Here is a 226,404-nt window from a genome sequence, read left to right as displayed (position 1 = left end):
TTATGTCTTGTACGGCTCCTCATATATTAATGTTGCTGTTGCACTTTTTCTCTGCATATTGAGGCATTAAGACCCTGCAGCTGCAGGAACCATTCAGGCCTAAACCGATGTAGCTAGTGTCTGTTGATCTTAACTTAAAGAGGACCTATTATGCTTCTGTGTTTTTTCCCTTTCATTTAGTGTTATATTGGTATTTTTTTGTGATGTAGAAGGTCTGCAGAGTTACAAAGCCCAAAGTCCATGTCGAAGGGAGTTCCTCTCCCCCCACAGACACACTGCTCCTGAACTGCCTGAAACGCCTTGTTTGAAGTCCCGCCTTTTCTTCTGTAACATAGTGATGTCACCAAGTAAGACATTTGCATAATACCTGCCTTGCAGCTAGTTTGGCACGCCCTCAAACAAGGCTAGTCCGAGATTTATTTCTATCTTTTCGAGACTTGAACAAAGATTAAGACAAAGTCCATAATTCGCACCAAATAATTTATTAATCCATTATTTTGATACAGGGCAGAGGTGAATATTGATGTACTGTAGTTTATTACATTATTAGTACCACTTAGGATTTACATAAAAATGTCTATTGACAACTGTCTGTTCAACAATCAACTGGTCAATCAGAAGACGTGTAAGAAGTCGTGTAATGCAGTTTGTGAAATGTACAAAAATAATTCAAAAACCTCAGTCTAGTTTTCAGCAGCAACTCTGAGCTCTCCACGGATCCTTCCATTTTTACTTCTCTCCATAGAGGAATGTTCAGCTCTCCTGTCACTCATTCAAATCAGACGTGGTGCAAGAGAAACCATGTGGTTGTAGTTAAGAGATTTTAATTGTGTGTTTAGTGTGTTGGTGCTGCAGCAGATGAAGCTGCGGAGGGTAGTGGCTAGAAGGGAACCAGCAAACTGGGGAAACTCTCGCGAGATTGTTAAGGTTAAGCATTGATCTCGAATAGTTAAGGTTGGGCATTGATCTCAAATAGTTAAGGTAAGGCATTGACCTTGAATAGTTAAGGTTAGACGTTGATCTTGAATAGTTAAGGTTAGGCATTGAACTCAAATAGTTAAGGTAAGGCATTGACCTTGAATAGTTAAGGTAAGGCATTGACCTTGAATAGTTAAGGTTAGACATTGACCTTAAATAGTTAAGGTAATGATAAGACATCGGGCAGCGAGTCTCGCTATAGTTTTTGCAAGTTTTTGCAGATCTCAGATCAGATTTAGCAATTTGTGGGCTCCCTTCTAGACACGTCGGCTGCAGAGCAGCTGCAGACACAACAATAAACTACACTCCCATCATACATAAGGGTCCCTCAGTCACCAGAGCGCCCTTAAACAAATTAAAAATGTAAACTCTTTGTTTTGGGTCTATTTTGTTATTTTTTGATTTGGCACATTTTGTGTTGTATTTGTACTTTCCATAACATTAACACTGTACATACCACATGTTGTTGAGGTTTAACCTTCCCGTGTTGAATCTGACAAGTAGCTGCCTGAGAATTACAGAATCTAACATCAGGACTGCAGCTGACTGGAGGAGAAACTTCTGACTTATCATTAGACATTATTCTGTCTTCCACTGTTTCACAAGTAGAGACTAAGAGTTCCCATATTTCTGACTGAGACTTCTCCGAACACAAAAAAACACATCTGTCTCTTCACGCTTTGCGTTTGTTGAGGAATATAAACATACAAATAATTCATCTTGTTCTCCTGCGTTCACTCTGAGTGAGCGGTATCTATATGTGTTGGCGCGCTTCACACGTGTTTAACTCCACTCTTTAGATCACAAGCATTAGATCCCCCTTAGACACGTCTCTCACACACATTCTGCTTCAACAGCCGTCTAGTGTTTCCTCTCTAGCTGTTCAGCGGAGGAGTAACCAAACAGGAACCAAAGTGAAACCAAAGTTAACCACAAGTGAAGCAGTCATGGAGGAAACACTGGAGGTCACAGATCACTGAACACACACAAAAGCCAACAGTCCTTTTCATTTAGTCAGCGCTCCGAACCTGCATATAAAAAATATCCAAACCCAGCCTTCACAGAAGGTAAGACATTCAGATCCTTTATCTCGTCACTGGAAATGTAAAACATCTCTGAAGGCATGTCAAATGTTTAAAGAGGTCATGTGTAATATTTCTCCCTCCACTATCTGTCCTGTGCTGTAGCTACGCCGGCACACTGAAGTACGATTAGTTTAAAGACAAAAGAGTGAACCAATATCACAGCTTCATAAACACATCGTTATCACATTGCTGCAGGTTTACATCATATCAGAATCTATAAATTACAGTCCCCGCTGTGGCCACGCCTTTCTGAAAGGGAATATTATTTTATCACAAATAATAACAATCTTTTCTCTCATATAAAACAGCACGTCGCACAGTAGTTTGTGACAGTCACGAAATTGAATGTATTGATTCGTGTACATAGACACAAATTTAAAAAAAAATTTTGTGATGGTCAGCACGAAATCAATTCGTATGTAATCCACGTAATTCTGACCCCGGAAGTATAAAGAGGAAGGAGGTCGGGGTGGACGGGTGGGTCAAAGAAACTCTGGACTTTCGCCCAGGAGACCGGCGTTCACGTCCCGTGCGAAACCACAAAGTCAAAGATGATTTATTTGTCACATAACCTCCGTACTTAAGTTACAGCACTTCTGGAGTCATTTTAACCCTAACCGCAATCTTTTCCTAAACCTAACTAAGTAGTTTTGTCACCTAAACCTAACCAAGGCGATCTTTTCCTAAGCCTAACTAAGTCGTTTTGCTGCCTAACTAAGTCAATTCCTAAACCTAACTTGGTAGTTTTATTTTGAAAAGACTTTTGATGACGTGTCAGGTGTTGCTGGACATTCGTAGGAAAACGCACAAAAAAAAAATAGGTTGTTGAAAGTCGTGCTGAGCATTACAAAAAAAAAAAAGAATCCTGTCTATGAACATGAATCAAATAGATTCAATTCCGTGACTACTTCATGAACTTCCGTGAGACTGTGTTTGATAAAACCATGCTCTTCCATACAGTTTGTTATCTTTACATTAACGTTACATCTGAATGAGACACACAGCACATTGTTAAAACCATTGATATCATCAACAGTATTGAAGAAAGCAATGTTGCAGGATCTGGTGTCCTGATGGAAAAAAATAATAAAAAACTTATAATTAAAACAAAAACTTCTACTATTAATTTCCTGGTCTGCAGCTTGCTAAATGTGAATTTACAAAGTTTGTGAAATTCTGGAGATACAAACATCTCCATGAGGTGATTAGACAATTTCCAACAATAAACGAGGTGTTTCTTACCAGTCTGTAACTTTCTATATAAGGACACATAGGAATGTATTATGTATTGTGGTCACAAACAAAGAAGACAAGTTGGGCTATATTTAAATTGTCTTCTGTATTTTTTTGTTTCACCAGTGGTGATGTATCGTAAAGCATAAGCACTGTTGCTATGGTTACCTCCAGTTTTTATGTGGACTAATGTCCCAATACAAGGTACTGATGGTATAAATATACTTTACAACATAATGTGTTTTTTAATTTACATTATTACAAACAGAAATAATTAGTAAATCAACGTGCTGGGAAGGCCCCTGAACCTATTTGGTAAAAATGTTGGCATGGTGACAAACACAACCTCCTCCACAAACATAACCCACTCAGTGTTGTCGTGGAGATAACAAAGTGTGTATTGTCAGTTTGTCTTATCATCAGTAGTTGTACCAAACAGTACATGTTGAGTATAGATACAGCACAGAACTAGTGGTGTATTTTAAAGAAGACAACGTGGTGCTTGTGCACGGTGGAGAACCGGGAAAGACGAACTACGAGGTTCAAAGTAAACAAATCAACTTGCGTTTCGATTATCTACAGAGCGAGTTCATTTTTCATTTATTGTGAGTGAACGATGATGAACTTCAAGTCCTGAGATCCCACAAGTTACTCTTACTATCTGCAATCCAGATAAAGTTTTCTTCCGGTAGTTCAAAACAGTGAAATAAAACATTTTGTTGACCTGAAACCTTCATCTATGGAACTGGACTTCTCAGTAAAACTTTGCTTTATTTGAACCAAACTAATCTTTATCTCATGTTTCAATCCAAAGTCCTTAAAGGACGGTTCACATTCACATCCAGGACCAAAACAGGAACAGGTGTGAGACCAAAACCACTGCTGATGAACAGGAACAGAGAAGGAGACACTGTTTACCTCTAATGTCAATAAAGAGACAACAGTTCTCTCGACATTAAGGGTCTTTTGGGAGGTCAGGACCTTTGTGACTCTACCATGCTTTTAAAATGAAAATATTGCAACCCAAACAAGACAAACGATTCCACACAAAGCGGAAAATGAAACGTGTTGGCTCTCTTCATAACAAAATGTTGTAATAAAAACAAAATATTTGACTTCTTTGTGTGCATAACAGCTACTGAAAAAAGAGACTCTTTTCATTTGGGTCCATAACTTCTATTGAGTCGAGCGTTCAGAGGAGGTTCACTTGTAAACACACTATACACTGTATAGCTTCGATAAGACCACCAGCTACCGTTGCTAGCTTTTAATGCTCTTCATTGAACTACCGAAGAGATGCACTGAAGGTTAAGATGAGTTTCAAACACTCTCCCTACTACTGATTAACTCCTTCCAAAGCAGACCAGACGGCAGCGAAAACGCATCAGGATCACAAGTTAGTGTTTGTTTCAGGTCTGATGAGTAGAAACGACATATACTTCTATATATTTACAGTAATAATATACTTCTCAAAGCACGAGAACTCTGAACAACAAGAACGTGAAAGCAGCTTCTGCTGATCGCCTCCTGCCGGAGGGGAAGTGTTGAGCTTATCGGTTACAGGTAGTGTCTGTGTTTGTGTGGACCCTATTGAGAAAAAAAATAAAAAAAGACTTCTTCTTTTGCTACTTCGACAACGAAATATGACGTTTTGAAAAAAGTAATCTGAACGAGGCTGGAGCTCAGCGGCTGTACAGGTTGGTAAATAGATCTCCCCGTACACGTCTGGGATCTCGCAGGCTTCCCTTGTGATGACGATAAATGATTGTGCCTTTTACTGTGATCCAGTTGGAGCTCATCTAAAACAACATGGCAGTACCGACAGTTAGTCCGTCACACGGGACGCTGACGGAAAGATGGAGAAAAAAAAAACACTAATCTGCAACTTCAGCTTCTTCTTTTCTCAGCGGGATGAACTGTGAGTTATGTACGTTTTTCTCTTGCAGATGTGTTGTTGTTTTTTAAATCACATGACGGTGATACGTTACAATACAATACTGCAGAAAATCACAGCAATTTAGAACAGCCATTTGTTTGTTTTTTTAAGTCTACTGATACTATAATGTTGCCACAGACAGAAACAGTTATGTCTCTTCATTTTTGGTTTCCTCTCAAAGCATTCTTCTGCAAAAAAAACAAAAAAATAAACGTTATATTTAAAACAATAGCTTACTCACTGAGACTAAGAGGTCCGTTTCTTTTAATGAGGCCACTTTTTGGAGGCAAGTTTCCAAAAGAATTGCGGTTGATTTGAGATGCAGCACGACCGCAAACTTCACGGCACAGCAGTCGACTGGAATCACAAAGTCCCATTTCTCTATAAACACTTGCAGGTCCAACGGGAGCTTCGCCTCCACTCATGACAAAGTACGCACTTCCTGTTTGAAATGTTGAGTTTTGGCAGTTGAGAGAGTTTCTTCCAAGTTGACTTTATTGTAAAAACAGCAGCAGGAAGGAGAAGCGTGGAGAAAGAGGCGCCCGTTGGACATAACACACACTTAAGTCACGCTACTATCGTTGGCACCGACTTCACACACGTCTTCATCACACACACCTCGACCCAACCCCAGACCGGCAAACATCCCCGACCCCTGACCGGGACCCTGGGAGACGACCCCTAGAAGCGCCCCCGCGGCGGCCATGTTGTGGCCCAGAGCAGCACTGCTGCTGTTACTGTTGTTACTGCTGCTACTTCCTGTTGCCGAGACGCCGGCGTGATGCGGCGACAGAACACCGCCGGAAAGATGTGGAGAAGAAACAGCCACTCCTCCTCTCCCTCCTCCTCCTCCTCCTCCCAGAATACCGCCATGTCCTCCCTCCCCCGCAGACAGAAGGAGGTGAGGGGAGGAAATCAAATCCGACCCGTCCTCGCCTCCACCTCCTCCTCTTCTCCCTCCCTCGCCGCCGCTCCCGCCTTCGCCGCCCTCTCCCATCCCGCTGCGCCTCTCGCAGTGCGAGCGGTGCCTCATGAAGCTGTCGCGCCACATGAACTTCTTGCCGCAGCCGAGGCAGTCGTACGGCTTGAGGCCCGTGTGCGTCTTCATGTGCTCCGTGAGGTGATGCTTCATCTTGAACTTCTTGGCGCAGACGGGGCAGTGGAAGGGCCTCAGGTCCAGGTGCATGTTGATGTGACGGTCCCTCATGCTCTTGTGGGTGAAGGTCTTACCGCAGTGGCACATAAACACTTTCCCAGAACCCCCGGCGCCGTTGCTGCCACCACTCCCGCTTCCACCTCCGATCCCCCCGCCGTCCATGCCGTCGACTCCCAGACCGCCCTGCACCGACAGGTGGACCGCACCGTGCTCCAGACCGGGGCCTTTGAAAGAGGCTCCGCCGATCATACCGCCCGGCATCCCCAGGGGAGGGGGGGCAGCGTCCAGAGAGAGTCCGGAGGCCTGGCTGTAGAGGAGGATCTGGTTCCCCTGCATGTCCAGTGGGAAGAGCTGAGCCCGGGCCGAGGCCGCCGACTGGACCTGGCCCAGCAGGGCGGACACGGCGCGGTTAGTGCTCTGGTTCTGACCTGCTGCGCTGTCATGAAGGTGCTGAGCTAAAGTCTGGTCCATTAAACTGCCTTCAAACTTGAGGTAGTCTTCTGAAGAGTGGCAGTAGTCCACCTGGAGACAGACAGACAGAGGAGGGGGGTTAGATCCGTGATGAATGTTCATGTAGAATGCTGCATCAGGACAAACTGAGAAATACTTTTCAGTGATTTAACACAGACTTCTCAGAGTCCTCAGCTCCTGCATGTTGGACAGACACGCGTGATGCTGCATGAATCTAGAAAGGTTTCTATGTTAAACTAAAATTACCGTCTCGTGGTTGTACGCCTCCGCCAACAAGTCAAGTTGCAGTTTACATCCACGTCTGGGCACTACAATCGGTATTTGAAAAGGTACACAACACCAAGGGATTTTAAGGATGACAAAGAAAGAAAACGATAATAATGTGTTTACGCAAATTCATTTTAACGCCACTAATTTCTTTAATGCATTAACGCAACTTGGGCTCAGTTTTAAAGCTAGAGTGAAGATACTGGCATCATAATAAACTAGAAAACCTAAAGAATCCATCGGTACCAACCATGTCATACTAGCTGGTCATGAAGGAGGTTAAATAACGCTCCAAACTTACGCTAAATTTTGGCGAGGAAAAACTGTCATGTCCATTTTCAAAGGGGTCCCTTGACCTCTGACCTCCAGATATGTGAATGTAAATGGGTTCTATGGGTACCCACGAGTCTCCCCTTTACAGACATGCCCACTTTATGATAATCACATGCAGTTTGAGGCAAGTCATAGTCAAGTCAGCACTCTGACACACTGACAGCTGTTGTTGCCTGTTGGGCTGCAGTTTGCCATGTTCTGATTGGAGCATATTGTTTTATGCTAAATGCAGTACCTGTGAGGGTTTCTGGATCAATATCTGTCATTGTTTTGTGTTGTTAATTGATTTACAATAATAAATATATACATACATTTACATAAAGCAGCATATTTGTCCACTCCCATGTTGATAAGAGGATTAAATACTTGACACATCTCCCTTTGAGGTACATTTTAAACGATGTGCGATTAATTTGCGATGTTGATTAAATATTTGAATCGATTAAAAGTCCTAATAAAAATATATACATTACAGTATATTTCTTCAACCTTGGTGGTGGTATAAAAACACACTCAACACCAGTTTGCTGTCTCATCTTTCCAAGAACAAAAACAGAATCAGAATATTTTGAAAGATGTTATAATCACGTGAAAAGTCTTCAGCTCACCTGTGAGTCCATGTCGCTCTCCGCTCTGCCTCCCAGATCAGCTTGAAGGCTCCTGACGTTGGAGATGTTGAAGTCACTTCTCTCCCTCTCTCTGGCCAGCTCCATCTCCCTCTCGTCCTCGTCCTCCTCGTCTTCTCCTTCGTCCTCCCCGGACACCACGATGAGGTCGTCGTCCTCCATGCGTTCGGTTTTCACCACCACCCACTGTTTACGAGGCATGATGCTGGGCTGGCTGTAGGCAGGACGCTTCTGCAGCGGCAACGCAGAGTGCTCCCCATCCTTTCAGTTGAGATGTTGCATGTTATAATACACTTACTGAGTGATATCTAGTCTTTGTTGTCATGGAAAAATTATGTTTTCAGAATATCAATATCAAAAGTGTTTCATAAACCCTACAGTGACCTGAGAAGGACCAAGGCCGAGTTTAAACCACATTAAATGACGAGGAAATAAATATAAATAGTAATACTACATTTTGGATACAGAATCTTCCTCATGCTAGAACAGAGCTCCTGATCACTTCAAATGAATATGGCAACGTGAGTACAATTGCAATGTTGATTTTGCAATTCCATCCATGCTTTGTAATATTTTTTAAATATTGTAATAAAATTAATTTCATTAGGGCTGTCAAAGAAAACGCGATAATTAACGCAAATTTGTTTTAACGCCACTAAGTTCTTTAAAGCATTCACGCAACATGGGATTTTTAGGTTGTTACTGGTATCATAGTAAACTATAGAACCTGATGAATCCATCGGTACCAACCATGTCAGACTAGCTTGTCATGAAGGAGGTTAAATAACGCTCCAAACCTACGCTAAATTTTTGTGAGGAAAAACTGTCATGTCCATTTTCAAAGGGGTCCCTTGACCTCTGACCTCCAGATCAGTGAATGTAAATGGGTTCTATGGGTACCCACGAGTCTCCCCTTTACAGACATGCCCACTTTATGATCATCACATGCAGTTTGGGGCAAGTCATAGTCAAGTCAGCACACTGACACACTGACAGCTGTTGTTACCTGTTGGGCTGCAGTTTGACATGTTATGATTGGAGAATATTGTTTTATGCTAAATGCAGTACCTGTGAAGGTTTCTGGACAATATCTGTCATTGTTTTGTGTTGTTAATTGATTTACAATAATAAATATATACATACATTTTGCATAAAGCAGCATATTTGTCCACTCCCATGTTGATAAGAGGATTAAATACTTGACAAATCTCCTGATTAATCACAATTACATTTTTTAATCAACTGACAGCCCTATCTATTATATAACATCTCCGGGGGTTTTCATATTGCCAACGAGAAAACCAAACATGAAGAATAAAATAGGAGCCGGCGTTTCCTCTTTAGAAGTTGCTTCATGACTGCGGGAATGAAAATAAAACGAATTCAGGTTTTGAGATTAGTTTAAAGGTGCGTTAGAGTCACCTCACCTGATAAGAAGAAACGCCAAAGCTGTCGCTGACCCCAACTTCCTGCTCTGACACTGAGCTCATTTTCTTCCTCCTCCCGCTGCCTCCTCCTCTTCCTCTCTTCCTTTGGTGGTACAACACCTCCTCCTCTTCCTCCTCGACTTCCTCCTCCTCTTCCTCGATAAGGAAGGCTTCCTCTCCTCCCGATGGCGTGCAGTAGCTGGGTGTGTTGCTCGCCCCGCCTCCGTCCGCTGAGGCCCCCGCTGCGGCGGCACCGCTCCCTCCGAAGCTGCTCCCGTCCCTGGGGCTGAAGTAGTTGGTGCTGCTGGGAGACTGGCTCTCGCTCACCGACGGCCGGCTGGGAGCTTGGGAGGCACGCTGGGGCTCGTTGGACCCTACCACCTGGGCTTGACCGCCGCCAGCACCGCCGTCGCTACCGACTCCATCACCCCCGCCTGCGACGCCGTCACCATTGCTGCTGCTGCATCCGAGGTTGGCTGACCCTCCGTCTCCTCCGACGACGCCGTCCTGCACGCCACCGCCTCCTCCGCTGCTCCCTCCTCCCGCTGCAGCCCGGCCCTCCTTCAGCAGCTCCGTGCATTTGTCCACGATGTGCCACATCTGCAGGACGCTGCCCACCGTGAGGTAGTTGACGATGTCCTCGCGCAGCATCCGGAGCTGACCGGTGTAGGCGCAGCTCAGCACGCTCTCAAACGCCAGCGGGTCCATTGCTGCCGGTATGGAGACTGTAGACATGTTCTTCAGTAGTACCTGAGGATGGATGGAGATATATCACAATAATACAGTTATTCATTTATGAATGATGATGAGCATATTGTTCTCTATCTGTGAGGGTTTCTGGACAATATCCGTCATTGTTTTGTGTTATTAATTGATTTCCAATAATAAATATATACCCGACCGCTCTCTCTCATCCCCGGCTCTCTGAAGCTCTGTACCCCGCTGTAGCCTGGCACGGCAGTAACCTTTTATTTTGATGTTAATAAACTCCATAGTCACATGCATTATTGTGTCTCAGTATCTTCTATGCAGAGTCTGGCTAAACCAAACTGTCAAAGGTCCTAAACTTGAGACAGCTCCTACAAAACTCAAAACAAAAGCTCAAATATAAGCAACACGTACGGGAGGTTTCATGCCTCTGAACCTGACTCTGAGGCATATTTTCGGCATGCTCCAGATCAGAGATGGATGAATATGACTCTGGACTTTAGACTCCATGAAGCTTTTATGTGATCATACTGATTAGAAAGCGTCAGCAGCACAACACTCCCACCTGGTCATGGAAGTAGGGCGAGGAGGCGGCCAGGACGCAGCGGTGGGCTTTGAACACTTGTCCCTGGACGTGGATGGAGAGGTCGCAGAGCCTGCCCTCTTCTCTCTGCCGGTTCAGGCTGTCCAGCACCGAGGCCTGAGCGCTGGGGAAGCACACCTGCACCACCGGGCCAGATGTGTCGCTGGGAGCTGAGCTGCTGCTGCTGCTTCCCACTTCCATGGGCAGAGACTGCATCTAGGTGGTAGAAAAACTTTCATGACTGGCAATAAAATAACAATTTTAGATTAAGTTTGACTGCTGCTTCCTGGTTTGTTACGGCTGAATCTGTCCAGGCCACTGTCGCTGGGATGTGACATAAAAGAAAATCATAAGGGCCGTGTTGCGATCTCTAAATATAGTGCACCACCACACACTAAATGTCACATGACTGCCATTCTCAACTATTTATTTTTTTACTTATTAAATGCTTTGTAGTGGTAATATATGCAATATTATGAATTTAAGGTATTTTAAAATTTTTTAAAAAGAGGCTTTTTGTCTTAGAGAATGACTCAAAACAAATAATTAATCAATCATCAGAATAGCTGCTGTACGTAAACGTAAACATTCTATGTTAATGACATCAGCTGACACGAAGTAAACATAGACTCAAACTGTTGCCTAGCAACGCAATTCCGTTGAAATGCACTAAAACGGAGCGTTTCAGACAGAGGGTAAATACAGGCATATTCAGGCAGACAGTATGAGGAAAATAAAGTTTTTTTTTAACATTACAGCATGTAAACATGTTCTAGTAGAAACACAAAATACAAATATGAACATGAAAATGAGCACAATATAGGACCTTTAAAGTACAGAAGCTGCCCCCTTTTTGAGCAAACATAAAGAACTCATATAATAACTGTAATTCAAGGTTAATGACTAATTCTCAAACAGTAAAACAGATGAATATTGTGATTAAGTGAGTAATCACATCTGTATTCTGTATTTAGGGTGCAGTGGCCAATCAAGGAAGCGGTTGACTTGATTGGCCGTGTTGTGCACATGCTGCTACATTAGAAAAGGCTCTTGATTGATTTACCCAGAATACACTGCAGATTGGTCCCACTACTACAGTCTAGAAGTGCAACTGAAAACCTCAAGTGTCTATTTTGAAGTGTCTTTGTTAGATCTCAGCCACAGTGTGTCTTCGTGCAGCCAGCCCTCCCTATATATACTGCTACTGCATCATGTCAGCCACAAGCTGGAACATGTCCTGCTGCACTGTGTGGGGATTATATGAGTCTGTCCCTGCACACACTTTGACAACATAATGATAGTTATGAAAAGCTCAGAGTATTTATGTACTTTTACTGAGGACAAAAAAAATGAATTAAAGGGACTGTTTGTAACGTTTTACACGTATAAATCTACCGGTCGGTTTCCCATGCGCACTCGCATATGCGCGCTCGTGTGTGGCTACGCTGTTCAGACTCCCTGTGGACACGTACCATCAGACTCCAACACAAACTACACGGAGGAAACAAAACCGCAAAGTTGTATCTAGTGAAGCCCAGTTGCAAAACAGTGTTGGCCGCGGTCGGAGGACGCGGGGGAGACCGCAGCTTTGGTCTCCAGGACCGGAGTCTCTGCTGTACTCTGCTCCTCTGCCTGCCTTCACTCACACACCGCACTCGTTCTCTCTCTGTCGCTCCACCTCTCACGTGCATGCTGCTCACTCCTCACTGCAGAAGAATTAGTTTAGCTCTGAGAATATCTAGTGAATGTTCAGTGGACGTTTGTACAGAAATAACTGCTGCAGCTCCTCCAGACCAACAGAGGTTTCCCGTGTCTTGTGAAGTGACGAAGCTCCGCAGAGAGAAACGTTATCGTCTCCGACCAAAACTCCGGCGTCTCCCCCGTTCCCTCCGGCCGCGGTCGGGAGGCTGAGGCAGGAAAAGCCAACACTAGGATCAGCATTGATTCAAGGAGAGACCTTCGTCTGGTCAGCTAACATTACTGCCAAGCAGCTGAAATATAGAGTGATATTGTGCTTTTAGCTGACGTGTGTCTCCTCACTGTGTTGAGCGATGCTCCTCCATGTCTATGTAGAGCGAGCACAAGCGCCAGCAACAGGACGCTGTCTGTCGTTGACTTAACGGCCACAGGTGTCGCTGTTAACAAGACATTTCTGATTCTTACATAGAGTCCCTTTAATGGACATAAAATAGCCCACATGACATACATGACCACACCACTTTACAGCTGTTATTAGAGCAACAGCTGGAGGACAAACACACTTTTAGTTGACAAAGCTACAATGTGCTGAACATTGGAGCTGGTGTTGTGAACAGCTGCTGCAGCTGGTTGTCTTCTTCTGCTTTCACACAGCAGACAGAGAAAACAGTGACAGAGCCTGCTAGCCTGCTAGATAGCTTAGCTGAGCTCAGACGGCTGCAGAGCTGCAGAAAAACAACATGAGCCTCTGCAGACATTCACACTGACCGTGTTTAGTGGAGCCTGCAGCCCTCACAGCTACAGTCTGAGTCCTGCAGGTTTATCCAGGCCCTGGAGTTTGGGGAGCATTTCTAGAGGATCTTCTTCCCATCTGATGTGATCTGATCTGATGTGATCTGATGTGATGTGTTCCTGCAGACAGAGACGCGTCCCCTTTAAGAGGATTCCAGACAGACGAGCCAGACTTCAGCCGACACAAATTACATCAAATAAACAATGGAACAGTCACATTTAAATACAGCCTTAATATTGGTAATAACAGTCACTGTAGACAACTGAAGATTGATTTAAAATATTAAGAAATTAATTTGCATTTTTTTTTTTTTATCTTTATTCCAAATAATCTCTCAAAATTATTGACACATGCACTATATGTATATGTTGGATAAAATGCATTTGAACATTTAAACCTGCAGTAGGCAGAATATTTTTTGCATCATTGGGCAAAAACTTCTCTGTTTTGTGATGTTTTATTGTATAAACGATTAATAGATGTCAACTTAAAGTGACAGGATATTTTTGGCATCATTGGGCAAACATACCATAATAACCTTTCAGCATATTGTAATTCAAGTGTTCTGAGAGAAAACTAGACTTCTGCACCCCCTCATGGCTCTGTTTTCAGGCTTTAAAGGTCCCATATCGTGCTCATTTTCAGGTTCATACTTGTATTTTGTGTTTCTACTAGAACATGTTTACATGCTGTAATGTTAAAAAAATATATATATATTTTCCTCATACTGTCTGCCTGAATATACCTGTATTCACCCTCTGTCTGAAACGCTCCGTTTTAGCTAATTTCAATGGAATTGCGTTGCCAGGCAACAGTTTGGGTCCATGTTTACTTCCTGTCAGCTGATGTCATTAACATTCACTGGAACAGGAAATAAACTGGGACATATTTAGAATGTTTACGTTTAAAACCGTGTAATGGTCTATATTACATATATATTGTATATTTGTGACATCACAAATGGACAGAAATCCTGACGGCTTGTTTCAAACGCAGTGTCTGAATACGGGCTGTGTGTATTTCTCTGTGGAGTGAGGGTTTTGATAGTTTAACAGTATTTATATAGAACTTAAACCTGCTTTATAATAAAAAATAAAAAAATCTCACTTTTTACAAAATGGGACCTTTAAGTGGTAGAATGTTATTGGCATCATTGGGCAAACATACCATAATAAGATTTAGGCATATTGTAATTCAAGTGTTCTGAGAGAAAACTAGACTTCTGCTCCTCCTCATGGCTGTTTTCAGGTTTTGGAAAATCTAGCCCGTGACGGGAGACTTTGACCAATCACAGGTCATTTCAGAGAGAGAGAGCGTTCCTATTGGCTGTTCTTTCAACGGAGGCAGCTGTCAATCACTCATGAACCCCAATCAAACTGTCAAACTAGGCAGCACTGATCAAATATGAATCAATATTCTGGTACTGTAATGTCTATTTCTCTCCTCAAATGTTTTCATAAACGTCTTGTAGTGCACGGTTTAGCTGTAGAATGAGAAAGTTTATTTGATCAACGTTGCCTAGTTGAGGCAAGGCTCCAGCTCGGCTCTGATTGGTTGTTTTCCTCCAGTCTGTGAAATCATGCAGATGCCGTTAGGAGCACCGGAGGACACCGAGGCACACAATTTTCTTTTCAGATTACCTGTTTCATGTACTACTGTCAGGATATAGTGATGTTTTTTATAAAAATATGTTTTTAATCATATTTCATATCCATTTCTAACCACTGCTGTTTTAATATCCATCAATCTTCTTTAATGCCATACTGTATTTAAATACAACAAATGGATGAAATACTGTATATAAAAAGGATGATTATATGATGCTGACAAGCAAAGTGCATCATCATCATCACGTCCAATGTATACACGCCTGAGACTGAAGTAAACATTGACTGATGGGACATTATGGAAATCCATCCTTTGCCACTTTCATATATAAAGTCTAAGGAATGTACTGTATATAACCAACCATAAGTTCATCTTGTTTATTATTTTGTCCTCAGGGGTTGATGTATAAACATAAATCATAACTACCATACTGTAATCGAATGACACTGAAGTCATTTGCCTGGAAAGTAGAACAAAGGAATTCAAAAGGTAAAACCCTGTAGTTTGGTTTGGAAAAAGGTTTCAGTAATGTAAACAAGATTTGCCATAACATGCTTTATGTTTATGAAAGAATTAACAACACTTGTATGGAATAAACATAAAGCAACACAAGAAATACAAGTTGCCCATCTACTGTCTTTATTATTACATCATGTTGGGCCAGCAGGATCGAAAACTAACAATGAACGTTTATCACCAAGAGTCAAGAAAAACTGAGAAAATATAACAGTATCAGTTTAACCAAACTACATTTATTTGAAATTATTGTGCAAGTTATACAAAACACACTATATGTAAATTGAAAATAATTAAAATATATAAATCGGAATAATATGGGTCATTTCATTAAAGGAGCAGTGTGTAGGATTTGACGGCATCTAGCGGTTGAGGTTGCAGATTGCAACCGAATGAAGCTTCTCCCGTGTGCCGAGCGTGTCGGAGACCTACGATGGCTGCCGGCTCCATGGAGAGGATCCGCTCCCTATATACATAAAAACGGCTCATTCTAAGGTAACGAAAACACAACTTAGTTTCAGGTGATTATACACTAAAAGAAAACATACTTATTAATATTATATTCCAATTCTGCCAATAGATGCCACTAAATGCTACACACTGACATGTCCAATGGAGATTAAATGTCTCAACTAGAGAATTTCCTCATCAGTCAAGGACCCTTAAAGAGTATATATATAAAAAACTAACTAGAAACATGCATATGTACACATCCACTTGATTTACATAAAAGCATAGAAATGTTTAAAAGGCTGTGTTAGTGATCACTAATCAAAGCCCTGAGCATATACAAAAAGGATTTCAGTTCTTGGTTCTTACTGATTGGCACCATAATGTGCCCAAACAGCACAAAGTGTAAGTCAAAAGGCATGGGAAACAATTATACTGAACATTTCATAGATAACATAGATAACGTTAAAAGTGGTAAGAACCGAGTTTTTTTGAAGCACTTCGCTCTATTTCTTGTTGGCGCTTGCGGTACCAATGACACAGTCGTTCACCTGTAAAGAGAGCAAAGAGAAAACATTGCATGTCAGAAATCACTAAGTCGCAATCATGAGAAAGTTATAAACAATTACACTGTAACAGTGTTACAAGCAAAATAAAGCTGTGGGCCAAGGAAACAGGTAACCTGCTGATGCAGACTTTAATCTACAGTTTCACATCATGCGATTAATGTACTCATGTCATGATTAACCACAACCATAGATGCACTGACCTTGCTGGCAAACCTCAAGGAGTTTAGGGTTTCCCCAAAGCTGTCTGGCTCTGGGGCGATGTTCACAAACATCAGCCTGGGATGAGAAAAAACACAAATAAACTCATTAGAATAACTCAGAATGATCTCCTCTCCTAAATACGTTTACCTGGGTGAGAATTTAAAACCAGCAAACCAATACCAAAGATCAGTAAAGTCATAATTAGTCTGCCCTGCTTTGGGAGGCAACAGCTCTTGTATGGAGGCGGAGCTTACATGCAGTCAAATCAGCTTCTCAATTTTGGATAAAACCTCTTACTGTGGACAAATGATTGAAAAGAGTGGTTTGCTGCCTTGAACTCAAGTGACGCAACATAAAAGAGCATCTGTTGGAGCCGACCACTGATGTCTTGAAACTACAGTATGTTGTTCAAGAACTCACGTTTTGCTATTTCCTCCCAAGCATCCCTGAAGCAGGTAGGTCAGCTTAGAGTTTCTGTAGGGAACATAGCTCTCCTGGAACACAAACAAAATCAGTTTATGTCACAAACTAAATGAACACTGAAAGGCAAGCTGTAAATAAAAGCATTCATCTTAAAGGCCCAGACACACCAAGCCGATATCAAAGAACTATCAGCGACCAAGGCCACCGGTTGAATCTCCACACGTCGCCTTTATCTTCGCCAAAAAGTTGCACTCAAACACACCGCAAAGACTACAGCTGACTGCCAACTACCACGTACGTTCTCCGCACCTGCGTGAGAGGAAATAACTCTCCACACCAGCAGGCGGCGGTAGTCTGTATTCGTCATTCAAAAAGGGAAACCGGAAGACCGAAAAATGAGAAGACGCACGGAAAAAACTAGGCCGGCAGACGCTCACCGACGGCCCCAAACTGTCCTACGGCTTATTGTCGGCTTGGTGTGTCAGGACCTTTAGACTTCACATCCTCTTTCAGCCAGAAAGGGCTCCTGCTTACAGACCTTGTTGGCCAGTGCGGAGATGACTATGCCCAGGTTGGAGAGGGAGCCGTTGATGGCAGTCATCTCTTTAAAGCGGTCACCCTGAGACTGACTCTTCAGCATGCGCTCACTGCCGGCCAAGTCCACCAGGCACAGAGTGGCTATACACACAAAAAACACAAAATACATATGTAGGTTTAACAAAAAGAAACTTATAAATCAGATTATAAAAAGAGCACATAGATCACGTACGCAGAAACTGCAGCGATTTTAGACAACCGAACAAGAAACCTACCTTAAACAAAGAGTTTTGATATTCTAAATACACAAGTGAAACCACGTTTCTGACACGGGCATAATCAGCGGGATTATACTCACACTTGCATTTGACATCCCTGCCAACATTCACTCCCTCGATGTCCAGCTGGAACACTGAATGGGAGCGAGAGGAGCGGTCATTCTGGGCCGTCTGGGCTGTGGAGCGATTCTGATTCGCCAACATGATCAGGCCGAGAACCTGGCAGGGGGAGGGGATCATAGAGATTATCTACTGTAAAGTAACAAAGGTAGAAATATCATGGTATGCTCATAGTTAACTGCTAATATGTCGATCATGCTTATCGTACATGTTTACTGATTTAATCTTTAATGATAAGTATTTTTTTTTGCATGCAAAATGAATGACTGAACAGTCAAGTAACTTGAGTGACTGATATATGAGCCTAGCGTACCTGATCCTCGTTGCAGACCTTCTCGTATGTGAGGTTGGTGATCGTCACCTCGTTATTGGTGGCCTTGCGGATCTCATGCTCGGGCCTCTTGCTGGCCTTGCCAGTGTACAGGAGGTCTCGCAGGGTCTCATTGTAAATTTCGACAAAGCTCGCTGTGAAGGAGAACTGAGAAAAAAACAGAAATGGTTCCAACATTTAATGAAAATGTTCCCTTTCACTTTGTTTTGTTGGCTGGTGTCAACGGTGGCACACAGAGCATGAATCTACACCGATGTGAGAGTCTGGGTGCCAAAAGCTCCAGTAGAAATCACACTAGTGTGAAAATGAATCCCAATGCGGCAGCCTGGACTGCTCTCTATGAACTTGTCTTTGTGCATCTGTCTTGCACTATATTGTGACATTGTGTTGTCAGAAATTTACAAGAAAAAAAAACTTTTTTGGGTCAAGGAACCACATCCGTTCACTTTGCAAGGTTGGATCAACCGCATCACAACAGATGGTAAACAGGGAATGCCACACCGACATGTTAGTGAGGAGGTGCAACAGTATGGAACATGGTGATATCCCTGCATCTGTCCATTGCGTTGTAGTTCCTGATGCACAAAAGCTATCACCTCATCCAAATCAATATTTTGTTTTCTTCTGAATTGGACCAATTCACGGCGATGTCTCTTCAAAGTCCAGACGCTTATGATAATGTGGTGATTCTGGGCTAAAATCACAAGTATCTACTTATTGATAAGTCTGATTGCAAAGTATAATTTGAACAGGTTTCCCTGCAGGTATAATACAAGGCAAGCGGTGGAGTGGAGTTCCTTGACAAAAAAAAAACCCCACTCTTTTTCCACGTTTTTTTTCTCTCGCAAATTTATGACGTTATAAACTCAGAAAATATTCTAGTTTACTCTTGAAATTTATGACTTTAATCTTAGAGAATATTAAAAAACGTTCACGTAAATTTATTACTTTAATCTCAGACAATTTCTGAACTTTTTCCTCGCAAATTTATGACTTTATAATCACAGAGAATATTTACTTTTTTTTCGTGAATTTATTACTTTAATCTCAGAGAATATTCTAGTTTTTCTCTTTACGCCTTTAAACTCGGAAATTCAGAGTTTTTCTCGTAATATTATCCCCCTCTACCGGCTCCGTAATTTTGTTGCTCTGTAACTGCTGTATGCGTAAATCAGCAACTGAACGGTTTCCACACATCAACTTAAAAGGTGATGATATGTCAATGTTGTGTTCACAACTCGTTTCTGCTGTCCCAAAGTGGCCAGAAAAAAATCAGTAATTGCAGGTTTAAAATGCTTTAACTGATGTAGACAGAGTTCATTTTGAATAGAAAGACCTGCTTCCCTGTTTGTATTCACATCCATGACATTACACACTAACCTCCCAGCCTTGTGCTCCCAGTTTCTCTGCTGCTCTGAAGATTTGCTTCACGGCTCTGGGAATTACACCTCTGCACTCATCATACTCGTCTCCCTCCATGGTGTACGTCTTTCCGCTTCCTGTCTGGCCATAAGCAAAGCAGCAGACGTTGTAGCCGTCCAATGCCGACTGCACCAGCAGCGAGATCTCTTCGAAGACCTGACAACAAATTGACAAAATCACCATGAATTTCCTGCCCTGGTGGGAAACAGCCACAAAACATGCATGTGTTTTGTTTATCTTAAAATCATAACTTGAAGACTCTTTTATATATTGTAAAAATGTATATGCACATGTTGTTTACCTCTTGTTGTAAAGCCTGGGGGCCAAACACCCGGTCAAAACTGAAGTTGTAATTCTTCTGAGTCTCAGCAGTTTTGCCTGTGTGAGACTAAAAAGCAGAAAAGGGCAGAATTAAGTTTTAGTAGTTTAAGATATGCTTATGCAACTCAAATCAGTATGCGGCATCTTCTTTAAGGTGAGTTTGATGTGGTACTGTTGAGAGACATGTTTGTTATGGTAACTGTGACATCCATCCATGAAGATATTGACATTTTTTCTTTTCTACAATGTAAAAAAATGTCTGATTAGACAGTAAATACATCAGTACTTGCTACTGTGGCCTGCTGAAAAAAAAAACTGTGTCCTTAACTACAAACATGCCTTTATTTATTTATTTATAGATGTGGTATACCTCTTCTGTTTTGGCCAGTGTGATCGCCTTGTTGTCGCTGGTCAGGAGCTGAATGTGCTTGCTGAGGCCTCCCTCCACCAGGGGGCGCACTCTGCAAAAGACCCTGATATTGCCCTGCATGAAAAGGGTGGTGGACAAAGTAGTCTCATTAGTCAGAGAGAATAGTAACATTTGTTTGGCTTTGGTGTTTACAACACTACAAAAATAATTGCAAAGAAATTCAAAAAGGAAAAAAAAGAAATGTTTTCCTCAGTAGAGTTAGAATAGAACTACGTAGCCCAGCCCATGGATTAGCTACTGAAAGGACTTTGATGGTGCCGTCCACCGGGCTGTGTTGATCTGTTCCACCACATTGTAACTTGCCTTGAGCTCCTGGATGGAATTGTGGAGCTGTCTGCGCTCCATCTCCCCGGCATGCAGCTCATCCTTCTGCTGGACCACAGTGTCCCTGAGAGAGCGGACCTCTTCCTCGGTGTCTCTGAGGGTCACCTGCAGGCGGGACAGAGTTGACTCCTGTACGGCAAGCTTCATCTGCAGAGGAAAGACGGACAGACGAAAAGCATACTGTTAATTCTCATCTTAAATCTGAGCAACATATCTGTTTTTAAAATAATCTTCAAACTTCTATGCACCGATCCGATACCATAATTTATGAACTCAGAAAAAAAATCAACTTGTTTAACTGGAAATCAATTCTTCGCTGCTATAAAATAGTAGCCTTCACTGTGCTGTCGCCGTGGATAACTACTGTTTTAGAGCAGCGAAGAAGAAAACTGATTTTTGAAAAAATTTGAAGACGCATCAAACGAAACGCATGGTCAGTAGTAAACAGCTGTTTAATAATAATAATAATAATAATGCTGATTTTTTAAAAATCGCGCTGGTATCGGATCGGTATCGGCCAATAACGCAAGTTCAGGTATCACAATCGGTAGTGAGAAAGAAAAAAATGTTATTGGGACATCTCTAGTATTAGCTGCTATCCAGCAGCAGACTTTATACCTTGAGAGTTTGCAGCTCCGTCTCTTGGCTGTCCCGGAGAGTCTCCACGACCTTGTATTTGCCCTCTAAGTTGGAGAGCTCCTTTTCAAGAGTGCTCTTCTCACTAGACACTTTCTCCAACTCATTCCGGACTCCTGACAATGCCTGCAGCTCCTCCTCGTACTCACTAAAAATCACAGAACAGAAAGGTAATTTAATGGTGTCCAAACATTAGTAACACTACAATGTGATGACAGTGAAATCGATTCATTTTATTTTTACAAATGAAATGGTCCTTGTGCTGTACCTGATCTGGCGCCTCTGCCTCTCAAGATTTGTCTCCATTTCAACCACTCTTGTTTTGCTCTGGACCATCGTGTCTCTCAGAACCTCGTTCTCCTGGTTGACAGATTTGACCTTGGTCTGGTAGTTACGGATCTTACCCTCCATGTCGTTGACCTTGCCCTTCAGGTCCCATGCGCACCGCTTGGTGGCCCCGCCCACACCTGTACACAACAGCATCAGCAAAAGGTGTGACGGTTCCATTCAGACATCAGAGTGTTCTCAAGAAAAAGAAAACAATCTGTGTCTGTGTCAGGACTGGAATAAGCCTGTCCAGTCATTTCATTCAGACCTGTCTGCGTGCACTCTCACGTTCATTATGATCATTTTTTGGGGGGAGGGGGGGGGCTCTGGAGGGAGGCTTGAAGCAATGGGCTGTCAGTGTTGCCAACTTGGCGACTTTCTTGTTAGATTTAGGGACTTTTGGAGCTAGTGCTGCTAGCTACTTGGTCGGGGGGGTTTTGTTTTTAAATCTCGCCTATTCTTGCTGGTTTCTCCAATGGTGCAGACCCTAGCTTTAATCTCTGAAACCATGGTTTGTCATTTGTCAGAAAAGCTCGTAGCTCTAGTTCTCCTCTTCTGTAAATACAGCCGTTAAGCACCAAACATGAATTCACTTGATTTGACATAATTTACTAAGGAACAAGGAACCAAGTGGAGTGAATTCCTCACCTGCTTTTGTGCCAGTGGGTGCAACAGTTTGTTTCATGTTGCCTGCCTTTGGTGCAGTTGAAGCTATAGATTGTTTCAGGACACCTGATGGAACAAACAAAAGCATTGACGAACAATGTAGAAGAAATCATGTCAAAATCATTCATCTGTTACCTTGATGATAATAATAATACTAATAATACTAATAATACTAATAATAATAATACCTTGTGTTTATGATGGATCCAAAGCACTTCTGTATTTTCTTGCTACCGGTTGGTGAACTATACAACTTATGAAATATTGTCTCTATATTAATATATTATACCCATAATAAAATAAAACTGTAATGCTCAATTCCTGCTCCAGTACGGTTTTGTGAACACAAGGCCTGACACAAAAGAACAAATCACTGCTTATGCACTTTCCTCCATCCCCGAGCAGACGGCTCATCTTACCTCTGGAAGGACCGACAGCCACAGTGGCAGCTCCCACACCTCTGACTGGTCTAGCTGTGTGGGGGACAAAGTGAGACAGAGAGGTATATATTTTGTTTAAATAAAAACAAGATAATAGGTCACAAGAAATAAAAAAAATACACAAGCTTGAAAAATATTTGTTTGGTTACACTTAGTAAGAAAAAACTATAATAAAGTATGGGGTTATAGCTGCTGATAGGGGTAAAGAATAATAAATATGCTGTGTATATATGTATAAATATACAACACTTTACAATCAAATGAACATGTCTACTGCTTTCTAGACTAGACCAGGGTATATTTGATCTTAAATACAATCGATTTACTTTAAGTTGATAACGTCTGTATGACAATAAAGTAGAATAAATTAAATGTCTATCTTAGTTTGAGCAGTTTACAGTAAATGTTTGGACCGGTAGTCGCACAGAACTGACATTGGAGCGTGTTCCATGTGAAACACAAAACGGCGTTGCACGTCGTCAGTGAGGCCGGCTGGTTAATAAGTCTGAACCGATGTAGGCTCGCTGTTGGAGGGTTTCATAACCCACTTCCACTCCCCACTAATTGGTTTGGGATGACACTTAATATGGCGGACCCTCCACGCTTACGCGCAAACGGAGTGGAAGTGGGTAGGGAGAGGGTGTAGGGGTGGTTTGGAATTGGACCTAAAAGTCAGGTTTGAGCTAGTAACTTACAAACAGGTGCCCTGGTTGCTGCAACAGCAGGCCGCCTGCCACCAATGATTGTAGCTGCTGCCTGTGGTTTGACGGGATCTGGGTCCCTGCGAATCTTCTTCTGCAAACACAAAAAACAACACCGGCATTAAAACAAGAGCAATGATTCAATATTTTGGGGTATAACAATAATCTACTTTTTCTTGTACACCTACAAACAGAAATGTTTACCAGGTCTATCATATGGGCTAAATGGATGACTCCCATTATAGATGCAACAACATTAATGCTTGACAACTGAATCCAATACAGCACCACCAGAAATTATAATCGTCAACATAATTGTGATCAACACCTCGTTGACACCGCCACGACAAGAACATAACCTTTGACATTACATTGTACATGTACGTGTAATTGTGTAACAGCCCTTAAGAGTTTACGACATTACAATCAGCTTCATGGCCAAGAGAAGAACTTAATTTTTCTGTTCAGATCTCATGTGGAAAAGTGATAGGCCAACATCTGGGTGCTGAAATGTATGAGCTGGATAACAGATTATTTTACAGTGCTACACACAGAGCAGCTTGAGGTGCAGCAGAATAAATCTGACAGACAGAGAATAACTGGTGAAGCCAATGAAATTAAAAGATGTGGATGATTTTAGTACAAACCTGAACAGGTGCATAGTCTTGGCCATTCTCTGAGCTGCTGCTGCTGGTTGTAAGGACCCTCTTGCTTGCACTAACTGGCAAGCGGGACATGTTCTGTTGAGGGTTAAGAGGTAAATTATGATCAAAACAGAACAACACAGAAACAAACATCAAGCATGAACACATCTCTGTCACACTAATCTCATTTAGGAGCATATTATAGTATATTATGGCAACCGGCTATACTTTGGCTCACTACTTTTAGCAGGTTAACCACATCCACCTCAAATTTGGTGAGTGAAATCTTAAATCTTATCTTCATGATGCCAAACTGCAGAGTTTTTTTTTTTTTCTCCTGTAAATCAGATGGTCTTCAGAAATCTTCATAAAAACATCTGCACGTTCAACCAGCTGGCTGGATCAAGAATTTTGGCCAATTTCAAATGCCAACAGCAGTACACCATAGGATACAGACAAAACACATGAAAGATCAAGCATTGGAGAATAATTTCGTGTATATTTTTTTGGCTGGTCACGCCTGTTTCAAATGTCATTTATAGGTCATAGGAAAGGAGTGGAGAAAATTGAAGGAGCTTTAGCTATTGAGAACTAAGAGATGAATACAACAGGTTTGTATTGTATATATATATATATATGTATTTTTTTGACAAATTAAACAAAAACATGAATATATACATGTTTGGTATAAACAAATTATTGACACTTCAAATGAGAGATAAGTCTTTCATTTGAACTCAAATATTCTCACTCAAATGGTGGCAGTATGTGGGCTTCATTAGGGATGTTTAGTTACCCCTTAAACCAAAATATGTAACGTTACATCTTTATTGTCAGTTTGCATTGAAATTAATTTTGCATCCATAGGCAGCTCAGTTTGAGAAAAAGTACAATAGACATCCTGTTAACATAGACCCGGGGTCAGAAACCTTTACTATCAAAAGAGCCATTTCAGGCAAGAAAAAAATGTAATCTGTCTGGAGCCTCAAAACATGTGATCATTGTGATGAAGGTAACACAGTTTATAGTCTATAAGTCTAATGCAGTGAGGGCCAAAGAGACAATGTACTACGGAGTATTAAGGCCACATTGAGGGAAAACACATCTGAGATTTACACAATAAAGTCAGAATATTATGAGGAAAAGTGGTCGTAATATTATGAGAATAAAATCGTAACTTTACGAGAAAAAACGCTGTAATATGATAATAAAGTCATAAGTTAATGTGAAAAAAGTCGTAATATTATGAGAATAAAATCGTAACTTTACGAGAAAAAAAGAAAATAACACGTAAAATTAGTACTATATAATATTACGACTTTTTTCTCTAAACAAAAACAAAACACATCACAATTATTTATACATAACCCATTACAAAATGACCATCTGTCCTCTGGTGTAACGTTAACTGGACTGCAGCATGTATGTTGTAACGTTAACTGGACTGCAACATGTATGTTGTAACGTTAACTGGACTGCAACATGTATGTTGTAACGTTAACTGGACTGCAGCATGTATGTTGTAACGTTAACTGGACTGCAACATGTATGTTGTAACGTTAACCGGACTGCAACATGTATGTTGTAACGTTAACCGGACTGCAGCATGTATGTTGTAACGTTAACTGGACTGCAACATGTATGTTGTAACGTTAACTAGACTGCAACATGTATGTTGTAACGTTAACTAGACTGCAACATGTATGGTGTAACGTTAACTAGACTGCAACATGTATGTTGTAACGTTAACTGGACTGCAACATGTATGTTGTAACGTTAACTAGACTGCAACATGTATGTTGTAACGTTAACTGGACTGCAACATGTATGGTGTAACGTTAACTAGACTGCAACATGTATGTTGTAACGTTAACTGGACTGCAACATGTATGTTGTAACGTTAACTGGACTGCAACATGTATGTTGTAACGTTAACTGGACTGCAACATGTATGGTGTAACGTTAACTAGACTGCAACATGTATGTTGTAACGTTAACTGGACTGCAACATGTATGTTGTAACGTTAACTAGACTGCAACATGTATGTTGTAACGTTAACTGGACTGCAACATGTATGTTGTAACGTTAACTGGACTGCAACATGTATGTTGTAACGTTAACTGGACTGCAACATGTATGTTGTAACGTTAACTGGACTGCAGCATGTATGTTGTAACGTTAACTGGACTGCAACATGTATGTTGTAACGTTAACTAGACTGCAACATGTATGTTGTAACGTTAACTAGACTGCAACATGTATGTTGTAACGTTAACCGGACTGCAGCATGTATGTTGTAACGTTAACTGGACTGCAACATGTATGTTGTAACGTTAACCGGACTGCAGCATGTATGTTGTAACGTTAACTGGACTGCAACATGTATGTTGTAACGTTAACTAGACTGCAACATGTATGTTGTAACGTTAACTAGACTGCAACATGTATGTTGTAACGTTAACTGGACTGCAACATGTATGTTGTAACGTTAACTGGACTGCAACATGTATGTTGTAACGTTAACTGGACTGCAACATGTATGTTGTAACGTTAACTGGACTGCAGCATGTATGTTGTAACGTTAACTGGACTGCAACATGTATGTTGTAACGTTAACTAGACTGCAACATGTATGTTGTAACGTTAACTGGACTGCAACATGTATGTTGTAACGTTAACCGGACTGCAACATGTATGTTGTAACGTTAACTGGACTGCAGCATGTATGTTGTAACGTTAACTGGACTGCAACATGTATGTTGTAACGTTAACTGGACTGCAGCATGTATGTTGTAACGTTAACTGGACTGCAACATGTATGTTGTAACGTTAACTGGACTGCAACATGTATGTTGTAACGTTAACTAGACTGCAACATGTATGTTGTAACGTTAACCGGACTGCAACATGTATGTTGTAACGTTAACTAGACTGCAACATGTATGTTGTAACGTTAACTGGACTGCAGCATGTATGTTGTAACGTTAACTGGACTGCAACATGTATGTTGTAACGTTAACCGGACTGCAGCATGTATGTTGTAACGTTAACTGGACTGCAACATGTATGTTGTAACGTTAACTGGACTGCAGCATGTATGTTGTAACGTTAACTGGACTGCAGCGTTACATGGTCCACTCTGTCTGTCCTGAGGACTAATACTAGCTAACGTTAGCTGTTAATGCTAAATACTAAATCAGCTTCGACTGGATTACCCGTTAGACCTGTAACTAACAGTTAACATCGACTAACACTTAGATAGTTAGATAACTTAGCTGTTTGAACGTTAGCTAATCTTAAAACGATATGAACGAATAAATAAATAAGTATAAGGTGAAGTTATTAGACCATTTACCTGAGCTGTAGAGGAGTAACTCAGAGTGATGTGTCTGCTTCAGCGCCTCCTGGCCGTTTGAATTTGAATCGAGCTGTTTTGGTTGGTGCTGCTTCGTGATTGGTTGAGCCAGCGTAAGCCCCGCCCCCTTCTCTTTATGTGTGCTTGTTACGTCGTACGGAGTGTCCCGGTTGGGCGGGATATACGTGATACATTAATGTATCACATGTTATGCTACATTGTAGCTACGTCACTAATGACATTTGATTCACTAGTTATTCATTTTTAATGTCTAATATTTAATCATTTTATTTATTGTCCTGGCTTTTATTTTTTTCAACTTTTCATGTTATGATGTGCTTATATTTTTTATTTTATTTTGTTTTACATAACAAATGTGACACATTTTGGCTTAGAATGCCCTGAAATGACACAAACTGTCATCAATGCATCTTTTGCACATTCTAACCTCTGGAGACTTTTTGGATGGTTAATGATGTCCAGCTGTTTGAGTGTAATGTCACAGCAGATGATCTACAATACTGTGTTGATTATTGTGATCAAATGTATCACATTTTATGCTACACTGTAGCTACGTCACAAATGAAATTTGATAGACTGACTAATCGTCATTTTTAATTTCTAATATTTAATCATTTTATTAATTGTCCTGGCTTTTTATTTTTTCAACTTTTGATGTAATAATGTTATATATTTATTTTATTTTATTTTGTTTTACATAGCCTGCATGTTGTAGTTCATTTTCTTTACATCAACCACATAACAAATGTGACACATTTTGGCTTAGAATGCCCTGAAATGACACAAACTGTCATCACTGCATCTTTTGCACATTCTAACCTCTGTCTGGAGGCGTTGTGTTTTAGTTGCTTGGATGGTTGATGATGTCCAGCTGTTTGAGTGTAATGTCACAGCAGATTATCTACAATACTGTGTTGATAATAAGCAATTCCACAAACCTGTTCAATGTTTTTCACCACAAAGTTTCTGCTAAACTGAGACACATGTACCGCATCACTTCTTCCCTGACAAACCTGGCGGTGCACCATGTTTGGTAGGCTATTAATTAGCACAATTACCAAACACTAATTGTAATTGTGGCAGCTATTATCTTGGACACTCTTCTCTTGTCAGCGCGTGGATCCCTTGCTTTCCAACATACTCCACTGACCCACTGGCTGTTGCAATTAACCAAATCACAAGGCTGTAACCTGTGCAGAAAAATCTGTACACCTGTCTCACCTTGTGTGTCAGTTCTAATGGGGATTTTACAATTATAACTCAACAACAACCAGACCCGACTTGGGCCTCAGGTTTGATCAAATCAGTCAGATGTAATCATACATTCTTATCAGTTCGACACAGTCTGGATTTTAATACAATAAATCAGACAATTACGTTGTTTTTTTCCATCATAAACGGTTTTCGAACTTTATTCTCCTTAAGGGAAGAAACAGTCTGTTCAGATGAGCAAGAGGTGTAACTGTGCATACAGTATGCAAGAGTGTAGCATAAAGAGGGCAGTTAATAACTGTACTATTATCAGGAGCATCAGTAATAACGTTAACAGGAATATTGAGAATCTGTTATTTTTCATAAAAAGACAATGAAATACAAGGAGGAGTATACATGAGGACAAGCAGCCACTTACAGGCTGCTCGAACATTTTGATTGGGTAGAGATAGCTTGTGCACAAAAACATGGCAGCAGTGTCCCAGGTCAACAAGCCTTGTTTTATATTATTTAATAGTTAAGATCATCTCAGATCATTTGTTAAAGTGTTAATGAAGGACTTTTCATGGGTGATCAATGTTAAAAATTGGTTTTCCGGTTGCAGTGCCACAACCAACTCGTCTAATAAGCCTAATAACAGTCACTGTTAATGATTCCTGCTAATTTAACGTACAGTTAACTAGGTGAAATCATTTCAGGTTACATCATAATTAGAATGAATATCAACATGTGCAATGGGCGAGCGTGGTTCAAACTGCAGGGAAATGTTGTGTAGTCATACATTACAGAAAGAGAACAAATATTTCCGCATAGTTTAACCAACTTTTTGGGCAATCCCCAAACTTCTCAGATCATTCTTTTGCAGACTTTTGCTGAGCATCAGCACTTAAGGTGACCTGGGACACAGCCAATGATTTGGTACTTGTTAATCTGAGTTCCTTTAGTTTCCATATATGCTTTACACAGGACATACTTCCCTTTTACAAATGAAAAAAGTATTTTCTATCTATTTTATGTACAGCATACTGCAATACAATAATGCCTCAGATTGATAATTATGTGGATAACATTTGCAATAGTTATAATGAAAGTAGTAATAATATGTATGAAAAGTTCTTTAAAAAAAGATTGATAACAGTACCTGTCAGCCATTTTCATCAAACAATCATTATTACCCCAACAACTGAGTATGATGAGTCGGGTTGTCTTTACTACTATTGGAGAAGAGTAAACTGTCTTTCTTGGAATATGAAAACAAACAAAAAAATGGGACAAAAACGCTTTGTTAGGACTTTTCTCTCTGTTCCCTTCACATTCATGCATCACTTTGCTTTCTCTCCGAGTTTGTTCACACGTTCTTCTGTTGGTAGAAAAATACATACATATGATATATATAAAACAAAAGTACAATAATGACGAACATAGACATGAAGTACAAGCTTCATCAAGTGCTTTCGTTATGACCCCTCCCACCCCACCAAACCCCCTTTTCTCTCTCTCATGTTTCCATCTCCCTCTGCTGCAGATTGCTCACTATAAGTGCATTCTTGAACCGCTCCGTCTCTTTTGTTCAATACTTTGGGCTCCGACAAATAAAATGGCTCCTCAACTCCTCGCTGTCTGAGGAACCGTGAGCGTAAATAAGGACATCATGGTTTGTGAACATTTTTGAGATTCAGCCGCAGGTTTTTTAACCTAATCCAATAATACAGCTCATTCATTCTTCTTTTGTGGTCTTTTCTCAGGCTCCAGTTCAGCCTTTCTGATCCCAACCTGTCGTCAGAGGTGTCACTCAGAAGCCATCCAGGCTTGTTTACTTAGTCTTTCCCTTCGGTCTTTCATCGCTGGTTCTTCGTCTTGTTTCTCTCCCTTGTTTTGGCTTGAACTAAATGATGGAGAATGTTCAGATTAATGTGATCTGAATGTGTTAAAAAATTACACCATTCTCTGGACCATAAATGGAAGTGCAGAGAGTGGTGTATTTTCTATTTTACAGATATTTTACATCTTCATCCTCCAATGGTGCCTATTGCAAACAATGCAATAAAAAAGAGAAGGGGGCACCAGTGAGCCTCTTTTATCAAGATTCTCAGATGTGGACTGCTGGTTTTGGATCAGTGTATTAAGTGTGTTTTACAAAGCAGGTAAATTGATAACTGGTCCTTTGACTCAGTTGAAAAAAAAGGTGAAATTAGACTAAACATGCTTTTAAGAAATCCAGATCTGGAAATAATCACCAACTCATTCATAATGATATAAAAGCCAAAAGAGATCTCAGATTAGGTTTTGGTTAAACTGGAGGATTGTGGCTCCAGACTGAAGAATAATCTATTTATATCAATGTCCAAGACCAGAATTTCTACTGAGAGATACTTGACACAAGTGGGCTCAGGAATCGAGAAGCACTTTGTAAAATATCTGTGTTCTAACAAGTAATTTAACGCTGTAGTCGGCATTATAGCTTCTTAAAATGAAGGAAAAAAACTGGCATCTGGTGAAATAAATTTGACTTGTACCTTCGTCCACTACCTTACGAATGGTTAAAATGTTCCACCCTATGAGCCATTTGTTCTTGCTTAAGAAGACTGTAATACTGACTACAGTTAAATGACTTGTTTATATGGACCTTTTTACACTGCAGAAACAAAGAGTTAAGTCCTCGAACAGAGTGGGAAGACGCAGCCTATGAGTTCATGTGCTCCACCTGTATGGCCGAGGTGGAGACGGTGAGGCAGAGGTCTTTGTGGACCACTGGCAGGTCCGCCACAGTGACTGGTTTGTACTGGATCTCGCTGGCTGACACTGTCTTGTACTGGTGCAGGTCAAACGGACACTGAACCACAGCTTCATTGGGCTGCTGGTTTGGCTGGTAGACGCCTGGTGGTCCGGGGTTAGGGTTCTGGGTGTTGTTGTTAGGGTTGTTCTGGTTTTGGAGCTGGCCCGCTCTGTTCGCGCCTCCTCCACCAGCGCCTCTCCCTCGCCCGCGGCCTCGGCCCCTGCCTCCGCCTGGCATGAGGCCCTGGGCCTGCTGAGCAGCTACTGTTGCTGCCACTGTCAGCGGGTCGGGGTTGTGCTTCCTCATGTGTTTCATTAGATATGTCTCCTAGAGTTGGGGAGAGAGACAAGAAGATATGATGGCAGAACTACTATAAACAGAACTACATACTGGCTGTATATCCAAAACCGCATACTGTACTAGTAGTGCGTACTGATTTAGCCAAAATGTAGTATGTAGTATGCAAACAAAAGCTAAATCTACATTATGCCAGGAAAACCCGCATGTCGTACTGATAAAGAAAAACTCTCCAGTATGCATCGGACCAGTCTACCTCGCCTACTGTATCCCACAATGCAAAGCGTTGGACTGCTACAGGCTAAGGTTACAACAACAGCAGCTTGGTTTTTACATTTCTCGTAGCTATTTCATCACTAAATTCACTTCTGAAAAGTTCTGAGCCGAAAAATCAACTGTGTAGATTTGGATTATTGACAGTTTTACGATATTAGATGGCAAATCGAACATTTGCTCAAACGTTTTCGGAGTTTAGAAGCTCCACAAACTGCTGTGACAGCTAGCTAGCGCCTGCCGGGGTCTCTACCTCGCCAGCTGAGCGGTTACTCTCTCAGACTGCTGTGAGCTGGCTGGAGCTCTCTAGAGACCGGTCTGTAGACGAGGGGCTTTTATGTCCTTGTTGAAGGATAGTTTGTTTAAATATCAAAACGCAAATGTCCATTATGAAAATTAACGTGAATCTGTGAAAATCTGCTTTTGTGGAGTTGAAAAGCTCCGCAGAGTATCAGAGTGGCGAGGGAAGTGGCGAGGGAAGTGGCTGCCTCTGACGGGGCAGAGAGATACCTGCTGAGACAACATGACCCTTATTAATATTACTCTAATATCTGGAGGGAGATCAGTCCACTGTTTTGTTGCTGTAACTGAAAAAGCAAGTTAGTAAATGTTATTTTATATTTCCCGTCTCCCCTGATTGATGATCCTGTTGGTCTTACTTCACCATTATAAATATTTTAAGGGGTGGTGGAGCTAAACCAGTCAGTATCTTATAAAGTAAAAAAAACATTAGTCATAAACAAAAAACGTCCTTTTTTTCAATAATATTACAATAGTGCTACAAGTTTGTTTTTTTGTTTTTGCTTTAAGAGCTGGTTTAAAGGCTGAAGTCTGGCCTAGCACACTGCAAAATAAATCGCTTTAACTGTCTCATACTGCATTCTACTGAGGAACGCAGTCTGTACTGTATACTGCGTTCGTCAGTAGTATGTAGTAGGCGGTTTGGAATACAGCCACTGTCTCCTTCTTCTTCTTTGTCATAGTCAGACCAGAGTCTGTGCATTGTGTGAAACTACGTCTGATGTGGGATTGACGTGTGTGAGAGCGTACCGAGGTATAGGATCGGTTACAGAGGCCACAGGAGAACAGCTTGGCATGTTTGACGGTGTGTGTGGACAGGTGCACCTCCAGGCTGGCAGCATCCGTGTAACCACGGTTACAGTTGTGGCACTTGTACGGCTTGTCTTTGTTGTGCTGCCGACGGTGAGACTGTGGGGAGAGGAATGAACAGACATTAGCACAATCAATAAGTCACGTTCTCCAAATACACAGTGCTTCAAAATCTGATGTCCAGAGCACCTCAAACGTGTCTTAAAGAGCCATTTGATTTTATATTCTTTCAGACTTTTATTCTTCAGTCGATGGGCCAAAAAGAACATTTAAACTACTTTAAGACTGATTTCTTTCCTTAGCTTTCATCGGACCTAAATATAAAGTTCATGTAAGTTCAGTACATTCATGTTTTTGCCAATAAAGAGAAAGATCATGTCGGCAAATCAAAGTCTTACTATGGAGAATGTCATCAGGTCAGTAGCAAAGATTAAACCTGTGAATTCATTTACCTGTAGGTTGGACAACTGAGTGAAAGCTTTTTCACAGCCAGGATGGTTACACTTGTACGGTCGGTCGCCGGTGTGAATCCTGAAAAGGCACACCATGAGTTCATTACAATATTAATTATACTTTATTGCTGCACTTGAAAATGAAAATGAAAATGAGAGTGATGAGCAATATTGCGAGTATTTAGTATGTTTTCTCTTATCCTAAGCAACATATTGAACATACAGCGGTGTTATGCCAATTCAGATGCAGTCTGCTCATTCCTCCTTAGACGTCTATCACTTACCATCATTCACAAATGAAAGTTAACAGAGTATTTTAATATTAACGCGTTAACACAAATTCCTTTTAACGGCACTTCTTTAGCACAACTTGCATTTTTTTGGGTTGTACTGGCATTATATGAAACTAAAGCAGCATATTTGTCCACTCTCATGTTGAAAAGAGTATTAAATACTTGACAAATCTCCCTTTAAGGTACATTTTGAACTAATAAAAATGTGCGATTAATCACAATTAATTATGGACAATCAGGCGATTAATCTCGATTCAACATTTGAATGGATTGACAGCCCTAATGATTAGGCAAGAAGCTGTAAAACATGGCTTTAGACTGGCAAAGGTGGCATCAATAAGCACTGTACAGTATTAAGCCAACCAAGGCAGGAGATTACCATTAGCCAGGGCTTGGCCGCGGCTGATGGGTGACCTGTTTTCGATCAATTCTAAGGCCACTCTTAATGTCTTCATTTGGCAACTCTGATTTGATTTATTAAAAAAAAAACATATTGTGACAAACCTCCCTGACCACACAGCATGTTACAAACACAAAAACTAAAGTTGCAAACAACCACGATGCCACAACTCTCTGCACACCTGCTCCCATTCATGCACACATAAAAACACAACCGGCCATCCAACCCCACCCAGCCCGGCCCGGACCAGTACCGTGTGTGCTGCTGTAGGTGACTGAGCTGCCTGAATGTTTTCTGGCAGTAGGAGCAGGCGTAGGGCTTGGCCCCGGTGTGGATGCGGATGTGCTGGGACAGGTAGCTGGAGTTGGCAAACGACTTGGAGCAGTGGGGACACTTGTGGGGCTTGGATTCCGTGTGGTTTCTAACACGGGAAACCGGGATTGGAGGGGTGAGGAGGTGGAGAGAGAGAAACAGAGAGAGAATCAGCGAGAGGTTTGTAAGCTACAGCATGACCAAACTTCACGATGAACTGAAGACCAAATCATGCGTTAAAGTTAACAGGATCTGCGATCAATTGCGTCGATCATTAAGTTTCAAAGTGTGCTCTTTGTGCTGCGTCTGAGTTGTGAAAACACAGAACAAAAACATACAGCAAGCACAGTCACGCTTTTCTCTTTCTCTCTCTCTTTCTCTCCCTCTCCCTCTCCCTCTCTCCACTGGTGTGCCCTGCATTGAGTGGAGTGTGTCTGTGAATGTCTGGCTCTGCTGCAGCCAAATGAAATGTAAATTCAAGACGAGTGGCAGGCCAGTGGAGCGCATCTCCCTGCTTAAAATGAGTGGCCTGAAAGCCACAAAGAAACCCCCGTGCATGGCAATGAGGGAAATGATAACATGAAGTAGGTGAATGACAAAGGTCGAATGTGAAATCAAAACATTTATCATGACGGCATGAACGGGAGATAGAAGAACTGCTTTTTTTAATGGGGATGTTTTAACATTGCAACTGGCTCCAATGACTGTGAAAGGTCTCCAGAAGGTGCCTCAAACAAAAGAGGGGGATGTTTGAAGGAGTTGTGTGAAAGCAGAGGTGGATCTAGGGAAAAATAACTAAGATAAGGCAACATGCATGCATGCAGTACCAAGCCAGACTTGGGATAGCATCACCAGCACCAACCACCTGCTAAATGAAGGTATTAGGGCCGTCAAAGTTAACGCGTCAGTAACGCAAATTTGTTGTAACGCCACTAATTTCTTTAACGCAACTTGAAATTTTTCAGTTTTAAAGCTAGAGTGAAGACACTGGCATCATATGAAACTAGAAAAACCTAATGAATCCATCGGTACCAACCATGTCGCTTGTCGCAAAGGACACTTGCGCTAAATTGCGCAAGACATGCCCACTTTATGATAATCACATGCAGTTTGGGGCAAGTCATAGTCAAGTCAGCACACTGACACACTGACAGCTGTTGTTGCCTGTTGGGCTGCAGTTTGCCATGTTATGATTGGAGCATATTGTTTTATGGTAAATGCAGTACCTGTGAGGGTTTCTGGACAATATCTGTCATTGTTCTGTGTTGTTAATTGATTTACAATAATAAATATATACATACATTTGCATAAAGCAGCATATTTGTCCACTCCCATGTTGATAAGAGTATTAAATACTTAACAAATCTCTCTTTAAGGTACATTTTGAATAGATAAAAAATGTGTGATAAATTTGCGATTAATTTGCATTAACTATGGAAAATCATGCGATTAATTGCGATTAAATATTTGTATCAATTGACAGCCCTAGAAGGTATATTTTGGTGGTAACTGGAACTGTGAGTTGACCTCCCCTACCAGGCTCTTGTGTATTCTGTGACGATTTTAGCTTGTAAGTGATCAGAGCAACTGTTAAATTGGCTTGCTGTCCTGAATCAGTTAACAGAAAGGAACCAATCATTATTGATAAATACATTAATGTAACAAGCTTAGAACCATAATTTAATTTAAGTTTGATGTACAAGTGTTGCACTTTCAGATGATGTTTAGATGTTTAGCAAAAAGAGCTTTATGAACTGTCAACTCTCCCAAAAGACCCTGACACATCCCCCACCTCACCACCCCGTCCTCCCCTCATCAGTCTTCACACGCAGACCCACACACACACGCTTTAACAACAGAAAGCACATGCACAAGCAGGCAAACACACACACACACACACACACACAAACCACTCAGTCCAGTACCGTGTGTGCTGCTGTAGGTGACTGAGCTGCCTGAATGTTTTCTGGCAGTAGGTGCAGGTGTAGGGCTTGGCCCCGCTGTGGATGCGGATGTGCTGGGACAGGTAGCTGGAGTTGGCAAACGACTTGGAGCAGTGGGGACACTTGTGGGGCTTGGCCTCCGTGTGGGACTTGGCGTGGATCTGCATGTCTGACTTGCTGAAGAATGTCACTGCACACATCCGACACCTTTGCAAGAGAGGAGTAAGAGAGAGAGAGAAGACAACCTTTATGGGGATTTAATGTAGGCTTACGAGTAGAGTCTGTAGTGTCTGTTTCAACAGATGACCTGCTCTAAATGTTCAATACAAATCTGTGATGCCACGATCAAAATCTCTGATCTAAATGTGTTTCCACTACCTGTAGGATTTGGGGCCATCTTTGTTGGTGTGATCATCCTCATCATTTGACAGGTCATATGGGTCAGCACTGTGGTGCTAAAACAATAACAACACATTAGTTATGATGAATGACAAAAACACTGACAATCCATGCTGTGTAGAAACCAGTAACAACTAAAGACTATAAGCAAAGAATACAAGAGACCCTCACCTGTCCACCCGCGGCGAGGTGTGCCAGTATTAATGCATCACTTCCTGGAGGGAGGACTCCACCCACTCCAGCCACTCTGCCCATCATCTGTTTGCTTTTCCTGCCTCGCTTTGATGGCATCGGCATGACAACTGCAGGAGGGCCAGAAATGTCCTCCTTCTTGTCTGGAAACAAGAGAAAAGTAAAGAGAAAGGAAGGGAAAGGAGGCGGAAGGAAGGGAGAGTTGGTAAGTGTTGTGTGAGGACAGCATCTATTAAATGGTCAAATCTGACGCAGTCGGTGCCACACATCACATACATGAGTTGTTATGTAGGGATTAGGTAGGGGGGTGCTTCTTTGGTCAGCAGCAACACCTAATCTTACAAAAGAGAATGGACATACACAAGTGTGTGCATGTGTATGGATGTCACAACACAAAAAAAGGCAGGAATAACTAAATGGTGGGTCAAAAACAGGAATTTCTTCTGTTCAAATGAGACGAGATTTGTGTGTCTGGCCTTAAAGCTACAGTTGGTAGCTTCAATAAAAATAACTTTTTGTCATATTTGCTCAAACTATCACTATATCCTCCGGAAAGCAGTGCATGAGACGGATAATCTGTGAAAAAAAAATGTGATTCCTTTGCCTCCTCCTAGTGCTCCTAATGGCATTTGCAAGATTCTAACGCGCCCGAAGGAAAACAACCATCAAAGCCGAGGAGTCCTTCGTTAGAGACTCAAACTGTCAAATATGAATCAAGATTCTGTCAGTGTAATGCCTATTTCTGGCCTCAAATGTTGTCAGAAACATCTTGTAGTGTACTGTTTAGCTGTAAAATGAGAAAGTTTGTGACCAAGTTGAAAACGAAGCACAGCCCACCGACAGGAGCAAACTTTCTAATTTTACGGCTAAACAGTACACTACAAGATGTTTCTAAAAACATTTGAGGAGAGAAATAGACATTACAGCAACAGAATCTTGATTCATATTTGATCAGCACTGCGTAGTTGAACAATTTGATCGGCGTTTGCGAGCAGTGGTTGACAGCTGCGTTGGAGATTCCTCGGCTCTGATTGGTTGTTTTTTTTGGGGGGGCACGGCGGAATATTGTAAATGCTTTTCACAGATTATCTGTTTTATGTTCTACTGTCAGGATGTAGTGACAGTTTTAGCAAACATGACAAAAAGTTATATGTCTTTATCAAAGTGACCAACTGTAGCTTTAATTCACTTTGATTTCATCTCAGGAGATGAAATGTTTGAAAAACTCAAAATACTGAGAAAAAAAGGTTCTTATTACATCAAACTAATATCAAATTCTCTTCTATCAGTTTGTGTCATAGTGCCCTTGAATGCAAGACATTGCGGAAAAAGCTAATATGTTCCTCAAATAAATACGTTGTTAAAAATGATTCGGCAGGCAGCAAAGTAAAAAAAGCAATCACTAGAAAGAGGCTGAATCCAGAACCACCTACTGTACGCTGGAGATTGGTATGGAATCATTTTGGAAAATATTTAAAAAGTGGAAAAGTTGACGTATTCTTTGAGGCAAAATTCTATCAACTTTGGAATAAATGGATCAAATATATAACCCCAATGTGAGCAGACTTTTTATGACTCCACTAATGTGTCATGCTCCTTTCCTCTTCGTGAGAGCTCCTCTGGCTCTAATGTATACAGCTGTGTTTTGATGGAGTGTGGGATGAGCATATGAAAGAAAGTTAAACACGAAAATCTCTGACAGATTGAAGTTGAAGTAAATATAGGTATGAAGGCTGTATGCATGATGGTATGCGGGTGAATATAGATATGTATGTGTGTAGATGTGTTGAATGATGTGTAGATATATAATCCTGTAAGTGAAGATGGAGGATAGAAAGTTTTTTGAGCTCTAAGTTACAGCCAACAAGTACTGCAGCTTTTAAAAGCTTCTTTCTGTGCATATGAATATAGACATGTATTTAAAAAAAAATGGGAAAAGCTTTTATACAATCTGAGATATTGCCTTTTCCAAATTAAAAATGATCAGCATAAACTTTGACGATACTTTTAGCTTTTTTTCAACAAACTGCAGTTTGATTTAACACGTGTCAACGACTGAAGTGGCGTTGAACTGCGGCCATGTTGTACCTGTAAGTGAGGGGTGCACTGCGGATACTATCATGGTGGTGGCAGTGGGGTGTCCAGCTACAAATGACTGCGTGGAGGCCGTGGGGACCAGTGTGCCTTGAGGGGTGGTGATCACTAACCCCGCTAAGAGGAAAAGAGAAACTGTGATCTGGCTGTTGGTCAAAACAAACATTTTACATTAGGCTACCATTCCTGACTGACAATAGGTGCACTGTCCAAATCACATCCATTAGAGATACTGCCAATACTGGAAAACACTCAAATACTTTATATAAGGGTCAAAGCCTCACCCGCAGTCATGATACCTGTAGAGGGAACAGGCACGACGGTGATGTTCTGGGTGGTGTGCGACTGGTGCAGGTGTCCCCCGAGCACACTCATGCCGCCGCCGCCACCTCCTCCTGCTGTACCCCCACCTCCTTCCTGTTTGGGGACCAACCGAACCCCGGGCCCTCCGTCCACTGAGCCGGGGATGGCGAGCACGGCCGTGTGGTAGTGGGGGGAGGAGGTGGAAGACGCAGAGGCGTGAGAGAAGGAGGGAGCATTGGCCTTCTCTGGACCCAGCTGCTCCTTTGCCTTGTTCAGGAACATGGCGTTCTCGATCTAGATGGGGATGAGTAGAGGGGCGGGTTGGGGGTAAGAGGAAGGAAATGGGGAAGGGTGAAGTAATAAAGAGGAAAGGAGTGCGAGATGGGTGAGGGTAAAACATCGGGAGATGTAGGACCAGAGGAAGGGAGAACAGGGGAGGAAGATGAAGGATGAAATGCATGAGGACGGAGGCCATGAGAGATGAGGGAGGAAGGCAGGTGAGGTGCGAAGAGAGGTGAGCCATGTGTGTGATGAAGAAGGAAGTCCGGGCAGATTGGAAGAAGATGAAAAGGACATGGGAAAAGACAGAGGAGGAGGAAAGGACAGGACAGGATGGAAAGGAAGACACAAGGGTGGAGGTGGAGAAGAGGAGTCAAGGATGGGTTAAGTTTACATGGAGAAAAAACAGATGGAGACGGAGGTGAGGAGGATGGGTGAGGCAATAAAGGTAACGTGGAAAACGAGTGTGATGAAGGGACAAAGAACGTGAGAAGAGAAAGGGGGATGAGGGAAGACGTTGGTAGTGAAAGAGGTTGAAGTTAGACAGCAGGATGGGGAGAGTGAAGGGTGGAGGTTGATAATGATCCATGTAGGGAGAAGACAGCGGAGGAGAAGAAAGCAACAGGGGAGGAGAGAGAACGAAGGCAATGTGAGATGAGAAGAGTAAACGAAAAAAGGAATAAAGAGGTGTTGAAGAGATGAGAGAGGAGAGGGACAGGAGTGATCAAGTGAACCCTCCACATGTCAAGAACTCATATTCAAATAACTTTCATGTGAGGTGAAGCCCACTTCACCGACTTAGCGAGCAGCGTTTAAATCATCGTCTGGTGTTATGTTAGAGTATTTCCATAAACAGTCAATGTGATAATCTCTTCCGGGTATCTTTTGACAGCATGTGTATTTCAAGACAATTCCAACAATGAGGTTGTCTCTACCTGTCCTTGTACAGTGGGGACGGGAGACCAAAAGTATGATGAGTTGAAATGGGAATCGTCCATTATTTCTGTAATTAAAAAGCAACACACTTAGAAATACACCTGTCCTCCTCCTCTTCCTCCTTCTTATTATGCTTCTTTTTACTTTCATGTGAAACGACACCATGCGTGGCCGCGTTTCAATCATCTTAGTTTGGTTCCTTTCCACGTATCCTCTCCTCCATCGCAGGACGCACTGAACAAGTTTCAGGATCAGTGAGTTGCTGCATTTCAGTCGCAGCTGGTTAACGTGACTTCTAAATGAGCCACTTTGCAAGGCATTGCAACCATTGTTTGTTAGTGGATCCCAGTTCAGAAGTGTAAGATAGCTGTTACACAACTGACTGGTTGAAGGGAAAATGCTTTTGGGTTTGTATTTATCAGTATTTGATCAGATTTACAGAGAAGAGGATGTGAAAGGGATCAGGCAAAGATGTTCAATCCCGGGGGGGATGGACATAAAAAATAAAAACAAATCTACAGGAGGACAGAAGAGGCAAGAGTTGAGAAAACACTAATGATAATCAGTCTTTGAGGCTTTTGATAATGTAACACAGCCCATGCACTTCCTCACTAGTCTCTTACACAGTTTGCATTGCTATTAACAAATTACACAATCTTAGAGTGGTTGCTTTATCAGTGTGAATGAGTTTTGCAGTGCAACCCAATGCTGTGTCAAAATATTCTATTTATTCCCTGGAAGAGTAACGCAGAGGCGTGATCTTCCCAACCAGGATGCTAGTAGAGTATGTGTTGAAAAAGAACATCCTTTCTAAGAGTGCACATGGTTTGTTGAAGACAACACTGACTGTTTAAAAGACTACTGTATATCTTTTCATTATCAAACCTCTGATCTTCTGTTTCCCGATCATCTCCCACTGACACATAGGCAACATGTTTTCTGTAGCACAAAGAAGGAAGTTTCATAGTTTCATTGTTCTATTTTTGGCATGCATTTGCACTTTATTTCCACATACTTTGCCACTGTTACAGACCAATAGTAAAAGAAGTTTTTGGAGGGTTTTTCTGTATGCATGTGAAGATTGTGAACGCCATGCATAGCCATATACCAAGAAAAGCAAGCACGTAATTACATGTTAGTAGAGCTGAACTTACATTTAATATAACTAGTAACATTTTGATGGAGGCCCATGAAATATTAACTTCAACATAACATCATACACTAATAAAATAAACTCTGAGGTGACGATATATTGCATGCAAAACATTCGCAATGCATAACTCCAGGCATGTTTTAGGTCATGAGCCTCCTCTCTCTCTTCTGCAGCTGCACAGCCTATAAATAAAGAAATGATGGGGGAAACTCTCTAAAGCATTCTGCACAAGCTGCAGCTATCCTTAACATGTAAGGGGAGTTATTAGTGTAATGCAAAGTCCATGTTTCAGTGCTGTGAGAGCCATGTTGGACGGGGGGCACTAGCTGTGGCTCCTGCTCTGCTAGCTGACGGATTGGTGAAATCGTGCAAATGTATCTTTTTGCGAAGCACGCAGCACAGATTTGTTACATTGTAGCAAAACCAGCTGTTTAATGACACATCTGGGTTGTAAACAAACACGACTAGAGTCAGCTGGTAACAAGAGAAGACCAGAGCAGGCTAGAGGGAGCTAGCTGGCTAACGTGCCTCCATTAATTGTCTCCCTTTTGTTCGCTGGCTCTTTTTGCTCCAGCTACAAGGAGGCCTGCAGATATATATAAATATATATACATATATATCCATCTGCTTAACTAGCTCTGCAGAACACAGACAGCCTCTCTCTCTAACGCCTCCATTCCTCCTCTCTGCTCAGCTCATCTCAGAGAGCTGAGAGAAAAGAAAAAAAGAGAAAAAAAAAAAAGTGTGGAATAAAAAAAAGAAAAAAACGTGTGAGCAGCAGCAGAGCAGCAGCAGCAGCAGCAGAGCAGCGTGGCCGCCGTCCGTCCGTCCGCCGCCTTCTGCAGGAGACGCAGCTGCTTCATGCAGACTTCCGGCGGTCTGGACGACGGTGCTCTCAGACACTCTGCAAAGAACAGTTGATTAACAGCCGACTAATGAGTCCTGCGTTAATTACCGGTGAGATGGAGTCCCGTCAACCCCCCCGGAGCCTCCTCAGGTCGGGACAGTTGGGAAACTTTGTCCAAAATCCCCTGAAACCCCCTCAAACCCTCACATAGGCCTTTATTTTCTCTTCGCTTTTTTTTTTCCTTTTTTTTTTTTTCTTCCCTCCAACAGCGTCAAGTCACTCAGAGGCAGGCATTCGCGTTTCCGGTTCTTTATCTTTCAAGAATAAAAGCCTTTTTTTGATTTAAATAGTGCAGGAAAAGCAAACTTTACGATCAAAAGAGACATTTTAGGCAAAAAAAAAAAAAAAATCTGTCTGGAGCCGCAAAAAAAATTTCTTTACGAGAAAAAAAGTTGTAATATTACAAGAATTAAGTCATAACTTAACGAAAAAAAAAAGTCGTAATATTACGAGAATAAAGTCATAACTTTACGAGAAAATAAGTCGTAATATTACAAGAACAAAAACAACACATTTTATATTTTTGTGTATGAAGACTGCCATTTATGGTTACTGTCTACATTTTTCAGGGTGTAGAGAAAATCATGAAATATTTAAAAAATATTTTATATCAATATTAAAAATGATGCACAAAGCCTGATGAAAATTAATTAAATGTCTTGAAAATATAGAAGTTAAAAAAGTAAAATGAAGGTTATTGTAATGTTGCTCAGAACAAGTGATGAAAACCATAAAAAATAAACATGTTACAGATTAAAATATGAACCACTATATGTAATGTTGTGTACCTGTTTATATTTAAGACTCAACAGACTGAAAACACAAACGCTAATCGATAGAGTCGATGGACTGAGAGAAGATGATCGTCGGGTTTAGCTGAGCCTGCTATCTTCTAATATTAGCTCTGATTATTTTCTTTATGTAATATCAGTAATATTTAAATGTAAAGTAGTCGGTAAACTAGCTACAGCCTCAGGTAAATCTAAATAATATCATTTAGAAAATGTATATTAACGCCCTCTAGTGGTCGGTAATTACAACGACATTAATATCAAGTTAGAGGAATTACATATAGGCTATTACTTCCGGTTACATCCTACAAAATAAAGGAGAAAGAGATGTAGTTACGCACTTTGTCCACAGGAGGGCAGTGTGGTTATGATTTTAATTATATCTTTTATAAGTTTTATTTTGAATGATGATCAGAAGTCTTGTAGTTTACCTATACAATGATCTAAAGTCATATTTTGTACTTATAAAATTATCCAAAGTCATATTTTTACTTATAAAATTATATAGTCATATTTTTTACTTAAAGAATTATCCAAAGTCATATTCTTTACTTATAAAATTATCTTAAGTCACATTTTCTACCTATAAAATTATGTAAAGTCATATTTCTTTACTTATAAAGTGAAATGAAGTCATATTTTCTACTTATAAAATTATCTACTCATTTTTTCTTACCTATAAAATGATCTAAAGTCATATTTTTTACATATAAAAATTTTATAAAGTCATATTTATTACTTAAAAAATGATTTAAAGTAATATTTTTTCTTATAAAGTGATATAAAGTCATATTTTTTACTTGTAAAATTATAAAAAGTCATATTCTTCACTTATAAAATTATCTTGAGTCACCCAAAGGAAATGTAAAATAGATCAAGAATAGAAGAAGATATGACAATATGTTTTGAATATGTCTAAAAATGGCTAAATAAAAGTTTGAAAAATGTTGGAAAAAAAGTATGAAAAAATGGCCGTAAAAAAAAAAGTCTGTAAAAGGTCTGAAAAAAAAGTTCGAAAAATGTTGGAAAACAATTTCTAAAAAAAAAAAAAAAAAAAAAAAAGTCTGGAAAAAATGTCTGAAAAAAAAGTTTGAAAAATGTTGGAAAACAAAAGTCTAAACAATGTCTGAAAAAGGTAAACAAAAAAAAAAGTCTGGAATAAATGTCTGAAAAAAAAAGTTTGAAAAGTGTTGGAAAACAAAAGACTGAAAATTGTCCGTAAAAAAAATGTCTGAAAAAAAAAGTTTGAAAAATGTTGGAAAACAAAAGTCTGATAAATTGTCTATAAAACAAAAGTCTAAACAATTTCTAAAAAAAAAAATTAAAAAAGGCTGGAAAAAATGTCTGAAAAAAAAGTTTGAAAAATATTGGAAAACAAAAGTTGGAAAAAAGTTTGAAAACAAAAGTCTAAACAATGTCTGAAAAAGGTAAAAAAAAAAAAAAAGTCTGGAAAAAAGGTCTGAAAAAAAAGTTTGAAAAATGTCTGAAAAAAAAAAGAAAGTTCGAAAAATGTAGAAAAACAAAAATCTAAACAATGTCTGAAAAAAGTAAAAAAAAAAAAAAGTCTGAAAAATGTTGGAAAACAAAAGTCTAAACAATGTCTGAAAAAGGTAAAAAAAAAGTCTGGAAAAAATGTCTGAAAAAAAAGTTCGAAAAATGTTGGAAAACAAAAGTCTAAACAATGTCTGAAAAAGGTAAAAAATAAAAAAAGTCTGAAAAATGTCTGAAAATTTTTTTTTTTTTTAAAAATGTTGGAAAAAAGGTCTGAAAAAAAAAGTTTGAAAAATATTGGAAAACAAAAGTCTGATAAATTGTCCATAAAACAAAAGTCTAAACAATTTCTAAAAAAAAAAAAAAAAAAGTCTGGAAAAAATGTCTGGAAAACAAAAGTCTAAACAATGTCTGAAAAAGGTAAAAAATAAAAAAAGTCTGAAAAATATCTGAAAAAAAAAAAAAAAAATTGAAAAATGTTGGAAAAAAGTTTTGAAAAATGTTGGAAAACAAAAGTCTAAACAATGTCTGAAAAAGGTAAAAAAAAAAAAAAAAGTCTGGAAAAAAGGTCTGAAAAAAAAGTTTGAAAAATGTCTGAAAAAAAAAAAAAAATTTAAAAATGTTGGAAAAAAGTTTTGAAAAATGTTGGAATACAAAAGTCTAAACAATGTCTGAAAAAGGTAAAAAAAAAAAAAAGTCTGAAAATGTTGGAAAACAAAAGTCTAAACAATTTCTAAAAAAAAAAAAAAAAAAGTCTGGAAAAAATGTCTGAAAAAAAAGTTTGAAAACAAAAGTCAATGTCTGAAAAAGGTAAAAAAGGTAAAAAAAAAAAAAAAAAGGTAAAAAAGGTAAAAAAAAAAAAAAAAGTCTGAAAAATGTCTGAAAAAAAAAAGTCTGAAAAATGTTGGAAAACAAAAGTCTAAACAATGTCTGAAAAAGGTAAAAAAAAAAAAAAGTCTGGAAAAAAGGTCTGAAAAAAAAGTTTGAAAAATGTCTGAAAAAAAAGAAAGTTCGAAAAATGTAGAAAAACAAGTCTAAACAATGTCTGAAAAAAGTAAATAAAAAAAAAAGTTTGAAAAATATTGGAAAACAAAAGTCTAAACGATGTCTGAAAAAGGTAAAAAAAAAAAAAAAAGTCTGGAAAAAATGTCTGAAAAAAAAAGTTTGAAAAGTGTTGGAAAACAAAAGTCTGAAAAATTTCTAAAAAAAATAATTAAAAAAGGCTGGAAAAAATGTCTGAAAAAAAAAGTTTGAAAAATATTGGAAAACAAAAGTCTGATAAATTGTCCATAAAACAAAAGTCTAAACAATTTCTAAAAAAAAAAAAAAAAAGTCTGGAAAAAATATCTGAAAAAAAAAGAAAGTTCGAAAAATGTAGAAAAACAAAAGTCTAAACAATGTCTGAAAAAAGTAAAAAAAAAAAAAAGTCTGAAAAATGTCTGAAAAAAAAAAGTTTGAAAAATATTGGAAAACAAAAGTCTAAACGATGTCTGAAAAAGGTAAAAAAAAAAAAAAAAAAGTCTGGAAAAAATGTCTGAAAAAAAAAGTTTGAAAAGTGTTGGAAAACAAAAGTCTAAACAATGTCTGAAAAAGAAAAGAAAAAAGAAAAAGAAAAGTCTGAAATATGTCTAAAAAAAGTCTGAAAAATGTTGGAAAACAAATTTCTAAACAATGTCTGAAAAAGGTAGAAAAAAAAGTCTGAAAAATGTCTGAAAAAAAAGTTTGAAAAAAGAAGTTTGAAAATGTTGTAAAACAAAAGTTATAACATTATTTACAATGATGCACAAAGCTTGATGAAAATTAATTTAAATGTCTTGAAAATATAAAAAAAAAAAAGTATAAAATGAAGGTTATTGTAATGTTGCTCAGAACAAGTGATGAAAACCATAAAAAAATAAACATGTTACAGATTAAAATATGAACCACTATATTTAATGTTGTGTACCTGTTTATATTTATGACATACGCTGATGGTTGACATTAAAATGCATAGAGGGTGATTATTATTATTATTATTCTTTAATGTGGGACAGTGAAAAGTGAGCTTGCTGCAGAAACAGCCTCATCCATTTGTGCACATTTCATTCCATGAAGCTCCAAAAGGCGATAGAAGAGCTGAGCAGCAGAAGGTCAAATCCTCCTTTCATATGAGAACACAGGTGAGCGCGCAGAATAAAGCCCCGCGTGTCTCCCCATCCTCCTCCACAGGCTGAAAGAACATCATTCTACTTTCACTTTGAACAACCTCAGTGGGTCACTTTTACCCGGTTCTAAGTGACGTTGATGCTCAGCTTAAATCCCCATTGGCTCAGATGGAGGTTGATGTCAGCGCCCCTTCTCGTCTCCTCATTTCAGCCCTGCTGCTCGAGCTGGAAGGACGGTATCAGAGGTATCAGAGTGTCTCCAGAATCAGAAAAAGTCGTCCTCCTATCAAAGCTTCAAGATGCGACAGGTCCCAATGGAGCCGTTGATTGTGACTCTCCTGACAATAAGCCTACATGGCGCGGCAGCAGGTCAGTTCAGACTGCTTATTGAAGTTGGTTGATTGTAAAAGAGGCAAAGCTTCATGTCTTTAGAAAGGCTTACTGTATATAGGAGTTTAAGGTGCTTCTCATAGTCTTTCATGTTTAGTTCCAGGACTTCCTAGCACATGACACAAATGTTCTTTAAAGGAACAAGTTGTCTTAAAGTGGACGTTAGTAAATCCTGTGTGCAGCTCATTGATTGATCCGTAGCCTCCATGTTTCACTGCTGGATTGGGTCTAGAAGGACAGCCTATAGTGGGTTTCTGAAAAGGACACAGGTGTGTTTTTTCTCTCACTTTCCTGTGTTTTATTTGGGCCATTATTTGATCATATCAGGAGCATTAAGACCAGTACGGTGTGATCGGTCTGAATGGTCAAATGGCAGCAGTCCAGCACACACTCACATTAATAAAGACAATATAACAACATCAAGTTAACACAAAGAAAGTACATTTAGTGCACTTTACTATCTCAATATTCAACTTGTTCATGTTTGATATAGAAATAGTGTGTCATGACTGTTTATTTTAGAGATGATGTCAATAATATTTGTGATGAGTTCTTGTCATAATGAGCATATTGTCACAGTGTGGAAACACGTCACTATATTTCATCTCAGCACCTCTACAGGCTGCTGTGGAGGTTTGGGACTGATTCAGAACCAACGAGTCAGTTGATGGTGGTTTTCCAGCTTCACTAATGTGTGTGAACTAAACACTTCATACATTATTATTATACACTCCCAACACCAAATAGAAACTGTCATCTGGAACCAAATAATACAGATTTCATGATTGAAAAGGAGCAAGAATGAAATAATATTATATATTACCCTCTCTTAGTAAATAAATGATATTTAGAGAATAATTAGACAACACAGAAAAACACACATAATCAATAACAACCTACTGAACATTCATATCATCATCTATTTATTTTCTTCAGTGATATAATATTTCATATAGTATATTATTCTATCTAATAATGCTTTAACGTAGTACCTCCATACTGAGTTGTGTTGGTTGGGTCAGATTACATCACACTGATAGTTCCATTGACTGTACTATATCATGCTGTTTAGTAGAGCTACACTGATAAATCACACCTCCATATTATTTGCTGATATCAGCTTATTGCAGATATATGGTATCGGTGTATATATCGGCTGATAAGTAACAAGAAACTGAAGTGCAGAAATGCCAAACTGAGTTTGAGCTCATTCATAAACAGTGTCTCCATCACATAGTTTGTCCTCCATAGAGCACCAGTTCATTTTGAAACTGTGAAATGTCCCACTGAGTTCTACTGGTCACAAAACAACAACAACTAAGGAATCTGTATCTGTTTGTCTGTTTATGTTCTGTGTCTCTATTCAAAATACTGTCGGCCCATATGTTGAATATTGATATCAGTCTGGAACAAAATATATTTATATATGTATTGACTACACAGAGATTATTAGGATGTCTTGTAGTTCTTTTTGATTCTGTGTTCAGAGAAATAACGTTGTTCAGTGATTTATAAAAGTATGATATAAAAACTGAAATCATGACGTTAACTTTCTCTTCCAGTGACTCACTCTATGAAGTATTTCTACACTGCGTCTACTGGAGTCCCAAACTTCCCAGAGTTTGTGGGTGTTGGGTTTGTTGATGAAGTTCAGATAGATCACTATGACAGTAACACCAGGAGAGTAGAACCTAAACAGGACTGGATGACCATGGTCACAAAAGATGATCCTCAGTACTGGGAGAGGGAGACTGGCCATCGTCGGGCGTCCCAGCAGTGGTTCAAAGCCAACATTGAAGATGCAAAGCAGCGCTTCAACCAAACTGGAGGTTTGTTCATGTTTCACTTTCTACTGATAAAATGTTGTTTATATTTTCATCCTGTATTTTAGTGAACAGATGTTACCACACACACAGACCATTATTGCATTATGCTGCTTTACTCCACTGATACAGTCTTTCTGTTACGTTTGTCTTTGTTTTATATCATTTGATATTAAATACTGCTCAGTGTTGTTCGGACTCTCAGAAGTTGACGGGCATCTTTCTCTATTTGATGACATTTTGCAGTGTAAACAATTTAGTGATTCATTCATAGTCATGATATAATCAGTAATAACCAGAATAATTAGTTTTAAATATCTGAGTCATATACAGTGGATAACTGGGCTGTGATCTCACTCTGGTTTAATGCCGTCTCTCTCTCTCTCTCTCAGGTGTCCATATTTTCCAGAGGATGTACGGCTGTGAATGGAACGATGAGACTGACGAGGTTAAAGGTTATGATCAGTTTGGTTATGATGGAGAAGACTTCATATCATTTGACCTGAAGACGGAGAAATACATCGCTTCAAAACAACAGGCTGTCATCACCAAACACAAGTGGGATAATGACACAACTAAGATAGCACAGACTAAATACTACCTCACCCAGCGTTGTCCTGAGTATCTGAAGAAGTATGTGAACTATGGGAGGAGCTCTGTGCAGAGAACAGGTACAATCACATGACCTGATGTAGTTTAATGGACATAATGTTCATATACCTCCTCTGTTTCTTATGAGCCAACACACAGAGTCCACTGTGCCTCACACTTTTCTTTCTTTCATTTTCTCTCACCTCTGTGAGAGATAGTGTATGTGTTACGAAGGCATTTAAAAACACATCAAACAGGAATGCTAATATCAATATGCAGTAAATAATAATACTGTTGTCTTTACTCTCCAGAGCTTCCCTCAGTGTCTCTCCTCCAGAAGACTCCCTCCTCTCCAGTCAGCTGCCACGCTACAGGTTTCTACCCTGACAGAGCCACACTGTTCTGGAGGAAAGATGGAGAGGACCTTCATGAGGACGTGGACCTCGGAGAGATCCTCCCCAACCACGATGGAACCTTCCAGATGAGTGCTGACCTGGAACTTTCATCAGCTGAAGACTGGAGGAGGTACGACTGTGTGTTTCAGCTCTCTGGTGTGAAGGACGACCTCGTCACCAGACTGGCCAAAGCAGTGATCAGGACCAACAGAGGTGAGACTGAGATCAGGAGTGATGGAGATGGAAAACACACATTTAGTTCACTGTCACTGTCCTGCAGTTCATGTAGTTTTATGTGGATGGGAAGTTGTGTTGTTGTCACTTTCTATCATCTAGTTTTTATATATAATTTGAAGGTTTAGATCAGTATTAAACCAATGCACATGCTCCTCTGGACCCGGAGTTATTACCACCATTTCTGTTGTGCTGCCTGTCCTCTGTTTACTCAGCTTTGATTAATATAGAAACATATCAATAATCAAACAGACAAAACACAATTTCATTGTCTTATGGATGTTCTTCTCTTCTAACCTGCTTCATGTGTTCAGAGGTCTGTACTACGAAGCAGGATTTGCGGTTATCGAGGTAACTTCAGGGTTAACTGGGTTTTCGGTACTACGAAGCTGGTTCACTTCTTACCGAGGTAGATCTCCATGGTAACTTATGCTGAACGGCTAACCTGCTCCGCAGCAGGTTATGTTCCAGATAAGAGATCAACTTGTATAAAAACACCTCCTACTGACCAATCAGAGCTCGGTGCGGTGATTGTATGATAATATTACACACATACGAAGAAATTTAAGTCATAATCCAGACTAAAAACAACACAGTTTAAACTGACAGATACAGGAAGGACAGCTGACTTTATGTTGGGGGTGTTTACCTCTTTGAATTATATTTTTATATTTATTTTTTTTACTTGCTATTGAGTCCGTTTCACACCGTCAGAGAGGGACGCAGGTGAAAGGATGTTTAAATTGTCATAGGCGCCATTTGAAACTCGTAGGGTAAAAATAAGTGTTTTCCATTCATCTATTATTCTCTTAAACGCTATTTAAATTTAGACAAGTAATTTACTTTCCTCTCCGGGAACCATCACCTTAACGTGGTGGAGAGGTTTGTGTGTCCCTATTACCCTGAGGGCTGTGTTGTCTGGAGCCTCGTGCTCCTGGTAGGGTCTCCCATGGCAAATTGGTCTCAGGTGAGGGGCCGGACTAAGAATGGTTCACAAAACCCCAATGACGAAACGAGGCAGAGGAGGAGTTACCCGGCCCGGAGGAAGCCCGGGGCCCTCGTCTGGAGCCAGGCCCAGACGGAGGGCCCGTCAGCGAGCACCTGGTGGCCGGTCTTGCCATGGAGCCCGGCCGGGGATACCCCGAAGAAGCAACGTGGCACCCCCCTCCTCTCCATCCTGTGGGCTCACCAGGGAAGAACCGCTGGGGTCGGGTGCGCTGTCACACGGGTGCTCTCGATCTACCGGTCAATCTTCGTTCCTACTCTCACTTATGGTCATGAGGGTTGGGTCATGACTGAAAGAACGAGATCGCGGGTACAAGCGGCCGAAATGGGTTTCCTCAGGAGGGTGGCTGGCGTCTCCCTTAGAGATAGGGTGAGAAGCTCAGTCATCCGTGAGGGACTCGGAGTAGAGTCGCTGCTCCTTTGCGTCGAAAGGAGCCAGTTGAGGTGGTTCGGGCATCTAGCACGGATGCCCCCTGGGCGCCTCCCTAGGGAGGTGTTCCAGGCACGACCCAGGACTAGGTGGAGGGATTATATCTCTACTCTGGCCTGGGAACGCCTCGGGATCCCCCAGTCAGAGCTGGTTAATGTGGCCCGGGAAAGGGAAGTTTGGAGTCCCCTGCTGGAGCTGTTGCCCCCGCGACCCGATCCCGGATAAGCGGTTGAAGATGGATGGATGGATGGATGGACAATTTACTTTTGAGTTTCCGTTAAATTAATAAATCTGTTAATTTACGCGTTCACATATCCAGAGTTTTTTCTTTTTCCAGCTGTTCTTCCTGCATTTGGCAGCTTCAACTGTGTTACGTTTAGTCTGGATTAAGTGTTTAATTTCTTCGTATTTGTCTAATATAGTTTGCTCTTCCTTTGTTAAATGTGTCTCTCTGCCTGTCCGGCAGTAGTCTTGTTCATGTCTGTGATTGGTCATAAACTGCAGACACCTCCTTGTTCATGTGAACGCGCTCATAACCAGACTGAGAACCCTGGGTTGACTTACCGAGTTGATAACCAGCTTCGTAGTACAGTTTAGCGAGATCTCGTTTGTTAGGATAAGTGAAGCCAGATAACGAGAACATACCCTGGGTGTGTTGAACTTGCTTTGTAGTACAGGCCTCAGTTTGTGACTATTTGTTGTTGTTTTGTGCTCAACAGAGAAAGAGAAGCCCACTGACATGACCGTCCCCATCATCGCTGCAGTGGTTGTTCTTGCTCTCGTCCTCATCGCTGTGATTGGAGTCGTCATTTATAAAAAGAAGAACGGTGAGAAACCCAAACAGAAACATCGTCTCATGTCTTTTCCTCTCTGTTTTGATTTTAGACTTTTAAGTTGATGCTTTTATCCAAACTAATTTCACTTCCCAGCACATCTAAATGTGTTTGAACCAGCAGTCAGTGCTGTAAGGCTCAGAGCCACAGTTTGATGATAATATGACTATAGCATGATGATGGAAGGGAGAGGTGATGGAAGATAAATGATGTCAAACAAAAGGTAGAAGGGATTTATTGATGAGTTTGAGTGAGTAGAAGAGCGGGTCATCACTGGAAACATTAAAGGAGACAAAGTCTGACATCTTCAACTGTGACAACATCAATAATTAGTCTTGTCTTTTTATTTCAGCCAAACGCCCTCCATCTCGTAAGTACAACTTGTTTTTATTCTATTTCCTCTGAGCTGAATCTCTGTAGATTAAAAAGAGTTAGTGTATTTTGTGCTGAAGGACTTCTTCCTGCAGTGTTTGCTGAGGGCTAACAATGTGTTTCTGACCTTACAGCTGTAAACAACGCTGAGGTCTTGGAGGAACTGAATCCAGGATCCTAAATGATGAACACACCAGCCTGCACACAGTGAGTTGCTTCATATGGGACATGAAGCATTCACACCTGTTGTTAAACAAAGCTGCCTTAAACTATGTGCAGAAGGAGCTTCTGTGATTGTTTCTTTATCCGCTGTAAAACTTCTGTGACACGTTGTAGCTGGAAAGAACATCTTTGAGTTTTTCCACAACGAAGGTGAAACTGTTTAATATGACGTGATGACGTGATGCTTTCAGAAAGCTTCACATCAGCAGCTCAGATAAACTGTCTGTAGATTAAAAACTCAAATATTAACCTTTAGAAAAACAGAGACACCAATTTATTAAAATGGTGTCGAACCAAATTAAAATAAACGATTTATACTAACAACATGTTAACACTTCAATGACTGAATCATGGATATCTGAGGTCTACATGAGGCTGTAGATATGTGCTTTTGTTGAACTGAACTCTCCAAACATTTATGGTAAATTGCTTTGTTTTCTATTTTATATATTTATATTTTCTTTTTGCCTCTTTAGGTTTATGGATACATTCTGCACTGGATCAAGGAGCGGTGCCACATTCTCCTCCGTCAACTGGGAATTCATTGGTTATTCTTCATTCATATCATAAACTGGTGGAATCAGGGTTAGGAATTTATTTGTAGATGCTCATTGGTTGGAATACAAAGAAAACTAATTCGAAAAAAAATTACAAATATTATCAAACATAAATGGAGACATTAAATTATTTGGATTATTTAGTTTCAATTTTAAAAAAAAGTGTAATTTCCTCTGATAAAATATTAGTTTAAATGTTGGTAAATCAAATGAGGATGATTATTTTTGGAGAGAAGTAAAACAATGAAAGCATCACAGAACTCCATCCATCCATCCATCTGCAACCGCTTATCCCGTTAGGGGTCGCGGGGGGGCTGGAGCCGATCCCAGCCGACATTGGGCGAAGGCAGGGTACACCCTGGACAGGTCGCCAGTCCATCGCAGGGCTGACACATAGAGACAGACAACCATTCACGCTCACACTCACACCTACGGGCAATTTAGAGTCCACAATTAACCTAACCTGCATGTCTTTGGACTGGGGGAGGAAACCGGAGTACCCGGAGAAAACCCACGCTAACACGGGGAGAACATGCAAACTCCACACAGAAGGGTCCCAAGCCGGATTTGAACCTGCAACCCTCTAGCTGTGAGGCGCCAGTGCTAACCACTGCACCACCGTGCAGCATCACAGAACTCTTCATACATAATAAAGACTAAACAATAAATCCACCATAGTTACAGTTTGATGCTTCTGCTGTTGGGGTTTTCTGCTTAGTGGTAACACAAACGTTAATTTACAGATATAGACACCATAGAAATATTTCTATGATAGACACACACACACACATCCACGTACACTCAGGTCTGTCAATATGATGATATATACCTTGAGATAACAGATATTTGTCAACCAGTAGAGTTTCCTTTACTGTTTATTCTCAGGAAGTCATTCTTTGGTTCTGTGGTTGATCACTGGAGCAACTATCTATCTATCTATCTATCTATCTATCTATCTATCTATCTATCTATTATATATATCACAACATAAAGTAGGAAAGGAGGGTTCGGCTGATAGTCGAACCTCAGATCGAAGAGGAACAATGCGGATTCCGTCCTGGCCGTGGAACAACGGACCAGCTTTTCACTCTCGCAAGGATCCTGGAGGGGGCCTGGGAGTATGCCCATCCAGTCTACATGTGTTTTGTGGACTTGGAGAAGGCATATGACCGGGTCCCCCGGGAGATACTGTGGGGGGTGCTGCGGGAGTATGGGGTGAGGGGGGCACTTCTCAGGGCCATCCAATCCCTGTACGCCCAAAGCGAGAGCTGTGTTCGGATCCTCGGCAGTAAGTCGGACTCGTTTCCGGTGGGGGTTGGCCTCCGCCAGGGCTGCGCTCTGTCACCAATCCTGTTCGTGATATTCATGGACAGGATATCGAGGCGTAGTCGGGTGGAGGAGGGTTTGCAGATCGGTGTGCTGAGGATCTCATCGCTGCTTTTTGCAGATGATGTGGTCCTGTTGGCATCATCGGTCTGCGACCTCCAGCACTCACTGGATCGGTTCGCAGCCGAGTGTGACGCAGTCGGGATGAGAATCAGCACCTCTAAATCTGAGGCCATGGTTCTCAGCAGGAAACCGATGGATTGCCTACTCCGGGTAGGGAATGAGTCCTTACCCCAAGTGAAGGAGTTTAAGTATCTCGGGGTCTTGTTCGCGAGTGAGGGGGCGATGGAACGTGAGATTGGTCGGAGAATCGGAGCAGCAGGGGCGGTATTGCATTCGCTTTACCGCACCGTTGTGACGAAAAGAGAGCTGAGCCGGAAGGCAAAGCTCTCGATCTACCGGTCAATCTTCGTTCCTACTCTCACCTATGGTCATGAGGGCTGGGTCATGACCCAAAGAACGAGGTCGCGGGTGCAAGCGGCCGAAATGGGTTTCCTCAGGAGGGTGGCTGGCGTCTCCCTTAGAGATAGGGTAGGAAGCTCAGTCATCCGTGAGGGACTCGGAGTAGAGTCCTTGCTCCTTTGCGTCGAAAGGAGCCAGTTGAGGTGGTTCGGGCATCTAGCACGGATGCCTCCTGGTCGCCTCCCTTGGGAGGTGTTCCAGGCACGACCAGCTGGGAGGAGACCACGGGGAAGACCCAGGACTAGGTGGAGAGATTATATCTCTACTCTGGCCTGGGAACGCCTCGGGATCCCCCAGTCAGAGCTGGTTAATGTGGCCCGGGAAAGGGAAGTTTGGGGTCCCCTGCTGGAGCTGTTGCCCCCGCGACCCGATCCCGGATAAGAGGTTGAAGATGGATGGATGGACAACATAAAGTTAAATAAATAGTTTGTTTGATTATTTTTTTTAAAACTTGTTTTTCCAAAGCAAATAATAATTGATATATATTTTCATTAATCAGGAGTATGTTGTTGTTTCATAATAGCTTTTGATCTGTTTTGATAAAAAGATAATATATATTATTATATAATAATAATAATATATATATTATATATTCCTGGGATTTCTCCCCTTTGTGTCAAGTGCAAAAAAGAGGTTGGATCTTACATACATTGCATTTGGGATTGCCATCTGATATCTAATTTCTGGGGAAAAGTCTCACAGGAACTTAACTCTATTTTTTAATAAGGAAATACAAATGCATTCTGGTCTGTTTTTGCTGAATCTTTCAGGGGAAGGGCTCTCTTTGACAAGTATCCAACAAAAACTTCTGAACAAGCTTCTCCTATTAGCCAAAAGATGCATTCTAGTCCAATGGATTAAGACCAGACCTCCTACTGTTAACCAGTAGTATGGTGAAATCTTTATAGTTTTGCCAATGGAGCGCTTGAGCTAGATCTTGAAGGGGAATGAGAGGGTTTTCGATGAGTTGTGGGCACCTTTTCTAAACCAACTCCCAAACTGTACAGCAGATTTAATACTTAGGGGGCATTGCACTGTGGACTGGCGTCCTTCCAGTGCCCCCAGGAATGTTTAACGTTCTTATCTGGGCATTTTATTGCCTTGCCTTAGCTGTGTATTCCCTGATCTGTATAATATATCCAAGCCCTGAGACTTCTGCATAATCAATCAATCAATCAATCAAAATGTATTTGTATAGCCCTTTACAGTAACCAAAAGGCACCCAAAGTGCTTTACATTAACATCAAGAAATAACAGGAATAAAACCATAACATATCATAAAATCATAAAAAGCACAGGAAAAATGTCACCGGGCTACGAGGTATTAAAAGCCAATCGAAATAAAAAAGTCTTGAGTTTAGATTTAAAAAGTACTAGATCAGTGACAGTGCGTATATCAGAGGGTAACTTGTTCCATAATTTAGGAGCAGCAACAGCAAAAGCACGATCACCCCACAGCTTATACCTCGACCTTGGGACTTCTAAAAAAAGTTGACTAGATGACCGCAAAGCCCCGTTATGCTCGCGGAGAGTTAAAAACTCGGACAAATAAGGTGGGGTGAGGCCGTTAATGGCTTTAAAAACAAACATCAAGAGCTTAAAATCGATTCTAAAGCGAACTGGAAGCCAATGGAGCGAGTAAAGTACGGGCGTGATGTGTTCACTTCTGGAAGTGTTGGTTAAAAAGCGAGCAGGGAGTCTTTCATGTAATGTATAGATCTACATACCATGCTGTTTTTTTGTTTGTTTTTCCAACCCTTGGGGTCTGCGACCTGCTCATGTCTGTCCTTGCTGTCACGTCATTTCTGTTTTTGTGTTGTATTTTGATTTTGAAAATTCAATCAAATATTGTGAAAGAAAAAAAAAAAAAGATATTATATATTGGAAGATTGGTGGTTTGATCCGCTGCTCCTCCAGTCCACATGTTGGGCAAGATACTTAACCCCAATTTACTCCTGAAGGCCGTACCATCAGATCCTGATGGGCATGTTGGCACCTTGTATGGCAGCCTCTACCATCAGTGTATGAAAGTGTGTGAATGGATGGATGGACGGAAGTCAATTTTATTTTTTATTTATTTTTGTATATCCCAAAATCACAAATATTTCCTGCTAGTATTTTTGGGACAAGAGACGATTTCTCTCTTAGTTTTATAAACGTAAAGAAATTGAACAGCGATGCTCAAAATCCCGTCTTGTGTTGGGTTAAGTAGATGAATGTTGAATGAAGTTGCTCTGCTGTTTCACTCCTTTTGTACTGTTTTGCTTTTCAATAAAATCCCCAATATTCCAAAGTTCTGTCTTTTTGTGATTCCATATATATGCTCACACATCTGTGACTGTAGCTACAATAATATGAATATTGTAGCTGTGGGCGTCAATATTTGATTTCTATCACAGAGACATAATTATTTCAACCAAAGGAAATGTAAAATAGATCAAGAATAGAAGATATGACAATATGTTTTGATTTGTTTTATAAACACAGACATGAAACTCTCCAGATAACACTAATGATCTGGAACAGGCAGAAGCAGTGAGTCCCAATGAACCTACCCACAATGCAACTTGATTAACTCCTTTTTAATGTCTCTCTGCTGAACCCTGCTGTTTTTTATTTCTGGTAGGCTATGAGGCCTTTTCAGGACTCAGTAACGGGGTTAGAGCTCCTCCACTGGCCACAAACAGCACAACCCTCTGGAGCATTTCTCGTAAATGTATCTGGTGAATATATCAAAAGGAAATGAGTTGTATTTATCTTTTTCTTTAAAAAGTTGCATGTTAAAAGCACATAAAAACACCCAAGTATTGCTCTCTGGATATGAGGGCCATGACCTTGATGTGTTGTATTAAATAGAGTGATGGTCGGTAAAACACAGTTTGTATGTGTAGACTGTATGTGTGAGTGATCTATTTCGACCTCACTCTGACCGTCACCACGGTCTTCACCTTGGATGAAGCCATTCTTCTTCCTATCTGCGAGACCATAATATCAACAAAGTCATGTGACTGACCTTAAGAGGCTGGCCGTAGGTTATAAAGCAACCGGAAAACCATGCCTCTTCCTCTTTGCCTTTCTCGCCTCATCGGAGACCGGTAAGTATGTCGGGAAGCCAATAATCCGTCACTTTAGTGTGCAGGTGCCTTGTGTCCCTGAGGATTTCTGTGGTTTTTCCCGTGAGTTCTGTATGTAACTCTCTGTTTGTTGCAGGTAAGATAAATGATATCACCTGCGGCTGATTACCCCATAGCCTGTTTGGCGTTTTTGCGTAAGTTGGCGTTTGGGTGAGTAGCTTTGCTTATTCTCCTCTTGGAAGCAGTTGCAGAGTTACTGCTTTCAGCTGTTTCGCAAGTTAAGTTTTCTGTTTCACTCTTCGTACACGTGCGTACACGAGTGGTGTTCTTTATTTAAATAGTGGCGCGCCGATTACCAGCCCACTGAGTGTTATAGCTCACCCGGTAGAGCGGACGTTCTTACCGCGGTAGGCCGGGGTTCGAATCTACCTTCGGCATATTTTATTTAGCCAAGGATTTTGCCTTGCATTCCCCTTGGGTTTAAAAGGGCGTTTTCATTTCCCCTTAAACCTCTGTGCGCAGTAGGTGGGTTTGGTTATTTGTTCCCCCTTGTACGTCCGCGTACAGGAAAGGGGTGATTTTTAGTTCTTATGAGCAGTATTTTTGTTTATACCTTTGAGCCAGTGAGTGCATATATCCCCATTGACTACTGTTCGCAGCAGGAGGGGTTAATTTGAGATACCTCTAGTACAGCTGAGTTTACCACTGACAGCTGCCTGGTACTATTATGGCTCCCCAGACTTGTCGGTTCTGTGGGGCAGCCATGGACATTCGCGACGGTCACCGTGAGTGTCCGTCTTGTTTGGGCATGGCGCATTTAATGGATGACGTTGATTGCCCATGTCCAGCAGCCATTGATCTGCCTCTGGAGGAAAGGGCCCGAAGGGCTAGGCTTGAGGGGCATTCCCAACACACTGCGGCAGCTGCTCCCCCTAGTAGGGAACGAGAGCGTCGCACGGAAAACCGCTCCCGCAAGCGTAAACAGGGACAGTCCCAGGGGCAGGGAAAAAAACGTGCCACAGAGACTAACTCTCCGCCACTGCAGAGTCCAGCCCCACATGTAGATGGGGCAGGGGGGCAGGAGGATACTCAGTGTCAAATCCTGGCCGCCATTCGTGGTCTGGCAGACAGGGTGAGTAGAATGGAAGCTCAGAGAGCAGCTCCACTGACTGCGGCTTGTTCGGAGGGGATCTCCCCTAGGGACTTGCCGGCATATGAAGAACATCAGACAGATCACCCTGATGCTATATCACTTTATGCTCAGGGTTCTCTCTTGGACGAGGGTCACCCAGAGATTGCTGAAGAGTCACATTGCCTTAGCCTATCTCACACAGGTGAGTCTGCGTCCGTAGACGATGGTACTGGCGATTCTGTTCCCAGTGATGTGTTTTCAAAGGTTTTGAGTGCGGCTAAGATTATGGGCCTTTCAATTCCAATTGAAGCCCCTAGCTCATCGGAGGGAGTCTGGGCTGGCATCTCGCAGTCTCGCCCCTCAGTGACTATTCCTGCAGCCGAGGATTATTGTCAGATGTTAAGGAGGTCATGGAATAATCCTGGTAGCGCCCCTCAGTTTAATTCGGGGTGCAGGAGGCTAGTCAAGGCACAGTACCCCCATGAGTCTGGTTTGGGCGATATGCCGCCTGTAGAGAGGGAAATGGCAGCTTTAACCCCTCTAGGCCCAGATAGGGTGACCACTAATCCACACTGTCCTCGTAAGGAGTGCAAGAAGACAGACCACTTGGTTTGTAGGTCCTATAATGCAGCCGCCCGCGCAGCGCGTGCAGGAAATGCACTCGCTCTCTTGTTAGCAGCGCTCAGAAGGAGCGCTAGTGCGGGTGATCAGGACACCAGAGACCTGATAGATGCGGCCCTGTCCACACACTCTCAGCTTACTCGTGACATCGGTTCCGCTATGTCGTCAGCCATGATGGCCCGCAGACAGATCTGGCTAGCTCAGACAACCCTCCCCGAGAACATCAGGAAGGAGCTTACCAACATGCCGGTGGTACCAGGTAGAGTCTTTCACTCTGACTCCCAGAGTGTCTTGGAGAAAGCTGAACAGTCTCTGCGTACTCGAGAGAGCGTGCAGCGCACATTCAGTCGGCCTGCAGCGACGAGGCAGAGACCAACGGGCCAGCAGCACCAATTCCAGGCTGCCTGGGGTCATCCAGAGCCCTGGATGCGTGGCAGGCGCCAGGGCTCAGGTGCACAAGGTTCGGGTGATGCTGCAGGAAGACTGCGACGGCAGCATCAAGGGTTTCAGCCCCGGCCTACAGCAAGAGGGGCCCCTCAAAGGAGACGCCCCCCCAAGGGTCCAGGGACCCAGGGGGCCTCTGCATAGGAGGGGTGGGGCAGCCGCCAAGGTTCACTCCCAGCTACGCCTGGACAGCTGGGAGAAGGAAGTCTCAGACCCCTGGGTAGTGGCTACTGTTGCAAGGGGTTACAGAATTCAATTTCGGCGGCGGCCCCCACCTTTTTCCAGGGTCCAGATAACGTTGGTCAAGGACCCAGTCCAGGCAAAAGTTCTGTCCGAGGAGATTGCAATCCTCCTTCAGAAGAAAGTAATTGCGAAGGTAAGGCCCAGCGAACAGCAAGCTGGCTTTTATTCAACATATTTCCTTGTTCCCAAAAAGGATGGTGGGATACGTCCCATCCTGGACCTCCGGCGCCTAAATACTTACATAAAGGTTCTGCCGTTCAGAATGCTGCACACACGGCACATTCTAGAGTCGATAGAGCAAGGGGAATGGTTCACCACTATCGATCTAAAAGACGCGTACTTCCACGTCCCCATTTGTCGGGCACATTGGCAGTTTCTACGGTTCGCATTTCAAGGGCAAGCTTACGAGTTCAAGGTCCTTCCGTTTGGTCTCTCCCTTTCTCCGAGAGTTTTCACCCGAGTGGTAGCAGCCGCTCTGTCACCACTCCAGAGGGCAGGCTTAAAGATCCTGCCATACCTGGACGACTGGCTGGTCTGCGCTTCATCTCGCGAACAGGTCATGCAGCATACCGAGAGGGTCTTAGCTCATGTCCAATCCCTTGGTTTCAGGGTGAACTTAAAGAAAAGCAACCTCGAACCGAGGCAGGAAACAGTATTCTTGGGACTTTGCCTGAACTCACTTATGATGAAGGCGTCTCTTACCCCTCAGAGGGTTGCGAGAATCCTAACGGTCTTGCGTATCTTCCGACTGGGCAAACGCCTACAGTTGGTTCACTTTCAGAGACTGCTGGGGTTGATATCAGCAGCAGTGTTGGTGATTCCGCTGGGCCTGCTCAGGGCTCGGCCCCTACAGCGGTGGCTGAATGCGTTCAACCTCCATCCACGGAGGGACAGGCATGTGAAGCTCAGAGTGACTCAGTCATGTCAGAGAGCTCTGAGCCCATGGAGGGACCACAAGCTGCTCACACAAGGTGTACCCTTGGGCAATCTACCTTCAAGGAGGACTTTGGTGTCCACAGATGCCTCCATGACAGGCTGGGGAGCAGTCTGGGAGGGCAGAATGGCAAGAGGTGTTTGGAAACCTCCATGGGACACCGAACACATCAATGTGCTCGAGCTGAGGGCTGTGCATCTGGCTCTCAGGGCCTTTCTCCCATTCATACGCGGCAGGCATGTCCTGGTGAAGTCGGACAGCTCTGCCGCAGTTTACCATGTCAATCATCAAGGAGGCACGAAGTCTCTGCGTTGCCTCAAGGTTGCACAGAGGCTTCTGCCTTGGGCTTTTCCACGTCTGGCCTCGCTAAAGGCTGTCTATGTACCAGGGGTGCTGAATCGGGCTGCAGACCTCCTCTCCAGATCGGGGCCTCTCCCGGGGGAATGGAGACTACACCCAGAGGTGGTGGCGAGTTTGTCGACTCAATTTGGCATGGCTCAGGTAGATCTGTTCGCATCCAAGGAGACAGCCCATTGCCAGCTGTGGTTTTCCCTGAGGCCTCCAGGCGGTCCTCTGGGCCTGGATGCTCTGTCTCACGAGTGGCCGAAGGGGTTACTGTATGCTTTTCCCCCACTACCATTGATTCCTCATGTGTTGGACAGAATCAACCGGGGGCACTACAAGGTTCTGTTGGTAGCCCCACGGTGGCCGGGGAGACATTGGTTTCCGGCCCTCCTTCGCCTGGTTCACGGCCGACCTTGGCCCTTGCCACTCAGGGCGGACCTTCTGTCCCAGGCGGGAGGAAAAATTTGGTATCCCAAGCCAGCTGTTATGCAGCTGTGGGCTTGGCCCCTTCTCAGTCCGTCTCTCATGACCTGAGTGACGCTGTTCAGGAGACCATAGATAATGCTAGAGCACCCTCCACACGCTACAATTACAAGCAAAGGTGGAAGTTGTTCTCATCGTGGTGCCACCATAAAGGGGCAGATCCCGTCACCTGCCCGGTGGCTTTGGTACTTGACTTCCTCCAGTCGCTGCTGGATGCAGGTAGGGCAGCTAGCACCCTGAGGGGCTACACTGCGGCTATTTCTACTTTCCATGACACACTGGGGGGTCTTTCGGTAGGGAAGCACCCCATAGTGTCCCAGTTTCTGAAAGGTGCTAACCGTCTGCGCCCAGGCAGGAGTTTACGGGCTCCATCATGGGACCTACCTTTGGTGTTGAGGTCCTTGGCTACAGCCCCATACGAACCACTGGAACAGTCAGATTTTAAGTTTCTGTCACACAAGACTGCATTCCTTTTGGCCATTTGCTCTGCCAAGAGGGTGAGCGAGCTACACGCACTGTCTGTGAGCAGCGAGTGCTTGAGGTGGAGAGCAGAATATGCAGGGGTGTCCCTGTGGCCGAACCCGTTCTTCCTCCCTAAAGTGGTAAGCCCTCAGACAGTGAATCAGGCTATTGAAATGGAAACATTCCAACCTGATCCATCTTGCCAAGAGGGAGCGGCTCTTCATACATTGTGTCCAGTAAGGGCACTGAAGGCCTATGTTGATCGTACTCGGACGCTGAGGCAGGCACACACTCAGCTGTTCGTTTGTTATGGGGGCAAGAAGTTTGGTCACCCCCTGTCTAAGCAGCGTCTGTCCCACTGGTTGGTGGAGACAATTTCTCAGGCTTACTCTAACCAAGATTTCCCAGTCCCAGAAGGTCTGGTGGCCCACTCCACACGCAGTGTGGCCACTTCATGGGCAGCTCTAAAGGGAGTTGCTGTTGGGGACATTTGTGCAGCAGCATCATGGAGTACTCCATGCACGTTTGCAAGGTTTTATAGAGTCAATGTGACGTCTACGGCAATTGGCTCCACAGTTCTTATGTCGGCCGCCGAGCATGTCGGTGAGGCGGTGGAATCTTCCGTTCCTCGCGACAATGTTGATATTAGTCATCCAAGGTGAAGACCGTGGTGACGGTCAGAGTGAGGTCGAAATAGATCGTAAGTTATGTCCATAACTATGGATCTATGAGACCGAAGGATGACCGTCACCATCTCTTGTCGCTCAGAACGGGCTGAGGCGTTCCAGGCAGGAGGAAGAGGCATGGTTTTCCGGTTGCTTTATAACCTACGGCCAGCCTCTTAAGGTCAGTCACATGACTTTGTTGATATTATGGTCTCGCAGATAGGAAGAAGAATGGCTTCATCCAAGGTGAAGACCGTGGTGACGGTCATCCTTCGGTCTCATAGATCCATAGTTATGGACATAACTTACGTTCTGGTCCATTCATTGATTCTGTTTTACTTGTCCTCATCTGACCTCTGTTCTCACAGACGGGATTCTACTCCTGAAAGGTTGTAGCCTCACATTAAACTGTTTGTCATATCTCACAGGTGCTTCATTTCATCATTCCAATTTTTCACGACTTTATCAATCAATTTGTTCCTAATGCCTTCATATCATTGTTTTCTGTTTTAATTAGTGCTTATTAAAAAAAATACCACTATTCCACCTGCAGTTTTAAGAGATTGAACTAAATTATTTATTGAGTTTTAAAATAATATATATATATATAAAATAATGTTTTTTTTTCTTCAGATGACAATAATTACATCATCTTTAATAAAATGTATGAAGCATTTTATGGGTCCAAACACCTGTCCCACAACCGTGATATTATATTATATGATATGATATTACGTCAAATTATTGATCGTTTTCTAAAGACAATGAATAATTGTAAGAGAATTGTGTTACAATATGTTATTATTATTATATATAATGACAAAAACCTAAATATTGAATAGGATGACGTTAAATAACAACAAAACATATTGTAACATAATTGTTACCATTATACATTGTCTTTAGAAAACCAACAATAACTTGATGAAGTCATATTTATGACTTTATATACATTATGTGCTGCTGTTTGTCTCCTGTTCTGTAGTTTTTCTGTCAATATATAGTGTCACTACTGAAAACCTGTGTTGTTCAATCTCACCTAGTAACTCATGATGAGTCATGACGCACAGCCAATGTGGAGTTTTCTAATGGTCAGAATGAAGCTGCTGCGCATGTTGGAAGGAACCAGAAGAAGACGGAGAAGGAGAGGAGTAACATCGTGGTGAATTTCTCTTCTCGGTGTTTCTTTATGTGAACAAAATGAGGAAAGTTATTTTCCTGCTGTGCCTCTGCCACGCTGCATCCGCAGGTAAGATTTACTAACAACGATTAGTAGTTATAATAACTTTACTGTAAGTCACTTTTTGAAGAGCTTCATTAACAACAGTTATTTATAATAATTGAGATACATTCATTCATCATTTTTCATCAGGTAATAATAATATATTGTAGTCATATATTTAACCTAGATCTTATTTTACACGTTGTTTAACCCCATGTTCTAGATACTTACATTTTATTGTCTTTTTACATGTTTATTTATTTTATGATTGTATATTATCTGTAGTGGGTGGTGTATTTGTATTGTCTGTTATATTGTGTTTTATGGTATTGTGAAGTATATTTTTGTAGGAGCCATGTATTTCTTTGTGGTATTGTATTTGTGTAATATGCCTCCAGGCACTAGGGGGTGTAAGAGAGTCGCTTTTTAAGTTGTTAGAGCTCACAGTAATAATGAAACAAGGTGCTTTGGAGCTTTGCATATTGTATGTCTAAACAACATTTACCAATTAGCAGCCAGTAGCAGCTAAAAGTGTTGGACTTTTGTCATTTCAATTTTCTTATAAATGTGCTTCTTGTCCTCTGGGAATTGGTACTAATGTAAAAAAAAAGATTTAACAAATGCCATTTCAAAAACCTGATATCATTTTATTAACTTTTTCTTCCAGTTTTTTAAATTTTTTTATAACAAAAATAAACAAAATAAATAAATAAATAAAACAAAAATAAAATATAAATAAATAAAGAATAAAAAAAGCCAGCAAACACATAATTAGTAAAATAAAACATACATACAGATTAATTAGTTTAACATTTTGCATAGGAATAGATACATATACATGCTTTGAAATATAAACAGATTTATTAACTACATTCTGGTGTGTAGAGCGCTCAATGAGCGGTTCCTGGGTTGGGCTAATCATGATAAATAAAATTAGAAGGCACTGTAAATAATTTATTACAAGACCAGAACATATGAGTGAGGTTTGCCTTTTCTATGTGACATCGATCACACGTCTCATTTCCATTAGAGTAGATCATTGACAGTCTGGCTTTACTATAATGGATTTGATGAAGAACCTTGAACTGAATTAAGCGAAGGAGGGCACATGAGGTTGACCCGTTTACCCTCCCCAATGCACCACTCCATACTTCATCACATATATAACTTCTTCCACCCAGTCTGCTCGGACCTTATCAGGTGCAACATTATTGAGTGGCACAATAGTACTATAAATATTTGAGATGAGACCCTTAAGCCGTGGGCACACTACCCGCATCAGGAGCGCGTGGCGTATGCGCCGCGTGGTGGCTGCGTGATGCAGGAGTCTGGTGTTCACACTAGACGCTTGTTGGCTGCGTGTCGGCTGCGTGTCGGCTGCGTGTCGGCTGCCTGTCAGCTGGGTTTCTGCTGCTGCTGTCAGCCCTTTCTTTCTGCATAGAGTTTGCCTTTTAATGGCCATTTAACTTCATGATAAATATAATTTATATTTATTTTAGACAGAGAAAGGTTCAGAAACGTGTGGTAATTAGTAAATAATAGTAATAATCCACAATTAAAACTCCGTACTGTATTCATTTATGATGTTTTCCAAGTCACTGCTTGTTCCACATCACTGTCCGGCACATATTTCAGAATAAAAGCCTTGTGTTAACAAATGAAGGAATTCTGTGCAAAGAAAACCCGCTTTAAGGCTTTTATTCTGAAATGAAAGCAGGAAGTGTTGATTTAAACCCCAAACTTTATCAATTCTTGGAGCTCTCAAAGTGACTGCGTGTTCCACAGCACTGACTGCTCATATTTCAGAATAAAAGCCTTGTGTTAACAAATGAAGGGATTCTGTCTACTGTATAGAAAAACGCCTGAGGGCTTTTATTTTGAAATGAAAGCAGGAAGTGTTGATTTAAAAACAAGTTTACTTAACTTTACTTTTTTTCACCTCCGTAACATATTCTACAGATAGACCTCGAAACTGTAGTAAAGTCTTGCTGGTATGAAGTTAATATACAGTCAATAGATCACCTTCACTGTCTGTGACATATTCTACAGATGTCCAGACATGTAAACTGCAGCCGAGTCTCGGCTGCGTGTCCCAGCAGCAACAGACAGTGAAGGTGATCTATTGACTGTATATGAACATCATACCAGCAAGATTACTACAGTTTCCATGTCTAAACATCTGTAGAATATGTCACAGACAGTGAAAGTGATCAATTGACTGTATATTAACTTCATACCAGCAAGTTAAGTAAACTTGTTTTTAAATGGTTAAATGGCCATTAAAAGGCAAACTCTATGCAGAAAGAAAGGGCTGACAGCAGCAGCAGAAACCCAGCTGACAGGCAGCCGACACGCAGCCAACAAGCGTCTATTGTGAACACCACAGTCCTGCATCACGCAGCCACCACGCGACGCAGACGCCACGTGCTCCTGATGCGGGTAGTGTGCCCACGGCTTTAAACTGTGCAGGAGTTTGCAAAATAACATCTAGTCCTGTTCTTGGCGGTAGATTGGGAAACCATGGGCTAATGCTGCAAACTTTCTCTTCCAGTGACTCACTCTCTGAAGTATTTCTACACTGCGTCATCTGGAGTCCCAAACTTCCCAGAGTTTGTGTCTGTTGCGTTGGTTGATGAAGTTCAGATAGATCACTATGACAGTAACACCAGGATGGTAGAACCCAAACAGGACTGGATGACCATGATCACAGAGGATGATCCTCAGTACTGGGAGAGGGAGACTGAGAACTGTAATGCTACCCAGCAGGTCTTCAAAGTCAACCTTGAAATTGCAAAGCAGCGTTTCAACCAAATTGGAGGTTTGTTCATGTTTCACTTTCTACTCAAAAAGTTTTATCAATGTTTTTTTCTTGTTATTAAGTTGCACACACACACACACACACACACACGCGCACACACACACACACACACACACACACACACACACACACACACACACAGCGGTAAAAACATAGACATATATACATAGATGCCGCATTGACTCCTGAGGCCTGTACTACGAAGCGAGTTCAACATACCCAGGGTATCTTCTCGTTATCTGGCTTCACTAACCCTAACAAGCGGTCCTACGAAGCCGGTTACCAACTCTGTAAATCAACCCAGAGTTTCTCAGTCTGGCTGTGAGCGTGTTCACATGAACGGGGCAGTGTTTGCAGCATCTGACCAATCACAGACATGGACCAGTCTACTGTCAGCAGACAGACAGACAGAGCGGCACATTTTACAAAGTATATAAACTATATTAGACAAATACGAAGAAATTAAACACATAAAACATCCAGACTAAAAGTAACACAGTTGAAGCTTCCAAAAGCAGGAAGATCAGCTGGCGAAGGAAAAATCTCCCGATGTGTGAATGCGTAAATTAACAGTTATTAATTTAACGGAACACTCAAAAGTAAGACATACTTGCCTAGATATAAATAGCTTTTAAATGTATAACAGATGACTGGATTACACCTAATCATGCCCAGTATTAACAATGTGGTGTGTATGACTATTTAAACCTTCTTTCAGCTGCGTCCCCCCTCTCAGGCGGTGTGAAACGGACTCAAGAGGAAGTTAAAGAATGAGTATGAAAATATAATTCAAAGCGGTAAACACCCACAGCATAAATCCAGCTGTCCTTCCTGCATTTGTTAGTTTAAACTGTGTTGTTTTTTCTGGATAAAAAGAACTATAACGTCTACATTTCTCAACGGATCTCAACGAGTCGTTTTATATTCAAAAGTTTATGTTATATGTATTATCTACGAGGAGTAACGTAAAGTTACCATTTATTTTCTTTTCCCAAAGATTTTGGTGAAAAACTGTTAAATACGTTAACGTCACTGCTTCCGGTTCATGGATCAGCAGTCTGTCCTTCGATCTGCTGGATTCAATCAATTATTAGGTCAATATTAAAAACTAGTATCATCACATTATCACATTTTCCTTGAAGTATTTTTCACATTATCAACTGTTACATCTTTACGAAACGTTTGCTTCCGTAACATCAGATAAGAGCTGGCTAACGTTGCTCCCTGCTTGATACATCCCGGCTCCTCTTCTGTGCTCCCATGGCAGCTCGACCTCCAGTCTCCTCACTCACCTCTTGGTGTCGCTGTCTCTCGTGTGTGTCGATGAATGGATGAGGTGAGACTAGTTGTTGAAGTTGAGAAATATCCGGAGCTACAGTCTGAAAAATGTCCCGATATATATCCCGAACAGAAGCACATGGCTAATTATTATGCAAAATGACATCGGACCTTCCCCGGTACCAATTTCTTTTTCCTACCATGGCTAAGGCGTGACCCAACCTACTCTGCCTCTGGTTGACTTACCCTGATATTGTAACATGTCTAATCTCACTCCTCATGCCTAAACCTAACCAACCAACCCAACGCATGAAGGCATTCAAGGCAATGAGATGATGATCTCATTCTGCATAATAATTAGCCATGTGCACGGAGAGGTGTATTTTCAGAAGGAATGGATCATCAGAACAATGGGCAGTCCCCTGAAGGGGGGCCTTTTCAGATGGGAAATCAAGTTTAAGTCGGCCTGCATTAGTAGCTAATGCAGTGTAAAACTACTCTAGACGCTGCAGTGTGACGCTTCCTATTGGTGCTCGGGGTCATATGGCGCCACTGATGTGATATCAACTGATAATAGATGACTGGGCTGTGATCTCACTCTGGTTTAATGCCGTCTCTGTCTCTCTCTCTCAGGTGTCCACATTGTCCAGTGGATGTATGGCTGTGAATGGGACGATGGGACTGATGAGGTTAATGGTTATAATCAGTGGGGTTATGATGGAGAAGACTTCATATCATTTGACCTGCAGACTGAGACATGGGTCGCTCCAAAACCACAGGCTGTCATCACCAAACACAAGTGGGATAATGACAAAGCTACCATAGCACGGGACAAACTCTACTTCACCCAAATCTGTCCTGAGTATCTGAAGAAGTATGTGAACTATGGGAGGAGCGTTCTGCTGAGAACAGGTAGAATCACATGACCTGATGTAGTTTCATAGACACAACAATGTTGATAAAAACAGTTTTGTTTCTCAAATGACACATGGGCTATCTGTTGATCTCTGTCACGTTTGTTGTTTTCCTTCTCTCTCTCTTTCTGCCGCTCTCCCCTCCAAAAACCTCAGGGTCACACTTTCAGTTTTTGACAGTTGACTAAAACATATTATTTTAAGAAAACCAGTTCATATTGACATACCTTTTCTACTGGTTGAAGAAACCCTGACTTAGCTGGGAAAAAGAGTTATGGGTTCTGATTATTGACATCTGACTTCACTTTTGGTCCGTAGCTACGTCTGTGGTACGTTAATAATATTCAGAAGACAGAATCTTCGCACATCATCATTTTTGTGTTACTACAGGAGATCTTTTAAAGTACCAGTACTGTTTACTGGAATGATAGTAACAAATAAAAAACACAACAAATCTCTCTCCCTTTACTCTCCAGAGCTTCCCTCAGTGTCTCTCCTCCAGAAGACTCCCTCCTCTCCAGTCAGCTGCCACGCTACAGGTTTCTACCCTGACAGAGCCACACTGTTCTGGAGGAAAGATGGAGAGGACCTTCATGAGGACGTGGACCTCGGAGAGATCCTCCCCAACCACGATGGAACCTTCCAGATGAGTGCTGACCTGAACCTTTCATCAGTCCCACCTGAAGACTGGAGGAGGTACGACTGTGTGTTTCAGCTCTCTGGTGTGAAAGACCTCGTCACCAGACTGGACAAAGCAGTGATCAGGACCAACAGAGGTGAGACTGAGATCAGGAGTGATGGAGATGAGAAAACACACATTTAGTTCACTGTCACTGTCCTGCAGTTCATGTAGTTTTATGTGGATGGGAAGTTGTGTTGTCAGTTTCTATTACCTAGTTTTTTATATATAATTTTAAGGTTTAGATCAGTATTAAATAGGGATGTCACGAGAACCAATACTTCGGTACCAACTTGTGACAACACCGGTGTTACCGATAACACCGGACATTTTACAAGAAAAGAAGACGGTCAACATGTGCAGAGCGCTGACTCTGATCTTTACCGTTGGGTGGCGGTGTGTCTGGCCTCTCCGGTAGAGCTTTTTCTGGGGGGCTCGGCTGCGGGGGTCTACCTGGCGCTGCTGCTCCGTGCACACCGACTGTGACGGCTCCATCCACCTCGCGGCGATTACCTCATTAACGTTAAGGTTCCCTTATAGCGTTGGGATTAAACATGAAATATTGCCAAATAGGTGCGTTTGCTTTTCACTTCGACAACAAATCCTCCTCCTCCTGCTCCTGCTACTCTGAGCCGATGGACCAGATGCATTCACGGTCAGTATGTAGTGTCCGTCGTCTGTCTATCGATTGATAGCATGCCGCTGATACGCCAAAATGAATTAAAATGGGTCAATTCTTTTTATATATTACTTAAAGGCAACATGCCTCTTTTTGTAATGTTGAAATGTTTTTAATAAAAGAGTACGTGTTGAATTACAGTTCAGGGGATTTATTATTGTTGTTTTGTTTTTTTACCGTGGTAGCGAATTTGGTATCGAGAATTGTTGAAATTCACTGGTTTTGGTATCGACTACTAGATTTCTGGTACCGTGACATCCCTAGTATTAAACTTATGCACGTTCTCCTCTGGACCCGGAGTTATTACCACCATTTCTGTTGTGCTGCCTGTCCACTGTTTACTTAGCTTTGATTAATATAGAAACATATCAATAATCAAATAGACAAAACACAATTTCATTGTCTTTGGTTTCTATTTTGAGTTTTTTTCTACCACCTTTGTAAATTAATTTCAGATTTTAAATTGTAAAAAAGTTTTTTAAAAACTATTTTAATGTGTAGCCACAGTTCAGAGATTATAGGTGCTGTATTGACTGAACTACCGGACAGTTTTAGAAGATGAGTAGACAGAATTATTTAGTAACTGGATGAATGTATGTGTCTATCAGTAAATCAGTCAGAATAAAGTCTATTGGCCAACTATGCTGACCGTCAACAAGTAGTTTGAATAAGATTGTCAGAAGCTCTCATTGTGCAAAATCATGTAAGTCAATGTAAGTCTTTGGGTAAAAGTATTTTTGTTGGAAGTTGTAGTAACACCGTTTGGCCACGATAATTTGGATCAACGACCGGCGCCCTTCCTGGTTTGCATCAGGGGAGTCTCAAAAAGCCCACACACAGATGCAGTGAAGTTCACACATGACCAGCAGTTTGTAAATGCAGGTTCAACAGTTTGTATATAAATGTAACAACATCCAAATGTGTTTTTGATGAAAACATGTTAATACTTTTAAATACATATATTTGTGGATTTCTATTACATTTATTTAAAACAAGACATATTTGTGTGTGCATCAGAAAAATATATTTGTGAACCTTATTTTTTTATGTTGATTTTTTTTTACATTTTTATTCAATGATAACTATTTTTGTGTGCAGTGAAAAACATTTTTGTGGAGAGAGTCATTGATATATAAATCACAAAATACATTTGTGAATCCTTCTGTGTGCATTTGTTAATATTGAGACTGATCTGACCCCATAAAAAAAGAGTTCGTGTATTTTGTGCTGAAGGACTTCTTCCTGCAGTGTTTGCTGAGGACTAACAATGTGTTTCTGACCTTACAGCTGTAAACAACGCTGAGGTCGAGGAACTGAATCCAGGACCCAATGCTCGGATGCCTTCTGCAGTTTTCTGGTTAGTGGTAACACAAATGTAAATTTACATATATAGACTCCATAGAAATATTTCTGATAGACACACACGCACGCACGCACACACGCACGCACGCACGCACACACACACACACACACACACACACACACACACACACGTACACTCCTGAGGTCTGTCAATATGATGATATATATCTTGATTTATTTTCCAGTTGTGTAAATAGTTTGTTTAAATATTTCTTTAAAACTGATACATTTTGAAGATCTTGTTTTTCCAAAGCAAAAAATAATTTCTAAGATAAGATCAGATATTCCTTTATTAGTCCCACAGTGGGGACATTTGCTGTGTACAGCAGCAGAGAGGATAGTGCAAAAAACAAGAAGCATCAGTAAAAAACAAAATCAAGATACAACATGATGCAAAAAGCAAAACAAAAGTAGACAGACATATAAAATATGAACAATTTAAATAGAAGGAAATATAAAATAGGAACAATATAAACAAGGGGAATATAAAAACATTGGAACAATATATACAGTATTAACAATAAGCATACTATTAACACAATTGCACAGGTGGAAATATGATATTGATTATTATGTCTTTGAGGTTTTTCTTAATTATGCCTCCGTGCCGGGCCGGCATTATGTTTTTGGATTGTCCGTTCTTTCGTCCGTACGCCACATTCTCGTGACCCCGATATCTCAGGAACACCTGCAGGGAATTCCTTCAGATTCGGCACAAACGTCCACTTGGACTCCAGGATGAACTGATGGGAATTTGGTGTTCAAAGGTCAAGGTCACTGTGACCTCACAAAATGCATTTTTGGACAGACATGGATGTACACTATCTATCTATCTATCTATCTATCTATCTATCTATCTATCTATCTATCTATCTATCTATCTATCTATCTATCTATCTATCTATCTATCTATCTATCTATCTATCTATCTATCTATCTATCTATCTATCTATCTATCTATCTATCTATCTATCTATATCTATCTTAATTTTGTCCTTTGCTTGACTATTGTTCAAATCATTTTGTATTTTCTTCTCTTCAGAGTGAGAGTCTTCTTCAAGTGGTTCTTCAACAGACAGTGGAAACAGCGACACACTGTTGATCAAAGCATGTGATCAATAATGGTAACTAATGGCTCTATATTGGCTCTATCTGTCTGTATTTAGGCACATTTTTGAGAATGTACAAGCGTTTACTTTTCTATCCTCATGATTTCATCTTTCCATTTTTGATACATTAATGAGATATTATCAATGAGACTCTTTGCACTGTTCATTTATGAATGTATATTTCAGACATTCCACAGTGGAAGGCAGCATATTGCACAGCATTACAGTCCATTCAGTTCAGGTGTACTGTGTGTCAATAATGTTGCTCTGCTGTTTCACTCTTTTTGTACTGTTTTGCTTTTCAATAAAGTCCCCAATATTTCAAATTTCTGTCTTTTTGTGATTCCATATATATGCTCACACATCTGTGACTAGATACAATAACATGAATATTGTAGCTGTGGTTTTTAACAGCTCTTTGTACTGTAAACTTTGTGATCTTTAGTTTATTCATACAAAGGATACATGTGAGTTGCTATGAACCAAACTATTGCTCAGCTGTGATAAACTCAGGTACTGATCAGCAGTTATGAATTCAGGTATTGATCATGCAATTTAGAGTCAACAATGAACCTAACCTGCGTGTCTTTGGACTGTGGAAGGAAGCCGGAGAACCCGGAGAAATCTTTGATTTGATATCTTTGATTTCTACAATGATGATAATCTCAACAGCTGCAGTGCGTTCGAACAGCTGAACCACGAGTGTCACAGCACATACAGACATCTCAGAGAACACACATATGTTTCGAATGTGAACGTTTCGATGAACATGAGCAGAAATCTTGAAGCTGAAACACCAACAGCTGCAACACATTCTCATCCCAACTCGTCACATACCACCGCTTTGTCACGCCCTATTGGCGTCACTTTATTTTTGGCATCAAAACCACTACAGTCCTCGTACTGGTATACAGGTGTGCAGATCATTTATCTGCACACCTGTACCAGTACGAGGCAGCAGCAGGCCGATGACCCGCTGTACGGAGCCGGGGATGAAGACTGGAGTGCAGTTAGTTGGCTAGTTTATAACATTAGTGGATCTATGCACTCTGACCCATAAGCTCTGACCCCATGACCCACGTTGAGTGACAGCCCCCTCATTTGCATAATGAGGCAGAAATGCATAAAGAAATGTATAAAGAAAAGAATACAGAAATAAATAAGTTTGGGGAAATAAATAAGGGGTGAAATGAAAAGGGAACATCGTGCATAAATAAATAAATACATCAATAAATACATACATTTAAAAAATAAATATAAAACAAAAAAAAAATATATGCAAAAATAAATAAATAAATGCTGAAATAAATAAATAAATAAATATAAATTAAATACAACAATAAATAGAACATAAATGCAAAAATAAAAACACGTTTAAAAATTAATAACAAATTAATACATAAATAAATAAATTAAACAGAAGAGTAAATAAATAAGGGAATTAATAGAAAGATTAATAAATAAAGAAGCAAATTTAAACAGAAATATCAACTTATGTCACATATCAATTCATTAAAGGGACTGTTTGTAACTTCTTACACGTATAAATCGCCGGGTCGGTGTCCCATGCGCGCTCGCATATGCGCTGTTCAGACTCAGACTTCAACACAAACTATGCCGAAGCAACAAAACCTCTTGGTTGTATCTAGTGAAGCTCGTCTTGCAAAACAGTGTTGGCCGTGGTCGGAGGACGCGGGGGGAGACCGTAGCTTTGGTCTCCAGGACCGGAGTCTCTGCTGTACTCTGCTCCTCTGCCTGCCTTCACTCACACACCGCACGCGTTCTCGCTCCACCTCACGTGCATGTGCGCACACTACAGACTGCAGAAGGGGCTCCGCAGAGAGAAACGTTATCGTCTCCGACCAAAACTCCGATGTCTCCCCTATTCCCTCCGGCCGCGGTCGGGAGGCTGAGGCAGGAAAAGCCAACACTAGGATCAGCATTGATTCATGGAGAGACCTTGGTCTGGTCAGCTAACATTACTGCCAAGCAGCTGAAATATAGAGTGATATCGTGCTTTTAGCTGACGTGTGTCTCCTCACTGTGTTGAGCGATGCTCGTTCATGTCTATGTAGAGCGAGCACAAGCGCCAGCAACAGGACGCTGTCTTTCGTTGACTTAACGGCCACAGGTGTCGCTGTTAACAAGCATTTCTGAAAGTTACAAACAGTCCCTTTAATGATAACATTTATTTGTAATATTATTTTTTGCTACATTTAATAACATATTTATTTTTCTATCGAGTCATTTATGTATTGATTTATTTTTTATTTAGTCCCTTATACAGACAGAGGTCTCCTGGATGAAGCCTTGTTTCCATCCATCCACCTCACCTCCAGCCTGATGGGTGTGTCTCTCTGCTTAATGTGTGTGTGTGTGTGTGTGTGTGTGTGTGTGTGTCCTGAGGTGATTCCTCCGCCCTTGACAGCTTGAATCCCCATTGGCTCAGATGGAGGTTGATGTCGGCGCCCCTTCTCGTCTCCTCCTCATTTCAGCCCTGCTGCTCGAGCTGGAAGGACGGTATCAGAGTGTCTCCAGAATCAGAAAAAGTCGTCCTCCTATCAAAGCTTCAAGATGCGACAGGTCCCAATGGAGCCGTTGATTGTGACTCTCCTGACAATAAGCCTACATGGCGCGGCAGCAGGTCAGTTCAGACTGCTTATTGAAGTTGGTTGATTGTAAAAGAGGCAAAGCTTCATGTCTTTAGAAAGGCTTACTGTATATAGGAGTTTAAGGTGCTTCTCATAGTCTTTCATGTTTAGTTCCAGGACTTCCTAGCACATGACACAAATGTTCTTTAAAGGAACAAGTTGTCTTAAAGTGGACGTTAGTAAATCCTGTGTGCAGCTCATTGATTGATCCGTAGCCTCCATGTTTCACTGCTGGATTGGGTCTAGAAGGACAGCCTATAGTGGGTTTCTGAAAAGGACACAGGTGTGTTTTTTCTCTCACTTTCCTGTGTTTTATTTGGGCCATTATTTGATCACATCAGGAGCATTAAGACCAGTACGGTGTGATCGGTCTGAATGGTCAAATGGCAGCAGTCCAGCACACACTCACATTAATAAAGACAATATAACAACATCAAGTTAACACAAAGAAAGTACATTTAGTGCACTTTACTATCTCAATATTCAACTTGTTCATGTTTGATATAGAAATAGTGTGTCATGACTGTTTATTTTAGAGATGATGTCAATAATATTTGTGATGAGTTCTTGTCATAATGAGCATATTGTCACAGTGTGGAAACACGTCACTATATTTCATCTCAGCACCTCTACAGGCTGCTGTGGAGGTTTGGGACTTTGATTTAGAACCAACGAGTCAGTTGATGGTTGTTTTCCTGCTGAAACCGTTTGGTTTCAGCAGGAAAACAACCATCAACTGCTTTGTTGGTAGAATTAAACAGGGACAGCTCCTCCATAGATATGTGGTGCCTTCAAATGATTCCTGTGAGCTCGTATTTACAACATGGGAAGTCTTGTACACGATAAGGACACTATAGAGTCCTGAAGAAGCAGGAAGGTCCCATTTCTGGATTATTCTGACAGAACTAGCAGAGTTCTATTTGAGTGTTTTTGTTTGTGTGAGGACAACATTTACTGCAGCTCATAAATCAGACAGGAGACACACCTCATTCCATTCTTCGGGTACAAGGAAATCTCTAATGTGCCAGTTTGGATGAGATCCAGTGTTAATTATAAACACTTTACTGGTTTGGATATAATCCACAGTCCATGTGTCACGTAGTCCTGAGGCTTTAGTATTTCTAAGTCAATAGGTTCACACTCAAAACAGGTTTTCAGGACGTGACTTCATCCACCGTGCAGGTGCAAAGTAGTTTCTGATAGTGTGACGAAGACTCCGTCCCTGATTGTGGACGTCACGTGGTAAAGAAGACACTCAGTGATACACTCATAATCAGTCATCCAGACACACACTTGTGCTACCCAGATGTGGTCTGATTCTACCTACATCTGGTCTTCTTCTACCCAGATGGGGTCTGATTCTACCCACATCTGGTCCTTTTCTACCCAGATGTGGTCTGATTCTACCCACATCTGGTCCTCTTCTACCCAGATGTGGTCATATTCTACCCAGATGTGGTCATATTCTACCCAGATCTGGTCTTATTTTACCCACATCTGGTCCTCTTCTACCCAGATGTGGTCATATTCTACCCAGATGTGGTCTTATTCTACCCAGATGTGGTCATATTCTACCCAGATGTGGTCATATTCTACCCAGATGTGGTCTTATTTTACCCACATCTGGTCCTCTTCTACCCAGATGTGGTCTGATTCTACCCACATCTGGTCTTATTCTACCCAGATCGGGTCTTATATTCTAAAAAAACATCAAGGGCCAAACAATATTAATCTGTGTAATTAAAAGGCCCATCCAAAATTAAAATCCTGGCGCTGTGCCTGCCACACCAGTCTTCACTTCAACTTAATTAAACATAGCAAAGAGACATCAGTCACAAGAGCATGCACCATACACAGGGCTAGACAGTATGTAACCAGTGTAGTGTAACAGGTTGGTTTGGTTTGTGAGGATAAAGAGGTGAAGCGGTTCAATGTACGGATGCAGAGACACGCAATGAGGCAGAGTGAAGTCCTTTCACCCAGCGAGCGCAGCGTCTGCTCTGCTCACTGTTGCTAATGGCCGCCCAGCACTGTTTGAATGAGCTGGAGCTTTTTCAGGGACTCTGTCAAAAATACAAAAGATAACATATGACAGGATAGCGACAATTTGTTTAGTTAGCTAAATATTGCTGAATTGAGGTTCCAGACCTGACTAATATTAAAGAGTTTCTGGAACAAAATATATTTATATATTTATTGACTACACAGAGATTATTAGGATGTCTTGTAGTTCTTTTTGATTCTGTGTTCAGAGAAATAACGTTGTTCAGTGATTTATAAAAGTATGATATAAAAACTGAAATCATGACGTTAACTTTCTCTTCCAGTGATTCACTCTATGAAGTATTTCTACACTGGATCTACTGGAGTCCCAAACTTCCCAGAGTTTGTGGTTGTTGGGTTTGTTGATGAAGTTCAGATAGATCACTATGACAGTAACACCAGGAGAGCAGAACCTAAACAGGACTGGATGAGCAAAGTCACAGAAGAGTATCCTCAGTACTGGGAGAGGGAGACTGGCCATCGTCGGGCGTCCCAGCAGTGGTTCAAAGCCAACATCGAAGTTGTAAAGCAGCGCTTCAACCAAACTGGAGGTTTGTTCATGTTTCACTTTCTACTGATAAAATGTTGTTTATATTTTCATCCTGTATTTTAGTGAACAGATGTTACCACACACACACACAGACCATTATTGCATTATGCTGCTTTACTCCACTGATACAGTCTTTCTGTTACGTTTGTCTTTGTTTTATATAATTGGATATTAAATACTGCTCAGTGTTGTTCAGACTCTCAGAAGTTGACGGGCATCTTTCTCTTTTTGATGACATTTTACAGTGTAAACAATTTAGTGATTCATTCATAGTCATGATATAATCAATAATGACCAGAACAATTAGTTTTAAATATCTGAGTCATATACAGTAGATAACTGGGCTGTGATCTCACTCTGGTTTAATGCCGTCTCTCTCTCTCTCTCTCAGGTGTCCATATTTTCCAGAGGATGTACGGCTGTGAATGGAATGATGAGACTGACGAGGTTAAAGGTTATGATCAGTTTGGTTATGATGGAGAAGACTTCATATCATTTGACCTGAAGACAGAGAAATACATCGCTTCAAAACAACAGGCTGTCATCACCAAACACAAGTGGGATAATGACACAGCTTTGATAGCAGTGTATTTAAACTACCTCACCCAGATTTGTCCTAAGTGGCTGAAGAAGTATGTGAACTATGGGAGGAGCTCTCTGCAGAGAACAGGTACAATCACATGACCTGATGTAGTTTAATGGACATAATGTTCATATACCTCCTCTGTTTCTTATGAGCCAACACACAGAGTCCACTGTGCCTCACACTTTTCTTTCTTTCATTTTCTCTCACCTCTGTGAGAGATAGTGTATGTGTTACGAAGGCATTTAAAAATACATCAAACAGGAATGCTAATATTAATATGCAGTAAATAATAATACTGTTGTCTTTACTCTCCAGAGCTTCCCTCAGTGTCTCTCCTCCAGAAGACTCCCTCCTCTCCAGTCAGCTGCCACGCTACAGGTTTCTACCCTGACAGAGCCACACTGTTCTGGAGGAAAGATGGAGAGAGGCTTCATGAGGACGTGGACCTCGGAGAGATCCTCCCCAACCACGATGGAACCTTCCAGATGAGTGCTGACCTGAAACTTTCATCAGTCCCACCTGAAGACTGGACGAGGTACGACTGTGTGTTTCAGCTCTCTGGTGTGAAGGACGACCTCGTCACCAGACTGGACAAAGCAGTGATCAGGACCAACAGAGGTGAGACTGAGATCAGGAGTGATGGAGATGGCAGACAATTCTTTTCTGTGGTTTATAAAAAACTGTGCTGACTCGTTGATCCTTTGTCTGACTGGGGTTTATGTAAGTTAGAATCTATGACCCCGACCATGGCTCTGAAATATCAGAAGCCTCCAGCGGGCGCAGCTGCGCCGCATTCCGGGCTGCGATGCGTCTGCCGGAGCTGATCGCGGCCAGTCTGAACAATGCTTTGTGATTCCACCAATCGTGCCGCAGTGCGTTTCAGAAGTGTCCCAGAAGCGGTTCTCACTGTGCTGTGTATTGATGAATCCATGTAACCGTCACACCTGGCGTCTAAAGGACAAGCAAGAAGATTTTTGTTGCTCAGGAAGGCCGTGTGGCCCGGGTGTTATCGGAGAGGAGCTTCATCCCCCCTCAGATCGCCTGCTGGCTACAGCGTTGTTGCCGATGTTACCTGCTGCTGGCGACGTTTGTCATTTCAACTGGTGAAAGTGACGGTCCGTGCCCGATATGAGAAGCTGCTACCTGAATGTTTTCTACACTGAACTTTAATGAGAATGAGAGAGACTGGAGATGAATGATGCATCAACAGATTCATTAGCGTCAGAGACACACTATAGAGTCCTGAATAGGCAGGAAGGACGCATTTCTGGACTATTCCGACAGAACTAGCAGAGTTCTATTGGAGTGTTTTTGTTTGTGAGAGGACAACATTTACTGCAGCTTATAATTCAGACAGGAGACACACCTCATTCCACTCCTCAGGTGCAAGGAGTTCTCTAATGTGCCAGTTTGGATGAGATCCAGTGTTAATTATGTGACAGAAACAAAACACTTGTTTGGTTTGGATATAATCCACAGTCCATGTTTCACGTAGTCCTGACACTTTAGTATTTCTAAGTCAATAGGTTCACACTCAAAACAGGTTTTCAGGACGTGAACTTTATTGTCCTGAAAAAAATCCACCATGCAGGTGCAAAGTAGTCCCTGATAGTGAGACGAAGACTCCGTCCCTGATTGTGGATGACACGTGGTAGAGGGGCCCCAGTTGCACAAAATACGCAAGGCAAAAGCGTGAAATAAGAACGGGTTTCTTTCTTTGGGCGTGTCATTTGTACGCCATGTAGTCTGTACGGACTGCAAAGTAAATGCATCTGCGTAAATATGCTACGCTCAGAGCTAGTTACGTAAAATAAAAAGTGATTAAGACTGTTTATGGCAGGTCGATGCGTCCAACAAACACAGGACTTCCATCCTGGAGACCGGTGTTTTGTTTTGTAAGTTACGTTGATGACGTTGGTGACATTGGTGACGTTGGTGACATTGGTGACGTTGGTGACGTTGGTGACGTTGGTGACGTTGGTGACGTGTTTTCCGTACTTATGTTACATTGTTTCTGTATATATTGTACTTAGTTTATGTACTTATTTTGACACCAGCCATGATGTTTTTCCTAAACCTAAGTGATTGTTTTTGTTGCCCCCTGCTGGTTCTACACCTTAATACACACATGCAATATTCACGCCTAAGTGAGGCAAAACGGGACATTGACTCGCAATCCTCTGGTGGACAGGCGGGTCTATTACACGCTTTGGTGTGATACAGGGTTGAACATAAACAGTCATCCAGACACACACTTGTTCTATCTAGATCTGGTCATCTTCTACTCATGTAATGTCATCATCTACCTGAATAAATGATCAACGTTGTTCAGTGATTTATAAAAGTATGATATAAAAACTGAAATCATGACGTTAACTTTCTCTTCCAGTGATTCACTCTATGAAGTATTTCTACACTGCGTCTACTGGAGTCCCAAACTTCCCAGAGTTTGTGTCTGTTGGGTTTGTTGATGAAGTTCAGATAGATCACTATGACAGTAACACCAGGAGAGACGAACCCAAACAGGACTGGATGAGCAAAGTCACAGAGAAGGATCCTCGGTACTGGGAGAGGGAGACTGGCCATCGTATGGCGACCCAGCAGTGGTTCAAAACCAACATTGAAGTTGTAAAGCAGCGCTTCAACCAAACTGGAGGTTTGTTCATGTTTCAATTTCTACTGATAAAATGTTTTTTTATATTTTCATCCTGAGTTGTCACCTGCAGCCTGAATTTTGTGTTTCCCTTTACGTAAATAAATACCACCATAAATTGGTGAATAGAAATTCACCAATATGCAGGAAATGAAGTGGTTGGTGCTTAGAATTTCCTGGGAAACAGCTGTTGGTTGTCTTGAATGATTGACTGATGGATGGACCAATCAGGACACACAGACTGCCTCCCAGTCTCCATAATGGTCCTGATGGTCTCTGCCTTATTGTGACCAGTTGTAGTAACACAGTGCTGTCCTAGTGACTATAACAGCAGGAGGTGTAGATCCTCTGTCTTGGTGTCTGTGGATCAGTGTGTCTCTGTGGTAAAGATGTGATATCAACTGATAATAGATGACTGGGCTGTGATCTCACTCTGGTTTAATGCCGTCTCTGTCTCTCTCTCTCAGGTGTCCACGTTCTACAGAGGACGTACGGCTGTGAATGGGATGTTGAGACTGATGAGGTTAAAGGTTATGATCAGTGGGGTTATGATGGAGAAGACTGGATATCATTTGACCTGAAGACAGGGACATACATCGCTTCAAAACAACAGGCTGTCATCACCAAACACAAGTGGGATAATGACACAACTAAGATAGCACAGACTAAATACTACCTCACCCAGATTTGTCCTAAATGGCTGAAGAAGTATGTGAACTATGGGAGGAGCTCTCTGCAGAGAACAGGTAGAGTCACATGACCTGATGTTCATATACCTCCTCTACTTCTTATGAGCCAACATACAGAGTCCACTGTGTCTCGGGTTACACACTTTGCTTTCTTTCATCTCTCTGCCTCACTTTTCTCAATTTTCTCTGACACATTTATCACCACTCTTTCCCTCAATGTTCTCTCTATCTATAGTGTATGTGTTACTAAGGCATTTAAAATATATAAAGTCAAACAGGAATGCTAATATTAATATGCAGTAAATAATAATACTGTTGTCTTTACTCTCCAGAGCTTCCCTCAGTGTCTCTCCTCCAGAAGACTCCCTCCTCTCCAGTCAGCTGCCACGCTACAGGTTTCTACCCTGACAGAGCCACACTGTTCTGGAGGAAAGATGGAGAGGAGCTTCATGAGGACGTGGACCTCGGAGAGATCCTCCCCAACCACGATGGAACCTTCCAGATGAGTGCTGACCTGAAACTTTCATCAGTCCCACCTGAAGACTGGAGGAGGTACGACTGTGTGTTTAAGCTCTCTGGTGTGAAGGACAACCTCGTCACCAGACTGGACAAAGCAGTGATCAGGACCAATAGAGGTAAGACGTGAAATAAGAACGGCATTTTTTCTTTACAGCCCCGTGAGGGTAAAAACCTGGTCCACTGTTCCAAGGCCAGGACGGAATCCTCATTGCTCCTCCTGGATCTGAGGTTTGATAATCGGCCGGAGCATTCATTCCAGCATCCTAGAGTAAACCTTCCTGGGGAGGCTTAGCAGTGTGATATCCCTGTAATTGGAGCACACCCTCTGGTTCCCCTTTTTCAAAATGGGAACCTCCTCCCCGGTCTGCATTCCACAGGCACGGTCCCCGACGTCCATGCGACACTGAACAGTGTCAGCCAAGACAGCCCCAACAAAGTATATAGCCTTTAGCATCTCAGGAAAATCTCATCCCCCCCTGGCACCTTGCCACGAGGAGCATTTTGACTACCTCAGTGACCTCCGCCAGGGATATGGATAAGTCTTACCCGAGTCTTCAAACCCCGCCTCCTCCACGGAGGATATGTTGGTCATGGTTCCTCATTCTGTGTGCAGAGAAATAACGTTGTTCAGTGATTTATAAAAGTATGATTTAAAAACTGAAATCATGACGTTAACTTTCTCTTCCAGTGATTCACTCTATGAAGTATTTCTACACTGCGTCTACTGGAGTCCCAAACTTCCCAGAGTTTGTGTCTGTTGGGTTTGTTGATGAAGTTCAGATAGATCACTATGACAGTAACACCAGGAGAGACGAACCCAAACAGGACTGGATGAGCAAAGTCACAGAGAAGGATCCTCGGTACTGGGAGAGGGAGACTGGCCATCGTATGGCGACCCAGCAGTGGTTCAAAACCAACATTGAAGTTGTAAAGCAGCGCTTCAACCAAACTGGAGGTTTGTTCATGTTTCAATTTCTACTGATAAAATGTTTTTTTATATTTTCATCCTGAGTTGTCACCTGCAGCCTGAATTTTGTGTTTCCCTTTACGTAAATAAATACCACCATAAATTGGTGAATAAAAATTCACCAAGATGCAGGAAATGAAGTGGTTGGTGCTTAGAATTTCCTGGGAAACAGCTGTTGGTTGGATTGAATGATTGACTGATGGATGGACCAATCAGTACGCACAGACTGCCTCCCAGTCTCCATAATGGTCCTGATGGTCTCTGCCTTATTGGGACCAGTTGTAGTAACACAGTGCTGTCCTGGCTGAGCAGCTGGAGTCTAGTGACTATAACAGCAGGAGGTGTAGATCCTCTGTCTTGGTGTCTGTGGATCAGTGTGTCTCTGTGGTAAAGATGTGATATCAACTGATAATAGATGACTGGGCTGTGATCTCACTCTGGTTTAATGCCGTCTCTGTCTCTCTCTCTCAGGTGTCCACGTTCTACAGAGGACGTACGGCTGTGAATGGGATGTTGAGACTGATGAGGTTAAAGGTTATGATCAGTGGGGTTATGATGGAGAAGACTGGATATCATTTGACCTGAAGACAGGGACATACATCGCTTCAAAACAACAGGCTGTCATCACCAAACACAAGTGGGATAATGACACAACTAAGATAGCACAGACTAAATACTACCTCACCCAGATTTGTCCTAAATGGCTGAAGAAGTATGTGAACTATGGGAGGAGCTCTCTGCAGAGAACAGGTAGAGTCACATGACCTGATGTTCATATACCTCCTCTACTTCTTATGAGCCAACATACAGAGTCCACTGTGTCTCGGGTTACACACTTTGCTTTCTTTCATCTCTCTGCCTCACTTTTCTCAATTTTCTCTGACACATTTATCACCACTCTTTCTCTCAATTTTCTCTCTATCTATAGTGTATGTGTTACGAAGGCATTTAAAATATATAAAGTCAAACAGGAATGCTAATATTAATATGCAGTAAATAATAATACTGTTGTCTTTACTCTCCAGAGCTTCCCTCAGTGTCTCTCCTCCAGAAGACTCCCTCCTCTCCAGTCAGCTGCCACGCTACAGGTTTCTACCCTGACAGAGCCACACTGTTCTGGAGGAAAGATGGAGAGGACCTTCATGAGGACGTGGACCTCGGAGAGATCCTCCCCAACCACGATGGAACCTTCCAGATGAGTGCTGACCTGAACCTTTCATCAGCTGAAGACTGGACGAGGTACGACTGTGTGTTTCAGCTCTCTGGTGTGAAGGACGACCTCGTCACCAGACTGGACAAAGTCAGGAGCAACAGAGGTGAGACTGAGATCAGGAGTGATGGAGATGGCAAACAAATGTGTTCTGCGGTAAAAACGATTGTGATTAATACAACTTTTTTTCTTGTGTTTTGTGGTTTAAGTTGATGGACGTCCCAAAAAAGGTACTTACATTTTCTTTATTTAAATTCAATTTGACTGTTTTTCACCACACAACGGGCCTCATGCAAGAACCATTCGTTGGAACAGATGTGGCACGCACGAGGGATTTAAGAGAGTTTGTGGCATCCAGCAATTTTCTCATATTTAGAATTTTCTCTTAGGTACGAATAAAATAAATATATATTTTTTTATCATCATATACATTCTGTACATTACACACATGAAATTTGACCTCTGCGTTCAACCCATGTTAAACATATTAAGGAGTAGTAGGCTGCTGTAAAGTAAGTAGAGCAAAGCTCTCAGAAAAATAGAAATGTTTTTGACTCTTTATAAACTCTTTATAAACCTCTCAATGATAGAGTACAAGGTCAGTAATGCAACATACTGTACAACACAGGATTTTATTTCTAGGTTTATACTTTTCATAACTCAATTCGTCTCAATTTAGTTTTGTTTATTTTGAAAAAAAGGCAGTTGTTGCCAAAGTTGTTTCTTTATTTTCCAACGATTATTTCTGCAGTTATCAGTAATGAAACAATGAAATATTTTAGGTAGGAGACACACTTTTAAAGTAATAGTAATTTACTGTGCTTCATGTGTTTAGGTTGTGACTATTTGTTGTTGCCCACTGACATGACCGTCCTCATCATCGCTGCAGTGGTTGTTCTTGCTCTCGTCCTCATCGCTGTGATTGGATTCGTCATTTATAAAAAGAAGAACGGTGAGAGAACCGAGGATGTGTTAATTTGACTTTTTCAGTTCTTCCTTGATTTTAGTCTGTGAGTTAATGCTTATCCAGATTGCAAAGTGAAACAAGCTTCCAGTCCACCAGTAAGAAGTGTACAGCTCAGAGCCACAGTGTCATGATGATATGATCATTGCCATTCTGTTGCTAGGGCAACGGCTTCGGTCCAGGTTTACTTCCTGCAGCTACTGATTTAACAAACATTGCAAAAGGAAATACAAACGAGCCCATTTTGAATGTTTATGTTTTCAAGTTTGAAAATGTCTATAAGAGAGAACTGGTAAAGTGATAACATGACATCAAACAGAAAGGTAGAAGGGATTTTAACCAGTTTGAGTGAGTAGAAGGAGGATCAGTATTCTTACATTTATAACTGACTTTTTTTCCTTTGAGTTGATTTTCAAAAGTGGTTTTCAAAGAGTGCTAAAGTTGATCAAGGTTTAATTCCTAATTCACCCTAAATGTGAAGCAACCAGCAGTATGTAGAGATGTGTAGGGATGTGTAGGGCCACAGTGCCCTCTGCTGATTAGTCACCATGTCTTCTGATTATACAGTAGCTCTCTCTCGGCTAGTTTACAAAGTTAATGTTGATGAGCTGCCTAAATTCATCAAAGTTGTTACTAGATAAGAGTCGATACTCTTTTTTTTTTAAGATTATTTTTTGGGGCTTTTATTGCTTTATTGACAGAACCAGAGATAGTTATTGAATAGGGAGAGAGAGAGGGGATGACATGCAGCAAAAGGCCACAGGCCAGACCCGAACCCTGGGCCACTGCAGCAAGGACCCAGCCCCGGCACATGGGGCGCCAAGCTCCACCAGGTGAGCCACCGCGGCGCCCCAAGAGAGTTGATACTCCTAACCAGTCTGAAACAGGTGTTGGTTCAATGCACACCGCAGTCTGGAGCAGCCACCAGTGAACAGACTCCACTGCGTCATGATAATATGACCGTAGCTTAATGATGTAATAGAGAAATAAATAAAGACGTAAACAGAACTGTAAAAGGTATTTCTAACTGATGGAAGTGAGTAGATTTAGTGGAGAGAAGATGTTCTGGCATATGCAACTGTGGCATGATCTGAAATCCTGTCTTTTCTTTTTTTATTTCAGATAAATATCCTCAACACAGTAAGTAGAAATTGTTTTGATTGTATTTAAAATGTTATATTTTGAGCAGATGCTCATATCCACAGTTGTTTACACTGAGCTTTAAAGGGACTCAAAGTAAGAATCAGAAATGTCTTGTTAACAGCGACACCTGTGGCCGTTAAGTCAACGAAAGTCAGCGTCCTGTTGCTGGCGCTTGTGCTCGCTCTACATAGACATGAACGAGCATCGCTCAACACAGTGAGGCGACACACGTCAGCTAAAAGCACAATATCACTCTATATTCCAGCTGCTTGGCAGTAATGTTAGCTGACCAGACGGAGGTCTCTCCATGAATCGATGCTGATACTGTGTTGTCCTGCTTCAGACTCCCGTCTTCTGCAGTGTGGAGTGTGCGCGCATGCACGTGAGAGGTGGAGCGAGTTAGAACGAGCGCAGTGTGTGAGTGAAGGCAGGCAGAGGAGCAGAGTGCAGCGGAGACTCCGGTCCTGGAGACCAAAGCTACGGTCTCCCCTGCGTCCTCCGACCGCGGCCAACACTGTTTAACAGACGGGCTTCACTAGATACAACTTTGCGGTTTTGGTGCTTCCGTGTATTTTGTGTTTGAACAGCGTAGCCTCACGCGAGCGAGCATGGGACACTGAACTGATTAGAATTTGTCGGTCAAAGGTCAAGGTCACTGTGACCTCACAAAACACGTTTTTGGACTCAAGAATTCATATGCTAATTATGACAATTTAACACAAATGTCTAATTTGTATTGTAAAGTCATTTTTGACAAACATGGAGGTAAACTATCTATCTATCTATCTATCTATCTATCTATCTGTCTATCTGTCTATCTATCTATCTATCTATCTATCTATCTGTCTGTCTATCTGTCTATCTATCTATCTATCTATCTATCTATCTATCTATCTGTCTATCTATCTATCTATCTATCTATCTATCTATCTGTCTGTCTATCTATCTATCTATCTATCTATCTATCTATCTATCTGTCTGTCTGTCTATCTATCTATCTATCTATCTATCTATCTATCTATCTATCTATCTATCTGTCTATCTATCTATCTGTCTGTCTATCTATCTATCTGTCTATCTATCTATCTATCTATCTATCTATCTATCTGTCTATCTATCTATCTATCTATCTGTCTATCTATCTATCTATCTATCTATCTATCTATCTGTCTATCTGTCTGTCTGTCTGTCTGTCTGTCTGTCTGTCTGTCTATCTACCTATCTATCTATCTATCTATCTATCTATCTATCTATCTATCTGTCTATCTATCTCTCTATCTGTCTATCTATCTATCTCTCTATCTATCTATCTATCTATCTATCTATCTATCTATCTGTCTATCTGTCTATCTATCTATCTTAATTTTGTCCTTTGCTTGACTATTGTTCAAATCATTTTGTATTTTCTTCTCTTCAGAGCTCGAGTCTTCTTCAAGTGGTTCTTCAACAGACAGTGGAAACAGCGACACACCACTGATCAAATGATTTGATCAATAATGGTAACTAATGGCTCTGTACTGGCTCTATCTGACTGTATTTATGCACATTTTTGAGAATGTACAATGTACAAGAGAATGATTTCATCTTTCCATCTTTGATTCATTATTGAGATATTATCAGTGAGACTCTTTGCACTGTTCATTTATGAATGCTTATTTATTTGTCCGGACAGATGTGAGACACGTGAAGCGTGAAGAGGACGGTGAACATCACTTCATAAGAAATTGGCAACATTAAACTTTATTATCTATAAAGTCTCAACACAATATAAACAAAAGGTGCCACCTCACCACCAAGATGGATTGAATATCACTTTAATGTATGTGGTCTAAGAGCTGCAGTGCAATGAGGCTTTAAAGCTGCATTCATCAATATTTGTGTATGAAAAATTGATCAAATGACAACATGTAATGTGAAAGGTGACGTTAGTAGTGACGGACCCACCGAGAACTATCTCTGATTTATGGATGTATTCTGCTCTGGAGCAAGGAGCAGTGCCACCACAGTGTAATCTAGTAGTAGATGCTCATCGACTGGAACACAAAGAAAACTAATTTGAAAAATAGTTTGACAAATACTTTAAAAACATTATCAAACAGAAATGGTGACATTACATTTTTTTTAGATCATTTAGTCTCAATTTAAAAAAAAGTGGCATTTCCTCTGATAAAATATTTCCTTAAATGTTGGTAAATCAAATGAGGGTTTTCTGGTTATTGGTAAAACAAATATAACTTTACATATATAGACACCATAGAAATATTTCTATCTATACACACACTCACACACACACATCCACGTGCACTCCTAGGGTGTGGCACTATGATGATATATACCTTGAGATAACAGATATTTGTCAACCAGTAGAGTTTCCTTTACTGTTTCTAGTGATGAAGTCATTCTTTGGCTCTCAGCAGGATGAGCCGGAGAGGAAATGGATGGATGGAGTTCTGCATCACTGGTGAATTATATACATCACAACATCAACAGTGATGGGTTGTATCAATGTTGCCCTCCCCATGAACACACACACACACACACACACACACACACACACACACACACACACGCACGCACGCACGCACGCACACACACACACACACACACACGCACAAACACACACACACACACACACACACACACACACACAATAGAAACATCAGTTCAACATTTATTTTCCAGTTGTGTAAATAGTTTGTTTGATTATTTCTAAATTTTGAAGATCTTGTTTTTCCAAAGCAAATCATATTTTATGTCTTTGAGGTTTTTTCTTAATTAATCAGGAGTATGTTGTTGTTTCATAAAATCTTTTGATCTGTTTTGACACATTAATATATTGTAATGTTTAGCTGATCTTCTAAAGGGTTGTGGGATGTTTGAAGCTTCTCAGCACACTGATAGAAATGTTCTTGTAAATATTTCCTGCTAGTATTTTTGGGACAAGAGACGATTTCTCTCTTAGTTTTATAAACGTAAAGAAACTGAACAGCGATGCTCAAAATCCCGTCTTGTGTTGGGTTAAGTAGATGAACGTTGAATGAAGTTGCTCTGCTGTTTCACTCCTTTTGTACTGTTTTGCTTTTCAATAAAATCCCCAATATTACAAAGTTCTGTCTTTTTGTGATTCCATATATATGCTCACACATCTGTGACTGTAGCTACAATAATATGAATATTGTAGCTGTGGGCGTCAATATTTGATTTCTATCAAAGAGACATAATTATTTTAATCAAAAGAAATGTAAAATAGATGAAGAATAGAAGATATGACAATATGTTTTGATTTGTTTTATAAACACAGATATGAAACTCTCCAGATAACACTAATGATCTGGAACAGGCAGAAGCAGTGAGTCCCAATGAACCTACCCACAATGCAACTTGATTAACTCCTTTTTCATGTCTCTCTGCTGAACCCTGTTGTTTTTTATTTCTGGTAGGCTATGAGGCCTTTTCAGGACTCAGTAACGGGGTTAGAGCTCCTCCACTGGCCACAAACAGCACAACCCTCTGGAGCATTTCTCGTAAATCCCCTGATGAGTCTGTTAGGTTTCGTTTCTGTGTTGTTTGACAGAGATCCAGCATGATCTGCATATTGTGGCATACACAGTAACATGGTTGTTATTTTGGTCCCTGCCAGGCCAACGCAGCTTCTTGTCTTCTTCGTTTTGCCACATTCCTCTGGTGTTGAAGAAACAACATCAAACATGATCATCAGTAAAACTTCAATGATGTGAGACTGAAAAGTCATACATAAAGTGTGAACAATTGGCTTTAAATCTACAAGAAACTGCACCTAAAGGAAAATAACCCTTGTATCTGGTGAATATATCAAAAGGAAATGAGTTGTATTTATCTTTTTCTTTAAAAAGTTGCATGTTAAAAGCACATAAAAACACCCAAGTATTGCTCTCTGGATATGAGGGCCATGACCTTGATGTGTTGTATTAAATAGAGTGATGGTAAAACACAGTTTGTATGTGTAGACTGTATGTGTGAGTGTTCTGGTCCATTCATTGTTTCTGTTTTACTTGTCCTCATCTGACCTCTGTTCTCACAGACGGGATTCTACTCCTGAAAGGTTGTAGCCTCACATTAAACTGTTTGTCATATCTCACAGGTGCTTCATTTCATCATTCCAATTTTTCACGACTTTATCAATCAGTTTCTTCCTAATGCCTTCATATCATTGTTTTCTGTTTTAATTAGTGCTTATTAAAAAAAATACCTCTATTCCACCTGCAGTTTTAAGAGATTGAACTAAATTATTTATTGAGTTCTAAAATAATATATGCATATATATATATATATATATATATAATGTTGTTTTTTTCTTCAGATGTCATTAATTACATAATTTTTAATAAAATGTATGAAGCATTTTATGGGTCCAAACACCTGTCCCACAACTGTCATATGAAGTGATATTTCTGACTTTATATACATGATGTGCTGCTGTTTGTCTCCTGTTCTGTAGTTTTTCTGTCAATATATAGTGTCACTTCCCACTGAAAACCTGTGTTGTTCAATCTCACCTAGTAACTCATGATGAGTCATGACGCACAGCCAATGTGGAGTTTTCTAATGGTCAGAATGAAGCTGCTGCGCATGTTGGAAGGAACCAGAAGAAGACGGAGAAGGAGAGGAGTAACATCGTGGTGAATTTCTCTTCTCGGTGTTTCTTTATGTGAACAAAATGAGGAAAGTTATTTTCCTGCTGTGCCTCTGCCACGCTGCATCCGCAGGTAAGATTTACTAACAACGTTTAGTAGTTATAATAACTTTACTGTAAGTCACTTTGAAGAGCTTCATTAACACCACTTTAAGGCAGAAATGAAAACACCATCAGGCTTTTTTTATTAACGAGTTTATTTATAATAATTGAGATTCATTCATTCATAATGTTTCATCAGGTAATAATAATATATTGTAGTCATATATTTAACCTAGATCTTATTTTACACGTTGTTTAACCCCATGTTCTAGATACTTACATTTTATTGTCTTTTTACGTGTTTATTTATTTTATGATTGTATATTATCTGTAGTGGGTGGTGTATTTGTATTGTCTGTTATATTGTGTTTTATGGTATTGTGAAGTATATTTTTGTAGGAGCCATGTATTTCTTTGTGGTATTGTATTTGTGTAATATGCCTCCAGGCTCTAGGGGGTGTAAGAGAGTCGCTTTTTAAGTTGTTAGAGCTCACAGTAATAATGAAACAAGGTGCTTTGGAGCTTTGCATATTGTATGTCTAAACAACATTTACCAATTAGCAGCCAGTAGCAGCTAAAAGTGTTGGACTTTAGTCACCATAGTTTTCTTAAAAAGTATCTTCTTGTCCTCTGGGAATTGGTACTAATGTAAAAAAAATAAGAAAAAGATTTGAAAAATTCCATTTAAAAAACCTGATATAATTTGAACAACTTATATATATATATATATATATATATATATATAATTTTTTTTATTGAAGAAAAATAATATTATTCACAGATATTTACCACAGAGCATTTTCACTTTTCTCCCACCCCCCACTGCCTAGACAAAATAACGTATAATAATATATCTACACAGGGAATGATGGTTCAAAATTAAGATTTAAAATAAATAAATAAATACTTAAAATAATTTAAATAACCAAAAGCAAAAATAAATACAATAAATAAATAAATAAAACAAAAATAAAATATAAATAAATAAATAAAGAATAAAAAAGCCAGCAAACACATAATTAATAAAATAAAACATACATACAGATTAATTAATTTAACATTTTGCATAGGAAAAGATATAAATAAATGATATTTAGAGAATAATTAGACAACACAGAAAAACACACATAATCAATAACAACCTACTGAACATTCATATCATCATCTATTTATTTTCTTCAGTGATATAATATTTCATATAGTATATTATTCTATCTAATAATGCTTTAACGTAGTACCTCCATACTGAGTTGTGTTGGTTGGGTCAGATGACATCACACTGATAGTTCCATTGACTGTACTATATCATGCTGTTTAGTAGAGCTACACTGATAAATCACACCTCCATATTATTTGCTGATATCAGCTTATTGCAGATATATGGTATCGGTGTATATATCGGCTGATAAGTAACAAGAAACTGAAGTGCAGAAATGCCAAACTGAGTTTGAGCTCATTCATAAACAGTGTCTCCATCACATAGTTTGTCCTCCAGAGAGCACCAGTTCATTTGTAAACTGTGAAATGTCCCACTGAGTTCTACTGGTCACAAAACAACAACAACTAAGGAATCTGTATCAAGTTTGTCTGTTTATGTTCTGTGTCTCTATTCAAAATACTGTCGGCCCATATGTTGAATATTGATATCAGTGTCGGCCTCAAAAATCCAGCATCGGTCGGGCGATGCTGTTTAAGGATTTGATGTATTAACAGAATCACATTTATTCTGGGACAGATTTGTTAAACATCTTTCAGTGCAGAATATTTAAAGTTCAGCTTAACACAGAAATATGAGCTAGATGCATTCAGACAGGAGAGGACAGTAGAGGACAGTAGAGGACAGCAGAGGACAGCAGAGGACAGCGGAGGACAGTAGAGGACAGTAGAGGACAGCAGAGGACAGTAGAGGACAGCAGAGGACAGTAGAGGACAGCAGAGGACAGTAGAGGACAGCAGAGGACAGCAGAGGACAGCAGAGGACAGTAGAGGACAGCAGAGGACAGTAGAGGACAGTGGAGGACAGCAGAGGACAGTAGAGGACAGCAGAGGACAGCAGAGGACAGTAGAGGACAGCAAAGGACAGTAGAGGACAGTAGAGGATAGCAGAGGACAGCAGAGGATAGCAGAGGACAGTGGAGGACAGTAGAGGACAGTAGAGGACAGTAGAAGACAGTAGAGGACAGTAGAGGACAGCAGAGGACAGCAGAGGACAGTAGAGGACAGTAGAGGACAGCAGAGGACAGCAGAGGACAGCAGAGGACAGCAGAGGACAGTAGAGGACAGCAGAGGACAGCAGAGGACAGCAGAGGACAGTAGAGGACATCAGAGGACAGCAGAGGACAGCGGAGGACAGTGGAGGACAGCAGAGGACAGTAGAGGACAGCAGAGGACAGTGGAGGACAGTAGAGGACAGCAGAGGACTGTAGAGGACAGCAGAGGACAGTAGAGGACAGCAGAGGACAGCAGAGGACAGTAGAGGACAGCAGAGGACAGCAGAGGACTGTAGAGGACAGTAGAGGACATCAGAGGACAGCAGAGGACAGTAGAGGACAGCAGAGGACAGTGGAGGACAGCAGAGGACAGTAGAGGACAGCAGAGGACAGTAGAGGACAGTAGAGGACAGTAGAGGACAGCAGAGGACAGTAGAGGACATCAGAGGACAGTAGAGGACAGCAGAGGACAGTAGAGGACAGCAGAGGACAGTGGAGGACAGCAGAGGACAGTAGAGGACAGCAGAGGACAGTAGAGGACAGGAGAGGACAGCAGAGGACAGTAGAGGACAGGAGAGGACAGCAGAGTAGAGGACAGTAGAGACAGACTTCAAACTAATGTGATAATGAGGAGTGTGAACTACTAATGATGCATCCTGAAGAATAAATGACTCCACTAACTGGAAACTAAACTGGACTTTCTCTTCACATTGAGATATCCAGCACTAGATACAAATAAATCAATAAATGATGTCTGTTTTTACAAACTGCTTTCTATCAATGAATGTCAGCTACACAACTGTATGACCTAAATATGAGACTCCTTTTATATTTTATTTCAGAATTAAAACAGTTTTCAAGACTAAATCATCAGAAATATTAAAGAGTGTCTGGAACTAAATATATTTATATATTTATTGACTACACAGAGATTATTAGGATGTCTTGTAGTTCTTTTTGATTCTGTGTGCAGAGAAATAACGTTGTTCAGTGATTTATAAAAGTATGATATAAAAACTGAAATCATGACGTTAACTTTCTCTTCCAGTGATTCACTCTATGAAGTATATCCACACTGGATCTACTGGAGTCCCAAACTTCCCAGAGTTTGTGGTTGTTGGGTTGGTTGATGAAGTTCAGATGTATTACTATGACAGTAACACCAGGAGAGCAGAACCCAAACAGGACTGGATGAACAACGTCACAGAAGATTATCCTCAGTTTTGGGAGGGGGAGGCTGAGAAATGTATGGGTCACCAGCAGTTCTTCAAAGTCGGCATTGAAGATGCAAAGCAGCGCTTGAACCAAACTGGAGGTTTGTTCATGTTTCACTTTCTACTGATAAAATGTTGTTTATATTTTCATCCTGTATTTTAGTGAACAGATGTTACCACACACACAGTGTTTCTGTCCATCCCATAATAACCAGCAGAGATGATGAACCCTTTGTCTCCACTAGATTAGATCAGAATCAGTCTACTGAACTGCCCACAGTGAGTTGGTCCATAAGAACTCTGCTGCAGGAACCTGTTTATCACAACAGTTTTACAACCCACAGCTGATAGAGGAACATTACTGCCTGCTGGTTTCTTAAAGTACGGAGCAGGACTGTAAACGGGCCGCAGGCTGCTTCTGCTGGGTCCTCATATGAGAGGAGTAGCAGGAGGTTTTAATAATACTTTTATATTTAATAATATTTTTAATTTAATAATAATTATTGACATTTTACATTAGTAATTCATTGTTGTGACGTAATCAATATTCACAAGAATAATACATTTTATTCTTAAATATATAGTAGAACTACAGATTAGATTAGATTACCTTTACATGACCACAGTGTGTCTATGATACAGTATTTAAGTTTTAATTGATCAAACATGTTCTAGTTCAGGTTTCTCGATATTAGAATTTGCTGCTTTTCTCTGTTTAATATCATTTTATATTAAATCCTGTTCAGTGTTGTTCAGACAAAAGAATCAATTTGAAGATTTCACTTTAGACTCTGAGAACTTGTGACGGGCATCTTCACTATTTTCTGACATTTTAAAATAAGTAAATGTTGAATCTATTAATCTAATAATAATTGATGATGAAAAGAATAATGAGTTTCAGCCCTAACTATACAGTAGAACTCCAGATTAGATTAGATTAACTCTACTGTACTGACCACAGTGTGTTGGTCCATCCCAGCAGGCAGCATCAAGACAACATCTGCAGCTGGAAACAGCTGTTGGTTGTCTTGAATGACTGACTGATGGATGGACCAATCAGGACACACAGACTGCCTCCCAGTCTCCATAATGGTCCTGATGGTCTCTGCCTTATTGTGACCAGTTGTAGTAACACAGTGCTGTCCTGGCTGAGCAGCTGGAGTCTAGTGACTCATCCTGGACTGAAAGTGTCCTTCAGTGGAAGCTTCTAGAGCAGCCTCAGGACAGTCTGGTCTGGAGTTTGTCACAGGAAGAGGATGTTGTTGGACTGATCCACTGGCTGCAGGGTCTCAGTGGGTGTAAGGTTCAGTCCAGGATCAGGTTTAATGTGAGTCTGCTAGTCAGGACTCTGTTCCTGCAGCTCACATGAAGCCACAGCACCTTCAGCAGTGGAGAGAAACTGTTGGTCTCAGTGGAGGCACTGTGTCTCTGTGGTAAAAAGAGGATCTGAACTGTGTTAGGATGTCACTCTGTTTCCCAGCAGTCTCTGCCTCTCTGTCTCTCTCCAAGACGTCCACACTGTCCACATGATGATTGGCTGTAAGTGTCTTTCATGGAGCCAATAACAGCAGGAGGTGTAGATCCTCTGTCTTGGTGTCTGTGGATCAGTGTGTCTCTGTGGTAAAGATGTGATATCAACTGATAATAGATGACTGGGCTGTGATCTCACTCTGGTTTAATGCCGTCTCTGTCTCTCTCTCTCAGATGTCCACATTTACCAGATGATGACTGGCTGTGAATGGGACGATGAGACTGATGAGGTTAAAGGTTATTATCAGTATGGTTATGATGGAGAAGACTTCTTATCATTTGACCTGAAGACAGAGACATACGTCGCTCCAAAACCACAGGCTGTCTTCACCAAACACAAGTTGGATAATGACAAAGCTTTGATAGCACTGAGAAAACACTACATCACCCAGCGTTGTCCTGATTATCTGAAGAAGTTTGTGAACTATGGGAGGAGCGTTCTGCTGAGAACAGGTACAATCACATGACCTGAACAATCTTCATATGTCTCCTCTGTTTCTAAGCAACAGTAACATTACAGTACATGTCACCAACATACAGAGACCCACTGCGTCTCTCTTTACACACATTTCTCTTTCTGTCATTTCCTCTCACCTCTCTCACACTTTGGTATCGACACCAAATAACGTCCCATTGCTCACAGACTACTTGACCAGTAATGAGAATAGTTTGATCCCTGAACAGATACAGGTGTCTGCTAACAATTTATATCAAGTTTATTTTAGAGCTAAACCCGAACATGAAAGACACAATTTAGATAAATGTACAAGGAGTACATTTTCACAAAATTCTGCCTCCCCAGGACGGTTGGGACATCTTGTTCTGGACTAAACAAAGATCATTTAAATTGAATAAATGCAGTCTAAATATTAACACCTTATATTTAAAAAGTCTCTGTCCCTACTGTCCCCCTGTCCCAACCGACCCCGCTCTCCCCTATGTGTTACGAAGGCATTTAAAACACATCAAACAGGAATGCTAATATTAATATGCAGTAAATAATAATACTGTTGTCTTTACTCTCCAGAGCTTCCCTCAGTGTCTCTCCTCCAGAAGACTCCCTCCTCTCCAGTCAGCTGCCACGCTACAGGTTTCTACCCTGACATAGCCGCACTGTTCTGGAGGAAAGATGAAGAGGAGCTTCATGAGGACGTGGACCTCGGAGAGATCCTCCCCAACCACGATGGAACCTTCCAGATGAGTGCTGACCTGAAACTTTCATCAGTCACAGCTGAAGACTGGAGGAGGTACGACTGTGTGTTTCAGCTCTCTGGTGTGAAGGACGACCTCGTCACCAGACTGGACAAAGCAGTGATCAGGACCAACAGAGGTGAGACTGAGATCAGGAGTGATGGAGATGGCAAACACACATTTAGTTCACTGTCACTTTTGTAAATTAGTTTTAGATTTTAGATGCTATAAAGCCTTGTGTAACTGTTTTAATGTGTAGCCACAGTTCAGAGATTCGAGGCGCCTGCTTCATGTGTTCAGGTTGTGACTATTTGTTGTTGTTTTGTGCTCAACAGAGAAAGAGAAGCTCACTGACATGACCGTCCTCATCATCGCTGCAGTGGTTGTTCTTGCTCTCGTCCTCATCGCTGTGATTGGAGTCGTCATTTATAAAAAGAAGAACGGTGAGAAACCCAAACAGAAACATCGTCTCATGTCTTTTCCTCTCTGTTTTGATTTTAGACTTTTAAGTTGATGCTTTTATCCAAACTAATTTCACTTCCCAGCACATCTAAATGTGTTTGAACCAGCAGTCAGTGCTGTAAGGCTCAGAGCCACAGTTTGATGATAATATGACTATAGCATGATGATGTAAGGGAGAGGTGATGGAAGATAAATGATGTCAAACAAAAGGTAGAAGGGATTTATTTATGAGTTTGAGTGAGTAGAAGAGCGGGTCATCACTGGAAACATTAAAGGTGACAAAGTCTGACATCTTCAACTGTGACAACATCAATAATTAGTCTTGTCTTTTTATTTCAGCCAAACGCCCTCCATCTCGTAAGTACAACTTTTTTTTATTCTATTTCCTCTGAGCTGAATCTCTGTAGATTAAAAAGAGTTAGTGTATTTTGTGCTGAAGGACTTCTTCCTGCAGTGTTTGCTGAGGGCTAACAATGTGTTTCTGACCTTACAGCTGTAAACAACGCTGAGGTCTTGGAGGAACTGAATCCAGGATCCTAAATGATGAACACACCAGCCTGCACACAGTGAGTTGCTTCATATGGGACATGAAGCATTCACACCTGTTGTTAAACAAAGCTGCCTTAAACTATGTGCAGAAGGAGCTTCTGTGATTGTTTCTTTATCCGCTGTAAAACTTCTGTGACACGTTGTAGCTGGAAAGAACATCTTTGAGTTTTTCCACAACGAAGGTGAAACTGTTTAATATGACGTGAAGTGAGATTATTAAGAGAAAGACGGAGATGCTTTCAGAAAGCTTCACATCAGCAGCTCAGATAAACTGTCTGTAGATTAAAAACTCAAATATTAACCTTTAGAAAAACAGAGACACCAAATTATTAAAATGGTGTCGAACCAAATTAAAATAAACGATTTATACTAACAACATGTTAACACTTCAATGACTGAATCATGGATATCTGAGGTCTACATGAGGCTGTAAATATGTGCTTTTGTTGAACTGAACTCTCCAAACATTAATGGTCAATAGTTTGTTTTCTATTTTATGTATTTTTATTTTCTTTGTCTCTTTAGGTTTATGCACAAGTCTTCACTGGAACAATCAGTGTAATGGTTGTCTATCCTGCTGGTGATAAACTGAACTCCACCTCTCTCCCAGTGAGCACTGGGATTGACTCCAGTCCCCCGCGACTCTCAGCAGGATGAGCCGGATAGGAGATGGATGGATGGAGTTCTGCATCACTGTGGTGAATGATCTTGATTTGGACGTCATTCATTGGACACATATTTCCATCTGGTCACTGCTACATCAACCTACCTCAAAGTCGTGAATGAACCGCCGGTAGCAGCCTGTAGAACCACCTGTAGAACCGCCTCACCTCTTTTTTGGTCTTGGGCCTCGGCAGGCTGCAATCGCTGCTGTCTTATCTACCTGAGGACACACCTGCCCGCCGCCCAGGTGGTACCCCAGATACCGTACCTCCCTCATACAACTGCACACTTCTTCAGGTTGGCGGTGAGCTCCCAGCTGTTGCTGTGGATGATGACGTCATCCAAGTAGGCGGCAGCCCACGTTGTGAAGTGTTTCTTTGAATTCATGGCTCCTATTTATGAGTCAGTTTAACGTTGAGATGTTCTATCATTACAATCAGTGAGTGTGGTGGATTATTGAGGCCATTACTGTATAGAGAGCAACATCAACCATTTTTACTACAACTTGTACATATTATGTTTTTTTTCATGAATAAAGTGTTTCTGAAAAACAGTTCAGATTTATCTGTTTATTTATTGTTTGGTGGAGGTTGATTCAGTTCAGTTTCACAACATAAAAGGATTTTTACCTCAATTCAGTTTTGTTAAAGGTGTTTTTAGGTTTCAGGGAGCAGTGAGGCTGTTCATTAATACTAAAGACATTCTAGATGGATTTTACTTATTTATTTATTTTTATTATTAATAATAATAATAATAATAATAATAATAATAATAATAATTATAATAATAGTAATAATAATAATAATAATAATAATTGTTTATTTTTATTATTATTTATTTTTATTTTATTTTGCCGATCTATTGCTCCACACTCCAGTCCAGCAGGTGGAGGTAATGCAGCTGGTTTGCCAACCTAATTATGCCCGGAGCATTAGAAAAGCAACACTCTCAGTGTGTCACAGTGAAAAGGGTCCGTGCTGTCACTCAAACAGCCGGTAAGAACTCTACCGGAGGTCTGTACTACGAATCAGGGTTTGTGGTTATCGAGGTAACTTCAGGGTTTTCCGTCCTACAAAGCTGGATCACTTCTTACCGGGGTAGATCTCCATGGTAACTGATGCTGAACGGCTGACCTGCTCCGGAGCAGGTTATGTTCCAGATCAGAGATCAACTCCTATAAAAGCACCTCCTGCTGACCAATCAGAGCTCAGTGCGGTGATTGTGTTATAATATTACACACACATGAAGACATTTAAGTCATAATCCAGACTAAATTCAACACAGTTTAAACTGACAGATACAGGAAGGGCAGCTGACTTTATGTTGGGGGTGTTTACCGCTTTGAATTATATTTTTATATTTATTTGTTTTACTTGCTCTTGAGTCCGTTTCACACCGCCTGAGAGGGACGCAGGTGAAAGGAGGTTTAAATACTTATAGACGTTTGTTTGTTGGAGGTTGATTCAGTTCAGTTTCACAACATATAATGATTTTATTTTTTATTTTTCATTGATACTAAATACATTCTAGGTGGATTATATTTATTTATTTATTAGTATTATTATAAGATTATTATTATTATTATAAATTATTATAAATTAATATAAATTATTATTAGTATTATTAATTTGATGAATACATGTGATCAGAGTGATGGATCTCCATGATGTTTTGACACCAACAGAAAGTCAGGTGACATCATCAGGTGGTTTCTCATGAGGAGTTCAAAGGCAGATACATAAACCGTCCACAGGGGGCGCTGTCTCACTGCTGACTTCTCTGTAAAGATAAACTCAGTGATAAACTCAGGTATTGATCAGCAGTGATAAACTCAGGTATTGTCACAAACAATATAAATACAACATTGTCTGGATAAAAGATGTGACACATATTGATTTGTCTGTGTAATAATTATAATAATAATAATACTGTAATAATCCAGATTAATACTGACTCAGATGAAGAAGTGAGAACAAAAGATCAGTTTTCTTATTAAACCTAAATCCTGTAACCTTTTATAAAGTGCTTCAACAACAATAAGTGAGCGTTGAAACAGTTCCAAAGCGAGAGCGAAATGAAAAACAGCATCAGGTGTTCAAACATCAACAGAGGTGTTACATTTCTCTTGTTCAAGCAGTTTTCAGCGTCCACAGCTCTGAATCAGTTCAGGAGCATTCAGCCTGTCGGACAGAGCTGAACTGATCTGATGTTTGACTCTAAGAAGCTCTCTGACTCTCTTTCTGCTTTGCTTTCATTCATTTGTTTCTTGTTTTCATTTCAAAGTCAAAATCTGAGGTCAAATATTGTTTCATGGAAACTATCTGGTGTTTTATTATATTGTCTGTGCTGATAGTATAGGCCTGATGTGAGCCAAGACCAGTGTGTAGGCCTGTACTGAAGACACATCAATAAAAACACCTTATTGGATATGGACTTGGAAAAGGATATAAGATGTTCCCCTCCATTTCATTTAATAACCACATGGTTTGATTGCACACAGATGTGTTTAAAAGAGCAGATAATAAGAGTCCACACTGAGAAACTGTACTGCTGCATGTTACGGCTGGATGTGTTTCCTGTGCTGTTGTCCCTTTTCCCTCTCCAGTAGCTCTGCCCAGGTGTGCTGCGCTCCTCAACGAGGTGCCCAGGTGTGCTGCGCTCCTCAACGAGGTGCCCAGGTGTGCTGCGCTCCTCAACGAGGTGCCCAGGTGTGTAAAATGAGATAATTCATTTATGATATTATTATTTAAATGGAATTGTTTCATATAATATTACTTAACACCATATTAAAATTATTTATTTGTTAACAAAATATTGATATGATTTCTTCATCTAAATGCGCCTGTCCCACACTTCTTACCGCGACACTGAACAAACACCATAGTAAAAATTTTACTGAAAGCCAAACAAATCTGGTTTCCATGGAAACAGAAGTCAGCAGGTGAGCACATTGATGACAGGTTAGGTCGCCCACATAGGTGACCCTCAAGATCAAGAAAAACAGGGTGAAGATCACCTTTTCTTCTCTAGTATTTATTGTGTGACCTCACCATACAGCTTAGTAATTGTGTATTTTGATCTACATTTAATAAAATAACTTAATATTACTGTTGAATTCATGTATATGAGCTGTTAAGAGTCAAAGCTAACTGTCATTTATCTGCAATATTAGCAAAAATGTAATTTCTGCAACATGTCCTTCAGACATTAGAACTGCAATATCTGTCATAAAAAACAACATATTTTATATTTTTTTGTATGAAGACTGACATTTATGGTTACTGTCTACATTGTCAGGGTGTAGAGAAAATCATGAAATATTTTGTTTTAAAAATATTTTTCTATTAATATTTACAATGATGCACAAAGCTTGATGAAAATGTATTTAAATGTCTTGAAAATATAAAAAAATTAAATGTATAAAATGAAGGTTATTGTAATGTTGCTCAGAACAAGTGATGAAAACCATAAAAAATAAACATGTTACAGATTAAAATATGAACCACTATATGTAATGTTGTGTACCTGTTTATATGTATGACATACTCTGATGGTTGATGTAACCCACCTGGAGAATAAGTGTACACTGGACTAGTATAACCTAGATTCGTAGAGAGGAGTAATGAACAGGAATCGGACACCACAATGAGTAAGCAGAACACAGAATTAAGTTTAAAGGGAAATTATTGTATTGACACATAATAAATTCACAATTACTGCTGGCATTCAGTTTTGTTCAGTTTGAAATGTCTATTGAACTGGGTGCACCCTAACAAAATAAAAGTAATCCCCAAAAAATAGAATGTTCAGATCCAATTGTCTTTTGAGGTCCTTCCCCACAGTCCTACCACACTGACAGCAAGGCGCTCCTCAATCCAGGTGCTCAGCACGGGTAGCTCGCCATCCCCCTCGTCAGGGAGAGATTCCAATCCAAATCCGGAGTTCAAGGGTATCAGGAAAACCTAGCCTGTGTAAAATAACACGGTTTATATAGCAATATATGCAAATCTATCCAAGCTCTTAACTGTACAGTTTAATTTAATCAATATCAACATATAATACAACTTTTCAATGCTTAACCCATGAATGTAGGATAACTGTTGCATCATAATATTAACATATGAAATATGTCAACCTCACTCTTATTATAAACCACTCAATAGTAAAGTGTAAACACTATTAAATGACTATTTAATAATTGTGAACCCATTTGAGTTGTAGATTATTATGCAAACAACCTACAGTTTAAACATTAAATACTCACTATATGTGAATATTGTGAGTAAGGCAATGTGAATACTTTCCCTGTCACAACACTGACACCTTGCGTTGATGCACACAAGCAGCACAGGGATGAACAGAATCAAGCTAATCTCATAACCCATGAAATTCAGCTAAATAATCCCTCTCTGTCCACACAATGTAAATAACACACACATATTACACATACTTATTTCTTTCTGCCTCTATCACCAAAGAAATACAAAATATAATTTTAGAATACAACTCAGTGGCAAAAACATGCTGCTATGCATAGACACAGATGTTGTTGTTGATGCTCACAGAGCATTTGACTCGTGTTGCCATGTGCGGCGGCTGCTTTACTGTTTGGAACTCACCGAGAAAAGAAAAGAATCAAACGATGCTCTCAGATGTTCTCAGGTCGCTTCAATAGGTGACGGAGCTCTTACTGGCTCATATATAGTTTTACTTCTCTCTGTTCAGTAGTATATCAAGTATAAGTATATCACTCTGTAAATCCAGCTTCTCCGCTGCGCTCATCAGTCTCCGTCTTTTCCACACTCCACTGCGTCTCTCACCTGAGTGAGGAGGCGGGACTTGGAATGTTTTACACCAATAGCAGACAGTTATTTCACTTTGAACCAATAAGCTTATTTGTTGTCAAGTTTTTGACCGGTAGAACACATCCTGATGCAAAGTTAGAACTCTGAGCAAAAACGGAAATAAAATAAACAATAATAAATTAATTTCAGAATAAAAAAAAGAATGTGGTTATTTATTAAATAAAAGGAATTCTCAGTGAGGGAAATGTCTCTAAATGTTTTAGTAGCAACTGGTGATTATTCTTCTTCTTCTTCTTTAATGTGGGAGAGTGAAAAGTGAGCTTGCTGCAGAAACAGCCTCATCCATTTGTGCACATTTCATTCCATGAAGCTCCAAAAGGCGATAGAAGAGCTGAGCAGCAGAAGGTCAAATCCTCCTTTCATATGAGAACACAGGTGAGCGCGCAGAATAAAGCCCCGCGTGTCTCCCCATCCTCCTCCACAGGCTGAAAGAACATCATTCTACTTTCACTTTGACAACCTCAGATGCTCAGCTTAAATCCCCATTGGCTCAGATGGAGGTTGATGTCAGCGCCCCTTCTCGTCTCCTCATTTCAGCCCTGCTGCTCGAGCTGGAAGGACGGTATCAGAGTGTCTCCAGAATCAGAAAAAGTCGTCCTCCTATCAAAGCTTCAAGATGCGACAGGTCCCAATGGAGCCGTTGATTGTGACTCTCCTGACAATAAGCCTACATGGCGCGGCAGCAGATCAGTTCAGACTGCTTATTGAAGTAGAACCAACGAGTCAGTTGATGGTTGTTTTCCTGCTGAAACCAAACAACTTCCTGCTTTGTTGCTACAATATTTAATATGGTTCACTAATGTGTGTGAACTAAACACTTCATACATTATTATTATTCACTCCCAACACCAAATAGAAACTGTCATCTGGAACCAAATAATACAGATTTCATGATTGAAAAAGAGCAAGAAGGAAATACTATGATATATTACCCTCTCTTAGTAAATAAATGATATTTAGAGAATATTTAGACAACACAGAAAAACACACATAATCAATAAAAACCTACTGAACATTCATATCATCATCTATTTATTTTCTTCAGTGATATAATATTTCATATAGTATATTATTCTATCTAATAATGCTTTAACGTAGTACCTCCATACTGAGTTGTGTTGGTTGGGTCAGATGACATCACACTGATAGTTCCATTGACTGTACTATATCATGCTGTTTAGTAGAGCTACACTGATAAATCACACCTCCATATTATTTGCTGATATCAGCTTATTGCAGATATATGGTATCGGTGTATATATCGGCTGATAAGTAACAAGAAACTGAAGTGCAGAAATGCCAAACTGAGTTTGAGCTCATTCATAAACAGTGTCTCCATCACATAGTTTGTCCTCCAGAGAGCACCAGTTCATTTGTAAACTGTGAAATGTCCCACTGAGTTCTACTGGTCACAAAACAACAACAACTAAGGAATCTGTATCAAGTTTGTCTGTTTATGTTCTGTGTCTCTATTCAAAATACTGTCGGCCCATATGTTGAATATTGATATCAGTGTCGGCCTCAAAAATCCAGCATCGGTCGGGCGATGCTGTTTAAGGATTTGATGTATTAACAGAATCACATTTATTCTTGGACAGATTTGTTAAACATCTTTCAGTGCAGAATATTTAAAGTTCAGCTTAACACAGAAATATGAGCTAGATGCATTCAGACAGTAGAGGACAGTAGAGGACAGTAGAGGACAGCAGAGGACAGTAGAGGACAGCAGAGGACAGTAGAGGACAGCAGAGGACAGTAGAGGACAGCAGAGGACAGCAGAGGACAGGAGAGGACAGTAGAGGACAGCAGAGGACAGTAGAGGACAGGAGAGGACAGTAGAGGAAAACAGAGGACAGTAGAGGACAGTAGAGGACAGCAGAGGAGAGTAGAGGACAGTAGAGGACAGCAGAGGACAGCGGAGGACAGCGGAGGACAGTAGAGGACAGTAGAGGACAGCAGAGGACAGCAGAGGACAGCAGAGGACAGCAGAGGACAGCAGAGGACAGTAGAGGACAGGAGAGGACAGTAGAGGAAAACAGAGGACAGTAGAGGACAGTAGAGGACAGCAGAGGAGAGTAGAGGACAGTAGAGGACAGCAGAGGACAGTGGAGGACAGTAGAGGACAGTAGAGGACAGCAGAGGACAGCAGAGGACATCAGAGGACAGCAGAGGACAGCAGAGGACAGTAGAGGACAGCAGAGGGCAGCAGAGGGCAGTAGAGGACAGTAGAGTAGAGGACAGTAGAGTAGAGGACAGTAGAGACAGACTTCAAACTAATGTGATAATGAGGAGTGTGAACTACTAATGATGCATCCTGAAGAATAAATGACTCCACTAACTGGAAACTAAACTGGACTTTGTCTTCACATTGAGATATCCAGCACTAGATACAAATAAATCAATAAATGATGTCTGTTTTTACAAACTGCTTTCTATCAATGAATGTCAGCTACACAACTGTATGACCTAAATATGAGACTCGTTTATATTTTATTTCAGAATTAAAACAGTTTTCAAGACTAAATCATCAGAAATATTAAAGAGTGTCTGGAACTAAATATATTTATACATTTATTGACTACACAGAGATTATTAGGATGTCTTGTAGTTCTTTTTGATTCTGTGTTCAGAGAAATAACGTTGTTCAGTGATTTATAAAAGTATGATATAAAAACTGAAATCATGACGTTAACTTTCTCTTCCAGTGACTCACTCTATGAAGTATTTCGACACTGGATCTACTGGAGTCCCAAACTTCCCAGAGTTTGTGGTTGTTGGGTTGGTTGATGAAGTTCAGATGTATCACTATGACAGTAACACCAGGAGAGCAGAACCCAAACAGGACTGGATGAACAACGTCACAGAAGATTATCCTCAGTTTTGGGAGGGGGAGGCTGAGAAATGTATGGGTCACCAGCAGTTCTTCAAAGTCGGCATTGAAGTTGCAAAGCAGCGCTTCAACCAAACTGGAGGTTTGTTCATGTTTCACTTTCTACTGATAAAATGTTGTTTATATTTTCATCCTGTATTTTAGTGAACAGATGTTACCACACACACAGTGTTTCTGTCCATCCCATAATAACCAGCAGAGATGATGAACCCTTTGTCTCCACTAGATTAGATCAGAATCAGTCTACTGAACTGCCCACAGTGAGTTGGTCCATAAGAACTCTGCTGCAGGAACCTGTTTATCACAACAGTTTTACAACCCACAGCTGATAGAGGAACATTACTGCCTGCTGGTTTCTTAAAGTACGGAGCAGGACTGTAAACGGGCCGCAGGCTGCTTCTGCTGGGTCCTCATATGAGAGGAGTAGCAGGAGGTTTTAATAATACTTTTATCAGTTAATAATATTTTAATTTAATTATAATTATTGACATTTTACATTAGTAATTCATTGTTGTGACATAATCAATATTCACAAGAATAACAACTTTTATTCTTAAATATATAGTAGAACTACAGATTAGATTAGATTACCTTTACATGACCACAGTGTGTCTATGATACAGTATTTCATTTTTAATTGATCAAACATGTTCTAGTTCAGGTTTCTCGATATTAGAATTTGCTGCTTTTCTCTGTTTAATATCATTTAATATTAAATCCTGTTCAGTGTTGTTCAGACAAAAGAATCAATTTGAAGATTTCACTTTAGACTCTGAGAACTTGTGACGGGCATCTTCACCATTTTCAAACATTTTAAAATAAGTAAATGTTTAATCTATTAATCCAATAATAATTGATGATGAAAAGAATAATGAGTTTCAGCCCTAACTATACAGTAGAACTCCAGATTAGATTAGATTAACTCTACTGTACTGACCACAGTGTGTTGGTCCATCCCAGCAGGCAGCATCAAGACAACATCTGCAGCTGGAAACAGCTGTTGGTTGTCTTGAATGACTGACTGATGGATGGACCAATCAGGACACACAGACTGCCTCCCAGTCTCCATAATGGTCCTGATGGTCTCTGCCTTATTGTGACCAGTTGTAGTAACACAGTGCTGTCCTGGCTGAGCAGCTGGAGTCTAGTGACTCATCCTGGACTGAAAGTGTCCTTCAGTGGAAGCTTCTAGAGCAGCCTCAGGACAGTCTGGTCTGGAGTTTGTCACAGGAAGAGGATGTTGTTGGACTGATCCACTGGCTGCAGGGTCTCAGTGGGTGTTCAGTCCAGGATCAGGTTTAATGTGAGTCTGCTAGTCAGGACTCTGTTCCTGCAGCTCACATGAAGCCACAGCACCTTCAGCAGTGGAGAGAAACTGTTGGTCTCAGTGGAGGCACTGTGTCTCTGTGGTAAAAAGAGGATCTGAACTGTGTTAGGATGTCACTCTGTTTCCCAGCAGTCTCTGCCTCTCTGTCTCTCTCCAAGACGTCCACACTGTCCACATGATGATTGGCTGTAAGTGTCTTTCATGGAGCCAATAACAGCAGGAGGTGTAGATCCTCTGTCTTGGTGTCTGTGGATCAGTGTGTCTCTGTGGTAAAGATGTGATATCAACTGATAATAGATGACTGGGCTGTGATCTCACTCTGGTTTAATGCCGTCTCTCTCTCTCTCTCTCTCTCTCTCTCTCTCTCTCTCTCTCTCTCTCTCTCTCTCCTCTCTCTCAGATGTCCACATTTACCAGTTGATGTACGGCTGTGAATGGGACGATGAGACTGAGGAGGTTAAAGGTTATGATCAGTGGGGTTATGATGGAGAAGACTTCTTATCATTTGACCTGAAGACAGAGACATGGGTCGCTCCAAAACCACAGGCTGTCTTCACCAAACACAAGTTGGATAATGACAAAGCTTTGATAGCACTGAGAAAACACTACATCACCCAGCGTTGTCCTGATTATCTGAAGAATTTTGTCAACTATGGGAGGAGCGTTCTGCTGAGAACAGGTAGAATCACATGACCTGAACAATCTTCATATGTCTCCTCTGTTTCTAAGCAACAGTAACATTACAGTACATGTCACCAACATACAGAGACCCACTGCGTCTCTCTTTACACACATTTCTCTTTCTTTCATTTCCTCTCACCTCTCTCACACTTTGGTATCGACACCAAATAACGTCCCATTGCTCACAGACTACTTGACCAGTAATGAGAATAGTTTGATCCCTGAACAGATACAGGTGTCTGCTAACAATTTATATCAAGTTTGTTTTAGAGCTAAACCCGAATGTGAAAGACACAATTTAGATAAATGTACAAGGAGTGCATTTTCACAAAATTCTTCCTCCCCGGGACGGTTGGGACATCTTGTTCTGGACTAAACAAATATCATTTAAATTGAATAAATGCAGTCTAAATATTAACACCTTATATTTAAAAAGTCTCTGTCCCTACTGTCCCCCTGTCCCAACCGACCCCGCTCTCCCCTATGTGTTACGAAGGCATTTAAAACACATCAAACAGGAATGCTAATATTAATATGCAGTAAATAATAATCCTGTTGTCTTTACTCTCCAGAGCTTCCCTCAGTGTCTCTCCTCCAGAAGACTCCCTCCTCTCCAGTCAGCTGCCACGCTACAGGTTTCTACCCTGACATAGCCGCACTGTTCTGGAGGAAAGATGGAGAGGAGCTTCATGAGGACGTGGACCTCGGAGAGATCCTCCCCAACCACGATGGAACCTTCCAGATGAGTGCTGACCTGAAACTTTCATCAGTCCCACCTGAAGACTGGAGGAGGTACGACTGTGTGTTTCAGCTCTCTGGTGTGAAGGACGACCTCGTCACCAAACTGGACAAAGCAGTGATCATGACCAACAGAGGTGAGACTGAGATCAGGAGTGATGGAGATGGCAAACACACATTTAGTTCACTGTCACTGTCCTGCAGTTCATGTAGTTTTATGTGGATGGGAAGTTGTGTTGTTGTCACTTTCTATCATCTAGTTTTTATATATAATTTGAAGGTTTAGATCAGTATTAAACCAATGCACGTGCTCCTCTGGACCCGGAGTTATTACCACCATTTCTGTTGTGCTGCCTGTCCTCTGTTTACTTAGCTTTGATTAATATAGAAACATATCAATAATCAAACAGACAAAACACAATTTCATTGTCTTATGGATGTTCTTCTCTTCTATCCTGCTTCATGTGTTCAGGTTGTGACTATTTGTTGTTGTTTTGTGCTCAACAGAGAAAGAGAAGCTCACTGACATGACCGTCCCCATCATCGCTGCAGTGGTTGTTCTTGCTCTCGTCCTCATCGCTGTGATTGGAGTCGTCATTTATAAAAAGAAGAACGGTGAGAAACCCAAACAGAAACATCGTCTCATGTCTTTTCCTCTCTGTTTTGATTTTAGACTTTTAAGTTGATGCTTTTATCCAAACTAATTTCACTTCCCAGCACATCTAAATGTGTTTGAACCAGCAGTCAGTGCTGTAAGGCTCAGAGCCACAGTTTAATGATAATATGACTATAGCATGATGATGTAAGGGAGAGGTGATGGAAAATAAATGATGTCAAACAAAAGGTAGAAGGGATTTATTTATGAGTTTGAGTGAGTAGAAGAGCGGGTCATCACTGGAAACATTAAAGGAGACAAAGTCTGACATCTTCAACTGTGACAACATCAATAATTAGTCTTGTCTTTTTATTTCAGCCAAACGCCCTCCATCTCGTAAGTACAACTTGTTTTTATTCTATTTCCTCTGAGCTGAATCTCTGTAGATTAAAAAGAGTTAGTGTATTTTGTGCTGAAGGACTTCTTCCTGCAGTGTTTGCTGAGGGCTAACAATGTGTTTCTGACCTTACAGCTGTAAACAACGCTGAGGTCTTGGAGGAACTGAATCCAGGATCCTAAATGATGAACACACCAGCCTGCACACAGTGAGTTGCTTCATATGGGACATGAAGCATTCACACCTGTTGTTAAACAAAGCTGCCTTAAACTCTGTGCAGAAGGAGCTTCTGTGATTGTTTCTTTATCCGCTGTAAAACTTCTGTGACACGTTGGAGCTGGAAAGAACATCTTTGAGTTTTTCCACAACGAAGGTGAAACTGTTTAATATGACGTGAAGTGAGATTATTAAGAGAAAGACGGAGATGCTTTCAGAAAGCTTCACATCAGCAGCTCAGATAAACTGTCTGTAGATTAAAAACTCAAATATTAACCTTTAGAAAAACAGAGACACCAATTTATTAAAATGGTGTCGAACCAAATTAAAATAAATGATTTATACTAACAACATGTTAACCCTTCAATGACTGAATCATGGATATCTGAGGTCTACATGAGGCTGTAAATATGTGCTTTTGTTGAACTGAACTCTCCAAACATTTATGGTCAATAGTTTGTTTTCTATTTTATGTATTTTTATTTTCTTTGTCTCTTTAGGTTTATGGATAAATCTTCACTGGAACAATCAGTGTAATGGTTGTCTAGCCTGCTGGTGATAAACTGAACTCCACCTCTCTCCCAGTGAGCACTGGGATTGACTCCAGTCCCCCGCGACTCTCAGCAGGATGAGCCGGATAGGAGATGGATGGATGGAGTTCTGCATCACTGTGGTGAATGATCTCGATTTGTACGTCATTCATTGGACACATATTTCCATCTGGTCACTGCTACATCTCTAAAGGACTCCCCTGTGCACACACACACACACACAATAGAAACATCAGTTCAACATTTATTTTCCAGTTGGGTAAATAGTTTGTTTGAATATTTCTGAATTTTGAAGATCTTGTTTTTCCAAAAGCAAATAATAATTTATGTCTTTGAGGTTTTTTTCTTAATTAATCAGGAGTGTGTTGTTGTTTCATAATATCTTTTCATCTGTTTTGACACATTAATATATTGTAATGTTTAGCTGATCTTCTAAAGGGTTGTGGGATGTTTGAAGCTTCTCAGCACACTGATAGAAATGTTCTTGTAAATATTTCCTGCTAGTATTTTTGGGACAAGAGACGATTTCTCTCTTAGTTTTATAAACGTAAAGAAACTGAACAGCGATGCTCAAAATCCCGTCTTGTGTTGGGTTAAGTAGATGAACGTTGAATGAAGTTGCTCTGCTGTTTCACTCCTTTTGTACTGTTTTGCTTTTCAATAAAATCCCAATATTCCAAAGTTCTGTCTTTTTGTGATGTCACACATCTATACTATACACATCTACTATATATATAAAATAATGTTTTTTTCTTCAGATGACATTAATTACATAATTTTTAATAAAATGTATGAAGCATTTTATGGGTCCAAACACCTGTCCCACAACTGTGATATTATATTATATGATATGATATTATGTCAAATTATTGATGGTTTTCTAAAGACAATGAATAATTGTAACACAATTGTGTTAGGATATGTTATTATTATTATATATAATGACAAAAACCTAAATATTGAACAGGATGACGTTAAATAACAACAAAACATATTGTAACATAATTGTTACCATTATACATTGTCTTTAGAAAACCAACAATAACTTGATGAAGTCATATTTATGACTTTATATACATTATGTGCTGCTGTTTGTCTCCTGTTCTGTAGTTTTTCTGTCAATATATAGTTTCACTTCCCACTGAAAACCTGTGTTGTTTAATCAGAATGAAGCTGCTGCGCATGTTGGAAGGAACCAGCAGAGGAAGGAGAAGGAGAGGAGTAACATCGTGGTGAATTTCTCTTCTCGGTGTTTCTTGATGTGAACAAAATGAGGAAAGTTATTTTCCTGCTGTGCCTCTGCCACGCTGCATCCGCAGGTAAGATTTACTAACAACGTTTAGTAGTTATAATAACTTTACTGTAAGTCACTTTGAAGAGCTTCATTAACAACACTTTAAGGCAGAAATGAAAACACCATCAGGCTTTTTTTATTAACGAGTTTATTTATAATAATTGAGATTCATTCATTCATAATGTTTCATCAGGTAATAATAATATATTGTAGTCATATTTAACCTAGATCTTATTTGACTGATAGACAAATAAGATCTAGGTTAAATATATGATAGCAAATTGACTCCGCTCCGGAGGGATATTAGCTCTGAGACGAATCCGCAAAACGGGTCCGGATAGGAGTCCACTTGCACGGCGGGACGGATCCGTAACAGATACGGATCACGGATCCAGACCAGATCTGGCCCGGACACTGCCCGTATCCGCTCACAAATGAGCTCATCCAGCCCGGATCCGATTTGGACCCGTTCATGAAGTGGCTCATTCGGTCCGGACCCGTTCCGGATCCCTTATTAAAAATGTCTCTGGCCAAAACTAGCCACAGAAATATCAAAAATCCAGCTGACCAACATCTAGATTGCTCTATAAAAGCTTGAAGACTTCTTATAACCAGTCTGCCTTTATTATTAATAAAACATTCAATTCATTTAAAACTTGAAAACATCTGAACCTCTTCTTTAAGCCCCCCTGTGGTTCTCCAGGTAAATGCTTTTACTGTGAAGCAGAAGTAGGACAATTGGGTTATTAGCAGTAACTTAATAGCTCTGCTACTGCTGTAAGAGAGCCAGCAGTTATCAGTGAGGCTCATGTCAGATACAATTAGTTACGCTGAGAAACATAAATGCATAGTTTCTGTAAATCCCGTCTGTAGTTTTATCCAAAGGTGGACTCTGCCTTACCACCGTGGCCCGGGTTCAAATCTGACCTGCGGCCCTTTGCTGCATGTTAACCCTCTCTCTCCCCCTTTCCAGCACATCTGTCCTGACTATCTAATAAAGAGAAAAAGCCAAAAAATAATGTAAAAACAGAGGTCATTAGACTGTAAATGCATTGAATAGGTGATACTGGAAAAAGGATATGCTTCCATAAATAGTATAAAATCCTTTTTTTATTTAATGAAAATCTTAATGAACACAGTAAGGAACACCTTGAGGGAATTTCATCACATCTGGTAAAAACATCCACTTTAACTGAAGAATGAACTGATTAGAATTTGGTGGTCAAGGTCACTGTGACCTCACAAATCACGTTTCTGGTCACAACTCAAGAATTAATATTGTAATTATGACAATTTCATAAAAAGATGAAGTAATGACATGCAGCTCAGGACTGTGTGTCAAGTTCTTCTAGTCAATAATAAGAAATAAAAATCAATGAATGAATGAATTAAAATGAATAGTAAAAGTGTATAAGTGTTTAGAATGATAGAAGTGACAATACAGTATAATGAAATGGCTCCTATGGGGACTAACATCATCACACATGAATCTCAGCTTAACAGTGATACACAATTTATATAATTCTAAAAAGACTGTTTAGGGACCCCAGTATGCAGAAATATTCAAATACACCTTTTTAGAAAAGGAGACAATAACACATTTAAACTGCATTGAAAAACCTGCATGTGATTATCATGAAGTGGGCATGTCTGTAAAGGGGAGACTCGTGGGTACCCATAGAACCCATTTACATTCACATATCTGGAGGTCAGAGGTCAAGGGACCCCTTTGAAAATGGACATGACAGTTTTTCCTCACCAAAATTTAGCCCAACTTTGGAGTGTTATTTAGCAATCTTCTGGACATGGCAGCATGACATGGTTGGTATCAATAGAGTCCTTAGGTTTTTCTAGTTTCATGTGATATATGTAGCTCTAAAACTGAACCTGCTACAGCCTCAGAAAGACAGTAAAGTTGGGTCTCAGAGGGTTAACAGGATGATGAGGATCAGCGGATCCCGGATAGAGGAGTAATGTCTACTAACAATTGTAATGTAAACAGGAAAGTCAGAATCTACCAGAAATGTGCACTTGCACATATCTTGGCCAATTGGGTGGTTTGCCGGATAAAGTTGTGTTACAGCAAAACTTGAGCCTGGTTCCACTTTTTAGCCAGACATAACCTGCAATGTTTTCTGAAGCCCCCTGCATTGGCCCCCACCCTGATGTGTCGATGCAGTGGTCTCAATCAAATTAATTATCATGGCTGTGTTTTTCCTCATGAGTGCTGATGTCTGTTTGAACACTGCCTAAGACTGCTGAGTGACTTCAAATTGAATTTAATATTTATTACAATTGCTTACTCAGGAGCAACGTCTTCGATGCCATCTGGCTGAAAGACTTTTTCCCATTTATCTCTTTCCAATTTCTCCTCCTCCCAACATCATCATGGAACATGTGGGCAAGGATGTTCCATGTCACACGTTTTGTGTCATGGCCCCCGATGGTTGCCAGGGAGGAAATCTAAAATGGAACAAAAAAAGTCCTGTCAATATCTTATAATTTACAGAATGTTTTTAAAATGTATTTTTATCAGACAGTGTATAAATATCCAGTGTTAATTACATACGTTTTCTTCTCTAGACCCAAGGGAGATGTCCTCCTATATGAACACAACATTTTGAGCCTAATTGTAGTGCATTACCTCTACCCTATTCCACTCTCAGGATGTGTGTGTGTGTGTGTGTGTGTGTGTGTGTGTGTGTGTGTAACAGAGGTTTAAATGTAAACTGTGCCAGATCTATGTTATAAAACAAAGACTACAAGAATGTTTCTCTCTTGAGTCTCAAAAAACCTATATAGTTGTTCATATGAAAAGCATCATTTAATGTATTGGAGTAGTCTGTGCATGTTTATATTACTATGGTTTTGTGTTTGAATGAATCTGACATTTATTACAAAATTAATAACTACTGTCTAACAACCTCTGTTTCCTCTCTGCTAGACATTCAATATTTAGTGTATAAATTAGCATAGATAAGGACAGTTTTGGGAAAACTACACTCAAAATTGAATCTGGTAAAGCACAAGATATGGCCAAATGTATTAATAGGAAGATCTGGTAATAGAGTGTAACCGTAGGCTTTGCGTCAAAGCAAGGGTCTACTCCCTGGGTCGCTGCATCTTTAAATCCTTTAATGTTCTAGAGAACTACTTAAAGGTAGAATATGTAACAGTTAAACACAACACATTCACAGTTGGCCCCTCAACAAGAGAGGGAGGGAGGGAGAGCTGCGATGGTGGAGCGAGCTATAGCACGAATAAAGAGAGGGATATCGGCGTTAGTGAGTACAAAGCGGTGATTCAGAGAAATAAAACGTTATTGCTGAAGCCCAGAAACTTCCTGAACACAGCAAAATAATAAGAAAAGAGAAAATACAGGGAGAGGGCTGCAGGGTCTCTGTGGATAGACACCACCACACATTTTTAGTGGGTCAGAAGATTTAGAGGGATTACATATTATCAGTCTATACATTGTTTTTTAGATAATTGATGCATATTATACCTTTAAGATGTGGAAGCAAGATTTTAGGGGCTTTAAACTGAGCAAAACCTCAGATTCTACTCTATAATGTAATGTCACATTAAATTGGATTGACATGATAACAAAACAAACAAACAAAAAAACTCACCACCCTCTGCTTCAGCTGAGAATTGGCGGGATCTTTAAGCCACTCCTCAAAATTCTCCACTTCCTCCATTTCCTCCTCACTGTCATCATCCGAGTCCCCAAAGAAATGACTATGAAGTGGGATGGAAAAATAACCATGCTCAGCTGTCAACATAATGTTATCTTGATTTGCAGACTCCCTTATTAATAATATCATAAATGTTTTCACTGGCTAAAGAACTCAAGTTGTAAACTAGTGTAAAAGGTCAAGAATGCCATGATGGTTGTGTTAGGAATATTCTGCATGCACAGTTCTGCCTTAAAGGGATGCTTAGGAGATTTTCAACCAGCTGTGTCATCGAAGTGTCAGCTCCGTTCTCTTTATACATCCCCCTATAGTTATAGCGTCGGCCACGTTTGACCACGGAGATGAGAGCAACGGCCGGCTCGACCGCATGTTACTGCAAAACGATAACGTTTCCTGTCCATGACGGAGTTAGCATGCAGCTTTAGCCGTGATGTCTAGCTCTGCTTTTCCTGCAATGTTTGAAACCCAAAGTGTTTCCATCCTTTACTGGATGTTTAGTGTTTACCACGCTGGATTTAACATTTGAGGGTGCAGGTTGTATCCACACAGACCCTCCCAACATTTTATACTTTCTCATTTCGACTCACGGCGGCTGGCTGGTTTGTTTTGGTCAGGGCCTATTGAAGGAGGCTGGGACACAGGCGGACATGGGTCTTGGGGTATGACACATGCGCAGTGTAACTGAAGCTGCGGTCGTGCGTTGCGATTGGTTCAATTTCGGCGAGTGCAGACCAGATTTTACTGCACATGTGTTATACCCCAAAGATATGACGCGTTGATGGCGCATGACAAAGCCTCTTTCCTTCTACCTCCACATAGACTCAAATGAAGCAAATATATTGATTCTGGCATTAAAAAAAATCTATTTCAGAATTGTAAAAGAAAAAAAAGCAATACATAGTTTTTTTCTGGCCCCTAATACTTACATTGGCTTTGGCCTTCTCTTTGATTGAACTTCCTGATTGACTTCTGACTCAGACAACGGTGGAGCAAATGTTCGATTCGCCATCTGATATTGTAAAACAGTCAATATTCAAAATCTACACAGTTTATTTCTCGCCTCAAAAAATGTTCAGAAGTGAATTTAGTGATGAAATAGCAACGAAAAATGTAAAAAACAAGCCGTTTTGTCTGCGTTAATCCAGCAGACAGAGTACAGTTAGCTAACATTAATTTACAATGGGGTCTTGCTCTCCTGAAATATGCACTAAGGACTGGATTAAAATAACCAGGACAGGCTTAACGTGATGTTTAAATCACCCCACCTCACAGACAGAAATAAATCCATCCAAATGGATGTTTGTTAACTTTATCTCAAATCTAACGCTCTGTTAGCTGATGCTAATGCTAATGCTAATGTGCTGTTACGTGAGCTAACTTGGCCTTCAGAATTAAAAACAGCCTACAGAGCAATTAAATGGCCGAAATGAGTGAGACACTAGGGCGGATGAACCGACCTGGGAGCGGATCCGCCCCTGAGTCTACTGCTATCTGGGACACGTTGTTTAACCCCATGTTCTAGATACTTACATTTTATTGTCTTTTTACATGTTTATTTATTTTATGATTGTATATTATCTGTAGTGGGTGGTGTATTTGTATTGTCTGTTATATTGTGTTTTATGGTATTGTGAAGTACATTTTTGTAGGAGCCATGTATTTCTTTGTGGTATTGTATTTGTGTAATATGCCTCCAGGCACTAGGGGGTGTAAGAGAGTCGCTTTTTAAGTTGTTAGAGCTCACAGTAATAATGAAACAAGGTGCTTTGGAGCTTTGCATATTGTATGTCTAAACAACATTTACCAATTAGCAGCCAGTAGCAGCTAAAAGTGTTGGACTTTAGTCACTACAATTTTCTTAAAAATGTGCTTCTTGTCCTCTGGGAATTGGTACTAATGTAAAAAAAAAAGATTTAACAAATTCCATTTCAAAAACCTGATATCATTTATTAACTTTTGCTTCCAGTTTTTATATATATATATATAACATTTTTATTTAAGAAAAATAATATTATTTACAAATATTTAACACAGAGCATTTTCACTTTTCTCCCAACCCCCACTGCCTAGACAAAGTAATGTATAACAATATATCTACACAGGGAATGATGGTTCAAAATTAAGATATAAAATAAATACATAAAATATTGTAAATAACCAAAAGCCCAAAAAATAAAAGGTCCCATATCGTGCTCATTTTCAGGTTCATATGATGAAGAACCTTGAACTGAATTAAGCGAAGGAGGGCACATGAGGTTGACCCGTTTACCTCCCCAATGCACCACTCCATACTTCATCACATTTATTAGTTCCAAGCTCTTCCCCCCAGTCTGCTCGGACCTTATCAGGTGCAACATTATTGAGTGACACAATAGTACTATAAATATTTGAGATGAGACCCTTAAGCTGTGCAGGAGTTTGCAAAATAACATCTAGTCCTGTTTTTGGCGGTAGATTGGGAAACCATGGGCTAATGCTGCAAACTTTCTCTTCCAGTGACTCACTCTCTGAAGTATTTCTACACTGCGTCTTCTGGAGTCCCAAACTTCCCAGAGTTTGTGATTGTTGGGTTGGTTGATGAAGTTGAGATGTTTCACTATGACAGTAACACCAGGAGAGCAGAACCCAAACAGGACTGGATGAACAAAGTCACAGAGGATGATCCTCAGTACTGGGAGAAGGAGACTGAGATCTCTAAGGGTTCCCAGCAGGCCTTCAAATCCAACCTTGAAGTTTTAAAGCAGCGTTTCAAGCAAACTGGAGGTTTGTTCATGTTTCACTTTCTACTCAAAAAGTTTTATCAATGTTTTTTTCTTGTTATTAAGTTGCAAACACACACACACACACACACACACACACACACACACACACACACACACACACACACACACACACACACACACACACACAGCGGTAAAAACATAGACATATATACATAGACGCCGCATTGACTCCTGGATGGTACGTCAACGTGGGCGCCATATTGGACCAGGCAAGACTGGCCTGTAAACACATACAAGTGAACGGAGGAGCTGCTGTTTTTTTATCCAGAAAAATGTCCCGATATTAGGGATGCTAATTTTGAAAAATATTCTTAACTGATTATTAACCGTTAACCGACAAGATTTGTTCCCTGCATGCAGCGGTGCTCCAGCTGCTGTGTATGAGCACAACAGACAACGGAGTCCCCAGTTCACCCGTACGGGAGCGTTAACTTAGCAGATAGATAACTTAGATGCTGCGTGTAGTGTCGCAGACATGCAGCCAGTTTCCCAGGAAAAGTCTCCACTGCACATTTAGTTTAGTTTAGCAGGTTGTCAGCTGTGTGTCTGTCCGGATTAACGATAGCGATTGTCCGACAGTGTGTGTGTTTGTGCTACATTTGCAGCTGTAGCTCTGCTGGTAGCTTCGTGCTCCCCGTAGTCACACACATACGGTCTGTCAGCGCAGCAAAACTTCAGCGAGTTTCCGACAGACCGGTTGTGTTGTCGGTGGCGTTCTAGCTGTGAACGTAAGTGTAGCAGACAGTGTGTGTGTTGTCGGTGGCGTTCTAGCTGTGAACGTAGGTGTAGCAGACCGTGTCTGTACAGTTTATTAGTCGGTGAATAAATGCTACGAGGCTACAACTCCTGCGCTCAAGCGAGCTCAAGACCCAAGGCTGTAACGCCGGTTCAGACTCTCTTAAGGTGGACTCTTAAGGTGGACCAGCATTTTCCCTTAAAGTGACAAGTTTTTCTCAGCTTTTTATTAATTATTAATATTTATTTTAACCATTTTAACTGATAGCGTTAATCGGTTAAAATGCTTAATGTCGGTTAACGTTAAACGGTTAATTATTAACATCCCTACCCTGTATATATCCCGAAAAGAAGCACATGGCTAATTTATTATGCAAAATGACATCATCGGACCTTCCCTGTTGGGAGTTTTTTTCCTACCATGGCTAAGGCGCGACCCAACCTACTCTGCCTCTGGCTTACCCTGATATTGTAACATGTCTAATCTCACTCCTCATGCCTAAACCTAACCAACCAACCCAACCAATGAAGGCATTCAAGGCAATGAGATGATGATCTCATTCTGCATAATAGTTAGCCATGTGCACGGAGAGGTGTATTTTCAGAAGGGATGTGCCATCAGAACAATGGGTAATCCCCTGAAGGGGGGCCTTTTCAGATGGGAAATCAAGTTTAAGTCGGCCTGCATTAGTAGCTAATGCAGTGTAAAACTACTCTAGACGCTGCAGTGTGACGCTTCCTATTGGTGCTCGGGGTCATATGGCGCCACTGATGTGATATCAACTGATAATAGATGACTGGGCTGTGATCTCACTCTGGTTTAATGCTATCTCTGTCTCTCTCTCTCAGATGTCCACATTGTCCAATACATGTACGGCTGTGAATGGGACGATGAGACTGATGAGGTTAATGGTTATAATCAGTGGGGTTATAATGGAGAAGACTTCATATCATTTGACCTGAAGACAGAGACATGGGTCGCTCCAAAACAACAGGCTTTAATCACCAAACACAAGTGGGATCATGACAAAGCTTCGAGAGCACAGTATAAACTCTACCTCACCCAGGAGTGTCCTGAGTGGCTGAAGAAGTATGTGAACTATGGGAGGAGCGTTCTGCTGAGAACAGGTAGAGTCACATGACCTGATGTAGTTTCATAGACACAACAATGTTGATAAAAACAGTTTTGTTTCTCAAATGACACATGGGCTATCTGTTGATCTCTGTCACGTTTGTTGTTTTCCTTCTCTCTCTGTTTCTGCCGCTCTCCCCTCCAAAAACCTCAGGGTCACACTTTCAGTTTTTGACAGTTGACTAAAACATATTATTTTAAGAAAACCAGCTACTCCCCTTTGTACTGTAAACTTTGTGATCTTTAGTTTATTGATATAAAAGAATCATGTGAGTAGCTGGATGTGGAGGACTCACATCGTCTGAAATAGTTGTTTAGTAACATTTTCATCATAATGATATAAAAATACCAAAGAAATACATTGACATACCTTTTCTACTGGTTGAAGAAACCCTGACTTAGCTGGGAAAAAGAGTTATGGGTTCTGATTATTGACATCTGACTTCACTTTTGGTCAGTAGCTACGTCTGTGGTACGTTAATAATATTCAGAAGACAGTATCTTCGCACATCATCATTTTTGTGTTCCTACAGGAGATCTTTTAAAGTACCAGTACTGTTTACTGGAATGATAGTAACAAATAAAAAACACAACAAATCTCTCTCCCTTTACTCTCCAGAGCTTCCCTCAGTGTCTCTCCTCCAGAAGACTAACTCCTCTCCAGTCAGCTGCCACGCTACAGGTTTCTACCCTGACAGAGCCACACTGTTCTGGAGGAAAGATGGAGAGGAGCTTCATGAGGACGTGGACCTCGGAGAGATCCTCCCCAACCACGATGGAACCTTCCAGATGAGTGCTGACCTGAAACTTTCATCAGTCCCACCTGAAGACTGGAGGAGCTACGACTGTGTGTTTCAGCTCTCTGGTGTGAAGCACGACCTCATCACCAGACTGGACAAAGCAGTGATCAGGACCAACAGAGGTGAGACTGAGATCAGGAGTGATGGAGATGGCAAACACACATTTAGTTCACTGTCACTGTCCTGCAGTTCATGTAGTTTTATGTGGATGGGAAGTTGTGTTGTTGTCACTTTCTATCATCTAGTTTTTATATATAATTAGAAGGTTTAGATCAGTATTAAACCAATGCACATGCTCCTCTGGACCCGGAGTTATTACCACCATTTCTGTTGTGCTGCCTGTCCACTGTTTACTTAGCTTTGATTAATATAGAAACATATCAATAATCAAACAGACAAAACACAATTTCATTGTCCTATGATGTTCTTTTCTTCTAACCTGCTTCATGTGTTCAGGTTGTGACTATTTGTTGTTGTTTTGTGCTCAACAGAGAAAGAGAAGCTCACTGACATGACCGGCCTCATCATCCCTGCAGTGGTTGTTCTTGTTCTTGTTCTCGTCCTCATCGCTGGGATGATTTATAGAGTCTTCATTTATAAAAAGAAGAACGGTGAGAAACCCAAACAGAAACATTGTCTCATGTCTTTTCCTCTCTGTTTTGATTTTAGACTTTTAAGTTGATGCTTTTATCCAAACTAATTTCACTTCCCAGCACATCTAAATGTGTTTGAACCAGCAGTCAGTGCTGTAAGGCTCAGAGCCACAGTTTGATGATAATATGACTATAGCATGATGATGTAAGGGAGAGGTGATGGAAGATAAATGATGTCAAACAAAAGGTAGAAGGGATTTATTGATGAGTTTGAGTGAGTAGAAGAGCGGGTCATCACTGGAAACATTAAAGGAGACAAAGTCTGACATCTTCAACTGTGACAACATCAATAATTAGTCTTGTCTTTTGATTTCAGCCAAACGCCCTCCATCTCGTAAGTACAACTTGTTTTTATTCTATTTCCTCTGAGCTGAATCTCTGTAGATTAAAAAGAGTTAGTGTATTTTGTGCTGAAGGACTTCTTCCTGCAGTGTTTGCTGAGGGCTAACAATGTGTAATTTGTCTTGTCTTTTTATTTCAGCCAAAGACCCTGCATCTCGTAAGTAAAATTACATTTCATTCTCTGACCTGAATCTCTGTAGATTAAAAAGTATGGAGTCGGATCAGTCTCAATATTAACAAATGCACACAGAAGGATTCACAAATGTATTTTGTGATTGTGGTGGCAGTTTCTGTTAAAACAAGACACAAACCAACGTAACAACTTGTCTTTCAGTGAATTTATTAAAAAGGCATACATTAATAACTAAAGCATCTGCAGATGGACTCACGAGCACAGCCACCTGTTGTGGACTGTGGCAAGTGAGCCCCGAATACAAAGAGTAGTCAGTATTTATACATTTAAAGCATAACACGAAGATAAGTGCAAAGAAGAAAAGAAGAGAATGATAGAAAGTGTATCAATGCGTCAGCACACAGCAGACAACAGAGCATCACAAGACATAACAAGTATTTCAGCAATCTGTTGTTTGCAGTTACAGAGATCTAAAATGTCAGGTCACTGTCCTATGGTGACAAAGTTGAACATGTGAGGCCCTGAGATTATCTAAAGGTACAGTGTTAACTGCAGATATGAAAATTGCCATTACATGATTTATATATAAATTACTCTCTCCACAAAAATATTTTTCACTGCACATAGTTATCATTGTATGTCTATATATCTATATATGTCTTGTTTTAAATAAATGTAATAGAAATCCACAAATATATGTATTTAAAAGTGTTAACATTTTTTTCCGAAGATCTGGGTACTTTTCCACTCAGAAGTCGAGCCATTTTGACTTCATGCGCCACTGAGCAACTTTCATAGGAATGAACGGGGCAGCCTAGTTCTCTTAATACATCCATGCGTTCACCCCACAGTGGGGACATTTGCTGTGTACAGCAGCAGAGAGGATAGTGCAAAAAACAAGAAGCATCAGTAAAAAAACAAAATCAAGATACAACACGATGCAAAAAGCAAAACAAAAGTAGACAGACATATAAAATATGAACAATTTAAATAGAAGGAAATATAAAATAGGAACAATATAAACAAGGGGAATATAAAAACATTGGAACAATATATACAGTATTAACAATAAGCAGACTATTAACACAATTGCACAGGTGGAAATCTGGTATTGATTATTATGTCTTTGAGGTTTTTCTTAATTATGCCTCCGTGCCTGGCCGGCATTATGTTTTTGGATTGTCCGTTCTTTCGTCCGTACGCCACATTCTCGTGACCCCGATATCTCAGGAACACCTGCAGGGAATTCCTTCAGATTCGGCACAAACGTCCACTTGGACTCCAGGATGGACTGATAGGAATTTGGTGTTCAAAGGTCAAGGTCACTGTGACCTCACAAAATGCATTTTTGGACTCAAGAATTCATATGCTAATTAAAAATTATGAGGTGATGACATGTTTGACAGACATGGATGTAAACTATCTATCTATCTATCCAACTATCTATCTATCTATCTCTCTATCTATCTATCTATCTATCTATCTCTCTATCTTTCTATCTATCTATCTATCTATCTTAATTTTGTCCTTTACTTGACTATCGTTCAAATAATTTTGTATTTTGTTCTCTTCAGAGCGAGCGTCTATTTCAAGTGTTTCTTCAAGAGGAAGTGTAAAAAGCGACAAACCACTGATCAAATGAATTGATCAATAATGGTAACTAATGTCTCTGTACTTGCTCTATCTGTCTGTATTTATGCACATTTTTGAGAATGTACAAGCGTTTACTTTTCTATCATCATGATTTCATCTTTCCATCTTTGATTCATTATTGAGATATTATCAGTGAGACTCTTTGCACTGTTCATTTATGAATGCTTATTTATTTGTCCGGACAGATGTGAGACACGTGAAGCGTGAAGAGGACGGTGAACATCACTTCATAAGAAATTGGCAACATTAAACTTTATTATCTATAAAGTCTCAACACAATATAAACAAAAGGTGCCACCTCACCACCAAGATGGATTGAATATCACTTTAATGTATGTGGTCTAAGAGCTGCAGTGCAATGAGGCTTTAAAGCTGCATTCATCAATATTTGTGTGTGAAAAATTGATCAAATGACAACATGTAATGTGAAAGGTGACGCTAGTAGTGACGGACCCACCGAGAACTATCTCTGATTGATGGATGTATTCTGCTCTGGAGCAAGGAGCAGTGCCACCACATTGTAATCTAGTAGTAGATGCTCATCGACTGGAACACAAAGAAAACTGATTTGAAAAATAGTTTGACAAATATTTTACAAATATTATCAAACAGAAATGGTGACATTACATTATTTTAGATAATTTAGTTTCAATTAAAAAAAAAAAAAGTGGCGTTTAAATGTTGGTAAATCAAATGAGGGTTTTCTGGTTATTGGTAACACAAATATAACTTTACATATATAGACACCATAGAAATATTTCTATCTATACACACACTCACACACACACATCCATGTACACTCCTAGGGTGTGGCACTATGATGATATATACCTTGAGATAACAGATATTTGTCAACCAGTAGAGTTTCCTTTACTGTTTCTAGTGATGAAGTCATTCTTTGGCTCTCAGCAGGATGAGCCGGAGAGGAAATGGATGGATGGAGTTCTGCATCACTGTGGTGAATTATATATATCACAACATCAACAGTGAGGGGTTGTATCAATGTTGCCCTCCCCTATGCACACACACACACACACACACACACACACACACACACACACAATAGAAACATCAGTTCAACATTTATTTTCCAGTTGTGTAAATAGTTTGTTTGATTATTTCTAAATTTTGAAGATCTTGTTTTTCCAAAGCAAATAATATTTTATGTCTTTGAGGTTTTTTCTTAATTAATCAGGAGTATGTTGTTGTTTCATAATATCTGTTGATCTGTTTTGACACATTAATATATTGTAATGTTAGCTGATCTTCTAAAGGGTTGTGGGATGTTTGAAGCTTCTCAGCACACTGATAGAAATGTTCTTGTAAATATTTCCTGCTAGTATTTTTGGGACAAGAGACGATTTCTCTCTTAGTTTTATAAACGTAAAGAAATTGAAGAGCGATGCTCAAGATCTCGTCTTGTGTTGGGTTAAGTAGATGAACGTTGAATGAAGTTGCTCTGCTGTTTCACTCCTTTTGTACTGTTTTGCTTTTCAATAAAATCCCCAATATTCCAAAGTTCTGTCTTTTTGTGATTCCATATATATGCTCACACATCTGTGACTGTAGATACAATAATATGAATATTGTAGCTGTGGGCGTCAATATTTGATTTCTATCACAGAGACATAATTATTTCAACCAAAGGAAATGTAAAATAGATCAAGAATAGAAGATATGACAATATGTTTTCATTTGTTTTATAAACACAGACATGAAACTCTCCAGATAACACTAATGATCTGGAACAGGCAGAAGCAGTGAGTCCCAATGAACCTACCCACAATGCAACTTGATTAACTCCTTTTTAATGTCTCTCTGCTGAACCCTGCTGTTTTTTATTTCTGGTAGGCTATGAGGCCTTTTCAGGACTCAGTAACGGGGTTAGAGCTCCTCCACTGGCCACAAACAGCACAACCCTCTGGAGCATTTCTCGTAAATCCCCTGATGAGTCTGTTAGGTTTCGTTTCTGTGTTGTTTGACAGAGATCCAGCATGATCTGCATATTGTGGCATACACAGTAACATGGTTGTTATTTTGGTCCCTGCCAGGCCATCGCAGCTTCTTGTCTTCTTCGTTTTGCCACATTCCTCTGGTGTTGAAGAAACAACATCAAACATGATCATCAGTAAAACTTCAATGATGTGAGACTGAAAAGTCATACATAAAGTGTGAACAATTGGCTTTAAATCTACAAGAAACTGCACCTAAAGGAAAATAACCCTTGTATCTGGTGAATATATCAAAAGGAAATGAGTTGTATTTATCTTTTTCTTTAAAAAGTTGCATGTTAAAAGCACATAAAAACACCCAAGTATTGCTCTCTGGATATGAGGGCCATGACCTTGATGTGTTGTATTAAATAGAGTGATGGTCGGTAAAACACAGTTTGTATGTGTAGACTGTATGTGTGAGTGTTCTGGTCCATTCATTGTTTCTGTTTTACTTATCCTCATCTGACCTCTGTTCTCACAGACGGGATTCTACTCCTGAAAGGTTGTAGCCTCACATTAAACTGTTTTTCATATCTCACAGGTGCTTCATTTCATCATTCCAATTTTACACGACTTTATCAATCAGTTTCTTCCTAATGCCTTCATATCATTGTTTTCTGTTTTAATTAGTGCTTTTTAAAAAAAATACCTCTATTCCACCTGCAGTTTTAAGAGATTGAACTAAATTATTTATTGAGTTCTAAAATAATATATATATATATATACATATATATATACATATATGTATATATATATATAAAAAATAATGTTTTTTTTCCCTTCAGATGACATTAATTACATAATTTTTAATAAAATGTATGAAGCATTTTATGGGTCCAAACTCCTGTGCCTCAACTGTGATATTATATTATATGATATGATATTACATCAAATTATTGATGGTTTTCTAAAGACAATGAATAATTGTAACACAATTGTGTTACAATATGTTATTATTATTATATATAATGACAAAAACCTAAATATTTAATAGGATGACGTTAAATAACAACAAAACATATTGTAACATAATTGTTACCATTATACATTGTCTTTAGAAAACCAACAATAACTTGATGAAGTCATATTTATGACTTTATATACATTATGTGCTGCTGTTTGTCTCCTGTTCTGTAGTGTTTCTGTCAATATATAGTGTCACTTCCCACTGAAAACCTGTGTTGTTCAATCTCACCTAGTAACTCATGATGAGTCATGACGCACAGCCAATGTGGAGTTTTCTAATGGTCAGAATGAAGCTGCTGCGCATGTTGGAAGGAACCAGAAGAAGACGGAGAAGGAGAGGAGTAACATCGTGGTGAATTTCTCTTCTCGGTGTTTCTTTATGTGAACAAAATGAGTAAAGTTATTTTCCTGCTGTGCCTCTGCCACGCTGCATCCGCAGGTAAGATTTACTAACAACGTTTAGTAGTTATAATAACTTTACTGTAAGTCACTTTGAAGAGCTTCATTAACAACACTTTAAGGCAGAAATGAAAACACCATCAGTCTTTTTTTATTAACGAGTTTATTTATAATAATTGAGATACATTCATTCATAATTTTTCATCAGGTAATAATAATATATTGTAGTCATATATTTAACCTAGATCTTATTTTACACGTTGTTTAACCCCATGTTCTAGATACTTACATTTTATTGTCTTTTTACATGTTTATTTATTTTATGATTGTATATTATCTGTAGTGGGTGGTGTATCTGTATTGTCTGTTATATTGTGTTTTATGGTATTGTGAAGTATATTTTTGTAGGAGCCATGTATTTCTTTGTGGTATTGTATTTGTGTAATATGCCTCCAGGCTCTAGGGGGTGTAAGAGAGTCGCTTTTTAAGTTGTTAGAGCTCACAGTAATAATGAAACAAGGTGCTTTGGAGCTTTGCATATTGTATGTCTAAACAACATTTACCAATTAGCAGCCAGTAGCAGCTAAAAGTGTTGGACTTTAGTCACCATAGTTTTCTTAAAAATTTGCTTCTTGTCCTCTGGGAATTGGTACTAATGTAAAAAAAAAAAAGAAAAAGATTTGAAAAATTCCATTTCAAAAACCTGATATAATTTTTTTTAATTTAAGAAAAATAATATTATTCACAGATATTTACCACAGAGCATTTTCACTTTTCTTCACCCCCCACTGCCTAGACAAAATAACGTATAATAATATATCTACACAGGGAATGACGGTTCAAAATTAAGATTTAAAATAAATAAATAAATAAATACATACAATAATGTAAATAACCAAAAGCAAAAATGAATAAAGAAACAAAACAAAAATAAAATATAAATAAAGAAATAAAGAATAAAAAAATCCAGCAAACACATAATTAATAAAATAAAACATACATACAGATTAATTAATTTAACATTTTGCATAGGAAAAGATATAAATAAATGATATTTAGAGAATAATTAGACAACACAGAAAAACACACATAATCAATAACAACCTACTGAACATTCATATCATCATCTATTTATTTTCTTCAGTGATATAATATTTCATATAGTATATTATTCTATCTAATAATGCTTTAACGTAGTACCTCCATACTGAGTTGTGTTGGTTGGGTCAGATGACATCACACTGATAGTTCCATTGACTGTACTATATCATGCTGTTTAGTAGAGCTACACTGATAAATCACACCTCCATATTATTTGCTGATATCAGCTTATTGCAGATATATGGTATCGGTGTATATATCGGCTGATAAGTAACAAGAAACTGAAGTGCAGAAATGCCAAACTGAGTTTGAGCTCATTCATAAACAGTGTCTCCATCACATAGTTTGTCCTCCAGAGAGCACCAGTTCATTTGTAAACTGTGAAATGTCCCACTGAGTTCTACTGGTCACAAAACAACAACAACTAAGGAATCTGTATCAAGTTTGTCTGTTTATGTTCTGTGTCTCTATTCAAAATACTGTCGGCCCATATGTTGAATATTGATATCAGTGTCGGCCTCAAAAATCCAGCATCGGTCGGGCGATGCTGTTTAAGGATTTGATGTATTAACAGAATCACATTTATTCTTGGACAGATTTGTTAAACATCTTTCAGTGCAGAATATTTAAAGTTCAGCTTAACACAGAAATATGAGCTAGATGCATTCAGACAGTAGAGGACAGTAGAGGACAGTAGAGGACAGGAGAGGACAGCAGAGGACAGCAGAGGACAGTAGAGGACAGTAGAGGACAGCAGAGGACAGCAGAGGACAGCAGAGGACAGCAGAGGACAGCAGAGGACAGCAGAGAACAGTAGAGGACAGCAGAGGACAGCAGAGGACAGTAGAGGACAGTAGAGGACAGTAGAGGACAGTAGAGGACAGTAAAGGACAGCGCAGGACAGTAGAGGACAGCAGAGGACAGCAGAGGACAGTAGAGGACAGTAGAGGACAGTAAAGGACAGCGCAGGACAGTAGAGGACAGTAGAGGACAGCAGAGGACAGCAGAGGACAGCAGAGGACAGTAGAGGACAGCAGAGGACAGCAGAGGACAGCAGAGGACAGTAGAGAACAGTAGAGGACAGCAGAGGACAGCAGAGGACAGTAGAGGACAGTAAAGGACAGCGCAGGACAGTAGAGGACAGTAGAGGACAGCAGAGGACAGCAGAGGACAGTAGAGGACAGGACAGGACAGTAGAGGACAGCAGAGGACAGCAGAGGACAGTAGAGGACAGTAGAGGACAGCAGAGGACAGTAGAGGACAGTAGAGGACAGCAGAGGACAGTAGAGGACAGTAGAGGAGAGTAGAGGACAGCAGAGGACAGCAGAGGACAGCAGAGGACAGTAGAGGACAGCAGAAGACAGTAGAGGACAGCAGAGGAAAGCAGAGGACAGTAGAGGACAGTAGAGGACAGCAGAGGACAGTAGAGGACAGAAGAGGACAGTAGAGGACAGCAGAGAACAGCAGAGGACAGTAGAGGACAGACGTGTACAGTAGAGGACAGAAGAGGACAGTAAAGGACAGTAGAGGACAGCAGAGGACAGCAGAGGACAGCAGGGGACAGTAGAGGACAGTAGAGTAGAGGACAGTAGAGGACAGTAGAGTAGAGGACAGTAGAGACAGACTTCAAACTAATGTGATAATGAGGAGTGTGAACTACTAATGATGCATCCTGAAGAATAAATGACTCCACTAACTGGAAACTAAACTGGACTTTCTCTTCACATTGAGATATCCAGCACTAGATACAAATAAATCAATAAATGATGTCTGTTTTTACAAACTGCTTTCTATCAATGAATGTCAGCTACACAACTGTATGACCTAAATATGAGACTCCTTTATATTTTATTTCAGAATTAAAACAGTTTTCAAGACTAAATCATCAGAAATATTAAAGAGTGTCTGGAACTAAATATATTTATATATTTATTGACTACACAGAGATTATTAGGATGTCTTGTAGTTCTTTTTTTTTTTAAAGTTATTTTTTTGGGGGCATTTTCCATTTTTATTGAGGACAGTGGATAAAGTCTTGAAAGGGGGGAGAGAGAGAGTGGATGCGGAAAGGGCCACAGGCCGGATTCGAACCCGGGCCGCCGCGGTCAGGACCAAGCCTTAACACATGGACGCCTGCTCTACCAACTCCGCAAAAGCTGGGGAACAATAGTGTGGGCGGGGGAAGAAGGTGGGAAAAGAAAGAAAAAGAGAGAAAGAGAGAAGAAAACACAATTCTGTAGCTCTTATTTTCACCCACATGGTGTTTTGAAGTCTTTATACACCATAGTATTTTTGTTAAAGAATAAAAACATTATTTTTTGTGCTTTTCGGGGGGAAGAATACATGTCCACTTGAGAGGCAGTTCGAATCTCGTCTCCGGCAGGGTCGAAGTTTATAATATGCAGTAAAAAATAGTTTGTGTTGCTCGTGTAAACTTGAATTGACTCAAGATATAATTTTAATGCAAGACTTGTGCACTGCAACTAATACATTAATATTGAAAATCGTTCAGGTTTCCTTATACAGTCATATAACTGGTAGATTACTACACATAACAAATATACAAAACATTATCATCATCCATGATGATGTTTTGCATTATTATTATTGCATACATCCTCCTTATGACTGATTAATGAACTGTTAGGCAAGATAGGTCAAAATGTTAGTAGAATAAATCATAATGTACTGGAGAATAGTTGAGCAATATTGGGATGGACTTGCTGTGTGTAATTAATTAAAAAAATAACCATAGGAATACACATGAATTGAGACAGTAATGATATTAAAGCTTTAACTTTATTGTCTTTGGGCCTGGAACACGTGAAACAACAAGAACAAATCATTTGAAGAAGATAATACTATTCTTAATGTTTGTCATTGGGTCTGATTCCCTGCAACATCAGACAGAATGATTTACAGCACACAGATTCACCAGAAACTCCTTCAGCTCAGACTCCAGCGGGGCCTCCGGCAGTGACCAGCCCACTGTAGATTGCTGGGCCCTCTGTCAACGTCCAGCAGGTTTTGCTACAGGGCCACAATTGTGCTTCCCTTATAAAGAAACATGAAAAGAACAACAGAGACTGAATATTTATTCACACAACAGGCTTATGTGAGTAATTAATGAAATGAAAACAACAACATTGTCTTATTCTTTTTGGACTAAGCATAGTATTCCAAATTACAGATATTACTAACCTGCTGGTTGCTGAGAGTCATGGAGGTCTGTGTCCTCAGTTCTACCAGGTGCTCTGCAAGGCTGTCAACCCGATCCATACCTGGCACACCATACCCGTCCCCTAAACATACAATTTATCATCAGTAAGCAAATAAACAGGATAAACTGCTGTGAAATTACACTACATGTAACATATAGTGTCTTAATGTCCGTATGCTGTCTGTTGTATGTTAAATAGATTCGACCCAACTGTTACTATTGCTTTATTGTGAGGTTTATGTAAACATTACTTACCAACTGTATTTCTGCCACCTGAGACACCAGGTGAGGATTCAGACTGGACTGCAGGCTGAGCTTCTGGGGCAGAGGATGCAGGATGACTGACAGCCTGGAGAAGTCTAAACAGACATTGAAATAAAACTTATATGTAGAAACAATTTCACACATATGATAATTATGTTTCTTTTACCTTGAAAAACCTTACAAACTACAGTCATGTTTATATAACTTAAGTATGAACGTTTAATATAACGTTTATGATCATATAATCATGAATCATGAACATTAATATAACACAGCAGTTATCTGACAGTTACCTGTCTGAGCTAAAAACAGTGACTGTGATAGTAAACTGTGTTTCACAACGTTAAGAAGCTAATACAGCAGCAGTCATACTGTATATGTATATATAGCTTTAGTATTAACATAACGTTTATGATCATATAATCATTAATATAACACCACAGTTATCTTACCTGTCTGAGCTAAAAACAGTGATTGTGATAGTAAACTTTGTTTCACAACGTTAAGAAGCTAATACAGCAGCAGTCATACTGTATATAGCTTTAGTATTAACATAACGTTTATGATCATATAATCATTAATATAACACCACAGTTATCTTACCTGTCTGAGCTAAAAGAAGGGACTGTGGTAGTTTAACAACGCTGAGGAGCTCATACAGTAGGAGTAACGTTACCTCTATGTAACTGTAACTGTAACGTAGCCTCAGCATAATGATCAGAGCTCTGAACAGATGATAAAGTGATTGGTAACTTATTCACCAAGTCTAGCTAACATAATTAAAGCCAGGCTAGCTCAGACAGAGTAACATTACAAACCTATTCATTGATTTCACAGCGAATCAATCAGCCCACATTAAAAAACGCCAGAAAGCTACATGATTTGTCGAGAGAAAATGGAAATCCTGGAAGCTGATTCGTCGGCAGACCCACTCTATCCCTCTCCCGCTGCCGCAAAGCCAGGCGCCCTTGTAGTTCTTTTTGATTCTGTGTTCAGAGAAATAAAATTGTTCAGTGATTTATAAAAGTATGATATAAAGACTGAAATCATGACGTTAACTTTCTCTTCCAGTGACTCACTCTATGAAGTATTTCGTCACTGGATCTACTGGAGTCCCAAACTTCCCAGAGTTTGTGGCTGTTGGGTTGGTTGATGAAGTTCAGATGTATCACTATGACAGTAACACCAGGAGAGCAGAACCCAAACAGGACTGGATGAACAAAGTCACAGAAGATTATCCTCAGTTTTGGGAGGGGGAGGCTGAGAAATGTATGGGTCACCAGCAGGACTTCAAAGTCGGCATTGAAGATGCAAAGCAGCGCTTCAACCAAACTGGAGGTTTGTTCATGTTTCACTTTCTACTGATAAAATGTTGTTTATATTTTCATCCTGTATTTTAGTGAACAGATGTTACCACACACACAGTGTTTCTGTCCATCCCATAATAACCAGCAGAGATGATGAACCCTTTGTCTCCACTAGATTAGATCAGAATCAGTCTACTGAACTGCCCACAGTGAGTTGGTCCATAAGAACTCTGCTGCAGGAACCTGTTTATCACAACAGTTTTACAACCCACAGCTGATAGAGGAACATTACTGCCTGCTGGTTTCTTAAAGTACGGAGCAGGACTGTAAACGGGCCGCAGGCTGCTTCTGCTGGGTCCTCATATGAGAGGAGGAGCAGGAGGTTTTAATAATACTTTTATCATTTAATAATATTTTTAATTTAATTATAATTATTGACATTTTACAGTGTAAACAATTTATTGATTTATTCATATTCATGACATAATCAATAATCACAAGAATAATAACTTTTATCCTTAAATATATGTTAAAACTACAGATTAGATTAGATTACCTTTATAAGACCACAGTGTGTCTATGATACAGTATTTCATTTTTAATTTATCAAATATGTTCTAGTTCAGGTTTCTCAATATGAGAATTTGCTGCTTTTCTCTGTTTTTTATCATTTAATATTAAATCCTGTTCAGTGTTGTTCAGACAAAAGAATCAATTTGAAGATTTCACTTTAGACTCTGAGAACTTGTGACGGGCATCTTCACTATTTTCTGACATTTTAAAATAAGTAAATGTTTAATCTATTAATCCAATAATAATTGATGATGAAAAGAATAATGCGTTTCAGCCCTAACTATACAGTAGAACTCCAGATTAGATTAGATTAACTCTACTGTACTGACCACAGTGTGTTGGTCCATCCCAGCAGGCAGCATCAAGCCAACATCTGCAGCTGGAAACAGCTGTTGGTTGTCTTGAATGACTGACTGATGGATGGACCAATCAGGACACACAGACTGCCTCCCAGTCTCCATAATGGTCCTGATGGTCTCTGCCTTATTGTGACCAGTTGTAGTAACACAGTGCTGTCCTGGCTGAGCAGCTGGAGTCTAGTGACTCATCCTGGACTGAAAGTGTCCTTCAGTGGAAGCTTCTAGAGCAGCCTCAGGACAGTCTGGTCTGGAGTTTGTCACAGGAAGAGGATGTTGTTGGACTGATCCACTGGCTGCAGGGTCTCAGTGGGTGTAAGGTTCAGTCCAGGATCAGGTTTAATGTGAGTCTGCTAGTCAGGACTCTGTTCCTGCAGCTCACATGAAGCCACAGCACCTTCAGCAGTGGAGAGAAACTGTTGGTCTCAGTGGAGGCACTGTGTCTCTGTGGTAAAAAGAGGATCTGAACTGTGTTAGGATGTCACTCTGTTTCCCAGCAGTCTCTGCCTCTCTGTCTCTCTCCAAGACGTCCACACTGTCCACATGATGATTGGCTGTAAGTGTCTTTCATGGAGCCAATAACAGCAGGAGGTGTAGATCCTCTGTCTTGGTGTCTGTGGATCAGTGTGTCTCTGTGGTAAAGATGTGATGTCAACTGATAATAGATGACTGGGCTGTGATCTCACTCTGGTTTAATGCCGTCTCTCTCTCTCTCTCAGATGTCAACATTTTCCAGTGGATGGTTGGCTGTGAATGGGACGATGAGACTGATGAGGTTAAAGGTTATGATCAGTATGGTTATGATGGAGAAGACTGGATATCATTTGACCTGAAGACAGAGACATGGGTCGCTCCAAAACAACAGGCTGTCTTCACCAAACACAAGTGGGATAATGACAAAGCTTTGATAGCATGGAGTAAACACTACCTCACCCAGCGTTGTCCTGATTATCTGAAGAATTTTGTGAACTATGGGAGCAGCGTTCTGCTGAGAACAGGTAGAATCACATGACCTGAACAATCTTCATATGTCTCCTCTGTTTCTAAGCAACAGTAACATTACAGTACATGTCACCAACATACAGAGACCCACTGCGTCTCTCTTTACACACATTTCTCTTTCTTTCATTTCCTCTCACCTCTCTCACACTTTGGTATCGACACCAAATAACGTCCCATTGCTCACAGACTACTTGACCAGTAATGAGAATAGTTTGATCCCTGAACAGATACAGGTGTCTGCTAAAAATTTATATCAAGTTTTTTTAGAGCTAAACCCGAACGTGAAAGACACAATTTAGATAAAATTAACGGATAAATAACGGTTGGGACATCTTGTTCTGGACTAAACAAATATCATTTAAATTGAATAAATGCAGTCTAAATATTAACACCGTATATTTAAAAAGTCTCTGTCCCTACTGTCCCCCTGTCCCAACTGACCCCGCTCTCCCCTATGTGTTACGAAGGCATTTAAAACACATCAAACAGGAATGCTAATATTAATATGCAGTAAATAATAATACTGTTGTCTTTACTCTCCAGAGCTTCCCTCAGTGTCTCTCCTCCAGAAGACTCCCTCCTCTCCAGTCAGCTGCCACGCTACAGGTTTCTACCCTGACATAGCCGCACTGTTCTGGAGGAAAGATGGAGAGGACCTTCATGAGGACGTGGACCTCGGAGAGATCCTCCCCAACCACGATGGAACCTTCCAGATGAGTGCTGACCTGAAACTTTCATCAGCTGAAGACTGGAGGAGGTACGACTGTGTGTTTCAGCTCTCTGGTGTGAAGGACCACCTCGTCACCAAACTGGACAAAGCAGTGATCAGGACCAACAGAGGTGAGACTGAGATCAGGAGTGATGGAGATGGCAAACACACATTTAGTTCACTGTCACCTTTGTAAATTAGTTTTAGATTTTAGATGCTATAAAGCCTTGTGTAACTGTTTTAATGTGTAGCCACAGTTCAGAGATTAGAGGCGCCTGCTTCATGTGTTCAGGTTGTGACTATTTGTTGTTGTTTTGTGCTCAACAGAGAAAGAGAAGCCCACTGACATGACCGTCCCCATCATCGCTGCAGTGGTTGTTCTTGCTCTCGTCCTCATCGCTGTGGTTGGAGTCGTCATTTATAAAAAGAGGAACGGTGAGAAACCCAAACAGAAACATCGTCTCATGTCTTTTCCTCTCTGTTTTGATTTGAGACTTTTAAGTTGATGCTTTTATCCAAACTAATTTCACTTCCCAGCACATCTAAATGTGTTTGAACCAGCAGTCAGTGCTGTAAGGCTCAGAGCCACAGTTTGATGATAATATGACTATAGCATGATGATGTAAGGGAGAGGTGATGGAAGATAAATGATGTCAAACAAAAGGTAGAAGGGATTTATTGATGAGTTTGAGTGAGTAGAAGAGCGGGTCATCACTGGAAACATTAAAGGAGACAAAGTCTGACATCTTCAACTGTGACAACATCAATAACTAGTCTTGTCTTTTTATTTCAGCCAAACGCCCTCCATCTCGTAAGTACAACTTGTTTTTATTCTATTTCCTCTGAGCTGAATCTCTGTAGATTAAAAAGAGTTAGTGTATTTTGTGCTGAAGGACTTCTTCCTGCAGTGTTTGCTGAGGGCTAACAATGTGTTTCTGACCTTACAGCTGTAAACAACGCTGAGGTCTTGGAGGAACTGAATCCAGGATCCTAAATGATGAACACACCAGCCTGCACACAGTGAGTTGCTTCATATGGGACATGAAGCATTCACACCTGTTGTTAAACAAAGCTGCCTTAAACTATGTGCAGAAGGAGCTTCTGTGATTGTTTCTTTATCCGCTATAAAACTTCTGTGACACGTTGGAGCTGGAAAGAACATCTTTGAGTTTTTCCACAACGAAGGTGAAACTGTTTAATATGACGTGAAGTGAGATTATTAAGAGAAAGACGGAGATGCTTTCAGAAAGCTTCACATCAGCAGCTCAGATAAACTGTCTGTAGATTAAAAACACCAATTTATTAAAATGGTGTCGAACCAAATTAAAATAAATGATTTATACTAACAACATGTTAACCCTTCAATGACTGAATCATGGATATCTGAGGTCTACATGAGGCTGTAAATATGTGCTTTTGTTGAACTGAACTCTCCAAACATTTATGGTAAATAGTTTGTTTTCTATTTTATGTATTTTTATTTTCTTTGTCTCTTTAGGTTTATGGATAAATCTTCACTGGAACAATCAGTGTAATGGTTGTCTATCCTGCTGGTGATAAACTGAACTCCACCTCTCTCCCAGTGAGCACTGGGATTGACTCCAGTCCCCCGCGACTCTCAGCAGGATGAGCCGGATAGGAGATGGATGGATGGAGTTCTGCATCACTGTGGTGAATGATCTTGATTCATTGGACACATATTTCCATCTGGTCACTGCTACATCAACCTACCTCAAAGTCGTGAATGAACCGCCGGTAGCAGCCTGTAGAACCACCTGTAGAACCGCCTCACCTCTTTTTTGGTCTTGGGCCTCGGCAGGCTGCAATCGCTGCTGTCTTATCTACCTGAGGACACACCTGCCCGCCGCCCAGGTGGTACCCCAGATACCGTACCTCCCTCATACAACTGCACACTTCTTCAGGTTGGCGGTGCTGTGGATGATGACGTCATCCAAGTAGGCGGCAGCCCACGTTGTGAAGTGTTTCTTTGAATTCATGGCTCCTATTTATGAGTCAGTTTAACGTTGAGATGTTCTATCATTACAATCAGTGAGTGTGGTGGATTATTGAGGCCATTACTGTATAGAGAGCAACATCAACCATTTTTACTACAACTTGTACATATTATGTTTTTTTTCATGAATAAAGTGTTTCTGAAAAACAGTTCATATTTATCTGTTTATTTATTGTTTGTTGGAGGTTGATTCAGTTCAGTTTCACAACATAAAATGATTTTTACCTCAATTCAGTTTTGTTAAAGGTGTTTTTAGGTTTCAGGGAGCAGTGAGGCTGTTCATTAATACTAAAGACATTCTAGATGGATTTTATTTATTTATTTATTTTTATTATTATTAATAATAATAATAGTAATAATAATAATAATAATAATAATTGTTTATTTTTATTATTATTTATTTTAATTTTATTTTGCCGATCTATTGCTCCACACTCCAGTCCAGCAGGTGGAGGTAATGCAGCTGGTTTGCCAACCTAATTATGCCCGGAGCATTAGAAAAGCAACACTCTCAGTGTGTCACAGTGAAAAGGGTCCGTGCTGTCACTCAAACAGCCGGTAAGAACTCTACAGGGTTTGTGGTTATCGAGGTAACTTCAGGGTTAACTCTGGGTTTTCCGTCCTACAAAGCTGGATCACTTCTTACCGGGGTAGATCTCCATGGTAACTGATGCTGAACGGCTGACCTGCTCCGCAGCAGGTTATGTTCCAGATAAGAGATCAACTCCTATAAAAGCACCTCCTGCTGACCAATCAGAGCTCAGTGCGGTGATTGTGTTATAATATTACACACACATGAAGACATTTAAGTCATAATCCAGATTAAATTCAACACAGTTTAAACTGACAGATACAGGAAGGGCAGCTGACTTTATGTTGGGGGTGTTTACAGCTTTGAATTATATTTTTATATTTATTTGTTTTACTTGCTCTTGAGTCCGTTTCACACCGCCTGAGAGGGACGCAGGTGAAAGGAGGTTTAAATACTTATAGACGCCAAATGGTCCTCGAAGGGTAAAAAGACGTGTATTTCAGTCATCTGTTATTCACGTAAACACTGTTTATATTTAGACTAAAACACTACTTTTGAGTATTCCATTAAATGAATAAATCTGTTAATTAACGCATTCACACATCTGGAGTTTTTTCTTTTTCCAGCTGTCCTTCCTGCATTTAGCAGCTTCAACTGTGTTACGTTTAGTCTGGATTAAGTGTTTTAATTTCTTCGTATTTGTCTAATATAGTTTGCTCTTTGTATAATGTGCCGCTCTGCCCTTCTGTCTGTAGACTTGTTCATGTCTGTGATTGGTCAGATGCAGCAAACACCTCCTCGTTCATGTGAACTCATATCCAGACTGAGAAACCCTGGGTTGACTTACTGAGTTGATAACCAGCTTCGTAGTTCAGTTTAGCGAGATCTCGTTTGTTAGGTTAAGTGAAGCCAGATAACCAGAAGATACCCTGGGTGTGTTGAACTCGCTTCGTAGTAACGGCCTCGGGTAGATCACCATGGTAACTGATGCTGAACGGATGACCGGTGTGTTCATGTTTTCTGAGGAGCGTGTCAGCGGTTCAATGTCTCATGCTGTTGTTGTGCATGTTTTTTTTATTTTGTTTTTTCAAAATGACAGTATCCATAGTAACAGCAGAAAACATTAAACACATTTACATAGAAAAGAAGAGTAGCGAAAACATAAACAAAGAGCTGTGACAAACAAAAAAGGACAACAGAAATGAAACAAAAACAACATAAAATAAAAAAAAACACAATACAAAAATAAATAATAATAAAAAAAGACCACGCGAGAGTATGACAATAATTTCACTTAAAAACGTTAAAGATATTGCATACATTCATTGTTTTCATTGCTTTTTTGTTTTGTGAGGGAGAAATTGTTGACAGATATAATTCCATTTCTTTCATAAATACAAAGAAATTAGTTTTTTTTGGGTGAATTTACTTAAATTAAAATTAAATTAATAAGAAAAAATGCATTACTGTCTTTGTCACTGTAACCATAGCAACCAAATATAATATTTCTATAGTACAGTGCAACAGTTCCGCTACATGTTGCAGACCACTCCATCTAGGAATCAATACTGCAGCAACAACAACAACAGTGTAAACTTTCTCGACATATGTATATATTGTTACACACCACTTATATGAGGAATGCTGTTGATGCACATGCTTTAATAAAACACTGAAATACTTTTAACCTTGCATACTGTATGTCATGCTAACACCTTTTCACCTTGTATAAAATGTACAATATAATGACTAGTAAATGTTACCATTAACTATTGTTGAATGTCATTTGCTTCATTATAAGTTGTCTTTCAATCAAACATAAGTGGAAAAAAACTGTTCACAAAACATTATAGACATGACCACTGATATTTGTGTAACAATTTAGCCACACATTCACATTCTGACCAGATACGGTCCAGACATATACTCGGTTTTGACTGAGTCTTGTTACTACAACTTGTACAGATCAGGGTTTTATTCATGAATAAAGTGCAGTTCAGATTTATCTGTTTATTTGTTGTTAGTTGGAGGTTGATTCAGTTCAGTTTCAGAACAAAAAGGGATTTTATTTTTTATTTTTCATTGATACTAAATACATTCTAGGTGGATTATATTTATTTATTTATTAGTATTATTATAAGTATTATTATTATTATTATTATTATAATTGTAAATTAATATAAATTATTATTATTATTATTAGTATTATTATTATTATTATTATTTTTATTGTTATTAATTTGATGAGTACATGTGATCAGAGTGATGGATCTCCATGATGTTTTGACACCAACAGAAAGTCAGGTGACATCATCAGGTGGTTTCTCATGAGGAGTTCAAAGGCAGATACATGAACCGTCCACAGGGGGCGCTGTCACACTGCTGACTTCTCTGTAAAGGTAAACTCAGTGATAAACTCAGGTATTGATCAGCAGTGAGCAGGAAGAGCTTTATTCAACCAGAGTTTATGTCACAAACAATATAAATACAACATTGTCTGGATAAAAGATGTGACACATATTGATTTGTCTGTGTAATAATTATAATAATAATAATACTGTAATAATTCTGATTAATACTGACTCAGCTGTAGAAGTGAGAACAAAAGATCAGAGTTTTCTTATTAAACCTAAATCCTGTAACCTTTTATAAAGTGCTTCAACAACAATAAGTTAGGGTTGAAACAGTTCCAAAGCGAGAGCGAAATGAAAAACAGCATCAGGTGTTCAAACATCAACAGAGGTGTTACATTTCTCTTGTTCAAGCAGTTTTCAGCGTCCACAGCTCTGAATCAGTTCAGGAGCATTCAGCCTGTCGGACAGAGCTGAACTGATCTGATGTTTGACTCTAAGAAGCTCTCTGACTCTCTTTCTGCTTTGCTTTCATTCATTTGCTTCTTGTTTTCATTTCAAAGTCAAAATCGGAGGTCAAATATTGTTTCATGGAAACTATCTGGTGTTTTATTATATTGTCTGTGCTGATAGTATAGGCCTGATGTGAGCCGAGACCAGTGTGTAGGCCTGTACTGAAGACACATCAATAAAAACACCTTATTGGATATGGACTTGAAAAAGGATATAAGATGTTCCCCTTCATTTCATTTAATAACCACATGGTTTGATTGCACACAGATGTGTTTAAAAGAGCAGATAATAAGAGTCCACACTGAGAAACTGTACTGCTGCATGTTACGGCTGGATGTGTTTCCTGTGCTGTTGTCCCTTTTCCCTCTCCAGTAGCTCTGCCCAGGTGTGCTGCGCTCCTCAACGAGGTGCCCAGGTGTGCTGCACTCCTCAACGAGGTGCCCAGGTGTGCTGCTCTCCTCAACGAGGTGCCCAGGTGTGCTGCACTCCTCAACGAGGTGCCCAGGTGTGCTGCGCTCCTCAACGAGGTGCCCAGGTGTGCTGCTCTCCTCAACGAGGTGCCCAGGTGTGCTGCGCTCCTCAACGAGGTGCCCAGGTGTGCTGCGCTCCTCAACGAGGTGCCCAGGTGTGCTGCTCTCCTCAACGAGGTGCCCAGGTGTGCTGCGCTCCTCAACGAGGTGCCCAGGTGTGCTGCATTTGCTAAACGAGGTTGTGAAGGAGGTGTTTCAAAGCTCCTGTGCCAGCAGCAGAAGAGAGAGGCTTCTGGTGTGGGGACTGCTGCTTCTGCTGCCTCTCAGTTTAGGACTTGATATTTAGTCTTGTTCATATTTTCTTGTTAATAAATCCTATGGATTTGAGAGTTTTAAAGGTGTCTTCTGTGTTTGGTTTGGGTCAGTGTGTTAGAGTGTTGTTTGCCCCATTAGGGCTGCCCGAGGGTGGGGCGTAACATGCACATCAGCTGCAGCTGTGAACCACTGGAGGCAGCACCTCACCACATTTACTCTCTAGAACATTAATGAAACAACACTTGGATTTGTTGGTTGACATTTTGATCAGGACTGTTTTCAATCCCAGCAGAGCAGTTCTACAGAACACAAGAACAATCAGACACTACTGCAGAGGATGTGACCTCTGACCTCCCACAACATTCATGCTGGTTCTGCAACTACGGGCATTTTTAAATCCCAGCTATGAAATTTTGGACTTTTGTTAAAATCTGCAGTGCAATGCTTGATAAACATATACACAGTGTTATTACACATATTGACATAAAATATAATTTTAATTTAATAAAATATATGACGCATTTTATGGGTCCAAATACCACTTTTCTTCATGTCCCACAGCTGTGGTCTCAATGTTGAGATAAATAAAATGAGCTAATCAAATTATAATATGATATTATTTAAAATGGAATTGTTTCATAAACATATTACTTTACACCATATTAAAATTATTTATTTATTTACAAATTATTGATATGATTTCTTCATCTAAATGCAACTGTCCCAAACTTCTTACTGAACAAACACCAAAGTAAAAGTTTTACTCAAAGCCAAACAAATCTGGTTTCCATGGAAACAGAAGTCAGCAGGTGAGCACATTGATGACAGGTTAGGTCGCCCACATAGGTGACCCTCAAGATCAAGAAAAACAAGGTGAAGATCACCTTTTCTTCTCTAGTATTTATTGTGTGTCCTCACCATACAGCTTAGTAATTGTGTATTTTGATCTACATTTAATAAAATAACTTAATATTACTGTTGAATTCATGTATATTAGATGTTAAGAGTCAAAGCTAACTGTCATTTATCTGCAATATTAACAAAAATGTCATTTCTGCAACATGTCCTTAAGACATTAGACATTAGAACTGCAATATCTGTCATAAAAAACAACATATTTTATATTTTTTGTATGAAGACTGACATTTATGGTTACTGTCTATATTTTTCAGGGTGTAGAGAAAATCATGAAATATTTAAAAAAAAATATATTTTATATCAATACTTATAATGATGCACAAAGCTTGATGAAAATTAATTTATTTTAAAATATTATAGAAGTTAAAAAAGCAAAATGTATAAAATAAAGGTTATTATAATGTTGCTCAGAACAAGTGATGAAAACCATAAAAAAAAACATGATACAGATTAAAATATGAACCACTATATGTAATGTTGTGTACCTGTTTATATTTATGACATACTAGGTTTCGTTTCTGTGTTGTTGTGACACAGAGATCCAGCATGATCTGCATATTGTGGCATACACAGTAACATGGTTGTTATTTTGGTCCCTGCCAGGCCATCGCAGCTTCTTGTCTTCTTCGTTTTGCCACATTCCTCTGGTGTTGAAGAAACAACATCAAACATGATCATCAGTAAAACTTCAATGATGTGAGACTGAAAAGTCATACATAAAGTGTGAACAATTGGCTTTAAATCTACAAGAAACTGCACCTAAAGGAAAATAACCCTTGTATCTGGTGAATATATCAAAAGGAAATGAGTTGTATTTATCTTTTTCTTTAAAAAGTTGCATGTTAAAAGCACATAAAAACACCCAAGTATTGCTCTCTGGATATGAGGGCCATGACCTTGATGTGTTGTATTAAATAGAGTGATGGTATAAACACAGTTTGTATGTGTAGACTGTATGTGTGAGTGTTCTGGTCCATTCATGGTTTCTGTTTTACTTGTCCTCATCTGACCTCTGTTCTCACAGACGGGATTCTACTCCTGAAAGGTTGTAGCCTCACATTAAACTGTTTGTCATATCTCACAGGTGCTTCATTTCATCATTCCAATTTTTCACGACTTTATCAATCAATTTGTTCCTAATGCCTTCATATCATTGTTTTCTGTTTTAATTAGTGCTTTTTAAAAAAAATACCTCTATTCCACCTGCAGTTTTAAGAGATTGAACTAAATTATTTATTGAGTTCTAAAATAATATATATATATATAAAATAATGTTTTTTTTTCCCTTCAGATGACATTAATTACATCATTTTTAATGAAATGTATGAAGCATTTTATGGGTCCAAACACCTGTCCCACAACTGTGATATTATATTATATGATATGATATTACGTCAAATTATTGATGGTTTTCTAAAGACAATGAATAATTGTAACAGAATTGTGTTACAATATGTTATTATTATTATATATAATGACAAAAACCTAAATATTGAACAGGATGACGTTAAATAACAACAAAACATATTGTAACATAATTGTTACCATTATACATTGTCTTTAGAAAACCAACAATAACTTGATGAAGTCATATTTATGACTTTATATACATTATGTGCTGCTGTTTGTCTCCTGTTCTGTAGTTTTTCTGTCAATATATAGTGTCACTTCCCACTGAAAACCTGTGTTGTTCAATCTCACCTAGTAACTCATGATGAGTCATGACGCACAGCCAATGTGGAGTTTTCTAATGGTCAGAATGAAGCTGCTGCGCATGTTGGAAGGAACCAGAAGAAGACGGAGAAGGAGAGGAGTAACATCGTGGTGAATTTCTCTTCTCGGTGTTTCTTTATGTGAACAAAATGAGGAAAGTTATTTTGCTGCTGTGCCTCTGCCACGCTGCATCCGCAGGTAAGATTTACTAACAACGTTTAGTAGTTATAATAACTTTACTGTAAGTCACTTTGAAGAGCTTCATTAACACCACTTTAAGGCAGAAATGAAAACACCATCAGGCTTTTTTTATTAACGAGTTTATTTATAATAATTGAGATTCATTCATTCATAATGTTTCATCAGGTAATAATAATATATTGTAGTCATATATTTAACCTAGATCTTATTTTACACGTTGTTTAACCCCATGTTCTAGATACTTACATTTTATTGTCTTTTTACGTGTTTATTTATTTTATGATTGTATATTATCTGTAGTGGGTGGTGTATTTGTATTGTCTGTTATATTGTGTTTTATGGTATTGTGAAGTATATTTTTGTAGGAGCCATGTATTTCTTTGTGGTATTGTATTTGTGTAATATGCCTCCAGGCTCTAGGGGGTGTAAGAGAGTCGCTTTTTAAGTTGTTAGAGCTCACAGTAATAATGAAACAAGGTGCTTTGGAGCTTTGCATATTGTATGTCTAAACAACATTTACCAATTAGCAGCCAGTAGCAGCTAAAAGTGTTGGACTTTAGTCACCATAGTTTTCTTAAAAATTTGCTTCTTGTCCTCTGGGAATTGGTACTAATGTAAAAAAAATGAGAAAAAGATTTGAAAAATTCCATTTAAAAAACCTGATATAATTTTATTAACTATATATATTTATATATATATATATATATATATAATTTTGTTTATTTAAGAAAAATAATATTATTCACCGATATTTAACACAGAGCATTTCTGCCTAGACAAAATAACGTATAATAATATATCTACACAGGGAATGATGGTTCAAAATTAAGATTTAAAATAAAAAAATAAAAACATAAAATAATGTAAATGACAAAAAGCAAAAATAAATAAAATTAATAAAAAATAAAACAAAAATAAAATATAAATAAATAAAGAAAGAATAAAAAAAGCCAGAAAAACACATAATTAATAAAATAAAACATACATACAGATTAATTAATTTAACATTTTGCATAGGAAAAGATATAAATAAATGATATTTAGAGAATAATAAGACAACACAGAAAAACACACATAATCAATAACAACCTACTGAACATTCATATCATCATCTATTTATAGTTTCTTCAGTGATATAATATTTCATATAGTATATTACTCTATCTAATAATGCTTTAAAGTAGTACCTCCATACTGAGTTGTGTTGGTTGGGTCAGATTACATCACACTGATAGTTCCATTGACTGTACTATATCATGCTGTTTAGTAGAGCTACACTGATAAATCACACGTCCATATTATTTGCTGATATCAGCTTATTGCAGATATATGGTATCGGTGTATATATCGGCTGATAAGTAACAAGAAACTGAAGTGCAGAAATGCCAAACTGAGTTTGAGCTCATTCATAAACAGTGTCTCCATCACATAGTTTGTCCTCCAGAGAGCACCAGTTCATTTGGAAACTGTGAAATGTCCCACTGAGTTCTACTGGTCACAAAACAACAACAACTAAGGAATCTGTATCAAGTTTGTCTGTTTATGTTCTGTGTCTCTATTCAAAATACTGTCGGCCCATATGTTGAATATTGATATCAGTGTCGGCCTCAAAAATCCAGCATCGGTCGGGCGATGCTGTTTAAGGATTTGATGTATTAACAGAATCACATTTATTCTTGGACAGATTTGTTAAACATCTTTCAGTGCAGAATATTTAAAGTTCAGCTTAACACAGAAATATGAGCTAGATGCATTCAGACAGGAGAGGACAGTAGAGGACAGCAGAGGACAGGAGAGGACAGCAGAGGACAGTAGAGGACAGCAGAGGACAGTAGAGGACAGCAGAGTAGAGGACAGCAGAGGACAGCAGAGGACAGCAGAGAACAGTAGAGGACAGCAGAGGACAGTAGAGGACAGTAGAGGACAGTAGAGGACAGTAGAGGACAGCAGAGGACAGTAGAGGACAGTAGAGACAGACTTCAAACTAATGTGATAATGAGGAGTGTGAACTACTAATGATGCATCCTGAAGAATAAATGACTCCACTAACTGGAAACTAAACTGGACTTTGTCTTCACATTGAGATATCCAGCACTAGATACAAATAAATCAATAAATGATGTCTGTTTTTACAAACTGCTTTCTATCAATGAATGTCAGCTACACAACTGTATGACCTAAATATGAGACTCCTTTTATATTTTATTTCAGAATTAAAACAGTTTTCAAGACTAAATCATCAGAAATATTAAAGAGTGTCTGGAACTAAATATATTTATATATGTATTGACTACACAGAGATTATTAGGATGTCTTGTAGTTCTTTTTGATTCTGTGTTCAGAGAAATAACGTTGTTCAGTGATTTATAAAAGTATGATATAAAAACTGAAATCATGACGTTAACTTTCTCTTCCAGTGACTCACTCTCTGAAGTATTTCTTCACTGGATCTACTGGAGTCCCAAACTTCCCAGAGTTTGTGGCTGTTGGGTTGGTTGATGAAGTTCAGATAGATTACTATGACAGTAACACCAGGAGAAATGAACCAAAACAGGACTGGATGAACAAAGTCACAGATGATTATCCTCAGTTTTGGGAGGGGGAGGCTGAGAAATGTAAGCGTCACCAGCAGGAATTCAAAGTCGGCATTGAAGATGCAAAGCAGCGCTTCAACCAAACTGGAGGTTTGTTCATGTTTCACTTTCTACTGATAAAATGTTGTTTATATTTTCATCCTGTATTTTAGTGAACAGATGTTACCACACACACAGTGTTTCTGTCCATCCCATAATAACCAGCAGAGATGATGAACCCTTTGTCTCCACTAGATTAGATCAGAATCAGTCTACTGAACTGCCCACAGTGAGTTGGTCCATAAGAACTCTGCTGCAGGAACCTGTTTATCACAACAGTTTTACAACCCACAGCTGATAGAGGAACATTACTGCCTGCTGGTTTCTTAAAGTACGGAGCAGGACTGTAAACGGGCCGCAGGCTGCTTCTGCTGGGTCCTCATATGAGAGGAGTAGCAGGAGGTTTTAATAATACTTTTATCATTTAATAATATTTTTAATTTAATAATAATTATTGACATTTTACAGTGTAAACAATTTATTGATTTATTCATAGTCATGATATAATCAATAATCACAACAATAATAACTCATCCTTAAATATATGTTAAAACTACAGATTAGATTAGATTACCTTTACATGACCACAGTGTGTCTATGATAGTCTTTAATTTATCAAACAGATTATCAAACATGTTCTAGTTCAGGTTTATCAATATGAGTATTTGCACCTTTTCTCTGTTTAATATCATTTTCTATTAAATCCTGTTCAGTGTTGTTCAGACAAAAGAAGCAATTTGAAGATTTCACTTTAGACTCTGAGAACTTGTGACGGGCATCTTCACTATTTTCTGACATTTTAAAATAAGTAAATGTTTAATCTATTAATCCAATAATAATTGCTGATGAAAAGAATAATGAGTTTCAGCCCTAACTATACAGTAGAACTCCAGATTAGATTAGATTAACTCTACTGTACTGACCACAGTGTGTTGGTCCATCCCAGCAGGCAGCATCAAGCCAACATCTGCAGGTGGAAACAGCTGTTGGTTGTCTTGAATGACTGACTGATGGATGGACCAATCAGGACACACAGACTGCCTCCCAGTCTCCATAATGGTCCTGATGGTCTCTGCCTTATTGTGACCAGTTGTAGTAACACAGTGCTGTCCTGGCTGAGCAGCTGGAGTCTAGTGACTCATCCTGGACTGAAAGTGTCCTTCAGTGGAAGCTTCTAGAGCAGCCTCAGGACAGTCTGGTCTGGAGTTTGTCACAGGAAGAGGATGTTGTTGGACTGATCCACTGGCTGCAGGGTCTCAGTGGATGTAACGTTCAGTCCAGGATCAGGTTTAATGTGAGTCTGCTAGTCAGGACTCTGTTCCTGCAGCTCACATGAAGCCACAGCACCTTCAGCAGTGGAGAGAAACTGTTGGTCTCAGTGGAGGCACTGTGTCTCTGTGGTAAAAAGAGGATCTGAACTGTGTTAGGATGTCACTCTGTTTCCCAGCAGTCTCTGCCTCTCTGTCTCTCTCCAAGACGTCCACACTGTCCACATGATGATTGGCTGTAAGTGTCTTTCATGGAGCCAATAACAGCAGGAGGTGTAGATCCTCTGTCTTGGTGTCTGTGGATCAGTGTGTCTCTGTGGTAAAGATGTGATATCAACTGATAATAGATGACTGGGCTGTGATCTCACTCTGGTTTAATGCCGTCTCTGTCTCTCTCTCTCAGATCTCCACATTTACCAGTGGATGTACGGCTGTGAATGGGACGATGTGACTGGTGACGTTAAAGGTTTTCGTCAGTATGGTTATGATGGAGAAGACTGGATATCATTTGACCTGAAGACAGAGACATGGGTCGCTCCAAAACAACAGGCTGTCATCACCAAACACAAGTGGGATAATGACAAAGCTAAGATAGCATATTATAAACACTACCACACCCAGCTTTGTCCTGAGTATCTGAAGAATTTTGTGAACTATGGGAGGAGCGTTCTGCTGAGAACAGGTAGAATCACATGACCTGAACAATCTTCATATGTCTCCTCTGTTTCTAAGCAACAGTAACATTACAGTACATGTCACCAACATACAGAGACCCACTGCGTCTCTCTTTACACACATTTCTCTTTCTTTCATTTCCTCTCACCTCTCTCACACTTTGGTATCGACACCAAATAACGTCCCATTGCTCACAGACTACTTGACCAGTAATGAGAATAGTTTGATCCCTGAACAGATACAGGTGTCTGCTAACAATTTATATCTGGTTTATTTTAAGAGCTAAACCCGAACATGAAAGACACAATTTAGATAAAATTAACGGATAAATAACGGTTGGGACATCTTGTTCTGGACTAAACAAATATCATTTAAATTGAATAAATGCAGTCTAAATATTAACACCGTATATTTAAAAAGTCTCTGTCCCTACTGTCCCCCTGTCCCAACTGACCCCGCTCTCCCCTATGTGTTACGAAGGCATTTAAAACACATCAAACAGGAATGCTAATATTAATTTGCAGTAAATAATAATACTGTTGTCTTTACTCTCCAGAGCTTCCCTCAGTGTCTCTCCTCCAGAAGACTCCCTCCTCTCCAGTCAGCTGCCACGCTACAGGTTTCTACCCTGACATAGCCGCACTGTTCTGGAGGAAAGATGGAGTGGAGCTTCATGAGGACGTGGACCTCGGAGAGATCCTCCCCAACCACGATGGAACCTTCCAGATGAGTGCTGACCTGAAACTTTCATCAGCTGAAGACTGGACGAGGTACGACTGTGTGTTTCAGCTCTCTGGTGTGAAGGGCGACCTCGTCACCAGACTGGACAAAGCAGTGATCAGGACCAACAGAGGTGAGACTGAGATCAGGAGTGATGGAGATGGCAAACACACATTTAGTTCACTGTCACTGTTCTGCAGTTCATGTAGTTTTATGTGGATGGGAAGTTGTGTTGTTGTCACTTTCTATCATCTAGTTTTTATATATAAGTGAAGCCAGATAACGAGAACATACCCTGGGTGTGTTGAACTCGCTTTGTAGTACAGGCCTCAGTTTGTGACTATTTGTTGTTGTTTTGTGCTCAACAGAGAAAGAGAAGCCCACTGACATGACCGTCCCCATCATCGCTGCAGTGGTTGTTCTTGTTCTCGTCCTCATCGCTGTGATTGGAGTCGTCATTTATAAAAAGAAGAACGGTGAGAAACCCAAACAGAAACATCGTCTCATGTCTTTTCCTCTCTGTTTTGATTTTAGACTTTTAAGTTGATGCTTTTATCCAAACTAATTTCACTTCCCAGTACATCTAAATGTGTTTGAACCAGCAGTCAGTGCTGTAAGGCTCAGAGCCACAGTTTGATGATAATATGACTATAGCATGATGATGTAAGGGAGAGGTGATGGAAAATAAATGATGTCAAACAAAAGGTAGAAGGGATTTATTGATGAGTTTGAGTGAGTAGAAGAGCGGGTCATCACTGGAAACATTAAAGGAGACAAAGTCTGACATCTTCAACTGTGACAACATCAATAATTAGTCTTGTCTTTTTATTTCAGCCAAACGCCCTCCATCTCGTAAGTACAACTTGTTTTTATTCTATTTCCTCTGAGCTGAATCTCTGTAGATTAAAAAGAGTTAGTGTATTTTGTGCTGAAGGACTTCTTCCTGCAGTGTTTGCTGAGGGCTAACAATGTGTTTCTGACCTTACAGCTGTAAACAACGCTGAGGTCTTGGAGGAACTGAATCCAGGATCCTAAATGATGAACACACCAGCCTGCACACAGTGAGTTGCTTCATATGGGACATGAAGCATTCACACCTGTTGTTAAACAAAGCTGCCTTAAACTATGTGCAGAAGGAGCTTCTGTGATTGTTTCTTTATCCGCTGTAAAACTTCTGTGACACGTTGTAGCTGGAAAGAACATCTTTGAGTTTTTCCACAACGAAGGTGAAACTGTTTAATATGACGTGAAGTGAGATTATTAAGAGAAAGACGGAGATGCTTTCAGAAAGCTTCACATCAGCAGCTCAGATAAACTGTCTGTATATTAAAAACTCAAATATTAACCTTTAGAAAAACAGAGACACCAATTTATTAAAATGGTGTCGAACCAAATTAAAATAAAGGATTTATACTAACAACATGTTAACACTTCAATGACTGAATCATGGATATCTGAGGTCTACATGAGGCTGTAAATATGTGCTTTTGTTGAACTGAACTCTCCAAACATTTATGGTCAATAGTTTGTTTTCTATTTTATGTATTTTTATTTTCTTTGTCTCTTTAGGTTTATGGATAAATCTTCACTGGAACAATCAGTGTAATGGTTGTCTATCCTGCTGGTGATAAACTGAACTCCACCTCTCTCCCAGTGAGCACTGGGATTGACTCCAGTCCCCCGCGACTCTCAGCAGGATGAGCCGGATAGGAGATGGATGGATGGAGTTCTGCATCACTGTGGTGAATGATCTTGATTTGGACGTCATTCATTGGACACATATTTCCATCTGGTCACTGCTACATCAACCTACCTCAAAGTCGTGAATGAACCGCCGGTAGCAGCCTGTAGAACCACCTGTAGAACCGCCTCACCTCTTTTTTGGTCTTGGGCCTCGGCAGGCTGCAATCGCTGCTGTCTTATCTACCTGAGGACACACCTGCCCGCCGCCCAGGTGGTACCCCAGATACCGTACCTCCCTCATACAACTGCACACTTCTTCAGGTTGGCGGTGCTGTGGATGATGACGTCATCCAAGTAGGCGGCAGCCCACGTTGTGAAGTGTTTCTTTGAATTCATGGCTCCTATTTATGAGTCAGTTTAACGTTGAGATGTTCTATCATTACAATCAGTGAGTGTGGTGGATTATTGAGGCCATTACTGTATAGAGAGCAACATCAACCATTTTTACTACAACTTGTACAGATTATGTTTTTTTTCATGAATAAAGTGTTTCTGAAAAACAGTTCATATTTATCTGTTTATTTGTTGTTTGTTGGAGGTTGATTCAGTTCAGTTTCACAACATAAAAGGATTTTTACCTCAATTCAGTTTTGTTAAAGGTGTTTTTAGGTTTCAGGGAGCAGTGAGGCTGTTCATTAATACTAAAGACATTCTAGATGGATTTTACTTATTTATTTATTTTTATTATTATTAATAATAATAATAATAATAATAATAATAAAAATAATTGTTTATTTTTATTATTATTTATTTTTATTTTATTTTGCCGATCTATTGCTCCACACTCCAGTCCAGCAGGTGGAGGTAATGCAGCTGGTTTGCCAACCTAATTATGCCCGGAGCATTAGAAAAGCAACACTCTCAGTGTGTCACAGTGAAAAGGGTCCGTGCTGTCACTCAAACAGCCGGTAAGAACTCTACAGGATTTGTGGTTATCGAGGTAACTTCAGGGTTAACTCTGGGTTTTCCGTCCTACAAAGCTGGATCACTTCTTACCGGGGTAGATCTCCATGGTAACTGATGCTGAACGGCTGACCTGCTCGGAGCAGGTTATGTTCCAGATAAGAGATCAACTCCTATAAAAGCACCTCCTGCTGACCAATCAGAGCTCAGTGCGGTGATTGTGTTATAATATTACACACACATGAAGACATTTAAGTCATAATCCAGACTAAATTCAACACAGTTTAAACTGACAGATACAGGAAGGGCAGCTGACTTTATGTTGGGGGTGTTTACCGCTTTGAATTATATTTTTATATTTATTTGTTTTACTTGCTCTTGAGTCCGTTTCACACCGCCTGAGAGGGACGCAGGTGAAAGGAGGTTTAAATACTTATAGACGCCTAATGGTCCTCGAAGGGTAAAAAGACGTGTATTTCAGTCATCTGTTATTCACGTAAACACTGTTTATATTTAGACTAAAACACTTTACTTTTGAGTATTCCATTAAATTAATAAATCTGTTAATTAACGCATTCACACATCTGGAGTTTTTTCTTTTTCCAGCTGTCCTTCCTGCATTTAGCAGCTTCAACTGTGTTACTGTTAGTCTGGATTAAGTGTTTTAATTTCTTCGTATTTGTCTAATATAGTTTACTCTTTGTATAATGTGCCGCTCTGCCCTTCTGTCTGTAGACTTGTTCATGTCTGTGATTGGTCAGATGCAGCAAACACCTCCTCGTTCATGTGAACTCATATCCAGACTGAGAAACCCTGGGTTGACTTACTGAGTTGATAACCAGCTTCGTAGTTCAGTTTAGCGAGATCTCGTTTGTTAGGTTAAGTGAAGCCAGATAACCAGAAGATACCCTGGGTGTGTTGAACTCGCTTCGTAGTAACGGCCTCGGGTAGATCACCATGGTAACTGATGCTGAACGGATGACCGGTGTGTTCATGTTTTCTGAGGAGCGTGTCAGCGGTTCAATGTCTCATGCTGTTGTTGTGCATGTTTTTTTTATTTTGTTTTTTCAAAATGACAGTATCCATAGTAACAGCAGAAAACATTAAACACATTTACATAGAAAAGAAGAGTAGCGAAAACATAAACAAAGAGCTGTGACAAACAAAAAAGGACAACAGAAATGAAACAAAAACAACATAAAATAAAAAAAAACACAATACAAAAATAAATAATAATAAAAAAAGACCACGCGAGAGTATGACAATAATTTCACTTAAAAACGTTAAAGATATTGCATACATTCATTGTTTTCATTGCTTTTTTGTTTTGTGAGGGAGAAATTGTTGACAGATATAATTCCATTTCTTTCATAAATACAAAGAAATTAGTTTTTTTGGGGTGAATTTACACTTAAATTAAAATTAAATTAATAAGAAAAAATGCATTACTGTCTTTGTCACTGTAACCATAGCAACCAAATATAATATGTCTATAGTACAGTGCAACAGTTCCGCTACATGTTGCAGACCACTCCATCTAGGAATAAATACTGCAGCAACAACAACAACAGTGTAAACTTTCTCAACATATGTATATATTGTTACACACCACTTACATGAGGAATGCTTTTGATATACATGCTTTAATAAAACACTGAAATACTTTTAACCTTGCATACTGTATGTCATGCTAACACCTTTTCACCTTGTATAAAATGTACAATATAATGACTAGTACATGTTACCATTTACTATTGTTGAATGTCATTTGCTTCATTATAAGTTGTCTTTCAATCAAACATAAGTGGAAAAAAACTGTTCACAAAACATTATAGACATGACCACTGATATTTGTGTAACAATTTAGCCACAAATTCACATTCTGACCAGATACGGTCCAGACATATACTCGGTTTTGACTGAGTCTTGTTACTACAACTTGTACAGATCAGGGTTTTATTCATGAATAAAGTGCAGTTCAGATTTATCTGTTTATTTGTTGTTAGTTGGAGGTTGATTCAGTTCAGTTTCAGAACATAAAAGGATTTTATTTTTTATTTTTCATTGATACTAAATACATTCTAGGTGGATTATATTTATTTATTTATTAGTATTATTATAAGTATTATTATAAATTAATATAAATTATTATTATTATTATTATTATTTTTTTTTTTATTGTTATTAATTTGATGAGTTCATGTGATCAGAGTGATGGATCTTCATGATGTTTTGACACCAACAGAAAGTCAGTTGACATCATCAGGTGGTTTCTCATGAGGAGTTCAAAGGCAGATACATGAACCGTCCACAGGGGGCGCTGTCACACTGCTGACTTCTCTGTAAAGGTAAACTCAGTGATAAACTCAGGTATTGATCAGCAGTGATAAACTCAGGTATTGATCAGCAGTGATAAACTCAGGTATTGATCTGCAGTGAGCAGGAAGAGTTTTTGTCAACCAGAGTTTATGTCACAAACAATATAAATACAACATTGTCTGGATAAAAGATGTGACACATATTGATTTGTCTGTGTAATAATTATAATAATAATAATACTGTAATAATTCTGATTAATACTGACTCAGCTGAAGAAGTGAGAACAAAAGATCAGTTTTCTTATTAAACCTAAATCCTGTAACCTTTTATAAAGTGCTTCAACAACAATAAGTGAGCGTTGAAACAGTTCCAAAGCGAGAGCGAAATGAAAAACAGCATCAGGTGTTCAAACATCAACAGAGGTGTTACATTTCTCTTGTTCAAGCAGTTTTCAGCGTCCACAGCTCTGAATCAGTTCAGGAGCATTCAGCCTGTCGGACAGAGCTGAACTGATCTGATGTTTGACTCTAAGAAGCTCTCTGACTCTCTTTCTGCTTTGCTTTCATTCATTTGCTTCTTGTTTTCATTTCAAAGTCAAAATCTGAGGTCAAATATTGTTTCATGGAAACTATCTGGTGTTTTATTATATTGTCTGTGCTGATAGTATAGGCCTGATGTGAGCCGAGACCAGTGTGTAGGCCTGTACTGAAGACACATCAATAAAAACACCTTATTGGATATGGACCTGAAAAAGGATATAAGATGTTCCCCTCCATTTCATTTAATAACCACATGGTTTGATTGCACACAGATGTGTTTAAAAGAGCAGATAATAAGAGCCCACACTGAGAAACTGTACTGCTGCATGTTACGGCTGGATGTGTTTCCTGTGCTGTTGTCCCTTTTCCCTCTCCAGTAGCTCTGCCCAGGTGTGCTGCACTCCTCAACGAGGTGCCCAGGTGTGCTGCGCTCCTCAACGAGGTGCCCAGGTGGGCTGCTCTCCTCAATGAGGTGCTCAGGTGGGCTGCATTTGCTAAACAAGGTTGTGAAGGAGGTGTTTCAAAGCTCCTGTGCCAGCAGCAGAAGAGAGAGGCTTCTGGTGTGGGGACTGCTGCTTCTGCTGCCTCTCAGTTTAGGACTTGATATTTAGTCCTGTTCATATTTTCTTGTTAATAAATCCTATGGATTAGAGAGTTTTAAAGGTGTCTTCTGTGTTTGGTTTGGGTCAGTGTGTTAGAGTGTTGTTTGCCCCATTAGGGCTGCCCGAGGGTGGGGCGTAACATGCACATCAGCTGCAGCTGTGAACCACTGGAGGCAGCACCTCACCACATTTACTCTCTAGAACATCAATGAAACAACACTTGGATTTGTTGGTTGACATTTTGATCAGGACTGTTTTCAATCCCAGCAGAGCAGTTCTACAGAACACAAGAACAATCAGACACTACTGCAGAGGATGTGACCTCTGACCTCCCACAACATTCAGGCTGGTTCTGCAACTACGGGCATTTTTAAGTCCTGACAATGAAACTTTGGACTTTTGTTAAAATCTGCAGTGCAATGCTTGATAAACATATACACAGTGTTATTACACATATTGACATAAAATATCATTTTAATTTAATAAAATCTATGAAGCATTTTATGGGTCCAAACACCACTTTTCTAAATGTCCCACAATTGTGGTCTCAATGTTGAGATACATAAAATTAGATAATTCATTTATGATATTATTATTTAAATGGAATTGTTTCATATACATATTACTTTACACCATATTAAAATTATTTATTTGTTAACAAAATATTTATATGATTTTTTTCATCTAAATGCACCTGTCCCACACTTCTTACCGCGACACTGAACAAACACCAAAGTAAAAATTTTACTGAAAGCCAAACAAATCTGGTTTCCATGGAAACAGAAGTCAGCAGGTGAGCACATTGATGATAGGTTAGGTCGCCCACATAGGTGACCCTCAAGATCAAGAAAAACAAGGTGAAGATCACCTTTTCTTCTCTAGTATTTATTGTGTGTCCTCACCATACAGCTTAGTAATTGTGTATTTTGATCTACATTTAATAAAATAACTTAATATTACTGTTGAATTCATGTATATGAGCTGTTAAGAGTCAAAGCTAACTGTCATTTATCTGCAATATTAACAAAAATGTCATTTCTGCAACATGTCCTTTAGACATTAGAACTGCAATATCTGAAAAACAAACATATTTTATATTTTTTGTATGAAGACTGACATGTATGGTTACTGTCTATATTGTCAGGGTGTAGAGAAAATCATGAAATATTTTGTTTTAAAAATATTTTTCTATTAATATTTACAATGATGCACAAAGCTTGATGAAAATGTATTAAATGTCTTGAAAATATAAAAGTTAAATGTATAAAATGAAGGTTATTGTAATGTTGCTCAGAACAAGTGATGAAAACCATAAAAAAATAAACATGTTACAGATTAAAATATGAACCACTATATGTAATGTTGTGTACCTGTTTATATGTATGACATACTCTGATGGTTGATGTAACCCACCTGGAGAATAAGTGTACACTGGACTAGTATAACCTAGATTCGTAGAGAGGAGTAATGAACAGGAATCGGACACCACAATGAGTAAGCAGAACACAGAATTAAGTTTAAAGGGAAATTATTGTATTGACACATAATAAATTCACAATTACTGCTGGCATTCAGTTTTGTTCAGTTTGAAATGTCTATTGAACTGGGTGCACCCTAACAAAATAAAAGTAATCCCCAAAAATAGAATGTTCAGATCCAATTGTCTTTTGAGGTCCTTCCTCACAGTCCTACCACACTGACAGCAAGGCGCTCCTCAATCCAGGTGCTCAGCACGGGTAGCTCGCCATCCCCCTCGTCAGGGAGAGATTCCAATCCAAATCCGGAGTTCAAGAGTATCAGGAAAACCTAGCCTGTGTAAAATAACACGGTTTATATAGCAATATATGCAAATCTATCCAAGCTCTTAACTGTACAGTTTAATTTAATCAATATCAACATATAATACAACTTTTCAATGCTTAACCCATGAATGTAGGATAACTGTTGCATCATAATATTAACATATGAAATATGTCAACCTCACTATTATTATAAACCACTCAATAGTAAAGTGTAAACACTATGAAATGACCATTTAATAATTATGAACCCATTTGAGTTGTAGATTATTATGCAAACAACCTACAGTTTAAACATTAAATACTCACTATATGTGAATATTGTGAGTAAGGCAATGTGAATACTTTCCCTGTCACAACACTGACACCTTGCGTTGATGCACACAAGCAGCACAGGGATGAACAGAATCAAGCTAATCTCATAACCCATGAAATTCAGCTAAATAATCCCTCTCTGTCCACACAATGTAAATAACACACACATATTACACATACTTATTTCTTTTTGCCTCTATCACCAAAGAAATACAAAATATAATTTTAGAATACAACTCAGTGGCAAAAACATTTCGCTATGCATAGACACAGATGTTGTTGTTGATGCTCAGAGCATTTGACTCGTGTTGCCATGTGCGGCGGCTGCTTTACTGTTTGGAACTCACCGAGAAAAGAAAAGAATCAAACGATGCTCTCAGATGTTCTCAGGTCGCTTCAATAGGTGACGGAGCTCTTACTGGCTCATATATAGTTTTACTTCTCTCTGTTCAGTAGTATATCAAGTATAAGTATATCACTCTGTAAATCCAGCTTCTCCGCTGCGCTCATCAGTCTCCGTCTTTTCCACACTCCACTGCGTCTCTCACCTGAGTGAGGAGGCGGGACTTGGAATGTTTTACACCAATAGCAGACAGTTATTTCACTTTGAACCAATAAGCTTATTTGTTGTCAAGTTTTTGACCGGTAGAACACATCCTGATGCAAAGTTAGAACTCTGAGCAAAAACGGAAATAAAATAAACAATAATAAATTAATTTCAGAATAAAAAAAAGAATGTGGTTATTTATTAAATAAAAGGAATTCTCAGTGAGGGAAATGTCTCTAAATGTTTTAGTAGCAACTGGTGATTATTCTTCTTCTTTAATGTGGGAGAGTGAAAAGTGAGCTTGCTGCAGAAACAGCCTCATCCATTTGTGCACATTTCATTCCATGAAGCTCCAAAAGGCGATAGAAGAGCTGAGCAGCAGAAGGTCAAATCCTCCTTTCATATGAGAACACAGGTGAGCGCGCAGAATAAAGCCCCGCGTGTCTCCCCATCCTCCTCCACAGGCTGAAAGAACATCATTCTACTTTCACTTTGACAACCTCAGTGGGTCACTTTTACCCGGTTCTAAGTGACGTTGATGCTCAGCTTAAATCCCCATTGGCTCAGATGGAGGTTGATGTCAGCGCCCCTTCTCGTCTCCTCATTTCAGCCCTGCTGCTCGAGCTGGAAGGACGGTATCAGAGGTATCAGAGTGTCTCCAGAATCAGAAAAAGTCGTCCTCCTATCAAAGCTTCAAGATGCGACAGGTCCCAATGGAGCCGTTGATTGTGACTCTCCTGACAATAAGCCTACATGGCGCGGCAGCAGGTCAGTTCAGACTGCTTATTGAAGTAGAACCAACGAGTCAGTTGATGGTTGTTTTCCTGCTGAAACCAAACAACTTCCTGCTTTGTTGCTACAATATTTAATATGGTTCACTAATGTGTGTGAACTAAACACTTCATACATTATTATTATTCACTCCCAACACCAAATAGAAACTGTCATCTGGAACCAAATAATACAGATTCCATGATTGAAAAGGAGCAAGAAGGAAATAATATTATATATTACCCTCTCTTAGTAAATAAATGATATTTAGAGAATAATTAGACAACACAGAAAAACACACATAATCAATAACAACCTACTGAACATTCATATCATCATCTATTTATATTCTTCAGTGATATAATATTTCATATAGTATATTATTCTATCTAATAATGCTTTAACGTAGTACCTCCATACTGAGTTGTGTTGGTTGGGTCAGATGACATCACACTGATAGTTCCATTGACTGTACTATATCATGCTGTTTAGTAGAGCTACACTGATAAATCACACCTCCATATTATTGGCTGATATCAGCTTATTGCAGATATATGGTATCGGTGTATATATCGGCTGATAAGTAACAAGAAACTGAAGTGCAGAAATGCCAAACTGAGTTTGAGCTCATTCATAAACAGTGTCTCCATCACATAGTTTGTCCTCCAGAGAGCACCAGTTCATTTGTAAACTGTGAAATGTCCCACTGAGTTCTACTGGTCACAAAACAACAACAACTAAGGAATCTGTATCAAGTTTGTCTGTTTATGTTCTGTGTCTCTATTCAAAATACTGTCGGCCCATATGTTGAATATTGATATCAGTGTCGGCCTCAAAAATCCAGCATCGGTCGGGCGATGCTGTTTAAGGATTTGATGTATTAACAGAATCACATTTATTCTTGGACAGATTTGTTAAACATCTTTCAGTGCAGAATATTTAAAGTTCAGCTTAACACAGAAATATGAGCTAGATGCATTCAGACAGGAGAGGACAGTAGAGGACAGTAGAGGACAGCAGAGGACAGTAGAGGACAGCAGAGGACAGGAGAGGACAGTAGAGAACAGCAGAGGACAGTAGAGTAGAGGACAGTAGAGGACAGTAGAGGACAGGAGAGGACAGTAGAGGACAGCAGAGGACAGTAGAGGACAGTAGAGAACAGCAGAGGACAGTAGAGTAGAGGACAGTAGAGACCAGTAGAGGACAGTGGAAGACAGCAGAGGACAGTAGAGGACGGTAAAGGACATTAAAGGACAGCAGAGGACAGCAGAGGAGAGCAGAGGAGAGCAGTGGACAGTAGAGGACAGCAGAGGACAGTAGTGGACAGTAGAGGACAGCAGAGGACAGTAGAGTAGAGGACAGTAGAGACCAGTAGAGGACAGTAGAGGACAGTGGAAGACAGCCGAGGACAGTAGAGGACAGTAGAGGACAGCAGAGGACAGCAGAGGACAGTAGAGGACAGTAGAGGACAGCAGAGGACAGCGGAGGATAGAGGACAGCGTAGGACAGCAGAGGACAGTTAAGGAGTTTAGAGGACAGTGGAGGAGAGTAGAGGACAGCAGAGGACAATAGAGGACAGCAGAGGACAGTTGAGGACAGCAGGGGACAGCAGCGGATAGTAGAGGACAATAGAGGACAGCAGAGGACAGCAGGGGACAGCAGCGGATAGTAGAGGACAGCAGAGGACAATAGAGGACAGGGGAAGACAGTGAATGACAATGGAGGACAGCATAGGACAGCGGAGGACAGCATAGGACAGCAGAGGACAGCAGAGTAGAGGACAGCAGAGGACAGCAGTGGACAGTAGAGGACAGTAGAGGACAGCAGGGGACAGCAGGGGACAGCAGAGGACAGTAGAGTAGAGGACAGTAGAGACCAGTAGAGGACAGTAGAGGACAGTGGAAGACAGCAGAGGACAGTAGAGGACAGTAGATGACAGTAGAGGAGAGCAGAGGAGAGCAGTGGACAGCAGAGGACAGTAGAGGACAGCAGAGGACAGCAGGGGACAGCAGCGGATAGTAGAGGACAATAGAGGACAGCAGAGGACAGCAGGGGACAGCAGCGGATAGCAGAGGACAGTAGAGGACAGTAGAGGACAGCAGAGGACAGTAGAGGACAGTAGAGGACAGCAGATGATAGCAGAGGACAGTAGAGGACAGTAGAGGACAGCAGAGGACAGTGGAGGACAGCAGTAGAGGACAGCAGAGGACAGCAGAGGATAGCGGAGGACAGCGGAGGACAGCAGAGTAAAAGATAGTAGAGGATAGCAGAGGACAGTGGATGACAGCAGAAGACAGCAGAGAGCAACAGAGGACAGCATGGGACAGTAGAGGACAGTAGAGGACAGCAGGGGACAGTAGAGGACAGTAGAGAACAGCGGAGAACAACGGAGGACAGTAGAGGACAGCGGAGGACAGCAGAGGACAGGGGAGGACAGTAGAGGACAGCAGAGGACAGCGGAGGACAGTAGAGGACAGTAGAGGACAGCGGATGACAGTAGAGGACAGCGGAAGACAGAGGACAGCAGAGGACAGTGGAGGACAGCAGAGGACAGTAGAGGACAGTAGAGGACAGCAGAGGACAGTGGAGAACAGAGGACAGCGGAGGACAGCAGAGGACAGTAGAGGACATTAGAGGACAGCAGAGGACAGTGGAGGACAGAGGACATCGGAGGACAGTAGAGGACAGTGAAGGAGTTTAGAGGACAGTGGATGAGAGTAGAGGACAGCAGAGGACAGCAGAGGATAATAGAGGACAGTGGGAGACAGTGGATGACAGTGGATGACAGTGGATGACAGTGGATGACAGCATGGGACAGCAGAGGACAGTAGAGGACGGTAGAGGACAGCAGAGGAAAATAGAGGACAGTGGAAGACAGTGAATGACAATGGAGGACAGCAGACGACAGCAGAGGAGAGTAGAGGACAGTAGAGGACAGCAGAGGAGAGTAGAGGACAGTAGAGGACAGCAGAGGACAGTGGAGGACAGCGGAGGACAGCAGAAGACAGTAGAGGACAGCAGAGGACAGCAGAGGAAGGTAAAGGACAGTAGAGGACAGCAGAGGACAGCAGGGGACAGCAGAGGACAGCAGAGGACAGTAAAGGACAGCAGAGGACAGCAGAGGACAGTAGAGGACAGTAGAGGACAGCAGAGGACAGCAGAGGACAGTAGAGGACAGTGGCAGACAGTAGAGGACAGTAGAGGACAGTAGAGGACAGTAGAGGACAGTAGAGACAGACTTCAAACTAATGTGATAATGAGGAGTGTGAACTACTAATGATGCATCCTGAAGAATAAATGACTCCACTAACTGGAAACTAAACTGGACTTTCTCTTCACATTGAGATATCCAGCACTAGATACAAATAAATCAATAAATGATGTCTGTTTTTACAAACTGCTTTCTATCAATGAATGTCAGCTACACAACTGTATGACCTAAATATGAGACTCCTTTATATTTTATTTCAGAATTAAAACAGTTTTCAAGACTAAATCATCAGAAATATTAAAGAGTGTCTGGAACTAAATATATTTATATATTTATTGACTACACAGAGATTATTAGGATGTCTTGTAGTTCTTTTTGATTCTGTGTTCAGAGAAATAACGTTGTTCAGTGATTTATAAAAATATGATATAAAAACTGAAATCATGACGTTAACTTTCTCTTCCAGTGATTCACTCTATGAAGAATTTCTTCACTGGATCTACTGGAGTCCCAAACTTCCCAGAGTTTGTGGGTGTTGGGTTGGTTGATGAAGTTGAGATAGTTCACTATGACAGTAACACCAGGAGAGCAGAACCCAAACAGGACTGGATGAACAACATCATAAAAGATGATCCTCAGTACTGGGAGACACAGACTGAGATCTCTAAGGGTCACCAGCAGGTCTTCAAAGTCAGCATTGACATTCTAAAGCAGCGCTTCAACCAAACTGGAGGTTTGTTCATGTTTCACTTTCTACTGATAAAATGTTGTTTCTATTTTCATCCTGTATTTTAGTGAACAGATGTTACCACACACACAGTGTTTCTGTCCATCCCATAATAACCAGCAGAGATGATGAACCCTTTGTCTCCACTAGATTAGATCAGAATCAGTCTACTGAACTGCCCACAGTGAGTTGGTCCATAAGAACTCTGCTGCAGGAACCTGTTTATCACAACAGTTTTACAACCCACAGCTGATAGAGGAACATTACTGCCTGCTGGTTTCTTAAAGTACGGAGCAGGACTGTAAATGGGCCGCAGGCTGCTTCTGCTGGGTCCTCATATGAGAGGAGTAGCAGGAGGTTTTAATAATACTTTTATCATTTAATAATATTTTTAATTAATTATAATTCTTGACATTTTATAGTGTAAACTATTTATTGATTTATTCATAGTCATGACATAATCAATAATCACAAGAATAATAACTTTTATCCTTGAATATATGTTAAAACTACAGATTAGATTAGATTACCTTTACATGACCACAGTGTGTCTATGATACAGTATTTAATTTTTAATTTATCAAGAAGATCATCAAACATGTTCTAGATCAGGTTTCTCAATATGAGAATTTGCTGCTTTTCTCAGTTTTTTTTATCATTTTATATTAAATCCTGTTCAGTGTTGTTCAGACAACAGAAGCAATTTATAGATTTCATCTGAAGATCTCAGAACTTGACGGGCATTTTCACTATTTTTTGTCATTTTACAGTGTAAATTTATTGATTAATTGAAAACTAGTCATTACATAATCAACAATGACAAGAATAATTACTTTGAACCCTAAATATGGAGTATAATTCAGATTAGATTTAATTAACTTTACTTGACCACAGTGGATAAACATATATAGTGCTGAAACCATTAATCGATTAGTTGATCAACAGAAAATTAATTGACACAAACTTTGATAATCAAATAATCATTCAAGACTTGAATGGTGTAATGTTCAGTCCAGGATCAGGTTTAATGTGAGTCTGCTAGTCAGGACTCTGTTCCTGCAGCTCACATGAAGCCACAGCACCACAAACAGCTGTTACAGTTGACTGACAGCTGATCCAGATGTGATCAGCTGCTGCTGTCATCAGAAACGGACGTCGCTTCACGTGAGGCTTCAGAGGAAACGACCGTCCCATGTCGCTTAAATCGTATTTCCTCGTTTCCTCTCTCCTCGCATGGTTTCCTTGCGTCTCTCCATGCTTCCCTGGTGGGAGGGACTAAGACGCAAGGATGAGACGCAAGTGAGGGAAACAGGGATGCAATTAAGAGCTTTGGGATGCAGCTAAGGAAACCATGCGAGGAGAGAGGAAACGAGGAAATACGTTTTAAGAGACATGAGACGGTCGTTTCCTCTGAAGCGTCACGTGAAGCTACTTCCGTTTCTGATGACAGCAGCAGCTGATCACATCTGGATCAACTGTCAGTCGGCTTTAACAGCTGTTTGTGTCTGAACTGTACTAATACTAATAAAGACAAGTGCTCTTTATATTATTTATTCATTATTAGCGTCTGTAGTTATTGATATTCTGATTTTGAGTTCATTATTTAATAACCCAGAATATGACTGTGGTGTCTTTTGAACACTGGATATTATTTATTGTGCTAAAGGGAAAATGTAAATGATGTAACTCATATCAAACCCGACGTTCAGGAATCATCAGCCTCATGTGACTGAATGGAAATGATGATAAATGATGTAAAAGGTGTTTGTTGCTGACAGACAGACTCTCCTTCTCTCTCTGACTTTAATAGTTTCATAAATAAAAGTTAACGGGGGAAATAACAGATCATGAAAAGAAAAAACATTACAATAAATGCAGAAAGTTATTTTTAAGTCAGTTTGTCAGGTTTTATAAACCCCTCTGACTGTCAGGCTGCTTCACTGACGCTGTGTGAAGGAGAGATACTGCAGGTCCTTCTGCTGCTGCTCAGAGCTTCAGTTAACACACATTATAACTAGATGGTGAATCAGAAGACAACTAAACTATAAAACGTTTAATCTGTGATCTGTTTTCACTCCGGTATGAAACTCAGTGATGTTGAGAGGTAAAGTTATCAGATCAGTCTGATCGGCAGCAGCGTCCAATCAGTAACTGATATCCAGTAAGGGGGCGTGTCGGTCGGTAAAAGACTTCCGTGGAAGATACACTGGTGTATCCTCGCTCATAGCTCCTCGATCCTCGATCCTCGATCCTCGCTCCTCGATCCTCGATCCTCGATGCACAAATAAGAGTTTTGGGACGGTCTTCAAGATGGCGCACCAGAACAACTTCCGGTTCAGGCGAGGATCGAGGAGCGAGGAAATGAAAATTAAGAGCTTTGGGATGCAGCTTCTGTCTCTCTCCAAGACGTCCACACTGTCCACATGATGATTGGCTGTAAGTGTCTTTCATGGAGCCAATAACAGCAGGAGGTGTAGATCCTCTGTCTTGGTGTCTGTGGATCAGTGTGTCTCTGTGGTAAAGATGTGATATCAACTGATAATAGATGACTGGGCTGTGATCTCACTCTGGTTTAATGCCGTCTCTGTCTCTCTCTCTCAGATGTCCACATTTACCAGACGATGGTTGGCTGTGAATGGGACGATGAGACTGATGAGGTTAAAGGTTATTTTCAGTATGGTTATGATGGAGAAGACTTCATATCATTTGACCTGAAGACAGAGACATGGGTCGCTCCAAAACAACAGGCTGTCATCACCAAACACAAGTGGGATAATGACAAAGCTTTTATAGCACAGACTAAACACTACCTCACCCAGATTTGTCCTGAGTGGGTGAAGAAGTATGTGAACTATGGGAGGAGCGTTCTGCTGAGAACAGGTAGAATCACATGACCTGAACAATCTTCATATGTCTCCTCTGTTTCTAAGCAACAGTAACATTACAGTACATGTCACCAACATACAGAGACCCACAGCGTCTCTCTTTACACACATTTCTCTTTCTTTCATTTTCTCTCACCTCTCTCACACTTTGGTATCGACACCAAATAACGTCCCATTGCTCACAGACTACTTGACCAGTAATGAGAATAGTTTGATCCCTGAACAGATACAGGTGTCTGCTAACAATTTATATCAAGTTTGTTTTAGATCTAAACCCGAACGTGAAAGACACAATTTAGATAAATGTACAAGGAGTGCATTTTCACAAATTCTGCCTCCCCGGGACGGTTGGGACATCTTGTTCTGGACTAAACAAATATCATTTAAATTGAATAAATGCAGTCTAAATATTAACACCTTATATTTAAAAAGTCTCTGTCCCTACTGTCCCCCTGTCCCAACCGACCCCGCTCTCCCCTATATGTTACGAAGGCATTTAAAACACATCAAACAGGAATGCTAATATTAATATGCAGTAAATAATAATACTGTTGTCTTTACTCTCCAGAGCTTCCCTCAGTGTCTCTCCTCCAGAAGACTCCCTCCTCTCCAGTCAGCTGCCACGCTACAGGTTTCTACCCTGACAGAGCCGCACTGTTCTGGAGGAAAGATGGAGAGGAGCTTCATGAGGACGTGGACCTCGGAGAGATCCTCCCCAACCACGATGGAACCTTCCAGATGAGTGTTGACCTGAAACTTTCATCAGTCCCACCTGAAGACTGGAGGAGGTACGACTGTGTGTTTCAGCTCTCTGGTGTGAAGGACGATCTCGTCACCAGACTGGACAAAGCAGTGATCATGACCAACAGAGGTGGACTGTCACTGTCCTGCAGTTCATGTAGTTTTATGTGGATGGGAAGTTGTGTTGTCAGTTTCTATTACCTAGTTTTTTATATATAATTTTAAGGTTTAGATCAGTATTAAATAGGGATGTCACGAGAACCGATACTTCGGTACCAAGTCGATGCCAAAATTCTAAAAAAGTGACGGTACTCTTTTTCTACCGTACCGAAGGTACCGTACGATGCCTGTAATGGTCGTTGGTAGGGATGTGACGGTGAGGAAAATTAACCCACCGGTTAATAAACTTGTGACAACACCGGTGTTACCGATAACACCGGACATTTTACAAGAAAAGAAGACGGTCAACATGTGCAGAGCGCTGACTCTGATCTTTACCGTCGGGTGGCGGTGTGTCTGGCCTCTGGTAGAGCTTTTTCTGAGGGGCTCAGCTGCGGGGGTCTACGTGGCGCCGCTGATCCGTGCACACCGACTGTGACGGCTCCATCCACCTCATGGCGATTACCTCATTAACGTTAAGGTTCCCTTATAGCGTTGGGATTAAACGTGAAATATTGCCAAATAGGTGCGTTTGCTTTTCACTTCGACAACAAATCCTCTGCCTCCTACTACTGCTACTCTGAGCCGATGGACCAGATGCATTCACGGTCAGTATGTAGTGTCCGTCGTCTGTCTATCGATTGATAGCACGCCGCTGATACGCCAAAATGAACAAAATGGGTCAATTCTTTTTATATATTACTTAAAAGCAACATGCCTCTGATTTTTGTAACGTTCAAATGTTTTTAATAAAAGAGTACGTGTTGAATTACAGTTCAGGGGATTTATTATTGTTGTTTTGTTTTTTTACCGTGGTAGCGAATTTGGTATCGAGAATCGTGGAAATTCACTGGTTTTGGTATCGACTACTAGATTTCTGGTACCGTGACATCCCTAGTATTAAACTTATGCACGTTCTCCTCTGGACCCGGAGTTATTACCACCATTTCTGTTGTGCTGCCTGTCCACTGTTTACTTAGCTTTGATTAATATAGAAACATATCAATAATCAAATAGACAAAACACAATTTCATTGTCTTTGGTTTCTATTTTGAGTTCTTTTCTACCACCTTTGTAAATTAATTTCAGATTTTAAATCGTAAAAAAGTTTTTTAAAAACTATTTTAATGTGTAGCCACAGTTCAGAGATTATAGGTGCTGTATTGACTGAACTACCGGACAGTTTTAGAAGATGAGTAGACAGGATTATTTAGTAACTGGATGAATGTATGTGTCTATCAGTAAATCAGTCAGAATAAAGTCTATTGGCCAACTATGCTGACAGTCAACAAGTAGTTTGAATAAGATTGTCAGAAGCTCTCATTGTGCAAAATCATGTAAGTCAATGTAAGTCTATGGGTAAAAGTATTTTTGTTGGAAGTTGTAGTAACACCGTTTGGCCACGAACATTTGGATCAACGGCCAACGCCCTTCCTGGTTTGCATCAGGGGAGTCTCAAAAAACCCACACACAGATGCAGTGAAGTTCACACATGACCAGCAGTTTGTAAATGCAGGTTCAACAGTTTGTATATAAATGTAACAACATCCAAATGTGTTTCTGAGGAAAACATGTAAATACTTTTAAGTATATATATTTTTGGATTTCTATTACATGTATTTAAAACAAGACATATATAGATATATAGATATACAATGATAACTATGTGCAATGAAAAATATTTTTGTGGAGAGAGTCATTTATATATAAATCACAAAATACATTTGTGAATCCTTCTGTACGCATTTGTTAATATTGAGACTGATCTGATCATCTGACTGATTTTGTGCTGAAGGACTTCTTCCTGCAGTGTTTGCTGAGGACTAACGATGTGTTTCTGACCTTACAGCTGTAAACAACCCTGAGGTCTTGGAGGAAACTGAATTCAGAATCAGAAAAAAAGTGTAATTTCCTCTGATAAAATATTAGTTTAAATGTTGGTAAATCAAATGAGGATGATTATTTTTGGAGAGAAATAAAACAATGAAATCATCACAGAACTCTTCATACATAATAAAGACTAAACAATAAATCCACCATAGTTACAGTTTGATGCTTCTGCTGTTGGGGTTTTCTGCTTAGTGGCAACACAAACGTTAATTTACAGATATAGACACCATAGAAATATTTCTATGATAGACACACACACACATCCACGTACACTCAGGTCTGTCAATATGATGATATATACCTTGAGATAACAGATAGTCAATACTGCTAATCAATCAGCAGCATCCAGTGATGATCCCCTATACACACACACACACACACACATACACACACACACACACACACACACACACACACACACACACACACACACACACACACACACACAATAGAAACATCAGTTCAACATTTATTTTCCAGTTGTGTAAATAGTTTGTTTGATCATTTCTTTAAAAACTGATCAATTTTGAAGATCTTGTTTTTCCAAAGCAAATAATAATTTATGTCTTTGAGGTTTTTCTTAATTAATCAGGAGTGTGTTGTCGTTTCATAATATCTGTTGATCTGTTTTGACACATTAATATATTTTAATGTTAGCTGATCTTCTAAAGGGTTGTGGGATGTTTGAAGCTTCTCAGCACACTGATAGAAATGTTCTTGTAAATATTTCCTGCTAGTATTTTTGGGACAAGAGACGATTTCTCTCTTAGTTTTATAAACGTAAAGAAATTGAACAGCGATGCTCAAAATCCCGTCTTGTGTTGGGTTAAGTAGATGAACGTTGAATGAAGTTGCTCTGCTGTTTCACTCCTTTTGTTCTGTTTTGCTTTTCAATAAAATCCCAATATTCCAAAGTTCTGTCTTTTTGTGATTCCATATATATGCTCACACATCTGTGACTGTAGATACAATAATATGAATATTGTAGCTGTGGACGTCAATATTTGATTTCTATCACAGAGACATAATTATTTTAACCAAAGGAAATGTAAAATAGATCAAGAATAGAAGATATGACAATATGTTTTGATTTGTTTAATAAACACAGACATGAAACTCTCCAGATAACACTAATGATCTGGAACAGGCAGAAGCAGTGAGTCCCAATGAACCTACCCACAATGCAACTTGATTAACTCCTTTTTTATATCTCTGCTGAACCCTGCTGTTTTGACTGTACCCCAGTCAAAAGCACCACTATTCCACCTGCAGTCTTAAGAGATGGAACAATTTATTGAGTTCTAAAATAATATATATATATATGTATATGTATATACATATATATATATATATATATATAAATGTTTTTTTTCTTCAGATGACATTAATTACATAATTTTTATTAAAATGTATGAAGCATTTTATGGGAACTCCTGTCCCACAACTGTGATATTATATTATATGATATGATATTACGTCAAATTATTGATGGTTTTCTGAAGACAATGAATAATTGTAACAGAATTGTGTTACAATATGTTATTATTATTATATATAATGACAAAAACCTAAATATTAAATAGGATGACGTTAAATAACAACAAAACATATTGTAACATAATTGTTACCATTATACATTGTCTTTAGAAAACCAACAATAACTTGATGAAGTCATATTTATGACTTTATATACATTATGTGCTGCTGTTTGTCTCCTGTTCTGTAGTTTTTCTGTCAATATATAGTGTCACTTCCCACTGAAAACCTGTGTTGTTCAATCTCACCTAGTAACTCATGATGAGTCATGACGCACAGCCAATGTGGAGTTTTCTAATGGTCAGAATGAAGCTGCTGCGCATGTTGGAAGGAACCAGAAGAAGACGGAGAAGGAGAGGAGTAACATCGTGGTGAATTTCTCTTCTCGGTGTTTCTTTATGTGAACAAAATGAGGAAAGTTATTTTGCTGCTGTGCCTCTGCCACGCTGCATCCGCAGGTAAGATTTACTAACAACGTTTAGTAGTTATAATAACTTTACTGTAAGTCACTTTGAAGAGCTTCATTAACACCAGTTATTTATAATAATTGAGATACATTCATTCATAATGTTTCATCAGGTAATAATAATATATTGTAGTCATATATTTAACCTAGATCTTATTTGACTGATAGACAAATAAGATCTAGGTTAAATATATGATAGCAAATTGACTCCGCTCCGGAGGGATATTAGCTCTGAGACGAATCCGCAAAACGGGTCCGGATAGGAGTCCACTTGCACGGCGGGACGGATCCGTAACAGATACGGATCACGGATCCAGACCAGATCTGGCCCGGACACTGCCCGTATCCGCTCACAAATGAGCTCATCCAGCCCGGATCCGATTTGGACCCGTTCATGAAGTGGCTCATTCGGTCCGGACCCGTTCCGGATCCCTTATTAAAAATGTCTCTGGCCAAAACTAGCCACAGAAATATAAAAAATCCAGCTGACCAACATCTAGATTGCTCTATAAAAGCTTGAAGACTTCTTATAACCAGTCTGCCTTTATTATTAATAAAACATTCAATTCATTTAAAACTTGAAAACATCTGAACCTCTTCTTTTAGCCCCCCTGTGGTTCTCCAGGTAAATGCTTTTACTGTGAAGCAGAAGTAGGACAATTGGGTTATTAGCAGTAACTTAATAGCTCTGCTACTGCTGTAAGAGAGCCAGCAGTTATCAGTGAGGCTCATGTCAGATACAATTAGTTACGCTGAGAAACATAAATGCATAGTTTCTGTAAATCCCGTCTGTAGTTTTATCCAAAGGTGGACTCTGCCTTACCACCGTGGCCCGGGTTCAAATCTGACCTGGGGCCCTTTGCTGCATGTTAACCCCTCTCTCTCCCCCTTTCCAGCACATCTGTCCTGACTATCTAATAAAGAGAAAAAGCCAAAAAATAATGTAAAAACAGAGGTCATTAGACTGTAAATGCATTGAATAGGTGATACTGGAAAAAGGATATGCTTCCATAAATAGTATAAAATCCTTTTTTTATTTAATGAAAATCTTAATGAACACAGTAAGGAACACCTTGAGGGAATTTCATCACATCTGGTAAAAACATCCACTTGAACTGAAGAATGAACTGATTAGAATTTGGTGGTCAAGCTCACAAATCATGTTTCTGGTCACAACTCAAGAATTAATATTGTAATTATGGCAATTTCATAAAAAGATGAAGTAATGACATGCAGCTCAGGACTGTGTGTCAAGTTCTTCTAGTCAATAATAAGAAATAAAAATCAATGAATGAATGAATTAAAATGAATAGTAAAAGTGTATAAGTGTTTAGAATGATAGAAGTGACAATACAGTACAATGAAATGGCTACTATGGGGACTAACATCATCACACATAAATCTCAGCTTAACAGTGATACCCAATTTATATAATTCTAAAAAGATTGTTTAGGGACCCCAGTATGCAGAAATATTCAAATACACCTTTTTAGAAAAGGAGACAATAACACATTTAAACTGCATTCAAAAACCTGCATGTGATTATCATGAAGTGGGCATGTCTGTAAAGGGGAGACTCGTGGGTACCCATAGAACCCATTTACATTCACTGATCTGGAGGTCAGAGGTCAAGGGACCCCTTTGAAAATGGACAAGACAGTTTTTCCTCACCAAAATTTAGCCCAACTTTGGAGTGTTATTTAGCAATCTTCTGGACATGGCAGCATGACATGGTTGGTATCAATAGAGTCCTTAGGTTTTTCTAGTTTCATGTGATATATGTAGCTCTAAAACTGAACCTGCTACAGCCTCAGAAAGACAGTAAAGTTGGGTCTCAGAGGGTTAACAGGATGATGAGGATCAGCGGATCCCGGATAGAGGAGTAATGTCTACTAACAATTGTAATGTAAACAGGAAAGTCAGAATCTACCAGAAATGTGCACTTGCACGTATCTTGGCCAATTGAGTGGTTTGCCGGATAAAGTTGTGTTACAGCAAAACTTGAGCCTGGTTCCACTTTTTAGCCAGACATAACCTGCAATGTTTTCTGAAGCCCCCTGCATTGGCCCCCACCCTGATGTGTCGATGCAGTGGTCTCAATCAAATTAATGATCATGGCTGTGTTTTTCCTCATGAGTGCTGATGTCTGTTTGAACACTGCCTAAGACTGCTGAGTGACTTCAAATTGATTTTAATATTTATTACAATTGCTTACTCAGGAGCAACGTCTTCGATGCCATCTGGCTGAAAGACTTTTTCCCATTTATCTCTTTCCAATTTCTCCTCCTCCCAACATCATCATGGAACATGTGGGCAAGGATGTTCCATGTCACACGTTTTGTGTCATGGCCCCCGATGGTTGCCAGGGAGGAAATCTAAAATGGAACAAAAAAAGTCCTGTCAATATCTTATAATTTACAGAATGTTTTTAAAATGTATTTTTATCAGACAGTGTATAAATATCCAGTGTTAATTACATACGTTTTCTTCTCAAGACCCAAGGGAGATGTCCTCCTATATGAAGACAACATTTTGAGCCTAATTGTAGTGCATTACCTCTACCCTATTCCACTCTCAGGATGTGTGTGTGTGTGTGTGTGTGTGTGTGTGTGTAACAGAGGTTTAAATGTAAACTGTGCCAGATCTATGTTATAAAACCAAGACTACAAGAATGTTTCTCTCTTTAGTCTCAAAAAACCTATATAGTTGTTCATATGAAAAGCATCATTTAATGTATTGGAGTAGTCTGTGCATGTTTATATTACTATGGTTTTGTGTTTGAATGAATCTGACATTTATTACAAAATTAATAACTACTGTCCAACAACCTCTGTTTCCTCTCTGCTAGACATTCAATATTAAAACTACACTCAAAATTTAATCTGGTAAAGCACAAGATATGGCCAAATGTATTAATAGGAAGATCTGGTAATAGAGTGTAACCGTAGGCTTTGCGTCAAAGCAAGGGTCTACTCCCTTCGTCGCTGCATCTTTAAATCCTTTAATGTTCTAGAGAACTACTTAAAGGTAGAATATGTAACAGTTAAACACAACACATTCACAGTTGGCCCCTCAACAAGAGAGGGAGGGAGGGAGAGCCGCGATGGTGGAGCGAGCTATAGCACGAATAAAGAGAGGGATATCGGCGTTAGTGAGTACAAAGCGGTAATTCAGAGAAATAAAACGTTATTGCTGAAGCCCAGAAACTTCCTGAACACAGCAAAATAATAAGAAAAGAGAAAATACAGGGAGAGGGCTGCAGGGTCTCTGTAGATAGACACCACCACACACTTTTAGTGGGTCAGAAGATTTAGAGGGATTACATATTATCAGTCTATACATTGTTTTTTAAATAATTGATGCATATTATACCTTTAAGATGTGGAAGAAAGATTTTCGGGGCTTTAAACTGAACAAAACCTCAGATTCTACTCTATAATGTAATGTCACATTAAATTGGATTGACATGATAACGAAACAAACAAACAAAAAAACTCACCACCCTCTGCTTCAGCTGAGAATTGGCAGGATCTTTAAGCCACTCCTCAAAATTCTCCACTTCCTCCATTTCCTCCTCACTGTCATCATCCGAGTCCCCAAAGAAATGACTATGAAGTGGGATGGAAAAATAACCATGCTCAGCTGTCAACATAATGTTATCTTGATTTGCAGACTCCCTTATTAATAATATCATAAATGTTTTCACTGGCTAAAGAACTCAAGTTGTAAACTAGTGTAAAAGGTCAAGAATGCCATGATGGTTGTGTTAGGAATATTCTGCATGCACAGTTCTGCCTTAAAGGGATGCTTAGTCAATTTTCAACCAGCTGTGTCATCGAAGTGTCAGCTCCGTTCTCTTTATACATCCCCCTATAGTTATAGCGTCGGCCACGTTTGACCACGGAGATGAGAGCAACGGCCGGCTTGACCGCATGTTACTGCAATACGATAACGTTTCCTGTCCGTGACAGAGTTAGCGTGCAGCTTTAGCCGTGATGTCTAGCTCTGCTTTTCCTGCAATGTGTGAAACCCAAAGTGTTTCCATACTTTACTGGATGTTTAGTGTTTACCACGCTGGATTTAACATGTGAGGGTGCAGGTCGTATCCACACAGACCCTCCAACACTTTATACTTCATCGTTTCGGCTCACGGCGGCTGGCTAGTTTGTCTTGGTCAGGGCCTATTGAAGGAGGCTGGGACACAGGCGGACATGGGTCTTGGGGTATGACACATGCGCAGTGTAACTGAAGCTGCGGTCGTGCGTTGCGATTGGTTCAATTTCGGCGAGCGCAGACCAGATTTTACTGCACATGTGTTATACCCCAAAGATATGACGCGTTGATGGCGCATGACAAAGCCTCTTTCCTTCTACCTCCACATAGACTCAAATGAAGCAAATATATTGATTCTGGCATTAAAAAAAATCTATTTCAGAATTATAAAAGAAAAAAGAAAAGAAAAAAAAGCAATACATAGTTTTTTTCTGACCCCTAATACTTACATCGGCTTTGGCCTTCTCTTTGATTGAACTTCCTGATTGACTTCTGACTGTAAATCTGACGTGTTGCACGTCAGGGATTTTTTTAAGAGATGATGTGCCTCAAAGTAATGATCTAAAAATGAAATGTGTCACACGTCACTTGAGTTTCAAAGTAACAATATACAAAAGAACAGAGTTATAGATATATATATTTTTGAGAATTAGCATACCACATGACTTTACAACTCTGACATCGTAGCTTTGCCAGTAAGGTCCAGGCTCCTCAGCTTTCCTTACTGCCCTGTCGACTCTTTCGTCATTTTTGTAGTTTGGCCAAAAGGTGACACCGTCGGTGCACCAGTTTTCTGGCACCACTGCCACAGTTTTGTTCTCCAGAAACTCTCTTATGTGAAACATCCTTAACTGAGAAGGAAAAAAACAAACAGCACCATTAATCACAGAAATGATGATCAAGCTCCTCTTATCTGAAATAATTTACTTATTTCTATTCTCTGACAACTTTTTAATTATTTCCTAACACATTAACATTTTGAAGTGTTTTTTGGCACTTGAATTTACACTTGAAGGTTTGATAAATAAGTACAAATGTTTTAGTAGTTCATTTGGGTGTGAAAACATTAGGTATAGTGTATAACATGTAATAACTGAACAGTAATAATAGGTTTGGTGTACACATTGAAGACAAGCAACTTATACAAAGTACTTACAGTCAATTATTATCCCGTTTCACATAGACTGTCGTGTTTGTGCTGATCCTGATGTTCTAGATACTTACATTTTATTGTCTTTTTACACGTTTATTTATTTTATGATTGTATATTATCTGTAGTGGGTGGTGTATCTGTATTGTCTGTTATATTGTGTTTTATGGTATTGTGAAGTATATTTTTGTAGGAGCCATGTATTTCTTTGTGGTATTGTATTTGTGTAATATGCCTCCAGGCACTAGGGGGTGTAAGAGAGTCGCTTTTTAAGTTGTTAGAGCTCACAGTAATAATGAAACAAGGTGCTTTGGAGCTTTGCTTATTGTATGTCTAAACAACATTTACCAATTAGCAGCCAGTAGCAGCTAAAAGTGTTGGACTTTAGTCACCATAGTTTTCTTAAATATTTGCTTCTTGTCCTCTGGGAATTGGTACTAATGTAAAAAAAAAAAAAATAAGAAAAAGATTTGAAAAATTCCATTTAAAAAACCTGATATAATTTTTTTTTTTTAATTTAAGAAAAATAATATTATTCACAGATATTTACCACAGAGCATTTTCACTTTTCTTCACCCCCCACTGCCTAGACAAAATAACGTATAATAATATATCTACACAGGGAATGACAGTTCAAAATTAAGATTTAAAATAAATAAATAAATAAATACATACAATAATGTAAATAACCAAAAGCAAAAATGAATAAAGAAATAAAACAAAAATAAAATATAAAGACAGAAATAAAGAATAAAAAAATCCAGCAAACACATAATTAATAAAATAAAACATACATACAGATTAATTAATTTAACATTTTGCATAGGAAAATATATAAATAAATGATATTTAGAGAATAATTAGACAACACAGAAAAACACACATAATCAATAACAACCTACTGAACATTCATATCATCATCTATTTATTTTCTTCAGTGATATACTATTTCATATAGTATATTATTCTATCTAATAATGCTTTAACGTAGTACCTCCATACTGAGTTGTGTTGGTTGGGTCAGATTACATCACACTGATAGTTCCATTGACTGTACTATATCATGCTGTTTAGTAGAGCTACACTGATAAATCACACCTCCATATTATTTGCTGATATCAGCTTATTGCAGATATATGGTATCGGTGTATATATCGGCTGATAAGTAACAAGAAACTGAAGTGCAGAAATGCCAAACTGAGTTTGAGCTCATTCATAAACAGTGTCTCCATCACATAGTTTGTCCTCCAGAGAGCACCAGTTCATTTGTAAACTGTGAAATGTCCCACTGAGTTCTACTGGTCACAAAACAACAACAACTAAGGAATCTGTATCTGTTTGTCTGTTTATGTTCTGTGTCTCTATTCAAAATACTGTCGGCCCATATATTGAATATTGATATCAGTGTCGGCCTCAAAAATCCAGCATCGGTCGGGCGATGCTGTTTAAGGATTTGATGTATTAACAGAATCACATTTATTCTTGGACAGATTTGTTAAACATCTTTCAGTGCAGAATATTTCAAGTTCAGCTTAACACAGAAATATGAGCTAGATGCATTCAGACAGGAGAGGACAGTAGAGGACAGTAGAGGACAGCAGAGGACAGCAGAGGACAGCAGAGGACAGCAGAGGACAGCAGAGAACAGTAGAGGACAGCAGAGGACAGCAGAGGACAGTAGAGGACAGTAGAGGACAGTAAAGGACAGCGCAGGACAGCAGAGGACAGCAGAGGACAGTAGAGGACAGCAGAGGACAGCAGAGGACAGCAGAGGACAGTAGAGAACAGTAGAGGACAGCAGAGGACAGCAGAGGACAGTAGAGGACAGTAAAGGACAGCGCAGGACAGTAGAGGACAGTAGAGGACAGCAGAGGACAGCAGAGGACAGTAGAGGACAGTACAGGACAGCAGAGGACAGCAGAGGACAGTAGAGGACAGTAGAGGACAGCAGAGGACAGTAGAGGACAGTAGAGGACAGCAGAGGACAGTAGAGGACAGTAGAGGAGAGTAGAGGACAGCAGAGGACAGCAGAGGACAGCAGAGGACAGTAGAGGACAGCAGAAGACAGTAGAGGACAGCAGAGGAAAACAGAGGACAGTAGAGGACAGTAGAGGACAGCAGAGGACAGTAGAGGACAGAAGAGGACAGTAGAGGACAGCAGAGAACAGCAGAGGACAGTAGAGGACAGACGTGTACAGTAGAGGACAGAAGAGGACAGTAAAGGACAGTAGAGGACAGTAGAGGACAGCAGAGGACAGCAGGGGACAGTAGAGGACAGTAGAGTAGAGGACAGTAGAGGACAGTAGAGTAGAGGACAGTAGAGACAGACTTCAAACTAATGTGATAATGAGGAGTGTGAACTACTAATGATGCATCCTGAAGAATAAATGACTCCACTAACTGGAAACTAAACTGGACTTTGTCTTCACATTGAGATATCCAGCACTAGATACAAATAAATCAATAAATGATGTCTGTTTTTACAAACTGCTTTCTATCAATGAATGTCAGCTACACAACTGTATGACCTAAATATGAGACTCCTTTTATATTTTATTTCAGAATTAAAACAGTTTTCAAGACTAAATCATCAGAAATATTAAAGAGTGTCTGGAACTAAATATATTTATATATTTATTGACTACACAGAGATTATTAGGATGTCTTGTAGTTCTTTTTTTTTTTAAAGTTATTTTTTTGGGGGCATTTTCCATTTTTATTGAGGACAGTGGATAGAGTCTTGAAAGGGGGGAGAGAGAGTGGATGCGGAAAGGGCCACAGGCCGGATTCGAACCCGGGCCGCCGCGGTCAGGACCAAGCCTTAACACATGGACGCCTGCTCTACCAACTCCGCAAAAGCTGGGGAACAATAGTGTGTGTGGGTGGGCGGGGGAAGAAGGTGGGAAAAGAAAGAAAAAGAGAGAAAGAGAGAAGAAAACACAATTCTGTAGCTCTTATTTTCACCCACATGGTGTTTTGAAGTCTTTATACACCATAGTATTTTTGTTAAAGAATAAAAACATTATTTTTTGTGCTTTTCGGGGGGAAGAATACATGTCCACTTGAGAGGCAGTTCGAATCTCGTCTCCGGCAGGGTCGAAGTTTATAATATGCAGTAAAAAATAGTTTGTGTTGCTCGTGTAAACTTGAATTGACTCAAGATATAATTTTAATGCAAGACTTGTGCACTGCAACTAATACATTAATATTGAAAATCGTTCAGGTTTCCTTATACAGTCATATAACTGGTAGATTACTACAGATAACAAATATACAAAACATTATCATCATCCATGATGATGTTTTGCATTATTATTATTGCATACATCATCCTTATGACTGATTAATGAACTGTTAGGCAAGATAGGTCAAAATGTTAGTAGAATAAATCATAATGTACTGGAGAATAGTTGAGCAATATTGGGATGGACTTGCTGTGTGTAATTAATTAAAAAAATAACCATAGGAATACACATGAATTGAGACAGTAATGATATTAAAGCTTTAACTTTATTGTCTTTGGGCCTGGAACACGTGAAACAACAAGAACAAATCATTTGAAGAAGATAATACTATTCTTAATGTTTGTCATTGGGTCTGATTCCCTGCAACATCAGACAGAATGATTTACAGCACACAGATTCACCAGAAACTCCTTCAGCTCAGACTCCAGCGGGGCCTCCGGTAGTGACCAGCCCACTGTAGATTGCTGGGCCCTCTGTCAACGTCCAGCAGGTTTTGCTACAGGGCCACAATTGTGCTTCCCTTATAAAGAAACATGAAAAGAACAACAGAGACTGAATATTTATTCACACAACAGGCTTATGTGAGTAATTAATGAAATGAAAACAACAACATTGTCTTATTCTTTTTGGACTAAGCATAGTATTCCAAATTACAGATATTACTAACCTGCTGGTTGCTGAGAGTCATGGAGGTCTGTGTCCTCAGTTCTACCAGGTGCTCTGCAAGGCTGTCAACCCGATCCATACCTGGCACACCATGCCCGTCCCCTAAACATACAATTTATCATCAGTAAGCAAATAAACAGGATAAACTGCTGTGAAATTACACTACATGTAACATATAGTGTCTTAATGTCCGTATGCTGTCTGTTGTATGTTAAATAGATTCGACCCAACTGTTACTATTGCTTTATTGTGAGGTTTATGTAAACATTACTTACCAACTGTATTTCTGCCACCTGAGACCTCACCAGGTGAGGATTCAGACTGGACTGCAGGCTGAGCTTCTGGGGCAGAGGATGCAGGATGACTGACAGCCTGGAGAAGTCTAAACAGACATTGAAATAAAACTTATATGTAGAAACAATTTCACACATATGATAATTATGTTTCTTTTACCTTGAAAAACCTTACAAACTACAGTCATGTTTATATAACTTTAGTATGAACATTTAATATAACATTTATGATCATATAATCATGAATCATGAACATTAATATAACACAGCAGTTATCTGACAGTTACCTGTCTGAGCTAAAAACAGTGATTGTGATAGTAAACTTTGTTTCACAACGTTAAGAAGCTAATACAGCAGCAGTCATACTGTATATAGCTTTAGTATTAACATAACGTTTATGATCATATAATCATTAATATAACACCAGTTATCTTACAGTTACCTGTCTGAGCTAAAAGAAGGGACTGTGGTAGTTTAACAACGCTGAGGAGCTCATACAGTAGGAGTAACGTTACCTCTATGTAACTGTAACTATAACGTAGCCTCAGCATAATAATCAGAGCTCTGAACAGATGATAAAGTGATTGGTAACTTATTCACCAAGTCTAGCTAACATAATTAAAGCCAGGCTAGCTCAGACAGAGTAACATTACAAACCTATTCATTGATTTCACAGCGAATCAATCAGCCCACATTAAAAAACGCCAGAAAGCTACATGATTTGTCGAGAGAAAATGGAAATCCTGGAAGCTGATTCGTCGGCAGACCCACTCTATCCCTCTCCCGCTGCCGCAAAGCCAGGCGCCCTTGTAGTTCTTTTTGATTCTGTGTTCAGAGAAATAAAATTGTTCAGTGATTTATAAAAGTATGATATAAAGACTGAAATCATGACGTTAACTTTCTCTTCCAGTGATTCACTCTATGAAGTATTTCTACACTGCGTCTACTGGAGTCCCAAACTTCCCAGAGTTTGTGGGTGTTGGGTTGGTTGATGAAGTTCAGATGTATCACTATGACAGTAACACCAGGAGAGCAGAACCTAAACAGGACTGGATGAACAACGTCACAGAAGATTATCCTCAGTTTTGGGAGGGGGAGGCTGAGAAATGTATGGGTCACCAGCAGGACTTCAAAGTCGGCATTGAAGATGCAAAGCAGCGCTTCAACCAAACTGGAGGTTTGTTCATGTTTCACTTTCTACTGATAAAATGTTGTTTATATTTTCATCCTGTATTTTAGTGAACAGATGTTACCACACACACAGTGTTTCTGTCCATCCCATAATAACCAGCAGAGATGATGAACCCTTTGTCTCCACTAGATTAGATCAGAATCAGTCTACTGAACTGCCCACAGTGAGTTGGTCCATAAGAACTCTGCTGCAGGAACCTGTTTATCACAACAGTTTTACAACCCACAGCTGATAGAGGAACATTACTGCCTGCTGGTTTCTTAAAGTACGGAGCAGGACTGTAAACGGGCCGCAGGCTGCTTCTGCTGGGTCCTCATATGAGAGGAGTAGCAGGAGGTTTTAATAATACTTTTATCATTTAATAATATTTTTAATTTAATTATAATTATTGACATTTTACAGTGTAAACAATTTATTAATTTATTCATATTCATGACATAATCAATAATCACAAGAATAATAACTTTTATCCTTAAATATATGTTAAAACTACAGATTAGATTAGATTACCTTTATAAGACCACAGTGTGTCTATGATACAGTATTTCATTTTTAATTTATCAAATATGTTCTAGTTCAGGTTTCTCAATATGAGAATTTGCTGCTTTTCTCTGTTTTTTATCATTTAATATTAAATCCTGTTCAGTGTTGTTCAGACAAAAGAATCAATTTGAAGATTTCACTTTAGACTCTGAGAACTTGTGACGGGCATCTTCACTATTTTCTGACATTTTAAAATAAGTAAATGTTTAATCTATTAATCCAATAATAATTGATGATGAAAAGAATAATGCGTTTCAGCCCTAACTATACAGTAGAACTCCAGATTAGATTAGATTAACTCTACTGTACTGACCACAGTGTGTTGGTCCATCCCAGCAGGCAGCATCAAGCCAACATCTGCAGGTGGAAACAGCTGTTGGTTGTCTTGAATGACTGACTGATGGATGGACCAATCAGGACACACAGACTGCCTCCCAGTCTCCATAATGGTCCTGATGGTCTCTGCCTTATTGTGACCAGTTGTAGTAACACAGTGCTGTCCTGGCTGAGCAGCTGGAGTCTAGTGACTCATCCTGGACTGAAAGTGTCCTTCAGTGGAAGCTTCTAGAGCAGCCTCAGGACAGTCTGGTCTGGAGTTTGTCACAGGAAGAGGATGTTGTTGGACTGATCCACTGGCTGCAGGGTCTCAGTGGGTGTAAGGTTCAGTCCAGGATCAGGTTTAATGTGAGTCTGCTAGTCAGGACTCTGTTCCTGCAGCTCACATGAAGCCACAGCACCTTCAGCAGTGGAGAGAAACTGTTGGTCTCAGTGGAGGCACTGTGTCTCTGTGGTAAAAAGAGGATCTGAACTGTGTTAGGATGTCACTCTGTTTCCCAGCAGTCTCTGCCTCTCTGTCTCTCTCCAAGACGTCCACACTGTCCACATGATGATTGGCTGTAAGTGTCTTTCATGGAGCCAATAACAGCAGGAGGTGTAGATCCTCTGTCTTGGTGTCTGTGGATCAGTGTGTCTCTGTGGTAAAGATGTGATGTCAACTGATAATAGATGACTGGGCTGTGATCTCACTCTGGTTTAATGCCGTCTCTCTCTCTCTCTCTCAGATGTCCACATTTTCCAGTGGATGGTTGGCTGTGAATGGGACGATGAGACTGATGAGGTTAAAGGTTATGATCAGTATGGTTATGATGGAGAAGACTGGATATCATTTGACCTGAAGACAGAGACATGGGTCGCTCCAAAACAACAGGCTGTCTTCACCAAACACAAGTGGGATAATGACAAAGCTTTGATAGCATGGAGTAAACACTACCTCACCCAGCGTTGTCCTGATTATCTGAAGAATTTTGTGAACTATGGGAGGAGCGTTCTGCTGAGAACAGGTAGAATCACATGACCTGAACAATCTTCATATGTCTCCTCTGTTTCTAAGCAACAGTAACATTACAGTACATGTCACCAACATACAGAGACCCACTGCGTCTCTCTTTACACACATTTCTCTTTCTTTCATTTCCTCTCACCTCTCTCACACTTTGGTATCGACACCAAATAACGTCCCATTGCTCACAGACTACTTGACCAGTAATGAGAATAGTTTGATCCCTGAACAGATACAGGTGTCTGCTAAAAATTTATATCAAGTTTTTTTAGAGCTAAACCCGAACGTGAAAGACACAATTTAGATAAAATTAACGGATAAATAACAGTTGGGACATCTTGTTCTGGACTAAACAAAGATCATTTAAATTGAATAAATGCAGTCTAAATATTAACACCGTATATTTAAAAAGTCTCTGTCCCTACTGTCCCCCTGTCCCAACCGACCCCGCTCTCCCCTATGTGTTACGAAGGCATTTAAAACACATCAAACAGGATTGCTAATATTAATATGCAGTAAATAATAATACTGTTGTCTTTACTCTCCAGAGCTTCCCTCAGTGTCTCTCCTCCAGAAGACTCCCTCCTCTCCAGTCAGCTGCCACGCTACAGGTTTCTACCCTGACATAGCCGCACTGTTCTGGAGGAAAGATGGAGAGGACCTTCATGAGGACGTGGACCTCGGAGAGATCCTCCCCAACCACGATGGAACCTTCCAGATGAGTGCTGACCTGAACCTTTCATCAGTCACACCTGAAGACTGGAGGAGGTACGACTGTGTGTTTCAGCTCTCTGGTGTGAAGGACCACCTCGTCACCAAACTGGACAAAGCAGTGATCAGGACCAACAGAGGTGAGACTGAGATCAGGAGTGATGGAGATGGCAAACACACATTTAGTTCACTGTCACCTTTGTAAATTAGTTTTAGATTTTAGATGCTAAAAAGCCTTGTGTAACTGTTTTAATGTGTAGCCACAGTTCAGAGATTAGAGGCGCCTGCTTCATGTGTTCAGGTTGTGACTATTTGTTGTTGTTTTGTGCTCAACAGAGAAAGAGAAGCCCACTGACATGACCGTCCCCATCATCGCTGCAGTGGTTGTTCTTGCTCTCGTCCTCATCGCTGTGATTGGAGTCGTCATTTATAAAAAGATGTTGTCAAACAAAAGGTAGAAGGGATTTATTGATGAGTTTGAGTGAGTAGAAGAGCGGGTCATCACTGGAAACATTAAAGGAGACAAAGTCTGACATCTTCAACTGTGACAACATCAATAATTAGTCTTGTCTTTTTATTTCAGCCAAACGCCCTCCATCTCGTAAGTACAACTTGTTTTTATTCTATTTCCTCTGAGCTGAATCTCTGTAGATTAAAAAGAGTTAGTGTATTTTGTGCTGAAGGACTTCTTCCTGCAGTGTTTGCTGAGGGCTAACAATGTGTTTCTGACCTTACAGCTGTAAACAACGCTGAGGTCTTGGAGGAACTGAATCCAGGATCCTAAATGATGAACACACCAGCCTGCACACAGTGAGTTGCTTCATATGGGACATGAAGCATTCACACCTGTTGTTAAACAAAGCTGCCTTAAACTCTGTGCAGAAGGAGCTTCTGTGATTGTTTCTTTATCCGCTGTAAAACTTCTGTGACACGTTGTAGCTGGAAAGAACATCTTTGAGTTTTTCCACAACGAAGGTGAAACTGTTTAATATGACGTGAAGTGAGATTATTAAGAGAAAGACGGAGATGCTTTCAGAAAGCTTCACATCAGCAGCTCAGATAAACTGTCTGTAGATTAAAAACACCAATTTATTAAAATGGTGTCGAACCAAATTAAAATAAATGATTTATACTAACAACATGTTAACCCTTCAATGACTGAATCATGGATATCTGAGGTCTACATGAGGCTGTAAATATGTGCTTTTGTTGAACTGAACTCTCCAAACATTTATGGTAAATAGTTTGTTTTCTATTTTATGTATTTTTATTTTCTTTGTCTCTTTAGGTTTATGGATAAATCTTCACTGGAACAATCAGTGTAATGGTTGTCTATCCTGCTGGTGATAAACTGAACTCCACCTCTCTCCCAGTGAGCACTGGGATTGACTCCAGTCCCCCGCGACTCTCAGCAGGATGAGCCGGATAGGAGATGGATGGATGGAGTTCTGCATCACTGTGGTGAATGATCTTGATTTGGACGTCATTCATTGGACACATATTTCCATCTGGTCACTGCAACATCAACCTACCTCAAAGTCGTGAATGAACCGCCGGTAGCAGCCTGTAGAACCACCTGTAGAACCGCCTCACCTCTTTTTTGGTCTTGGGCCTCGGCAGGCTGCAATCGCTGCTGTCTTATCTACCTGAGGACACACCTGCCCGCCGCCCAGGTGGTACCCCAGATACCGTACCTCCCTCATACAACTGCACACTTCTTCAGGTTGGCGGTGCTGTGGATGATGACGTCATCCAAGTAGGCGGCAGCCCACGTTGTGAAGTGTTTCTTTGAATTCATGGCTCCTATTTATGAGTCAGTTTAACGTTGAGATGTTCTATCATTACAATCAGTGAGTGTGGTGGATTATTGAGGCCATTACTGTATAGAGAGCAACATCAACCATTTTTACTACAACTTGTACAGATTATGTTTTTTTTCATGAATAAAGTGTTTCTGAAAAACAGTTCATATTTATCTGTTTATTTGTTGTTTGTTGGAGGTTGATTCAGTTCAGTTTCACAACATAAAAGGATTTTTACCTCAATTCAGTTTTGTTAAAGGTGCTTTTAGGTTTCAGGGAGCAGTGAGGCTGTTCATTAATACTAAAGACATTCTAGATGGATTTTACTTATTTATTTATTTTTATTATTAATAATAATAATAATAATAATAATAATAATAATAATAATAATAATTATAATAATAGTAATAATAATAATAATAATAATAATTGTTTATTTTTATTATTATTTATTTTTATTTTATTTTGCCGATCTATTGCTCCACACTCCAGTCCAGCAGGTGGAGGTAATGCAGCTGGTTTGCCAACCTAATTATGCCCGGAGCATTAGAAAAGCAACACTCTCAGTGTGTCACAGTGAAAAGGGTCCGTGCTGTCACTCAAACAGCCGGTAAGAACTCTACAGGATTTGTGGTTATCGAGGTAACTTCAGGGTTTTCCGTCCTACGAAGCTGGATCACTTCTTACCGGGGTAGATCACCATGGTAACTGATGCTGAACGGCTGACCTGCTCCGGAGCAGGTTATGTTCCAGATAAGAGATCAACTCCTATAAAAGCACCTCCTGCTGACCAATCAGAGCTCAGTGCGGTGATTGTGTTATAATATTACACACACATGAAGACATTTAAGTCATAATCCAGACTAAATTCAACACAGTTTAAACTGACAGATACAGGAAGGGCAGCTGACTTTATGTTGGGGGTGTTTACCGCTTTGAATTATATTTTTATATTTATTTGTTTTACTTGCTCTTGAGTCCGTTTCACACCGCCTGAGAGGGACGCAGGTGAAAGGAGGTTTAAATACTTATAGACGTTTGTTTGTTGGAGGTTGATTCAGTTCAGTTTCACAACATATGATTTTATTTTTTATTTTTCATTGATACTAAATACATTCTAGGTGGATTATATTTATTTATTTATTAGTATTATTATAAGATTATTATTATTATTATAAATTATTATAAATTAATATAAATTATTATTAGTATTATTAATTTGATGAGTACATGTGATCAGAGTGATGGATCTCCATGATGTTTTGACACCAACAGAAAGTCAGGTGACATCATCAGGTGGTTTCTCATGAGGAGTTCAAAGGCAGATACATAAACCGTCCACAAGGGGCGCTGTCACACTGCTGACTTCTCTGTAAAGATAAACTCAGTGATAAACTCAGGTATTGATCAGCAGTGATAAACTCAGGTATTGTCACAAACAATATAAATACAACATTGTCTGGATAAAAGATGTGACACATATTGATTTGTCTGTGTAATAATTATAATAATAATAATACTGTAATAATCCAGATTAATACTGACTCAGATGAAGAAGTGAGAACAAAAGATCAGTTTTCTTATTAAACCTAAATCCTGTAACCTTTTATAAAGTGCTTCAACAACAATAAGTGAGGGTTGAAACAGTTCCAAAGCGAGAGCGAAATGAAAAACAGCATCAGGTGTTCAAACATCAACAGAGGTGTTACATTTCTCTTGTTCAAGCAGTTTTCAGCGTCCACAGCTCTGAATCAGTTCAGGAGCATTCAGCCTGTCGGACAGAGCTGAACTGATCTGATGTTTGACTCTAAGAAGCTCTCTGACTCTCTTTCTGCTTTGCTTTCATTCATTTGTTTCTTGTTTTCATTTCAAAGTCAAAATCTGAGGTCAAATATTGTTTCATGGAAACTATCTGGTGTTTTATTATATTGTCTGTGCTGATAGTATAGGCCTGATGTGAGCCGAGACCAGTGTGTAGGCCTGTACTGAAGACACATCAATAAAAACACCTTATTGGATATGGACTTGGAAAAGGATATAAGATGTTCCCCTCCATTTCATTTAATAACCACATGGTTTGATTGCACACAGATGTGTTTAAAAGAGCAGATAATAAGAGTCCACACTGAGAAACTGTACTGCTGCATGTTACGGCTGGATGTGTTTCCTGTGCTGTTGTCCCTTTTCCCTCTCCAGTAGCTCTGCCCAGGTGTGCTGCGCTCCTCAACGAGGTGCCCAGGTGTGCTGCGCTCCTCAACGAGGTGCCCAGGTGTGTAAAATGAGATAATTCATTTATGATATTATTATTTAAATGGAATTGTTTCATATAATATTACTTAACACCATATTAAAATTATTTATTTGTTAACAAAATATTGATATGATTTCTTCATCTAAATGCACCTGTCCCACACTTCTTACCGCGACACTGAACAAACACCATAGTAAAAATTTTACTGAAAGCCAAACAAATCTGGTTTCCATGGAAACAGAAGTCAGCAGGTGAGCACATTGATGACAGGTTAGGTCGCCCACATAGGTGACCCTCAAGATCAAGAAAAACAGGGTGAAGATCACCTTTTCTTCTCTAGTATTTATTGTGTGTCCTCACCATACAGCTTAGTAATTGTGTATTTTGATCTACATTTAATAAAATAACTTAATATTACTGTTGAATTCATGTATATGAGCTGTTAAGAGTCAAAGCTAAAGTCATTTATCTGCAATATTAGCAAAAATGTCATTTCTGCAACATGTCCTTAAGACATTAGAACTGCAATATCTGTCATAAAAAACAACATATCTTATATTTTTTGTATGAAGACTGACATTTATGGTTACTGTCTACATTGTCAGGGTGTAGAGAAAATCATGAAATATTTTGTTTTAAAAATATTTTTCTATTAATATTTACAATGATGCACAAAGTTTGATGAAAATCTATTTAAATGTCTTGAAAATATAAAAAAATTAAATGTATAAAATGAAGGTTATTGTAATGTTGCTCAGAACAAGTGATGAAAACCATAAAAAATAAACATGTTACAGATTAAAATATGAACCACTATATGTAATGTTGTGTACCTGTTTATATGTATGACATACTCTGATGGTTGATGTAACCCACCTGGAGAATAAGTGTACACTGGACTAGTATAACCTAGATTCGTAGAGAGGAGTAATGAACAGGAATCGGACACCACAATGAGTAAGCAGAACACAGAATTAAGGTTAAAGGAAAATTATTGTATTGACACATAATAAATTCACAATTACTGCTGGCATTCAGTTTTGTTCAGTTTGAAATGTCTATTGAACTGGGTGCACCCTAACAAAATAAAAGTAATCCCCAAAAAATAGAATGTTCAGATCCAATTGTCTTTTGAGGTCCTTCCCCACAGTCCTACCACACTGACAGCAAGGCGCTCCTCAATCCAGGTGCTCAGCACGGGTAGCTCGCCATCCCCCTCGTCAGGGAGAGATTCCAATCCAAATCCGGAGTTCAAGGGTATCAGGAAAACCTAGCCTGTGTAAAATAACACGGTTTATATAGCAATATATGCAAATCTATCCAAGCTCTTAACTGTACAGTTTAATTGTATCAATATCAACATATAATCCAACTTTTCAATGCTTAACCCATGAATGTAGGATAACTGTTGCATCATAATATTAACATATGAAATATGTCAACCTCACTCTTATTATAAACCACTCAATAGTAAAGTGTAAACAACACTATTAAATGACTATTTAATAATTGTGAACCCATTTGAGTTGTAGATTATTATGCAAACAACCTACAGTTTAAACATTAAATACTCACTATATGTGAATATTGTGAGTAAGGCAATGTGAATACTTTCCCTGTCACAACACTGACACCTTGCGTTGATGCACACAAGCAGCACAGGGATGAACAGAATCAAGCTAATCTCATAACCCATGAAATTCAGCTAAATAATCCCTCTCTGTCCACACAATGTAAATAACACACACATATTACACATACATATTTCTTTCTGCCTCTATCACCAAAGAAATACAAAATATAATTTTAGAATACAACTCAGTGGCAAAAACATGCTGCTATGCATAGACACAGATGTTGTTGTTGATGCTCACAGAGCATTTGACTCGTGTTGCCATGTGCGGCGGCTGCTTTACTGTTTGGAACTCACCGAGAAAAGAAAAGAATCAAACGATGCTCTCAGATGTTCTCAGGTCGCTTCAATAGGTGACGGAGCTCTTACTGGCTCATATATAGTTTTACTTCTCTCTGTTCAGTAGTATATCAAGTATAAGTATATCACTCTGTAAATCCAGCTTCTCCGCTGCTCTCATCAGTCTCCGTCTTTTCCACACTCCACTGCGTCTCTCACCTGAGTGAGGAGGCGGGACTTGGAATGTTTTACACCAATAGCAGACAGTTATTTCACTTTGAACCAATAAGCTTATTTGTTGTCAAGTTTTTGACCGGTAGAACACTTCCTGATGCAAAGTTAGAACTCTGAGCAAAAACGGAAATAAAATAAACAATAATAAATTAATTTCAGAATAAAAAAAAGAATGTGGTTATTTATTAAATAAAAGGAATTCTCAGTGAGTGAAATGGCTCTAAATGTTTTAGTAACAACTGGTGATTATTATTATTATTATTCTTTAATGTGGGAGAGTGAAAAGTGAGCTTGCTGCAGAAACAGCCTCATCCATTTGTGCACATTTCATTCCATGAAGCTCCAAAAGGCGATAGAAGAGCTGAGCAGCAGAAGGTCAAATCCTCCTTTCATATGAGAACACAGGTGAGCGCGCAGAATAAAGCCCCGCGTGTCTCCCCATCCTCCTCCACAGGCTGAAAGAACATCATTCTACTTTCACTTTGAACAACCTCACTTTTACCCGGTTCTAAGTGACGTTGATGCTCAGCTTAAATCCCCATTGGCTCAGATGGAGGTTGATGTCTGCGCCCCTTCTCGTCTCCTCATTTCAGCCCTGCTGCTCGAGCTGGAAGGACGGTATCAGAGGTATCAGAGTGTCTCCAGAATCAGAAAAAGTCGTCCTCCTATCAAAGCTTCAAGATGCGACAGGTCCCAATGGAGCCGTTGATTGTGACTCTCCTGACAATAAGCCTACATGGCGCGGCAGCAGGTCAGTTCAGACTGCTTATTGAAGTAGAACCAACGAGTCAGTTGATGGTTGTTTTCCTGCTGAAACCAAACAACTTCCTGCTTTGTTGCTACAATATTTAATATGGTTCACTAATGTGTGTGAACTAAACACTTCATACATTATTATTATTCACTCCCAACACCAAATAGAAACTGTCATCTGGAACCAAATAATACAGATTTCATGATTGAAAAGGAGCAAGAAGGAAATAATATGATATATTACCCTCTCTTAGTAAATAAATGATATTTAGAGAATAATTAGACAACACAGAAAAACACACATAATCAATAACAACCTACTGAACATTCATATCATCATCTATTTATATTCTTCAGTGATATAATATTTCATATAGTATATTATTCTATCTAATAATGCTTTAACGTAGTACCTCCATACAGAGTTGTGTTGGTTGGGTCAGATTACATCACACTGATAGTTCCATTGACTGTACTATATCATGCTGTTTAGTAGAGCTACACTGATAAATCACACCTCCATATTATTTGCTGATATCAGCTTATTGCAGATATATGGTATCGGTGTATATATCGGCTGATAAGTAACAAGAAACTGAAGTGCAGAAATGCCAAACTGAGTTTGAGCTCATTCATAAACAGTGTCTCCATCACATAGTTTGTCCTCCAGAGAGCACCAGTTCATTTGTAAACTGTGAAATGTCCCACTGAGTTCTACTGGTCACAAAACAACAACAACTAAGGAATCTGTATCAAGTTTGTCTGTTTATGTTCTGTGTCTCTATTCAAAATACTGTCGGCCCATATGTTGAATATTGATATCAGTGTCGGCCTCAAAAATCCAGCATCGGTCGGGCGATGCTGTTTAAGGATTTGATGTATTAACAGAATCACATTTATTCTTGGACAGATTTGTTAAACATCTTTCAGTGCAGAATATTTCAAGTTCAGCTTAACACAGAAATATGAGCTAGATGCATTCAGACAGGAGAGGACAGTAGAGGACAGCAGAGGACAGCAGAGGACAGTAGAGGACAGTAGAGAACAGCAGAGGACAGTAGAGTAGAGGACAGTAGAGACCAGTAGAGGACAGTGGAAGACAGCAGAGGACAGTAGAGGACGGTAAAGGACATTAAAGGACAGCAGAGGACAGCAGAGGAGAGCAGAGGAGAGCAGTGGACAGTAGAGGACAGCAGAGGACAGTAGTGGACAGTAGAGGACAGCAGAGGACAGCAGAGGACAGTAGAGGACAGTAGAGGACAGCAGAGGACAGCAGAGGACAGTAGTGGACAGCAGAGGACAGTAGAGGACAGCAGAGGACAGTAGAGGACAGTAGAGGACAGTAGAGGACAGCAGAGGACAGTAGAGGACAGTAGAGGACAGCAGAGGACAGTAGAAGACAGGACAGTAGAGGACAGGAGAGGACGGCAGAGGACAGCAGAGGACGGTAGAGGACAGTAGAAGACAGCAGAGGACAGTAGAGGACAGCAAAGTACAGCAGAGGACAGTAGAGGACGGCGGAGGACAGTAGAGGACAGTAGAGACAGACTTCAAACTAATGTGATAATGAGGAGTGTGAACTACTAATGATGCATCCTGAAGAATAAATGACTCCACTAACTGGAAACTAAACTGGACTTTGTCTTCACATTGAGATATCCAGCACTAGATACAAATAAATCAATAAATGATGTCTGTTTTTACAAACTGCTTTCTATCAATGAATGTCAGCTACACAACTGTATGACCTAAATATGAGACTCCTTTTATATTTTATTTCAGAATTAAAACAGTTTTCAAGACTAAATCATCAGAAATAATAAAGTATGCTTTTAATATTTTGCATTTATTTTATCCTCATGATGTCTTGAATGTAGGCTACAGTAGATCTTTTTGATTCTGTGTTCAGGAGAATAACATTGGTTTGATTTTCTTCCAGTGACTCACTCTCTGAAGTATTTCTACACTGCGTCTACTGGAGTCCCAAACTTCCCAGAGTTTGTGTCTGTTGGGTTGGTTGATGAAGTTGTGATAAGTCACTATGACAGTAACACCAGGAGAGCAGAACCCAAACAGGACTGGATGAGCAAAGTCACAGAAGATGAACCTCAGTACTGGGAGAGACATACTGGGGTCTTTATGGGTATCCAGCAGGTCTACAAATCCAACATTGGCCATCTAAAGCAGCGCTTCAACCAAACTGGAGGTTTGTTCATGTTTCACTTTCTACTGATAAAATGTTGTTTATATTTTCATCCTGTATTTTAGTGAACAGATGTTACCACACACACAGTGTTTCTGTCCATCCCATAATAACCAGCAGAGATGATGAACCCTTTGTCTCCACTAGATTAGATCAGAATCAGTCTACTGAACTGCCCACAGTGAGTTGGTCCATAAGAACTCTGCTGCAGGAACCTGTTTATCACAACAGTTTTACAACCCACAGCTGATAGAGGAACATTACTGCCTGCTGGTTTCTTAAAGTACGGAGCAGGACTGTAAACGGGCCGCAGGCTGCTTCTGCTGGGTCCTCATATGAGAGGAGTAGCAGGAGGTTTTAATAATACTTTTATCATTTAATAATATTTTTAATTTAATTATAATTATTGACATTTTACAGTGTAAATGATTTATTGATTCATTCATAGTCATGATATAATCAATAATCACAAGAATAATAACTTTTATCCTTAAATATATGTTAAAACTACAGATTAGATTAGATTACCTTTACATGACCACAGTGTGTCTATGATACAGTATTTAATTTTTAATTTATCAAACATGTTCCTGATCAGGTTTTGCACCTTTTCTCTGTTTAATATCATTTTATATTAAATCCTGTTCAATGTTGTGCAGACAAAAGAAGCAATTTGAAGATTTCACTTTAGACTCTGAGAACTTGTGACGGGCATCTTCACTATTTTCTGACATTTTAAAATAAGTAAATGTTTAATCTATTAATCCAATAATAATTGATGATGAAAAGAATAATGAGTTTCAGCCCTAACTATACAGTAGAACTCCAGATTAGATTAGATTAACTCTACTGTACTGACCACAGTGTGTTGGTCCATCCCAGCAGGCAGCATCAAGACAACATCTGCAGCTGGAAACAGCTGTTGGTTGTCTTGAATGACTGACTGATGGATGGACCAATCAGGACACACAGACTGCCTCCCAGTCTCCATAATGGTCCTGATGGTCTCTGCCTTATTGTGACCAGTTGTAGTAACACAGTGCTGTCCTGGCTGAGCAGCTGGAGTCTAGTGACTCATCCTGGACTGAAAGTGTCCTTCAGTGGAAGCTTCTAGAGCAGCCTCAGGACAGTCTGGTCTGGAGTTTCTCACAGGAAGAGGATGTTGTTGGACTGATCCACTGGCTGCAGGGTCTCAGTGGGTGTAAGGTTCAGTCCAGGATCAGGTTTAATGTGAGTCTGCTAGTCAGGACTCTGTTCCTGCAGCTCACATGAAGCCACAGCACCTTCAGCAGTGGAGAGAAACTGTTGGTCTCAGTGGAGGCACTGTGTCTCTGTGGTAAAAAGAGGATCTGAACTGTGTTAGGATGTCACTCTGTTTCCCAGCAGTCTCTGCCTCTCTGTCTCTCTCCAAGACGTCCACACTGTCCACATGATGATTGGCTGTAAGTGTCTTTCATGGAGCCAATAACAGCAGGAGGTGTAGATCCTCTGTCTTGGTGTCTGTGGATCAGTGTGTCTCTGTGGTAAAGATGTGATATCAACTGATAATAGATGACTGGGCTGTGATCTCACTCTGGTTTAATGCTGTCTCTGTCTCTCTCTCTCAGATGTCCACATTTACCAGGTGATGTACGGCTGTGAATGGGACGATGAGACTGATGAGGTTAATGGTTATGAACAGTATGGTTATGATGGAGAAGACTTCATATCATTTGACCTGAAGACAGAGACATGGGTCGCTCCAAAACAACAGGCTGTCATCACCAAACACAAGTGGGATAATGACAAATCTGAGATAGCACAGAATAAACACTACTACACCCAGCATTGTCCTGAGTATCTGAAGAAGTATGTGAACTATGGGAGCAGCGTTCTGCTGAGAACAGGTAGAATCACATGACCTGAACAATCTTCATATGTCTCCTCTGTTTCTAAGCAACAGTAACATTACAGTACATGTCACCAACATACAGAGACCCACTGCGTCTCTCTTTACACACATTTCTCTTTCTTTCATTTTCTCTCACCTCTCTCACACTTTGGTATCGACACCAAATAACGTCCCATTGCTCACAGACTACTTGACCAGTAATGAGAATAGTTTGATCCCTGAACAGATACAGGTGTCTGCTAACAATTTATATCAAGTTTTTTTAGAGCTAAACCCGAACGTGAAAGACACAATTTAGATAAATGTACAAGGAGTACATTTTCCCAAAGTTCTGCCTCCCCAGGACGGTTGGGACATCTTGTTCTGGACTAAACAAATATCATTTAAACTGAATAAATGCAGTCTAAATATTAACACCTTATATTTAAAAAGTCTCCGTCCCTACTGTCCCCCTGTCCCAACCGACCCCGCTCTCCCCTATGTGTTACGAAGGCATTTAAAACACATCAAACAGGAATGCTAATATTAATATGCAGTAAATAATACTACTGTTGTCTTTACTCTCCAGAGCTTCCCTCAGTGTCTCTCCTCCAGAAGACTCCCTCCTCTCCAGTCAGCTGCCACGCTACAGGTTTCTACCCTGACAGAGCCACACTGTTCTGGAGGAAAGATGGAGAGGAGCTTCATGAGGACGTGGACCTCGGAGAGATCCTCCCCAACCACGATGGAACCTTCCAGATGAGTGCTGACCTGAAACTTTCATCAGCTGAAGATCGGACGAGGTACGACTGTGTGTTTCAGCTCTCTGGTGTGAAGGACGACCTCGTCACCAGACTGGACAAAGTCAGGAGCAACAGAGGTGAGACTGAGATCAGGAGTGATGGAGATGGCAAACACACATTTAGTTCACTGTCACTGTCCTGCAGTTCATGTAGTTTTATGTGGATGGGAAGTTGTGTTGTTGTCACTTTCTATCATCTAGTTTTTATATATAATTTGAAGGTTTAGATCAGTATTAAACCAATGCACGTGCTCCTCTGGACCCGGAGTTATTGCCACCGTTTACTTAGCTTTGATTAATATAGAAACATATCAATAATCAAACATACAAAAAACAATTTCATTGTCTTATGGATGTTCTTCTCTTCTATCCTGCTTCATGTGTTCAGGTTGTGACTATTTGTTGTTGTTTTGTGCTCAACAGAGAAAGAGAAGCCCACTGACATGACCGTCCCCATCATCGCTGCAGTGGTTGTTCTTGCTCTCGTCCTCATCGCTGTGATTGGAGTCGTCATTTATAAAAAGAAGAACGGTGAGAAACCCAAACAGAAACATTGTCTCATGTCTTTTCCTCTCTGTTTTGATTTTAGACTTTTAAGTTGATGCTTTTATCCAAACTAATTTCACTTCCCAGCACATCTAAATGTGTTTGAACCAGCAGTCAGTGCTGTAAGGCTCAGAGCCACAGTTTGATGATAATATGACTATAGCATGATGATGGAAGGGAGAGGTGATGGAAGATAAATGATGTCAAACAAAAGGTAGAAGGGATTTATTGATGAGTTTGAGTGAGTAGAAGAGCAGGTCATCACTGGAAACATTAAAGGAGACAAAGTCTGACATCTTCAACTGTGACAACATCAATAATTAGTCTTGTCTTTTGATTTCAGCCAAACGCCCTCCATCTCGTAAGTACAACTTGTTTTTATTCTATTTCCTCTGAGCTGAATCTCTGTAGATTAAAAAGAGTTAGTGTATTTTGTGCTGAAGGACTTCTTCCTGCAGTGTTTGCTGAGGACTAACAATGTGTTTCTGACCTTACAGCTGTAAACAACGCTGAGGTCTTGGAGGAACTGAATCCAGGATCCTAAATGATGAACACACCAGCCTGCACACAGTGAGTTGCTTCATATGGGACATGAAGCATTCACACCTGTTGTTAAACAAAGCTGCCTTAAACTCTGTGCAGAAGGAGCTTCTGTGATTGTTTCTTTATCCGCTGTAAAACTTCTGTGACACGTTGTAGCTGGAAAGAACATCTTTGAGTTTTTCCACAACGAAGGTGAAACTGTTTAATATGACGTGAAGTGAGATTATTAAGAGAAAGACGGAGATGCTTTCAGAAAGCTTCACATCAGCAGCTCAGATAAACTGTCTGTATATTAAAAACTCAAATATGAACCTTTAGAAAAACAGAGACACCAATTTATTAAAATGGTGTCGAACCAAATTAAAATAAATGATTTACACCAACAACATGTTAACACTTCAATGACTGAATCATGGATATCTGAGGTCTACATGAGGCTGTAAATATGTGCTTTTGTTGAACTGAACTCTCCAAACATTTATGTTAAATAGTTTTGTTTTCTATTTTATGTATTTTTATTTTCTTTGTCTCTTTAGGTTTATGGATAAATCTTCACTGGAACAATCAGTGTAATGGTTGTCTATCCTGCTGGTGATAAACTGAACTCCACCTCTCTCCCAGTGAGCACTGGGATTGACTCCAGTCCCCCGCGACTCTCAGCAGGATGAGCCGGATAGGAGATGGATGGATGGAGTTCTGCATCACTGTGGTGAATGATCTCGATTTGGACGTCATTCATTGGACACATATTTCCATCTGGTCACTGCTACATCAACCTACCTCAAAGTCGTGAATGAACCGCCGGTAGCAGCCTGTAGAACCACCTGTAGAACCGCCTCACCTCTTTTTTGGTCTTGGGCCTCGGCAGGCTGCAATCGCTGCTGTCTTATCTACCTGAGGACACACCTGCCCGCCGCCCAGGTGGTACCCCAGATACTGTACCTCCCTCATACAACTGCACACTTCTTCAGGTTGGCGGTGCTGTGGATGATGACGTCATCCAAGTAGGCGGCAGCCCACGTTGTGAAGTGTTTCTTTGAATTCATGGCTCCTATTTATGAGTCAGTTTAACGTTGAGATGTTCTATCATTACAATCAGTGAGTGTGGTGGATTATTGAGGCCATTACTGTATAGAGAGCAACATCAACCATTCTTACTACAACTTGTACATATTATGTTTTTTTTCATGAATAAAGTGTTTCTGAAAAACAGTTCAGATTTATCTGTTTATTTATTGTTTGTTGGAGGTTGATTCAGTTCAGTTTCACAACATAAAAGGATTTTTACCTCAATTCAGTTTTGTTAAAGGTGCTTTTAGGTTTCAGGGAGCAGTGAGGCTGTTCATTAATACTAAAGACATTCTAGATGGATTTTACTTATTTATTTATTTTTATTATTAATAATAATAATAATAATAATAATAATAATAATTATAATAATAGTAATAATAATAATAATAATAATAATTGTTTATTTTTATTATTATTTATTTTTATTTTATTTTGCCGATCTATTGCTCCACACTCCAGTCCAGCAGGTGGAGGTAATGCAGCTGGTTTGCCAACCTAATTATGCCCGGAGCATTAGAAAAGCAACACTCTCAGTGTGTCACAGTGAAAAGGGTCCGTGCTGTCACTCAAACAGCCGGTAAGAACTCTACCGGAGGTCTGTACTACGAATCAGGAGTTGTGGTTATCGAGGTAACTTCAGGGTTAACTCTGGGTTTTCGGTACTACGAAGCTGGATCACTTCTTACCGGGGTAGATCACCATGGTAACTGATGCTGAACGGCTGACCTGCTCCGGAGCAGGTTATGTTCCAGATCAGAGATCAACTCCTATAAAAGCACCTCCTGCTGACCAATCAGAGCTCAGTGCGGTGATTGTATTATAATATTACACACACATGAAGACATTTAAGTCATAATCCAGACTAAATTCAACCCAGTTTAAACTGACAGATACAGGAAGGGCAGCTGACTTTATGTTGGGGGTGTTTACCGCTTTGAATTATGTTTTTATATTTATTTGTTTTACTTGCTCTTGAGTCCGTTTCACACCGCCTGAGAGGGACGCAGGTGAAAGGAGGTTTAAATACTTATAGACGTTTGTTTGTTGGAGGTTGATTCAGTTCAGTTTCACAACATAAAATGATTTTATTTTTTATTTTTCATTGATACTAAATACATTCTAGGTGGATTATATTTATTTATTTATTAGTATTATTATAAGTATTATTATTATTATAAATTATTATAAATTAATATAAATTATTATTATTATTATTAATTTGATGAGTACATATGATCAGAGTGATGGATCTCCATGATGTTTTGACACCAACAGAAAGTCAGGTGACATCATCAGGTGGTTTCTCATGAGGAGTTCAAAGGCAGATACATAAACCGTCCACAAGGGGCGCTGTCACACTGCTGACTTCTCTGTAAAGATAAACTCAGTGATAAACTCAGGTATTGATCAGCAGTGATAAACTCAGGTATTGTCACAAACAATATAAATACAACATTGTCTGGATAAAAGATGTGACACATATTGATTTCTCTGTGTAATAATTATAATAATAATAATACTGTAATAATCCTGATTAATACTGACTCAGCTGTAGAAGTGAGAACAAAAGATCAGTTTTCTTATTAAACCTAAATCCTGTAACCTTTTATAAAGTGCTTCAACAACAATAAGTGAGGGTTGAAACAGTTCCAAAGCGAGAGCGAAATGAAAAACAGCATCAGGTGTTCAAACATCAACAGAGGTGTTACATTTCTCTTGTTCAAGCAGTTTTCAGCGTCCACAGCTCTGAATCAGTTCAGGAGCATTCAGCCTGTCGGACAGAGCTGAACTGATCTGATGTTTGACTCTAAGAAGCTCTCTGACTCTCTTTCTGCTTTGCTTTCATTCATTTGCTTCTTGTTTTCATTTCAAAGTCAAAATCGGAGGTCAAATATTGTTTCATGGAAACTATCTGGTGTTTTATTATATTGTCTGTGCTGATAGTATAGGCCTGATGTGAGCCGAGACCAGTGTGTAGGCCTGTACTGAAGACACACAAATAAAAACACCTTATTGGATATGGACCTGAAAAAGGATATAAGATGTTCCCCTCCATCTCATTTAATAACCACATGGTTTGATTGCACACAGATGTGTTTAAAAGAGCAGATAATAAGAGTCCACACTGAGAAACTGTACTGCTGCATGTTACGGCTGGATGTGTTTCCTGTGCTGTTGTCCCTTTTCCCTCTCCAGTAGCTCTGCCCAGGTGTGCTGCGCTCCTCAACGAGGTGCCCAGGTGTGCTGCTCTCCTCAACGAGGTGCCCAGGTGTGCTGCGCTCCTCAACGAGGTGCCCAGGTGTGTAAAATGAGATAATTCATTTATGATATTATTATTTAAATGGAATTGTTTCATATAATATTACTTAACACCATATTAAAATTATTTATTTGTTAACAAAATATTGATATGATTTTTTCATGTAAATGCACCTGTCCCACACTTCTTACCGCGACACTGAACAAACACCATAGTAAAAATTTTACTGAAAGCCAAACAAATCTGGTTTCCATGGAAACAGAAGTCAGCAGGTGAGCACATTGATGACAGGTTAGGTCGCCCACATAGGTGACCCTCAAGATCAAGAAAAACAAGGTGAAGATCACCTTTTCTTCTCTAGTATTTATTGTGTGTCCTCACCATACAGCTTAGTAATTGTGTATTTTGATCTACATTTAATAAAATAACTTAATATTACTGTTGAATTCATGTATATTAGATGTTAAGAGTCAAAGCTAACTGTCATTTATCTGCAATATTAGCAAAAATGTCATTTCTGCAACATGTCCTTAAGACATTAGAACTGCAATATCTGTCATAAAAAACAACATATTTTATATTTTTTTGTATGAAGACTGACATTTATGGTTACTGTCTACATTGTCAGGGTGTAGAGAAAATCATGAAATATTTTGTTTTAAAAATATTTTTCTATTAATATTTACAATGATGCACAAAGCTTGATGAAAATGTATTTAAATGTCTTGAAAATATAAAAAAGTTAAATGTATCAAATGAAGGTTATTGTAATGTTGCTCAGAACAAGTGATGAAAACCATAAAAAATAAACATGTTACAGATTAAAATATGAACCACTATATGTAATGTTGTGTACCTGTTTATATGTATGACATACTCTGATGGTTGATGTAACCCACCTGGAGAATAAGTGTACACTGGACTAGTATAACCTAGATTCGTAGAGAGGAGTAATGAACAGGAATCGGACACCACAATGAGTAAGCAGAACACAGAATTAAGGTTAAAGGAAAATTATTGTATTGACACATAATAAATTCACAATTACTGCTGGCATTCAGTTTTGTTCAGTTTGAAATGTCTATTGAACTGGGTGCACCCTAACAAAATAAAAGTAATCCCCAAAAAATAGAATGTTCAGATCCAAATGTCTTTTGAGGTCCTTCCCCACAGTCCTACCACACTGACAGCAAGGCGCTCCTCAATCCAGGTGCTCAGCACGGGTAGCTCGCCATCCCCCTCGTCAGGGAGAGATTCCAATCCAAATCCGGAGTTCAAGAGTATCAGGAAAACCTAGCCTGTGTAAAATAACACGGTTTATATAGCAATATATGCAAATCTATCCAAGCTCTTAACTGTACAGTTTAATTTAATCAATATCAACATATAATACAACTTTTCAATGCTTAACCCATGAATGTAGGATAACTGTTGCATCATAATATTAACATATGAAATATGTCAACCTCACTCTTATTATAAACCACTCAATAGTAAAGTGTAAACAACACTATTAAATGACTATTTAATAATTGTGAACCCATTTGAGTTGTAGATTATTATGCAAACAACCTACAGTTTAAACATTAAATACTCACTATATGTGAATATTGTGAGTAAGGCAATGTGAATACTTTCCCTGTCACAACACTGACACCTTGCGTTGATGCACACAAGCAGCACAGGGATGAACAGAATCAAGCTAATCTCATAACCCATGAAATTCAGCTAAATAATCCCTCTCTGTCCACACAATGTAAATAACACACACATATTACACATACATATTTCTTTCTGCCTCTATCACCAAAGAAATACAAAATATAATTTTAGAATACAACTCAGTGGCAAAAACATGCTGCTATGCATAGACACAGATGTTGTTGTTGATGCTCAGAGCATTTGACTCGTGTTGCCATGTGCGGCGGCTGCTTTACTGTTTGGAACTCACCGAGAAAAGAAAAGAATCAAACGATGCTCTCAGATGTTCTCAGGTCGCTTCAATAGGTGACGGAGCTCTTACTGGCTCATATATAGTTTTACTTCTCTCTGTTCAGTAGTATATCAAGTATAAGTATATCACTCTGTAAATCCAGCTTCTCCGCTGCTCTCATCAATCTCCGTCTTTTCCACACTCCACTGCGTCTCTCACCTGAGTGAGGAGGCGGGACTTGGAATGTTTTACACCAATAGCAGACAGTTATTTCACTTTGAACCAATAAGCTTATTTGTTGTCAAGTTTTTGACCGGTAGAACACATCCTGATGCAAAGTTAGAACTCTGAGCAAAAACGGAAATAAAATAAACAATAATAAATTAATTTCAGAATAAAATAAAGAATGTGGTTATTTATTAAATAAAAGGAATTCTCAGTGAGGGAAATGGCTCTAAATGTTTTAGTAACAACTGGTTTTCCCAGAGGGTTACATTGACATTAAAATGCATAGAGGGTGATTATTATTATTATTATTCTTTAATGTGGGAGAGTGAAAAGTGAGCTTGCTGCAGAAACAGCCTCATCCATTTGTGCACATTTCATCCCATGAAGCTCCAAAAGGCGATAGAAGAGCTGAGCAGCAGAAGGTCAAATCCTCCTTTCATATGAGAACACAGGTGAGCGCGCAGAATAAAGCCCCGCGTGTCTCCCCATCCTCCTCCACAGGCTGAAAGAACATCATTCTACTTTCACTTTGAACAACCTCACTTTTACCCGGTTCTAAGTGACGGTGATGCTCAGCTTAAATCCCCATTGGCTCAGATGGAGGTTGATGTCTGCGCCCCTTCTCGGCTCCTCCTCATTTCAGCCCTGCTGCTCGAGCTGGAAGGACGGTATCAGAGGTATCAGAGTGTCTCCAGAATCAGAAAAAGTCGTCCTCCTATCAAAGCTTCAAGATGCGACAGGTCCCAATGGAGCCGTTGATTGTGACTCTCCTGACAATAAGCCTACATGGCGCGGCAGCAGGTCAGTTCAGACTGCTTATTGAAGTAGAACCAACGAGTCAGTTGATGGTTGTTTTCCTGCTGAAACCAAACAACTTCCTGCTTTGTTGCTACAATATTTAATATGGTTCACTAATGTGTGTGAACTAAACACTTCATACATTATTATTATTCACTCCCAACACCAAATAGAAACTGTCATCTGGAACCAAATAATACAGATTTCATGATTGAAAAAGAGCAAGAAGGAAATAATATGATATATTACCCTCTCTTAGTAAATAAATGATATTTAGAGAATAATTAGACAACACAGAAAAACACACATAATCAATAACAACCTACTGAACATTCATATCATCATCTATTTATAGTTTCTTCAGTGATATAATATTTCATATAGTATATTATTCTATCTAATAATGCTTTAACGTAGTACCTCCATACTGAGTTGTGTTGGTTGGGTCAGATGACATCACACTGATAGTTCCATTGACTGTACTATATCATGCTGTTTAGTAGAGCTACACTGATAAATCACACCTCCATATTATTTGCTGATATCAGCTTATTGCAGATATATGGTATCGGTGTATATATCGGCTGATAAGTAACAAGAAACTGAAGTGCAGAAATGCCAAACTGAGTTTGAGCTCATTCATAAACAGTGTCTCCATCACATAGTTTGTCCTCCAGAGAGCACCAGTTCATTTGTAAACTGTGAAATGTCCCACTGAGTTCTACTGGTCACAAAACAACAACAACTAAGGAATCTGTATCAAGTTTGTCTGTTTATGTTCTGTGTCTCTATTCAAAATACTGTCGGCCCATATGTTGAATATTGATATCAGTGTCGGCCTCAAAAATCCAGCATCGGTCGGGCGATGCTGTTTAAGGATTTGATGTATTAACAGAATCACATTTATTCTGGGACAGATTTGTTAAACATCTTTCAGTGCAGAATATTTAAAGTTCAGCTGAACACAGAAATATGAGCTAGATGCATTCAGACAGGAGAGGACAGTAGAGGACAGCAGAGGACAGCAGAGGACAGCAGAGGACAGCAGAGGACAGCAGAGGACAGCAGAGGACAGTAGAGGACAGCAGAGAACAGTAGAGGACAGTAGAGGACAGTAGAGACAGACTTCAAACTAATGTGATAATGAGGAGTGTGAACTACTAATGATGCATCCTGAAGAATAAATGACTCCACTAACTGGAAACTAAACTGGACTTTCTCTTCACATTGAGATATCCAGCACTAGATACAAATAAATCAATAAATGATGTCTGTTTTTACAAACTGCTTTCTATCAATGAATGTCAGCTACACAACTGTATGACCTAAATATGAGACTCCTTTATATTTTATTTCAGAATTAAAACAGTTTTCAAGACTAAATCATCAGAAATATTAAAGAGTGTCTGGAACTAAATATATTTATATATTTATTGACTACACAGAGATTATTAGGATGTCTTGTAGTTCTTTTTGATTCTGTGTTCAGAGAAATAACGTTGTTCAGTGATTTATAAAAGTATGATATAAAGACTGAAATCATGACGTTAACTTTCTCTTCCAGTGACTCACTCTATGAAGTATATCCACACTGGATCTACTGGAGTCCCAAACTTCCCAGAGTTTGTGGTTGTTGGGTTGGTTGATGAAGTTCAGATGTATTACTATGACAGTAACACCAGGAGAGCAGAACCCAAACAGGACTGGATGAACAACGTCACAGAAGATTATCCTCAGTTTTGGGAGGGGGAGGCTGAGAAATGTATGGGTTACCAGCAGGAATTCAAAGTCGGCATTGAAGATGCAAAGCAGCGCTTCAACCAAACTGGAGGTTTGTTCATGTTTCACTTTCTACTGATAAAATGTTGTTTATATTTTCATCCTGTATTTTAGTGAACAGATGTTACCACACACACAGTGTTTCTGTCCATCCCATAATAACCAGCAGAGATGATGAACCCTTTGTCTCCACTAGATTAGATCAGAATCAGTCTACTGAACTGCCCACAGTGAGTTGGTCCATAAGAACTCTGCTGCAGGAACCTGTTTATCACAACAGTTTTACAACCCACAGCTGATAGAGGAACATTACTGCCTGCTGGTTTCTTAAAGTACGGAGCAGGACTGTAAACGGGCCGCAGGCTGCTTCTGCTGGGTCCTCATATGAGAGGAGTAGCAGGAGGTTTTAATAATACTTTTATCATTTAATAATATTTTTAATTTAATTATAATTCTTGACATTTTACATTAGTAATTCATTGTTGTGACGTAATCAATATTCACAAGAATAATAAATTTTATTCTTAAATATATAGTAGAACTACAGATTAGATTAGATTACCTTTACTTGACCACAGTGTGTCTATGATACAGTATTTAATTTTTAATTTATCAAACATGTTCTAGATCAGGTTTCTTACAGTTTTTCTCGATTGTTTACACACATTTTCTGAAAGCATGCCTCATACTCTCAGAACTCTACACACAAATCAAAAAACACACACACAATGGGCAGAACCCCTCAATTCTCCTGCAAAATTAAACTTTACATTCAAAACAATGTTATTTCTTCTCAAAATGGTATTTTGTTTTCAAATGACACACACAAACCATCATATGAATAGACATTTATAAGAACCAGTTGAACACTGATGTGCTCAATGTAAAACACTATGATGAATGGAAAACACTTCTTCTCCATTCATCATAATGACTTAGGCCCTTTTTTTGTTCAGTGTTACACTTACTACAGACAGTACTTACATAAGTGTGTTGTAAAATATTTTAGAATATTGTTTTTATACTCAGAATACACAAATACACGGTAACAAATATATTTTATTTTCCCCACAAAAACAATGTACACAGTGAACATCCCAACCAACACAAAGTTGCACATACAACTACATACAAAACAACAGAGGAATTTACTGTATACAGTTACAGTAAAAAAAACGGAAAAAAAACTATGCTGCATCCTCTCTTCTGTTTCGGTCTGGCCACAGCACCTCATCCACATCACAAGCAATGTTTTCCCTGGCCAAGCAGCGGGGGAAATATCGCTTAGCATGTCGAATCCAGCCATGAAAAGCATCAACTGATTGCTAATTGTAACACTGTGTGACAGGTGTTTGCCCATGTGATGAGTCAGTGTGCATAGTAGGGCAATTGACTTTAGAATTTTGAATGACAGTGTGTTCCTTGTGAAAACGAGATTTTCTTCATGAAAATTGTGCCAAATGTAGAGAATTGTGTGTAGTGTTCTGAAAAAAGTGTGTTTTAGAACTGCAATTTGAGTGTAAAGCAGGAATTGTGCTTGTAGTTTAGCAGAATTGGTTCAGGGGGTTGGTGCATGAGTTACATGTTGTGGTCATTGTGTGTCAAGTACCAGTATTTGTGTGTAAACAATTGAGAAAAACTGTAATATGAGAATTTGCTGCTTTTCTCTGTTTAATATCATTTTATATTAAATCCTGTTCAGTGTTCAGACAAAAGAAGCAATTTGAAGATTTCACTTTAGACTCTGAGAACTTGTGACGGGCATCTTCAGTATTTTCTGACATTTTAAAATAAGTAAATGTTTAATCTATTAATCCAATAATAATTGATGATGAAAAGAATAATGAGTTTCAGCCCTAACTATACAGTAGAACTCCAGATTAGATTAGATTAACTCTACTGTACTGACCACAGTGTGTTGGTCCATCCCAGCAGGCAGCATCAAGCCAACATCTGCAGCTGGAAACAGCTGTTAGTTGTCTTGAATGACTGACTGATGGATGGACCAATCAGGACACACAGACTGCCTCCCAGTCTCCATAATGGTCCTGATGGTCTCTGCCTTATTGTGACCAGTTGTAGTAACACAGTGCTGTCCTGGCTGAGCAGCTGGAGTCTAGTGACTCATCCTGGACTGAAAGTGTCCTTCAGTGGAAGCTTCTAGAGCAGCCTCAGGACAGTCTGGTCTGGAGTTTCTCACAGGAAGAGGATGTTGTTGGACTGATCCACTGGCTGCAGGGTCTCAGTGGGTGTAAGGTTCAGTCCAGGATCAGGTTTAATGTGAGTCTGCTAGTCAGGACTCTGTTCCTGCAGCTCACATGAAGCCACAGCACCTTCAGCAGTGGAGAGAAACTGTTGGTCTCAGTGGAGGCACTGTGTCTCTGTGGTAAAAAGAGGATCTGAACTGTGTTAGGATGTCACTCTGTTTCCCAGCAGTCTCTGCCTCTCTGTCTCTCTCCAAGACGTCCACACTGTCCACATGATGATTGGCTGTAAGTGTCTTTCATGGAGCCAATAACAGCAGGAGGTGTAGATCCTCTGTCTTGGTGTCTGTGGATCAGTGTGTCTCTGTGGTAAAGATGTGATATCAACTGATAATAGATGACTGGGCTGTGATCTCACTCTGGTTTAATGCCGTCTCTCTCTCTCTCTCTCTCTCTCTCTCTCTCTCTCTCTCTCTCTCTCTCTCTCTCTCTCTCTCTCTCTCTCTCTCTCTCTCTCTCTCTCTCTCTCTCTCTCTCTCTCTCTCTCTCTCTCTCTCTCTCTCAGATGTCCACATTTACCAGATGATGGATGGCTGTGAATGGGACGATGAGACTGAGGAGGTTAAAGGTTATTTTCAGTATGGTTATGATGGAGAAGACTTCATATCATTTGACCTGGAGACAGAGACATGGGTCGCTCCAAAACCACAGGCTGTCATCACCAAACACAACTGGGATAATAACAAAGCTTTGATAGCACGGAGAAAACACTACCTCACCCAGCGTTGTCCTGATTATCTGAAGAATTTTGTCAACTATGGGAGGAGCGTTCTGCTGAGAACAGGTAGAATCACATGACCTGAACAATCTTCATATGTCTCCTCTGTTTCTAAGCAACAGTAACATTACAGTACATGTCACCAACATACAGAGACCCACTGCGTCTCTCTTTACACACATTTCTCTTTCTTTCATTTCCTCTCACCTCTCTCACACTTTGGTATCGACACCAAATAACGTCCCATTGCTCACAGACTACTTGACCAGTCATGAGAATAGTTTGATCCCTGAACAGATACAGGTGTCTGCTAACAAGTTATATCACGTTTGTTTTAGAGCTAAACCCGAACATGAAAGACACAATTTAGATAAAATTAACGGATAAATAACGGTTGGGACATCTTGTTCTGGACTAAACAAATATCATTTAATATGAATAAATGCAGTCTAAATATTAACACCTTATATTTAAAAAGTCTCTGTCCCTACTGTCCCCCTGTCCCAACCGACCCCGCTCTCCCCTATGTGTTACGAAGGCATTTAAAACCCGTCAAACAGGAATGCTAATATTAATATGCAGTAAATAATAATACTGTTGTCTTTACTCTCCAGAGCTTCCCTCAGTGTCTCTCCTCCAGAAGACTCCCTCCTCTCCAGTCAGCTGCCACGCTACAGGTTTCTACCCTGACATAGCCGCACTGTTCTGGAGGAAAGACGGAGAGGAGCTTCATGAGGACGTGGACCTCGGAGAGATCCTCCCCAACCACGATGGAACCTTCCAGATGAGGGTTGACCTGAAACTTTCATCAGCTGAAGATCGGACGAGGTACGACTGTGTGTTTCAGCTCTCTGGTGTGAAGGACAACCTCGTCACCAGACTGGACAAAGTCAGGACCAACGAAGGTGAGACTGAGATCAGGAGTGATGGAGATGGCAAACACACATTTAGTTCACCTTTGTAAATTAGTTTTAGATTTTAGATGCTATAAAGCCTTGTGTAACTGTTTTAATGTGTAGCCACAGTTCAGAGATTAGAGGCGCCTGCTTCATGTGTTCAGGTTGTGACTATTTGTTGTTGTTTTGTGCTCAACAGAGATTTTCATCATCGCTGCAGTGGTTGTTCTTGCTCTCGTCCTCATCGCTGTGATTGGATTCATCATTTATAGAAAGATGAACGGTGAGAAACCCAAACAGAAACATCGTCTCATGTCTTTTCCTCTCTGTTTTGATTTCAGACTTTTAAGTTGATGCTTTTATCCAAACTAATTTCACTTCCCAGCACATCTAAATGTGTTTGAACCAGCAGTCAGTGCTGTAAGGCTCAGAGCCACAGTTTGATGATAATATGACTATAGCATGATGATGTAAGGGAGAGGTGATGGAAGATAAATGATGTCAAACAAAAGGTAGAAGGGATTTATTGATGAGTTTGAGTGAGTAGAAGAGCGGGTCATCACTGGAAACATTAAAGGAGACAAAGTCTGACATCTTCAACTGTGACAACATCAATAACTAGTCTTGTCTTTTTATTTCAGCCCAAGATGTCGTAAGTACAACTTGTTTTTATTCTATTTCCTCTGAGCTGAATCTCTGTAGATTAAAAAGAGTTAGTGTATTTTGTGCTGAAGGACTTCTTCCTGCAGTGTTTGCTGAGGGCTAACAATGTGTTTCTGACCTTACAGCTGTAAACAACGCTGAGGTCTTGGAGGAACTGAATCCAGGATCCTAAATGATGAACACACCAGCCTGCACACAGTGAGTTGCTTCATATGGGACATGAAGCATTCACACCTGTTGTTAAACAAAGCTGCCTTAAACTATGTACAGAAGGAGCTTCTGTGATTGTTTCTTTATCCGCTGTAAAACTTCTGTGACACGTTGTAGCTGGAAAGAACATCTTTGAGTTTTTCCACAACGAAGGTGAAACTGTTGTAGGGACCCACCAAAATGACTGGTGGCAAGAGACCACATGAACTCAGTAACATGATCCTTGACCCTTGGACTCAGCTCAGCTTGGTAGCCATTGGCTGAGGACTCAGCTCAGTAGCCACTGAAATTGAAATTCACCCAGGACAAAACCAGAGGAATCTCTTTGTTCCTCCTCTTTCCTTCTCCTTCTCCTCACCCCAGCTGACCTGCTTGAGGTGAACTGCTGCTCTCCCCACCTAAGCTCTCTGATCTATGGCCTGTTAGGAAACAGACATAGCAACACAAGGAACTTCTAAACAGAAGACGCGAGAGCCTGCCTTTTTACCAACTAACTTCAAGCAACAACCGCAAGGAAGTTAGCACCAAGCTCTGAAGCTGCTGGGAAGAAAGTATTGGAGTGACGAGCTTCCTCCAATCTGCACAACTTGATTTGAGCATAGCAAAGACAACATCTTTGACTTGGAACCACAATTTCAACACATGGAATTACAAACCCCTTTTCTTCCATGGATCGGTAACGTACTGGGCTTACCTTAGCAGTAGCAATCGCACATGGCTGAGCAAGACTGTTCAATTTTAATTTCTAGAATGTACTTGTATTGATTTGGTTTAATGTTATTCATTGAGTTTGACTGTTGTGATATTATTTGTGTTTGATATTTGGGTAGCTGGCTTCGCCACATCTGAAGTGTTTAGTTTATGCTTCACATAGACAAGGTCTTGCATGCAAACTAACCATCTTTTCTAATCCACTGCATTATCTGACACACATTAAGATCACATACAGAAAACTGTGAATTAGTTAGACATAAACATACAGCTTCAGATAATCTTAACCCCCACATCACCCCCCTCTCTATCCTTCCTGAGCACATGTGCTCCGAAGAACAAAGAGGCCATGTGGTGACATGTTGGCGGCCATCTTTGATCCCGCCATCTTTGTAGTTTTACAGTGCTCGCCCCTTTTGTCTGTAGGCAGACATCCTGAGACAAGAAGCCATCTTGTCTCTCTCCCTCTCTCTCTCTCTCTCTCTCTCACACACACACACACACACACACACACACACACACACACACACACACACACACACGCATGCTAACGCACTTTGTTTGGTTTGTTTAGTTTAGTTATTTAGTTAGATTTATATTGTGTTTTAAACCTTTATTATCTTGTAAATAAATGTTTGTGGAATATACCTGCTGGTCTGTTTAATGTTGTACCAGAGTGAATAATGCCAACCTCTGCTATGTCAAGAACTCCGATATCCTTCAACCTTTACTATCTATTTTGGTTATAGTTATTAATTTAATTATTAATCAACGTTGCAAATTGATAGTTTAGCATATTTATGAGACTATATTAACGTTTTGGTTATTGGTCCCCGTTTATTATTCATGTTTATTGATAATTTTTATTAATAATAATAATTCTATCACTATTTATTAATTAATTTGCTAATAACCAAACCTGTTCATGCCAAATCCCTACAACCTTGAGATAACAGATAGTCAATACTGCTAATCAATCAGCAGCATCCAGTGATGATCCCCTATGCACACACACACACACAATAGAAACATCAGTTCAGCATTTATTTTCCAGTTGTGTAAATAGTTTGTTTGAATATTTCTAAATTTGAAGATCTTGTTTTTCCAAAGCAAATAATAATTTATGTCTTTGAGGTTTTTTCTTAATTAATCAGGAGTGTGTTGTTGTTTCATAATATCTGTTGATCTGTTTTGACACATTAATATATTTATTGTTTAGCTGAGCTTCTAAAGGGTTGTGGGATGTTTGAAGCTTCTCAGCACACTGATAGAAATGTTCTTGTAAATATTTCCTGCTAGTATTTTTGGGACAAGAGACGATTTCTCTCTTAGTTTTATAAACATAAAGAAATTGAACAGCGATGCTCAAAATCCCGTCTTGTGTTGGGTTAAGTAGATGAACGTTGAATGAAGTTGCTCTGCTGTTTCACTCCTTTTGTACTGTTTTGCTTTTCAATAAAATCCCCAATATTCCAAAGTGCTGTCTTTTTGTGATTCCATATATATGCTCACACATCTGTGACTGTAGCTACAATAATATGAATATTGTAGCTGTGGGCGTCAATATTTGATTTCTATCAGAGAGACATAATTATTTTAATCAAAGGAAATGTAAAATAGATCAAGAATAGAAGATATGACAATATGTTTTGATTTGTTTTATAAACACAGACATGAAACTCCAGATAACACTAATGATCTGGAACAGGCAGAAGCAGTGAGTCCCAATGAACCTACCCACAATGCAACTTGATTAACTCCTTTTTCATGTGTCTCTGCTGAACCCTGCTGTTTTTTATTTCTGGTAGGCTATGAGGCCTTTTCAGGACTCAGTAACGGGGTTAGAGCTCCTCCACTGGCCAGACACAGCACAACCCTCTGGAGCAATTCTGGGAAATCCCCTGATGAGTCTGTTAGGTTTCGTTTCTGTGTTGTTTGACAGAGATCCAGCATGATCTGCATATTGTGGCATACACAGTAACATGGTTGTTATTTTGGTCCCTGCCAGGCCATCGCAGCTTCTTGTCTTCTTCGTTTTGCCACATTCCTCTGGTGTTGAAGAAAATACGCACTGTAATAAACCGGAAACTGTCAAGCATATTCTTATAGAGTGCAACAAATATGACGAAGAATGAAGGGAATTGCTATCAGGAGTAGATGATGGAAATATTACAATGGGGAATGTGCTAGGAAAGACATCTAAGAAAGTACACAATGAAAGTCAGCGTCGGGCTCGCGCTTGTGCTCGCTCTACATAGACATGAACGAGCATCGCTGTCGCGGGGTTCTACGTCAAAAACTCCGTGCAACATAAAAACACTGGCGTAGTCGGAAAACGTTGTATTCATTCCCTTTTTATTCTGCCGGCCTCCCAAAGTGCAATCATTGTGGCTATTTACAAAAAAGTGAAAAATAGAAAATAAGCTTTGTACAAAACAGTAAATAGTACAGAAAATCGAGTTCCTTACTAACTCCTTGAGTTCTTTCAGAATAGGCAAAAACAATCCAACTACAATCTATATTTTACCTTCCTGAGTGTCTGAGTGTGACCTTCTCTGTCAACACTTCCAGACCCGACTCCCTCAGGTGGCCAAGATGACCCCCTTTTATACCAATAGCCCCTCCCCTGGGCGTATTCTTTACACAGAAATAACAATTAACATCATCTTTCATCATAACTGATCTCCATAGTCCCTTCAACCCAGGCATATCCCACATATAAATGATATATCTCTGTCTAAACATTCCCCCCCAACCAAAACAAGTTAATTTGCAACATAATCACAATTTCAAAGTTTAAACATATTTAAACTGATCACATGCTCTCAAAACGCGCGAGGGCACCCTTTATAACGGGGGGATTTGTTCCGGCCCTGTTTGCTCGTCAATCCCATGAATGGGACATGGCAGGATGGACAGGCAGCGTTTCAGCAACTGGTGAGTGAAAATAATGTTTGTGTAATGTATGCGTATAGGAAACAGTTTAGGGGAGAGGGATATGTCGCGATGTGTTTAACTACGGAGTGAATCAGGAAGGGAGCGGAGAAATGTTTGGCGTGTGTGTGTGTGTGTCTGCGGCGCAGCGGAGAAATGTTGGTGTGTGTGGCCTGAGGTGATGTGTGTGCGCTGCCCACAGTCAGTGACGGCTACTCCGTCACATCATCCCCCTCCTCCCGGAGGTTGGCGATGTGCGGCAACCTGGAAAGGTAATCTGCCACCACATTGGCCTTGCCGGATCGATGTCGGATGGAGAACTTGAAGGGCTGCAGTGAGAGGTACCATCGAGTCAGGCGGCTGTTGTGATCCTTCATGGTGTTTATCCAGGTGAGAGCCCGATGGTCAGTTTCCAGGTCAAACTCTCGGCCAAGCAAGTAGTAACGTAGGCTATCCAGTGCCCACTTGATGGCCAGGCCCTCTTTTTCCACAGTGGAATACCTGGTCTCACGTGGCTGCATCTTGCGGCTGAGGTACAAAATCGGGTGTTCGTCCCCAGGGTCCCCTTGGGCCAGGACTGCTCCAAGGCCGACTGCCGATGCGTCCACCTGTACCAGAAATCTTTTGTTGAAGTCTGGACTCTTGAGGACGGGAGAAGAACACAGGTGTTTTTTCAAGGTGCTGAAGGCTGTTTCACAGTCATCTGACCAAGTTACTGGGTTCCTGTGTTCGTTGCGGGTCAAAGCTGTGAGTGGGGCTGCAATGGTCGCGAACTGTGGCACGAATCGCCTGTACCACCCAATCAATCCCAGGAAGGACCGTACCTCCTTCTTGGTCCGTGGTCGAGGGCAGTTCTGGATAGCTTCCACCTTATCCACTTGTGGCCGTACCTCCCCTCGTCCCAACTGGTAACCAAGGTACCGTGTCTCCTCTCGCGCCCACTCACACTTGGAAAGGTTGAGTGTCAGCCCAGCCTTCTGGATCCTTCCCAGAACAAGTGATAGATGTTGGACATGCTCTACCCAGGTGTTGCTGAAGATCACCACATCATCCAGGTATGCAGCGCTGCAGTTGTCACAACCCTGGAGTACTCTGTTCATCAGTCTCTGGAAGGTGGCTGGTGCTCCGTGTAGTCCAAATGGCATCACTGTAAACTGGTAGAGTCCAGCTGGGGTTCGGAACGCCGTGTAGGGTCTGCTTGTCTCCTCCAGTGGCACCTGCCAATATCCCTTGCAGAGATCAAGGGTGGTGATGTACTTTGCAGCTCCGATCTTCTCCAGCAAGTCCTCGATTCTTGGCATGGGATAGGCGTCAAACTCTGAGATGGCATTGATCTTCCTGAAATCAATGCATATTCGGAGGGAGCCATCCTTCTTGAAGACGATGACCACCGGACTACACCACTCTGAGTTGGATGGTTCAATCACTCCAAGTTTCAACATCTCCTCCACCTCCTGCTGCAGTCTTCCCACCAGCTGCTGCGGAATACGGTAGGGACGTTGACGAATTGGTCGTCCATCTTTGAGGCGAATGACATGCTCCACTAGCGTTGTCTTCCCTGGGCTGGCAGCAAATAAGGACGGCGTCATCTTGAAGACCTGTAGGAGCCGTGCAACTTGTCCTGGTTCAAGATGTGCCAACACAGGATCAGCTGGTGTAGTAAGGGTCTCCAGTCCCATCTCCACCTCTTCTTCACTGTCGACCTTCCTTACCATCAGAACCTCCCCTGGTACCTGGATCAACCGGTCCTTCCACTCTTTCAAGAGATTCACATGGTAGGTCTGCTTGGGTTTCTTCTTGTCTGGGTGATGGACCTCGTAAGTGACCGGACCCATTTTTCGGGTGATGAGGTACGGCCCTTGCCATTTTGCTAGGAGCTTGCTGTTGGATGAAGGGAGAAGCAGCAAAACCTTTTGGCCAGGCTGGAACTCACGGTGCCGGGCCTGTTGGTCATACCAGGTCTTTTGGCTTTTCTGGGCCTCCCGCAGGTTAACCTCTGCCTCCTCCTGGTACCTTGACAGCCGATCCCTCATCTCCAGCACAAACTGCACCACCCCTCTGTCGTCTTGCGAGGTGGAAGGTGTCTCCCATCCTTTGCGGAGCAGATCCAAGGGTCCCTGTACCTCCCAGCCATAAAGCAGCTCGAATGGGGAGAAACCAGTTGATGCCTGGGGAACTTCACGATAGGCGAAGAGCAGGAATGGCAGCCAACGGTCCCAGTCCTTGCCAGTATCATCCACGAACTTCCGCAGCATATTCTTCAATGTCTGGTTGAACCTTTCAACCAGACCATCAGTCTGTGGGTGGTATGGCGTAGTTTTGATTGCTGAGATGCCCAGCTGCTTTTGGAAGAGCTGCATCAACCTGGAGGTGAAGTTCGTTCCCTGATCCGTCAGGATCTCATCAGGTATTCCCACTCTGGAGAACAGTTGCACCAACGCACGCAGCACAGCAGGAGCGGTGATCGTGCGCAGGGGAAAAGCCTCTGGGAAACGAGTAGCATAGTCACACACCACCAATATGTACTCATGTCCACCACTGCTTTTCACCAACGGGCCCACAATATCCATGGCAATCCTGCGGAATGGAGTGGAGATAACAGGTAGTGGCTGCAGAAAAGCTCGGTCAGACTTGCGGGCAATGCATGTTTTTTGACATGTTGGGCATGTGGCACAATATTTCTGAATGTCTGTGTACATGGAGGGCCAATAAAAGCGTGAACTGATGCGCAGATATGTTTTGTTGCGGCCAAGGTGTCCAGACCATGGGAGTGTGTGTGCTAGGTGCATGACGAGTGACCTACAGTTAGCAGGAACTACTAGGCGTTTATGGTCATTCTCAACAGTGTACAACACATCCTTTTCCACAATAAACCTTTCCCTTCCCACACAATCTCCCTTTGCTCCCTCCCCCACCTTAGCAAACAAATGTTTCAAAGTTGTATCCCCCCTCTGTAGCACAGAAATATCATCAGGTACTGCCCACATTTCATTTGACAGTGTACTCTTTGTTTTGGGCTCTGCTGACTTCAGCTGCTTCTCAAAGCGGCGTTGGCGACGGGATTTTCTTGGGCCCTTGGTGCCACCATCGAACAGACTACTGTCAAAGTCTGGGAAAGGATGAGCACCAGGTTCCATTTTTCTTAGCCCCTGAGTGCCACCCTCACACAGACCACGGTGAAGGTCTGGGAGCGGTTGGACCCCAGCTTTCGCCTGGGCACGAGTGATCACAGGACAAGAAACAGTGACATTAACTTCCCCCCTCTGCCCAGTGTCAGTTTCCACTGGCCTGTTCTCCTGCAGCAAGTCCAGAAGTACAGGTAAGTCCCAACCCAGGAGGGCAGCAACAGGTAACTTTGCAACCACCCCAACAGTCAACAAGTAAGACTGTTCATCAATGGTAACAGTTAATTCAGCTGTGGGATAAGGATGCTTATCCCCATGAACACATAGTATGTCCTCTTGTCTGCTGTAATCCACACTGTTTACAGGCACCAGATCCTGCCGCACCAGCGACATGAAGCTACCACTGTCCAAAAGAGCAGTAACCTGCTGGCCATTAACCGTCACAGCTTTGTAGCGTTGTAACCTCACTTCACTATCCTCCACCTCAGGCCGGGGAGCATAGCAAGCGCAGGTGAGTTTAGCTTTGCGTATGGGACACACAGAAGCTTTGTGCCCTGGCTGTTGACAATAAAAACAAACAAAGTCCTTACCGGGTCCTCGTTGGTTTAGGGCCGAGCTGAAGTTACCTGGTGGTTCCTGGCTAAACTCTCTCCTCGTAGGCCGGGGTTGGGGTAACTGAAGTGTAGGTCTGGGGGCTGCACTGTAGGAACGTGCAGCTGGTCCTCCTCTCCGAGCGTTGAGGTACTGTAGCGCCAGCTTGGCAGCGGAGAGTCCACCCTCTGGTTCATGCTCCTTCACCCAGGTCCTCACTTCAGGGGGGAGTATCCGGAGTAGCTGCTCCAGGATAATGGCCTCACCGACCTCCTCCGTGGTGTGCTGCTCTGGCCGAATCCAGCGTCGATAGAGACCCTTCAGGCGGTGGTAGGTCTCTGTGGGGGTTTCACCAGGTGGCACCACTGTGGACCGGAACCGCTGCCGATACGTCTCTGGAGAGATGTCAAACTTGGTCAACAGTGCTCCCTTCAGGTCGTTGTAGCAGTGGGCCCTCTCCTCATCCATCATGGTGTAGGCCTCCAATGCCTTCCCCGACAGCAGTGGAACGAGTCTGCATGCCCACTCATTCTCCGGCCATCTCCATGTTTTGGCAATACGCTCAAAACGTAACAAATAGTTCTCAATATCCTCCCCCATCTGAAACGGGGATAATTTGGGCTCGTTGTAATGTCTCCACCCTGGTCTTGGATGCTCAGGGCTGCTGTTATAGTCTATAGCTGCTGCTATAGGAGAGAACGTCTCTGTTGGTGCCTGCCATTGCCCACGCTGGGGTACTGGCGTCGGCAGATCAATTCTTGGACTGCTTGCTGTCACCGTGCTTGGAGTAGGAGCAGCGTATCTCAGGCCTCGGATCTCTGCTAACAGGCCCTCCTCCCTCCTATTTTGTGCTGTCATAAATTCTCTCATCATTGTCAGTAGTTCTTCTCCTGGCCCCCCAGTTGATGATGGAGCTGCAGGTGCTATGAGATCTTCTCTGTACCTGCTCCCCTCCTCATCTTCCTCTGAGGACGACGTAGTATGATCCGTCTCCCCAGCCGGGTCCATGCTGGCGGCCGCGCCCTCCTCTGACTGCCCTTGCCCTTGGGAACGCAGTCCTGTGCGCTCCTGTGTGGTTATGTCCTTCCGACTAGCCATCCCACTTCTGACACCATATGTCGCGGGGTTCTACGTCAAAAACTCCGTGCAACATAAAAACACTGGCGTAGTCGGAAAACGTTGTATTCATTCCCTTTTTATTCTGCCGGCCTCCCAAAGTGCAATCATTGTGGCTATTTACAAAAAAGTGAAAAATAGAAAATAAGCTTTGTACAAAACAGTAAATAGTACAGAAAATCGAGTTCCTTACTAACTCCTTGAGTTCTTTCAGAATAGGCAAAAACAATCCAACTACAATCTATATTTTACCTTCCTGAGTGTCTGAGTGTGACCTTCTCTGTCAACACTTCCAGACCCGACTCCCTCAGGTGGCCAAGATGACCCCCTTTTATACCAATAGCCCCTCCCCTGGGCGTATTCTTTACACAGAAATAACAATTAACATCATCTTTCATCATAACTGATCTCCATAGTCCCTTCAACCCAGGCATATCCCACATATAAATGATATATCTCTGTCTAAACATTCCCCCCCAACCAAAACAAGTTAATTTGCAACATAATCACAATTTCAAAGTTTAAACATATTTAAACTGATCACATGCTCTCAAAACGCACGAGGGCACCCTTTATAACGGGGGGATTTGTTCCGGCCCTGTTTGCTCGTCAATCCCATGAATGGGACATGGCAGGATGGACAGGCAGCGTTTCAGCAACTGGTGAGTGAAAATAATGTTTGTGTAATGTATGCGTATAGGAAACAGTTTAGGGGAGAGGGATATGTCGCGATGTGTTTAACTACGGAGTGAATCAGGAAGGGAGCGGAGAAATGTTTGGCGTGTGTGTGTGTGTGTCTGCGGCGCAGCGGAGAAATGTTGGTGTGTGTGGCCTGAGGTGATGTGTGTGCGCTGCCCACAGTCAGTGACGGCTACTCCGTCACAATCGCTCAACATAGTGAGGCGACACACGTCAGCTAAAAGCACAATATCACTCTATATTTCAGCTGCTTGGCAGTAATGTTAGCTGACCAGACGAAGGTCTCTCCATGAATCAATGCTGATCCTAGTGTTGGCTTTTCCTGCCTCAGCCTCCCGACCGCGGCCGGAGGGAACGGGGGAGACACCGGAGTTTTGGTCGGAGACGATAACGTTTCTCTCTGCGGAGCTCCGTCACTTCACAAGACACGGGAAACCTCTGTTGGTCTGGAGGAGCTGCAGCAGTTATTTCTGCACAAACGTCCACTGAACAATCACTAGATATTCTCAGAGCTAAACTAACTCTTCTGCAGTGTGGAGTGAGCAGCATGCACGTGAGAGGTGGAGCGAGCTGAGTGAAGGCAGGCAGAGGAGCAGAGGAGCAGAGACTCCGGTCCTGGAGACCAAAGCTACGGTCTCCCCCGCGTCCTCCGACCACGGCCAACACTGTTTAACAGACGGGCTTCACTAGATACAACTTTACGGTTTTGGTGCTTCACTGTAGTTTGCGTTGGAGTCTGAGTCTGAACAGCGTAGACACACGCGAGCGCGCATGGGACACCGACCCGAATTGATTTATACGTGTAAGAAGTTACAAACAGTCCCTTTAAAAGGTCAACAGGAATAATGGAGAGAATTTTATTATTATTATTATTATTATTATTTTATTTTAGTTATTATTATTGTTATTATTTTTATTATTATTATTGATAATAATAATGATTGTTTATTTTTATTTTTATTTATTTATATTTATTTATTTTTATTTTGCCAATCTACTGCTCCACCCCTCCAGTCCAGTAGGTGGAGGTAATGCACTTGTAAGCTGGTTTTCCAACCGCCAATAAACACCAAAGAAGAAGAAGAAGAAGCAGAAGAAGAAGAAGAACAAGAACCTAATTATGCCCGGAGCATTAGAAAAGCAACGCTCTCAGTGTGTCACAGTGAAAAGGGTCCGTGCTGTCACTCAAACAGCCGGTAAGAACTCTGCCGGAGGTCTGTACTACGAAGCAGGAGTTGTGGTTATCGAGGTAACTTCAGGGTTTTCCGTCCTACAAAGCTGGATCACTTCTTACCAGGTAGATCACCATGGTAACTGATGCTGAACGGCTGACCAGTGTGTTCATGTTTTCTGAGGAGCGTGTCAGCGGTTCAATGTCTCATGCTGTTGTTGTGCATGTTTTTTTTTATTATTATTTCAAAATGACCGTATCCATAGTAACAGCAGAAAACATGAAACACATTTACATACAAAAGAAGCATATCGAAAACATAAACAAAGAGCTGTGACAAACATAAAAGGACAACAGAAATGAAACAAAAACAACATAAAATTAAAAAAAAACACAATAAAATAAATAAATAAATAAATAACAATAAAAAAGACCACGCGAGAGTATGACAATAATTTCACTTAAAAACGTTAAAGATATTGCATACATTCATTGTTTTCATTGCTTTTTTGTTTTGTGAGGGAGAAATTGTTGACAGATATAATTCCATTTCTTTCATAAATACAAAGAAATTAGTTTTTTTTGGGTGAATTTACACTTAAATTAAAATTAAATTAATAAGAAAAAATGCATTACTGTCTTTGTCACTGTAACCATAGCAACCAAATATAATATTTCTATAGTACAGTGCAACAGTTCCGCTACATGTTGCAGACCACTCCATCTAGGAATAAATACTGCAGCAACAACAACAACAGTGTAAACTTTCTCGACATATGTATATATTGTTACACACCACTTATATGAGGAATGCTTTTGATACACATGCTTTAATAAAACACTGAAATACTTTTAACCTTGCATACTGTATGTCATGCTAACACCTTTTCACCTTGTATAAAATGTACAATATAATGACTAGTAAATGTTACCATTTACTATTGTTGAATGTCATTTGCTTCATTATAAGTTGTCTTTCAATCAAACATAAATGGAAACAAACTGTTCACAAAACATTATAGACATGACCACTGATATTTGTGTAACAATTTAGCCACAAATTCACATTCTGACCAGATACGGTCCAGACATATACTCGGTTTTGACTGAGTCTTGTTACTACAACTTGTACAGATTAGAGTTTTATTCATGAATAAAGTGCAGTTCAGATTTATCTGTTTATTTGTTGTTTGTTGGAGGTTGATTCAGTTCAGTTTCAGAACATAAAAGGATTTTATTTTTTATTTTTCATTGATACTAAATACATTCTAGGTGGATTATATTTATTTATTTATTAGTATTATTATAAGTATTATTATTATTATTATTATAAATTAATATAAATTATTATTATTATTATGATTATTATTATGATTATTATTATTATTTTTATTGTTATTAATTTGATGAGTACATGTGATCAGAGTGATGGATCTCCATGATGTTTTGACACCAACAGAAAGTCAGGTGACATCATCAGGTGGTTTCTCATGAGGAGTTCAACGGCAGATACATAAACCGTCCACAGGGGGCGCTGTCACACTGCTGACTTCTCTGTAAAGATAAACTCAGTGATAAACTCAGGTATTGTCACAAACAATATAAATACAACATTATCTGGATAAAAGATGTGACACATATTGATTTGTCAGTGTAATAATTATAATAATAATAATACTGTAATAATCCAGATTAATACTGACTCAGCTGAAGAAGTGAGAACAAAAGATCAGTTTTCTTATTAAACCTAAATCCTGTAACCTTTTATAAAGTGCTTCAACAACAATAAGTGAGGGTTGAAACAGTCCCAAAGCGAGAGCGAAATGAAAAACAGCATCAGGTGTTCAAACATCAACAGAGGTGTTACATTTCTCTTGTTCAAGCAGTTTTCAGCGTCCACAGCTCTGAATCAGTTCAGGAGCATTCAGCCTGTCGGACAGAGCTGAACTGATCTGATGTTTGACTCTAAGAAGCTCTCTGACTCTCTTTCTGCTTTGCTTTCATTCATTTGCTTCTTGTTTTCATTTCAAAGTCAAAATCTGAGGTCAAATATTGTTTCATGGAAACTATCTGGTGTTTTATTATATTGTCTGTGCTGATAGTATAGGCCTGATGTGAGCCAAGACCAGTGTGTAGGCCTGTACTGAAGACACATAAATAAAAACACATTATTGGATATGGACTTGGAAAAGGATATAAGATGTTCCCTCCATCTCATTTAATAACCACATGGTTTGATTGCACACAGATGTGTTTAAAAGAGCAGATAATAAGAGCCCACACTGAGAAACTGTACTGCTGCATGTTACGGCTGGATGTGTTTCCTGTGCTGCCTCCTCCACGAGGTGCCCAGGTGTGCTGCGCTCCTCAACGAGGTGCCCAGGTGTGTTGCGCTCCTCAACGAGGTGCCCAGGTGTGCTGCTCTCCTCAACGAGTTGCCCAGGTGTGCTGCGCTCCTCAACGAGGTGCCCAGATGTGCTGCTCTCCTCAACGAGGTGTCCAGGTGTGCTGCTCTCCTCAACGAGGTGCCCAGGTGTGCTGCTCTCCTCAACGAGGTGCCCAGGTGTGCTGCATTTGCTAAACGAGGTTGTGAAGGAGGTGTTTCAAAGCTCCTGTGCCAGCAGCAGAAGAGAGAGGCTTCTGGTGTGGGGACTGCTGCTTCTGCTGCCTCTCAGTTTAGGACTTGATATTTAGTCTTGTTCATATTTTCTTGTTAATAAATCCTATGGATTAGAGAGTTTTAAAGGTGTCTTCTGTGTTTGGTTTGGGTCAGTGTGTTAGAGTGTTGTTCGTCCCATTAGGGCTGCCCGAGGGTGGGGCGTAACATGCACATCAGCTGCAGCTGTGAACCACTGGAGGCAGCACCTCACCACATTTACTCTCTAGAACATCAATGAAACAACACTTGGATTTGTTGGTTGACATTTTGATCAGGACTGTTTTCAATCCCAGCAGAGCAGTTCTACAGAACACAAGAACAATCAGACACTACTGCAGAGGATGTGACCTCTGACCTCCCACAACATTCATGCTGTTTCTGCAACTACGGGCATTTTTGAGTCCCACCAATGAAATTTTGGACTTTTGTTAAAATCTGCAGTGCAATGCTTGATAAACATATACACAGTGTTATTACACATATTCACATAAAATATCATTTTAATTTAATAAAATGTATGAAGCATTTTATGGGTCAAAACACCACTTTTCTTCATGTCCCACAACTGTGGTCTCA

General features: G+C 40.1%; 13 protein-coding genes and 5 long non-coding RNA genes across 42 annotated transcripts; 11 read left to right on the top strand and 7 right to left on the bottom strand.

The window, feature by feature from the left end:
• Positions 1-1,637: 1,637 nt before the first annotated feature.
• Positions 1,638-13,437, bottom strand: zbtb22b (zinc finger and BTB domain containing 22b). 2 transcript variants are annotated; one of them, XM_074613411.1, is made up of 5 exons: positions 13,270-13,437; positions 10,786-11,019; positions 9,513-10,262; positions 8,068-8,346; positions 1,638-6,910 (listed from the first exon to the last, which is right to left on the bottom strand). In XM_074613411.1, exons 2-5 carry the CDS (start codon positions 11,017-11,019, stop codon positions 5,795-5,797), a joined length of 2,379 nt encoding a protein of 792 aa, XP_074469512.1. In that variant the 5' UTR covers positions 13,270-13,437; the 3' UTR covers positions 1,638-5,794. The 2 variants fall into 2 exon arrangements, with proteins under 2 accessions (XP_074469512.1, XP_074469513.1); XM_074613412.1 differs by having other exon boundaries at positions 10,786-11,013.
• Positions 13,438-15,747: 2,310 nt separating this feature from the next.
• On the bottom strand, positions 15,748-24,396 carry kifc1 (kinesin family member C1). Of its 2 annotated transcripts, XM_074613398.1 has the most exons (17): positions 24,242-24,396; positions 23,589-23,688; positions 22,873-22,926; positions 22,436-22,519; positions 21,729-21,927; positions 21,443-21,608; positions 20,804-20,971; positions 20,441-20,554; positions 20,051-20,137; positions 19,708-19,905; positions 18,310-18,474; positions 17,957-18,095; positions 17,600-17,739; positions 17,059-17,132; positions 16,638-16,713; positions 16,351-16,419; positions 15,748-15,884 (listed from the first exon to the last, which is right to left on the bottom strand). In XM_074613398.1, the coding sequence occupies exons 1-16, from the start codon at positions 24,389-24,391 to the stop codon at positions 16,375-16,377; spliced, it is 1,959 nt and encodes a 652-aa protein (XP_074469499.1). In that variant the 5' UTR covers positions 24,392-24,396; the 3' UTR covers positions 15,748-15,884; positions 16,351-16,374. The 2 variants fall into 2 exon arrangements, with proteins under 2 accessions (XP_074469499.1, XP_074469497.1); XM_074613396.1 differs by lacking the exon at positions 15,748-15,884 and having other exon boundaries at positions 16,221-16,419.
• A 4,558-nt stretch (positions 24,397-28,954) lies between these two features.
• On the bottom strand, positions 28,955-43,163 carry znf384a (zinc finger protein 384 a). Of its 7 annotated transcripts, XM_074613415.1 has the most exons (12): positions 42,995-43,163; positions 41,772-41,825; positions 40,886-40,953; positions 39,653-39,965; positions 39,363-39,485; positions 37,254-37,417; positions 37,062-37,138; positions 36,666-36,890; positions 34,682-34,849; positions 33,736-33,814; positions 33,224-33,382; positions 28,955-31,930 (listed from the first exon to the last, which is right to left on the bottom strand). In XM_074613415.1, the coding sequence occupies exons 2-12, from the start codon at positions 41,818-41,820 to the stop codon at positions 31,511-31,513; spliced, it is 1,845 nt and encodes a 614-aa protein (XP_074469516.1). In that variant the 5' UTR covers positions 41,821-41,825; positions 42,995-43,163; the 3' UTR covers positions 28,955-31,510. The 7 variants fall into 7 exon arrangements, with proteins under 7 accessions (XP_074469516.1, XP_074469518.1, XP_074469521.1 ...); XM_074613417.1 differs by lacking the exon at positions 41,772-41,825 and having other exon boundaries at positions 42,995-43,151; XM_074613420.1 differs by lacking the exon at positions 34,682-34,849 and having other exon boundaries at positions 42,995-43,140.
• A 4,391-nt stretch (positions 43,164-47,554) lies between these two features.
• Positions 47,555-54,370, top strand: LOC141754399 (major histocompatibility complex class I-related gene protein-like). 2 transcript variants are annotated; one of them, XM_074613437.1, is made up of 8 exons: positions 47,555-47,741; positions 49,325-49,591; positions 49,978-50,256; positions 50,488-50,784; positions 52,966-53,067; positions 53,426-53,443; positions 53,580-53,652; positions 54,144-54,370. In XM_074613437.1, exons 1-7 carry the CDS (start codon positions 47,672-47,674, stop codon positions 53,624-53,626), a joined length of 1,080 nt encoding a protein of 359 aa, XP_074469538.1. In that variant the 5' UTR covers positions 47,555-47,671; the 3' UTR covers positions 53,627-53,652; positions 54,144-54,370. The 2 variants fall into 2 exon arrangements, with proteins under 2 accessions (XP_074469538.1, XP_074469537.1); XM_074613436.1 differs by having other exon boundaries at positions 47,625-47,741; positions 52,960-53,067.
• An 11,194-nt stretch (positions 54,371-65,564) lies between these two features.
• On the top strand, positions 65,565-74,862 carry LOC141754410 (class I histocompatibility antigen, F10 alpha chain-like). Its single transcript, XM_074613466.1, has 6 exons — positions 65,565-65,724; positions 68,249-68,515; positions 70,427-70,705; positions 71,184-71,483; positions 73,353-73,422; positions 74,472-74,862. Exons 1-6 carry the CDS (start codon positions 65,676-65,678, stop codon positions 74,527-74,529), a joined length of 1,023 nt encoding a protein of 340 aa, XP_074469567.1. The 5' UTR covers positions 65,565-65,675; the 3' UTR covers positions 74,530-74,862.
• Positions 74,863-76,999: 2,137 nt separating this feature from the next.
• LOC141754395 (uncharacterized) lies at positions 77,000-84,369 on the top strand. Its single transcript, XM_074613423.1, has 7 exons — positions 77,000-77,180; positions 79,515-79,781; positions 80,172-80,450; positions 80,682-80,984; positions 82,756-83,022; positions 83,487-83,765; positions 84,041-84,369. Exons 1-7 carry the CDS (start codon positions 77,111-77,113, stop codon positions 84,352-84,354), a joined length of 1,779 nt encoding a protein of 592 aa, XP_074469524.1. The 5' UTR covers positions 77,000-77,110; the 3' UTR covers positions 84,355-84,369.
• Positions 84,370-84,891: 522 nt separating this feature from the next.
• LOC141754409 (class I histocompatibility antigen, F10 alpha chain-like) lies at positions 84,892-90,803 on the top strand. The gene is made up of 8 exons (XM_074613465.1): positions 84,892-85,182; positions 85,666-85,944; positions 86,220-86,510; positions 86,614-86,634; positions 87,240-87,356; positions 88,491-88,508; positions 89,929-90,010; positions 90,184-90,803. Exons 1-7 carry the CDS (start codon positions 84,927-84,929, stop codon positions 89,994-89,996), a joined length of 1,050 nt encoding a protein of 349 aa, XP_074469566.1. The 5' UTR covers positions 84,892-84,926; the 3' UTR covers positions 89,997-90,010; positions 90,184-90,803.
• A 2,281-nt stretch (positions 90,804-93,084) lies between these two features.
• Positions 93,085-101,598, top strand: LOC141754404 (major histocompatibility complex class I-related gene protein-like). Of its 2 annotated transcripts, none has more exons than XM_074613457.1 (7): positions 93,085-93,256; positions 96,484-96,750; positions 98,354-98,632; positions 99,207-99,509; positions 99,706-99,813; positions 100,172-100,189; positions 100,326-101,598. In XM_074613457.1, the coding sequence occupies exons 1-7, from the start codon at positions 93,208-93,210 to the stop codon at positions 100,370-100,372; spliced, it is 1,071 nt and encodes a 356-aa protein (XP_074469558.1). In that variant the 5' UTR covers positions 93,085-93,207; the 3' UTR covers positions 100,373-101,598. The 2 variants fall into 2 exon arrangements, with proteins under 2 accessions (XP_074469558.1, XP_074469559.1); XM_074613458.1 differs by having other exon boundaries at positions 93,091-93,256; positions 99,712-99,813.
• Positions 101,599-106,437: 4,839 nt separating this feature from the next.
• On the top strand, positions 106,438-113,104 carry LOC141754418 (major histocompatibility complex class I-related gene protein-like). The gene is made up of 7 exons (XM_074613475.1): positions 106,438-106,592; positions 108,612-108,881; positions 110,527-110,805; positions 111,380-111,682; positions 112,059-112,160; positions 112,519-112,536; positions 112,673-113,104. The coding sequence occupies exons 1-7, from the start codon at positions 106,526-106,528 to the stop codon at positions 112,717-112,719; spliced, it is 1,086 nt and encodes a 361-aa protein (XP_074469576.1). The 5' UTR covers positions 106,438-106,525; the 3' UTR covers positions 112,720-113,104.
• A 1,362-nt stretch (positions 113,105-114,466) lies between these two features.
• On the top strand, positions 114,467-140,557 carry LOC141754396 (class I histocompatibility antigen, F10 alpha chain-like). 9 transcript variants are annotated; one of them, XM_074613426.1, is made up of 9 exons: positions 114,476-114,623; positions 120,793-121,059; positions 122,664-122,726; positions 137,490-137,705; positions 138,253-138,549; positions 138,746-138,853; positions 139,212-139,229; positions 139,366-139,438; positions 139,917-140,098. In XM_074613426.1, the coding sequence occupies exons 1-8, from the start codon at positions 114,575-114,577 to the stop codon at positions 139,410-139,412; spliced, it is 1,065 nt and encodes a 354-aa protein (XP_074469527.1). In that variant the 5' UTR covers positions 114,476-114,574; the 3' UTR covers positions 139,413-139,438; positions 139,917-140,098. The 9 variants fall into 9 exon arrangements, 8 of the variants coding, with proteins under 8 accessions (XP_074469525.1, XP_074469527.1, XP_074469528.1 ...); XM_074613427.1 differs by lacking the exon at positions 122,664-122,726 and having other exon boundaries at positions 137,427-137,705; XM_074613425.1 differs by lacking the exon at positions 137,490-137,705 and having other exon boundaries at positions 122,664-122,942.
• Positions 127,465-214,614, bottom strand: LOC141754421 (uncharacterized). The gene is made up of 2 exons (XR_012590635.1): positions 214,543-214,614; positions 127,465-127,542 (listed from the first exon to the last, which is right to left on the bottom strand). It is a non-coding gene; the product is annotated as an uncharacterized LOC141754421 (long non-coding RNA).
• On the bottom strand, positions 133,768-134,907 carry LOC141754424 (uncharacterized). Its single transcript, XR_012590638.1, has 3 exons — positions 134,463-134,907; positions 134,189-134,289; positions 133,768-134,041 (listed from the first exon to the last, which is right to left on the bottom strand). It is a non-coding gene; the product is annotated as an uncharacterized LOC141754424 (long non-coding RNA).
• Positions 147,278-154,986, top strand: LOC141754406 (class I histocompatibility antigen, F10 alpha chain-like). 2 transcript variants are annotated; one of them, XM_074613463.1, is made up of 8 exons: positions 147,278-147,442; positions 149,863-150,129; positions 151,750-152,028; positions 152,578-152,874; positions 153,116-153,217; positions 153,576-153,593; positions 153,730-153,802; positions 154,311-154,986. In XM_074613463.1, the coding sequence occupies exons 1-7, from the start codon at positions 147,394-147,396 to the stop codon at positions 153,774-153,776; spliced, it is 1,059 nt and encodes a 352-aa protein (XP_074469564.1). In that variant the 5' UTR covers positions 147,278-147,393; the 3' UTR covers positions 153,777-153,802; positions 154,311-154,986. The 2 variants fall into 2 exon arrangements, with proteins under 2 accessions (XP_074469564.1, XP_074469563.1); XM_074613462.1 differs by having other exon boundaries at positions 153,110-153,217.
• LOC141754400 (major histocompatibility complex class I-related gene protein-like) lies at positions 162,161-212,032 on the top strand. 6 transcript variants are annotated; one of them, XR_012590623.1, is made up of 7 exons: positions 162,161-162,276; positions 184,212-184,478; positions 186,098-186,376; positions 186,924-187,226; positions 187,429-187,687; positions 187,824-187,896; positions 188,375-189,050. XR_012590623.1 is itself a non-coding variant. In XM_074613439.1 (7 exons), the coding sequence occupies exons 1-7, from the start codon at positions 162,207-162,209 to the stop codon at positions 200,001-200,003; spliced, it is 1,074 nt and encodes a 357-aa protein (XP_074469540.1). In that variant the 5' UTR covers positions 162,192-162,206; the 3' UTR covers positions 200,004-200,273. The 6 variants fall into 6 exon arrangements, 4 of the variants coding, with proteins under 4 accessions (XP_074469540.1, XP_074469541.1, XP_074469539.1 ...); XM_074613439.1 differs by lacking the exons at positions 184,212-184,478; positions 186,098-186,376; positions 186,924-187,226; ... (1 more) ...; positions 187,824-187,896; positions 188,375-189,050 and adding exons at positions 165,957-166,223; positions 197,849-198,127; positions 198,701-198,991; ... (1 more) ...; positions 199,803-199,820; positions 199,957-200,273 and having other exon boundaries at positions 162,192-162,276; XM_074613440.1 differs by lacking the exons at positions 162,161-162,276; positions 184,212-184,478; positions 186,098-186,376; ... (2 more) ...; positions 187,824-187,896; positions 188,375-189,050 and adding exons at positions 173,733-173,886; positions 195,978-196,244; positions 197,849-198,127; ... (2 more) ...; positions 199,803-199,820; positions 199,957-200,244.
• On the top strand, positions 162,287-165,509 carry LOC141754434 (uncharacterized). The gene is made up of 2 exons (XR_012590647.1): positions 162,287-164,092; positions 164,793-165,509. It is a non-coding gene; the product is annotated as an uncharacterized LOC141754434 (long non-coding RNA).
• Positions 171,898-172,758, bottom strand: LOC141754419 (uncharacterized). The gene is made up of 2 exons (XR_012590633.1): positions 172,304-172,758; positions 171,898-172,251 (listed from the first exon to the last, which is right to left on the bottom strand). It is a non-coding gene; the product is annotated as an uncharacterized LOC141754419 (long non-coding RNA).
• LOC141754426 (uncharacterized) lies at positions 182,589-183,714 on the bottom strand. Its single transcript, XR_012590640.1, has 2 exons — positions 183,010-183,714; positions 182,589-182,862 (listed from the first exon to the last, which is right to left on the bottom strand). It is a non-coding gene; the product is annotated as an uncharacterized LOC141754426 (long non-coding RNA).
• LOC141754415 (major histocompatibility complex class I-related gene protein-like) lies at positions 206,162-211,336 on the top strand. Its single transcript, XM_074613471.1, has 3 exons — positions 206,162-206,295; positions 207,857-208,123; positions 210,841-211,336. The coding sequence occupies exons 1-3, from the start codon at positions 206,226-206,228 to the stop codon at positions 211,131-211,133; spliced, it is 630 nt and encodes a 209-aa protein (XP_074469572.1). The 5' UTR covers positions 206,162-206,225; the 3' UTR covers positions 211,134-211,336.
• Positions 214,615-226,404: the final 11,790 nt, after the last annotated feature.

This window comes from Sebastes fasciatus, chromosome 17, assembly GCF_043250625.1.
Source record: "Sebastes fasciatus isolate fSebFas1 chromosome 17, fSebFas1.pri, whole genome shotgun sequence".
NCBI classification, from domain to species: Eukaryota; Metazoa; Chordata; class Actinopteri; order Perciformes; family Sebastidae; genus Sebastes; species Sebastes fasciatus.
The sequence above is the reverse complement of the archived record's forward strand: the minus strand, read 5'-3'. Positions and strand labels throughout refer to the sequence as shown.

Coding starts and splice junctions, on each gene's coding strand:
- zbtb22b (XM_074613411.1), bottom strand. CDS start 11,019: ATGCAGTCTCTGCCCATGGAAGTGGGAAGCAGCAGCAGCAGCTCAGCT. Junction 8,347..9,512: donor TTGGCGTTTCTTCTTATCAG/GTGAGGTGACTC, acceptor CTCAACTGAAAG/GATGGGGAGCACTCTGCGTT. Junction 6,911..8,067: donor AGAGCGACATGGACTCACAG/GTGAGCTGAAGA, acceptor GTCTGTCTCCAG/GTGGACTACTGCCACTCTTC.
- kifc1 (XM_074613398.1), bottom strand. CDS start 24,391: ATGTTTGTTTCTGTGTTGTTCTGTTTTGATCATAATTTACCTCTTAAC. Junction 18,475..19,707: donor TGGGAGCACAAGGCTGGGAG/GTTAGTGTGTAA, acceptor TTTTTTTCTCAG/TTCTCCTTCACAGCGAGCTT. Junction 17,740..17,956: donor CAGGGATGTCAAATGCAAGT/GTGAGTATAATC, acceptor TTGTGTGTATAG/CCACTCTGTGCCTGGTGGAC.
- znf384a (XM_074613414.1), bottom strand. CDS start 41,851: ATGAAACTTCCTTCTTTGTGCTACAGAAAACATGTTGCCTATGTGTCA. Junction 33,383..33,735: donor CTCAGTTGTCCAACCTACAG/GTAAATGAATTC, acceptor CTCTCCCCACAG/TCTCACCGTCGGCAGCACAA. Junction 31,931..33,223: donor GTAACCGATCCTATACCTCG/GTACGCTCTCAC, acceptor CCCCAACTCTAG/GAGACATATCTAATGAAACA.
- LOC141754399 (XM_074613436.1), top strand. CDS start 47,672: ATGCGACAGGTCCCAATGGAGCCGTTGATTGTGACTCTCCTGACAATA. Junction 50,257..50,487: donor GAGCTCTGTGCAGAGAACAG/GTACAATCACAT, acceptor TTTACTCTCCAG/AGCTTCCCTCAGTGTCTCTC. Junction 50,785..52,959: donor AGTGATCAGGACCAACAGAG/GTGAGACTGAGA, acceptor TGTGCTCAACAG/AGAAAGAGAAGCCCACTGAC.
- LOC141754410 (XM_074613466.1), top strand. CDS start 65,676: ATGAGGAAAGTTATTTTCCTGCTGTGCCTCTGCCACGCTGCATCCGCA. Junction 65,725..68,248: donor CTGCCACGCTGCATCCGCAG/GTAAGATTTACT, acceptor TTTCTCTTCCAG/TGACTCACTCTCTGAAGTAT. Junction 70,706..71,183: donor GAGCGTTCTGCTGAGAACAG/GTAGAATCACAT, acceptor TTTACTCTCCAG/AGCTTCCCTCAGTGTCTCTC.
- LOC141754395 (XM_074613423.1), top strand. CDS start 77,111: ATGCGACAGGTCCCAATGGAGCCGTTGATTGTGACTCTCCTGACAATA. Junction 79,782..80,171: donor GCGCTTCAACCAAACTGGAG/GTTTGTTCATGT, acceptor TCTCTCTCTCAG/GTGTCCATATTTTCCAGAGG. Junction 83,766..84,040: donor GAGCTCTCTGCAGAGAACAG/GTAGAGTCACAT, acceptor TTTACTCTCCAG/AGCTTCCCTCAGTGTCTCTC.
- LOC141754409 (XM_074613465.1), top strand. CDS start 84,927: ATGAAGTATTTCTACACTGCGTCTACTGGAGTCCCAAACTTCCCAGAG. Junction 85,945..86,219: donor GAGCTCTCTGCAGAGAACAG/GTAGAGTCACAT, acceptor TTTACTCTCCAG/AGCTTCCCTCAGTGTCTCTC. Junction 86,635..87,239: donor TGATGGACGTCCCAAAAAAG/GTACTTACATTT, acceptor TCATGTGTTTAG/GTTGTGACTATTTGTTGTTG.
- LOC141754404 (XM_074613457.1), top strand. CDS start 93,208: ATGAGGAAAGTTATTTTCCTGCTGTGCCTCTGCCACGCTGCATCCGCA. Junction 93,257..96,483: donor CTGCCACGCTGCATCCGCAG/GTAAGATTTACT, acceptor TTTCTCTTCCAG/TGATTCACTCTATGAAGTAT. Junction 98,633..99,206: donor GAGCGTTCTGCTGAGAACAG/GTACAATCACAT, acceptor TTTACTCTCCAG/AGCTTCCCTCAGTGTCTCTC.
- LOC141754418 (XM_074613475.1), top strand. CDS start 106,526: ATGCGACAGGTCCCAATGGAGCCGTTGATTGTGACTCTCCTGACAATA. Junction 106,593..108,611: donor AAGCCTACATGGCGCGGCAG/CAGATCAGTTCA, acceptor AACTTTCTCTTC/CAGTGACTCACTCTATGAAG. Junction 108,882..110,526: donor GCGCTTCAACCAAACTGGAG/GTTTGTTCATGT, acceptor CCTCTCTCTCAG/ATGTCCACATTTACCAGTTG.
- LOC141754396 (XM_074613424.1), top strand. CDS start 114,575: ATGAGGAAAGTTATTTTCCTGCTGTGCCTCTGCCACGCTGCATCCGCA. Junction 122,943..123,565: donor GAGCGTTCTGCTGAGAACAG/GTAGAGTCACAT, acceptor TTTACTCTCCAG/AGCTTCCCTCAGTGTCTCTC. Junction 124,389..126,448: donor AAACAGAAACATTGTCTCAT/GTCTTTTCCTCT, acceptor TGTTCTCTTCAG/AGCGAGCGTCTATTTCAAGT.
- LOC141754406 (XM_074613462.1), top strand. CDS start 147,394: ATGAGGAAAGTTATTTTGCTGCTGTGCCTCTGCCACGCTGCATCCGCA. Junction 147,443..149,862: donor CTGCCACGCTGCATCCGCAG/GTAAGATTTACT, acceptor TTTCTCTTCCAG/TGACTCACTCTCTGAAGTAT. Junction 152,029..152,577: donor GAGCGTTCTGCTGAGAACAG/GTAGAATCACAT, acceptor TTTACTCTCCAG/AGCTTCCCTCAGTGTCTCTC.
- LOC141754400 (XM_074613439.1), top strand. CDS start 162,207: ATGCGACAGGTCCCAATGGAGCCGTTGATTGTGACTCTCCTGACAATA. Junction 162,277..165,956: donor CCTACATGGCGCGGCAGCAG/GTCAGTTCAGAC, acceptor TTTCTCTTCCAG/TGATTCACTCTATGAAGAAT. Junction 198,992..199,342: donor CAAAGTCAGGAGCAACAGAG/GTGAGACTGAGA, acceptor CAACAGAGAAAG/AGAAGCCCACTGACATGACC.
- LOC141754415 (XM_074613471.1), top strand. CDS start 206,226: ATGCGACAGGTCCCAATGGAGCCGTTGATTGTGACTCTCCTGACAATA. Junction 206,296..207,856: donor CCTACATGGCGCGGCAGCAG/GTCAGTTCAGAC, acceptor TTTCTCTTCCAG/TGACTCACTCTATGAAGTAT. Junction 208,124..210,840: donor GCGCTTCAACCAAACTGGAG/GTTTGTTCATGT, acceptor TCTCTCTCTCAG/ATGTCCACATTTACCAGATG.